The following is a 262,960-nucleotide window of genomic DNA, read 5'->3' on the forward strand; positions in this document are numbered from 1 at the left end:
ATGAACGCCACTAAATATCGTCGTAGAAATTTTACTCATTTTTAGCAAATTTGTGCCTATTCAGTTATTATTATACCTACTGTCTTCTATCTCTTATCATACTATCATTAATACGATGGCGTGATACATCCCAAGTGAAAGTGGTAAGAAAAAGTCATAGGTACTATTTGTTACCGTTTAAAGTAACTTTGTATCATATGCATTAGTACAACGATAACCTCGTCTTTGTTTAAAGTAACTTTGTATCATATGCATTAGTACCACGATAACCTCTTCTTTGTTTAAAGTAACTTTGTATCATATGCATTAGTACCACGATAACCTCTTCTTTGTTTAAAGTAACTTTGTATCATATGCATTAGTACCACGATAACCTCTTCTTTGTTTAAAGTAATTTTGCATCATATGCATTAGTACCACGATGACCTCTTCTTTGTTTAAAGTAACTTTGTATCATATGCATTAGTACCACGATAACCTCTTCTTTGTTTAAAGTAATTTTGCATCATATGCATTAGTACCACGATGACCTCTTCTTTCTTTAAAGTAACCTTGTATCATATGCATTAGTACAACGATAACCTCTTCTTTGTTTGAAGTAACTTTGTATCATATGCATTAGTACCACGATAACCTCTTCTTTGCAAACAATCTGTCATTGTTTCAATTCAGGAAAACAACTTTATATTCAAAACGTGTTTCGTAAGCTTCATAACAAAAATATCAAAATTCTACTTTTAAACATGAGAATTTCTGAGCTTTGTGGACAATTTTCGCAATAGTGAAAAAAAATTAATTATCTTTCCCCACTTTTCGATTGCTTTAACACCAGAATGTATTTATCTAGTTGTACTAGTAAACTTCAATAGCGTAAACTGTTAAGTAAATTTGTTGAGCTTCTCAACAACTTAGTTTGAGTTGGTTTTAATATGTATTTTAGTACTATTACCTATGTAATTAACAAAAACTCGCTTCATATACTTATATTTTATAACTAAGTAAAAGACTAATGTCTTTTTAAAGGACTGTACGATGTGCTACGGCATCATTAGTTATCCCTTACCTATAGTTTTCTAGTTCTATGAATCTTTGTTACAAGACATCTTTATAATGAAGAAATAAAATAGGCAAGTCTGATATTAGATTTAAACAACAACAACAAAAAAAAGGCCAGAGGAGGGAGGTTAGCTCCTCCTGGACAAGTTCATGCACCCCTTCAACCTAAAGCACTGGACCAAAGATTAAGTGTGGTTTTATACAAATGCGCATACAATCCACGGAGACCTTTTGAAATGGGGAGAAAACAAATAGATTCAAAACTGTACACAAACGTCGCTATATATTTACATACAGTACTAATTCTTGCTCATTTCCTAAACAGTAAATATTCATGCATTAGACTTTAAAAATGAAAATAACAGCAATATATTCTTTAAAGACAATAATAACAATCAATCGTCCAGTGTAAAAAATACAGAAATGTTAAATTTTCAAATCTACAGTGTTGATGCTATGCTAACAGTAGAACTCTAGTTATCAATGTGATCAAAATTAGTGTTACATTGTGGCGTATCATTGGTGTGTCCAGAAACACTCTGAGTATCAGCGGATCAAATGTTGCCTTTTCCATACTTGGGCATATTTACTAGTCTCGGGAAACGCAGAGTATAAAGATTGGATAACACAGCATTATAAATATCAGATTGTATGTTGCGTCACACACGTCAAACTGTATATAAATATTTTACGTTAGTGTTGTTAAGTTTTTATCATTTTCTGTGACACATTTATTGTCATAAAGCTATGAACTTATCGTTTTCATATATAAGTATTCTGCTCCATTACATATTCTGGTATATAATCAATGTTAATGCCGATTTCATTACTGTGTAAATAACTGATTGTTTGCAGTTTTTATTTGTTTTAGACTTTAGAGCAAAGCCACATTGTGTTATCTTCCGTGTTGACCATAGGCAACTGAATCATGGCTTGTAGCGTTGCGTGCTTCTATAATTACCGCTTTCCCACTAGGGTGCATTTTTGGAAGAAATCGATACAATATTCATAACATGCACGCGACATTGGCAAACACATTGCACGAATTTTCATATTGGGTTGCTAGGTGGTGTGGTAGTACCAGGGCTATCGAAATCGCCATTACTGTATCCTTTTTCACTGTTTTATTATTCAAAATGGCTTTATTGGGGACCAATTCTTTCTGAGTTATTACATATTTTTATAATCAATTTGAAGGTTTTTCTTGTTAAATATTTTAATAAATTATTTTATTGGGTTTCGTCACATATATGTTGGTCTACAAAACGTTCTCGCATTTTTTATACACTAATAATAAATTATATTACCTGGCATTATCTCTATTTATATTTCATTAACAATATATCACTATTAAATGAAATCTTATTCAAATAGAAAGAAGAGAGATGATGTTTTTATGTCTATAAAAGGGTATAAAATGACTAAGTAGAATTAGAAAGGCTAATGACTTGTAAAAATAAAAATTATGGTCAATCTGAACAGTGGCATCAGTGCTGATGACATTGTCCATAATTAAAAGTACACCACGAGTAAAAACACACCTAAAATGATATCATAACTTAGTATCATAATGATGACATGAAAGAAAGATGTAAACCATAGTGACTAAAGTGTCACAATACTCATATATTGGTAGATCAATCTCCTCATGAGAAGAAACAATGTGTAAGAAAACAAGAGATTAACCATAACTTGTAGGTTTAATATGGAAAATCTTGTTCAAACATTGTTCGTTACAAGTCGCTTACCAGCTGGCACTAAGTTTTCCTTGATAACAGGCTGTTAATACGTACGAGTAACAGACAAATCATTGACGCTAACAATGGAAAACAATGTGCCTGAATTTCACCAAGCTCAAGTCCTCGGAACTTGGTGTGACTAGGAATCTAGAAATACTGGTTAGAAAAAAAATTATAATGATAAAATGGTGAAGGTTTTATGAATATCCAAAACACTTGGTGAGGACTAACATTAAGTGACTTCAGGATCTTTGAAAAGTTAAGAGAGGTGGCATAAGTGGTAATTAATGTATTGCTTACATTTTTATACGATCCAATGTAAGTAAGATATCGTACTTCTAGGACCTTTAAAGAACTAAGGGCTTGTTTTGTCAGTTTTTGTGAAAAGTTTCTTTGTAATTAAACACAAATCTGCACAAAGGGCTATCTGTGATCTGCCCACCATGAGTATTGAAAACCGATTTCTAGCATTGTCCGTAGACGTAGCGCTGTGCCACTATAGGGAGTTGTGTAAAGTTACTTAAGATATACCTATACTAGCCATCCCTAATTCTGAAGTAATAGATTAGAGAAAAGGCGGCTATTCAACATCGCCCATCACCAAATCCTTGGGTGTTTTTACCAACAAATATAGAACTGGCCTTTAAATTATAACATCATCACGGCTGAAAGGGAGAGCATGTCCCAGGTAGAATTTGGTATCAAGCTGCAATTCCCAATTATGGTAGAAGTACATGCAAACTTCTATTAGAAGATAAAGGTTTTAAACTTTTTATAGCGGTGCACTCATACAGTTTACCGATGAATGCAGTTTGGATCTTCTCCTTTATATGTCTCATATTCAATGACTGGTAGAATATTTTAGAATCATGAATATATAGTTGTTGTTTTGTTGTGTTGTTTTTGTTTGTTTTAGTGTTGTTGTTGTTTTTTTGGAACTGAGAAGAAAGCTTTTCAATTTCGACATTTTCCTTAATGTTAAAAGTGTGACACTTGAGATAAAGTCCTAGGAAACCCCAAGCTCTTGTGTGGAAGGTCAAGAAAGTTTTGATTGCACATACATCCAGAATGAGCTTCTGTTAAACATTCACAATAAAATCGAGGTATTATAATGTGTTATATGGTTTAATAAAATTTCTGAAGGCCACAAATGCTAGAAACAGGATATTCCCCTTTGAAAAAGATATCCTTAATTGACTTTTCTAGTCAAGTCAGGCGGTCCATGATGGAGTAGTGTTTACAGAAACAGCAATAATTGTGCAAGAGAGTTTTTAAAAATTCTAAATACCAAATATTATGAGTACTTATCTTCCTCTCCAAAAAATACTTTACACAGTTAGCTGGTCAGAGCAATGGGATTCTTTCTGAACTTAGGAAAAGAGATGACAATAAACTGGTGTCATATATCAGGAAATTATTTTTTCATACGATATTCAGTTATAAATAACTCGAAAAAGGTCAAAATAAACAGAGATGGCATGGTATTTTATAATAAATATTAACGCTTGATCAATTTTGTAATTTCGCCAGAGGGAAGGATCGATTATATTACGACAATCAGGTTGAAGAGGACATGTGGTTCTCTAAGTTTGTGTCTTATGGCAGAGGAATTAGAGATGATTAAGTTGGAATGAGAAACGCTCTCAAAAAACATTAGCAATTTCTTAATTATTGAGTTTCAAAAATGAAAGCGGTATGAAATATATACTTACAATTTACCATTCAAATCTTGTCCCAAATAACTTTTGGAGTGATGGTGAAGGAGGTTCTGGAAGTTAATTTAATCCAAGATTCTCACTATCATTCTTTACTTTTGTAGTGGGAAATGTGTCGAGGTTCAAGAAATGATCAGTTATCTGGAGAATAAGATCAGTTATTGTCTTCATACACATTTTAATAGATACTATATTATTGATGAAGAAATCAAGTTTCATGACAGTATTGAAAAAGGAAAGTTAGTCTTTTATAAATAAGCTGGGTGGTATTGACTGAGGTAATTTTCCCTTAGAACGATATGTAGAGCATTGTTCATTCCCACAAAGAAGAACATAGGAAAGCGTGTGAAGAAATGAATTGACCAATGACAGAACAATTCTGATTCAGTATATGAAACAGGATATTGAAGAGAATAAGGTTGTGATCTCAAAGTAGATACTTTATAGATTCACCCCATCTTTTCAGTATCTCCACCACTTCAGAGTGAATTATGCTCACTTAAGTTTCCCAAAATAGTGAAGAGGGGCAGCAACTGCTCAGCATGATAATATAGTACTGCTCAATCAACTTCCTTTTTCAACTGCTCAGTATGATAATATAGTACTGCTCAATCAACTTCCTTTTTCAACTGCTCAGCATGATAATATAGTACTGCTCAATCAACTTCCTTTTTCAGCTGCTCAGTATGATAATATAGTACTGCTCAATCAACTTCCTTTTTCAACTGCTCAGCATGATAATATAGTACTGCTCAATCAACTTCCTTTTTCAGCTGCTCAGTATGATAATATAGTACTGCTCAATCAACTTCCTTTTTCAACTGCTCAGCATGATAATATAGTACTGCTCAATCAACTTCCTTTTTCAGCTGCTCAGTATGATAATATAGTACTGCTCAATCAACTTCCTTTTTCAACTGCTCAGCATGATAATATAGTACTGCTCAATCAACTTCCTTTTTCAACTGCTCAGTGTGATAATATAGTACTGCTCAATCAACTTCCTTTTTCAGCTGCTCAGTATGATAATATAGTACTGCTCAATCAACTTCCTTTTTCAGCTGCTCAGCATGATAATATAGTACTGCTCAATCAACTTCCTTTTTCAACTGCTCAGTGTGATAATATAGTACTGCTCAATCAACTTTCTTTCCTGGAGGTAGGTATAGAATGCAAGATTTGATAATATTACACTATGTAACACAAATTTTCTTCCTGGATAGTATGTGTTATTTCTTAATTGCTTATGTTGTAAAAGTAAAAAATGGCCATTATTTCCTTCAAACTTTACTTTTGTGACCTGCATAATGAAATTTAGAAATCAATGTATTTTCTATGTAAAATTGGGCAAATTTGCACATTTTCATTTACATAAAGTCTGAATAAAATAACATATGAATCAAGACTTACATGTATTTGTACTAACTTTATACAAAAATGTTTAGAAGTGAGTAGTTTTTCGAGATTTGCGACTGTAATGTAAATCACTTTCACGCATCAGCCCCCAAATATAGTCTCCTATCATGTTTTCGTTATACGCTCCTAGGTCACAAAAGCAAAGTTTGGAGAAAAAAAAAGGTCTTTTACATTTACTTTAGACATAAGTAATTGGGAAATAACACTTTATGTCCAGGAACAAGAAAAAGTAGAAATTTTGTTACATTGTGTTATTAGTGTAGATATATATGAAAAAGGTGTAATAATGGGAATCTAGGAAGTCAATAGCGGCTCACTGTTCTTTAACACAAATGTTTCAGTCAAAATATCTATCAAAAAAGTTTTGAACTGATTCAGATAAAGCAATGTGCCCTTCAAAACCCTTTTGGATAAAACGATGACATTTTTTTACGTGGTGTTGTATAATAATGAATTAAAGATAAGAAAAGGAAACTTTGTGATGTTAAGGATGAAATGGAAATATCAGTGTATGATCATCTTATTATAAAAGTATTGGTTTTAATGATCATCTTATTATAAAAGTATTGGTTTTAATATCCACGAAAAATCAAAAGAGAAATAACTGTTGTTAGTTAACCCTACAAGCGTTACAAAGGGATACTATTCTGTCAAAAGTTTAGTGTTGAAGACATGCAGTGATGCCAGGGTGTTACGACTACTATACCAAAAAACCACTGCCAGGTATGACGTCCATACCATCTATTTAGAGATTCCAATGCTGACACTTGAATGACATTGAGTTATAATAAGTAGTTTGGAGAAGAGCTACTAAGAGGCCGGATTAAGATATGTGAAACTCATTATTCTTGAAGAAAGTTAGAAGTTTGACTGGTTTAAGATTGTTATGGAAATTGATAATTGTAATTCACACGTGGTGGTTAAAATAGAAAGACTAAGGGACACGGGGATAGATTCTAACAGGAGGTTGGCCTTTGAAATGGATTACCTTCAGGTGCGGTGTATACAGTACATTTAAGGGAGTTTAAGAGATAGACTGACAAATATTTGAAAAATAATGTCTGTCTTTCAAGTTTTTAAACTTTAGTTCAATTTAGTTAATGAGGTGACCTACAACAGATCGTATGATGTCGTTAAATTGTGTTTTATATAATAGTTATCTCAGTGATGATTATACAAACTTAAATGATTAAATCAAACAACTGATTCCTTAGATGTCTATAGAATTTCAGTACCCCATCATTAAACTTACGTAAATCACATTTCTTAGAATGCACCAATGAATTATCAGTGCTTATATTAAATCAATACTCGAAAGCAAGCATAACTATAGTTGTAATCCTTCTTGATTATTTACGTTTTATTAGTAAGTTACACACTAATATAAAATGGTATCAGTGAACATGCAGCTAAGAAGAGTTAACCATACCGAAATATTAAAATGGACCACAAAAAGTGGAATGAGAAAAGCTAAAGCTTTGTCCTTTTCACAAATAATTTCAGGTTCAAGCTATTCGGCAATGTTCAGTGGCAATATTTTCGAATGCAGAGAAGAGAACGATATGGAAGTAAACAAAAAACATCTACAATGAAACAAATTACGAGATCAGTTCGAGTTTGGGGATGAATCTGAGACAACGTCTTCGGTGATCTACAGAAAACTGATGGCACTTTGACTGCTGGCAAGTACATGTACAGGTAGGTTCTGATCCATAAATCTCAAGAACACAATTTATTGGACGAGTATTCATTTTTCAGCAATCAATGATTCAAGCATACGACAAATGTAGTGAAACCAAAGTCCTGGTTTGAGCACTGTTGACAAAAAGCAACCAAACAACTTGGTTGAATTGTGAGGATTAATACAAGACATTTGGAAAAATATTTTACAATTTAATAAACCGTATGGAATCATGAAAACAAGATGTAATGTTTCGTACAAATTGTAGGGCTCACCTAAAAAATACTATTGTATGGTACGACATATTCGCTTTTCTTTTGTAATTTAAATCATAATGTTTTGTACTACTAATATGCTCACCATCTACTTGTTAGATGGAGATAATAACCTACAATTGTTGCGGTGGTTAACCATAGCAAACAAGGTTTCTTTTTGCCGATAAAAGATCTGAAAATTGTGCACAGGTAACAGGAAAAATCTAGTAAAATATTAAGTAACAAAAGAACAAACACAAATAACCAGAGGAAAGTTGAGCAGATAAAGCAAAAAATGGACAAAACCGAAAATGAATCGATTTGAGTTTCGCGCAAAGCTACACGAGAGCTATCCGCGTGTAACGCTAGAGGGAAGACATCTAGTCATCACCAACTCTTGAGTCTTTATCAACGACTTATGGGATAGATGGTAACATTATAATACTTCCACAACTCTCAAATCGCGAGTCGAGTGCTCCAACCACCTGGAAATGCAGGGCACAAAAATAAGCACAGCAAGAAGAGAATAACAATAACAGTAAACAACCACAACAACATCAAACGACTCAAACAGGTGACAAAATTTCAGGCAGGAAACAAACTAATTAGAATAGTATATAGAAGAAGGAAATAAATTAAGCATTCAATGAATCGTTACTCAGCATGGCTGCTAAAAAATAGCAACTATTTTAAAAACAGGAAGAAACTGACGAAGTGACTTACAGCGTGATGAAACAGTGATAAATGACTTTAGGGAACTATAAAGTTCGGCGGGAAATGATGTTTTTTTTATCTCATTTCGTTGTTAATAGCGCCTATTCAAGCTCTGAAAAAAAGCCCGTTTTTTTTCTCTTTCTGACTTTCTCGTTGACAGCATCTAACAATGTTATAACTGTTTATGTTTCATGACTATGAGGTCAAGCGCATCACATCAGTAACACAGTCACCAAAATGATGTTATGCATGACCACGTGATTGACACTCGTGTCAGTAACGCCACAATGGTAATAAAAGGAAAATACGTCAACATTTTCTTCACACAAAGAAAACAGCCGTACAAAGAGATCAAGTTTTCTTCACTGAGTCTTATTTCTAGTTCAGTCCAATGGTGGCTTCGCGGCAAGTCAGTAGGTTTATAACGTAAAAAAAAACGGGTTTCAATGAACGCTATGGGCAGAGAATATATAGCCCAAGAGTGTAGCTTTGTGCTTTACAGGAAATAAACAATCTCTCGTTCTTACGAAAGACATTTCTCACTGATAGCTTAAAACATTTCATTGTTAACATCAAATATACACTTTAAAAATACATATAATAATCCTTCAAAAAGCTTAACTTTGTGCATATACATATATTTGTATCGTTTCGGAGTTTTGATTCTGTGAACATATTTTCATTTAAGGTCAAATATGAATTAAAGCAGAAGTGGTTCAAATAAGAAAAAAACATCAGTTAAGTTGTGTTTTTTTTCAAAAGGAGTAACTTAAAATAATGTATTACAACGATTTGTGGTTTAGAGTTGTCAGTGTAAAATAGTCTCATAAATTTAAATGATGATGTGACTTACAAGAAACAAATAACGAACACTGTAAGGTAATTTATTAGTAAGTTTTATTAAACATGAAGTGTAGGACAAAGAAAGAGTCTGATATTTTTTAGAGGTAACAAGCCAACAAAGGAAACTCGAAACATAAAGAAATCGTTTCAATTGTTACGTGACCCTGAACTCTCACCATCTGTCCATTTGGACTAGTGAGCGGACGTTGAAAAACCTTTCACGTGTCCGAGAAGTGTTACCACGTGGTTTGCCTTCAAAACCACCCAATGCCCGCATGTTGAATTTGTTGTGCAAGCTGTTCAATGCTTAGCATCTGCTTTTCACCCTTCTTCGAGGACCCCACCTGGACGATCTTTGCAAACGCGTACACATAAAACTATTTGTAATAATGAATTATGTCAGCTCGTGCACACGTGTTGCATCTCGTAGCTACTCGAGAGGCTCATGAAATCATCAGCCGAAGAACGTAACAACGTGACAGAGCTGAGACACCTGCGAACAAAGTAGACATACTGGAAAAAATGTTAGTCTCAAATGTCATTACGTCCATTCTGGTTTGGAATATATATATATAAAAAAAAAAGGGAGAAAAACAAACAAATAACCACTTAATAGATTTTAACATTTCTAATATAATATTTGTTATAAGTACGAATTAAGTGACACGAAAAAATATTATAAATAGATAAACAGTTTTTAGTCTACTCTGTGAAAGCATAGACAGACAATATAAACACCTGAATTATGTATACTTCTCATACTGATTTCAAAACATTCAAATTTCAGTTTCATAAAAATTGAAACCTTCTATGGTATGGGTCTAGTTTAACTTGTTATTGTAAGTTAGACATTCTAATCCATTCAAAATCTGTAAGATTAACTCTGTGTGTAGTGGTTGCAGTCTAAGTAAAACTAGTTCTTCCGTGAAGATAATAAATGTCAACGTTATTTCTTTTATTTGAATTGGTAATAACCTTACTACTTAAATCTGCTACCTCATTAAGTCAGTTTCTCTATATAAGGTCTATACAATCCTGCCCAAAGAACAGTCACTCGTTCATATTCTCTGACTTGCTAGATAATTCATTAGTTAAGATACCGGATAATTAATTAATACAGTGTAAATTTTATTAATGAAACCAGATGCTAATTCATTAATTACTATAATCCGTGTGCGTTTTTGGCATGTGTCACTTGACTAACACACTAAATATGCTTGGAGATTTTTATGTCCCCTGGTGAGAGAGCGGTAAGTTTACGGAGCTATTACACTTCGTTTCGTCGCGGTCGATACACCGGACAGCCTAATGTGACTTTGCTCTAAAAACCAACAAGAAAAATATGGACATTTTGTATATTATTTATTTAAGACATTTCTGTATTGCGTTTATTATTCGTAGTTTTACGTTATGAGCATCAGATGTTTCCTTCTGTTTATATGGCATTATTTTTGTAGTAAACTTTCTTCATTTTTTCAGGTGTCAAAATATCACGTTAAATAATTTTAATTCTTATATATGTACTTTATTTGCGACCGTTTTCACTTTCCAGTCTTATGCCTAAAACTGAAATAAAATACTAAAACTATTTTTTCTTGGATTTTACTGGATTGGTTGTAAGCATTTCAAATATCACGTTAAATAATTTTAATTCTTATATATGTACTTTATTTGCGACCGTTTTCACTTTCCAGTCTTATGCCTAAAACTGAAATAAAATACTAAAACTATTTTTTCTTGGATTTTACTGGATTGGTTGTAAGCATTTCAAATGTTTAAAATATTTTATAGTAACTAGTTCTCAGATTTTACTTTGGTTAAGATTTTTTTTCAAATAGAAACGGTATTTGAAAGATATGGTTAACACGTTTTATTAATTTTTAGAATAACATATACAAAATGCTTTGTTTACTTTTACATTTCTTGAATCAACACAGCTCCCCGCTAGTACAGCGGTATGTCTCTGGATTTACAACACTAAAATCAACAGTTCGATTCCCCTCGGTGGGCTGAGTAGATATACCTTTGTGGCTTGGCTATAAGAAAAACACACACTTGAACCAACATATAATATTTTAGGCTGTTCTGCAGTTTTAAATTAAGGATGTATCCCATAGCACTTGTCAATAGAACTTTACAGAAAAGCACAAATATAGATGTTGGTTCTCTTCATGCAAAGCTACACATGGACCATCTGCACTCTCTTCAGCGTGAGGAATCAAACCTTAGATCTCTTAGCTTGGAAGCTCATAAATTTATCGCTGGCTCACTGGTCTATAAATTCGATTGTACAAATAATTACCTCGTTTGTTGTTTAAAATCTTCGTCTCTCCACAAAACTTCAGCTATTTAAGAAACTTCATAAATCCGAATATTACGTTATTTCAACGTGTAATTAACCACGTAAGTAAATCAAATCAACTCCATTTCTGTGAACATGAACATTCTAAATAAATCACAGTGTACTACCGCAAGTTTTATCAATTTATAAACATAATCCTGTTGATGAAATATGTTTAGTTCATTGTTCATTTCAATATTGCCGTTCGATAGTTATCTTGTGCTTATGAATCATCATTGAAACGGTCCGGTATGGTCAAGTGGTTAAGGCACTCGACTCGTAATAAGTTTTCTTTTTTTATCACAAGTGTTCCATTGTTTTCTTTGTTTTATTAACGTTTTTCGTGTAATTTGATTTAGATACCGCTAACTATTACTTCTTTTATATTTTCTAATTCATTTTATACCTTTTGTTGTAATTTTTAACAAGGTGGTATCTTGCAGTGTTTTCTCTCCATATGATAATTATTTAACTAGTGTTTTATTTCATGTATTTTTGTTTATACCCCCTCTCTGAGGTGGGATGAATAAAGAGAAAAAAAAACTCGACTCGTAATCAGAGAGTGGCGGGTTCGAATCCCTGTCACACCAAACATGCTCGCCCTTTCAACCGTGGAGGCGTTATTATGTTACGGTCAATCCCACTATTCGTTGGTAAAAAGAGTAGCCCAAGAGTTGGTGGTGGGTGGTGATGACTAGCTGCCTTCCCTCTAGTCTTACACTGCTAAATTATGGACGGCTAGCGCAGATAGCTCTCTTGTAGCTTTGCGCGAAATTAAAAAAAAAAAACGTTATTGAAATAATCTATCGTTACTGATTTGTTTGATACTGGGAAACTTTAATTAGCCACGTAATCTGAAAATATCATAAAGTAAAACACTTTATAAAATAGTATATTAATATATATTCACTAATGTCATTTTCTTTATAAATTTAACACAATTTTTGTGTTCAATTACGGACTCTAAGACAGGTAGTAACAGTCTAGCCTTCACGTGCTATAACTTAGCTCTTAAGAACTTAACATGCGTTCGAAGTTTTAACCCTTTTCGAATTCTTGGATAATTCATTAAAGTAACACTCTTAGTGAGTGTCTTTCAAGTTAGTCATTTTATAAAAATGAAGATGTTCGAAACTCTGGTTTTCCTGGTTGATAATAGGACGTACTTAATTATACGAAATTTTCCAAAGGAAATTTACGTAGTCTCAAGTAAAGTTAGGTTTCTCTAAAATTTTAACTTGAGTATTTATATCGCAAATTTGTCTCAGATTTGTTGTTGTTAATCCATTTGATTTAAAGTTAGGTAAACATTGAAATAGCAAGTTTATTTTGTTTTTTTTTTAGAGATAAAATCACATTTGGCGCCCATGAGCCACAATGATTTTCACATACAATTACATTTAGTGTGTGTCATCAAATAAAGTGTTGTTTATTTATGCTTTTAAGATAGCTTTGTGTCTGTCTATTTATAAGTCTGGTTAAACTTTTCACATTTCACACACAATTTTTACTAGAGAAACTAAGTTACATTGATATAATTTACAGTTTAAGAAACATCGAGTTATATTTAAACAAATTCAATATGTTATATATCGTGAAGAATTTCTCTAAGATGTTTACTAAAAGTTTATAAACGGATTTCCCACTCCCACTGATAAGCTCAAAGACTTACAGGCTAATAACGCAGTTTGAATATTCGCAGTGGGCAAAGCCCGCTGTGTGGTTTTGCGCTTAAATATAAACAAACATTAAGGGGTCATTCTGCAAGACCTATAATATAATAAATATATTAGCACTGTAGCTTTTTTGGTATATATGGTTTACCTTCTTGAGTAAATTTACAGTTACGGGCAGGTTTGAGTTTTCTGAGACAGTACAGAAGTTACACCCGCTGTAGCTAATTTGTTTTCCACGTATCACTAGAGATATTAGATAAAAACTGTACATCTGTGTTTGGATCTTTCGTTAGCATATAATATATGAATGTTTTCTTTTGTTCTATTTCATTTCATTTCCATGAACTTGTAAATAAATATATACATTATATAGGTGAAAAATGTGCATCTACTTTTGGATATTTCGATAAGAAATAATAAGTGAATGACATTTTTTTTCCATTTCCATGAACTTGTAAATAAATATCTATATTATTTGGCAAATTATACGAATATTAAATTGACAGTCAAGCAAGAAGATGACTCAAAGTCGTCTATTTTAGCTAGTTAATACATAATGAACAAACTAACCTTAAATTATTATTTGCTATAATCCAAAGGTTTGGTTTGTACAACGTCTACGTCATTTGCAGGCCAAAGCATTAAAATATATTTGATATTTATCACAAAGCCACACAGAGGGCTTTGCCCACTACGGTATTATGGTATTTATAATGTTAATTCTATCTTATACAAACTTTTGTTCAAACGAAATAGTAAGTCTAAACACACAAACGTAAACTATAATTCGGGAGAACTAATATTTAATAAAAAATGCTTTTAAAATCAAATGACACTTACTATTTTATGAAATAAAGTTTATACAACGTAATGTATAATAAAAAAGATTATATCAGGATAGATTACCTTATTATCTGGTTTTGAATTCAAACCTTTATTTTTCAATCAAACTCTTATTCATCTTTTATAGTAAATTCATGATCTTTACACATATATTTATTAGCTATAGATTTATTTCTGGGTGCCCTCCTCCCAGAGTCACAACGGTATGTCTGTGAACGTATACCTCAAGAAACCGGGTATCGATACCCGTGGTGGGCAGAGCACAGATAGCCCATTCTGTAGCTTTGTGCTTAATTCTAATAAATTATTCCTCGCAATATTTTATTAGCACCGTTTAAACCCACCCCTGAACATGCTCTCCCTTTTGGTTATGGGGGGCATTTTTTATATTTTTAGTAAGCAAAAAACTAAACATTGAGCTATTGTGATCTGCCCATAGCAGTTATCGAAACCCGAATTTTAGCGTTGCAAATTATGAGACTTACCGTTGACCCATGGAAGGACATGAAGTGTTATAAAGTGATGGTCAATTCCACTATTCATTGATCAAGAACAACCCAAAAGATGGTGATGGGCAGTATGGACTAGTTGCTTTTCCTCCAGTCTGTCACTTCAATAGTCCTCAAGTATCTTTGCGAAAAATTCATCAGTTATAAATATTGTTATTAAGTATGAATGAATAAATGAATACATTATAAATAGTTAGTCGATAACTATTTTAATTACTTGTGGCAAAGTACAAAATCTTTGAGCTATTAAACTGATTTAAACGAAGTCGGTTTGTTTTTTTCCCTTTTTATTCATTGGTCAGTCACTTAGACTAACTAATCGTTCTTTTTGCCTTTCTACGACAAATTTCCTAGAAGAATTACGCTTTAAACAAACATCTGTTAATTAACATTAAAAGTTTGAATTTAAAACCAAAAGATAATATGGTCTGTTTTAATACAGTTTCTTTATTTCAAGAGTCTCTATTAAAGAATTAATTAATTAAAACAAAAGTTTCACGAAGAAAATATTTTTCTGAATGAAATAAATTAGCTATTTCTTTAATTAAACTTTAAGTAGAAAATGTTTTTTTTTTCATTCTAAAAATAAATATCATAAACAAAATGAGACTTTAGCCTTGGACTCTCCTCTTTCTTCACTATTATCTGAATTATTTATGAGATATTTTAAAAAAGCGTCTGTTTGAAAATACGCCCATAAAATTATGTATGTGGTTCAGGAATAAGTTCTCAGTGTATATATATTTTTAGTTTGTTATTAAGCACAATTCTTATGAATGAGGTACATATGCTGTACCCACTGCGTGTATTTAAACCTGGTTTTTTAACGTTATAAGCCCATAGACTTACACTTGAACCAGCAGGCGGTGGTGGTGTTGGAATTTGTAAAAACTACATGGATTTATAATCCATGTATTTGTACTAAATCTATTCCTTCTACTTACAAGCTAGAGGGAGAGAAATTCAACGTTATTTTATTTATGCTCATCAGCATATGGTAAACCAACAGGATATTAATCCATTCAATATGTGCACAGGTAGAATCTTTTTATTTGTAATTTTGATTTTATTAGACAGATTGTAAGGAATAGGAGATATAATGAGGAACAAATAAATTAAAATATTCACGTAAACGTTATAGAAAATACATAAAAAAATTGTACAAAATCATTCAAGCATTGGTGTGTCCATAAAAACAAAATTAGTCCCATTTTTAGACTCATTAAAAGTATTAATAATATAATTGGGTCTACTAAGTGTAAACTAACTGGTTTGGACAAATCTGGTATTTGTGATTTTTGTTATGAATTGGATCCAAACACGTGGAACAAAGAAAAGAAGTTTAGCGTTCAGAATGAAGGAAAATAACGTTAACGTGAATTATAGTAAAACATCTATCTCAGCTTCGATTGAAATTATTTGTGTGTGCAATGTTCATTTGTTTCCAAGAAATTATGCCTCTAATTTTTATTTGTATAAAATGCTATGCAAATAAAAAACTGAAGTTGAAATCGAAGCCATTCGTCACGTGATGATAACAACATTGTGAAATCGTGTTGCATTATAAAGTTAGATTAAGCAAGAAACAGTGAAGTCAATCCTGAATAGAAAAGCTAATACACAATCCGAACTTCTTCAACAAAGACCTTTCTAACGATACGAAGTTTGTAGCGTTTCATTGCGAAATTTGCGAGAAACGTTCTGGACAAACAAGCGCAAGCTTATTATTTATACAGACAATATGAAATGAAACAAACGAAAAAGAAAAGCTTTATGTAGAGATTAAGGGCCAGGAAGTAAGTATATATATTAGTCGTTAAATTTTCTAGCCCTCATGATGGTTTGTCTTTGTTGTTGCATCTCACTCTGATAGCAGTAATGCGGGTAGCATCGAAACATGCTGAGTTGGTTTTTAACGTTCTAATTAAACGTTTATTATGCAACACGTTCTGTAAGTTTTATTTCATGAATTTTTCCATTTCATTTAACATGTATTGAATAGAGATATATTTCCCCACCAGAAAAACAAACACATCCAAGATGGTGTTAGCCCCTCAGATTACAAAGTCCGATGATAAATAAAAGTTAGTATTATATTTATAATAAGTTTTTTGAACATTTGAAAGTAATCGTAAGCATGTTTACAAAATAAATCAAATTATGCAGACAGATAGATAGGAACAAATCAGGATAACATTTGTATTGACTAAAAAACAAAACATTGGAGAAATTGTATAAAGTCACGTTAAAAATTATATTAGGTTTCTTCTAAATATGAAACATATATTTACCCAATATGCGTAAAAAACATTTCTGTTCGTATTTTAATAATTCAACTTCTGTTAACATTTGGAAAGTTTTACATAGTTCTTCTCTGTCATGTTACTTTCGAACTTTTGTTAAATTAATTGTAGTATCTTCAGACGAAATTATTAAATTTACCACGTTTTTTATTAAGACTTAAATTCATAGAAATATTTTTTTTTAATTTGATGTGTTTATAAATTCTTGTATATCTAACTTGATTTACAAATGAGAAATTCTGCTACAGTTTATAAAATATTACATTATGTTAGATTCAATGTACAAAGTTTAGTCGCATTCAAACATATTTGTATAACAATAATCTATAGTTATTTACCTTTTAGGAACTAAACTTGTTCTAGCTTGTAACAAATGGAGTGTGACTGTCAGCGAACTTTGACACGAGAGAGAGAAAGAAAGCTGTATCCTGCACGTGCTCGGGGTCGCTGTGCCTATTTACCAATGCTGATCAGCCTATTTTTGTACACTTTGGACAATAATTTTCTTATAATAAATTAAACGTTTCTCTTACTTAGTCAATCCATAGGAAGATATAAGGTTATTGTTAACCACCTATTAAACATCTGAATGTCTTAGTCACAGGCGAACAAAAAACTATTTAGCATAAACTATAGGAAAATTTATTTTGTTTCTCATAACTTACAACAAGCAAAGATCTACAGACAAAATCTTCAAAAAATATACTTATAAATACACTTTCACTTTACGTTTTACATCAGACGGTATAATGTAAAAAATGATGTGATTATTTTAAACATTTTGAGAAGACTATTCTTTTCACATGTAAATAAAGTAAAAGTATGCGTTTCGAAAATCAAACAGTACTTCACATAATACAAATTACTACAGAAAATAAAAGTTCCTTTCAGTTAAAATTCGAGTTTTACTAGTATGATTTTATTTTACAAAAATATTTTAAAGACCTTTGTCTTTCATCTCTAGAAGATTAGTGACAGTGTCGGATAAATATATGTAAGATAACACTATGTAACGCTAATTTTGTTCCTGGATAGTATGTGTTATTTCTTAATTGTTTGTGTTGTAAAATTACAGAAAATGGCCGTTATTCCATTCAAACTGGATAATGAAATTTATAAATCAACCTATTTTCTACGTAAAAACGGGCAAATTTACACATTTTCATTTACCAAAACAACATATGAATCAAGATTTACATGTATTTATACTAAAGTTATACAAAAATGAAGAAAAACTTTTAGAAGTGAGTAGTTTTTCGAGACTTGCGACTGTAATGTAAATCACTTTCACGTATCAGCCCTCAAATATAGTCTCCCATCATGTTTTCGTTATACGCTCCCAGGTCACAAAAGTAAAGTTTGAAGAGCAAAATAGGTCTTTTCCATTTAATTTAGACATAAGCAATCGGAAAATAACACTTTATGTCCAGGAACATGAAAAAGTAAAAATTGTGTAACATAGTGTAATTATTATAATGATTTTATTTGTTTGTTGTTAAGCGCGCAACTGCACAATGGATTTCTACTTTGAGAATTAAACTCAGAACTTTTGTATTGTACGTCCTCAGGTAACCATTAAGACACTACCATTCGAAAGTTGAATACTACCATAACAAATGTCGTTGAAAAACTAATTTCTCACACTCTTCTCAATGTTTCGCATAGAATGGAAAATCTCATAGAGCAAAGTATTTAAGACAGCAACGAACTCCGAAGGCAACCAACGCCCTCATCTGCAAAGTTAATGCTATGGTAACATAAGAGAGCACTCTGACAAACAAACCAAAGTCCTGCGATTTAGTTTCAATGGGCTTTAGTGCTTTCGGAAGCCGAAGTGAATGACCTGTGAAATATCTCGTCAAACTGTGTGGACTAGAAATGACCTCGCCTTGCAGAATCGTGTTACGTGTAGTACGTAATAGTGGTCATCAGATTGAACAAACAATTCACGATGAATATACAGGAAGCAGTTCGAAGGGCAGTACGAGATCTGAGAAATCACCCATATAAAATGCGACCTCTGGGTATTTTTTAGACATTTTGCGCAAAATTATGCGCTGTCTTTGGATAGGACAAACATAGTTTGTATATCCAAGACGACAATATCAATGAATACGAAAACATTCTTGCTTTTTAACGTATACCAAAACAAAAACTAAAAAAGATACAAGATAGGTATCTCAATTTGTGAGAACGCCCCCTAGTGATTCAGTTGTAAGTTTTTAAATTCACTGTGCTTAACTTCCAAAATTTTATTCCCCACGATAGACAGAGTTTAGATAACCAATTTTACAGATATGCTTCAAAAATCAGCAGGAACAACAAATTAGGATGTCATCTCCATTTTTCTTATTACAAAAATAAATCAGCTATTATGTGTCTGTGAACTCCTTGTAATCCCTGTTTTATATCTATACCTTGTTTTATACGTAAATTCTATTATTAATACTGGGGTTTGGTACACCGAGGTTTCAGAACACGTATATTCCTTTTTTACACGCAAAAGCATATTATGTAAATTTTATTTGTAGGTTCACCGTGAAAATAACTTAATTACAACTATAACTCTTCATGTTTGCTTGGTTTAGGTTTTACACAAAACTACTTCTCGGCCACCTGCGCTAGCCGTCCCTAATTTAGGAGTGATAAATTAGAAGGAAAACAGATAGTTAACACCACCTACCGCCAACTTTTGACCTACACTTTTAGCAACTAATAGTGGAATTGACTGTCACAATATAACGCCCCCACGGCTGATAGGGCGAACATGTTCTGCGAAAAATATACGAACTCAAGATCCGCAGATTGGTGGTCAAACGCCCTAACTACCAGGCCATGCCAAGCCCCAACTTTTTATTAGTGAAGACAGAAGCATCACTATTATTGTCTGTCAACGAATCGTTGATAAGAATGAAACTTACATTAGTTCCGTTCCGTTACCATGTTAATTACGATCTAACACATGTTTTAAGTAAAAGTAATTGTCTTTTAATTCTCAATTTACGATATGCTTATCTTAATTACGTGATACGAAGATTCTTCAATTCAAGCCTAAATCAATAAATGCTTTGGAAAGACTGGTGTATATGTCTCTTTTTTTGTATCAATCATATGTTTTAACATCTTCCATCGAATGCAAAGCATACGAAGTTATTCTGGAAGTTGAAAATATCACAATTTACAAAATTAACATTTCACGAGAAGATCGGTAAAAAAATAATCTAGTGAAGGAAATACTTTGTTTAACGAAATGTTAAAGATCACCGGATTCTGATAAAGAATCTATTCGCTCATGTTCCTAAACCTTTCAAGCAAACGAGGCGTACTCTTTACATAAATATAATATACATTGCTGGCCAAAATCTTAAGGCTAATGAACATAAAGAAAAATATGTATTTTGCGTTATTAGACTCAACCACTTATTGGCGTAGAGCTTCAAAAGATGACAATAAAAAAAGGGAAAATAAAAATAAAAACTTTTTAGTATTTAATAATGAAAATGTGAACACTATGAAATTAGGCTAAATACTAGCTGGTCAAAAGTTTAAGACCATACCAAAAAGAAATCCTAAACAGGGTATGAAATGCCCAACAAGAAGTCTCAGTAGTGGCATGCTCGATATAAACGTTTGCAGAAGGCTGGCTGGAATGTTATTCCAAGTGGTGAAGATGGTTTCACGAAGATCATGCACTGTTTGGAATTGACGTCCATTTCTATTGCCATCCACCCCAAAACATTTTCAATGCGGTTCAGTTCGGGCAAACACGCTGGATGGTCCAAAAGAATCACGTTATTTGCCATGAAAAAGTCCTTTGTCCTGTTGTTTGACGCCCCTGTATAACCTGAAGCTCCATTGTTCCATGGAAGGAGAAAGCACCCCAAATCATGATGGAACCTTCTCCACTGTGTTGTGTAGAAAAATGTCTCCGGTGGGATATCCTTATCGTGCCAGTAACGTTGGAAGCCATCTGGATCATCAAGATTAAATATTTTCTCATCAGAGAACAAAACGTTCTTCCACTTTTCTACGTCCTATGTTTGGTGCTTCTCAACAAAGTTTAACTGACCTGTTTCGTGGTGTGGAAAAAGTCATGGCCTTTAAAGACGTTTACGGTTTTTAAACCCTTTATCTCGTAGATGCCATCTTATTGTTCTTGAGCTGCATTCTGCGTCCGTAAGGGCCTTAATCTTGTTCGACGATCGGCTGCTCAACGCCGGCGAAATTTTCTTGGGCTGACCACTTGAAATTCTCGTTCCGTATCCCTCAGGGTCTTTTAAGAAATTTAAAACAGCAGTTTTACTACGCCCAATCTCACCAGCAATGGCACGTTGAGAGAGACCTTGCTTTTACTGCTCGACAATTCTGCCAAGTTCAAACTCTGTCAACTTTGCCACGTTGTTACCCAATCTAACACAGGAGATGTCAGTAGGAGACGTTGACAACGCTAATGTTTGAATACAGATGACTAAATTTCGTTAGGTGTTTGCCAATTAACGCTTCGTTTCAGTATGGCCTTAACTTTTGACCAGCCAGTATTTAGGCTAATTTCATAGTGTTCACATTTTTCCTATTAAATGCTAAAAAAGTTTATTTCTTCTTTTCTTATTGTCATATTTCGAACCTCTACTCAAATAAGTAGTTGAGTTTAACGACACCAAATGCATATTTTTTCTTTATGATCATTGGCCTTAAGATTTTGGCCAGCAGTGTATATTTTAACGTATGTTTGAATGTGTGTTTTCTTATAGCAAAGTCACATCGGGCTATCTGCTGAATTCAGCGAGGGGAATCGAACCCTGATTTTAGCCTTGTAAATCCATAGACTTACAGCAGTACCAGCGGGAGACATATATTAACGTCTTGAGATATGTTTGCTGTTTTCCATGTCTTTCTACCTTTCCAAAATCTATGAAATTTGGTGTATAACAGCACCCTGTGAAAGTAACTTATAAACCCAACTTACATTTCTGGCATAAAGATATTTGTATTAACGACTTGATTGGTGAATATTCGTGAACTTCTGGTACAATGATTTTATATTACTATTTCAGAAACAGTTGTAACAGTTCTAACACGTTAAATTAGTTTCTGAAAACAAGTTTTCAGTGTTGTCACAGCTGAGATTTATATATGTATTTTTAATTCATAATATTAGAATATGTATAAAGTTACCAACCGTTATACTTTGAGTCTTCTTTTTAAGTTCAAAAGGTTTAAGAAATGGTGTATTTATTTATATTATCGCCCATGTCTCAACCGTTACACTCCACCCGACACACAAGAACCGTCTGTAAGACTTCTCAGTGATTACCTTGATCATTCAGTGACCGATCGCTTTATTGGAACTAAGAACAGCAATAGATGGCGCTCAAGGCTACAACTGAACCTGCGCCATTACTCGCATGGAGATTCTGAGAAGTTGCCACACTAGGCAGCTGACTATTCTTGCCACTAGGCCCAATATTTAGAACCCTATATCTTGTTATTCAATGTGGCCGAGCGTCGATGTAATAACAATAGCGGTGAAAACGCAGATAATTAGCAGAAAATATGGTCTAAAGTTCGAGAAGTACAGCCTATAATCGGTTCCAAAGTATCAACAGACAATTAAGATGGTCATGCGCATTTCAGCTTCTTCCCAAAGAGGCTCACCCAGCATGACGCCTGATGACTTTATGAAGTTGAATGTTGCACAACCGTAACGGAAGAATCTTTGTCCATGAAGGTGGGCCACCTGACTTGCAAAGAGATTCTAAGAGAATTAGGTTACCAAACAACAGATGAACCAAGTTACGACTCGTTTATACACACAAATCATTCCCAAAATAACGTGTTATATCTTATAAGAAAGTTGTGAATATTTGATTGAAACAGTAAACAGAAAGAAGCATTCGAATAACATTTACATAAGATCAAATGTCTTGAAAGAAATATGAAAAAGTGGGCTTATGAAAGTGGTTAAAGTAGTTGGCGACACGCAAACTGGCGTTAGATTAATAGTCATATAACGTTATTTAATATTCAGAGAATGGCCGCTAAACATAGATTTATTTAAAAAATGAGAGAGAGAGATATTCTACAGAGAAAAGAATCGACCAAAGGCTCAGCTAAGTCTGTCCTAAAGTCAACTAACCCAGATTAGTTGAAAAAACGTGTTGTACTAAGTGTTTTACTAAGTTGATTCGCAGAGTTCTCAACCACACAAATAGAAAAAAAATCAAGGTACGTGTTTCAGACGTTGTTCTAATTAAATTAAAGTAAGATGAAGACTTTAATCACTTTCATTTGAAATGGAAAATACTGCTTTATGTTCATTTTATTTTACTTTGTAATTGAATCCTACACCAGAAAGTATGACCTTTCAAAGCAACAGAAAGCTAAAAATAAGGATAAAACTTTCAAACAAAAACTTAAGTTACTAATTGTTGAGGCTTAAAATGGTTGAGACTTTAGAACTGAAGTTTTTCGTTATAGGTATCCATTTTGTTCTTTTGTAAAAATACTAAAAACTATAACCACGAGTACTTCTTGTTTCCACCAGCTTCTAACATTAAACGCAAGTTCAAGTGTAGAAATCCTAATTACAAGCCTACTGAGCCTTTTTCTCAATACCAGGAGTCATCAGACCAATGGAATACGTAACATTGCTTGAGAGGTCATCAATTACTATAACAATAACTGTTTCGGTACGAACTTTATTAACTTGGCGAACCTTAATTTTTATTAGTTATATCTAAATTACAACACATTAAAATTAGGCTTATATGTATGTAACAGAAGTTTCTAAAACTTTTTGAAAGAGCAGCAATTTCTTGTTCAACGGTTTCTATCGGTTATCTTATAAACAACAGAAAGTTTTTACATAAACAAAATCAAATAGTCAGCTGACCGGCTTTAGACATCTAAAGGAATCTTTAGTATAAAATTAAGATACTTAATCTTACAAACATCAAACAGGTTATAAATAACCTTCAGATCAGGCTAACTTCATAATGTTTTAAGCATGGCACACGAAGGCTCTTAAATTATCTTACAAAGGCCACCACACGATTAACCTCTACATGAAGCCATTTAACCTGGTCAAAATCTTAAAGAATTTCATCATGTCACGTCGACCTATAAATAACACAATCTTTCTCTTTGTGATTTCTTCTTTCCTTTTACGTGACCGTTTCGAATGTCTTAGACACTACAGTCAATGCAAAATCCACATGGTCTTTGCTGTTTTACGTCATGTCATGTTAGATACGTAACACATCCGGTTAACCCCTAAGTAGGATTACCTGGCTTTTACAAAACGTTTTCTAATAGTTTATTCTAAGAAGGACATTTATCTTGCAGACTGAGTCTACTTAAAGTTGTTTGTCCTGTTCAGAGGTTTGTTGAAACAGTATCTCAAAACTACTTAACATACAATTTTGGGTCAACGTCGGTCTCACTTTCTTGTATTATCACCATCTAAGCACAGGATGATTTAAAACCTCAGAAAATGATCATGAGATTGCATTTAAAATAATACAAGCTATCCTAGACAGAAATTAGACCTTGTCACTGGTCGGTTGTCTTGTAAGTGGCCAATAATAATTTTATTTTTATAACGATCATTGAGAACCACAGCTAATACGAAAATTAAAGTTGTCGTGGTGTAAGAACATTTTCCGTGTGCTTTCACGATGATAAAGCCAGTGTTAATAATATCCAGCTTAGCTACCATGTAACTAGTGGCAATATCATTCATCTCAGCTGTTACTAAGTTACTATACAAACGTGTACGACAAGGGCGCGAGTTCTGCTACTTATCACTTTACTCATCGGTTTCATGAGAGGCGATTTTTCTCACTTGGTTTACGTCATGACTACTAAGCATGATTCCACAGAATAATATCTATGTATGTATGTATAGCGCGCTCTGTAGGCGGTATTATGTTAAAGAAATTTTTGACAATATTGTCACACGTACGGAAACATGCTCAGTGCTTTCTTACTAGGGCTGATTTTCGCTATTCATCCACTTCTGTAGAGAACAACAACCCGGAATTATCTGGTTTAAATTAAAATGGTGCGCGAGGAATGCTGTTGCGAAGTGCGTTTGATGATTCTGGTTTCTACGTGATACTTATATTCTCCTAAAATTACTGTTCCAGTATATTTCAAAACACGTTGAAGAAACAGGTACGTGAAATTTTTCTATCTAGGTCAGTATCAACACGATACCTACATACTGTAATCTGGAAACAGGTTAACAGAACCACAGATGTTCTTGCATTATACGGGTGTAAAACACACAAGGCAAACTTATATTTAAAGTTTTTTTTTGTTTTTGCACAAATACTTTTTATCCAATTGAACGTGTATCAGAATAAATCAGAAAACAAACCATGACACAGTTATCGAAAAGAGAAAAACTCAATCTGATTGGATATCGACAGACTTTTTGTAATACGGAATACTCCTAAGGCTAATTTCAAACATTTTCCGTTGATTTTTAACAGTCATTTCTGCTAGTAAATTAGAGATAAGAAATTTGAATGACCAATACTTTCTACTACCATCGAGAGCATGGGCCTTTATTGTAATAAGTCCATATAAGTACACAAGCTTAACTGATACTCAAAAAGAACAAATAGTCTTTTTGCCACTCGTATATCTTTTCTATTTATTCATGTTTATTTATTTTTTAATTTCTCCTGTATTTTTGTTGTTGTTTTAACTGGAAAAAAAGGTCTGCTCCCTCTGGATCCGATACTATTATTATCAAAATACTCGTTGCTTCCTTGTTATGCCTTTCTGAATTAAAACTAATACTACGGAAGGGGATTGCTATGGCTTTATTTCAAAGACCAGTTCGTAATCTGAAGGTCGCGGATTCGAATCCCCATCGCAACAAACATGTTCGCTCTTTCAGCCGTAGGGGAGTTATAATGTTACGTACAATCCCACTATTCGTTGGTAAAAGAGTAGCCCATGAGCTGGTGGTGATGACTAGCTGCTTTCCCTCTAGTCTTACACTGTTATGTTAGGGATAGCTAGTGCAGATAGCCCTCGTGAAGCGAGTGACGTTATTTGCTGGTATTAGAAAAGAAAGCATAAGAAGTTATCGAAAATTTCTGAAGAAGTGAACACTGATATAACTCAATCATTTTACTATATATTCTTTGGAGTATACCTATCGAATACTAGATGACCATGTTTATTTTAATATTACAATGTCAAACGTCGAAAACTAACGAAGTATTAGGAATTCATATATAATATATCACACTTTACTTCAAGTGTTTTGTTTACACATTTTTTACTTTGTTCATTGTAATTTCAAATCAGGGGTGCGCAAGAAACTTCACTTCTGTATTTTGTCTTTTAAGAAGATTTTTGTTTAGTATTGTAACTCGTGATATAGAGTGAATTAAAACAGCCAAAACATATCTTGAATGTCTTTTTTATACATATATATATATATACATGCAGTTACTGAAAAAAAAAAATGTTACTATTTTAACAACGACATCTGGCATACTTCCGGAAACTAATAATTCCAACAGTAATTATAAAAATCGCGTTAAACTTCCGAGTACGGATGTATTTTTCTTTTAATATTTGCATATTGTTACACGAATTTCAATTCAAAGATTATATTAGGTTCGTTTTTGTAGTTTTTTGGTTTTTTATCTTTAACCTAAAAAAATATTATTTGCCGGGTGTTAAGGTAGGTAATAGGCAGAAACCTAGAGTACTAGATAAGCTATCTCCGGTCCCGGAAGACGCCGATGAACAACTGGGAATTACGTTGTCGTAATCTCAGAGAAAAAATGGTACCTCACCTTTCTTGGCAGCATTCCGAAGTCAAAACGTGAATTGCGTTACTGGTTTTTACGTCCGGGTATTTTGTAAATAATAAATATGTTATAAATATTAATTTGTACTAATAATATCCAACATGAAAGTTGTAACGCGAGCATGAGACAAACAACTGTAGTTAAAAACTTACGATACAATGATGTTTACATACCTGTCTGGCGTTTGTCTCTAGTGTGTTACCAACGATATCGAATCACCGTAATGACCTCTAATGTAGAACGCTGTTCTGACAAACTAACTGACTTTTTATATTAACATTAGATATTTAAATATCACTCAGTTTGAACTCCGGCCATTATTAATGGGGTTCAAGTCAGCATTATTGTTTCTCAACAGCATAACTCAAAAATAACTTATTAACTTTGGTGAAAACTTATATAGTAAATCATCGTTTTTAGTTGGAAACGAATAAAAACAATACGCTTTGTTTTACTGCACTTAAGATCATTAGTAGAATATTACCTGCTTTATGTATCTGCAAGAACAAGACGAAACACGTCGACTCACTATTTTTTAATTTCCTTGAATACTTCTGTACCTTGCTTTCAATTTTATGTACATGAAAACTTGGCAGGTTGACAATTAATATCACAACCATTGTACAATTTCAGCTAGTACGCTTTTCAGTTTCTTGTTTTAGTATATTTTCACAAAGTTCGCTTAATTCACAGGAAAACTAAAATCACAGTATTATTTTTTTTTTACACATATCAAGTTATGAAAGAATTGCACAAGAAGGAAAGGCTCAATCACTCCGATTAAAATAGTAATAATAAACAGACAAGGTTTCCTTCAACAAGAGAAACAATACAGTTACTTTTCCAGCGCTTTTGGTTTGTTGGTTTTATTTATTTCGAGCGTTATTTCCAGCAATTTTCTTGGACCACCTGTCATTCCACGATAAGGCACAAGTACGATGAAAAGAACAGAGATTTTGTTTTCACGCACTGATACAAAAAAAAAATATTAACATAAAAAGTTTCTTGGCCGACATGAAAGTTCACGGGTGGGGACTATTTTTATTTCTGTATTCAAAAGAACGCCTTGGACGTTCAACAAACGATTCAACTCTCAGAACCAAATTTGAAAAGAAAAATAAATGTTCGATTAAAGCCTAACACACATTACAGACCTTGTTGGCTCAGTGCCTAGGTGACTCGGTATCTTCTCGATCTGAAAGAAAAAGAAGTATATTACAGTTTCAGATGGTTACATTCTATTTATTTGCCTCACCTAAAGAAGATCCAGTTAGAATCCTCAAGCACTTTTATCAGCATACAATAACATGAAATATGCTATAAATAGTAACTAACTATAATTTCCGATATCGTTACATTTAACATGTCTTCAAGGACGTAGTTAAGTGGAGTAGGAGGCGAATAACATCAGTATTCCAAAATGTGGAAAAGGCCCACTGTTTTTATTTTTTAAATAAACATTTAACCGTTATGTAAATAACTATTTTTTGGTGCAGGAAGAAAGATCCATATTATTAAAAAAAGAAAATATAACCAAGTACTCTCTAGTTCTGAATACACTCCTGGTCTTATCCGACTCGAATGTCGATGATGTAAATATATTTTTACTATAGCCTGAAACATAATTCTAAATGAACCAGATGTGAAATGTTATAAATCACGCGTAGTCTAATATACTTTTGCATTATAAACAATACTCCAAACTGAGTACTTCTAACAAACGTCAATATAAACCATGTATAATGTTTTATTAATACTATTCAAACAGCAAATTAATTGTGTAATTTATTACTAGCAAGGCTTAACACCTTCAGATTTAGGCCTAAATTGTATTAAATTTCTTGCAATTCTCCGAACACGAACTCAATGTAAGCCATTACAACTTCCTCAACGAACGATACACGCATTACCCAGTTGTATATGAACTTTCAGCGTCGGATCGTAAATTGTATTTAAATATGCAAATACAAATGTGAAATAATCATTCATGCATATGGGCCAAAACTACTAACAGTTGTTTTTCAGTAGGGTTTAACAATAAAATGTATTGAGTTTTGTGTGGCTTATATCACCTACATACTAATTATTTTAAGCTAAAATCAATTTCATCATTGTCATTTGTGTAAAAGTGAGTTTTGAAACTCACTTTTATTTTGTATAAAATGACAAAAGCCAATATTATACAACACAACATTCACGAGTTCCGTATGTGTTTGAAATGCATAAAAAATTATAACGAGTTAGGAAAGAGCAACTATAATCTGTAATATAGTCTCTTCAACGTTTATAAATAGCTATTGATGCTAGTAAGAGAACAGATAGAGAATATACCTACTTCTTCGGTTGTGCAGGAGTTAACCGATAAATTATTGGAGGAATAAGGAATAGGTCCCAGCGGCTGCCGGCTTGGTCTGGTCGTGATGCCGTAACTCGCAAGCCAAACGGCGGAATGGGTTTCTAGAGCAATCTGTAGATCTCGAATATAATCTATTACACGCTGAATTATTGTCAACATAGATAGACTCCTGTTTTTCGGCATGTTCGGCACTAATTCCTTCAGCTTATATAAAAGTTGTCGCATTTCTTCGCTGGTTTCATCACGATCTCTTTTGGTATATTTATTAATTTTGTTATTGGTTTTCTTCATATAGCAGCTGCTAGACGAAACTTCAACGGTAGACTTCATGACACTGAGAATTAACAAGCTATTCAACGCTAACAGAATATTCCCGGAAGGAACAGAACAAACGCTTATTTTGTTACACATACACACGCAACCTTACTTTATTAGTAAATGCATTTATTCTCGTGCTTCAAGTTGATTTTGTAGTGACAGTGCAATGTTGAAACGCTTTAAGCGCACCGAGTCTAGCGATTGGCCGATAGGAGGTAGAAACTGAGAGAAACGTGGCCAATCATATGATTCGCTGTATACCCTTATAATAAAGCACAATAAATATACGTTTTCAGTGTTAGCTCACTAGTTGCTTGCGCCATCTTCCGCTATGCATCGTTATTTATTTTAAATAAGCACGGGCTGTTGAATTTGGCTCTCGAGTGGCGCCACTGTTTCGTTTCAATACATGCTGTGAAAACAGCACATTGTGTAGTAGTTATTTGTAGTCAACCACAGAGCTACGCAAAGGGCTATCCGTGCATTTCTCACCACAGGTATCGAAACCCGATTTTTAACGGTGTAAGTCCGCTGTGCTACTGAGGGCTCTCATTGTATAATTTTGTGTTTAACACACAACATATAAACAAACAAGCTATTGGATTGAAGTCTTGCCAAAGGAACAACAATCAACAGCAAGTTTATGGGTCGAAATTACACTGTGTTTTAGGAACAGTTACAGAAATTCACAAGGAAAATACAAAAATAATTATGACAAAAGTATAAAATATAATAATAAATTGCGTCCAGAAGTGTTTACAAATAATATAGCAAAGTTTAAGTATAATTATTTGAAATTGTTTTAGCTGCCTCTAAATACACTTTATATCTTGTGTCAAAGTAGTGGTAATATACTTTTCTTGAGATAATAAAAAAAAAGTCACAAACTTAATTAATGAAGAGCTCTTGCGAGAGTAGGGAAGTGGTTGATGTGACGACGTGTATTGTTCCATAATGTTTTACAAAACAATCAAGGTATTTGTTTTGTAGAATCATACACAAAATACTACAACAATAAGACGTTTTCAGAATTTTTCAGAAATAGGTCACAAACTTATCACGTAATTCTACTTCTTACGTTTTTTAAAGGATCTGAGGAATTAGACATGCTATCATTTACTACTACTTGCTGGCGTTGGCGGGAAAAAAATATTGGATTAATAAAATTTTAACTGTGACCAAGATAGAAATATAAACGTCATCTTTGACATCGTAATTAATTTTTTAGTTGCATAAAATATTTGATTAGAAATTAGTTTGAATAATTAACATTATGTTTCTATTATACTTTACTTCTAATCTATACTTAATTGATATACTGCGCGTGTGTGTGTATGTGTGTCAGTCAGCGCTGTAGTTCCGAAAGGAAAGAACCTAGAGACCTGAAACTTTGTACGCATACTAAGGGAATTGTGGGGTGTTTTATCTCAGAAACAGTTTAGCCAGTTTCTTTGGCCTATAATTTTGCTCTATAGCCTTAAGCCACAAAAAGCTATATGCTGCCATCTGTCGCTTGGTATAACAAATTGTTAAGAAATAAGTGCTTAATAATAATAACAGTTTTGTAGCAAAAGTTATTTAAAAAAACAAACTATAAATTTACAAAAATTTTTAAATTCACACTACTGATGGATATAATTGTATTTAAATGTTCTTTTTTGCGTATATATGTATTTCTGCCAGTAACAGTTTTGGAACAACAGGTTTAGGAGAAAACATATAAAAGTGTTAGAATTCATATTACTGGGGGAAATGCTCATATTTAAATGTTTGTATCTGAAAACATATTTTCAAACTATGCATGTGAGGTTAAGGGGTTTTATTACAGAGTTATTATTTGAAATAAAAATCTATATAGAAAATAATTCGATTCATATATCGATCAAGAAACTGAAGTGAAAAATGATACTTTGCTATTTTATCGTTTAAGAGTTCTTTCAGTGCTTGTTGTTTAAGACTCATAACGTAGGTAAATTAATATGTATAATTATACACGGCATTTTCTATACTGTGAAATAATTTTATTTGTGAACGTTTGATTCTCTTAACGGACCCGTGATCCTGCAACAATATGAGGATCGCGGGCTGGAATCCTCGTCACACCAAACTTGTTCGCCCTTTAAGCAGTGGAGGCGTTATAAGGTAACGGTTAATCACACTTTTCGTTAATAAAAGAGTATCCCAAGGGTGGTGATAACCAGCTGCCTTCCATCTAGTCTTACACTGATAAATTAGATACGGCTAGTGCAGATAGCCATCGTGTAGTCTTGCGCGAAATTCAAAATAAATCAAAAAACCAGTTTATTACAAAGTTGTAAGACATATATTAGAAACGAATGCTGCTGAGAATTTTCATATAAAGATTTTCATAATTGTTAGGCATATATATATATAAGAACATCCACACTGATTTGTTTGTTTTAACACAAAGCTACACAATATGCTACTTCTTGGTCTTCTTACAACGGGAATCGAATTATTGGTGGGTGGTAATGACTAGCTGCCTTTCTTCTAGTCTAGCACTGCTAAATTAGGGACGGCTAATCGCAGATAACACTCGTGTTGCTTTGAGCGAAATTCAAAAACAACCATTCTCCAAAAATAAAGTGGTTTTTATTCACTTTATTTTGGAAGTAGTGTTAGCTATGATAAAAATTTCCGACGCTGATTATGATTTTGTAAACAATTATTTCATATGGGTATGTGTGGTATGCTTAAAATAAAACAGATAATAGTTGCTAGTAACTTCTAAAGAGGGCGCCCAGATCATATTATGTGATAACTTTAAAGAGAATGTAATGTTAGAATTACTTATTACATTGTGGACTCACAATATAACATTTACAAAATTCATCCTAAAGAGATAAAGATTTTATTATTTTTAAAAGATGTAACTCATAAAAGTAGAAAGTTATGTTAACGACCATTTCAATACCCTTATAAATCATGTCGTTCTCTCCAACTTCAGACCCCTGCTGGTAAAGCGGTAAAAACCAGGGGTTCGATTCCATTCGGTGGATTCAACAGCTAGCTCGATGTGGCTTTGTTATAAGAAAATACACACTATAATTTTAAGTATTTTACTAGAATTTAGAACAATGAAGAGTTTTGGTTAAATATCTAACCGTTATATATTTTTTTTATTATGCAACGTATACGATGTCGTATCAGTTGACCGGGATACATTTCATGACGCAATGATAATTTTAAAAAGTGATCATGTATGCAAAAAATATATAAAAAACTAAGACGTGAAAAATTGGGTTTTGATACCCGCAGTGGGCAGAGTACAGTTACACCCATTGTACAGTTTGGTGCTCAATAACAAAGAAGCGAATAAACCAATATTAAATTCGTCTGCTAAATCTTAATTGATTAATACATTTGTTAGCACTAAAAATTAATAAAAATAGTTAAGCTTCAGTGATTCACTTAAAAACTGTATAGTACAAATGAATATCAAATAATTTATTGAAGGTTAATAATATTTCGCAAGAAAAATGTTCCAACTCATTGCCACCATTGAAACTACTTCCAGTATGATGATATTATTACGCACTATTGTCTAGTACTGCAATTTTTATTCTAACAGTTACTCTACTACGAATTACTTCAAGATCGAACTTAAACTCAACATCTGAACAAACTTTCCACAGATTTGCTATGTGAATGTTGGCTTCCATAACCACATTTAAGCAGGACAGTGTCGCAGAATTACACTAAAACAACATCACAGGACTTAGAAGACGTGTGGTCAAATGGAATTGCGAAGATTTCAGTTCTTTGTTTATGTTCCTCATTAAACCAGCCATTGATTTCGAAGTGGGACTGGAAATGTCTTAGTTTTCGTCAACTCAACTCTTTGTGTATTACTACCTCAAAAGATATATTCAGCCTCATCGCAATAACTTTTGACATTGGACAGTTCTTTTTGGCACCCAAAACTTTCTATTTGCAAAAAATGGCGTTACTCTAAATTGAATTGGTGTGTGAAAGCTTCAGGTAACGTCATTGCGAGTTTACCTAATCGAATTGAAGAGTCCTTTCTTTAAAACGGCATATTGATTGTCTACCGTTTAACAATCTTGCTATAAAATTATTTTTTACGACATATCTCGCCAGTTGCAAGTTTATTTAGGGCGACGCTACACCATTTAAAAGCGGAAAATTTACCTGGAAAAAAATAAATTCTATAGGTTTTGCACCATGTTGAATTTTAGTTGTTTTGAATTAAGCACAAAGCTACACAATGGGCTATCTGTGCTCTGCCCACCACGGGTATCAAAACCAGGATTTTAGCGTTGTAAGTCCGCAGACATACCGCTGAGCCACTGGGAGGCACCATGTTGAGTATATAGAAGCACACAATTGCAGTAACTTATGCAAATCATTTGTTCTCACAAAATGTAATTACAACACTAGGTAACACAAATTTTGTTCCTGGATAGTATGTGTTATTTCTTAATTGCTTATGTTGTAAAAGTACAAAAAATGACCATTATTCCATTTAAACTTTGTTTTGTGACTTGGATAATGAAATTTATAAACCAACCTATTTTCTATGAAAAAACTGGCAATTTTTACACACTTTCATTTACATAAGGTCTCAATAAAACAACATACGAATCAAGATTTACATCTATTTATACTAAAGTTATACAAAAATGAACAAAAATGTTTAGAAGTGAGTAAGTTCTCGAGATTTGCGACTGTAATGTAAATCACTTTCAAGTATCAGCCCCCAAATATAGTTTCCCATCATGTTTTCGTTATACGCTCCTAGGCCACAAAAGCAAAGTTTGAAGAGAAAAATAGGTCTTTTCCACTTACTTTAGACATAAGCAATTGGGAAATAACAGTTTCTGCCCAGGAACAAGAAAAAGCAAAAATTTTGTTACATAGTGTAATTAGTCTTTTGCCCAAATGATAGACTGACTCTCAACGAGGTCTCAAAGTTTATCATCATATCCATCACATATTATAAAAATCTTTATTTCTCAAGCGTTACAGCTACATGCAAATTGACAGATATTAGTTAAAAGTTACCTGAGATGTGGGATAACTCAAACGTTACTTACGTTTCACAAATCTCAGAGCTACATTATTTAAAATAAATATATGTTAGTTAACTACTGTATAAACAGAGAGATAATGAAAAAAAAAATGAGGTAAGCTGTTTAGAAACAGGCAGACTTTTTACTGGGTTTTTCAATGGAACAAATTTTTTACAGAGGTTATCTAGTTCTCCATAATATTGTTTTTATATGCACAACATCCACAATTAGGAACTAGAAAATGAAGAAAGACTGGGGCATTTCAAAGAGTTTATACTGCTCTCTAGGTTATCAACGTCGAGGATATTTACTGTTTGAAATTTTATCAGATGTCTTTGTTATCTTATTAAATAACATTTGAATGGGGTTTAAATACGTACATAAAAGTCATGAGAACTGAAAACTGATTAGCCAGCCTGTTCCGAACCTATGATTAACATATCGACGATGTTTCGAAATGAAATTCATTCCCCCCCTTCCCGTGGCTTTATGTCTGTGGACTCACAGTGCTAGAAAACGAATTTCGATACCCGTAGTGGGGAGAGCACATACAACCCCGTTGTGTAGCTTTGTGTTTAATTCCAAAGAACTAAACAAATATAAATAAATTCCACCAAATTACTTAAATTAAATTTCTAGATAAAAGTCGGATTATATTAGGATTAAAGTGACCAAATGATGTTTAGACGAACATAGTGAGTCTCTGATGTATTCGAACTCAAATACTTTTAAGATTAAAACTGTACAAATTCAACGGCAAACGGCTCATAGAATGGCTCTGAAATTCCAAGTACAAACTTATAACTCATAGCTCCGTCATCTCTTGATCAATTTGAAATCTAATTGCAGTTTTAGACTCAGGAGGTTAAACTCTTTTTATCGGTGTATTTAACGACGTCAGGGTTTCATTTACTATGGTCCTCCCTAAAATAATTTCATTTTTAGTGTAGGCTGGTAGAGATATTGATGAATAGTAAAATCTAATGCGGAAAACAAAAACAAAAACTAATAAAAAGTAAAAAAAAAAGTTTCATAGATCAATTTACTCTCATTCTGCCGAAAAGTGTTTCGAGCGCCGCAGCTATTGAGAATTCCCTCTGGTTTCTCTCACAGACTCATCTCTCTTCCCACCACCTCCCGGTGGCTAAGCGGTAAACTAGAGGGCTTATAGCACTAAAATTCAGGAATTAATTCCTGCTGTGAGCTAGCAGCTAATTGTTTGGAATTGCACTTTGAAAAGACTTATAGCCTACAATATGAAATTGAATGTTAAAACATGTGAGTTACATGAGTTTAATTCTGTTTATCTTCCAGTAGCTCAGCGAAAAATATGTGTTACTACAACGCTAAAGTTGTATTTCGATATTCGTAGTGGGCAAAGCACAAATAGCCCATTGTGTAGTTTTGTGCTTAACAACACATCAACGCCATCTTTTTGCTTGTATTCGAATTTTAGTGCAGTTTTATACAAGAGGTTTCATCTAATAGTTGTCTCTAAACCTCAGCTGAGAGACTAGAGAGAATCGCCGCCAACTCTTGGATTACTATTATCCCACCTAGGGCCAGAATTGTTCGACTGTTAATCCGAGGATTCATAATTCACATCTCGATTTCTCCCAAAACGTGCTCGATTTCCATTTTGGGGCTGTCAGGGAAAAGTAGCCCAGGAGTTAGTAATGGTTGTTGTTGATTAGCTACAGTTAATCTGGTGCATCAGTTCAAAATTAGAGATGAGTAGCTTAGAAAAAAAAGAAGAAACAAGCAAACAGGTTTATCTGACTAAATAGTAGGATCTGACAATTACTCATGTTGCCATGACTCCTCTGGTTCACAATATGAACTTACTAATCAACGGGTCACGTTCGGCCCCATGTTATTTCTAACTTCTTATTATCACTTTTCAGTCTCTGTACCAATTTGTTTTCCCTTACAAAGTTTATTTTCTCAGTCTCAGTATGCATAATTACGATGCAAAGTTAAACGGCAGTTTCATTTCCTTATGTGACAAGCATTCTTGTCTTAGATACAAAATAGAAACACCTGGTAGTACAATACGTTTTTTATCCATCTTTGCCTGCAGTCATTTTTGTTGTTTTCGCTCGTCATTGCTCAGTTTAGTGGAGCACAAGATAGCTCTTAACACATATATTTCATCATAGCACTAACAGGGTTACAGAAAAATGACTTTGAATCAAACTAAACAGAAAAAAAAGTCTCATTCGAAAGTGGTGGTGAAGTGTGCACGTGGCACATACCGACGGTAACATTTTGGAAACTTTCTCCTCTCTGCTAGCCTGGAACGCATGGACAGGTGAGTTCCTCAAACACGAACACCTGCCGAAACATTCAAGGTAACCAGGCTACTAGTCGGCTGATTAGAATTAACGTTGAAAAAAAAAAAAGACCTCAAAGACTGGAGAAGCCCTCTAACAGAATATTGTGAATCCAGCTGTCTTTACCTTTCTATTAGTTATACTTCCTCACGCGTATATGTCATTCTAATTCAGCTGCCATTCTTGTTTCTTTCTACTATCACATTATGCAATGTTTTCTAATATATTCAGATGAAGCAAAATAAATGAGAACCATTTAAAGTTTAATCCATAAAATAATCTTTTTTTCCTATTCAGTATCAGCCTTCACTTCCTTCCTGTAAGTTTATTCGTGGACCATTGGATTTCAGGTGTCACACATGCAGCTCTTGACTAGATCTGTATCTCATGTTATGTAGCACAGGAGTTTATAGTCCTGAAAAGCAACATAAGAAAGAGTACAGAAAATTATCTTTGAACGGTAACATAGAAGTTTCACGTAAGTTAGTTTAGAAACTACCAGCTATAACACAGAAAGAATTATATATGAAGGTTATAAACGGTATGTCAAATGAAACCTATAAATATGGATGTTTAATAGTTACGTTTTCGTAACAATCCTATATTAACAGTTTGTGAGTTATCTGGCCTAGTATTTGACCTGCTACCCCCTCCAGTAGCACAACGGTATTTCTGCGGATTTACAACGCTAGAAACAGGGTTTTGATACCTGTGGTGGGCAGAGCACAAGCAGCCTATCATGTAGCTTTGTGCTTAACTTTGTACAAACAAACAGTATTTGACTTAGCCCTTTATATATATATATATTTATACGAGATATAGATGTTATTAGATATAACAAAGACTTATGAGTGCAGAACTGAATTTAAATTGTTACCGATTATGATACAGAATTTATACGTATGAGGTTGTATAGGTTCAGACACAATAATCTATAAATAACATATATGACGCTGTATAAATCAACATTAGCAGTATATATACATATGTGTGTGAGTACTATATAAAAAAAAATTATAGGAGTATAATATTCGACACAAAATGTAAGAAATGTTTTAGGGGTTAGTATAGTCCAAAATAGGACTCGAATATAAGAGTTTCTATATCAGATTCTGTGCTGGACCTATATAGTAAGCATTTATGTACTTATGAGCTTTGTTTTTTACAGAATTTCGCGCAAATCTAGTCGATAGCTATCTGCGTTAGCTGTTTTTGATTTAGAAGTACTGGACTAGAAGAAAGATGACTAGTCAACACCACCTACCGCCGACGTTTAGGCTACTCTAATCGAATAGAGAGATTTACAGTCACATTACAACACCCCTACTCCTAAAAGGGCGAGTACATTCGGTGATTGGATTCGAATCCGCGATTCGCAGATGAAGAGTCGAGCGTCCTACCATCAGGACATACCAGGCCCAAAGAGTTATAAGCTCAGATACAGAAATAACGTAAGAAGTGTTACATGATTATAAGTTGAAATTCTGACATTGATCTACATGATAAATGTTCTCAATATAATAAGTTTTATATATAAAATTGAACAGATACAACCCTAAACTCGTATACTAGAGTTAAAAGGAATGGCAGTTCGAAAACCGAATCTGTATAAAAGATGTGAGTTTTCTTACATACGGTTATACCATGTTCTAGTTTTTAAGGACTATTCTGACTTTATGCTGATGGTATACATTATGTCTTTTTTTTTTTCTCAGGGGATATTTGACATGGCAATTTGTCTTTAACTTTTCTTCCCGCTTGGTGTGTTTTTTTTTTTTTTATGAAGTGTTCTGGGAATCAGTCTTCACGGAAAATTGTAGTGATATTTTTCTTCATTCTTTCTAATATCTTCCATTTTATTAATGCTGTTTATTATGAAGAAAGGCAGTTTATAATGTCCATCTTTACAGCACTGGAAAAGTTTGAACTATAATCTAAATGTTAACCCATATCCATGGGCTTCCTTTAATATTTATAGTATATCAGTCATGCTATAACACAGAAAGATTTATATATGAAGGTTGTAAACTGTATGTCAAATGAAACCTATAAATATGGATGTTTAGTAGTTACGTTTTTGTAACAATCCTATATTAATAGGTTGTGAGTTATCTGGCCTAGTATTTGACCTGCTACCCCCTTAACTATAATCGAAATGTTAACCCATATCCATGGGCTTCCTTTAATATTAGTATATCAGTCATGAGTCTTTGTGACCTCAACACCTTAGAATGTGAGATTGCTATCTTTCTGTTTCCATTGCAAATTGTTCCGTGATTGTTGTATGACCTGGTAGTTCATAAGTTTAAAGATCTTGCCTGTAATATGTTTATGATCATATTTTGTTTGTTTGTATTTGTATTTCTCGCAAAGCTACTCGAAGGCTATCTGCGCTAGCCGTCCCTAATTTAGCAGTTTAAGACTAGAAGGAAGGCAGCTAGTCATCACCAGCCCAACTCTTGGACTACTCTTTTACCAACGAAAGTGGGATTGACCGTCACATTATAACGCCCCCACAGCTGAAAGGGCGATCATGTTTGGTGCGACCGGGATTCGAACCTGCGACCATTTTGAATGTGTTATAAATATATCTGAGTTCATTCCTGTGTCTTAAAGTGGTTATTTTTAAGATATTATATTTCAAGTGTTTTATATACAAATTACTGACTGCTGATGAAAGGACTGAGTTTAATCGTTATTGTTGTTGACAGTAATTAACTTCTTACTGTAAGCAAGATTATTAGTTTAGTACACTCTTTGAAAGTTATTATATATTATATAATTTTCGTGTATTATAAAACAATCTATATTGTTTCACAAGTTGGTAACTCAGTGAATAGATAAGTGGGGTAAAAAAAATTAGCCTTATGTCCTATGAGGTTATTCTGGTTGCTAATAATCACCACAAAGTGTATTTCATTCACTTTTTAATATGCGAGGACGCTTTACCATTAATAATGATAGTAATCTACAAGATATCTAGATAATGGGTGTCAGAGTTAGTCTCTGAAGTTACTATGGGATGTTGCCATTGTAGGTGGACTGCAGATGTGAGAGGTGCTGGTGTGCTGTAATATTATTTAGTTGGCTGTTGGCAGCTATATTTAACAGGAGATTGCAGCTTTGTCTATGATTAGCAATGACATCAGCTTTGCTTACTGGTGTCGCTTTTACGATGTTATATGTAACGTTGTGCTGAGTGCTTTTGTTTTGTTTTTCCGGGGTTTTCTAATTAGGTTTTATATTTATAATGGTTTCTTAGACGAGTGACTTCATTTTAATTCTGAATTATTCTCTAACTTCCTATGGTGAGCTGTAAGTTGTGTGTTCTGCGGCTGTTGATGTACGAAGTATTCTGTTAAGTGTTTAGTAAAAAAATTAGTTCATTACATTGTATACTTTTCCTGGTTCCATTAATTATCGTCTATTTAACTTTGTTACAGAACAGTTAGATGATTCTTTAGTATTAAAAAGTATTATATTTGTAGAAAATGAATGAATTTTGAAGTTGTGTAGGTTACAGGTCGATAATCGATAATTGTGATTGATACAGTGGCCACTTCGTAACTCAATAGTAATTAGACTTAGGTAATTGTATTGCTACTAACCATGACAATGATTTTATCCTATTAGTACTCTCTTATTGCTTAGTACTTAGCACTTCCAATATTTGTGGTAGGCTAATTTAAGGTATCCTTCAGTAAGCGGGTTTCAAGTCAACTAAAGCTAACAATATTTCCAGTTTATCTATCAGTAAGTTTTTTTTTTAACAACTGTTGGTGCTATGAGATCTGCCTGATGAATTAGGGCGCTTGATTCGCACTCTGTGGGTTGCGAGTTCGAATCTCCATCATCGAACCTGCTACAAGGCTTTATAAAGTTACGATCAATCCCACTATTCGTTGGTGAAAGACTAGCTCAAGAGTTGTAGGTGGTGTTCACTAGTTGCCTTTCCTCTAGTATACCACAGCCGAAATAGGGATGGCTAGCACAGACAGCCCTCAAAACAAACAGAGCTATTAGAACAATAGAAAACACCAAAAATCATATAAAAAGGAAAACAAATTAAACATGAAACATCTGATACAGCAATAAAAATAAAAAGCAAAAATCTGTTCTCCACTAAAATCGGACCTAAAATTCCAGTACAACGAATAAGAACTACCTGTTTTTAATGGTTCATTAGCTTTCCTCGCTAATACTTTTTTTTTAGATAGAAGAACGTTACAATTCCCAGTGTTATCAACTGAGAATTTTAAGTTCTCAATCATGAGATATTTCTGAATTAAAACATTAACATGTTTTAATGTTTCTGTAATTTTGTTTATTCCTTATTAAATATTTCAAACGTACATAAGAGTTGCTTGTTTGTGGGTAAGCACAACGTTGTACAATGAACTATTTAAGCTCTACCAGCTGCAAGTACCGAAATCTAATTATCAGCGTCACAAGTCCAAAAACTTACCGCTAAGCCATTGAGGAGGTTATATAAGAGTTAACAGTGGTCTGTACTTAAAATAGAACGATTTCATATCCTATTAATTTTATTAATGGATTATTTAATTTTTCTTTGTTATAATATTTGAGGAAGACAATTCTTATTAGGATTTTCAGTTCTCATGTCCGGCGATTTATTTAATTTAATGTTGAGAAGTGCCAACGGTACTTTCATTTTCAGTATTTGAGTAATTTTGTTTATTTCTCATTTTGTGTTGTTAAGGTAAACAAGTGATGTCTAAATACTTCTTTCTGCTTTAATGTGTAAGTGATTTAGTACAACTGTTCTTTATTAAAACAATGTCTCAGGCCTCTTGTAGTCCTTGGATTCATTTCCTTCATTATTCTTCAGTATTAAAATTCGATGGGTATGATTAAACACAATGTTGTCTAATTCTTAAGCCCATTGGTAAGCAGATTATAAGGACTTTTAACACTGAAAATTGGGTATTGAAACTCGCAATGAACATAGCATAGAAAGTCCATTGTATAGCTTTGCGCTTAGCAACAAATAAATAAATCAACTCTGTAACAAACGTTTGAGAATGACAGCGAGATCAGTTTGACAAACTCTTCACCATATGCGAGTGTTATATTTCCAGACACAAAAAACACATCGAAGTCACATTGCCAATTTGACATGTACGTATGTGGTTGCTACTGTGGTGTTTGATTATTCAGTTACTTTTATAGTGGAAACTTTCATTAGTTTCTGAAATCGCTGGAACCTTCTAAGCTTTTGGCTATCGAGTCTTCATCAACTTCAATTCATTGATTATTATCTTATTAACAGTACAGGGGATATGTGTCCTGGACCAGCGCAAGCGCCATTAGATACTGATCCGTCAAGTGGTTTGTGTATTATTAGTAAAGAATTCTACTATTAAGAATACAATGAACCCAAACATTCACCCAACCTATAGAGAAATTATTTAGCTAAGGAAGAAGCTGTTAGATTCATTCAAATAATACAATGGCCCTCACAGAGTTTTGATCTCAACCCAACTGAGCGGATCCGGGACTTGATGGACCAAAAAAATTAAAAAATCAAAAGTTGCTTCCAAAGAAGCTTTATTGGAGTGTGTTAGAGATATTTGGAGAGAAATATCAAAGAACACTTTCATTAAATATGTTGCAACAATGCCTAAAAACTGTCTGCAGTTATTAAAGCAAAAGGAGGCAAACAAAATATTAACTGTTTGCAGAACTCAAGCACTTCCAATGAAATTCTGTTGTGTTAAATATAAAAATTAATAAAATTTTGATGTTTCTCTTGTGATTACTTTCTATTGTTCCTTGAGAGTAACATGAAATATAATTTTTTACTTCTCGTCATCACTGATTAATTTTTGACTTTGTCCTAACATTTTTTTGCGCAGTACTGTATTTAGCTAAAAAAAAAAAACTGTCTATATCTCTCCAAACGTAAGTCTTCTGGAGTACTGGGTGGGAATCTTAAATGAATCAAAATTTGGTTACTTATAATACTATGGATCACACACGTTCTATGACACCCACTTACATTAGTATGTATAAATTATTTAAATAATGTATAATTAATCTGTTTATTGCCTAAATTTGAACAGATATAAATAGAAAAAGAAAATCACATAAAAATGATTCACTTGCTTCGGTATTAAACTTAGGACTTGAAGCAGTAAATTAAGAGAACAAGACATATTATGAATAAACCACATATGTTCAAAAATAAATAAAAGGATGTGAAGTGATGGTTAATTTGCAAATACCTTATTTATTGAATATTATTTTGGTGTTCTTTTTATATAACCTGGAACAATCTGGCCAATTCGTTTTTTATGAGAAACCACAAGGTGGACTATTTTAGAAAGTCATAGACGTGATTATTTAAATATTTGAAGCTTTTGAAATGTGAATCGTTTGAATTTAATGATTATTTTATATAGATATTATATCACTGAAAATTGTATACTGTACTTTTTTAATATGATGTCCCTAATGTGACATAAAACATGTTGATTAATATAATATTCTGATTACAAATATAAGTGAAATTAATACAAGCAACAATTTGTATATGCGGTAGAAGTATTAATTAGCATTTTCGTATAATATAACGAAAGAGTTTGGTTGTCTTGGGTATTTGCGCAAATTATAGAACACCGAACTGCGCTACTCGTCTGTCATTTTGTACTAATGAAATAGAGAAGAGGTTGTTAGTTAACAATACGTATCATCAGGCTACTCTAGACCGAACAGTGAGAATATACTGCTGCTCTTATATTACATCCATGGCATTAAGGTACAATGTGTTTTTTATTATCGTTGGGTGTGCTTTTATCGCCTACGAAAGATGATTCAAGAATCCTCAGACTCATAATCAGAACACACTAACCACTAGGCCATACCTATCATTTTTCTGAGGGTATTTGTATATATTTTACATAGGCAATACAAATTTTTTCTGACTGTGTACTTTATAATTCACAAATTTGTAACATCTTACACTATTATGCGTTTGCTCAGTGTTGAGTCCTAATGTGTCTCCAGGTCCAAAGGTATAATCTTTGAGATGGGCTTTTCTAAGTTGAAAGATCAAAAGCCAACTCATGTCATGCGAAGGAGAATGAGCATACAAAGCCTACTAATACTATGGGGAATCTTGGGGTATGGTCCCCCTTTTTCTTTTTAAAGGATGTTATGAGATAAAATCTGGAAGAAATTTTGCATGAAATATAGTTTAAAAATTTTTATGACTCTCCGCATGACATACATAAGCATCCAATCAAAAGTTAACAAATTATCATTCTGTTGTGACGCCGCATGGGGAGCTTGACTTAAATCAACAAAAATACGTATGTTTTCTTATTTCAAAGTACTGTGTTATCTACATGCAGGGTAGTTATTAATTCTTAAAATATATTACTTATTTAAACAACTGTGCAACAATAAGATATTAGCTATTTCAGTCTTTGGCTATAATATACGAATACGTATGGACTAATAAAATAACATGTTAGCATACTCCATTGTTTTGTGTTAGTTTTTTATAATTTACATAGATTTTATCATTTATAGCAGTGTCTTAATGATTATGTATTAAAGCTAGATTCTTAAAGTGAAATTGTTACAGACTGTATTGTAATAACGGATCAGAGAAGAATACTTTGTCTTTTCAATTGTGTTCTAAAGTAATTAAACCACACCGTTTGGAATTTAACAACAAGTATTTAAAGCTCTGGATGAAACTATGACAGCCAACAGTATCACGAACATTTTTATAGGCGTTTTACTTAATTTAATATATTATTCTAAAACAAGTGTACTGTGTTGCTATTTGTTTGCTGTCGGAATTTAATGCCATAAAGTCACAGTCATTTACTGTAAAGAATCCAGCCTACAAAACCTGACAGTAGCAATAAGGGCGTGGCTTACAACCATAAAGTATTAACAGAAGCATTATATGCGACTATTTTAAGCCACAAAATGTTAATGGCTCATCAGAAGAATGTAGACAATGTAGTTTGTGTTTTTCTTTTAGCAAACCGAGGAATCGAACCCCTGATTTTAGCGTTGTAAATCCGGAGACTTACCGCTGTACTAGCGGGGGGCTTAGACAATGTAGAAACCGTTAAGTACCATAAGCAGCTTCACTATAAATATATAAACATAACCGGTCTTTTCAATACTTTTACATAAATATATATAGCGAAAAACATTACTTATTCCATCTTATAGAATTTTATTCACTGTATTTCGCTACCTTTTACCGGTCTCCCAGTGGAACAACAGTAAGTTTAGAAACTCTAAAATCCGGGGCTCAATTTCCCACTGTGGACACAGCAGCTAGCCCAGTGTGGCTTTTCTTTAAGATAACCACACGACCTTTCACTAGTATTTTGCCTGTTTGCTTTTCGATAATCACAAACAAAGTTACGCAATAAGTGTGTGTGCTCTGTTCATTGCCGGTATCAAAACCCAATGTTCAGAATGACTAGAATTACCATTCTACGGACTTACCTCTGAACCACTAAGAATTGGGTAGAGCCTTTAGTAGTAACGAAACAGATCATGCGATGAATACTGACTTGTTTTCTACATGCGAAGTAATGACTACTTTATGCTCATATAATAATCAGTGACGTTTACTAAAAGCTGGCGTTAATTTCTATTCAAACGTGCAAATCTCTTTTGTGGTTTCTGTGCACCTTTCAACGTATACTCATACATATTTGCAAGTATGAATTTTGGAAACTTTTGTTTTCATATCTACTCTAATTAAAAAGCTCCATATTGACAAAACACTAGAACTAATACCACGTGTTACAGTTATTCCTGAAAGAAAATAAAAAATGTGATGTTACGAAGGCAGTTGGTAACTTTTATGTGTGTCTGTCTTTCGCGGCATAATGAACACAACAATCAAGGTCGTACTTCGCACCAGACGAATCGTGATAAAAAGCATGTTATCATGTCACTCAAGTATTAGCACCGTAGATATCTAAGTGTGAAACTCTCAGACCTTTTTCAGCGATATAGTTTTTTTTAGCGTTATCAGTTGCCGTAACACTGGGACAATATATATTGTGGTTCATCTCAAAAACTACAATTTTGAATATTTACTTTAACAAGAGCTAAAGAACTGTTATTTATCTTTTATACATGATTAACACATATCTTTCTGGGCATTTCTATGCGTTCTCAGTAACTTCTTGATTTGCTTTAGTTGTGAATATTAATTTATCTTCCTTTTCCTGAAGCTTTAGTAAAATCTTCTAATGAAGGCAAAAACAGTGTTTAGAACTATTGCATTTAAATAAGCTGAATTTTCAAATAGAAATATTTTATCAAAAGCAAATTTTGCAGGAAGATGTGTGTTAAGAACTATTAGGTAAATTGAAGTAAAATTTGATTAATATTTCGAAAAAATGACACTTAGAAACCATTGTGCAATAAATAAGTTTGTTTGTTTTGGAATTTCGCACAAAGCTACTCGAGGGCTATCTGTGCTAGCCGTCCCTAATTTAGTAGTGTAAGACTAGAGGGAAGGCAGCTAGTCATCACCACCCACCGCCAGCTCTTGGGCTACTTTTTTACCAACGAATAGTTCGCCGACTTACGCGCTCGGCCATGCCAGGCCTCTTGTGCAATAAGAAGGAAAATGTATCTTTAAAACGCGAGATAAATGATGATATACAATCAAATAATTAATTTTACAATAAAATTAACAATAAGGCAAATCAGATTGTGCAAAAAAATAAAAAATACTAATATAAAAAGTGCAAGTATTATTTGACAATTATGTGCCGTTCTATAATTGTTTTGCTTTTTTTTTTTAATTTCGCACAAAGCTACTCGAGGGCTATCTGTGCTAGCCGTCCCTAATTTAGGCCCGGCATGGCCAAGCGTGTTAAGACGTGCGATTCGCAATCTGAGGGTCGCGGGTTCGCATCCCCATCGCGCCAAACATGCTCGCCCTTTCAGCGGTGGGGGCGTTATAATGTAACGGTCAATCCCACTATTCGTTGGTAAAAGAGTAGCCCAAGAGTTGGCGGTGATGACTAGCTGCCTTCCCTCTAGTATTACACTGCTAAATTAGGAACGGCTAGCACAGATAGCCCTCGAGTAGCTTTGTGCGAAATTCAAAAACAAACAAACAAACTCTAATTTAGCAGTGTAAGACTAGAGGGAAGGCAGCTAGTCATCACCACCCACCGCCAACTCTTGGGCTACTCTTTTACCAACGAATAGGGGGATTGGCCGTCACACTATAACGCCCCCACGGCTGAAAGGGCGAGCATGTTTGGCGCGACGGGGATGCGAACCCGCGACCCTCGGATTACGAGTCGCACGCCTTAACACGCTTGGCCATGCCGGGCCCCCGTTCTATAAAGTAGAGCAGTTTTTGTTGGAAAGACAGACAGACAGACAGAAAGATCAAACAGTCTCGTGATTAGAAGACTTTTAGAGTTCAAGAAATGTAGATGCAATTATAATGATTGTAAAGTCTTTCTAAGTATTTTGTATTTCTTGATTTCTTTACGTGACATAATTGGTCAGTGACATTAGGTACTTTCAAAATTCAGCTTAAATGTTGTTTTTATCACACTTTGCTGATATAAGATGATGAAATAAACTTGTCTCAAAATAGTACGACTCGTGTAAATATTTATAAAATATCTCTTTCTTTTTTTTTCTAATCAATTCGTTTTCGTTTTCTCCCTGATGAATTTAATGATATTAAAGTTTTGTTTAACGATCAAAACAAATTCCTGCTACTTCTGTTGTGGTAATAAAACAAAAATCACTATACTGATATTTATTATATGCAAATACATGAATAAACTACATTATGTTACCACTTATTTATTTATTGGGCACAATTTATGTTAATTATATGATGTCTATAATTGTATGAACGTATATGTCGATAACTGGTATCATCACGTTTTGGGTTAAAAACTGAAAAATCTACTCTTTTTTTTTTTTTTATAAGAGTTATAGCCTAAAATTTATTTTGCCAATTAAATTATACAATACTGTAGCAGTGGTATGAACTGAAACGTATAACCGATGTGTTTTGTTGTTTTCTTGGAATTAAAAAACAGAAACGTATAACCATGTGTTTTGTTGTTTTTTGGAATTAAAAAACAGAAACGTTCCTCTTGGAAAATATTTGCAATTTTCACTGAAAATTGTGTATTTTGATGGTAGGTGTGTTTGGCCCAGCATGGCCTGGTGGGTTAAGGCGTGCGACTCGTAATCTGAGAGTCGCGAGTTCCCATCCCCGTCGCACCAAACATGCTCGCCCTTTCAGCCGTGGGGGCGTTATAATGTTACGTACAATCCCACTATTCGTTGGTAAAAGAGTAGCCCAAGAGTTGATAGTGGGTGGCGATGACTAGTTGCCTTCCCTCCAGTCTTACACTGCAAAATTAGGGACGGCTAGTGCAGATAGCCCTCGAGTAGCTTTGCGCGAAATTCAAAACAATGGTAGGTGTGATTGTTTTAATAACTTTTGAATATTTTTGTACACATATGGTTGTAATTTAAAATATAATATTATATACCCCCTACCTCTCTTGTCTATGCGCATGTGTAACAGAATTTTGCTCTCTATTGGTTGTATCTTTAAAAATTCTGCATTACGTGATGTTATTTGTTATCGCACAGGGTGTGTTTTAAAATATGTGCAAAGTTTTTGCTTCTTTTTCATTTTCTAACTTTATTAAGAATAACAGATAATAAAAATTATAAGCTTGAGCCATTAACTTTAGAAAGGATATTCCACTTTACTCTCTTTTTTTTGCATAAGTTTTTTATGGTTTATGTACTTTATTAGATTAGATAGCACTTTTATACGTCATCTGAGGTGGAGCTTTAAGAGTTCGTTTTCAAGAGGTAATAAAACTGACAGAATGTTAAGTGAAAATTAACGTGTAGTGTATTAAATGTCTGGAAAAAGAAAAGAAAATCATAATTAGGAATGTTCGCGTAAAAACAGTAAAATTAAGAACAAAATAATAGAAGGTTAAATTGGAGAAGAAGGTAAAAATATACATATATTTTTTACATTTGTTTAAAAGTTGTTTTAATTTTTAGTGTAAATTAACTACATTGTTCAACTAGTACTAACTGTAAGTACCATATATACTTCTCGCACTTGTAGTCCACTGGTCGGAAGTTAAACCAATAAGGGCTTATAATTATTCTATAAATATCTTTACAACTAAAAGTATTACTATCTCTACCAGTAAAGCTATTATATTACCATTAATATAGCTTATTGATAAAGTTTAGACTCTAAACAAAGCAGCAATACTACTATCTAATTAAGAGTAGAGATGTGTAGGACGGAGACAAAATTCAAGAACTTTATAATATTGAATAACACCAGGGGTTTGTTGAGTGTATTTGTAGTAATACTATTCATGAAATCTGCGATATTACACAAGATAACTAATTTATTCACTGTTCCTGCATCTATGTTATTAATGTAAATAGAGTAAAGGCCCTAAGACTAAGGGCTGAGTTATCCCACTTGTAATGTTAATCTAGTTTGACTGAACTCTAGTTGTAACAGCCCTCTGCTTTCTTCCTTCCAGCCATTCTTCTATTAAGTTTGCTAACTTATCTCCTGCTCTTAATATATATATATATTACAAGTCTTTTATGTTGCACCTTGCAAAGGCTTTCTGAAAATCCAAATACACTAAATCTAACCCTTACCCCTCAAGTACATAAGCAGTAACCACTTCAAAGAAGGTAAAAAGATTTGTAAGGTAAGATTTTCTCATAGAGAAACCATGTTGACTATCCAATAAAATTCTCAACTTTGTTAAATGACTTTGCAAAGAATCTTTTATCAGACTTTCCAAAATTGTCCACAACTGATACAAGACTAATGGATCTGTAATTACTGGGTCAATTTTTATAACCTCATTTTAAAAGAGGAGTTTCATTAGCTAACTTCCTATCATTTGGTACCTGTCCACTATTCAAGGACTGACAAAAAATAGTAGGAAGTGGATCAAATACCCAATCTTTAACCTCCTTCAAAACTCTTGGGAAAATATTATCTGGCTCAGGAACCTTGTAGTTTTTTAAGCTTCTCAGTTTGTTTCTTAACAAATACAGAATTAGTGCAGTCGTATTGTACAACTTTGTTTCTATCTATCAACTGTTCAAGGTGAAGAATATTTATTTATCAATGAAAACTGAAGTAAAAGCAGAATTTAATCACCTAGTCATCTTATAATCATGGGATACAAGTCTTCCTTTATCATCCCTCATAGGTTCTATCCCAATCCTAACAGTTTGTTTCCTTTAATGTACTTAACCCTCAAACAGTGGGAATGTTGTAGGTAGCAGCATTAATTGATGATGGCTGTCATTTAAGGGTTAAAGAAATCCTTACTCTTGATTTTTACATTTTCAGGCAACATTTTATCATATATCTTTTTTGATATTCTAGTTTTCTGCTGATCAACTTTCTTGATCTTCTATAATTTTTTTAAATCTCCTGCCATACCAGACAATTTAAATTTCTTAAATTTGTGATGCTTTAATTTTCTATTTTATGAACCAGACTGTTTTTTTCTGCAGCCACCCTTTTGTTTCTGTAAGAATTATATTTATCTTGAATATTTAAAAAAATTATCTGTAATGTTTTATATTTGATCAGTGTCTCTATATAACTTGGTTGCTGAATTCAAAATAAAATTATTGTTGCATTTAGTTTTTCCTGATCCAGCTATGTAGCAAGATATCAAACTTAATGGCACAAAGATCACTTTGATCCAGATGTTCTCAATTTCCACCTTCCTAACAATTTCTATATTAGATGTTAAAACAATAAGTCTAAAAAAGCATTGTTTCTAGTAGGTTCCTTGACGAATTGGCAAAAACAACCATCTTGAGTTTCCAAAAACCTTCCTCCTTAATGGTTTAATTTTTGCATTTCCCAATCTATATACCTGAAATTAAAATCATCCATAATTATGACCTTATTACGGTTGAAAGTTTAAGCTTACTGTAAAGTTTCTTTCTAATTTTATCCAAATCATCGATTGTTTCTTTTCTTAAATCTACATCTTTTAAATGATCTTTGATAATAGGATCCAACAGCATAATATCAGTACATTAACATAAGTACCTATGAAATGGTAAAAATTTAAGTATATGAACATGACATCACAATTATGTTGTTTTTTATTCTAGTTTTTTGATTGAAGATGGAAAGTTTTGAAGTACTTAAATAATCAGATTAACATGTTCTTCCTACTTTAGTATTGATACTGATGATCCAAGGCAAAATGTAGAAATACATTAACTTTAAGAACTGGTAAATAAATATTGTAAATACCATTATTCATATTAGGATAATTTGTAGCATTTATCATTAGCTTTTAAAAAAATTTGAAAGCTGAACATAATAGGTGCATAAAAGTTAGATGGATAGAACACTTAAATCAGTTTGTCAAGTTATGGTATAAGTCAGTTATCTTTTGGAAGGTTTAAAAGGAGAAAAAAAAATGTCAGTGAAAAGAAGACATTTGGTCAAATGTATTTATTTACAAATAACTTTGAATATTTTGAGATGAAGCAATGCTGGATAACGTTCAACAGTTGAGGTACGTGTCTGATTTATTAAATGTTATACAGTGGATAGAAGATGATTAAAAAATAATGTTAAAGCAATATATTAACAAACTGTTTTACTAGGTTATATTGACAGATGTTCTAATTTTGGAAGATTCCTATGTAGGTTTAAAGATATGGTATAAGAAAATCTCTGAATGACAATGTATTAACACCCAGGTTTTTAGAGTTACGAATTAATCACTAGAAAAGTATAGAAAAATTGATGATAAATATAATGTGGTACAATATGGTGGTTACTGAATGTTGAATAAGTTCCATTTAAAAGGTGTGATTTTTTGATAGCACAAATAATTCATATTTCATTCAGATTTTAGAGAGGTGTCATCTCTTCAAGAGAAACCTTTTTTTTTATTGGATATGTAGAAAGCTGTACAGGTTAATACACAAGTATATTTGAAGTTGCTTTGAGATATATGAATGGAGAGATTTTAAATAGGGACAGAATATTTACATTTAAGCTCTTGAATCCCAGGTGCAGACTTGCTCTTAGTTATTGTGATAAGGGACATAAGGGTGTAGAATTGTTTATCCTGACAGTATGATAGATGCTGTTTGTTTCAATAATTTTGTAAACATTTTGTTGCTTTAGTACAGAGATATGAAGAGCTTTATTTTATTTAGCTCATGACTTGTTTGGCTGTTGTGGTGGGTGATGGAACATCTTGATTGGTCACGTGACTTTGTTTTTCAATGTTTATGTTGTATATAAAATGGTACTAATCTCTCCTCCTCCTAACTGTTTCAACTTTCATTTACCCTCTAGACATAGGTAAACATTTTAAAAGTGCACCAGTCTTTTATACCCCTATATATTTTGCATCATTGAAGCAACATGTGCTGTTCATGTGTACTCCCTTCACCAATTTCATTGCTTTGTTTGTGGGGAGTTTGTTTAATTGAGGAAGTTTTGAGTCAGCCTTTGTTTTTCTTAACTGAGTGCCTTTTAATTCTTGTATTCTTTAGGGTGGATTTTCATGTTCTCTGTCTTAATTTCTTTGAGTCATCTTTTATGTTGTGTTTTTAAGGGTTGCTCATCACATGAATTTCTTTAGTAGTTGTGTACTTTAGGCATTACTTGTTTTATGACTTTCTTTGTTTTGTAGGTGTTACTTTTAAGCTCTGTATAGAATACATGTTTCTAAGTTTGTTAGTTTATTAATTCTGTTTGTTGTTGTTTTTTCTCCGTTTCTTTAGTTTGTGTGTCTTTTTGGTTACCATTTTTGACAATTCCATTCTTTATACAGGCTCTGTATGAGGGTTTATGACTTCTACTTTTCTTCCCCTCTACTCACTTCTTGGATCTCTCCTCTTTCTCCCAGGATCATACGTTGTCTGGTCCCCTCGGTGTGGATTCCTGTAGGTGGTGAGGGGACCTCCCAGGGTAGGTTCTGTTTTTTTAGTTTACCTTCTCTAGGATCGAAACATCCACCCACATGTTTGCTGTGCATGGTGACTAGTGAAGGGGAGGAGAGGATCCTGGTGGTTGAGGGGTCCAATCCTAACACACCATTTTGGCCTGTAGATGGGCAGGCTTGGAGCAGCCCCCCCTAGGGTCATTCAGCTGGTGCACTTAGTCAACCAAGTACCAGTGTTGGATGTTCTCAACAGATGTTGTGGACATTGTAACTGATGCTGATGTTTGGGTATAGTGCTCACAAAACCCTGGTGTTGCTGCAGTGTCCTTGTTTGACATTGTAGTGCATCCCCTCATATGGCTCCATGGTGGGTGGGGTCAGTGAGCACTGAAATAATCATTTTTTTTCTTTATTATGGATCCTCCAAATAAAAATTTAAATAAAATAGTGAAAAAAAAGTCTATAGGTAAATGACCACATCTTGAAGATTCTGAGCAGCAATCTTCAAGATCTGTAACACCTGTTGTACCTCATTTTTTTATACTACCTTCTCTTTCAGACAAACCTTTTGGGGCAAATATCTTCCTTTTTCATTGAGAATGGACTAAAGGAATTTGCTGGCTCTCCAAAGTCAGTAAAGAAGCTTTGATCTGGTAACATATTGGTGGAAACATCCACATCTCAACATAGTGAACTCCTATTGCATTCAAAGGCAATGAGGATATACCTATTGAGGTTATGCTTCATGCCACTTTGAATTCATCATGAGGAGTTAATGTTTAAAGGGATTTGAAGAACATCCCTGAGTCAGAGGTTCTTGCTAGTTTTTCCACCCAAGGAGTTTCTGCAGTGAGGCATATCTCCACTTGCAAAGATGGAATTATGATGCTGACCATTATCCTCATTCTGACATTTACATCACTACATCCACCTGCCACCATCAAGGCAGGTTATCTTAATTGCAGAATAACAGCCATACATTCCATACATTCTCAGATGTTCCCAGTGTTAGTGGTTCGGTCACTTGAAAACATTGTGTTGTGGTTCTTTGACGTGCTTGTTGTGGTGGCAAGGACCAGGATGCCTACAAGTGTGAAATAGACCCTCATTGCATCAATTGCAATGATTCACACCCGTTTTTTTATTCTTGCTCTAAATGGTTAGAAGAAAAAGAGGTGCAGCATTTCAAAACAATTCATAACATTGCTTACCCTAAGTCTCAAAAGTTGCTGTCCACCACTTCATCTCAGACGTATACTGCTGCACTTTGTTCCACTACTACAGTAGGAGTGCAGACGGATCTCTCTGTGCCTCCAAAAAAATCGTTCTAAAAAAAAAGTCTTATGACCTCCATTATTAAAAAAGTTGATGAATAAATTTCAACACCCATCTCTGTCTTTTACATATATTCTAACAAACCCCAAGGTCTACATCCTTTGGTTCCACGTACAGGTATTTCCTCGGATACACCTTCTCCCACCCCAAGATGCAAAACAATCATTCATTCATGTCCTCAGGCATTGGAATCCTATTCCAACAGCAAAGATCTGCCTAAACCACCCAGGGAAGGATCTATGGTGGTTGATAGACCTCCCTTGAATAAAGTCAACAAGGAAAAAAAGACATGGTTGTAAACAGAAGGGTTCTTTACCCTATTTGCCTACACATAAATAAAAATGACCACCTTGATACAATGGAACTGTTGAGGTTTACGTTCTAATCTGGATGACATCAAAACACTGATTGCTTCCTACCATCCTGTATGTCTTTCCTTACAGGAAACACTTTTGAAACCTGCCGACACAGTCATCTTTGGCAGTTTTCTTTGTACAGCAGTGATAGATGTCTACATGCTAATCGCACTCATCCATCACACAGCCTGTGTTTCCTTGGGTCATACCATCACTGTTTGTTCTCTCTACTTGTCACCTGGAGAGACCTATGATCAATCAAACCTTGATGCTCTCATTGAACAGTTGCTGTCTCTCTTCCTAATCCTGGAGGACTTAAATGGACATCATCCCCTCTGGGGAAGTGCTAATATTGATAGGAGGGGTTGCTCTTTAGAGCTTATGCTGTCCAACCACAATTTTTCTCTTTATAATAGTGGTTCTTCTTATTTTCATGCACCTAGTCTGTCCTTTACTGCTATTGATCTCTCAGTTTGCTCCCCTTCACTCATTTTTCATGGAGGGTTGACAATAATCCATGAGGCAGTGATCATTTTCTATAATTTTAAGAGAGAGTGGCTGTGGTCCATGCCACCCAACCTGCGTGCCCTGGTGGTAGCTGGATCAAGCAAACTGGCCATTTTTCATTGCTCTCGCAGAACTTGATTCTGCCATCAATAGACGACTGTGTGGCAGCAGTGACTGATTGTGTTATACAATACAAACAGCTGCTCAATTTACTCCTAAAACCTCAACATGTTTTCCACGATATCCTTGTCCGTGGTGGAATCCTGCCTGCCATATGGCATGAAAGGCTCAAAAATAAGCGTGGGATACTTTTCTTAGGTATCCTACACTCTTGCACCACATTGCTTTCCCACAGGCTCGTGTACATGCTCAGTGGGTACCCCTCGGTGTGGATTCCTGTACGTGGTGAGGGGACCTCCCAGGGAAGGTTCTGTTCTATCTGGTTACCTTCTCTGGGATCTAAACATCCACACACGTGTTTGCGGTGCTTGGCGACTCGTGAAGGGGAGGAGAGGATCCTGGTGGTTGAGGGGTCCAACCCTAACACACCACTTTGGCCTCGAATTCCTGTAGACGGGCAGCCTTTGGGTGGGCCCCCTTGGGTCAATCGGCTGGTCCACTTGGGCTAGAGTCAACCAAGTACCAGTGTTGGAAGTTCTCAACGGGTGTTGTGGACATTGTGCCTGATGCTGGTGTTTGGGTATAGTGCTCACGAAACCCTTGCGTTGCTGCATTGTCCTTGCGTGACTTTGTAGTGCATCCCCTTGTAGGGCTCCATGGTGGGTGGGGTCAGTGGGTATCGAAATTTTTTCTTTTTCCTATGGATCCTCTAAAAATTTAAATAAAATTGTAAAAAAACAGTCAATGGGTAAGCGACCACATCTTGAATACTCAGAACAGCAATCTTCAACATCAGTAACACACGTACCTCATTTTCTTATATTACATTCTCTTTTGGAAAAACCTTTAGGGCAAATGTCCCCTTTTTTTATTCAAAAGGGACTAGAGGGACTTGCTGGCTCTCCAAAATCAGTAAAGAAACTTCGATCTGGTGACATATTGGTTGAAACATCCACATCCCAACACAGTGAACTCCTCTTGAATTCAAAGGCAAATGGGGATATACCTATTGAGGTTACACCCCATGCTACCTTGAATTCTTCACGAGGAGTTATTGTTGAAAGGGATTTGAAGAACGTTCCTGAGTCAGAGATTCTCGCTGGTCTCTCCACTCAAGGAGTTTCTGCAGTGAGGCGCATCTCCACTCGTAAAGATGGAGTTACACTGCCAACAAATACCCTTGTTTTAACATTTACTTCACCACGTGCACCTGCCACCATCAAGGCAGGTTATCTCATTTGCAGGGTTCGGCCATACATTCCAAACCCTCTTTGATGTTTCCAATGTCAGAGATTCGGCCACTCAAAGACATCTTGTCGTGTTCCCTGACATGTGCTCGTTGTGGAGGCAAGGACCACGATGCCTATGACTGTGACATGAACCCACATTGCGTAAACTGCAATGGTTCTCACCCCTCTTACTGTCATTCTTGCCCAAAATGGTTGGAGGAAAAAGAGGTGCAGCGTTTGAAAACGACACATAACATTAGTTATCCTGAGGCTCGGAAATTGCTGTCCACAACTCCATCTCGGACATATGCTGCTGCACTTCATTCCACAACTACAGTGGGAGTGCAGACAGATCTCTCTGTGCTTCCAAGAGAATCGTTTTCAAAACAAATGAAAAGCCTTTTGACCTCCGTGGTAAAAAAGTTTGAATCGACTTCCACACCCATCTCTGTTCCTCCCATACCTTCCAACAAACCTCAAGATCCACGTCCTTAAGTTTCAAATAGAGGCATTTCTTCTGATACATCTTTTTCTCCCACCACAAGAGACAAAACAATTATTTGTTTGCATCCTCAGTCACTGGATTCCCCTTCCAATAACAAAAACCTGCCCACCCAACCCAGGGCAGGATCCATGGAGGTTGATAGACCTCCTCCGACTAAAGACAGTAAAGAAAAAAGACATGGTCGTAAACCGAAGGGTTCTCCAGCCACTTCACCTACCCGTTCTTAAAAATGGCCACCTTGATACAATGGAACTGTCGAGGTTTACGTTCTAATCTGGATGATATCAAAATGCTGATTGCTTCCTACCATTCTGTTTGTCTTTCTTTACAAGAAACATTTCTCAAAACTGCTGATACTGTCTCCATTCGGCAGTTTTCTCTGTACAGAAATGACAGGTTGTGTGATGGTCGAGTACATGGAGGGGTGGCACTGTTGGTTGATCAACACGTGCCCACCCTGTCTTTGTCACTCAACACATCCTTGGAGGCTGTAGCCATCCGTGTTTCCTTGGGTCATACCATCACTGTTTGTTCTCTGTACCTGTCACCTGGAGAGACATATGATCAATCAGATCTTGATGCTCTCGTTGAACAATTGCCATCTCCATTTCTAATCCTAGAGGATTTTAATGGATATCATCCCCTCTGGGGAAGTGCTATTATTGATGGGAGGGGCCGATCTGTAGAGCGGATGCTTTCTGATCACAATCTTTCTCTTTTCAATACTGGTTCTTCCACTTACTTTCATGCACCTAGTCAGTCCTTTACTGCTATTGATCTCTCAGTTTGCTCCCCTTCATTATTCTCCCATTTTTCATGGAGGGTTGACAGTAATCCACTAGGCAGTGATCATTTTCATATCCTTTTAAGAGAGACTGGCAGTGGTCGATGCCACCCTACCCGCGTGCCCCGGTGGAAGCTGGATCAGGCAGACTGGTCCACTTTCACTGCTCTCGCAGAACTTGATCCTGCCATCGTAAATCAGCCATCAATAGACGACTGTGTAGCAGCGGTAACTGACTGTATTACACATGCAGCTGCTCAGTGTATTCCTAAAACCTCGACACGTTTTCCACGATATCCTCGTCCGTGGTGGAATCCTGCCTGCCACTTAGCACGGAAGGCTCAAAAGCGGGCCTGGGATACTTTTCATAGATATCCCACACTTTCAAACCGGGTTGCTTTCCAACAGGCACATGCTAGGTGGGTAAGACGTCAAAGCCAGAAGGAATCTTGAATTAAGTTCACAACCAGCATATCTTCTACCACCAGTTCCAAGATCACATGGGACAGGATTCGAAAGGTTAATGGACACTACAATTCTATCCCCCTCTCGATCTTACTCTCTGATGGTCAGGAGGTGACTGATGTTCGGAACAACGCTAACACTTTAGGTGAAAGCTTTTGCCGGGTATCTAGCACTTCTACTTGTTCCTCCACCTTCCTGGCCATCAAGACTCGGGCAGAGCGATCACCTCTTTCCTTTCGAACTTACTGTTTCTTTGACTATAATTGTCCCTTTACCCTGGTGGAACTAAAAATGGCCCTTCATCGGTCTGCCAGTGCGTCTGTTGGACTTGATGATATTCATTATGACATGCTGTGCCGTCTATCTCCTGCTTCTCTTGATGTCCTTCTAATTGTTTTCAACCGGATATGGCAGGAGAATGTTTTTCCTGATGCCTGGTGCCAGGCTAATATTTTGCCTTTTTCTAAGCCAGGGAAAGATCCCAAGATTCCTTCAAACTACTGTCCAATTGCTTTGACGAGCTGTCTCTGTAAGACATTAGAAAGGATGGTTAATGCTCGTCTTGTTTAGTTCCTTGAATCAAACAACCTCCTCTCGCCCACCCAGTGTGGGTTCCGTCGACAGCACTCCACCACAGACCACCTAATTCGTCTTGAAACATCTATCAGAGAAGCCTTTCTCAACCGCCAACATCTTGTATCAATATTCTTTGACATAGAGAAGGCTTACGACATAACATGGAGGTATGGCGTTTTGTGAGACCTCCATACATATGGGTTACGTGGCCATCTACCCATGTTTATTAAAAATTTTTTAATGGACAAGAGATTCCAAGTTCATGTGGGTTCGACACTTTCCCGTTCTTTTGTACAGGAACTTGGAGTCCCTCAAGGCTGTGTATTGAGTGTTACACTCTTCAGTATAAAGATAAATGCCATCACTGAACAACTCCCTCTCACTGTTGCGAATGGGCTGTATGTCGACGACTTTCACATCTCGTGTCAGTCGTCAAACATGAGATATATTGAGCGGCAACTACAAACCGCCCTCAATTGTGTACGGAAGTGGACTCTGGTGAACGGCTTTAATTTCTCTCTCTCCAAAACTGTATGCATGCACTTTTGCCGTCGACGGAGTATTCACCCTGATCCTGAACTTCATATCGGTGAAGTTTTGCTGCCAGTGGTCCCGGAGACCAAGTTCTTGGGGCTTATCTTTGATCGTAAACTGACCTTTATACCACACTTAAAGCAGCTTCGGGTCAAATCCACAAGAGCACTGAACATCCTCCATGTTCTCTCTTCTACCAGTTGGGGGGCAGATTGCTGTTCAATGTTAAAGGTATATCATGCTCTTATTAGATCGAAACTCGATTATGGATCAATGGTCTATGGCTCTGCCAGACCCTCGCCCTTAAAGATGCTGGACCCCATTCATCACCAAGGACTTCGACTCTGCACTGGGGCTTTCCGTACCTCTCCAGTTCAAAGTATATACATTGAATCTCATGAACCTTCTCTACACCTTCGCCGTTTGCAACTATCTTTACAATATACTTTGAAACTTCATTCCTTACCAAAGCATCCCACCTGGAAATGGGTTTTCCTTCCTCGGTGGGCAGTACTTTTTCAGAACAGATGATCTGTCGTTGCTCCGTTTGGCCTTTGCATCCGAGCGCAATTGGATGAATTGGGTCTGTCCTTGGATAACATTGCAGATTCCACAGGTTGGCCCATCCCACCATGGCTTATTACAGCCCCCAAATGTGACCTTTCTTTCAGTCACCTAAAAAAGGCAGATACTCCAGATTGGAAGTACTGTCTTTTATTCAATTAATATCTTTCAGACAATCATTCAGTTCCCATTTATACAGATGGTTCCAAATCAGGTAATTCAGTGGGCTCTGCTATGGGTCAGTAGTTGCGCACAGAATCCCTTCTACAGCTTCTGTGTTCACTGCGGAACTGTATGCCATATCTCTTGCCCTGGATCATATTGCAGCTGAGCAGTACTCCAACTGCACTATTTATACTGATTCGCTTAGTTCTATACTTGCCTTGGAATCGCTACACGTTAGCTCACATTCTATTCTCGCTGATATTCGAAACCGACTGGCCCATTTCTCATTAGCAGCTACTTCAATCCAGTTTTTCTGGATACCAGGCCATGTTGGTATTCGCGGGAACGAGCTTGCAGACATGGCAGCTAAATATGTCTGCTTCAGCACCATCACTCCTATGCCTATTCCGTACATGGACTATGGTGTTGTCTTCAAGGCTCGGCTCCATGCCAGCTGGCAGTCCACTTGGAGTGAGCAACGTGACAACAAACTTTTTCAAATCAAACCCAAAATTGGACTTTGGCCATCTAGCTTCCATAAAGTTCGGAAGGAGGAAGTTGTTCTCACTAGGCTATGCATTGGTCACAGTTTTTTAACTCATCATTTTCTTTTATCTGGAACTGATGCACCAATATGTAGTTTGTGTCTTACACTCAAATCACTATCAGCCACGTTTTACTTTCTTGCCTTCATTACAATTCTCAACGACGGCAATATTTTAAACATATTTTTTTCCAGGGCCAGTTTGTAACATTGGACAGAGTTATTGGTGATGGTGACTCTGTCCACCTTGATAATGTTTTTAATTATTTAATGGCCATTAATCTTTTTAATCTCATTTAAGTGTTGCATATTTATTCATTACACCTTTTTAATTGTGGTTCCTTTTTTACAGTTTTAATCTCTCTCCTTCAATTTGACATTGGACAATGGCCAGAACATTAAATAACTCGACACCAGGACTGGAAAGGCCAACTTCATGTGACTAACGCTACTGTTTGAACTATCCGTTTGAACTACTCGTTAGTCGTCCTGGCGAAGTTGTTATTATACTTTGCTGCATATCATTTCACACTTTTACTACTTAACTTTTTAGTACTGGTCATATTGACTCATAACCCAGAACCAGGACTGGAAAGACCAACTTCAGGTGACTGACTGTGGTTTTTATACTTACCTGTTAGTCTTCCTGGCGGGTTATGATCATTACCATTCTGCTACAGGTAGTTCTTTACAACTTTGTTGACTGGATGTCAACATTGGTTTTTACGCCATTTTCTGTTTTAATTGCCGTTTTGCTTTTATCTTCAATTACTTTTACAAATTTTACTCCATTTACTTGACTTTTATCTTTTACTGGACATTTGGCTACTCATTATTACGATTTTGCGGAGTGTCTTTTAAAACTTTTATTCTTTTACATTTTGATAATAGCTGCTATGACACATAACCCGGAACCAGGACTGGAAAGGCCAACTTCAGATGATTGACGGTGGTTTTTATACTTATCTGTTAGTCTTCCTGGCAGGTTATGATCATTACCTTTTTGCTGGAGTAAATACCTTACAACTTCTTATACTCTGCCTTCTATCTTAACATTGTAGACTAGGTGTCAACATTGGTTTTATACTTTTTTGTTTAACCTTCATTTCCATTTATGTCTATTACTACATTTATTTATTTATTTGTTTATTTTAGTTTTTTTACATTTTTACCGAATGTCTGCGCAGATAGCCTCGCTGCTTTGTGCCATAAAACACTAAATCAATCAATCAATCAACTCAGTGGGTAAGGTGTCAAAGCCAGAAGGAATCTTGGATTAAGTTCACAACCAGCATATCTTCTACCACCAGTTCCAAAGTCATGTGGGACAAGAATTAAAAGGTCAGTGGGCAATATAATTCTGTCCCCTTTTTGATCTTGTTCTCTGATGGCCAAGAAGTAGCTGATATCCATGAAGGGAAGGAGAGGATCCTGGTGGTTGAGGGGTACAACCCTAACACACCACTTTGGCCATGAATATACCTTAGATAACATTGCTGTATCTCCTGGTCAGCCCATCCCACCATGGTTTTTTACAGTCCCCAAATGTGATCTGTCTTTAAGTCATTTGAAAAGCAGACACTCTCGATTGGAAATACTGTTTATTTGCTGAACATCTTTCAAATCATCCTTCTATTCCTATTTATACAGATGGCTCAAAAGCAGGTGGCTTTGTGGGCTATGTCATGGTTTGGTGGTTGTGCACAGAATCTCCTCTACAGCTTCTGTGTTTACTGCTGAACTGTATGCCATTTCTCTTGCCCTGCATCACATAGAAGCTAAGCAGTACTCAAACTGCACTATTTATACTGACTCGCTTAGTTCTCCACTGGCCCTGCAATCTCTTCACGTTAGTTCTCTCGCTGATATTCAAAACCAACTGGTCCATTTCTCTTTAACGTCTACTTCTATTCAGTTTTTCTGGATACTGGGTCTAGTTGATATTTGTGGGAGCAAGCTTGTCGACATTGTATTTAAATCTGTTTGCTCTGGCACTATTACTGCTGTGCCTGTTCCATACATGGAATATGGTCCTGTATTCAAGTCTTGACTCTGTGCCAGTTGGCAGTCAACTTGGAGTGAGCAACGTGAAAACAAGCTTTTCCAAATACAACTCTCTGTTGGACTTTAGCCATTTTGTTTCTATAAGGATTAGAAAGAGGAAGTTGTTCTAACTAGACTACACATTGGTCACAGTTTAACTCATCATTTTCTTTTATTTGGGACTGATACACCAATGTGTTTTTTGTGTAACACTTAAGTCACAATAAGCCACATTTTAATTTCTTGCAGTTGTTATGACTCTCAGCGATGGCTCCATTTTAAACATGTTCTGTCCCAAGGTTTGTTCATAATGTTAGACAATGTTGTTGGTGATGGTGACACTGTTAACCTTGGAAATGTTTTTAGATTTTTAAAGGCCATTAATCTTTTTAATGCCATTTGAGCTTTTTAATTTATACATTAGACATTTCTAATGGGATTCCATTTTAAGAATCATGGTCCATCTAATTCAATTTGAAATTAGAAAATGGCCATAATGTCAAATAACTGAAAACCAAGACTGGAAAGGCCAACTTCAGGTGAGTAACACTGCTGTTTGAACTACCCATTAGCCATCCTGGCAAGTTGTTATTAAAATTTTGCCACAAGTCTTTCAAAACTTTTATTACTTTTTGAAAATGGCCATAACATCAAATACCTCGGAACCAGGACTGGAAAGGCCAACTTCAGGTAACTGACGGTGGGTTTTTGTACTTAACTGTTAGTCTTCCTGGCGAGTTATGATAATTACAATTATACTACAGAAAGTCCTTTACAACTTGTATTACTGTAGTTTTTCTCTTAACATTGTAGACTAGATGTGAACATTGGTTTTAGGCTATTTATGTTTTTTAAACTTTGTTTTGTTTTACCTTAATTTCCTTTTATGAATTTTACTGAATTTACTTTAGTTTTAACTTTATATCATATGTTTGGTGCAGATAGTCTAGTTGCTTTGTGCTGTAAAACACTAAATCAACCAACTAACCTTTTATGAATTTTACTAAATTAACTTCAATTTTTTACCGGATGTTTGGTGCAGATAGCCTAGCTGCTTTGTGTAATAAAACACCAAATCAACCAATGTTGTCTGGTTGTCTTGTGAAGTCTGTGTCCTACTACACAACAAAGCTTTCTAATATATGGAGCTTGCTCCACTATTAGTTTCTTCCATCCTCTCTTCTCTCCCTATACACAGAAATTTGAATTCCCTTTCTTGATCTGTCCTGGCTGTATACTTGCCTCCAGTTGCCTGTTTTCACTTTGGCAGATTTTTATGCCCCATTGTCACATTCTTTTCTTCAGTTTCTCATAGTGAGCTTTGCCTTCCTGTTCTGGATGCTCACAGACTGTTTTTCTTCAGCTCTTAATGTGCTTTTTGGATTATTATCTTTTGCACATCATCTTCACTCATTGGGTCTTTAGACTAACTTAATGGATGATAGGCTTCTGTTTGCTTCTTCCTGTGCCCTGTCAGTCTCTTATACCTACATTTTTCTTTGAGAAGCTTCTCAAGTGGATTTCTTTTCTGGTTGGTGAGGTTCTTTACTACCCCTACATGGTTATTTGTTTGTTTGGAGGTTATTTTCACTTCCTTTTTTGTTGAGCTCATCCTTCTCCACTTTGGTTCTAGAATATCAAGCTGACAGTCAAACTTGCCATATACTTTTCTTCTCTCTACATCCATGAGGCTCTCTCTTTTTTGGGATGTTGTTTTCCTTGGAAGTGCCCATTCTTTGGGGTGAACACATTTTTCATTCCATTTTCCTTGATTCTTCTGAGTTCTTTGGGTTGGTAGCCAGTCAAGGAGGCCCTTCTTCATAACCACATTCTGGGCTCCATATCTTTTCTTGTATGGGAGAATGATTTGGGTTCTTTCTACAATTCCACTGTTGTCAGCTTTATCACATAGAAAGGAGGAAACATACTGATCTCTGTCTGTTTAGACTCTGGAATATGTGTATTGGGCCAGTGACCTTGACATGACTATTCTAGTGGGTCACATTCCCAGAGTTTTGATCCTTGTATCCAGTCTCTTATTACATCTTAACCAGGTTTTCCACAGAGTGATCTCTCCATACTCATATTCTTTTCTGTGTGTATTCTGAACAGGGAACACTGCATATTTGTATGTTTCCCATTCACTGGTATGCCCTACTTTCTTATTTTTAGTTTTGAGTTCATCACCTTTCACTTTTTGAGATAGATGCTTTCATTCAAGATGGGGAGGGGTCTTCACCTATATGCCTACCCTACAATTTGACAGAACTTTTAGGTCTTTTTCCCTTAGGTAGACCAAACCTTGTTGTGCTTTGCTGGTTATTTTGTACTGGCCACTCAAATGTGGTTCCTTCTTCTCTGGTCCTTACTGGAGTAACGCACCTTATTCTACTCTCTTCTGTTTGCTCCTCAGTCATCTTCAAACTTCTTCTTTTTAAGAGTGACTTTTATACAGTCAAATGCCTGTGTTCAGGAGCTCACTCCTATATTCTTATAGTCCATTCAGATTCCCTGTCTTATGAATCTTTTTTCCTCCTTGTATTTTGTTGGTTGCTCTGAATTGGCTGGCTTGAACACTCTGGTCCTTCATGGAGCAATAGGTACTACCATTTTCTATGTCCTTTTCCACTCCTCTGTTCACTGCAGTTTGTTGTATTTCACCCCCAATGTCACCATACTCTATCTTTCCATATCTTTTGTCCAGTCCTGTGCCTCAACACAGGTACTCGCTTCTCATGCCTCTCATTTTTTGTTGCATACACCATTTGTCTTTCTTCTGTCTGTGTACCAAAAGTATAAGTCTTGCTTCAGTCTCTAGTCTTTTTTTTTTCTAGGGCTTTAGTCCCTTAATCCAGTTCTTCTGTTACTCACTTGTACCAGCTCTTCATATGATTGTTTATTTAGGGTTTGTCTGTTTCAGTTGTTTCTTTTTAAATATTTGCCATGTTGAACTCCCTCCTTTTTCTCTTTTCACAGAAAGTTTCTTTTCTCCAGATTGTTCTGTTTCTTTCAACTGGTCAATCTGACACATTTCCTTTGTTCTGCCAGATTGAGATCACCATATTTTTTCCTATCCTGTTCATTTCTCTCGTTGAACCCATTCCAACTTTTTCCTCACAGGATATTTCTCTTATAATCTTAGTCATCACCTTCCTGGCATTTGGTCTTCATCATTCCATTTTTTTGTGACATACTTTACCATTTCTCTTATTTTCTTTTTTCTAGATCTTGCATTCCTTCCTTGTATTTCAGCTGCCTTGATAGGTTGTTTTGCTTTTTCCCTTCTATCCTTCCTATTCTCACCTTTATCCCATTTCATTTCTAGATGATGTTCTTTATTCAGATCATTTCCTGCTCTGTTGTTTGTCTTCTACTGTCTCCTTTCATTGTTCTGTTTCTCTCATTCTATGGCATTCCTGTTTATCTTTTTCCTATTACCCTCATAATTAGGGTTTGTCAGCTCCTACACCTGACATATTTGGATGTGTCCTTGGGTAATTGTTATCTGCGTATTGACTCTTCATATCTAATTAATCATAAACTTGTTTATAGCTGCATGAATCTGCTATTGTTTGTAAAAAACAAAACAAAAAACATTCAGGCTAGTATGTGGAAAACTCCATAAACTCTTGTCTCTTTATCTGCAGTCTTGCTGTGCATTCCTTGGGCACGTCTTTCTTCTGTGGTGATTCTACATGTCTGTTTGCCTGTAACTGGGGTATGTTATATATTTTCTCTTATTGCTGTTTATACATCATATTTCAGGATCTCACCTAGTGGCAACTATTGCCTGGTCAGATATGCCAAATTTTATATCTTAACACTGTATCTATATACTTCTCCAATACTCACTGTGGAGGTGTTTTAGTGCTGTATTTATATCTCCGTATCACATTTTGTTATCAATATGTGTATGTATATATCCTGGACTTCAGGAGTAAAGCAGACAGGGATTTTTGCCCATTCATACTGACTCCTGGCTCATACAATCTGGGCCTTTCTGCTTTTCAACATGGAGAAATGCAGACACACATTGAACTGTCTCCAGTGGGTTATTCCTGTGAAACCTCAATGCATCTCTTTCCCTCTTTCTTCTACTGGACCAGCAGGGTCTGGTTCCCAGTCACTGTAGTGGTGGTCTGCAGAGGTTTACTCATATATATAAACTATACATTCACTCGAGGTGAAGAGATTTACCTTCATTATGTTATGTATTATACACACAACATGAAACAAAATCCATTATGTAAAACACTTCCACTGGATGTTTCTTGCCCAGATGAACTGCACTTTACATAATTCATTGTATACCAAGGGGGTTTCCCCCATGTGTGTTTACTTGAGTGGACCTCACTTGGCTATCTTGATATCAATCCAGGGTGTTTTACCTGGATTTCCCTGTAAGTTTGTACATAAGCTACTTTTATATATAGCTGTAAATGAAAATGGTCAAATATTGTGGTTTTAAAGTTTTCGTCTGGACATCTAAGCTGGTAAAAAAGAAACTGCTGAACTACAGAAAACTGGTTACTTCTTTGTCTTAATATTATACTGTTTTCTTTGTATAACTTTTTATTTATATATTAATTAAAAGTGGAGCATAATCCTATTTAAAGTTAGAATTATATGCATAATCAAGTCTGTTGGGAGAATAACTTTTCATTTTAATGACATACCTAAAAGTAAAAATTGTGTCATCTCCAAATGGATAGCATTGCTACACGAAGGAACATGTGGACTCTTCCATTAAGTTATTATCTACTCACATAAGAGAACATGTTTTTTGCAAATATGAAAATTAAAAATTTATTTCTTGACATGATTTTGCCAAGTATAAAATAACTAGCTTTAATGATAATTGTGTGACAGCAAATCAAGCTGAGGCTTTGGAATAGCAGAAAATTTGTGAAAATGTAACGTGAGTAATTGAGGCTGACATTATATTAGCAATATTTTACAGTATAACTTCTTGACTTGTAACTTTTATTTTTGTCATATTGGAGCATTTTTACAATTGAGTATTAACTGGTGTTATAGACTATGAATGAGACTTAATATTCTTTAAAAAATGTTTTGATTAAAGTTGATAATGGCTGAGTAATTACTGATGGGTATTTTTTGTTAGTTAAGAAAGTAAGGAGGATTAAGAAACTTTTGAAATTGAATGAATTCTACATTTTTATTTTCATTTCAAGAACATGACGTGAATACTTTATGAAAGGTAACATGCTTCAGAGTTTGTGAAGGAACTCTTATTATTCTGTAATACAAAATATTGCTAAAAATTCAGTTGTTATGTAGGTCAAATTTGCTGTTTTTTTTATTGTCAATTTTTATTATTGCAGTGCAAGTGAGTATGTAATATAGGAATAATCTATACATACACACGACTATCTTTCTACAAAATAAAAATGTATCCCAATAATATTAAGAAATGTATTACCTGGATTTTTTACTTTAGATTTTGAATATGTTGGCCATCCAACCTGTTGTAAGAAATGTCAGTTTTTTCCATATTTCTTATCAGTAAAATACATTTAAAGCTTGTGTTTCATGATCAAGATTTTTTTTCTCATAAGTTATATGTCCTGTTTTTTACAAGCATCATCATGGGACAGCAAGAAAGTGTGTTTACTGAAGAGGAACTTGAAGATTATCAAGTTTGTAACATCTGATTGTTTTTAATATCATTCAGTTTGTATCCTGTGTAATTAAGAAAAAATTACAGTTAACATCTTAAGTAGAATAATAAAATATTAAATTTCTGCATTTTTGTTTTGAATGAAAAGGAAGTATAATTAAGACAAGTGTCTTAGGAAAATGCATTTTATAATTCCATACTATTTCACATTTCATTCTTAACCGACTTGTCACACTGAAACTTGTGTTCTGATTAAAAAGAGTTTGCACCTCTGTAACTTTGTTATGCAAAATAAAGGATAATGATAAAGAAAATTTTATAAAATGTTACATCTTAAAAACTGTTAATCAAACCAGGAGCTATGGACCCTGGAGAGACTATGAAGCCTTTTTTGAAGGGCTGACTGAAAATGGGCCTAAAACAAAGATGCTGAATTAATTTTACTTTATAAATAAACAATAAGCTTAAATTTTAAAAAGTTTAATTAATTATATAATACCATACAATGAAAGGAGAAGTTATTGTTTTTGCTGTGGCACTGTTTTTCAATCACTGTGCAAAAGATTTTTGGTTGGGAGGCTCCAAACTTTTTTATTCACTTCAATGCTCAGACTAAAATGGTTTGGGAACCATTGTTCTAGGGAAATAAAATTGACCCAGATGTATACGTTGAGAATTATAGATGTTTTGTTTGTATTTTACACCAGGTGTTTCACAAACTATTACAGAATTTGTAACATCATGTCTATCCTGTTTTCTTATTATATGAAAGAATGCCATCACTGTTGCCAGCTGACTCATTCTAAGATAAAAGCACTACCAAATAAATATATGGTAGTCCTAGGTTTTTTAACTCTCTAGTGATTAGCACGGTCATACTGCTTCACACAAAAGCCCAGTGCTATTTACTGCTCAGGCTGGAAACCCTGATCACAGCAATCTTTGTTTTGTTTACTCCTTTTTGGTGGTACTGCCAAGCAGGATGATTTTTAATCTGCTTCTGTGTGTTAGTATAAACTGAGTTGATACAAGTCAGTCCTTGACATTAGAAAATTAAATTCACAGAAAAAAAATCTGAATGTATTGACCCTTTGATTTCCTGTATGCACTTTAATTTTATTTGTATGTATGTCAGTGTTGCTGAATTATATTCAAAATTTAATTAAACCACTTTACTATTAATGTAATGTACTTTAATGAAACTAGCATTATCAAGTATACTGTGAATCCAAGTTATTATCCCTTTATTTCAAGTGAAACCTCTGAAACAAATCTTCTGTTTTATTCCCATGTGTGTGCAGTTAAAATGTGGAACTTTAGTTTCTTCTGTTTTTATTCAACTTAATCTCAGTACCTCTACAGCAGTTCAGACAAGCTTCTACCTCTGCAAGATCAAGTTGTGAACTTAAGTTTTGTTAAAATAGACCAACATTCCAAGGAGGTTTTTTTCTTCCCTACAATAGATGACCACATTCAAAAATAATCTATTACTAAGAAAACGGTCTTTTCTAGAACTTCAGTTACATGCTTATAACCAATAGAAAGAACAAGTTTTTCAATCTAATCTCTCAAGCTTACCAAGAAGTCTATGTAATAAATTATTTTTCTGATTGAACTACTGTTAGGTACACTGTTGAGATCAGTGTCCATAGCACTTTGGAATTTTGTTTGCCTTGCACATATTAGTTTGAAAGACAGTTAAATTGGATTTAGAACTAACTCTTATGTTTTTTAGTTATGTATCACATTTAAAAGTTTAATGATATTTTAATATTATTCCCAGCTTTGCCATGATTGAAATGTTTTTACTCAAATGATGAGTTCAGGCTTTGGTTGTGAAAATGTGATTTTACCATAAATTTGCCTTATTTTTAATGTATTTTACTTTCCTTAGCCCTTTTTAATTCATGAAGGCAGACACGCACGCACGCACACATTCCTTGGGATTTGCACAAATATAGAAACATAGACACCATACGAAGGGAACTAATAGTAAAAGGAAGCACCAGACCATCAGAAATAATTTTCATTGATGTTTTGATGAAGCTAATAACTCTGCTAGTATAGTACAGCTATTTGTAATGTTAAAGCATTATTTTAACCATCATTTGCGCATGTCAGTCACTGCGTGTGTGGCTTCTCTAAAATAAAGGCCTATTTCTCCTGTATATAATTTCTTCTGCTCCATCTTAATCATCAAAATTTATCTTTGATACCTAGCTTAAAAGTTAATTGCTTATTTTTATTATAGAATGCATATTAAATGTTAATCTTATTAATAATATTTAGTATACAAGATACTAAAACCTACACTTATACTTTCCACATTACTTTGACCATCACTCAACCCCACATTTTAAAATTTTATTGAGGTAACATTGTTTTTTTGGACTTGTCCAGCTGAGTTATTAAATAGCAGTATCCAACACACAGTGTTACGAACTGCATAATATACCATTTTATTGAAATCCATTTGCAAGATTAGAAAAATAGACGTCTACTTTTGGTTTTGGTTCAGTTAAATTTGTATTTCTTAGTAAGTCTACGTATTGCAGAATAACATTTGAAATAATATGCTGACTTTGCAGAACGTATTCAGACCTTGATAGTAGCAAGTAGGCTAAAATTACTCAGTAAAGTACATACAAATAATACAACACATTTTCTAAATGTAAAATGATTTAGAGATAGCAGTGTAAAAAAATACAAATAAAAAATATACAGACGATACAGCTATACACAGGTGACTTTGTGAAAGCTCCATTAAGTGGGATATGTGTACTGTAAACTCAAACCTAGTAATTATGCATGTCTGTAGCTGTTTAAATCACATTTATCCCATTAAAAAGAATAAAGTAATGTATATGATCATTTATGTCAGTTTGTTGCTTAACCATCAGTGAATTTAATTTCATCTAACTAATTTTTGTCTGTTACTAATTTAACCATTGAACTTTAATATTTTATTGTTTTTGTTATTGTTGTTTGATTAAGTGGTAAATGGAGTGAATTGTCATTAGTAAAATCCAAACAGACAGGCACTTTTTTTATTCAGAATCTGATATTTTTAAAGAAAGGTATAACATTTCTAGTATAAGTATTTGTTTACCTATAAGTTGACATTATCTTGTTTTGTTTCTTATGCACAAGTACTTTATATGTCTTTTTTTTTCTTTATATTTTACATTTCTTAAATGTTGAACATTTGTTTAATGAAAGCTGATATTTTTGTTTTTGTTATACAGGAACTGACATTTTTTTTGAAGAAGGAAATTTTGCAGTAAGTTATGTTTTTACCGTACAACAGATAGCGTAATCAGGCAGTATTTTTACAAGTCGAGGGTAGGATCTGCTTCAGTATGAATTTATGGTGGGTGTTTATATCTCTGAGTAAATTGTGTTTTCATATAGACCCATGATTCACAAGTTTTTACATTGTTGTATAAATGGAATACTTTATGCAAGTTTGGTTTGGATGTTTTGGTATGATATTAAGAGTTTAGTTTGACTTAGTGGGATGCACATTGTTGCTCAAGGCTAGGACTTTTTTTTGTGTGGATGTATGGTTGAGGTGCATTTCAGTATGGGTTTTTAAATAAGAAACAGGCTTTGTGCATAAGTTATCTTTTGATGTGGTTTTGTACATGCAAGACATCATGACTTCACATGCTTTGGACTTGTAGTTGGATGGTTGTGAATTTGAGATTGGCCCACATAATGCTATTGTGTTCTGAACAAGATGTTTTACCCTATTTGTTCCTGGACTAGCATCCTGTTCAAAGGGCTTTTATCACCATTCTTATTTGCTTGTGCTACTTGAAACCATAGTTAAAGCTCCAGTATTATGTGTTTTGCAAAGACACAGCAAGATTGTAACCTTTTGTACATGTAGGTATGATGTAATGTGAATGTATGAGTGGGGTGTCTTTTTTTAGATCTGTGTTTTGATATGATTGTATGAATAAGATGTGGTTTTAATATGGATGGTGAATTGAATGTCTTTGTTGTGATTGTGTTTTTGAATATGATTATATAGGTGGGTTGTGTTTTGATGTGACTAGGTGTGATGTGTTTTAATTGACTTGCTGAGTGTGAAGTGGTTTAAAATGGCTATGGGAATGAAATGTTTTCTAATGATTATACAGGTGGAATGTATTATTGATATGGTTGTTTGTGCTTTGTGAGTGTATGAATTTTGACTTGGTGGTTGCTATTATTGAGGATTGTTTTTACATGATTGTGTTAGTGGGATGTCACCTTCCCTTCAGTTCCAGCAGGGAGAACTGAACAAAATAAAGGAGAGAAACTTCACATTTTTGCACCAAACATATTCACTATGTGAAACACTGTTTAATAAAGAAAAATTGTTTTATTTAGGGATTAATTCTTTTCATCACATTTTATTTTTTAAAACTTTCCTACAATTGCTAATCATGATTTATAGTCTTAGCAATATTTTTGTGCTCACACACATGCATTGTTTCTTTCCTACAACTTTACAAACTGAGCATTGCTAAACTTCAATATCTTGCATATACCAAAACTCTGAAACTTTTTTTTATTAATAACTTTTATTAGACTTTTTTATGATCAGAAGTTGACTTAAGTTTTTTCAAAGATTTTAACCCTAATCATTTAGCTAAAAATATTCTTGGTTTGTTTTGAATTTCATGCAAATCTACACAAAGGCAATCTGCAATAGTCATCCCTAATTTAACAGTATAACACTAGAGGGAAGGCAGCTAGTTATCACCACCAACTGCCAACTCTTGGGCTGGTCTTTTACCAATGAATAGTGGGATTGATCATAACATTATAATACCCCATGGCTGATAGGGTGAGCATGTTTGGTGTGATGAGGATTCGAGCCCATGACCCTCAGATTAGGAGTCAAGTGCCTTAACCACCTGGCCATGCCGGGTCATTCCCTGCTGGTACAGCAATAAGTCTATAAACTTCCAATGTTAAAATCAGGGGTTTGATCCCCCTCAATGGACTCAACAGATAGCCCAATGTGGCTTTGCTATAAGAAAACACACGAAATGTTAATATTCTAAGCAAGTGAATAATACTGTTATGGGCAGATGCATCTAAGTCTAATTTCATTGCATGCTTGGAATACAATTATATTGAAGTTTGGTTTTTTTAAGTTTGTTTAGAATGATGACATTTTATGGTACATACATTGCATGATTAATGACATCTTCTGTTAATAAATAATCTAATAAAAATAGAGCAATTCTTGTAATAGAAAAGTTGTGATACTTTTCAGTCATTAACACCCTACCATAATACACTGACAGTAATAATAATTAATTCAGTTATGTTTATCAGAACAATTTACAGCTAGTTTTTCATCTTTTATTTTAACTCGCTGAGTGTAATTAGTATTGAAGTATTTATGGTGGAGAGCTTGGACTGAGCATATTGATTAGTTTATGCATATATTATGCATACCAAGTTGTAAGACTATGTAAAAGCATAGTGTTTTCATGACTTGACTGGCTTAGGTCAGCAGTTTATAAATAGTGTGATTATACTATTTATTACCTTTTGATATGGTGGGTGACTGACTGAGTTGAAAAATAGAAAAGATAACTCAAATTTGTCATGAGAGAAAACAAAAAAGAAATTGTAGTTTTTGAAAGTACAGTTTAAAGGCACTTTACTGGGTCAAATGACCTCTAGATGTGCTTGTGGGATGAGCTTTTTCTGTGTCCATGCCAGTGAGATGTGTTTTTCTATAGCTATGCTAGTGGAAAGTTTATGTAGGGCTACATTAGTGGGATGTGATTTTGCTGTATTTGTGCAAGCGAGATATTTTTATATAGCTGTGCTAGTAGGAAGGATGTTGTTTTTGTATATCTCTGCTAGTGAGATGTATTTTTCTATATCTTTGCTAGTGGAAGGTTTTTGTATAGCTGCACTTATGGAATGACATTAATATTGTTATATTAATGGTATATGCTATGATATATATAATTGGGTAGAATGTTTTAAAATTACAAAGTATCATGGACTTGTATGTATTTTGAGATCTGTAAGGTTTAGATGTGTCTATATAGGTAGTACATGCATTGCTAAAACTGGGATTGTTTTTTAACAAGTTTTTGGGTAAAATGTATTTTGATGTGGCTTTCTACACACAAGCATGATGTGTTATATTGTGGCTGTATGGCAGAGTTTTGGGTTTGGTATGGCTGTATGTTTTTAAAAATTGTTTTTTAAGTTGCTATACAGGTGAGATTGTTCAATATTTCTTAGTTGTGAGATATTTTATTATGATTTTATGATAATTTTAATGTAATTTGATGTGACTGCGGGGTATGATTTATAACAGGTACAGATTGTGGGGAGTGTTTACTTGTTAGTGGAATGTGTTGCGATATGATTTGATGAGTGGAATATGTTTTTATTTTTTGATATCAAAGTTTTGAAGGGTAATGCGTGATATGAATATGTAAATAGATTTGTTGTTTTTAATGTGAATGTGTTGGCTTGGTTTATGGGAAGTTTGTTTTTTTAAATAAGATTTGATGGTAGATTATATTATGATATGACTGAGTGGGTGGAATAAGTTTATGATTTTTGATATGACTTTATTGAATGATTTTTTTATATTGGTGTGTGTGTGAATGAAATGTGATGTAATATTACTTGGAAGAAATGTACTTTAATGCAGTTCTGTAAGTGGAATGTTTTTGAATTATTGTATTATGTGTTTGTGTGCTCAGGTAGTAGTTTTCACAAACAAGGATGTTAAGAAGTTTTATATGAGTGGGACTTTTTCTATGTAACTGTACTTGTGATTGTGGTTTGATGTAGTTTTGTAGGTGAAATATGACTGTATATAGGGTATATTTTCATATAACTGTATAACTGCAATGCACTCTGAAATGATCATGTAGTTAAGGTGTATTTTGATATGTTTAGGTTAGATGTTTTACAATCGGTTTTGGGGTAAAATCATTTTCTAATATAGAAATATTTATTTTAAAAAAATTCAATATATTCTGTGTATACAATTTTGGTTTGGCTGTGTGGTGAAATGTTTTAATATACTTGTGTGGTTGGACTTTGATATAATCATAGAAGGGGTGTGTGTTGTTTAAGATAGTGTTGTTAAAGGTATATGACTGTATGAAGATTGAATTAAGGTTCATATGATGGTTAATTGGTTTTTATCACAGATTTTTGTGCTACAAAGCTGTGTTAGTTAAGTTTATATTAACATTTCTGAAATAAATGTTTTTTCTTAGTTGCTATAAGCGCTTTAAAATGTTGGCACCTGAAGCTGTATCCAAGAACAGAAATGTTAGATTACCAATGGCAACAGTCTTGACACTTCCAGAACTGCAGGTGAGATCATTTGAGCATTTCATTAAGAACTTGATTGTTTTGGATAACTTGTTGAACATGAGATTATTAAATTTTTACATTATATTGTTTTGTCAAAATTGATGACACTCAACTTTTCACAACCTTACTGTTTGATAGCTTAATTGCATTGGATATTATTAAACTAAATATGTTAAAAAACTTGTACATATCATAGCTGATGCTGGTGGATCTTGTATCTTAATGCTGCATAATTGCTGTAATTGTTTGACTTTTATCTAACATCAAGTGATATTATTGGATCTTAAACTTTAATATTTATATAATAGTGGTGTTTGTGGATTTTTTCACAACTCTGTTTATGTTTTCAAAACTCTGGCCAATTTGATTTGTTCTTACTTCTTAATCTTGTTAATACATTGATTTTTTTTTATGGAGAGATATCAAGAACCTCTGGTTAAGTGTGTGGGTTATCTTTCTTTGATTTTGTTAGATATTTATGCTGTTTGTATCTGTATGCAGAACCTCTACTAACTTTCTAGAACATTTAAGTGATGTTGCTGGTTTCTTTATTATGTGAAGAAAAAAAAAGATATGGAACACTAAATATGGGCTTTAATGTACAGCTGATTATGTACAGGCTTCAGATGCACTGATATATGGTTATATTTACATGGTTTGTAATAAATAACTTTCTTTTACCTTTAGGTGATTATTAAAATTCCTAAACTGTAAAATGTTGCTTTTGTCATTACTATTTTATAACAAGTGCTTATTGAGTCTTTGGAGAGCTGTGAACACAGTTTATAATGAGTAATTTTCTTTGCCTTTAAATGACAATTGCAGATCACCCCTTTGCTTTTGATGACATGCTGGGTTAGTATGTGAATATAACTGATGATCAAAAAACGTTTTACGTCTCTACAGTTGATCTGGTTTTTTGTAACACTTCTTTTATGACCAGTATTGCCCAGCATGGCCAAGCATGTTAAAGCGTGTGACTCGTAATCTGAAAGTCGCGGGTTTGCATCCCCATCGTGCTAAACATGCTCGCCCTTTCAGCCGTGGGGGCATTATAATGTTATGGTCAATCCCACTATTCATTGGTAAAAGAGTGGCCCAACAGTTGGTGGTGGGTGGTGATGACTAGGTGCCTTCCCTCTTGTCTTGCACTGCTAAATTAGGGATGGCTAGCACAGATAGCCCTCAAGTAGCTTTGTGCAGAATTCAAAAACAAATAAAACAATGACCAGTATTATTTAATTTTAAAACAACAAAACTTTGAAAGTAATTTTATGTAAAGATGTAACAAATTGCAAACTTTAGTTCTGTAATCTGAGAGACTGTTAATTGCAACACAGTCATAAGGAACTTTTTAGCATATGTCTTACAGTTTTTATATTATGTGCTTGAGAGGATAATGCCATTTGTTATACAGTATTCTCAAATATACATATTAACTTGTGTCATGAAAAGTTAAGTCTCATAATTTATGGCAAAGTACATTGTTTTTTAATGTGTTTGCAAGTAAACTAGTTAATAATGCAAATTTACATTTTTTATAACCTGTTAATTTTATAAAGCTGCAGTAGCCATATTTCTTTGAATCTTTCATTAAAGAAAATTTAAGACATGAACTATTTCATATGCAGCATAAGAACAATAGTTTTATTAGTAAATTCTAACACTTTTTTTGTTATATGATATGTAGTGTTCTTGCACTTCATTGAACAACTGCTTGCAGTTGTGCATACAATGTGGCTTGTACTTTGTTTTACCTAAAAGGTGGCTCATGTTCAGCTGTACATATGGGGTGGCTCATGTAAGTACAGTTGATAAACTGTATTACTTTTAGCAAACTAATAAGCAAATACATGAATTGCCTGCTTTACAGAATTTTAACCCCTTTCATATCAGATATCCTTTTTTGAAAATCAGCTCAAAAAGGTAGTTTGTTTGTTTTTTCTTCAGTTTTTGATAGTTTGTTATATCTAATATGCAAATAAATTGCTTCCATAAAAATCTCTAAGATCAGTAATAGTCCCACCTGCTAGATCTTCAAAAAAAACTCAAATATATATTGGTTGTGAAGAGGAATCTACAAGTAAAATTTACAATGTTACTGAGAAAAACCTGAAGCTTATTTCAAATGTACCAGAAATTATGCAAATAATATATAACTAAAATGAAAATAAGTATGTTATCCCTTTCATGAAACTCATATTTTCCACAGATACTTTATTTATAAAATCTGACTTTTTGTCTTATAGTATAATTTAGATGTTTACTAAATTTTGTGAAGATAAAAAGTGAAATTACTGAGAAACAGCTTAAAACCAAACAGAATTAAGAAAATACTGAAGTCTTCAAATTGTTTATAATAATATTAATATATGGAGGTACTACTGGTGATTGTTATCAATTTTGAGATTTAGCCCATTTGTCTGAGTATCTGTTTGTGATAAGAAAACCTCCAAGAAAAGGTTCATTTTGTTTTTTTTCAGTTTGTCTCCTCTGGAATCTGAACATCCACCCATGTGTTTGCTGTGTGTGTGATAATCCATGAAGGTGAGGAGAGAATCTTGGTGATTGAGGGGTCCAACCTCAACACACCACCTTTGCCTTGAATTCCTTTAGACGGGTGGCCTAGGGGTTTGCTCCCCAGTATCAGTTTGCTTGTCCTCTGAGGCTAGGGTCAACTGGGCATGTGTCAATACCATCCAACCCACAGTGGAAGTTGGACCAGATTGACTGGCCCTCTTTCACTACTCTGTTGGAACTTGATTCTACTGTTATCTGTCAGCCATCTGTTGATGACTGTGTGGGTACAGTGACTGACTGTAGCAGCTACTCATTCTATTTGTGTCACCTTGACATGTTTTTCTCAGCATCTTTTTCCATGGTGGAATTTGGTCTGCCAGAAGGCACAGAAGATCAAAAATAAACTTGGAAAACCTTTTGACAGTATCTCTCTTTTTTCTAATAACATAGCTTATTAACAGGTTTAATTTCATGCTCGGTAGGTCAAGTGTCAAAGCCAGAAGAGATCTTAAATTAAGTTTACTACCAGCATCTCTAGATCTACTGGCTTCAAAGTTATGTGGGACAAGATTCAAAGGTTGGTAAGTTGCACACCTCCTTACCCCTTTCGATCTTGCTCTCTGATGGCTGGGAAGTTGACAATGTGATCGACATTGCTAACAATTTGAAGAGTTGTTCTTATCTTTCCAACTCTTCTACCTTCTCCCCCATCCTTCTTGTCCATCAAGAATCTTGCTGAGATATTGCCACTTATCTTTTGGTAATTGGATCTCTCCAAGTCTCATGTTCAGTCCAATTTTCCATGGCATGTTACTATTTTAACTTTTCATATATTTTTTTTTAGTCTCCTGAGAAACGTAGATACTCCAGACTGAAATTACTACCTTTTCTTTGCTGAACATCTCTCAAACCATCTTTCCATAGCTATGTATAGGGATGGATCAAAGTTGGGTGCTTCTATGTGCTCTGCCATGTAGTTTGTCGTGACTCAATGGTTACATGCAGACTCCCCTTTACAGTTTCTGTGTTTATGCCTAGTTGTATGCCATCTATTTATGTGTTAAAATAGCTATTTTGACAGTGGTGACTTACAGGCACACCAATTTATGTTGTGGCATATCAGTGATAATGCATTTGGAACTTTTATAATAAAAACGATGTATCTATCAAAAAATCAGACAATTTATATGAATGTGCTATATGGAGCACATATATGAGATCATCCTTTGAACCTTAATCCTGAAGACGTATATGTTTATATTTTCATTATAATTTCTTTATTTTATCTGATATTAATGATATTAACAACAATTTGTATAGATAAACCCACATAATAGTTAAAACTTTTGGAGAATATATTTAGTTAGTGTATATGCCACTAGTAACCAAAATATTGTTGTGAAGGTCAATCCTTTTTGTGACCGGATCTGTAAAGTATTTTCTTCAGCTGGAGATGGTAGTATGACATTTGAAGATTTCCTGGATATGATGTCTGTGTTTAGTGACGCTGCACCAAGATCTGTAAAAACAGAATATGCTTTCAGAATTTATGGTGAGTTTTTAAATTGATTTTTTAAAATTATAACCAAACATGTAATTTAGTATTGTTTGTTGCTTTTTAATATTGTGAATTATTTTGCAGTTTATGTTGGGTTTATTAGTTTAAGTGTTTTCTATAACAAGTTATTAGTTTACTTTAAAATATAAGTGGCTTTGAAAGATTAGCTTTCCTTTATTAGGTGTGAATTGGGAATTGGGAGGAACTCTTAATTGCATAAATTTTGAGGTCATGTGCATCAGTTGTAGCTCACCCTGACAAGCAACAGATGTATAAGCTGATTTTTTAAATGTTTTAAGTGCATAATAAATAACTTCTAATGTAACAGATTCTTGAAAGATAAAGGTTAACAAGAAAGAATTAAAGGTTGAACAGTTCAGAATGAAATTGCAGTACAGTCCTAAATCCAGAGATATAAAGTGTGCAAGGTGAGGAAATATATGAATCACAAATACATGTCATAGTAAAAACAATAAAGAAATAGTGTATTTTAAATGTGAATAATATCTGTAGTGTTAACTGTAACTCTGGGATAGGTAATTGTAAACTTTATGTTCTGTTAGTAATTTGTGTTCAATGTGTAACTAAACACTTCTGTCTTGTCTCGCCCAGAAAGTTTTCCAGTTGTGTTTTTTATTGTAATTCTTTATTTTTGTATTGTTGTTAATGGATGATTTGTTTCTAATATATATTAGAAAAAGTTATGTTATATCCTTACACTATGTTCTTTAGAGTAAGTTCTTTTTTATATTTTCTTTGTTGGAACTTGTGTATTGCCTCTCAAATTATTTCATTAAATCTTGCCTTTCTGTACTAAGTATTTTTTTGTATTGTTAATACAGTGATGCTTGTTCACTAAATGTCAGTACTTGTAATCCATTATCATTGATACTCGTAGATTATCTTGTGTTGAGCATTGCTACTTTTTAAGTGGAATTGCATATTCTTTTGTGAGCCATTGGCACTAATACATATATTTATATACTGACTAATGTACATGTAATGGTAATTATAAACTTAAGTAACAATATTAGATGTTTTTGCATTTTGACCTTTACTGCAACTTTTGTAAAGGGATAAATTATTATTATTATCGTAGTAGAACAACTAAGTATTTGTGGTGACATATTTGTCATAATAAAACTTTAATATTATTGTTTTTACAATATTGTAGTTTTACTCTTTGGTATTGTTATAGGCAGATAATACAGTGTGAAGTAATGTGTAGTGTGTTTATTTTTATACTGATTTGTTACTGTGGTATTTGTTTTTAATTGCTATGCTAAATAATTCACTTTAAAAGTGCAGACACCTTTGCATTGTTGCTGGCTGTCAATATGACACTTTTTTTCTTTTTGTTTCAAGAAATTAAACATTTATTTTTATCTGTTAAAATAAACTTTGTGATATCTTGGAAGACTTCCAGACAAGTGTAACTGTTTTAATTGTAATTTTGTGAGTTGCATTACTTTATGATTGTACTTCAACTTGGAAACTCAGTCTAATCTTTTTAAAAATGGGAGATTGGTGATTCCCAAACCCTGTCACTTCATCAAGAATTATATTTATGAAAGTGCATTTTTATTAAAGCCCTGAGTCAGCCATGGCATAAGTGTACAAATAGATAAAAAGACACTCATGAACTATGCTATATTAAAATTATTTTGCATCTATGAAGCAGCAGATCACATAACTACAGCCGAGATAAAGTTGAGGTGGAGCAGAACTACATTTTGACAATTTTGTCGGTAGTGTAATGCCTACGAAAATTCATTACTTTTAAGATGAGTCTATAACAGTTATTTCTGATATTAAATATTCATAAACTCAAATGATGAAAGTGTAATCAGATCAGTGATTTAGGACTTTCAAGATGAGAATATCTCTTATACTGGTAAACATTGGAAAACAGAAGAAAATTGATTAATAAAGGGAACCAAGACCATCCAGCTATGACAGGCAAAGTCAAGTTACTTGTAATAGATGTTGTTTATGAACAAAAAAAAATGAATGGTAAAAACTGTACTTTTGCCCCAGCCAACAGTATGCAATATCTGGAAAAGTAATAGAAGCTGCTTTCATGATTTCTGGTTTTTACTATCTTGTACTTCTAGCAACTTGAGAATGAAATGAGTCTTTACATCATTTTGTGTAAAATATATCAAACAAGTGTTTTTATTTGATCTAATGATATGGACCCTAGGAAGCCATTGTTCTTGTATACTGAATAGCTTGTTGAAAGTTACCATGATAGCCTTACTACAGGTTGTTGTCAAGATTAACAACCATCAAATACATGTTAAATGCAATTACCTCTAAACCTATAAATGACAGTCTTTTCTACCTTGTAAGTTAGTTTGCTGAATGAAAATGCTTGGTTTTTTACTATTTGTAATCCAAATTTATCAGTTTGCCATGAATGAAAATGAAGCCATTTGAAATAGCTGATTAGTTATGTTGCTTTCTTTTAAACTACATTAACTAGAACAAATGTTTATAACTGCGTGTGTGTTTGTGTTTAATTAACATCTGTCATTTATTCATGCATATTATGATTATATTTCATTCAAGAATTTCATATACAAGTTTAAAGTGATTAAGCATAGGAAGTAAAGAACTATAATGAATGCTTATGACTTATATTTGTTGACATGTAATTAAACCTCTCAACTTGTACATAAACTGTTTTAAGATTTTTAATGTGTACAAAGTTCATATAAAAGTTGATCTTGTAGTTTAACAACAAAATTTGTATGTTATGTGTTTTGTGTGTAATGTATGCAAGTACCAGTACTTGTTTAAAATTTAGTTTCATCCATTTTATAGTCAGTTATATTTCCAGTACAATGTGATTCCCCCTACTTACAAAAAAACCTTTTTGATCAGTACTGCCCTCTACTGGCAGAAATGTTTCACTCTCCACCAGTTTTGCAACTCCCACTTCTTTGTGCATATCAGCATATAAATGATCATGCAGCAACCCTCCCCCAATGGAAGTGAAAAACTTTTTTGTAACTAGTACTATCTCTAATCATGCACTTGTTAATTACTTCTTGATTGGCAGTTTTGCTGTGCACACACGCTTTTGTTTACAATTTAGTTAGTATATCCACATGATTTTACTTTTGTATTTCTTTAATCAGTTATTGCTGTTTTTCTATCTTTTTATGGAGAATTACAGTTTTCATTATCTACTCTCCCTTTTCTACTTCTGTTTTTCTGTTACTGCAGAATTTGGTGGATTTATCAGTCACATCTACAGGTTTGATACTGTTTACCAGCTGCTGATGTGACAGCTATGATCTGTGGAGAATTGTATAATTTCTGGCAAGATTATGAATAAACTGAGTGTTCTGTTATAGTAGTTCTAAGATGTATCTGTGGGTGTGACTTTAGGCATCCCTCCCTTCTGAATATATTTATCTGTTGTGTGTCATTGGAGGGGTCTTGCCTAGGAATCCATTTATGGTTTTGAGTTTTTTTTTTCTTTCTACTTACCCAGATACGGGAGTTAACTTTTGAGAACATTTAAAGGAATCAGTACACTTTGTTTCCCACATACATTGTTTAGCCTATCATTGTTTATCTTTCATAATTTCAACTATCTGTAATTTATCTCATACCTGTTGGAATTCTTTTTCTTATTTGAGGATTTGGACCCTGAAACTTGGGTTAATATTTTGTACCTCAGATTTTCCATGTAATTAATTTTTGTGATATCTAGTGCATCATTCTCATTTCACTTCATGCTTGAGGCTATTCATCTGTCTTGTTATGGGTTTTCTATTGATTATACAGTATCTTTTTTAGCTCCCATAACAAACCTTTTCTCTGTAGCTTTCATTTTACAGATGTGGCTGTTCTACTACTGAGTTTTTATAGGTCAAAATACTCTTTTATCTAGGGCTTTTTCCCCTCCTTCTCTTTGTGAGAATTTGCACATAGCATTTTTTTTTACCTCAAGGTGTTTGGGGATTTTCCCAACTTTTAGACTTAGAGATTTATTCAGCCTATCTATGCAATTTCCTTTGCATTCACCCAACCCCCATTGTCTCACTATCTAATTTCTTTCCCTTCTCATTGGGATAATGTTTTTTGTTAGCATCAGTCAGAGGCAGCTTAGGAGTTGCTTCACAAGTTGAAGAGGAAAATCTTGTTAGTTTATTTTTTTCTTGTTGGCTATTCCCACAATGATGGGAGATTGATTCTCAGTTTTTTTATGTATTGTCTCTTAATTGCTTCCATGTTCTCAAGTCACTCATGTAGTTGTACTCTTCATTTGGTTTTCACTTCTGGTTTGTGGATATTGTTTCAATGTATTGGATGCACGTTCCTATCTCTCCAATGTCTAGACATTTTCTTCATTTTGTTCATCATGGGTGTGTGTGTGTTTCTGAATCTACTGTTTGGACTTGCCTTGGCTTTTTTTTGTTTGTTTCAAGTGGTCTGGACCTTTTGATCAACTGCTTCCTTTGCAGGGGGTCTTCATTTACACCATTACTTGGAAGACTGGCTACTTCTTACTTCCTCATTGTCTGACTTAGCCTTTTGAACTCAGTTTCTTCTTTGGAAAAAATGTCTGAGTGGGTTGGCTTTTCAAGATGAGGAAGTCATTCCTCATACTTACTCAATTTCTGCCTCTTCTGTTTGTTTTTCACTTTTTTATCTGTTGAGACCAGCCTTCTCTTCATTTGAGAATTATGGAATGCCTCATGTGGAATCTCCTATTCTATTTCCTTCTGCATGTGAGGTCCTATTTCTTTTGGGCCCAGGACTTCTTTTGAAGCTCTTATTTCTCTTGATCATGCCACAGTATGGGCTTTAATTGACCAATGGTGCCTTTTTCAACTTCCCTTGGATGCTCTCTTTATGTTTTTCCCCTCATTTATGTTCCATGTTTGACTGGTGGTTAGATCAGACCAATATTACTGCAGAGGGTTTCCTCCTTTTTCTCTTCATCCAAATTGTCACCTTTTTATAGATGCTTCTCTTTCCATTTGACCAGCATTTCTTGACACATGAGAATTTTGTGGGCTACAAACTCATTTTAAATCCACTCTCCATATCTGTCACCTGGTCCTTCTTGCTATTCATCAGGAAATACTTACCTTCCTGTTAGCTCTTTTATACTGAGTTGTAATGATACTCTGACAATTTATGGTTGTGTCCAGCATCACCTGGCATAAGGGCAACCAGTTAAGAGACCCTTATCTTCAAATTTGGGATTTTCTGTATTGGCCACACTGCTATAACATCAATTTTGTGACATCTTGTTATGGGTGTCTGGAATCTGGTTGCAGATCAGTTATCCCATACCAACTGGGTAGTCTTTGGATCTTATTGTTTTTCAGAATTTGTGTGTTTTGGATGCTTTTACATCTCATCTCAATTCACACCTTTTCCCATTTTTGAATTCTTGTTCCTCATCCATTGTGGGGGCACTTGATACTTTCAGTCAAGATTGGACAAGTTATTATATGTAAGCAAATTCTCCTCTTTATCTTCTTTCTCATGTCTTATCAGCATTTCCCACCATTCCATTCCAAGTTCAGCTGATGACACTGTAATGGCTACCTGTATCATGGTTTCAACTTTTGTGACAGCTTTTGATGTTGCCTCCCCTTCATCTGCCTTTGTCTCCCATGCTGTTGTCTTCATCAACCACATTGGTGAGTATCATCCATCCATATACATGCTGTCTTCACACGTGGCTTTGTTGGGTCCTTCATCTGAAGATTGTGAATCTTCAAGAGTTTATCTTCATTGGTTTTTCATCTAGTGTGTCATTCCTCTATGTAAGTTGTATACTTACTGTTGTTGGTCTGTATACTTAAGTTATCTTCCTCCCCTTCCTACCATTCTCCATTGCTGTCCTTTTATGGTAGACTGTTTGACTGGGACCTATAAGTTTTTTTTGTTGCTGGTTACAGAGCAGTTTTTTCTCTCTCACCTGGTCTTGGTTAATATCAAATTCTGATCTGTGGTTGTTTGCACCCTTTCCTGTTAAATTTTTGGGGCCTCTCCACATTTGTACCATTATAGATTTTGGTGACACATTCCTGAAGTGGTGCAATTTTTCATTCCTTACCACATCTCAATCTTTCTTTGGGTGCATTCTCATGGAGGATCTTATTCCCACTGGCCATCTGGCAATTCAGCTTTTGGTTACGGGAAGTAAGTTATCATACTGGAATTTAATAGTGTTCTGAATTGAAATTTTTTTATAGATATTTACTTTCACTCACATTTGTTGTCCATCTTCCCCACTTCTGGTATGAATTAGTTCAATTAATTATGACCAATCTCAAAGTGATTAACAATCCATAATTAAAGTGGGCACTAGTTACAATAGGGGTAGTTTCACACTCCCATTAGTGGTAGGTTGCTGCATGATCATTTATATGTTGATATGTAGCAAGAAATAGAAGTTTCAAGGCTAGTGACAAATTAAATAAATTTGCAACAATAGAGGGTAGCACTAGTCAAGTGTTTTAAGTTAGTAGGTGTAAGAAAAATGTTAACTTTTTCATATAATAGTAACATTTACTGGCACAGCACGACTATAAATTCTAAGTTCTATTGTTGTAAAATGAGTGTTTGTATAATGTTTTTTCTAAGTTCTATCACCCCTTGGCTACCCTTCTCCTGTTCCTTGTTTTACCACTTCTATTCACAGTTGTCCCTCCCATAACAAATATTTGGCTCTGAAACCTTTAATGCATACTTTTCCTTTTGTTTTGGTTATATGTGGTCTTTCTTTACTTGCAATCCTTGGGTTGTCAAGCTCTTTCTTGAGGTTTGTTTCTTCATTTTTCGTAAAAGATTGCACCTCTTATAGCTATGCCTCCACTTAACTTTTTTTTCTTTCAGTATTTTCTTGTGTAACAATAGACACAATATCCTTGACTGTTATTTCATTCTTTATGGCTGTCATCAGCTATCTCCATCCTCTTCATCTCTGTGCCATGTACATGGATGATCTGTTATTTCTTCTACTTCATTGTATGTAGGTTTGCCACAAAATATATTTGTTGTACTTTGGTCTACTAATTTTTTTGAAAGTTTTAGGTTGTTTGCTTCTTATGTTTGATATTTGGATTAATATCTACAACAAGCTTATATCTTCTACTGAGGTTCAATGCTGTTTATTAAATTGTAATCCTTTATTTTGTATCAGTGCCACAAAAGTCATGAGTGCATCTTTGATGTCTGCTTCTTAAGAAGAAGGCTTTTACCACAATTCCTATGTTATGCATTACCAAACATTTTTTTGTGCTGGCTTTTTAAGCAGTAACTGACTAAATGTTTTAGGAGGATCTTTCTCAAGATAAAAATGTGGATATCCACACACAACTTCACCTTGCCTTCATTTTAAAGTTTTTTTCTACAGATACTTGTTCATTTCCTTGTTTTTCACCTTACCCATTTTTTATTATTAACATCTTAAATGAATCATTTTTCTTTCATTATTATCTGTTTGTTTGTTTCTTTAGTATTAAATGTCATTAAATTGTTTTATTCTTCACAAATACCTCTCTGCACCACAAAGAGTTATTACCTTGCCCTCAACTGCCCTGAAGTTTATTGGGCATACCACAATCCCTGAACAAATTCTCACCCTTCCATGTGTTGTTATTGTATGTTATGACATTGTCATCATGATACTGTAGGTATCCATGAACATGAGGATGACATACCATCCATGCATAGTAATCCTCGGGAGCACTAACACTTGATCATAGATTCATTCTTTCCTCAGCACTGCCTGTATTCAGGTGTGTATTCCTGAGTTTTATAGTTGCCTTGATCAACTTCCATTTTTTAGTGCTACATTACTTTTGTCCTAGTTGCACTTTCATTCCATCCAATTGCAACTTCATTTTCTCTAGAAAACATTTCTTATTACAAATTTTTTATGTCCTCAGGTCCAAATATTTTCTACAGCTGAGTTAATGGCAAATGAAGACTCCTTACCAATAAATGAATATGATGTTCATTAGTTTTGATTTTAGATCAATCAGTAGAAAAAATTTCTGACGTGACAGGTCTCAGATTTCAATTTTTAAAAGCATATAGGGCTGTGATGAACCATAGTATAACAACAAGTTAAATGCTGATGTTAGTCAAATATGATGTTCCTTCTATTGTGCATCAGATGTTTGGCTTCCTTTTGCTTGCTTTTCCAGTTCAGGTCCCTTATCATTCAGCCCTGCATGGCCAAATGATTAAGGCACTTGAGTCATAATCTGGGGTTGCGGGTTCGAATTCCCGTCACATTAAAAAAAAATGCTTGCCCTTTCAGCCGTGATGGCATTATAATGAGATGGTCAATCCCACTATTCATTGGTAAAAGAGTAGACCAAGAGTTGACAATGGGTGGTGATGACTAGCTGCCTTCCCTCTAGTCTTGCACTGCTAAATTAGGGATAGCCCTAAAGTAGCTTTGTGCAAAATTCAAAAAACAAACAAACCCTTGTTATTCTGTTTCATTTACTTTTATGGAGACTGCCTTATGAATGGATTATTTTGGCCAATTGTTCTACCTCTAACTTTTGTTTCTGTTCTTTATAAGGACCAGGTATCTCCTCCTTTTTGTTTGCCATATTTATAGATTAAGTATATGACACTGTCTGTTTTGCTTATATATCTTAGACTCTTGGTTTTTGTTTTTTTTATCATTAAGGTCCTTCTGTTCCAACCCTATGTTCACAAACATCTTTCTTGTTCTTCCCATCTTTGTGATTTTTTTGCTATGGCCTACAAACATGATCTTTCTGTATTTCTTATATCCCAATTTCTTACATTCATTTTGTCTTTTGGAGAGATTCCTTTTTGTCTCTTCTTTTCCAACAATCAGCTTGTCTTTGTCTCTTCTTTGCTATATCTTTCCCCGTTACCTCCTTCCTGAAGATCATCATTGTGACCCTGATGACCCTGAGGACATCTATTCTTATTTATTTGCCATTTTGACATCTATTCCTTTATCTGTTGTCTCTATCTGTTTTGAGTGCTCACTCCCCTTTCTCCTCAAAGTTTTGAACCTTTTTTGAGGTTGTTACCAATTCCTTGAATTCTTGGGTTGTGGCTGCTCACCAACAATTTTTTTTGATTCCTTGGTTTTGCAATACTTGCTCAAAGATACCTTGGCTGGCAACCTGACTTAGTCATGTGTGGCTACCCTTCTCCTGTTCCTTGTTTTACCATTTCTATTCACAGTTGTCCCTCCCATAACAAGTATTTGGCTCTAAAACCTTTAATGCATACTTTTCCTTTTGTTTTGGCCATATGTAGTCTTTCTTTACTTGCAATCCTTGGGTTGTCAAGCTCTTTCTTGAGGTTTGTCCTTGTTTTTTAATATTGTCTTCTTTTTCTCCTTATTCTTTCACTGATTCTCTGTGTCTTTGACATTTTCATGGAAGTTTTCATAGTTCCCATATAGGACATGAAGATCTTGTTTTTGAAAGCTTTTCAGTCTCCTTCTCTTCTTGCTCGAATGGTTCTCTCACTTTTGGGAACTCTGGCTCTTCTCTACACATACATTTCCATCATTGGGCCCTGAGGGATTTATGGTATTAGTCTTGTGATTCCTTATTTGTTTTTCTGCCTTTATTCATTTCTACATCCCTCTCTGTTGTGGTGGTTCAATCTCTCCAACATATCCCTGAAACATTCATATTCCCCCCCTCCACTCAGTATACAAATTTGTGCCAATAATCTTTTTCTCCAGTGGAGGAGGGAGTGGTTCTTTACTCCTCTGCTCCCTCGCACCCCATCCAACTTAGTTGTTTCTTACATCAACCATGCACCTGGCACTTGCTCTCTGTATCCTGTACTTTATCTTGCTTATGGCAAAGGCCTATCTGTTTTGACTGTTGCTGACTAACTAGTAGTGTTATTCGCAGCTATCACCTCTTGTCTGTCATTAATTGTTTTCTTTCACCTGTTTTCTCTTCAAACTATTTGGAGCATTTTTTGTCCATTCTTTCTTCCTTTCTGGATTCTCTGTATGGTTTTTTAGACACTTGCATATCCTCTCATTTATACCATTGGCCTCCTGTGCCATGTATCTTTTATCCCCAGTTTCTTTTTCTGCTCACTTGTAGTTGTTGATATTCACTCCTTAGATATGTTTCCTGGACTGTATAATAAGGACTTGTTAATTTGTTCCCTCAATGCTTCTTTTTTTGGAAGACTTGGGCTTTTTTTTTTTTTTTCTCTCATCTCTCCTTTCTGTTTCCTCATTATATAACAGTTCCAATCACAGTTGCTTTTTATGTCCAATTACATTTGTCTGTTCCTACCCTGCTTGGACTGTCCCCTTTTGTGAAAACTGTTATCTTTCTCTAGGAATTTATTCACTTTTCCTTTAACCGATTAGATTTGTCAACTTATCCATGTAAGTCTTACTGAAAACTATTTAATATCACCTTTCATCTGATTAAGCATATTATGGCCTCGTGCCTCCTTTCAGTACCAACTGTTGAAAGAGATATCACAAGCTGGTATGTTATGTAGCTTAATCCTGAATCATTCTTCTCAAATTACTTGCATCTCTTGATGGTTTCTTGTGCCTTTTGATTTTTCTTCCCTCAGATCACCATTCATGAATACCCCCCGACTCTCAGGAAATGAGTTTTGCATGCTAATTTGTCATTTCCAGCTTCATCTCTAATTTAGTGTGATCTGCATGCTCCTGACATATTTCAGTACACTGCTTTGTTTATAGAAATAAGTTGGTGCACATTGTTCAGAAAATACATGGAATTACCAGTCACTTAATTTGTATTTGATTTCATTGGATTAGCACTAATACTGGATTCACTTTTTCTGTTATCCTGGGCTTTCCTATCAATGAAAAAAAACATTAAAATATGTTATGTAAAAGAAGCTGTTGGACAATGATATTTCATGATTGAGAATTATATGGTTTTCCACTGGGTACTGCTCTACTAGGTGACTGAGCATCATAAAAATCACACTCCGTGTATTTTCAGTTTCAGATAAGAGATCATCTTTGTTATATGTTAGTAATTGCCTGTTTGCTGTCTTGAATATGGGACTCTTAACTTTTATTGGTACAGAGAGAGTAAACTTTTTAAAGTTAATTTTCTTTACCTTTACTTTAACCCTTCCTTCCCAGTTCTGGTGAATGTTGTTTGCACAATCAAAAAGTTTATGATCATGTGCTAGTACTTGCATGGATTACTGCACATGAAGGTTGTGCTGCACTCCTATTGGTGGATGGGCACATCATTATGAGGACTACTTCATCATAGATAGCCATAAATACATGTGGATATGTGTAGGTGTAAGAATCTGTTCAAGGCTTTACATGTGCAAAAATGTTACTATATGATATACATTTTTAGGTAAGGAAAATGTTAACTTATATACACAAATCCTAAGTTATTCAAATTTGAGCTTTAGTTCTATAACTAAAATGTGATAAAATCCTGTAATAAAAAAAGAAAGAATTTGTATGTTATTCATAGTGAACATAAGATCTTCTGTTATTACATGTGGGTTATTCTATAAATGTTTCACTGCCAATTATCATATTCACTGGAATACTACAGCTTTGGTTATCAATCTCACTACTGAACTTGGTTGTTTCTATACTTCCTAAACAGTAGGATACAATACTAGAAATTATAGACTGCATCAGCTTTTACTGCAGTGTGAGTGTATGATAGCATTGTTTGTCTATAAATGTTGCAGTGAAAGAGTTAATACTGAAAGTTAGTAAAGAAAAGAAGACTAGAATGTTTATTCTTTCTTTATTTAAAAAAATAAATCCCTACTTGTATGTACAAAATTATCTTGAGACAATATGTACTTTACATTTTCTGTATAAGCTTCTGTTAGAGTAGTGTGATAACTTGAATGTTTACCCACTTATGGGAAAAACATCCCAATATGAACATTATTGAGGCTTATATAAAAAGTGAGAAGGTGAGAAAAAAAGGAAACAACTTGGTTAAATTGTGAGGACTAATACAGAACAATTGAAACAGTATTTTAGAATTGCATGCTAATAAGCTGTATGGTAGCATGAAAACAAGATGTATTGCTCTTTTTTAAAGCAAAGGGTTTATTTATAAAATATTAGTACATTATACAACTTCAGTTTATATTAGTTTTTTTTGTACCACTAATGAATTCATCATCTGGTTGTTAGGTGTTTGTGACTCCTGTAAGTGTATCATGTGTTTATTTCTATAATTATTTCTATTACTGTATGTGCTTACTCATAAGAATCTGCATTACAAATGTTTGAACAGTAAAGGTGAACAAACAAGGTTTGTCAGGTTAGAAATATTGTTGGATGCAGACTCAAATTTTATATGTAGTGGTTGTCATTAGTTCATCATCTCCATAAGAAGTAACTTGTGATGAATCATGCTTTCACATGTGCATGATGTTGTATATCTGGTAACTATAGACCAGTAACTGGAAGGAGAGGAGAATGATGCAAAGAGATTAGCCAGAACAATTATAAAGACCATATTTGGGTAAATTATCAAGTTTGTTATAACTGATAGTAGTAGAGGTAAATATTTGAATTTCATTTCAAACAATAGTTCTTAGTGTTTAGATACACAAATAATTTTCCCTAATTTTAAAATTTCATAGATTTGATTATCTTACATTTTTTATTCTCTTTTAGATTTTGATGAAGATGACATGATTTCAGTCGAAGATTTACGAGAAATTCTGAATCGTCTGCTTGGACCAGGGAAAAAGAAATTAAGTGAAGAGGACGTTGAGGAACTCATTGACAATGTAAGATTTCTTGATGAAGAAAAGTTTGTTTTTTTAATATTATTCTAATGGTCTAAACCTTCAGAATATTATAGAACTAGATCTGAAGAAAGTCAACTTTTGCCAAAGGGCCAAATGCACCTTGGTCATGAACATTCCCAAACAGTGAAGTTAATATTCCACAGTTTATGTCCTATTACTTCAAAAATTAAAAAAAAACAATTGTACTCTACACTTTAGAGTTGTGGGTGTATTATAAAAGTGACAGCCAAATTCAGCTGTTTGGTCTGACAAGTATCTGAAGGATGATGATGGTGACTTGATGCCATCTTTCTAGTTTATCACTTCAAAATTAAAGATGACCAGTATAGGTAGGTAATGCATATTTTACACAATATCCAACAAACAAAACAATCTTTCATTTAAATGAACAGAAGAGATGTACTTTTCACTTAATAAGTTCATTTTACTACTACATGTAGCTAAATAATAGTTTTAGAAGAATACATAGGTCGGTATATTTGCCATTGATGCAATCCTGTGATACATCATGGTTTCTTTTCACATACAAATACACTTACTGACATTCACAGATTATCATAAAATATACATACCCCATACTTTTTTGTAATTGGAATTCCTTTATGTATGCCTGTAAACATTACTTTTATAATTTTCTATTTAATATTTTTTTCCTAAGCAAAAACAAGCTTTTCTTTCCAACTAATATTTTTGTGGTGATGTTATTTTATATATTAAAAAAAACATACAAAGCTCATCTGTTCCACCTTCTAAATTTGTACTTTTCCTGACTTCTTTTCTATTTTTGAGAAACTATTTTTCTTTTTGTTTTTTGAGCAGTAATCATATTTAAAGTTAACAACATTTGTCCAGTAACAAATATTGTAAAACATCTTTTATAAGTAACAGCTTTCACTTGATTTCATGTAGAATCCATTTAAAAAAAACTGTTATGAAAGATGTTGTCTTTAAACCAAGTGAGCTTTGGGAAAAGGTGTAAATACTTCTTGATTATTGTTGATTGCAGTGTTTTCTTTTAATATCCATTTGATTAAGAAAAACAACAATGGTGAGTTCCACCCAGGATAAGCTGTGACCTATTTCTAGTCTTGAAACTATAGAGAGGAAAGTTTGAGAACTGTCTTAAAGTTTGAGTTTTAACAACCTGTTTTTTGTATTAAAAGTTTAGAAAATTTATAAATTCAGTTTTCCAACTTTTAAATGGTATCTGAGGTTTACACAAAGGTAGAATGTTTTACTCCATTCACAAGGGAACTTGGAGGATTCCCCCAAATCCCTTCTACTAAATTGCTGTACTCTCTAACTTCTGAATGGTACCAAACAATTCATCTTGGCCTCAAGACTTGTATAAGAGTAAAACCTTTCACCTAACCTCTTACGGAATCTGAGTATTTTGCAAATATGCTTTTATTGGAAATCCCAAAAGCAAACCCCAAATTTAGCATATTAGAGCATATAAGTAAGCCTACTAATTTATTGTTTGTAACTTGATCAAAGAAATTAAACTTTCAGTGTAGTAGTAATGATGATTAAACTGAAAAAGTACAAAACAGTTGTTCAAGCATTAAGTTTGTGTTGTGGTAACCCTGTAAATAGGTCTGAGCTTATTTACTTGTCTAAACATTATATTGCAGGCTCTAATATTGTTAGTGTAAAACTGAGTGTAAATATAAGATCAAGGATAAGCTGTGTAACATGTATGGTAAAAGTAGACTTTTATCAGCCTACTTCTGTTTTCCTACAAATGATATGCTTATATTCTGCCAATTCTTGGATTTTCAGCAGTTTATAATGACAAGAAAAATGAGATCTGTAAAAGAGAACATAATCTTGTCCCTAATGAGATGGAGATATATATTTGGTAGTGTTCTTATGGAAGGTTCTGTGGCTAAAATCAAGAGCAGTCTTTAACATTCTGGAGAGAAATTAGTTCATTTGTTCCTGTGCCTTTTTCTAGTCTGTTGGCTTTTCAATCCTCCCATGTGATAGTGGTGAGTTTATGGACTTGCATTGTTGGAATTCATGATTCAGTTCACAATAGTGGGCACAACAGATAGCCCAACATTGCTGTTATTCAACAAGAAAAAAACCAAACACTTGCCAAATGTTGTTCCAGTCAATGTTAATCAACACAGTGTTTAAATGACATATAAAAACAAAAAGATCACTTTAGGATAATCTTCATTTCATCTGTTTTCTTCAGTTGGTTCATTGAGAGTGACGTTTGAATCTTTCCTGATTTGTTTTCGTGCTTGCACTTGATGGCTGGAAGGCCGGTTAATGATTTTTGTTTTCTTTCCATCCACACATGTTGTGGCTCAAGCAGAGAGATTTTACTTCTCAAGTTAGAAGAAGGACTGTTATGTCTTATCCAACATGTTGTTGGAAACATTTTCTGCCTCTCAAATAAGATATCTATTCAAATATTGACGTTTTAAGGTGGAGTGGAATTTTGAGTTAGCCTGAATAATAAGACAGTGTAAGTCTAAGGACTTGTAACTTCAAACTTTTGTTTCCATTTCATTTTCTTGGAAGTCTCCCACGATTACCAACTTCCTTGATGACAAGTTGGAATCATTGTTAGCATACACATTTGTTTAATTGTCAGGTTCTACATTCATCTCCACTGTTGTTGACTTCTTGAATTTCATCGCCTCCTATGGAGGAGTCATAGTTATGCTCTGACTCGTGGGTCTTGATCCCCAACAACAGCCCCTTGGTACATTGGTACCCAGAATATAGATTCTGTCTATGCTCAATAATTCCACTGTTTGGTCAGATCACTGCAGAGTAGGTCCATCCTGAATCCTTGGTTGAGCAGTTGTTCCACATTCTTCTTATAAACTTGTTTTGCATGCTGATGCTATGGTATACATTTTAAATGTTTTGTAGATGTTTTTATTGTCAAAATAAAATATGGTGGTTTACTAAGTAACATGATATCTCATTTGTTTTACTTCTCTGACTGTACAGGTTATATTGGAAAGCAAGATATTTCCAAATAAATTAGAAACTGATTTATAACATTCATTGCAGTTCATCAATTACTCATTTATTTTACAGTTTACAAACCCCTAAGGCAATAATAATAGCACTATCAATCGTATCATATTGAGAGTGTACACATACACAAAAAATGTACGTAACTAATCACACCAACTTCTTCCATATTCAACTAATCAATGACACCTTCCCATTTTAATGCTTACAAACCTCCATCCTTTCAAATAGAAGTAAATCAAACTTTTTATATTCATTGAATACATTTTTAAACTAAAGGTATATACAAAATCATTTAACATTTATTGAGTAAAAAATAACCATTTTGAACAGTGCCTTATAAACTAGTTATATACACACATGACTAAGTAACACAATATGTAACATAAGAGTTTCTTCACAAACAAACTTAGAAAGTAAAGACAATATTGAGAGGAACTGTACAGAGACAGTTACTTGAGTATGTAGTGTTTCGTAATTTTCGCATTAAAAAGTGTACATGTACTTTAACTTTTTATATTGCTAAGGAATTAAGATGTAGTGATTAGGTGTTTATTGTGCCTGTAACTTGGGTAAATGAAGCAACATTTATTTATTTTTTTCAAGTACAGAAGTATTTCTGTATGTACAGGTAATGGCAGAAGCAGACCTGGATGAAGACCACTTCCTAGCTTTTGCAGAATTTGAGCATGTCATATCTAAATCTCCAGACTTCTTGAGGTAAAAACCTGTTTTTATTTCTGTATGATGACTATTAAATGGGTTAAACCTTATTAACCCTTTCGTGACAAGCTCAGTATTATATATACAAGTTCAATTACACATTTGCACAAATTAACTATTTGCACTATAACTTTTGATACAGTATATGTATCTTCACAAAATTTGGTAGAGCTTTTAGTAAAAATTACAAAGTACACAAATATCAGATTTTTAATGAAATATTTTTACCAAAGATTTTGTTTGTGAAAATATCGAGTGTTTTGTTGCTAGTAAGAGTGTTAAATCATGTTATGATTTAAAAATTTTTTTTTTCCCAAAAATCTCAAATATTGTTTGCATAATCTCTAAAACCTCCTAAATACATTTCGTTGATAGATTTAGTTTATCAATATTCAGGTTTACATGTAACCAGTGTTTAATTCTCTGTTTTGGGGTAGAGTAATAAAGCTTAAACATAGAAACTTTTTATGGGGAAAAACAGTTTAATATTAAAGATAACCAGTCTTATCATTTCAGAGTTTTGACAGATTTACTTGGAATTACCTCTAGTGAGGATATTATGTAGTTTGTACAACATCCTTCATTGTTCTTGCATGTTTTGAGTTTAATACTGTTCCTGGAAGATGATGGTTTACATGTTTCAATTCTTATGCTTATGGGCACATGAGTAATGATCTATACAGGTTCTTGGTATCATTCCATCAGTTAAATCAGTTGTTAGGATCTTTGATATGTCTTCTCCAACAGTCCACTCAAAGGTATCTGAAAGTCACATCTCCACAGACTTTACCATGATCATCATTGAATTATTGATGAGTGCAATGAATTTTTAAACTAGTTTTTCTGTGCTATTTATGAACTAAAGTGCTTGTAAAGTTTGTTAGTTGCAGGATACCTAACTGCATACAAGTAACAGAAAAAAATCTAAACAAGATACTGTCAGTAATATTGCAGTAAATGTCATTAATACTGGAGTCTCCGTTTTACATAGGAAATGAGTAATTTCACCTATTGTTTCTTGGTTAATTCGTTACATGGCGTGTTATGACAAAACCTTAGTTACCAAACATGATACAGTACCTGTCCACAGTAGAAAATAATGTGCAAATAAGTTGGTAATTTGTGGGTTAAGATCCTCATAAGAAAGTTTCTGTGCATTCTTTAGTTAACATCCAGCACTTTCATCGTTAATTCTAGAGAGCAAGTTCTTTATAGCACACCCGTTAAATACCTTGGCACTTAAAATATTTTAAAGTAGACAGTTGAGTATGTTTCAATTATATGCCTAATCTTTGGGACAAGGTTTAAATATAAGTACAGTCCATCTCCATTTCTCTAATCAGCTGTGAGTCTAGGCAATTAATAGCCATGAAGTGGGATGGCCATATTAGTGTCACTGTATGAGGTCAATTGTGGGATAGACTGAAGCCTCAAAGGCACCATACAACTTGCCCATAATACTCACTTTTCTATGTTCTTGTTTGATACAGAAGGTTGTAATAACATTTGTACATCCCTACTTTTGAATTTCTTGTCTGAAAATAAAATTCTATGCTGTATTTTTGATTAACAGATAATTGCAAAATTTGGGATTGATTAATTTCATGAATTTTCCATGCACCACTCAGTATTAAAGACCAAGGTGTGGCACTGTTGTTTATGTGCACATGCTGTGACACCTGGCAGTAATGATACTCAAATCATGAAACAACTTTCTGCCATTTTCATCAATATTAGATCTAGAAATAACAAAGTATGGCCATCACATGATATGTAGTTGCTAATTTCAGTGACAGGTGTTTATTAATTAAAGTATAAGTTGGAGAGAAGAAATGAGGATCATTTGTCTAAACACAATGATTTAAATTGAAAGAAGGCTTTTTCATACCAGTAAGTAGGCAAAAAATGTAATAAAATTTATGATACTAGAGTTTTTACCATGATTGAGCAATGGTAATCAGTGGTATATTGCAACGTATGCAGAGTATGGCAAAGCAGAAAGAGTTGATTTGGATAAGGAAGCAGAGCTCTATTTATTGCAAAATGAAAAGAAAGGTGACAAAACTTGGAATGAATTGTTCAAAGGAGAAACTTTTCTCCATCTTTTGTTCACAACAAAACCAAAGAGACACCAAAATAGAAGTGTTACAAATTACAAAATTTAAAGTGTTGTGAAAACTTGCTCTTTGTTTGATCATGTATGTGTGATCATTGATTTAGTATGAGGTGTGAAGCACTAGGTGTGATTAGCATGCCATTAGTAGGGAACATTAATGGACACCTGGTTTGCAAGACATGAAAGATGTGGCTGCTATCAGTAAATGTACAGTAGTGGTCTCACACTGAGTGACAGGTCTCACTTGAGTGGGAGCTAGCCTGAGTGGTCACACTACTAAGTTCAAAGAGACTGCTTGAGACTGGGAAACAGGTGACCATAAGCCAAGTTAACCACCATATAAGTGCCCATAACAACAGATATTTTACAAACATTTAATAGAAGGAAATATTTAGGACTGAACCAAAATGTCTGTAAGTAAGAGTTGACTAGTATGTGGGTTTGGACTGTATACAATTTTTGTGCAGATATGCTGTTTTTGTAATTTTGTTGCATTGCTACTTGGTACACCTTAACAAACTAACCTTTCTTATGAATCTTGTTCTCACATGTTCCTTAAGTGCCTTGCATTTTGGAATATATTATTCTTGACTCCTAACTTTAATGTTATATGGTTTATATGAAAATGTAAATATTGAACATTTCCTGTAAAATCAAATCTTTTAGTTAATGGTGTTTATATAATATCAATGTGTGTGACTGGTATCTTAACCTCAGAAAAAAGTCTGTAGTCATGGTAATTCCTTAAAGTTTAACATCACCATTTTTAGAGAAGAATAACCTTTACTTCTACTACTTTTCCATTAGTGAAAGATACCTGTTTTGCAAAATCTACCTCTAATTTTAATGTGGGGTTTTAGCGACATATCTTTGAGAAAAACCATCACAATTCAAATTAATATTTTAAAAATAAAGTAATATTAAAAAATCCCTCATATCTAATGTGCCACACTGTTGAGGGATCACGGTAAAAAAAATTAGTCATATTTTATTGGATAAGTTCAATCTGGAAATCACTTGTAGGTAGTATAAGGTAACAGATGGTTTTATCTGTAGATTTCAACTAAAACTTTCAACTGGTACAGCAGTATGTCTTTGGATTTACAATGCTAAAATCAGGGGTTCGATTCCCCTTGGTGAACTCAGCAGATGGCCCAATGTTGCTTTGCTATAAGAAAATGCAAACCAACTAGAAGACAGAACGAATCATGTAGTTTATAATATAAATATAGAATGAGATTCATATGTGTTTAAAAAACATACAACACACATGTTGCTTAGTGCAGATAATGTTTGTTTTAAATATACTTTTTCCTACACTGTTTTACTTTGCAATGACATGTATTACTTGTGAATAGTGTAAGTTCAGAAGCCAAGTAAATATGTTTATGTTCAGTGAATATTGAACTAATTGTATAAGCTTACCAGTATTTTTTTTGTAATTATGAATAGAGATTAACTCCTTACAGTATCTATGTTTAACATTTAAGTGTTCTTCAGGCTTGTGTGTCATTTTAATAGATGTTTTGTTTTGTCTACTTTAGTTCTTTCAGAATTCGACTTTAGATCATCGTCCACCAGACAGGAGACGAAGGACTGTAAACAATGTGGCATGTAAAAATGAAGTTTTAGCATTAATTTAAACTCATTTTCATTGCTACTTTTATTCCTTTTGTTTAAACAAATTATATACAAAATTCAGTAGAGAAACTCTTCTCCAATAGAATCATGTTTCTAATATACTTTTATCTGAAACTTCCATTAGTTAGTTCCTTAGATCTACTTAGTTTTCATAGTGCATATAATGGCTCCATACTTAAACTTTTAGAGGAAGCAAGTTTATTTGTATTCAAGTTTAATGTACAAAGATGATTTAATAATTTTCATTTGTAGCATGTATACTACTTTATAAATGTCATGGCTTTAATTTAGCCAACAATAGTAAAAATATTGTGTGGCAATATGTATTGTTGAAGCATTTTTCTCAACAGAATTAGTTACACATTAATAGACTTTGTCAACATAATGCTTTTCCTACCTTTTAACAGCCAATCTGCAAGTTAAGGAGACATGTTTGGTGGGTTTATAACTCAAATACTAGAAATTAACACCCTATTTTAGCCAACCTAATTCCTCAATTTCCTCATTTATTTGCACAATGAGTGTTAAGATAGCTATTTTAATAGCTGGTTTATTCTTAGTAATGTATGTTATACGTGCATATGTGAAAATTGAGAACTTGTATGGATGAAACAAATATCAAATATTAATTTCTTCTGAGAAATAATTCTCTGCATAGTTGATTTCTTTACTATAACCTAGGCCTCAACAAATTTTTTTTTTATATCTAGGACCCGGATTTAATATAGTTGTGCTAGGGAAAGGTTTCTGGTCTGCCACAAAATTTTTACAATTAAGTAATTTTTTTACTTAGTTACTATCAATTTAATTTTTGAAATAGCACTTAACAAACATGTTCATTGAAACAAAATCACATTTCATCTTAATTTTAGTCAAAAATCAGATATTTCCTGTTGAAATTCTAATCCCTGTTTCCATTTAAAATAGATGCTATTTCTTGTATTATCAGTGCTGATTATCTTGAAAATATTTGGTGTGCAGTAAAACATTTGGGAAGCACTGCAACATAGAAAAGTTATAGAATATATTTTTACTACTGTTTGTACTGGGAAATGGGAGCTGTGTTTATTTACTTTCACAGCAATGAGATCATGCTACCAATCATATTATATCTCAACCACTTAATAGTATTGCTTTAAATAACTGTTTTTGGTCCCATTCAAGTCTAAACAAAATGCTCATTAGTTGAATTAAGAGACAGAAAAAAAACCAAAATGCCATGAAATTAGTAACATGATGTGCAATGCAGTGTTTCTTTCCTGAAAATATGTGAATTGATGAATCTGACATTAAAATCTCAGAAAAAGCTCAATTTTGGACTTGAAGAATGCAAAAATAATTCTGGACTTTCAAGAGTCCTTAACTGTTCCAAATTTGAGTTCTGTTTCACACATCTCTAAACACAAATAAAATGGAAAAAAATTGTCACACTGAAATGTAGTTGCTGTGGTGACTTAGTGCCTGGGCTTTGTTGAGGCCATCTATAATATTTCTGCTGTCTTAATTTTGGATTTCCAGAAGTATGTAAAAGTTTACATTTGTTTTGAAATTGTTTTTACGATTTTTATATAACTTGGTAACTAAAATTTGCCTTGTGCAATATTTATTCTCTTTTTTTTGGATGTGTTATTTGGTAATCATTATTCCAACGCTTTGTATATAGTATCCTGTGTCACATCATAACAATCTAGTCCAAATAGCAAGCAGTCATATTTAAGAAAATTTTAATCATGTGATATCTACATGTAGAAAATAATCTCAATAAATTAGAAGCTATAAGAGTGAAAGGTTAGCTAAGGTGGGTAATTCTTGGTATTAATATTTCATCTTCATTGGAAATGGTCTACAGTAGCTATTTTAAGATGTATAATTTTAATAATTTTTCTCAGGAAAATTATTAAGATAATTTTCTATTAATTTTTTAGCTACTGTTGAACTTTTAAATGGGTTCTTTAAACATACTTGAATTACTATTGGCCTAATTGAAATTAGTTACAATAGTAATTATTTGGGTTAGTGTTCTCTTACAAAGTTCTTTAGAGCAATAATTGATTACATTAAATGCATATTGATCAAATAACTTAAAACAGAGTATATAACTACTTAATATTGAGCCTTCAATAATTTTGTTTTTTATTCTATGATCTTTATCAATCTTACCTTGAAATTATCATTTGTGTCGATGTATAATTAGTTTTAGCTGTCATCATGTTATTGATTAAAGATTAATTTTACTGTCTAGGCACTAGATGATTGAGTGTAAATGAAATTAAAACATTTAGAGAAATAATATTATATTTTGTGAAAATAAATTATTCAATTTTTACACTTGTATATTTCATATTAAAATAATTAAAACAGGTTCTTATATTTCCAGTTTGTTGCTTTTTGTTTAATATCATGCATTCTAAAGTATTTTCAATATACTGAATGAGAAATTAATGGAATGTTTACAAAAGATAAATTGATAAATGAAAGAAGTACAGGAGGTAAATATGTACAAAAAGAAACTATACACAGACAGATGAACATTATCATTTATTAAAGTGATGTTATAAACTAATCATTCCTGCTAACAGGTGAACTGTAGGGACAAGGATATCTTTGAACAATAAATGATTGTTTGTTTTCTGCCATTTCTTGGTCTTCCAAACAAATGCCAGACTATGGCATACAACTACACCTCCCTTAACATTATGTTGGTACTGGGACTTTGCCATAACAAATGTGCTATCATTACAACATATTTCTGTATAATTGAAAGCAGTAAACTTGTACTTTGCAAACAAAATGATTGACCAAAATGATTAAGGCGTCTAATTGATGTGTTTTTATGCACAAAATAATATCCTTCTCTACTCATCTATGATCAATACTGGCAATTATAGGCTTTTGGCACAATAGCCAAGTTTGCAATATCTGTTTCTTAAGAGTTTGGATAGAAGCATGTACCTGCTGGTTACTTAAACTGTACTTAATTTTCAAGAACCTAGAGGTAATTTCTTGTAACTAATATGGGCTGGTTTGTATCATGTCTCAATGTTGTGGCCTTCTTTGTGGGACTTTGAATGTTATTTGTAAAGCACTACAAATTGGATACATTAATGACAAACTTTCCACTCGTCCCTTCCCATCTTCAAATATCTTTACCACTTTAGTCACTCCAGTTTCATTTAAAAACCATTGCACAACAGAAACCAGAGAAAGTAAGTATTTCATTTTCAAATGTTTTATGATCATACTCTTCTATGGATTAATGAAGAAAGACCAGGCATTTCAGTTTAACAGTTTTGGGTTTGGCACTAATGTCAGGTCCAGTATGGCCAGGTGGTTAAGACATTCGACTCGTAATACGAGGGTCGAGAATTCGAATCCCCGTCACACCAAACATATTCGCCCTTTCAGCCGTGGGGGACGTTATAATGTTACGGTCAATCCCACTATTTGTTGGTAAAAGAGCAGTCCAAGAGTTAGCGGTGGGTAGTGATGACTAGCTGCATTCCCTCTAATTTTACACTTCAAAATTAGGGACAGCTAGCGCAGATAGCGGAACATAAGAGTTATATACTTGTATAAAGTTAACAAGTGATTTTTTTTCAATTTCACATATAAAAACAAATTAATACTTCCAATACGTATGTGAATTAACAAGTCTTGAACATATTGAGCAATCTTACATTTTCCTTAAAAAGAAGTAAACATTATCTGTGAATTCAAACGAACATATATAAGTTATTTAAAATAGACCAGCACTGCTTTGTCATTGAACATGCCGGACTGCCTATCAAAACGTTTTGTCTAAGCTTGGACGCAACGTTACTAAAGACGCTCTTCACTTTCAGTTGTGAATTAATTATAAAAGTGACAGTCAATCATTCGGTTCAAAGAAGTGGACAGAGCATTTATATCTAGTGGTATGACTGGCTAGTTGTTGGCTCTCTGGAAAGTAGTTTGAAATTAGGGATGGCTGTAATTCAAAATTGGCCTTTAGCCACGAGAAAATGGAATGCTGTTCGATTTATGAATTTCCAAATGCACTCATAAGGGTAAACAAAACTGAGCATTTATGTTTCCCAGATAGACAATAACAATGTTGTCAATCAAAAACAGTCACTAAATCTGTAGATTATTGGTAACCACTACAAACAAATAATCAAATATTGTAATTAAAACAGTTAAGACGGTTTTAGCTTGTGTTAAAACATACAAATTTGGATTATTAATAGTGTTGAACTTGTGTCGTTTGACATATGTAATATTCAGCTTTGTCATCAACATAAAAAGTATATTACCTTTTAACAGCTATATGATTTCTTCGATAATTTAACATTCATAAAAGTGTTCGAACTTCATACGACGTAAAAGAAATGCGCTTATCTTGATTAAAATATCTGCGAGAGGACATACACGCATAATGTGCGGCTAGGAGTAAGCTACAGAATCTAGCGCAACCTTATAATTTTAGTTTTCGTAATGGGATAATTGAACTTCATCAAGGACTTAACTATAACTACTACGAACGATTGTTGTTCAAGGGGTGTGTGTACACTTGTTTCACCTTTAGAAATTAAATCTAATCTCTAGCATGAATCTACAATATTATTGGTATATATACAGATCTACAACCCCGTATTCGAAAAGCTCCGAATTTTCTGTGTGTGTGTGTGGAGCGTGAGTATAACGGCTGCCCCAACTCCACACCCACGTCACTCAGGTGTGACGTGGCGGCGAGGCCCAAATACCAAGCTGTATCGCAGGCGCGTCAGTTGTGTCTCAGCACTCCTACTGCTTACATATGCTTCTACTGTTCCCTGATATTTCTTTCTTTCTTTTCATTTTATGACTGTGTTTAATTTCACTGTGAAAATTGTCTAAAAGAGCTGCAGATACCCCTATGGGTAACAGTGAAAAAAGGAAGCATCTGACGTTATCAATAACGCAGAAAGTGGAGTTATTGCAGAAGCTTGTTCGTGGTGTGTCTGTGCGGCATCTTACTGAAGAATATGGTGTCGGAACTACTAGGCAGAAGTTTGATCGTGGTGTGTCTGTGCGACATCTTAATGAAGAATTTGGTGTCGGAACTACTACTGTATATGATTTAAAAAAAAAAACATTTGTTCTAAAATTCGAAAAATTCCAAAACACAACTATCCCCAAGGGTTTCGGAAAATGGATTGCGAACCTGTATATATATAGCATGCATATTAAATTTAAAATATTTTGTTTCTAAATAGTACCACTTCTAACGATTGTTGCTTAAGGGGCGCGTATACACTCGTTCCTCATTTATAAATTAAATCTAAACTGATTAGCATATATCTACAGCATCTAATATTTAGTTGATTTGATCTATCTCTTACTTCAGCGCAACACACGCGCATATACAGATAGGTAGATAACGCTTGTATTTACGTGCAAATACACTTTTCATCATATACTAATATCATTAACTATTTTGTAAATTATACGTTCTGATATTATAAGCATAATAGTAGAATATTAACTGAAATAATATAAGCTTTAGGTGTAATGTCGTCTGTATGCAATTTTTTTATTCATAATGTACAACTTGACTTTCAGCTGTTGTTTTTACTTGTTTTCTTATGAAATATATTCTTATTACTAATTGTTTTTATCATAAAACTCTTAAAAAGTAGATTATGATTAATGTAATTATGAATGTTTTTCTCTTTTCTTCTGTTGGCTACCATTTAGGTTGAAGTTTAACTTTCTAACAGAAATTTCAAAATTAATTATCTAGCCTAAATGAGACTTGTAAATATCCACATTTTGCCATGTAAAAGTATAAAAATTACGCAACTTCTGCCTGTTGTCGAAGCTTGTAGAGAATTCTTGAAAGTGAGAATCAACAATATTTGTTTATAAAAACGCGCTAGATCATGTTTGACTCTTCAACCATAGTGGCATTATTATGTGACGGTCAATTCCACAGATAGTTGGTGTTGGGCGATGATGACAAGCTAGCTTTTTTACTAGTCTTCCATGGGTTAACTGGGGCGTTATAATGTGACGGTCAATCCCACTATTCGTTGGTAAAAGAGTTGGCGATGAGTGGTGACGTCTAGCTGCCTTCCCTCTAGTCTTACACTGCTAAATTAGGGACGGCTAGCGCAGATAGCCCTCGAGTAGCTTTGCGTGAAATTAAAAAAAAAAAATCCATGGGTCAACATAATGAAGACTAGCGAAAATAACTCTCGTATAACTCTGCGCAAAGTTCATACCAAACAATTGTACTCTACAGCCAGAAAGGTTATCATATAACACGATATTAAAGCAAAACACATAGAATAGACAACAAGAGATAAATCGCTGAAGCAAGAAGCACGTGTTACGTATCATAATTTATCTCGTACGTTTCTCCGATTTATCATGTAACGAACGTTACATGTTACGATTTCAAACAGTTAGAAATTTTAATTTGAAGTTAATTAAATGTTATGTGTTAAATTGATTATATTTGCCAAGAAGATTGATTAACACAATTTTCATTCTTAGCAAAAATATATGTTAATACACAAACAAAAATACAGTTTATAATAACGGTTTTTTGGTCCAGCATAATATATAAATAAATAATTATATATCTATATACATGTCTATATAAATTTATGGAAATAATACGAATAGGAGACATGTGGGCCTCGCAAGGCCAGGTGGTTAAGGCGCTCGACTCGCACTCTGAAGCCCTCCAGTGGAAAAGCGGTAAGTCTACGGATTTACAACACTATAATGAGGGGCTTGATTGCCCGATATGGCTTTGCTACAAGAAAACACACACATACACGTACTCTGAAGGTCGCAGGCTCGAATCCCCGTCGCATCAAACATGCTCTCCCTTTTAGCCGTGGGGATGTTATTATGTGATGATCAATCCCACTATTCGTTGGTGAAAAGAGTAGCGGTGTGATGATGACTAGCTACCTTCCCTTTAGTCTTAAACTGCTACATTAGAGATAGCTAGCGCGGAGAGCCCTCGTGTAGCTTTGTGCGAAATTTAAAAGCAAACAAACAATCTATCTGGTCTAGAACTGGACATTTTATCAACGATCCAGGTCCACAAGGCGCAGATTACTTTAATGTTGATATACTCTACTTGACGGAAATGCTAGCTCGCTCTATTCTTCACACGGAAGTTTACACCGACAACAATATCTAATGCCCTCGTAGAAAGACTAACGTTCTAAATTCATTTTATGAAGGTGAACGGTTAACAGTTTTCGAAACTTATAAATGTTCATGGTCAGATAGCTGTAGTTTTCCGATTAATAAATGTTAATCACAATTGTAGCTTCCGAGGCTTATGTTACACTGATTGTAGCGACCAAACAGTGTTCTGTTACTGTCTTTTGGTGCGTCGGTTTATGTACTTTAAGACGAGATTCTTGAATGTTCAATAATATACGCTAGTGCTTTCATAAGACATATATTATTGATTCTTACAATCGAGAATCTTCTGCAACTTTAGAGAATAAGAGGAATTTGCGCAATACATATCTAACATTACACGTTACGTACATCAAACTGAAACAAACGTAGATATTAAAATAAATATATAACAGTAAATTCGTAACACACGATAACCTTAGTGCATTGAAGAGACATTTCTTCTTTCAGGGACTTTTAACTAATTGAGTAAGTAACACACTAACTAGCCTCTCTAACAGAAAAGATTTGGTATAATCTGGTGGTTAGAGCGCTTATTTCGTAATCTGTAGCTTGCGGGTTCGAATCTCCATCACTAAACTTGTTTGCTTTTTAAGCGATTGGGGCGTTTTTATGTAATGTTCAATTCCATTATTCATTGTTAAAACAGCATCCTAAGAGATGGTGATAGGGGTGTTGATTAGCTGCCTTCCCTCTAATCTATCACTGCTAAATTATGGATGCAGATATCCTCAAGTAGTTTTGGGCGAAAATCAAAACAAACCAAACCAGTCTTACAAAATAATCAAGAATGAAATATCAGCCCTATAACCATAAACATTCCTTTATAATAACCGAAACAATGGATAATATCCGGTCGTTAAAAATCACACTGTTATCTTAGTGTATTTTGCTCATTACAGGCTTTAGTTTCTTGGTGCATCGGTTTAGGATGTTATGTATTTCTCGTCGTTTGTTACACAGTTACTTTTTAAATGATTTTAATTTCGAATTAGTTTATATATTTTTGATCATAAATTAGTAATATTTATTGACATCACTATGATTTAATAGCAAGAATGACTATCCCTTTTCCATGAATTGTTATACACTTGGTTGTGTTTCAAATCATCTAGATTTTTTTCCAGATCATAATAGAACAAGCAACTTAAAACAATATTTTGATAAACATAAATTAACATCAACAACTCCACCTTTACCTTGAATTTTTCAGTACAAGTCATGCTACAAGATTATGGTTTGTTTTTGAATTTCGCGCAAAGCTACTCGAGAGCTATCTGCGCTAGCCGTCCCTAATTTGGCAGTGTAAGACTAGAAGGAAGGAAGCTAGATTCTTTTTTATTTTTTTAACCAAAATAAACTCAGTTCTGACACAAGTGTTGTAATAGTTTCTATTGTTACGAGGTTTCAAAACCTGTTGGCTAAAATAGTCAGTAATCTACAGATAATACAGTAACATAATCACTAATTAACGAGTTACCTCACTAATGGACTAAGATAATCGGTTAGCTATATATATATATATATATAACACAGTAATAGATTCATTAACTAACTAGTCAACTTACTGGCTCAATGATTAACAAACTGTTAAATTGGTTAAATATTTCATTTTCTTTCTTATTTATACAATCTTTAGGTTTTCCAAATTTTATGGAAATTCAAGATGTTAAATCAAATTTAACGCTCAGGAAATTTCTGGATATCGCACAGAATTATTACGTTATGCTAAAAGTCCTTGCAACAAATGTGAAATGTCTAAAATAAAAGATTAAAACCATAACCGAAAACAATAATACAAACGACAATCTGTTCATCCTCTTTTCAACAAAGTATAATTTCTAACAGTTACATAGAAAGCTCTAAAGTGACTATCTATATTGTCTATTTAATATTAATAAGAACATATGAGTGAAAATGAAGAGCGTGTAATAATAATTGTACGTTAACTACACTACATCTGCCATACTTAGTATTCTTCAGGGTTTTTTTTGTTTTTTTTACCATCATTTATTATCAACTATTATTTTATTCAGTTAACATGCTCGTTATTCAAAAGAACTAATAATCCAGTAAGATAGTCGTCTTGATTACAAAGCTGGTCAAGTGACCCTAACGTCAACGGGAGAAGACTACATAAGTAATTATTAATAACAACATATGATGTAAAAAATCAAATACTAGATTTGGTACTTGTACTGTCATCAAGTTCATAATTAATGAAAAATGCTTATATTTAAACATGTATTCATAGGTATATTAGAAAATATAAGATATCACTCAAAATTAGTGATTGAACGCTGTGCTGATAATAACTAAATGAATTATTTTGTTGTTCATGGTAAAGCGCAACAATGAATTATCTGTGGATTTTTTGACCTTTCAGGCACTAGCTTATCGCTAAGCCACTGGGGTCAGATGAGTTGTTTGTTTTGAATTTTGCGCAAAGCTACGCGAGGGCTATCTGCGCTAGCCGTCCCTAATTTATCAGTGTAAGACTATGGGAATGTAGCTAGTGATCACCACTCACAGCTAACTCTTGAGCTACTCTTTTACCAACGCATAGTGGGATTGACCGTAAAATTATAACACCTCCACTGCTGAAAGGGGGAGCATGTTTGGTACGACCAGGATTTGAACCCGCGATCCTCAGATTATGAGTCGAATGTCTTAACCCACCTGGCCATGCCGGGCGTCAGATGAGTAGAATACTAACCCAACAAATGTTGAGTTTGTTGTTAGCTTTTAGAATATAGTGCAAATGATAAATTTTTGATAACCAAAAAATAAACTTATGCACAATAAAACGATAACAAATCGATGACGTGAACCAACTCGTACAACTTTCAGTTTTCAACCAATGATAAATAACGTCAGCATAAAATCTGTTGGATGTCATTCACTGCTGTTTATAGTAATTTACAAACTGCTTAGAGGGAGTTTAATCCAGTTCACGTATTGTACAGTTTTTATATGAAGATTTCGTGAGGTATAATACTAATATTGTTTAGGCTTACGTTGTAACTTCTGTTGTCATGAGCATCTCGACGAACTCTAATTTCCACTGTCCTCGTCTTATTTTAGAAGACAAACGAAAAGAGGAATCAGTAAGAGGATTTTTAAGTAAAGCATTTAATTAAATGATAAAACAGAAAAAAATTAGAAAGATAATGGGTTTTAAACAATACCCATGTTTATGTGTGCTAACAAACTTACAAAGTAAGTTGTCAATCAGATTTTAGAAATACTTGAAAATGCTGCAGTACAGCTACAACCTCAGTCATTTATTTTACAAGGCGTTAAACGTTTTACAGATACTACAGTGTGCTGTATTATTAGTCATTTGATATAGCTAGTAATAATAATATTAACAATGTCAAGTCCTGATTCATTTATTTTTAGCATTGTTTTGGGCTTGACAGCGCATTGGAATCCGAAAGTAGTTGTAACGGGTGGGCTGATTATATTAGAGAGATAGGTTCCACTTAAACTTATTAGGTGGTAAGATATTGGCGGATATTTGAAGAAATTAATATAAGATGTTTAATTAAACTTCCATGATGGGGAGGGAGCTTTTAGAATAAAATTAACAAAATAGTTAGAGCAAGAGAAGATTGAAAAAACTTGAACTAAAGCATCACAAGTAAAATAATAGTTTTTGAAGTAATCAGTAAGCAGATTCCTCAGAATTAGTGAGTAGATAAGTGTTGCATGAGAAATTATAGACTAGATAAGTTAATTATATAGGGGAGAAAATTCTAGAATGATAAAAGAAACTTCACAAAATCCTAGTGAAAAATGGTATCATAAAAGAAATACAGTATGAATTTGCTGAAAGAAAATCAGTAAGGATTGGGGAAAAGCTAGTTAATTGGATTATAATATTGTTAAATTGGAGAAAGTAAGTAATTGTTATTAATCAAATCTGGTCAAAATTTATACCATAATTTTTTTATAATGACTCTTTTTAACTACTTCCAAGCCAGGATAGTATTGTATCCAAAAGTGGAGTGGACTATGCCCTGCACAGAATGTTCATCATTGATAATCTACATTTGGATGTAAAATTAAATCTGTAACCTAAATCAAAATGTCTGTTTCTAATGATTATAGTACTAGTTTAGACAGCACATAAATATATCAAATATAATATGTAGATGGTCAACATGTAGCTTAGTACTAATATAACTGGCATGAGACTGGTATAATCAACATAAGATTACTTGTAATTAGCTCCAAAATATTAGTTCTCAAAATTTGAGGTCAGCTGGGCAACAGGACAACTCTGTGACACTCAATTCGTCAAAGTATTATTAGTTGATAGACAACTTGGAGACAACCCATTTGGTGACAATATCATCAAGTGTTTGACAACGCTGTAGCTTTTTTACTGTATAAATCATTATTGCATCATTTTTAGTTTTTGTTATAAGGCAATATTTTTTATATTTACTTATTTAGTTCATTTTCAGAGTATAAATTCTATACTTCACAAATTTGTTTCATCTTTATCAAAGCATTGTTTTTTTGTATTTATTTAATCAATATGCAACAGATTACTCGTGTTGTAAACCTGATTCACATACATGTAAACATGCATGCATTACTCTAAATAAATGTTAATATTATAACAGATTCAGCTCCTGACACAAGTTGGCTTTTTGACCAGTTGCCTTTTGGTAACTTGTCCAGTAGACAAACTGTCTTTTGACATAACTCACTGTTGCCAGGTTTGCTGTCACCCAGATGTCACCAAACCTTTTTCAAACTTTGTTTTGTCTCATACCACTTTTGTAAGAGATGAACAACTCGAGGTACTTCCAATTCTACACATAGTTTAAACTGTTACCTGCAATACAACCAGACCATGAAGTGAGTGAGAAAGGAAATAATCCTTTTTGAACACATTACCTTTTACACAGAAAAACTCTTACAATTAGTTTATATTATTCTTACTTCTCAGTGGTTTTCCTATGGATTTGCAACCCACACTTTGAGAACATCTGCTCCTAAGCAGTTTAAATAGTATGCAACTTTCTATAAAATATTTCGTTAGTCAGCATGAAACTAGAAACAAGTATGTACCTATGTAACGTTAATTATTCCTTTTCTATTCTTGATGATGAGAAACTCAATTGAAATAAAAATGTATCTCAGAATGGCTGGTATGGGTATTAACACTTTTACTAATAAAGCAGCAAACAATGTTTTGACCTTCCTAGATCATCTTCAGGTTAACAGTTAACCAATTACTCTCAGATACATATATATTCCTTTTTTATATATATACACGTGTTGTTTATACCAGGAAATGGGGGGGCTGTATTTGTTTACTTTCACAGCAATGAGTGCATGCTGTGAAAGTAAATAAATATGGTATCAAATCCACTTAATAGTATTGCCTGAACTAACTGCCTTTGGTCTGTTTGAGTTTAAACACATGCACTGATTGGTTGAATTCAGAGATATAAGAAAAACAAAATAGTAAAAAGTTAGTAATGTGTTGTTCATTCACAATACTTCCTTCCTGAAAAATACGAGTTGCTGAATTTTCCATTAAATTCCAAGAAACAAAGTTTGTTTTGAGATTCAAAGAACACAAAAATAGTTCTGGACTTCCAAGAGTTCAGAACTGTTCTAGATTTGAGTTCTATTTAGCATATCCTTAAGCATGAATTAAGTGGAAGAAAATATTTGGTGTTGTGATCAAATCATTAGTCACCATGGTGATTTTGAGAGTTGGATATGTTGAGGCCTGGATTATAATATGTTTACATGGGCAAGTTTATATGCAATGTATAATAGGGCTGGGAAGGTTTTCAGTGTGACTAAATTAAGGGAACTGAATTCTCATATCTGCCCAAATTTTTCTTTTAACTAAAACTGATTGAATTATTCAGTTTCTAGGATAACAGCTTTGTATGTGCAAAATACATTTTTATTGATTTGGGGTTGTCAGTAGGGCATCACAAAGGCTACAGAAGAAAATAATGACATTTTCTTGAAGCAACCACGATATAGATTTTAAAATACTTTTTACGAGTAATGGATTTCATTGTCTGGTTGGCTTTTGTAAATCTTGGTTTAGCTGAGATAGAAATTCAGTTAGTTGACAAATGATTTTTAAGTTTTGTTTGTAAAAAAATCTATTTTGCTTTATTTTCTTTTGACAGATTCACTACCACTTGTTCATCCATATGGACAAAAAAGGACTATTTTGCCTTTCTTGCACACATACTCTTGAGAAAAATAAAAATTTAATCCTATTCTTTATTCCTCAGGAAATCATCGATTCCCTTCATAAGATTAAGCACAGTGCCAACCATCACTACTTCTGATGTTTTTCTTACACAGTGAGTCGCCCATCCTATGAGGAAGGTAAAACTCTAAACAGGATCCTGGCTTGTAAGTTACAAACCATAAGGGTGTGCCTGTCATTCTGTTTTCTTCAGAATACAAGACAAAGAAATCAAGTGTCTTATTGATTCCCTGGATAATTTTGAAAATGTAAATGAGATCATGTCCTACTCTTCTTTTCTCAAGAGAAAATGAAGTATCAACCTAAAAATCATCCTAGTAGTTCTCCTATGAACTCTTTTAAATAAGTCAGTATAATTTTAAATAAGGAGATTAAATCTGTAAATAGTAAATCAGTTTACTTGCTGTTTTAATAACATTAACTTCTGGTGTCAGCTTGGGGATTAGCAAGATTTCATTCTTGGAGGCTTTGTTCATCATTGGTCCTTACTGAAATCTTAAACCAATTAAAATATACTACACCACATTCTTCTAGGGTATGTTCACATAACTTGTGACTTTATAGGGGTTCTTTAGTTAGAATGCTTTCTCAATCATGTCATCAATTTTCTTTTATTTAAACCAGTATACACTGCTTGCCAAAATCTTAAGGCCAATGAACATAAAGAAAAAATATGCGTTTTGTGTTGTTAGACTAAACCACTTATTTGAGAAGAGCTTTGAAAGATAAAAATAAGAAAAGGGAAAATAAAAATAAAAAACTTTTTTAGCACTTAATAGGGAAAATGTGAACATCATGAAATTAGCCTAAATACTAGCTGGTCAATAGTTTAAGACAATACCAAAAAGAAGTCCTAAACAGGGTAGAAAATGCCCAACAAGAGGTATCAGTAGTGAGTTGCATGGCCATCATTGCGAATAACTTCAAACATTTGCTTTAGCATGCTTGATATAAACGTTTGCAGAAGTCTGGCTGAAATGTTATTCCATATGGTGAAGATGGCTTCATGAAGATCATGCACTATTTGGAATTGACATCCATTTCTATTGCCATCCACCCCCAAACATTTTCAATGGGGTTCAGTTTGGGTTTTCAATTCAAACACACTGGATGGTCCAAAAGAATCGCGTTATTTGTCATGAAAAAAATCCTTTGTTCTGGGGGCAATATGGATCGTAGTGTTGTCCTGCTGAAAGATCCAATAATTTCAACACAAGTGAGGGCCTTCAGTCAATAAGGATGCTCCCTTTAACATGCCAATACAGCCAGCTGCTGTTTGACACCCCAGTATATCCTGAAGCTCCATTGTTCCATGGAAGGAGAAAGCACCCCAGATCATGATGGAACTTCCTCCACTGTGTTGTATAGAAAAATGTCTCCGGTGAGATATCCTTATTATGCCAGTATGGTTGGAAGCCATCTGGACCATCCAGGTTAAATTTTTTCTCATCAGAAATCAAAACCTTCTACTTTTCTACGTCCCATGTTTGGTGCTTCTGAGCGTAGTTTAACCAACCTGTTTCGTGGTGTGGAAAAAGTTGTGGTCTTTGAAGACATTTATGGTTTTTAAACCCTTTCTCTCGTAGATGCTGTCTTATGGTTCTTGAGCTGCATTCTGTGTCCATAAGGGCCTTAATCTGGTTTGATGATCGGCCGGTGTCTTCCCGGACAACCTGTTGAATCCTCTTGCTCAATGCCAGCAAAAGTTTCTTAGGCTGACCACTGGAAATTCTCATTCTGTATCCCTCAAGGTCTTTTAAGAAATTTGCAACAGCAGTTTTACTACACCCAATATCACCAGTGATAGCACATTGAAAGAGACCTTGCTTTTGCAGCTTGGCAGTTTTGCCAAGTTCAAACTCTGTCAACATGTTTTTACCCAATGTAACACAGGAGATGTCAGTGCAAATTGTTGACAATGCTAATGCTGGAACACAAATGACTAAATTTTGTTACATGTTTAGTGATTAACGCTTCATTTCAGTATGGTCTTAAACTTTTGACTAGCTAGTATTTAGACTAATTTCATAGTGTTCACATTTTCCCTATTAAATGCTAAAAAAGTTTATTTTTATTTTCCTTTTTCTTATTGTCATTTTTTGAAGCTTTACTCAATTAAGTGGTTGAGTTTAACAGTGCAAAATGCATATTTTTTCTTTATGTTTGTTGGCCTTAAGATTTTGGCCAACAGTGTAGTCTTGCTGACAATGAGGAAATGTAAATTTACAAACTGCAAATGATGATTGTAAAGCAGGAAATCATTCCTTAACTTAAAAAATAACAACAAAAAACATATGCAACCACTAGGTTTAAATGCACATCTCATAACTGGATTTTTAATATGGTATTCTGAAGACAATACAATGAGATGGCACAACTTAAGGTTGTGAACAACAAGCTGAAATCTTGTTAACATTTTTATTTCCTCACAGGGTGATCAAGTCATTGAGAAAGTAAGCACTTTGCTTATTTAAATAATTATGTAGTATTCTATAAGTGATGAAACAGGAAAAACGTTTTTATATAAAAGCTCTGATATTATTAAATTCTTTATGCAAATATTCATATGTATTAAGTATATTATATGAATAGTAAAATAGTATTTTAACTGAATTTTCCTTAAGTATATTCTAAGTGAAACTTCCAAAATTAAATCAGGCCTGTTGATGTCTTTTTGTACACTTCTTATTTTGCGTGTTCATTATCGTTATTGGTTAAACTGTCCGAAGAACACAACTTTATGGTCTTCTTGATGTTCCATAGTAAATTTTATACACCTATGTCTACAGTTCAGATAACAAAGAAGTCTGAAAACTTGGTCAGGGTTCTTGAAGATTATAAATATGTTATCAATATACCTATATACCTATGAAAGTAGAGATTTAAGTTGTTGAAGGCAATTTTGTAATCGTTTTTCATGAAAACAAAAACAGGTTTACCAAAGGTGGTGCCAGTCAGGAACCCATAGCAACACTATTGAGTTTATCATAAAGTTTACTGTTCTCAAAGAAAAAAGTGAGATTGTGTAATAGCAGGTTCTTCAGTTTTAAAAAACCTTATTGTTGAAAATAATTATTGTAAATCAGATGAACATTGGTTTCTTTTAAAGGTACATTTGTATGTAAAGATTCAGCATCAAAACTATCATAATGTACATTTCTCTCTAACTTCAGATATTCAATAAAATACTTGCTTGTAGTATGAGATGATTTAGAAGTCATAGTGTGTGTAAGGCTTCCTAAGAATGTCAGTTACTGATATTATTAAAAATAGATATACCATATTTTCCTTCTTCGAAGAAATCCCACCATTCTGATTAGCTAAATTTTGAAAAGAAAAAGAAAAGATAAACATGAGATTAAGGTTGCAGCACTTCCACCAATTTTACCAAAATGATTTGTTGATTGTTTAATGACTTTAGGTACATAAATCCTCTTGTCCACTTCTCATTTTTTGTGAACTATATGCTTATCATATCTACGTTTGAAAGTATGTACCTTATATTATCACTAGAATATCTGTATTATTATCAGTAATAATGTTATTGTAAGCCTAAGGAGTTTTAAAGAGTGCTGGGATTACAGCACAGTGATCTATTCTTGTTTATTTGTTATTTAATACTAATTATACATTTCATTCTGGATAGTATATAGAAGGGCTTGAATTATTGTATAGTATCAAAATGCTTCCTCTAGGCTTAGATTTAGGCCTATGATCAATGTAACCTTCAGCTTAGAAGACGCAGGGTAAATTTTTGAGACTTATTCTGGGGAAAAAAATAGCGTCTTCAATGCTGGGAAATACAGTAATTAACAGGTATTGGTTTAAAAGTATAAAAAGATTACACTTAAAAAGGTTTTTCAGTTTATCATTTCTGTGACTTTATAAAGTTTTTTTCACAATTTTATCACATTTGACAATATAATAAAAACTTGTTGAGTTACTTAATTCTGAAAGTAGATTTTAAAAAATCAATTATTTACGTAACATTTTGTTTAGACTAAAGAGAGTAGAAGTCTGAAGTACTGGGTTGGTGTTTAAATTTTTTTGAAACTAAAGACAATAGAAACTCTTGGCAAAATCAAACCAGTAAATGTATTTGTATTCAACTTGTAATTTTTCAGACTGAGAGAATAGTCAGCTGTATTTTATCTGTGTTTAAGAACCTTTTGTACTTATTTTTTGAGTAAAACCACTTCTCATCAGGAATATTTATTTTTTCTTGATTACACAAACAATTTCTCTCAATTTTTCTTTTTGTATTAAAAAATTCTTTTCAATTTAAAAAAAAAAAGATTGATCTCAAATGAAAATAGAAAATTCACCTGAAAACCATAATACCTACCTATAACCATGCTTTAGTTAATAGTCAAAATTCTATAAAGAATTCTCATCAATGAATACACTTTGAATTTCCTCATGAAATATTGTAGTTGATATTTTATAGTTATGAGCATTGTGCCAGAGTAATGTTGAATCACTGCATAGAAATATACCTTTAGAAGAGGCATACAGCTATGTTAACTTGATTTACAAAAATGTGACTATTTTAAAACTAGTTTTTGTTTAATGAATGAACTCTGCTACTAAAGAATACAACTTTTTTTTACTATTAAAAGCTTTATGATAAGATCAGTAGTGTTAGTATGGGTTCAGTATTGTTGGCACTTTTGGCCAGTGTGTTTTTTTTTTTTTTATGAAAAACAATTGTTAGAAAATTGCCTATAACATTGTAAGTGTCTCTACTGTTGTAGGGATGATATATGATGCATTTACCATCTTTGAAGACTCTCATCAAGCTTCTGAATATTTTCAACACTTGAACTGTAGAATAGCAGAACAAAATTTACTGTTGAATATCAGGAAGACCATAAACTTATTTTTTTAACATTAATCAATAATAATAATGGACACTTTAGATGTGAAGTGTACCATAAAAAAGCATTTATATTTTTCTTTAATTTTGCAAGTTTTATTCTAAATATGTTATGGGAAAATTTTGCTAAAATACTGTTTTTGTTGTGCTTATATAATATCTAGTACATATTTGTAGTTTATAAATTTACTTGTCCTTGAAGTCAGCAAGGCTATATTGGTTATAATAGAAGTGAAAAATGTGGTAGTGTAAGAGTACCCATTAAGTCAAGGGAACCTGGACATGCCTTAAGAGATTATGACATTGTTGTCTATTCAAATTGGTTTAAGCTATGAGCAAGGGCCATTGATGAACAGGGCCTCTGAATAAAAGAGACCTTGCTCATATACAAGTTTAGATCTGAGTTAAATATTATTGGTACATTAAGTAAACTGATTTTACCATTATAAAAGTGAGGCATAATGGTGGTATATATGTGAGAGGTAATTACTTCTATTGATATATAATCAGTACAGTATATTTATAAGTACACCCAAAAATTCTGTTTAATGGTTGGTATTCATTCTAGGTGAACAAAATAGTTTCTACATTAGTTCTCACTTCAGAACTGATTAGGCAAATTCTAGACACATTTGAGTCAGAGATGGAATTGGGCTTAATGCAAAATCCACCTAAAGCATCTTCTCTTCAGATGGAAAATACTTTTATTCCCGAGCTTCCAAATGGGAAAGGTTAGTAAAAAAAATGTTACAAATATTAATAAAAATAAAATGATTATTTGAGCATACAAACATCTTTTGTCACTGTATTGTTAAAAAATATTGTGAAGGCACGAAAACATAAAATTATCCGGTATAAAGAATCACTTATTAATTACAATGTCTCTATAAAAAATGTGTTATAGTAAAAATGTTAATGAATAATAATAAACAGAATGAATTTTTTAAAGGAACATTAATTTTTTATATTAATTTATCCATGTTTTCTCCAGATTTTTTGTATATTATGCTTTATAACTACATTGATTTAATGAAATACCTTATACCATTAATGTTGTGATTCTTCTATTATAGAAGTTTCAGAAATTTGTAACTAAAATTTCATTGCAAATAAATCAAAGCAAAATTCTTCTTTTTCTGTAGTAATTCATGGCTGGAAATGAATGTTAGAAAACTACCAAACTGGTTAACTGGTTAATATTGGAGTTTCTCTGGTAAAGTTGGAATCTAGTATTAAAAAAAAAATTGCATTTACACATTTCATGGATACGATTTGCAGATTTTTAAATGTTGTGTATCAATAATTAATCTGTAATTTTTGTATATCAATCAGTTATATTATAGCATTTTCAGAATAGAAGATCTCTATAGTTGTGATTAAGTGGTTCACTTGCCAGTGTCATGCCACTTCTGTGATTACCATTAGTTCTGCATGATGTATACAGGCCAGTTGGGTCATAAAATGAATGTATTTGTATATATGTGTAACAACTTCAACTCATTTGATTGGTTGCTAAGGCATTCAGCATGTGAACCAGTGAGTTAGATTTATACCATCCAGCATGGTTGAAAGACTGTTCAAATAATTACATATTTTTGGTAATAAAATATAATTTATGCAAACTGTAAGTTTTATTTCATATTCTGTTTTTTCCATAATTAACACAAATGAAATAATGTCATTGGCTTCTCATGCTTGGCCAGCTTTTACCATTTAAACTGTAACTTTAACACAGGATCTTTCTCTCAGCTACGTGTTTCTTGATAACAATGTTTTGATGTAAAAACAAACAAACAAACTAGGATTTATCTGATTTGGTGACAATTATATAGGAAGTAGCATACAACAACATATGACTGTCATAGACTGTATTATATATAGGCATAACTAGCTATTCTGTTGCATAATATGACTATACGTGCTAAACAATCAACAGTGACACAGATATTTACTTTATGAAATGATCGCCTCTGATTTTCTTTTGTTGCAGTTCATGTCATACTTAGTTAACAAGAGTTTTCAGTTTCAAGTAGATTAACCAAGACTTGGTGTACAGCATTGCAGAATCAATGCAGGCATAAGACCTCATTATATCAAAAGAACAAAGGGTTTAAGTGTCTAGAAAAGAACAAGATAATGTTAGCAATTCTGGACTATGTGTTGTTGACCTGAAGGTGTTGAAATTAAATGATCAATGACTTGGAAAAAAATCTATGCTGAGAGACCATAGTATGCTTGCTAATACAGTGGTAGCAGTCCCAAATTTGCTACTGAGGAAAAAATTAACTTGCTACCATATGTCAGTGCCTTTAGAAGTTAAGGTTAAGGCTTATAATTTTATCAGCACTAACCTGTTGAGGACTACACTCAATGTCTGCATTGTCCAGGATAACTAATCTTCCTATACGTTATGATTTTTGCAGTAGTTGTAAAACTTGTAACTCAGTCACAGACATTTCCTTGTTTTCCATTAAATACACACCATCTAGTATGTTGGCATAGAATCCTTCAAGATTTCAATTTATCTTTTGTAACATATTAGTTATATTACCAGTTTGAGAATTTGATTCTGTGTGGCCAAACTTGACTTTGTGATTTACCAAGTTTTTTTCCAATATTCTTTGGCATTTTTTTTCAAGACTTACCAAAATTATATACATTTGTTTTAAATTAATTTTTTAAAAATTCTTCCTCATTTGTTCCAGTCCTCTTTCACACAAAATTGTTTCAGTTGTTTTTAGAATTTCTGTGTTTAAGTTCTCTGTTTATTTTTTTTCATCCTCAATATCTTAAGAATTTAAACTCTTCAATTTATTGCTTGCTTTTTTCTTTAAATAAAAGTATTGTAATTGCTATACATAAGCTTAGACTTAGGCCTCATATTTTAACATGCTTTTAGGTACATAGTTCAAATAATGTACAGTTTGCTCAGTGCAGTGTTGTTGTTTTTTATTATATGTTTGTTTATCTATTTTGAGAAATGGGTATAGACCATTGTAAACAAAAATTCTGTTGATAACTACTTGGAAAGGAGTATATTTAGATGTATTATGTTATACACATAGTTATAATTGTATTATAACAGAATAAAGGAAAAAAAATTTGGCATTTTTTCTTTGTTTTTGTCATTTGGGACATAATGTTTTTTTTTTTTCAATCATTTAAAATTGTTATATGGTGCTAATAACCTAACCAAACCTATGTGTTTGTTGATATGAAAAAAATTAATATTATACAAACTTGATTATTCACCTCAGCACAATTTACTGTAACTTTATAAAGTTTTCCAAGTCAAAATTATGAAAAAAATTTGAGAGGATACATTAAGAACTTCATGGGATGCATTTCTGTAGTCCTTATTTTTAATGACAATATGACAGTTTTTCCAGATAATAATTGAAAGTGTCATCCTAGAGGTTAATCCATAATGATTGTTGAAGCCAACTGATGTCAAGACCACAGTGTAAATTAGGCTATTAAATTGTAAAGGTTGTAAAAGATAATCCATTTCAATGTATACAAGTATTAACTGGAAAGAAACATTTGTAAATAAGTTTTTTATATGTCTGTGAGAAACTTTACTGTCTGCTAGTTATTGTTCTTTACATTTTTATATATTTAATGCCTAAAATGGTGTCCCCTAGTGGGACAGCAGTAAATAATCTGATTTACAACATTAAAATCAGGGCCTCAATTCCCCTTGGTGGACACAACAGATAGCCTGACATGGCTTTGCTATAAGAAAAACACAGACTTACAATGGCTTTCCTCTAGTAGTTGAAAATTTAGAAGTAAAATAACAGTGTTTTAAAGAAGTCAAGAAAATCATGTTTTATGATCTGAGTATATTGATCACCATATAAAAAGTTTTTTAAACAACAGTTTTGTGCAACTGTTTGCCCAAAACTTGAATTCAGTGATCAGTAGCAAAGTTTTACATTCTTTTAAAGTATTCATTGAAAAATGTACTACATTTATAAGGTTATCTTTCCATGTTTTACTTTACTACTAATTTAATATTATCAGTGTTTTACATATTACTTTATAAAATAAATGTCTTTCAGAGAATGGAGACTTCCTTGCTTTGGACTTAGGTGGGACAAATTTCCGAGTAATCCTAATTCGTCTGAAGCCTGGTCATCAAGCTGAGTCAGATGTACAGTATTACACAGTTCCAGAATCTGTACGAATTGAAGATCGTGGAGAACCGGTAACCTTTCCTTAAAACTTTTGTAAAACTAGGAACTTTTACTTCTGGTTGAAACATTGACATATTTCTTTCAGTTCGTGAGTGAACAGTTTAAGTTAGATAACTAACAGTGTATTGTATTTATAATTTCTAGATAATAGTGTTGTTTTCTTATCACCACAGGGAAATAATTTTGAATCATGTCATGAATTATCACTAACAGATTGCTTAATAGTTCCTTCTCACTGTAATCTATCCGTTTGTAATAACTTCTTTCACGAATGATGAAATACACCTTGATTTTGGATTTATTTTCCATATTTTGAAAGGTTTTTTTCATTTGGATTCTTTTGTTTTGGAGTATACATTCATTATAACAAAATACTGATTTCCTAAACTATTTATTTTAAAGCTATAAATTATATATTTGTTTTTCTGATTATGAAGACACACATCTAGGTTAATCCTTATATTACTTCTTTTTTAGCTCTTTGATTTTCTTGCTGAATGCATACATGATTTCATGGAGAAAAGTGATTTATTGGAAAAGCATTTACCTCTTGGTACGTACACATACCAGAATTTTAAGAACAACACTAACATAAAACATTTTGTTTGGGTTAAAGAAGCATGTTTCTTGCAATATTTACTTAAGGATTTTGTGCTTATTATTGCATACTGGCAATTTGTTCTGTAAAGTACTTGTGTGTGGAATTTTAAATCATAGGTTTATTTATAATTTTTCCTTATCAGTGCTGTTTCTAACATATGTGATTAGCCCAAGAATCTACCTAAGAGGAAACTTGTCAGATTTTTTCAATACAAGCACTGTAATTAATAAATTAAAAATATATTGTTATATGAGAATGTCTCATTGTAATATTTCTGAAATAATTGCCATGACAATAAAAATGTTTTGTTTCAATTTTAATAAAAAATAAGTTCAGAAAACATTTTTATCTAGTCCCATACATGTCACATTGTACATTTAGCTCTAACCATGACAGTTTTTGAAAACTGATGAAATTTTCTTTTCATTGTTGTCATTAAAAAAGTTTGTTAGATTTTCCTTAACAAGTCTGTATGATAATTATTTAATTGGAAGAATGCTCTTAAAAACCTTTCATCTTTTGTGTTGTTATGAAAAATAAAATCATATTGTTCAACAGATTATAGATTACAGTTATTGAAGAATTCAAACATTGTGAGTCAACTATTCCACTTTATTTGTGTTCAACTGAACAAAATTCTTAAGGTTAAGAACTTATTTTGGTTAATATGAATACCAAAATATTTTTTTTTTATTTCAATTGAAAATAGTAATAAACATTACTTGTTACCAATATGTAACTTTTGAAAAAGTGTCTGCAAGTAAAGAATTTGTCTGTCATAGCCAATCTAACCTTTCCATCCTTTTAAGTTTAAAGTTATAGAGTTGGATGACTATCTCAATTAATTAATTACCTTTGAGTATTGATTAGTGTCATGTGATATAAACAGTTGAAGTTATGATCACTGTCATGAAAATAATCAACTAATTGAAAGTAGTCTTGCCTGTTATTACTGTTTTCAGTTATTACAGCTATCTAAGTAATCTAAATATTGCCATCATGTTATTATATTATTATTTATGATTAATTAATACTTGTTCAGTTTAACTCTCTCCCTTCACAGGCATCTCGTATTTTGCAAGTCTTACATTTAATTTACATACAAAATTTAATTAAACTGTTTTTTGTTCATGTTTTATCAATAAGTATAGCATAAAGCCATAGCTAGTAATCTTAATATTATAAGGCAATATTTAAAAAATCCTGAAATTTCCCTAGTATGAGAATTGTGACATCGTTCAGACAAACAACAATTTTTATTGCCCTCAGTTTTGTATGGTTACAGATACTATATTGTTAGTTAGTAGTTTGTAGTGAGTACAAAGTGGTCATATGGTTGGTCAGTTTGACTGAGCCTGTGTTGAGAGATATAATTGATTAGTGTTACAATTCATGAAAAATAATCAAATGCTCAAAATTAGGGTTTTCATTATTACTGTTTTTGCTTACTCCAGCTATCCAAGTGAGAGAATAATTAATTAGCTGGATGTAATCAATGAATTTGGTAAGTAATTGATTAGTAAATTCCAATAATTGCCTAGCTTCTTAGGGCAGCATATTTATGCTGGAGCAAAAAACGATTATTAGTATAAGTATTTTAATGGATTTTTTTTATCTCAAAAGTTTTATTTTCTACTACATTTTAATTTATTTTTAATGTACAACTTATCCTTACATAACACATTTAACATGTTATAACTGCCTACAGTTTGAATTTATGTGAGGAACTTATGCATTAAAATAGTAATGTAATATACAACTAATGCCTATTGGTATTTTACACTGTTATGCAGTGTACACTCATAACATTTGATGCTATATGCCCATTAGTGAAATAATATTTTACATGTAATTTATTCACACTCATCTGCTACTTATAATTTCTTCAGGTTTTTGTTTTTCCTTCCCAATGGTCCAAAAAGCATTAGACATTGGTATTTTGGTTACTTGGACAAAGAGTTTTAACATTCCAAGTGTTGTTGGCGAAGATGCAGTGAAAATGTTAAATGATGCCATTGAAAGACGGGGAGTAAGTCAGTTTATTCAAAGTAATTTTATATTATAGTTTGTTGAATAATGTTTTATAGTTTTTTTTTTTTATATGAAATTTTGTAAATCTTTTCATTCTAAGGTTTCATTTTGTTTTGGGAAACTGTTAATTTGTCTTTATTTCTGAAAATGCTATTCTTCCTGAAAAATAGAAGAAACAGTATTTCAGATCCCTTGATATTCAAATAGATATTGAAAATCATTTAAACAGATGAGGAAGATATTGAAATAAAGTGTATTAGTTAACTAAAAATGAGCTATTTTCTTTGCATGAAATTGAGTTTATTTAATTGTCTTAATGTATGAACTGGATCAAACTGAAAAATAACCGTGTTATTATTTAAGATTGAGTAAATGTAATATTATAACTATTGATCAAAACCTAAAACTGGATTTAAGTATCATAAGCAAAGTTACATCTTTCTTTATGATTTAAGGGAAAACTGTTTATGGAATAAATTGCTTGACTCACCCATTTAATACATTCCTCAGTTATATCAACTGAACAGTACTTAGCAAGGTTGTTTTTTTTAGTATTCTGTATATTCTTCCCTGTTACTTTTGCTTGTCCTTATAAAATGCTTTTCATTTAGGATCTTAAAGTAGATGTTGTAGCAGTAGTCAATGATACTACTGGTACCCTTATCGAAGGAGCATCAGTAGATCCCCATTGTGCCATTGGACTCATCCTTGGTGAGTGTAAGACTAATAAATTTTACTTAGATTCAATGTAAATTTATGTTCTGCAGGAATATATGTTACTACTGGATCCATTTTGACAGGAGCATCACACTTTTGTAGTGATAAATGTCTGTATGAAATATATTTTCTTTCAAAATTATCTTAATTCAGTGATGCATGTGATGAAAAGAAGAGAGTAGTATGGTTTATATTACAGTACATATTAGAATGAAACAAGAGATTAGTAGCCATAGTTTTAATCTCCCATAGCTTGATAACCAGTTACAATTTGATTGTTCTAGTTAATAATGTAATAGAACTACATGGTATTATAATATTATATTGTAAATAACTTTTCAACTAAGACTTTGGGATATGTAACCCAGTTATGCTAATGAGCATTGTTATTGAGAAATTGTTTTGAATCATTTCCTTCCTCTAATTCAGCCAAAAGTTTCATCAACTGTGTTAAGAAAGTTATAATTTAAATAGTATCAACTCAGTATTAATAGTTAAAACTCAGAAAACGCAGTGAAAACTGAAGTATTAAAACAATTGGAAATCTTATTGGGCTCTCTCAGTACCTTTCTTTTTAGGTTTTATGGATTATATAAAGGGGATTTGAGGTTTTTGAGATGAGGAAAAGTGATTTTAATCTTAACATGAAAATTACTTTGCCAAAGGACCATTCAAAACCAATATTAAATACACTAATGAACAAATCTTTATTTTAGTTTATTAGCAATACTTCACTAAAAATAATATGATTATTTGTATGTGAAACATTTACAATGTTAACTGCCAAATTTTGTGAAGATGTACACTGTATTGAAAGTTAGAAGTATTAAGTCTATAAAGATAAATAAGTACAAATAGATCATGCAGATGGTCAAAGTGACAGAGCCCATGTTGAGATATTTAATTGATAATTTGATTAAATATCCTTTCTTCAACACATAACACCACATACATATGTGACTTTCACTACACAGTTTCTTACCCTATTCACAATATTGGCTGTTCCAATTTCAACTTTCTTTATAGTTTATACTTCTTACCATTGGTTTTGATTAATTTATAACTTATTACCATTATTTCATTGAATTTATAACTCTTAATGTTAATTTCATTTGTGAGGGCTCCTGCAGGCTGGGGTCCACCAGATGTGCTCTCACTTTTGTTTGTCTTTTTCCTGGAATAACTGAACCCATTTTCAGATGATCTAGATTTTGTCAGTTTTCCTCCACCTCATCATGGATTGCTTTCCAGGCCTTTACTACTACAGAATATTCTAGGTTTTTATCAGTTGTTTTTTTTAGGCAAATTATCTTCTTGATTTTATATCATTTGCATTTCTATTAATTCTTCTTCTTCCCTCCATATTGAGGTGTTTGTCATCTTCAGTTTGTTCCATTCACATGACTTCTTTGCTTTTAGGATTTTCTAGGGTATTTATCATCCACTGCTTATAGGATTTTATGGTCAGTTCCTTTTCTTCACTGGTTTGTTTTGGGACAATTCTTGAACACTTACCTTCCAATGAGATATCTTTCATGATATATTAATTTTTTTTAGTTGCTTTTTTGTTTTATTTATTTTGTGTGCTAAGCACATGACTGTCTTCTACCTATCTTACCTGTGGTTCTTTTTCATTTGCCTTGTTTTCTCAGTGCTAATTGGAGTTCTGGATTGATTTGTCCCACATCAGTCACTTCTTGGGTTTTCCCTATTTTAATATATTATCTTTGATCACTTTTGGGAAGGCTGTTTCTGCAGGACTGAGAATAGTTACAGTACACGTTCTTATTTTCAATGTTTTTCACTCTGAGATTAGGTATTAGTTTTGTGGCTTGAACTTTTAGACTTGTTTTGGTTCCACTTGTCTTTTCTGGCGTGGTCTGCATTTTATCCAGCTTCCATATGTGAGGGGTTTTAACGACACCATTCATTGGATTCTAGCTCGTATTAACTCCTTTCAAATGCGATAGTCTTAAAATACTCTTCTACTCTTTCCACAGACAGCTGGTGTAGATCAATTTTCTATTAGGATAAGTTTTTCCTGTTACATACCTCACATTCTGGTATTTTTTGGGGTGTTTATTTTCAAATGATCTCCCTGTCAGGACCCTCCATCCTCCTCCTCAAATAGCAACATTATAAAAAAATATATATATATATATACCGTGTTTCTCCGAAAATAAGACAGGGCTTGTATTAATTTTCACTCCAAAATATGACACTAGGGCTTATTTTCGGGGGATGTCTTATTTTGATATATTAAAAAAATGAAGTTACAAAGTAAAACTATTAAATTAACCATTTAAAATAAACTATTATTAAACTATTAAACTAACTGATTAATACTTAAACAAACTAATTAACTAACAATTAAACTAATTAATAATTTTTTTTTATTTCTTTCCTCTTCCTGCCACTCTTAACTAGGGATTATTTTAAGGGTAGGGCTTATATTAAAACTATCCCCAAAAATCACACTAGGTCTTATTTTATGGGTAGGTCTTATTATTGGAGAAACACGGTATATGTGCTCTGGATGTGTATAAGCTTTAGCGACAAAATTAGAACTTGAAAGTTTTTATTATAACCTGCCACAACTGTAGCAAAATTAAGAAAGTGACCAATAAGTTTTGCTGTCACGTACTCATATTTCCAAAAGGTAAGTGTTTCATAATTGATTATTATTTAATATTTAGCTGAATGAGGCAGTCTTGTTTCATTTTCTTGATTAAGCTTAAGATTTGATTTTGTTAGTAAGTTTCTACAATTATACCTTAAGTGCTACTTAGTAATCAGTTTTAGTTCATTTGATTACTGCCAACATTTGCAATTGTAGTATGCTCTAGATTGAAACATACAAATTGTATCTAAAACATTATTTTTGTATAATAACTTCAAATAATTGGAAGAATGGTCAGGATGTGTATTTTGAAGCTGATTTGACTGAGGAAAGCGATATGATGTTAAAGTAAAAATCAATCTTTCATGCAATATGAAACAAGTCAAAGTACTGATGAGGACATTAAATATTAGATAGTGCTTCCAGAAAGCAGAAAGAAATTTGAAAATTTGTAATGTTATTTTGAAGATTATCTGTTCTAAACTGAAAGAGTATAATGTCATATGCACAGAACACAGTCATTTTGGCACACTCAGAGTAATAGACGTTAATTATATCATTGGCTGTCCATAATGATGGTAGGGACTGTTTATTATTTCAATAAACATTACTAGTCTTTTATACACAAAAATAAGATTTTATTTTAAGTTGTGTATTTTTGATAAAGACTTATTTGGAAATACATGAATTAGAATATTGACTAGACATGATTAATGAAAGGTTATCTTAGCACATGTTGTTTCCTTTATATATAATTAAAAAAAGCACTCATAAAACTAGCAAAACACAAAATGTGAAACCATAAATTTGAATGCATTTCCTCATAGACCCGACAAACCTTCATGCCAAATTTATTGAAGATCCATTAACAGGAGCGAAGTAGTGGTACTAGGTTGCTCAGAAATAAATGTTGTTATTGAGCTGTGAAGCTTTCAAAAAATGTTAAAAATAAATATAAATTCAAAGCAATGCTTTGACCTCTTTGCTGTTATTATTTGTAATTGAAAAATGCATAGGTAAGTAAAAATACAGATAAGGCCAAAATGATAAACAGTTTTATCTAACAACTAGCAGACTAGATATTAAGTTGTCTAGAAATAAATGTCATTTTGAACTGTTAAGTTTGGAAAAGTTTAAACCAGTGTTGTAAAATATGCATTAATGAAAGTAAGCACCATTTGCTTCAACACTTTTGCCTACGTGTAACGATGCTGTTTATGTCCATGTTGTGGAAATCAGTTTTTATGGTTCATGAACTCTCTGAAAGCTTCTTCTGCAGCTGCCTGGTTTTGAAAGTGTTTATTATTCAAAAAGTCATCAAGTGCTTGGAAAAATGAGAATCTGTAGGGGAAATATCTGGGGAATAAGGTGGATGAAGCAGAACCTTGATTTCCAATTCCTTCAATTTTTGGAGCATCATTATTGACAGGTCTCATAATGCCAATTTTGTTGATCTTCAGTGAGCTCATGCAGAACCCACTTATCCAACTTTTTCTTCTTTCCAAAAGCACTCAGGTGGTTGACAATGCTCGATTTGCTTGTGTGTAGCTTTTCTGCAAGCTCACATACTGTTGTGTAAGGGTCTGCTCAGCTGCTTCCCTTAATGTGTTTTTATCTAAGGACGACTTCCTCCCACGACCTTTGTGGTCTTCAAGACTTTCATCACCATGTAGAAACCTTTAGAACCTACACTGAACTGTACGTTTAGTAACAGATCCATGGCTGAATGCTTGGTTGATGTACAGTGTAGTTTTGGTACCTTTGTGTCCAAGTGTGAAGTCATAGAGGAAAATCAGATAAAAGTCATTCTTGTTCATGCTGCCTTGGGGGTTGGGAAACTTACTCTGTTGAAACAGACAATTAAGACACCATGTAAGCGACAAATATTGGATTAAACCAACCAACCAACGATAAGTTACTCAATATTCAGCTTCTAAGTGTCATTATGAGAATTCTGACATTTATTTATGTACAACCTAATAAAAAAAAAGCCCACAGAAACTGCAAAATTGAAAATTTGTTTGTATTTCCCCATGGACTTAATGAACCTCCATACAAATGTTCGTGAAAATCCATCCACACCCTGCAAAGTAATTACATGGACAAAGAACAAACAGTACTATTATGCTTGTGTAGGTGGTGCCAGTGCATTAGATTTGGGTGTGATGTATTCCTGATGTCATATCTGCACCATGAGAATGGAGAAAAATAAAGTTCTCCTTGACAGAAAACTGAGATGAAATGGGAAAATTGTTACCCCTATTGCAAATCTACATGCACATAGGATAAAAATTTTGCAAAGTTGAGAGTTGCACATCATGTGATACAAATGTTCTTCCATTCAAGCAAGAGTTCAACTATAGGACGATTGTAACAGATGTGATTTGTTGTAAATTCAACTTTCACTTGTTAGAATAAGCTTTATTTTTTGCCAAAATAGTTATGCTGTTCTTTGTTAGACTTGCAAATCACCAACCCAAAGATGTTTATGTAAAGAAATTATTCAGAGTTTGGTGAATAAAACAACAAGTACACCTTTGTTATTCAATTGCATAGGTACAAATGACATATATTACTATCATGTTATTGTATAAGTGCAAATAATAATCCTTCAAACATTGTTATACTAATTATTAAAATTAAGTCAGAACAGCTGTTAAAAAAGTCAGTTATTTTAATTAAATCTTTCCATTTTCTAGTTATGATTACTTTTATATTGCTTGAAAAAGTGAGATGTGAAAGTAAATTTATACAGAGGTTGCATGGTGGAAGTTGCTATATGTGGTAACTCTTGCCATTTATTTAACTTTGGCTGCAGGCTAAAGACAGTTGGTAGAGCTGTCCCAAAAGTTTTAAACTATGTACCTAAGAACATGGAATAATAACATGCAAAAAGTAAACAATGTCCTATAACTATTATGATTTAAATATCTTTCTGACTAAGACAAGAGGAGCTTAGAATAATTCCCATAGCTACTTGAGGTGAAAAAAGCAAGATAAACTTTCAATCTCAGATGAATTAGTTAAAACACTGTAATGAGAATAATGTAACATCATATGTTATTCTGTATATTAAATCTTTCTCTTTCTCTTGATTATAAATGATATAACAGTAAATGTTGGAGAAAATTATCACCATTTTGTGAAAAAGATTGTGTGACAGGAATGCATGACCACTGGGTCTGATTTTGTAGTTTGTCTTTGGAAACAAAGAAGATTGAAGACTATATATATTGGACTTTGCCTTAGTAATAACTGTAGTATAATGTGTAATTCACATCAATCTCTTTACTTCAAAGAGATGTTGTAAATAAATTAGAGAATGGACAAGACTTCAAGAACATATGTTACAGTTCTCACAAAAGGGAGATTGAAGACATATTGAAATATTTCCTTTTAAAGTTAAGTAATGAAAAAAATATATAACTACATCTTGATGCCAAGTTATTTGTATACAGTAGTAATAAAGAAACGTAATTAAATTTTGAATGTAACTTGTGAAATTGTGAAATGCACACATTAACCTATCCATAGCAAGAAGGTTAGTCCTTAGGCAATTCTAAACTTAAATGACAGTGTTATGAGAGAAAATAATATAATAGATATATCAAAGAAAGGAGGTACTGTATCCAAAATTAAATCTGTCCCAACATTATCTGTCAGAAATGTCTAAAAGTACCTAATTGAGACACTTGCCTTGACTGTGTGTGCATAGTATGTTATGAGATCACTACTGCATAAGATGGATTTTGATGTGTAAAAGACAGATAGGTACTTGTACAGAACTACCACAGTAACATATTGAGTGTTAGAGATGCAACCATTTGTGGTAGTTTAGTTGATAACTGAAGGATATTACAATTCTTGGTTATAATGTTAGAGTATCTTCAACATCATTATAGTTGCACTTGTTTGTGGATCAAGTAAGTAAAAACTTAAATATTAAAATATTGAGTTATTAAATAAACTACCACATATGGATGTGTCTCTAACACTCAATATGTTACTGGGGTAATTCTGCACAAGTACTGTCAGAAAGTGTAATCTAAAAACTTGTGAAATCTTCACCAAAATTAAAAGTTTACCTTTTTTAAGATGATAGAGAAAAAAAGTATAACCACCAAGTATCCTACTACAAACGCTTGAGTTAGGACATAGTCAGAAATTTTTACATGTTTGATTTAGGTTTAGATGGCATTTATTGATTTATATTATTTTATATCAGTAACTGATTACTTACCTTTATTTGCTTGTATTAGTTTGATGTAGACTTCTCTGTAGGAGTGAAATTTAATTGAAAATAAGGTTTTGTTTTATGAATAAAACATTGGTGTTAGTATTAATGAACTGCCCAAATCTTAAGTATCTGGACCATTAAACATAGGAACGGGTTGTAATGCTTGTTATCTGGAAAAAGTGGAAAGAATTAAGAAGTGGGAAGGTGAACATCCTGGGATTGACGAGGTATGTTTTAACATGTTTGGGTGTAAATACATCTGACAAATGTTTCATTGCATTGATGATAGGTATAATATAGAATTAACAGTATGGTTTATGTACAATAAATAGCAAACTCAGAAAAGTAACATAATAAAAGTGATACAAGACAATGTAGACCCGTTAGAGAAATCAGTATCAACAATTTTAATAAGAGTTGTTTATGAACATAAGTAATATTGGAGAGCAAAATTAATGTTTTATAACATTTAAATCTAAAATTACCAGTGTGTTTTGAATTGACTGCATCAATGTTTAAACTTCTAAACTATTATGCACAAAATTGCATGTGGGTTTTTGATTTTGTTGGTTAGAAAATCTCTAATAATGTAGAAGTCATGCATGTGAAAAATGTAAACAAAAACCACCACTGATGTTGCAGTTAATACTGTTATGCACTTTATAAAGAAAATTTGAAGTTTCACCCTTTTTGTTGCTTAATTCTTTTGAATGTTGTTACAGGCAAAACTGGTAGTGAACAGTATAAAAAGCAAGTTAATAACTTGAAAGTTAGTAAGAAATAGACTTTAAAACCTTGTAACAGAGTATGAGGTAAACAATGTCATGTTTAATGTAGTTTAGTAAATATAGAAATGTGTGTGCTTGTTCTCCTGCACTCCATTTAAGGAAACCTATTATATATGTATATAAAAAAAAAATTGTACAATTTGGCCTTTTGGCATGGCTCTGTGTTTATTAATAAATGTAGAACCAGTCTCAAGTCTGTATGAAACCTCTAGATATTCCTTACGCTTTAAACTGTTGTTACCTTATAGAATTGATAGTCAACTCATCAAAATGGGTAGCAGAGTGATGCTGACTTACCTCTGGTTATTGTCTAATGTTGAGGATGGTGGCAAATAGTCTTGATGGCTTTGCCATAAATACACAAACTTTATTGATACAAATGAGCAAATAAAGGACATAAATTTAAGTTATTTTAGTGATAATAAGTACAGAATTAAACTGTGAAGATTTTGCATGAATTCACGGTAAGTTTTTATAATTTTCAAACAGACAAAAATTCATTTGATAAATATTTATCCATTTTGGAATTGCTCTATTGTTATCTATATAATTAATATAGGTTTTTCAAATCTACCACATTCATTACTTGTTTGTGGCTTTAGTTATCAGAATTACTAGTAGATTATCATGTAAACTAGTACATGGTACTCAACACTGACTAGTTCTTTTCTTTACATTTTACCCATATATATATATATATGTGTGTGGTTTTACATCTGAGCTGTACTGTCTTGTTTTAGCTTTGATTATGAACAAGTATGTTTACAATATTATAAAAGAAAAGCTTTAGAATCACAAATTAACTTTAATATATTTTTTTATTTTATCAGTATTTATTGCTGTCATCAAATGCACTTTATGATTTTTGGTGTAGTAGTTTTGTAATTTGGTGTAATGTTGTTTGTCAACACATGTAGACGTGTAGTTTCTCATAATTTACATTTCTCTTGATGTTCATAATTTGTTTCTTTTCAAGGTTGTTGTTGACATTGAATGGGGAGCCTTTGGTGATAATGGTGTACTTGACTTCATGAAAACTGAGTTTGATAAGATTGTAGACAATAATTCCCTTTTAGTCAACTCCTTCACGTAAGATATACTTTGTTGTTACAAAGATAAATTCAGGAAACGTAACTGTATAGCAAAACCTGTATTTAACAGAACTTAAAATATAGAATTGTTAAATTTTAAAATTATTAGAAATATTTTAATATAATTTTACATACATTTTATATCTTGGTTAATTTACTGTGTAAGCAGAATTGCTTTTAATTGAAAAAAGAAGCTTGAAAAACATACTTTTAAGATTAGGGATTGTAGTTAAAATCATTGAAATAGATTATGGAGCTAGACAAACATTGCCAAGGGTTTAAACTTAACTTTTGATAGGTATGGCTAGAAAATGGACAGAAACACCAAATAGTGCAATGTAAGTGATGGAAGTTCAGGTACCCATGGAGTTACAAGAGTTGAGCAGACATAATCTGCGGGAAAAGGTTTTGAATGATATTTTATTTTTTACTACTACTCAAGATTATTTTCTAGGTGTACAACCTGGGCAAATCTGTTATTGTAGCTTTTTACAGCATGCTATATGGTGATAGGTTTTACTGCTTGTACACCTTACTTTTGACATACAGATGACCTACATGAGAATATAAAATTGTCACAAATGTCTTTATTAACTTTAAACTTTAACATAAACTATATTCTTATATCTTTCTTTTTGGTCAAAGGACCTTTACTAGATTGGCATCATGCTGTTTAGTAAAATATTCTTGGAAAATTCATTTTGATACATTGATATTGTTATGAACTTAAAATCTTAATTACAGTTTCTATGGGAACTATCCCAGATAAGGCTGATCATAACATAACACTGGGAAAACCTCTTTATCTAACAAAATATATTTAATCTCAAACTGAAAACAATAAGTCTTAACTTAATGAACCAACACATTACAATAAACTCAAAGAGATAACTCATTTTAGTCTAACAGGATATTGGCTACAATGTAAGGATAAATACCTTATATAGTGCTCCCAGCTATTCCTTTTTATAACTTCTCCTCAGAAAAAACAAAATGGTCATCTGGATAAATGTACATGTAAATCTCAAAAATTGACATGTAACATCAAATATGGATATAGAACACAACAAAGATCAGAGAATAGTTATTACTTTTGTCAAATTCCTTAGTTTCAGCAAACTGCACAAAGTGCTATATATGCAATTTTATTACTGATCCATGACACTTGCATCCTAAATTACATGATACTTGTTTTTTGGCACAGGAGAAGTTACTACTATAACCATTTTTGAATCCACATTAGACTGACTTTAACATATTAGGTAGACACAGTAGTTAGTAACAGGCACTGGTACAAATTGAATTTATTCGCAGTCCATCCATGGTCATCAAGTGTGTCTGTGGAGATTTTCAACTATTCTGTTTTGTCAGCTATTGTGGCCAGAGCAAATCTTTAGTTGTAGCACGAAGGTAACATTAGTAGGTGGCAGCAACTTTAGTAACTTAGTCTTGTTGTTGAGGAATTTATTGGTTATGATGTCTGCTGGATTAGACCCAGCCATTTCCTCATTCCATGCCTGATTGAAAACCACATCACTTTCTGCAAAATATTCAAGGGCATCAACATTGATCTCCTTGCTTGTTAAATATGGGTAACTGTAGAAAATAACGCTGAGCTTATCATGGAGACATTTTAATTTCATGAATTAGCAAATAATTGTTAAATGAAGTCTGTACTCATAATTCTGGGAGATCATTCAGGAGTGTAGCTGTGTAATAAATGCAAAGGACTATCACATCAGTATCAGTAGCATGCACTATAACACACTGAGCTACCTCTGTCTTTACACCATGTAAAATATGGAGAATGATCCTAGTGTCTGCTTCTTTTTCAGTTTATTCTACCACAAGGTAAAACCTCACAACTTTAAGTCTCCTGTTTCTTCTCATACTGCCTTGACCAAGCTGATCTTTGATGCAGTTTATCACATAGTTCCATCTTAGTTAAATAACATTTGTTTCTCTCCATTAGAAGGTTTTATAAAGTCATGCTTACAAAAATAACACAATTAAAATTTGCTTTCTTTTATTAGAGAAATGTGAATGAACAAGTAATGGTAAAACATTAATAGTGTTTTTCTTAGTATTTCCATGTGTTGAAGTGTCACTTATTCTGAGCACAGTAGCTTGTTGGCAAGGCTATGCACATAGATATTGATCCTGGATAACCAATGATTACATTTACATGTCACAATATTTTACAGCAGTCCGCATCTGTTCTTTTGAAAAATGGGGGTTTAGGCTTCCTGGGTGATGTGAACATGTATGATTCATTAAGATTAATTTTGTTCAGCAACAAAAAAATACTATATAACATTTTAAAAGAAAATATTTCTGAATATTGACTCTTATTTAATGTTATTATTTGATTTGAATGTAGATTTTTGCTTCAGTAACCATATAATAACCATGATTATTGCTTTTTAGAGTGTGTATTAAAAGTGCTGTTGTGATAACTTGATGACTTCTAATAATTTGCATTTTTCAATATAAGGTATATAGCTCTTTTTAAACATTTTAATATTTTAATTATTTGAGCATTGAAAATGTGTGTATCTCAGATATATGCATGGGTTTGAAATATACTTTTTTAACTTTTAGAATTTTTATCTTATAATTTGATAAAAATGTGACTGCTTCAGAGGGCTTTTGTTTCCCATCCCTAGCTGCTAGCATGTGGTCCCCAAAATCCTGACTTTTTTGGACTTTTTCCACAGTGCTTGTTCTCATATGTTTTAAGTAATTGAAACAAGATCTTTTAATATATAAATAAAAAGATAAAGCTTTGGAATACATATAAGCCATTTATGAGAGATAAATAGCACACTTGAGTAAGTAATGAAACAATGTAGCTCAGTGTTCTATTATTCACTGAATATCTGCTATGCACTTATGTTTTATAAAATCATTTAGTAAACCACCCAATTATTGTGTTTTAAGATTGTGTGCAATGTTGGAAAATTGGAAAGAACTTCTATGCTTTCTTAATTTTCAAATAAGTATTTTATTAAAGGAGTATCAGTGAGATTTTCACTCTTAAGTTTAACTGCAAGAGAACTAAATACATAAAATTTAGGTAGTAAAATTTTAAAACTTTTCATTGAAACCCAAACTTAAATGTTAATTTTAACCAACATGAAGTAAACAATGCACATAAAGACTTAAACAAATGAATAAGAATTCTCAATGTTTTGTTACAATAATTTAAAACTATTATAAAGGTACTTTAGTAATTTGTAATGCTAAATTTAAGTAAAAATATTAATTCTGTACTGACTTTATTTCAACAATTTTTTGCTCAAAAACATCTAAGAATTGATATAATTTTTGACTATGTAATTTGCAAAGAAAAATAAAAAATATTTGGTATCTTATGAAGTTTCAGTATGTAACATATCAACAGTAAGATAAAAAAAACCTTACACATTTATAAGATACATTTTCTGCCTCTCTCAAAACATAGGTTTATATTTACCTAAATTCTGGCATCCTTTACAGATAAGTATATTTAAGGTTTTGTTTCTCACATAACTTTTACTGTCAATGACTATTTTTCAGATATTTTTCTTGAGAGGTTTTTATGATAACTTAGCAAGTAGGTTATACAGTAATTATTAAATCTTAACCTCCAAACAAAGCAGAACCAATAGATATAAACATGATGTATTTTTGTTTATTTCATTCGTTATTGTAAATTAAATAACACTTGTGTAAGCAGTAATGTATAATGATCTGAAAAATGTGATTAGTTTATGATTTCATAGTGTTACCTTGCTAGCCTGAAAGGGTTGAAGGGCATCAACATACACAACTTGGGTGTGAGGCTGGGAGAGGTTTTTTTTTTTCTTAAGTTAAAAGAGTGAAAGTTTGATATAAATGTTCACCCACTAATTTCAAACTTGCCAAAACATAATCATTTAATTTTTGTATTGTTTGTAAATATACATGTAGTTGTTTTGTGCTTTCTAACTTATAAAAGTTATTCATTTGATATATAATATTTGATATTAGGTTTGAAAAGTTATTTGCTGGAAAATATCTTGGTGAGCTGGTAAGGCAAGTTTTATTGTGTTTAATTGATGAAAAGCTGCTGTTCAGGGGTAAACTATCCAACATGATGATGACCCACAATGCTTTCACCACTGAACATGTTTCTGAAATAGAAAGGTTGGTGAGAGGAAGTAATGTTTAATTGTATATTACTGCAATCATTTTTAATAAACAGAATTCACAATGTATGTGTATTAACTACCCATTTTTAAAGTAGTCATATGTGTTGTACATTTGTACACACCATTTAACACTTTCATTACAGATTGGGTGGAATTCACCCAGCTTGTAACCACAGAAGTATCTATGAGTATAATTGTACTATAATCTTTGATAATGTGTGCATATGTTTACAAAATTTTGCATGTTATCGGTAAACATTACAAGGCCTTCCTACACAAATTATCAGGTTTTTAAATTAAGTATTATGATTTTTTTTAATTCAAGATTTTCTTGTAAATATTTCTTTCAGAATGTTGATTATCCAACATGCAGATTAATTATTTGTTTTAAGATTAAATTCACACTATGGATCAGAAGATTTTCAAATTTCACATGCAAACTCTTTATAACCTCCAGGTAATTATCATATGGTTTTTGATAAAAGAACTATATTTTATCTGTTATTTTCTCTATTGAATTTGTAATCCCTGTACTTGTTTGGTAGAGTTGATCAGTCTTGTAACTATCATAAAAAGTTAGGAAAGAAAATATAAATTATGCTTTTTTCTTTTTGAAATGACTATAGATTATAATTTAAAAAACACAAATGTTTAGTCTAATTAGCTTAAACATCATATTATGCATTTATATATATTTCTTACTTTTGTTATGTTGATCTTTCAGCCATTGCTGGTTAACTTCACAGAAGTTACAGTGGTATGATAAATGTGCACCCACATTACCATATTCAAGAATATAAAACTAAACTTTGGCCTTTACAAGTGACCTATCTTGGCTGTGTTATAGTGGATTAGTATTTTATAAAATACAGTTACGTTTCAATTATAATATATATATACATTATTGTCACATACAAATACCTTTTTAAACTTATTTTTTTAAAGCATAGAAGAGTAAATAAATGAGAATAGCAAACAATTATAGAGATGACCTTTGAACTTGGTTGTTAAGCTTTTAAAAAAGTTTGCATGTGGAGGATGTGAAACAAAATAAATTTAAATTAACAAGAACATCATAAGTAACTATATTTATACCATAGAATTCCACTGTAATTTATCAAGCTCAGTATCTAAGCTGTATTTGAATCATAGAAAATTCTTGTAAGTTCAATATAAGTGTTTAATAAATACATATTGCAAGGTGTATACAGGTTTTGCTAGATAAGCCAGTAAACAACAATAAATACGTTTGGCTTTATATTTTGCCTTAAATTACAGGATTCTTACAGAAGTATAATTTTTTAATAGTTAATTGTAAATAAATAGTAATAATAAAACCTTTTTTATCATATAAAACAAAACATTAAAAATTAGTTAATGTCTTTTGCCTTTAAGAAAAATTGGGAATGTTCACGTGCCATCACAGTGGTACTAAGTGTCAAATTATTATCTTTTATTCACACAATGTAGTCTCCCAGTGGGACAGCAGTAAGTCTTTGGATTTACAATGCTAGAATCAGGATTCAGTTTCCCGGGTAAACACCACAGATAGCCTGATGTGTCTTTGCTAAAAGAAAACACACTCACATGACATGTCCACAGATGCAAGTTGTGACATCAAGGGCAACATGTTTAGAACCTATATAATGGGTTCACAGTAAATTCCCAGTTACCTTTATCAGTACTGCCTTGTCCCATCATACCAGACTCGTAACCATTTGTACTTGTTACAGTTTACATACTGGTAACTTTTAAAAAAATTAAATGTTTGATAGACTTTTAATAAACATTACAAGGCTCTTACACATGAAAAATCAGATTTTTTAATGAAGTATTTTTTATTAATATTTGTTTGTGAAATTGTCAATTATCTTTTAACTAGTCCAAGAGTAAAGTGATTTTCATTTTGAGATTAAAAATACTTTTCTTTGTCTCATAAATCTCAATCTCATATTTTACTTGTATAACCTGTGGAACCTCTTAAATAAATATATAACTTTTTTTTTCCAGTAAAACTTTATATTTTATCTGTTATTACATTTATTTCTTGATCATTCAGCCTGCAGAAAACTTATCAAATATAATGAAAAGAGAAATTGTAAAATCAGAAATAAAATGAGCAGCTGTGTCCTCTTTCTTCATTAATAATCACGAGGTTTCAAAGTACATACAGAGAGTTTCAATTGTTAAACGTATCCCATAAATTTTCTGTATTTATTTTAATTTTAACATCTGAAGTTAATAAACTCACTGTAAGTAAAGCTGAAATCACTGACCTTTGCACACACTGTAATACGACACCCTTGAGAGCAAGAATGTACGTGTGAAACGGAAAAGTATCATTCATTCATGCTCTTGCTCCAAGAACACAATATTGGAATAAGTGGCTTCTGTTTCCTACAACACTTACAAAAGAAGTTTCCAAGGGTAATGAAATTGTAATTAGAATGTGAGAAAACATTTATTATATGGTTCAAAGTTGAACTGGTCCAATAAACTTTGTAGGTTCTGAGCCTTGCTGATCCATTTACATTGCAGGTGTTTTAGTGCTATTGCTCATCTATTTGATATCTTTTAGATTTTGCAGCATATGTGTATGGTGTTATTTGGGCACACAATTATAAATTCTATTACCCTCTTCTTAAAATATAGAAAGTAAATGAGAAATACATTGAAAAACATTGATTTCAAATATGTACCCATGTTACGAAATTCTGCACAAGGCATACATGCTCTCTTAAGCCTTGTTTAGACTTGCAGGTGGGACATGTAGAGATGATAATTTTTGTAGGCTTCAAACATTAACTTTTGAAAGATAAAAGACATTAAATTACTGTATTTGTATCCTCAAATTCCCTGTAATTTAGTAGGGTATCTGTAAAACAAATCCCATTTTTATTCAGAGCAATGACTTATTAATCACACATCTACAATTTTGGCAAAATTATTTCATTCATTTTCAAGTCAGTTATAAACAGCTGTCAGAATTACATAGAGGGTAAAATTCTCTTTCTATTGGTTATAAACTTGAGCTACTTAGTAGGTGGTACTAGTTAAGAACTTTTCAGTGATTGGTTTGAAGGGCAGTGAAACTATAGTAGATTGCTAAATTATTGATATCTCAGCAAATCATAGAGGTGGGAAGTTTTAATTTTATACTTAGCTTGTCTATATCTCAAGTTTTGAGTTTCTAATTTGTAAGATACTTGTACGTGTTGTATGGTAGGCGTGATAAAATAGAAGCTGAACAATAAGATAACTGGACATGTTATGCGACATACAAAAACTGATACTTAACATTTTTTATTTACATTTTGTTTTAAGTTAGGAAATTAAAACATATAATTTTAAAATTTAAATTATAAACTATGTTTAGATGCCAGTCTCACTGATGTAAGTATTAAAAATGTTGAAAATAACGCTCCAAATCGTGATGTGCACTTTAACCTATAGGAGCAAAGTAGGGGTGAAAGTGATTTCAGCAGTGCAATACCACTACAGGTGGTAGGCATATGGTTGGAATGATATATGTATAAGGCTTTTCATAAAATAAACATTCATACATTGTGATTTTAAAATAAGAGATCTCTCATTGTTTTACATGGAATTGAATAATCCAGAAATAAAACTTGTAGAACAGCAGTGGTCTATAAAAGCAGAACTCAATTTGAAGCAATGTTTTAATTTAAGAAATTGAAATATAGTTATGGAAGGGAATCGTTTGGTACACTAATTCACTGCAATGAAAATGGATGTATTTTCTGGTACCATGAGTAAAGATAAAAAAATTGATACGACTCACAAACTAAATGTTCACAAGTTTTAAAGCCACACCTTGAAATTAAAAATTGTTTACATGAGAAAGATGGCTAAAGAAATGTATTGCCTACCTATCAAGTTTGTTGATACAGGTGCACTGACATATGTTTTTTGTTAGTTAAGGTCTACCTATAATGGAGACTGTGTGGAAAGTTTGTCAAGGTTTGTGTTTTAGGATTGACTTTACCATTCATCACATAAGTGTGTTTTTACAATGAAAATTTTGTTTTGGTTTAGTAACAGTCTGGGTTTGATAGATGGTGCATAATTATTGTCATGAGACTAAACCAAACTCACAGTAAATCATTACCTCATTGGGTATTTAGGTCTGAAAACCTGGGTTTCTTAGAAATTGTAGAATCTCTCTTCATCTGGCTCATGGTGTGGAAGAGGTTCATGAAATACTTTGTAGGAGAAGAAAATAAATATCATGGATCAAATTCTAACCAATATGTGGAGAAGATCTGTAGGTCCCATGACACAGAATGTTTTGGAGGAATTCACATGGAAGTGCCTTTAAAAAAATTCACTCTTTTTGATTGACAGTTGAAAATTCTACCTGATCAGTGAACCAACTGTTTTCTAAACTGGGGAGAAGTTGTCATTAATAAAAATGTATACAAATGAAGCAACTTACTGATAACTTTGGTGTGGAGACTGAAATTGGCAAGTTAACTGAGAAATTTGATAATGTGTTGAAAACTGGTATATTGCTTTTGATTGTTTTACAGATGAGAGCATGTCTGGTGACTGTTCAGGATTTCAGCTTGCTTTTGGTTTATGTGGCATTTTAAGCCACTGGTGTGAGCTGTCTGTGGCAATTTTTGACACTGGACTCAGAATCTGAGGATTGAGATCCTTTAAGTAAATTTGCTTGGGTGTTTTCTCTTGATTTTAGTAATTGTCTGAATTTGAAGGCTGGATGTAGGCATAAGTGGTGTGTAAGTCTTGTTTGGATAGGCTATTTTGTCACATTTGGATTTGCAATGCTGGGAAGAATTGGTTTGAACACGTACATCGTCTATTACTAGTTCTTTTTTTCTCTCTGTCTCTCCATATATAATGTATATTATTTTTTAATCACTGATAATAATGCTTTATGAAAGATAATTTATTTGGGGAGGATAAGTCCCTTTGCACATGCTACCCCTAATTATAGGTGATTTGTCTGTAAATTTTAAAACGTTTTTATTCATTAGCTCAGGTTTGAAGCTGTTGGTTGGTAGTGAGGATTTAATCAGTCTCCAACTTGGGTTTAGGTTGTAATCTTGCTGAGAAAATGCTTACTTGTTTTGAAATGAAGGATGTAGTTCATGGAAGTTCAGTGATCTTTTTCAGTGAAATGGTAGTATTCAAAGAAACAAACACAAGAGTTTTTGATCATTTTGCTTGTGGGAGTGTACTATTATTTTCATAAAAAGGGTAATATTTCATGTTTTTCAGGATGTAATCCTCTGGAATACATTAAGTTTAGTTGATAGTCCTTTTTCTTCAGTATCTGCTTAATTTCCTAAATAGCAATGGAAAGATACTTTTTTTCAGGATGTCACAAAGTGGCTGGTACTACTCATTGAGGCATGGTGATGTGTTTGGGGTCCTGAGTTCTGGGAAAAATATAAATAGATAAAGTATTCATGTTATAGTAGTTGATCAAAAATACTACCATGATTATGTTTTCTTAGCTTCAAATTTGGCATTGATATTGATATACTGATGAAGTTACAGATGTGTATAAAGAAGTAAGTGTTTGGCAAGCCACCAGTAATACTGGGGATTCCATGTCTTAGCTTGCTTATGCCCTTTCAGTTGATAGTGGATCTATAACATTGTTCTTATAGTTCAATTAATCTAGTTTAAATAAAGGCTCTGTCATTCTCACACAGACTTGGAATGTGTTTTTCATCAATAACCAATATTCAAATGTTTGTTTTATTTTCACACAGTATGTTTGATATCTGTATTTTGAAGTTTTCTTGGAAATTATGTAAAATAGTAATCCTGGTGCAGAATGGTTTTTACAGTGACTGTTTGAGTGAATCTGCTGTGCTAAACCTTTTTACTTGAATGTTTAGAGATTTTCCTGTAAATCCGACCAGTACATACTTGTAGTGTTCTAGCTTAGTAAATAATATGGCAATATTTAATAATCATAGTTTATATTTGCATACTTTAATTGTTTTAATACATTGATACAAAATCCTTAACAAATACCAAAACTAAAAATTTTCTTGAATTTTTCTCAACCTGTTTCTTACGTTGATAACCTTGTTGCAGCTTTTCCAATTATAAATACATTTTCTTAAGATTTTTAATTACAATTGTTATGTAGTTTATCAGAATCCTTTTTATGTCATTGGTGACTTCCCTATTTCTCTTTTTCCATTTTATGTTGCAGTATCTTAGTTGCATGTGTTCCTTTTGTAAATGCATAGCCATCTATTGTTAATTTATCACATATTCTGTATTACATTGAATGTATCCACTATATGTACAAATGAATAAAACCTGTTACCAAAGTATAAACACTACAATAATTGGTTAAATGTCTTCAATAAATTATATAATTATAAGAGGGCTGAGATTTTGGTATTGTGACTCATTGTGCTAATGGAATATTGGATGTGGGTTTTTAGTTTGATATTAATCTTTGTATGATAGTTGTTTTTTTTAACTTTATTATTTAATGTCATACATTCAAATGAAATAATCAAATCCCATGCTCTAATTTTAATTAGGAGACTAATTAAAAGTGAAATATAAAAAAAAAATTGCGCTGGACATATCTTTCTGCTGTTACAGTAAAATTTATTATATTCATCTATTTTTTATAATAAACCATAGTAAAATAGGATTAGCTTGTTCAGTAGTGTTCCTTATATTTTGTTTTTTTGAATGTCTAATTAAAATGAAGAAAGCTATTTGAAAAAGATTGCTTTTGAAAGTGTTCCTAATAAAATTAAAATATTTTTTTACATTTGAAGGAAAAGTTTTTAAGTGGCTGGTCTAATAAAAATATAACATTGAAAAATACATTGTTTTAAAAATCTATTACTTTACAGAGTTGCTAAGTGTATGAGATAAACTAAAGCTATTAATTTTAAACACAGTGAAGATGGTGAACGTAAAGCACGTGAAATTTTAGAAAACTTTGGATATCCATCTGTTACAGATGATGATCTTACAATACTTAGGCATATTTGTGCTGCCACATCAGTGAGAGGGGCTCGCATAGTTTCCATTTGTAAGTAAAATGTGACTTCCTTTTTAAAAATAAATAAAATACATTATTACACAAATTACATACTAGAATGAAATGTATTTTAATTATAAGAAACAAAAGACAAATATATTTTTTATTGCTTTGAAAGTGTAGGTAATAGTGTATTGATGAGATTTATGTGTATATTTTAATTAATTGTTTTATATATTAGTAGAAAACTTATTTAAGTATTTTACACATATCAGAAGTAAAATAATGATGATCACAAATTTAATATAAATGTTAAGTATTCTATGTTTTATTCATTAACTCTATCCACGTGCTTAGTCAATTTGATTGACCATGCAACTTTTTTGTACTTATATAAAGTCTCTGTAGATTTGAAACTACTAACTTTTGATACAGTGTGTATATTTTCAAAACATTTGGCAGCCGATTAAACATTGTAAGCCTTTCATAAAAAAAACAACTCATATTTGTAATAAGCTAAAAATTATTTGTCATTGAATATATCAGGTATTTGTTTTAAATAGTCTGTGTGCAAAATGGTTTTTGTATTAAGATTACAATTTTTTTTCATCTCAAAAATCTCAAATTTCATTTGTGTAATCTCTAAAACCTCTAATATATATTTCAAGTGGTTGTTTACAGTGAAACTGTATTTTATTTGTTATTTTCTCTACCCTTACAGTATACAATGTTGATCAGTCTTAGTGACCTCATAACCACCAAAAAAAATTGATGTAAATCGAAACTACTCTCCTTTTCTTTTTAGAATAACATCAAATGTAATGTGAAACTTATCATAAGCAGCTTTAATTTAAGCTTGTAACACTATACATCTATTTATAATTAAATTTTATTGTTACATTGTCCTTTGAACCATGTTTAACTACTATTAATACATAATGAGCTGAAAATCACTTGGGGAATATGCAGCTCACATTGCGCTATCGAATTACATTACCCACAAGCTAATTCAAGCTGCTCCATGGTGTGCCTCGTGAAATATTTTTATTATTATTATTGTTTACTTTTTCTAATCTTATCATAACTAACCTAAAATTATTTCTATTTTGACATTTTAGTTACTTTTATAATAAATAAAGAATAAATGTTTAAAAAAAACATGAAATAAAGTATTTCAGTATTTTTTTCACTCTTGGCTATCAGTGATGGTTAACCCTACTTTTTTAATTTAATGGTAGTAGTTCATTAAGTGCTTCTCATTCAATTAAGTAATGCACCAAAGAACATAGACTAATAACATGCCAAAAAGCAGACAATTTCCTTTAACAATCACAGTTTTTGGTTTTATAGCTGTGCAACAAGAGCTGTTATAAATGCATTTATGCTATCCATTGTGATTTTGTGGGAACTGAAGTTGAATTGGAAGTAAAATTGACATTTCTGCATTAAGAACATAACATTATGCAATATGTTACTTGATAGATGAAAACCTCAACTTTCTATTGGCTATAGATAACATATAATTAAACGTAACAGAGAACTAATGACAAAATTCTGAAAAGAGGATGTGGCAGAAGTGGTGTGATTTTGTGGGAACTGAAGTTGAATTGGAAGTAAAATTGACATTTCTGCATTAAGAACATAACATTATGCAATATGTTACTTGATAGATGAAAACCTCAACTTTCTATTGGCTATAGATAACATATAATTAAACGTAACAGAGAACTAATGACAAAATTCTGAAAAGAGGATGTGGCAGAAGTGGTGTGATTTTGTGGGAACTGAAGTTGAATTGGAAGTAAAATTGACATTTCTGCATTAAGAACATAACATTATACAATATGTTACTTGATAGATGAAAACCTCAACTTTCTATTGGCTATAGATAACATATAATTAAACGTAACAGAAAACTAATGACAAAATTCTGAAAAGAGGATGTGGCAGAAGTGGTGTGAATTTCTATTTAATAGCTCAGTAGCCAAATACTATACACATTGTTTACTTGAGCAATGAAGAGTTTATAGTGAGTAATTTACTTTTAATTTTGTAGTTTCTAAGAGGATGAGTGGATAAAATCAGAGATAAGATACCTATAGAAAATGTCTCTCACACTAGGGGAAATTTGGGATTTTTTTTAAATATTGCCTTATAAAATTATAAATTTAAAACTTGTATACAATTAAAATATGAATTATTAACTAAGATTTTATGCCATATTAATTGGCATAACATAAACAAAGAGTAGTTTAATCAAATTTTGAATGTAAGACACTAAAACTTTGTGTCATGTGCAGTAAAGGATACCTGGGGAAAGAGGGTTAAATCATTCAGCATGGACTTAATCCCTGGGACATGAGACTGATAACCATTTTGTGCTTGTTATAGTCTTTCTGCTATAACTTTTAAATTAGTTAGCTTATGTTTATGAAATATGGCAGTTTATCAATAAACATTGCGATGCTCTTACAATTGTTGAGCAATGTTTTAGTTGTGCCATTTTATTCTTTTCGTATTTTACCTACCTAACATGCAAAGTAATTTTCATTTTAAGAATAAAAATACTTTTATGCATCAGAACATTTTCAAATTTCACATTCAAAATCTTTATAACATCTAGATAGTTATCAGATGTTTCTTAAGAAAAAGCTTCATATTTTATCTGTTTGTGAACAAATATCTGTACAGGATCAATTGATTTGACTGATCTCCTAACCATCTTAAAAAATTAGGAAATAAATATAAATTATGCTCTTTTCATTCCAGCATGACTACAGATCATAACACAAAAATATTTAATAGAGCAAAACATATTCCTTTTTTGTGTTATAATACTTACAACACATTTCTTATGTATTAGCTATGCAAAGAAAATCTTTAGTATCTTGTAATATCTTAAAAAAAATTATATTTAGGGTTACTTTTGTTTCATTGACCAAGATTAAAAATTTTAACATTCATTGTGTATTAGTTTAACAAAATAACCTTCTGCTTCATTTTATGATTTGTAAATTTATTGGGAATAGAAATGTAATAAATATGTATCACGATAGAAAACTTTTTTTTATTTTACTTAAGATGTAGTTTGTACAAAATAATTTATTGATAATTTTTATCATTTTCTAGAATTTACATAAAATGTGTCTCCTAAAAAACAAAATAGAAAATGCTATCAAAATATATGACATCTTTGTTCCATCTGTTTTTCTTTGTATTATTTCATAAATAATGTTGCAAATAATTGTACATTTTATAATCATCTACAAAGTGTTTTACTTCAGTAAACTTAGAGGTACTTATTATGATTACATTAACAATTTTTGCTATCACTCAAACATATTTTGTGTGGATATTGTTTGCTTTTAAGCACAATTTAAACATAAAGTAAACCACTAGAACAGAATTGTTTTAAAAACTGTGAATTCTATTGCACAACAGCACAAATGGTGTAAAATCCAAAATAAAAATATCTTCTTTCACAGAGTGAATTTTCTTTCCAGAAAACTTCTGCAGTATTTATGAATTTGTATTATATGTAACATTATTGAATAAAATTCCATAGTCAGTAGACCACAACATTTAATATTTATGTTTGTATGGCTGATAATTTAAATGAAATGAGCCCAATATAGGATTCTGATCACAAAAGTTATATAATAGCATTTTAGTCTTTCATGTTCTTGCTAACTCCAGTGTGTGGATGTTTTTTTTAGTTTTAGATCTTTTTTTCAGTTTTAGATCTTTTTTTCTGATGGATATTAGATCAACTTTGAGATTCACTTGTTTACTCAATAGAATGTTGTTGTTTTTTTTTACTTTAGCCAGGTAAGTTTTCTAAAAGGAATATTTTGCATTTCCCAACTTTGCTTTTCAAGTGAGAATTTTATGTACTCTGGTCTTGTATTCCTGATGAGTATATTATAAATGTTGTGTTCATTACAAACTTGGTACCATCTGTTTGTGTCCTTCACATTTATTTTTTTAACTCTGTTTTGTACATACTACATGTATTTTATGGTATTCAGCTGTTATTTAAGTTGCTGGAAGTGACCTAGTAATTAGAATGCACAGATTGTGAATATGAGGGTTCATGGCCTTTTATCTCAACAACATGCTCTGCACTTTTGGTTTGTGGGTGTGCCATAAAGATGACAGCCAATTTCCACTATTCAGTATGCCCAAAGTAATGCAAAGAGTTTGTAGAGGCTGCTGTTGACCATCTATCTTCTTTTCCTCTTATATATTAATTGAAATTTAAGATAATTATGGACTCAGAATCTTCGTGTGATTTTTTTGCAAAATTTTAGAAACATATATATTGGTGAGTGCATATATATATATATATATATGTGTGTGTGTATAATGTTTTTTTAGGTCTGGCAAGTTTGTTGAACAGAATGAAAAAGAAATTTGTAACTATAGCCATAGATGGTTCTTTGTACAACAAACACCCCAAACTTCATCAGTTAATGACCGATTTTATAGCAGAAATGGCTCCAGAACACAAAGTAAGTAGAGAAAACAGATGCCAGATTAAACAAAGATATATCATTTTCAGTTACTAAATTAACATATTGTAGCCTACAAAAATGTACTATATACATGTTGCAAAATTTCCAGTTTCTTGATTATACGTTTGTTCTCAGGAATGTAAAGATTTAATTATAATGTCTACAACTTTGAAGAACTAATGACAATGATGTATTAAGCTGTTTAGTAAAGTAGTAGTATTATGTAGGCCTTTTAAGTGTGATTGGAGATTTCCTTAAATTATTTCTAGAGCCTTTAGTTGATTTTGTGGACACCTTCACTCTATATTTACTAAAACCAATTCTTAATGTTAATATTGGAAGGAGTACAAGGCTGCACTGCAACTTGCAAGATACTGTGTGCAAATCAATGTTGTAGCAGTTTTTATTTGTATTGTTTATAAAATTAGTAAAATTTGAGGGTGAAACAGCTTACTTTATTGTTTCAGTCATTAATACTCCTAATAGTTTTCTATTTTATTAATGTTTATTCTTTTGTGTAAGATGCAACTAGTGGTTAATGTTCAAAAGATACAGGATGTAAAACAGTTAATAGATGCATCTTAAGCCAAATTCCTTCAGTGTTGTGGGTTTTGTTTACTTATGAATTATACTCCAATTATTAGTGAATGTGAAATTTTATGTTAAAAAATGTTAATATTTCAACAGTAAATACAGTTTTTGTATAATGGAGTAAATATAGTAATGTATAATCTGTTGTATGTAACAGTACACTATAATGAAACAGCTGATTATGAATGTTTGATCAAACAACAGACTTAATTTTTTTACAGAATGTTAAATAGAAAGACTCTTATTGTAATAAGTTATAACTCCTTACAGAATAAGGAATGGTAGAAGCAAAAAGTATTCATATAAAATTCAGGGACAGTATAGTTATATTTTATGATTAGCATTATTTATTTTATGATCTTTTATAAATTGTTAAAATAGTAACATGAATATTCTTCTGAAATAATATTCATATTAAGGTTTAGTTAGGCCTATAACAGTACAAATCTTCATGGGAATGTAATGACTTTCATGGGAGTATGAACAAATGGTACATTCCTGTCTGCAATGTGCACTTGAGAGCTTAATTTTGCACAAAATTTGTGGTTAAAATACTTTAACCTACATCAGGAGTTCCCAAACTGGTGATTGTGGACTACTGGTGAGCAACAGGAAAGCACCAAGGGGACAATAGCAAATACACAAGGTACTCAGTACTTAGTACCTTTATATTACTTTGGTTGGGAGAAGTCAGTCAGGATACAGAATGTTGCATTAAAAATGTTTAGGAACTCCTAACCTACATTATGAAATTTCAGTATACACATATGTGGTTAACATATTATAAGCTAACTATGAGATAATCTGACAATATACGAGGGCTGTTCAAAAAATATGCGGACTGACGTCATAAAACAAAATGTACTTTATTTAGAAGTTACAGGTCTGGGACCCCTTCAAAGTACTCTCCTCCCCAACACACACACTTATCCCAACGGTGTTTCCACTTGTTGAAACAGTCCTGGTACGCTTCTTTTGTAATGTCCTCCAGCTCCTTCGTCACATTTGCCTTAATCTCGGGAATCGTCTCAAATCTTCTTCCTTTCAAGGGTCTTTTGAGTTTGGGAAACAAGAAAATATCTCAAGGAGCAAGGTCAGGTGAGTAGGGGTGGGTGGGGAAGAACAGTGATTGAGTGTTTGGCCAAAAACTCACAAGTTCTGAGGGCTGAATTTCGCAGCAATGCGGTGCATCTTCAATTTTTCAGTCAAAATCTCGTAACAAGATCCAACTGATATCCCACACTCTTCAGCAAGCTCCCTGACAGTCAGACGTTGATTTGCCCGCACCAGGGTGTTGATTTTGTCGACGTGTGGGTCGCCAGTTGACGTGGAAGGACGCCCAGGACGCCATCATCTTCAATGGACTGTCGACCATCCTTAAAACGTTCATGCCACTTGAAACATGCCGTACGCTTCATAGCAACATCATTGTAAGCCGTGTTAAGCATAGCAAAAGTTTCAGTCGCAGAGTTTCCAAGTTTAACACAAAATTTCACAGTGAGTCGTTGCTCCTTCAGGTCATTCATTTTGAAATCCGCCAAACGAGAAAATCGCACTTCACTTAAAACCGCGTAGCCTATACACAAATGAAGATATCTGCAATCGGGAAATGGCGTCATAATCAGCTGATCTGTGCGAACCTAGCGACACCAAGCGGATTCCCCTGGAACCAACTGGAGCCACGTAATTCAAACAGTCCGCGTAATTTTTTGAACAGCCCTCGTACATTTCTTAATTACTGCAGCCAGTTAAATAAAACAAGTGCAATAGGTGTACATATAGTTATTGCAGTAACTTCTTTCATATATTTTCAGCTTGGATGTAGTGGCTCATAGGATGGTTCAGAGTTTTTCAAGTATAAATTTTTAACTCATAATTCCATCAGTTCTTGACTGATTAGGGATCTAATTACACTTTCAGATTCAGGAAATCAAACCTTTTCAATTGATATATTTGATCATATCTAAGGTATCACATTAATTTACTCTAATCCTGCCTAAAAGAATTTTAAATGCCACAGTTATTGAGGATGCCCTTTTGTAAATTTTTTTGACATACCTAATTTATTTAGAGTAATTGTATTGTTTCCTTTATCAGTTTTTATTGTCACAATATCTGTCTTTTTCACTTAAACTTAAAAGTCAATATTCATATTTACTTATTAAGAGATACTAAAGTAATATTATCAGCTTAAAATTAGGAAAGTCTATATGCAGATGGACCTTGAATGAAATTTATAAAGAGATATAAAATTTTTATATATTTAGATAATAAATTTAATAACTGTTTTGAATTAAAAGATGCATAAATTAATAACATTTGAAAAAAGGTTAAACGTTATTAACATTTAAAGATATTTATTTAAACAAACCTTATGTTTAACATGTATAGAATTTGAAGTCTAATTTTGCTTTTGTTGTTATCATCATTGAAATATTCTGACATTCATATTGTAGCATTATTCTATCCTCACAAAATGAGTGATCAAGAGGACTGTTGGTCTTATTTCCATTTATTGCCTCTTTGAAAAGTCCATGTATATGAGTTATTTCATGCTCTGTGAATGGTGATGAGAATGATCCTAGCATCCTTGTAGTAGAGAACATGAAAGAGTGATTTATGATCATATCAAAGCTACTGAGTGTATTTTTAGTGTCTTGTTCAGTAAAGAAAATAATTTGGAACTTCTTGGTTCTGCAGATGAATTGGCAGGAAAGACAGAATGACAAGGAAATCTTGTTTGTTAAAAACCAAACAGTTTAAGGAACTCAGTCAAACAGAAAAAATTGAACATCTAATGGTTGGATTAGGAGAGAGAAAGAAAATAAAGAAACTGTTTCATTGTGCTCACTGTTATTTATATTGTAAATTATTAACACTGTTAGTTTTATATCTCAGAAAACAAAAATTTCTGACAGTAACAAGTATAGAAAGTTCTTTTTTCCAAAGAGATGTCATTCCATCTACATTAGTGTGGAAATTTACAGGAATGCAAATTGGTCACTATTTGACAGATTTCCCTCATTACTGTTATCAAACTGGCTCTCCACCCAAAGTTGAAGGTGAGAGTGCTAATGTTAGAGGCATAGTTCTAGTACTAATAGGCTTGATTTGAGGTTGCCATGTCTGCTTTACTGTGTATGCTAAATGGAAGTTTATATGTGAGGTTTCTTCTAACTGGCTGATTGATGAACAGGCTATCAGTAACAAAACAACTATTGAGGGTAAAGTTATCAGAAATGCACAAACTTCGTGAAGTACTGTGACAAACAGTCAAACAGGTAGGCTTTAAATACTTTAATATCTGCTTTAATGGTGTATGCCTTTTATCCATTTGTTTAGAATTGCATAAAATGCACATTCTTAGTTTGTTGGACATATTTTCTGTAGGTAGAGATTAAGCCTAAATTGGACAGACAAAAACAAGATCCAGTGTAGGTTGGGGAAAGAAGTATATGATAAAATTCTCAAAATTGTTTTCAGTGTTTAAGGACATTTTGCTACAAATGAAAATTTATTTAAAATGTTTTAAATGTAGCAGATTCCAAACATATTTTCAATTGTGCATTTGTTTTTTTTTTTTTTTTTATATACGTTTTGCATATTTTTTATCATTACACATTGATCCAAAGAATCTGGCCAATACAATACAGAATTTATAAATCTCATAATGTATTAAATTCATTTTATAATCTTCATGTTTAGTTTATATTGTTAAGCCAAAATTCTGAATATTAGTAACTGTGCTATAATTTTGATCATTAAACGTGCATTAAAGTTAGCAGAAGTTCCAAGCTTATTGATCAACCTAAGTAGTATGAATATTTAGTGCCCCAAACTGGCTAATAATGCACCTGAGAGGATGTAGCCCCAAGTGAGCTCATGACCTTTTACCAGCTTGGATCCAAGACCAGTCAAAATATTAATTTGCACTTCTACTTCTTGAACTATGGGGTATTTTGAAATTTAATCTTTGTGACTTTAGGCTGGTATGTTATCCATTTGTCAGTAGTTTTCTAGTTTCCTCAAGTAGCACTTGAATTAACTCTTTGAATACATCTAAAGAAAGATATCCTCACTTATGGTCTGCTATTCCTCATCCTTTGGCTCTGTGTATTTATTCAGCCTGTCCTGGTCTTCCCTTTTTCTGTATGCCCATTCCCTTATTCCTTTACTCCCCTTTGCCGTCTTCTTCTCACTACTTCTTGAGTCATATTGTTGGTATCTCTTTTCCCAGATCAGCCTTTTTTTGTTGGCATTCAGATAAACCTTTATTGAATTTCTTCTTTTTCTCTTGCTTCACACTTGTGTATCCCATAATTAAGAGTTATCTTCCCTCTTCCTTGCACATGAAACCTGCCCAAACTGTAACCTGTTAAACTGGATGTTGTGCTTTTTTTGTTACTCCTTTTAGTGCATACTTGTCCTTCTGCTGCATATTTCTATCTACAACTGTTGCAGGTTTTTTGTTATTGCCAGTGCCAGATCAAAGCAATTGTAGGGCCTAGGCATCTTTCATTAGATAAATTATAGATGTATAAATTACAGATTTTGGTTTGAAATTTAAGTATTTATATGCATATAATACATACTTCATGTTTATGTGTGTTATTACTCTAGTTAAAATAACTATGTTAAAATATCTGTATATTTATGTGAATATGAGTACACAAACTTACAAAAATATATCATATAACTTGTATATAAGATGTAATAAAGTTTTTACAGTAAAATTTGTATTTCATGTTTTCATGCTTATCTTTGGCCCTCTGAAATTAACTTTTAAGGAAAGTTTTAATGGATGCATAGTTTTCATAGGCCCTCAAAGTTTCATAAGCCCAAGGCACTGTGCTTATTGTGCTTAATAAATAATCCATCCCTGGTTATTGAACTTCCTGCCATTTCTTTCCTCCTGGCTGTCATCCATCCGCAATTTTTTCATGGACTGTTCATTATTGGCTTGTCAGTCTGCACCTCTTACTTGTCAGGAGACTTTGTCTCTGAAATCATTCCTATTTGTATGCCACAAGGTGCTTATTCCCTCTGTCCTCTCTACTCTGTTTCACTCCTTCTTTTTCCTCCATCCTTTTCACTCTGCTCCCATGACTGGATGTGTGTGACCTTGATACAATTTGCATGTTTTTGTGCATACCCCATTGAAACCTTTGGCTTCCTGTCTTTTGAACTCTCTCTTCTTTATCCTGGTTTGTTTCATCTCATCTACTATTACTGTGGTTCAGATGTCTATCCTACGGTTGCTTCTTGCACTTTATACTAATCTGCTGTATTCCTCTCTCTTATCCAGTCTATCCTTTCCAAGTATTTAACCACTCAGAACATTACTTGTACTTCCTTTGTATCTCCTTGTCTCTTGTCTCAAGCTTATTGAACCATTTGGACCCAGCTTGGCTCCCACGACATGTTGATCTGTTTCGTGTGCCTATTCACAGACCTTCATTTTTCCATGGATTTCTTTCCTTCTTCTTTTACTGATGGGTCTGCTACATACTTCAGTTAGCATGTTCATATTTGGGATGCTCAAAGACTTGCATTTCTTTGCATGTGCTTTGTTGCTTTTCTCCTTCTGTTACATCTCTCCTTTGCTGACTGGAGGATGATTCCTTTCAGGCAGAGATATGGACTTTCTCCACATGTTCATCTCTTGATGATTGTCAGCTTTTGTGTGTCAACATTCTTCTGTCATTCCACTTTCTTTGACAATAATAATATTTCAGAACCATTTTTCCATGCTTTTGGTCCTGTCAGGTGGCTGATGGTGTGATGCCTTGTAGGTTATACTTATTTTCCAAAATCCACAAAGAAATTGCTTATATTATCCTGTTAGGTAATGTTTTATCAAGACCACTTGAGGTATGCTAATAATATAATAGATATATATACCTATATATCTGTTTAATGTCTAGTTCAGGCCATATTTATTCCATGGACTAAACTGAAGATGTTCTGCCTGCTTCTCTAGCTTTTCAAAATAGTTATGCAGTCATTTATTGCACTGTATCCAATGAAAGCCCTTTCCAGACTAAGAACTGACAGAGATCCAAACTATTTCTCCCACTCTTCCCAATATGAATTTCTCTTCCCTTTTTTTCATTGAGTGGAGTTAAAAAGATCTCTACCAACAAAGTTCCTAGTTGTTGGAATGGTGGACCATGAATAATTCTTATCAATTAGGGCTTAACTGCTCGGGCTATAACAAGTAGTGCCATTATGATAGGAAGTAGAGCTGTGATGATGCTGTCAGTATAGCACATGTTCATATAGCTATACAGCACAAGCCACTTATGCCTTCCTCCTGTGGCTTAAGTCTGTTTATTTGAGATGAAGTGAGCATATGCTGTAATGCTGTGCCCTCCTTCTGTAACCAGTCTGTTCAGTAGAGTTGAAGCTAGCACATAATATGAAACTGTGTCTGTCTGCTTCCTTCAGCCTGTGATTATCACTGTCCTGTGGTCATGTCTGTTTGTTTGAGTGGAAGTCAGCACACCATATATGTGTGCCTTCCTCTTGCAGGTGTCACTTGTTCACTTGAGATAAGCACAGAATCACAAACTATGCCATATTTTTGCAGCTGGTTTCTCTTCAGTTGAGTTGTGTACATACACACACTTGAGTATGTAAATAAATATAATGAGCAAGTGTATAGTTGCACTTGTAAAGGAGATTGGATAATTCCAGCATCATAGTGCATTGTTCATGTTTTATTACATTATTAACTTGCCACATCTTTCTAAGAATGCTTCTGAAGTGATAAGAAGAATCAAAATTTAAAATGTCTGTTTCCTGATATCTGTACTACATATTCTTGCATACCTGATACCTGAATCAGTGATCTGTATGTAAGGATGGATGGTAACAAATAACATCACAAAATCACAACTCAAGTAGATGGTCTTACTCTAACATTGATTAATATCATAATAAAAACTTTTAAGCAAAGAAGAATTTCAAAGTTTTAAGGAATTTTAATACAACAGATAAATAGTAGTTACCTTAGACCAACTAAATTATGATAATGCAAATAATAAAAATGGCAGTTTTGTAAATAATCTAACTGAGCATGCATAATTATTGTTTTCTTTTATATTAGGTAGTAAATAGTTGTATTATTTATAATCTGTGATAAGAGAGGTATTTGATGTTTGCCATTAAACTAAAGTAAGCTTACAGGTATTCATAAGTTGAAGTATGTTTAATGTTTATTTATTGGCTTAAGAAAAAATTATTACACATTTTCTGAGTGTTGTCTGTATGGAAGTGCTCTGTACTTTTGCATTGCATATCTCTGAATACATAACACAAGGTCTTTAACAAATTAACTTTCCAATATATTGATAACTATTTAATTGGTGAAACATTCACTATCTGTGCTAGAAATGCTAATTTTTTTGTATATTGATGAGTGATAACAGTAATTTTTCCAGTATTGAGTTGCTTTTCATAGGACCTGTACAAGTCCTGTAAATTTCAATTTCTAGATTTTGAAAGTCATGAAATTTGAAAAAGATAAGATTTATTGCTAAAATTATTTGTACTGTAGAGTAAAAGTTCATCACAAAGTTATTTTCAACCCTCTGTTTCCTTTTCATAAAAGTGTTTTCAGTTTCTCACTTAATTTTTTCTTATAAAAATGTTGTTACAGAGCAACCTAGTTATGTTTATCATGTGCATAGTGTGCTAGACATGAGTGGTCTAAACAGTGTACTTGACCTATAGAAATCATGAATGATGTAACAATCACTTTTTTTATCTTGTGTGCTTTCAACTTCCATATAAAAATAATGAGATTCAACGAATTTTTATAAATAATAATCTAGAAATCAAATACAAATGTTTCTGAAATACAAGTTCACAAACTTAGAAATATTGAAAGCTTCAACTGAATAGTAAGTTTAATGTTTATTTTGATATATATTTTTCTTGAACTTTAAAACTTTTCAAACATCAGTTAGATTAGGGAAAAGTCTAAATGTTCTCCTTGATAATTAAAATTCCCTCAAGGGTTGGTTTAAAATCAGATAAAGAAATGCTTAATAGAAAACTACTATTTTTTTAATGTATCTTAACATTTTTCTGGATGCACACTGAGCTGTTGTTAACTTCTAGCTTTTTCATAATGCATAGGTATAACACAAACGTAGTACACATGAGTTAACATTTGTTTTTTTTATGAATGAGATGATGACTTAAGATGTTTCTTAGGTCTTGAAAACACTCAAGTTTGGAACTTGTGTATTACTTACTTTTAGGGTTCTGCATATTTCCTGTCTGTGTTATAAGAAGCTTTTCTGATAGCATTATAATCATATCACTGTGTAACAAAATTTTTACTTTTTCTTGTTCCTGGGCAGGAAGTGTTATTTCCCAATTGTCTATGTCTAAAGTAAATGGAAAAGACCTATTTTTCTCTTCAAACTTTGCTTTTGTGACCTGGGTAATGAAATTTTCAAATTTACCCATTTTCCAGAACATTGCAGGTAGATTCAGTGCTGAGTAGCTGATAGAGAATTTTGTCAAACTTACAAGATTTTCTAGAATGTTTTAGAACTTATGAGAATTTTCCAGAACCTTTTAGATTTTCTAGAACTTTCCATAGTGATGTGTGTGTGTATATATACACACAGGGGCTCACCACTCACCACTTCAGTTTAGTTCTAGCTGCCTAAGTGAACACATAGACCTATCTGATTTTATCAGAATGGCATCAAGAAGCTGCAAACATTCTTCAGATGCATTCTGCTATGTATATGCCCAGTTTATCAAGACAAGAGCAAAAAAGTACTCTGTGACAGTATCTGCTAAAATGTGTGAAACCTACAAGTCATATTTTGGTTATGCCTGTCAAGGATCAAGACAAACTCTGGGCACCTCATTTTACCTTCGAGCACTACAAAAGAACTCTAGAAGGTAAAACAGACAATTTCTGCTTGCTTGAATAATAATACTTTATATTATACAAATTTTAGACCTTTTAAAATTTAAATCCTTCTTTTTCAAATTTCCAATAGTGCAGAAAAAATATCACATATAAAATATTTTGCATAAACCTCTTACACATTAGTTGTGGATGAAATAAATTTATTCTTCATAATAATTTTATTTTACTCTTTTGCAGAATGGTACAGAGGGGAAAAGAGAGCCATGTTGCAAGAATTTGGAGTGACCCACTGACCACTCAAGAAATTGCTACTTCTGGATGGTGGACCCTTCCAAACATCAGGCTGCCAAGATTGTATCTGCTCTCATGTATCTGAACCTTCCATCATCCATCACCCCAGTGCCTAACTGCCCTGAGCTCTCTGTACCCACTCTGCCAGAGAGAAAGCAGCCATCCCCAGAAGAGAGCAGCAAATCAGAAGAGGAGGTAGACATTGAAGATCCTGATTACAATTTCAGAGGTGCAGCTAGTGAGAGAAACCTATACTACCCCAACCAAAGAGACCTCGATTACTTGATCAAAGATCTTGGTCAAACAAATTCTAATGACAAGACTATATTTTGGGACTGATACGTGAAAATGATTTACATTACAGTCGCAAATCTTGAAAAACTACTCACTTCTAAACATTTTTGTTCATTTTTGTATAACTTTAGTATAAATACATGTAAATCTTGATTCATATGTTACTTTATTCAGATCTTATGTAAAAGAAAATGTGCAAATTTGCCTGTTTTTATATAGAAAAGTAGGTTAATATCTAAATTTTATTATCCAGGTCATAAAAGCAAAGTTTGAAGGGAATAATGGCCATTTTCTATACTTTTACAACATAAGCAATTAAGAAATAACATATACTATCTAGGAACAAAATTTGTGTGACATAGTGTATTTCATCTGCACATATTCTTACAAATAGCACAGGCAACTCCGTGAATGAAGGTTATAGTTTTTTTTTTCAGGTTTTTGTTGACTTTTCTAATGAACTTTTGAGATATACATAGCATATTTTGTGTGATAAGATCATCTGTGCAAAAGTAATATAATTCCTTTCTGCCTTTTTGTTTATATAACACATATATCAAGGATACTAAAACAGTTATTTCTTATCAATAGATTTGCTGTGTAAACTAGACAGTTTCTTTGAGAGTAATATAGCATTCTTTATTCTCAACACTTACTGTTTTGTGATCAAGATGGTTTCTATAAAGTGTAAAATATATTTTCTGGTCTCTACATGAAATCACTTTTCTAGAATATTCTCTTTCTTTCTGTAGTTCAAGCTCATGTTAGCAGAAGATGGAAGTGGAAAAGGAGCAGGCCTGGTAGCAGCTATTGCTGAACGTTTGAAAGCACATCAGCATAAAACTGAGGCCTAACATAGAAAATATCTTTATTTCCAGCACTGAAGAGTTTATCATTTTCACTTTCAGTTAATTGTTTTCAGAACACTTTCAGTGGATTTGAGGTTTGTTGAACTGTTGTTGGGGGTTTTATATTACAGAATTATTTTAAAAGGTTTATGATGTTTTATACATTTTTCCAAAAATTGCTTGTTAAAAATATCCTCTAGTTGCACTTTTATTTCTTACTTTTTGGTATCAGAAACAGTTGAATATATTAATTGTTAAAAATATAAAAAATAATCAGGAATATAAAAAAGGTTAAAACTAAAATGCTACATGGAATCACATATTGAATTTGAAATTGTATTTTGATGAGATTATAAAATATTTTATTTTTATATTTAATTTCTAACATAGTTTCTTTAAATATCTTTTTTTTTACAATGTGGTAAAAATGAATAAAAATATTGTTTTGAAATATGTTTCCAACTTTTCCACGTATTTCAAATCTTACACAAATGTTTATTATTTATATGATACATTACGTATTAATAATATAATGTATAATACTTTGTTTTTCTGTATTATGAGGAGAAACAAGATAAATCATCTTACTAAATGTTTTGAATCAGCATTGGGCAAAGAAAAATTCAGCAGATCTTATCCAAACACTTAACACCTCTATCATATTACTGTGGTTTACATTGTTTCATTTGTTTAGTTTGATAAATGTAACTTGATTTTTTAAGATATATCCTACCTGACATAATTTGCATTATATGTTTATTTATTTAAATATAGGCAAAGGACTTGACTGTGAAGAGTATAAATTATTATACTTAACACTTAATCTGCCATATGTATAAATTTGGTGATGAACTCAAGTGTAAACAGCACATATTGCTACATTTAATACATTACTCTGTTGGAATACAGGAGCTACGTTTAACAACTAAATACCGTATTGATAACAGAGACACTGAGTGTGAATAATATCAAGCACTTTGTTTAGTGCGATAACTACTTTACAAATGAGAAGTATATTGATAACACACTTTGAAAATGAATAATATGAAACATATTTTCTGTAACACAGCTACTACATAATGGCATGAGAAGCATATTGATAACACACACTTTCATATTGATAACAGCAAGCATATTTTATGTAACACAGCTATTACTGACATGAAAAGTGTGTTATAATAGACTTTTAAAGAGCATGTTACCAAGCTACTATTTAGCACAGTAATTACATATTACATGCTGAAATGACTCCAAGAATATTGTCAAGCGCAATAACATTATGACACGAGACATATTGATGGTTATCTAACAAATCTTCATATTGTTAGGTCCATTTAAGTCGATAGAGTTTTAGATTTAGTTCTACACTATGTTTTTGTTAATTCTTATAAACTCAACATAAACTGAGAGTAGCAACTAGTTTATATTCCTTCAGTCTTTGGGTTGGGATTTTGATAGAGCTCTGTATTGCAAGGTGGATTGCATTCTTTATGGTGGCACATAATATTACTGATACTTTTAGATGAGGCTGAATTACAGTGATGGTCATTAGCTCAAGATTAAGGATGGCGGCAAACAGGGCTGCGTAAACAGATCAAGTGCCAAAAGCCCCTCGTAAAAAGTTATCAATTGCACAGATACAATCTTTATAGCACACCTAGAAAGTGGCCACTAGTTTCTCTGTGATTCTTTAAGTTCTGTTTTTTACACACATATACACATATGCCATTTTATAATTAGCATAGTTGAAGTGGTGTGAAAATGTTGAGAATCTAGCACGTGAAGTCAAAGAAGAGAAAAAATTAAATAAATTGGATGAAAAAAGGTATAGGGCAACAAATGTTTATTCTGCCATTTTGGTTTAGGCTGGTTTGGCAGCAAATCTTAATAGTTTCAACTGTAATAAGTCTTTGCAAAAGTCACCATGGTTAAACTTAGACTTTAGATCTTAACAAACATTTCATAAGCCCTCATTCCAAACATACGTCAATTCGAAGACCAAATTTCATAGTCAGAAGGCTTGGCATGTTATGTAGTCTTGTTCATGGGATTAATGTGATTTCACTTTTCTTTCATGAAAAACATCCTCTTATTTCGAAATTTTTGTCTATTATTAAAATGGATGAACATACCACGTATTCATATGTTGCACTAGTTCTTCACCTGCAAGATTAGTCACATGATTAAGCGATTTTGTATAGTCAACAACTAGTTTATCGGTGCATACGGGGATTAGAAAATGTAAGGAAACAACTCACCCTTTCTGCAAATTTTGGTGTTTATAAGAGAATAAGATATAATCAAAAGATAGCCTAACTGTGGATTAAATTATTCTATATTATTGAATTGGTCTTTTTACGACTAATATAAATATATATATGTGTGTGTGTGTGTGTGTGTGTGTGTGTGTGTGTGTGTGTGTGTGTGTATTCACAGAAAAGAATAAACTCTCAAGTTAAAAAGATCTATAAGATTTCCATAGGTACATGATTTCTCTTTAAGGTCTAGTTGAATTCTCAGTGACATGAAAACGTACAGTAACGAATTTATTGAAAGAACAGTGTCAAAAGTGATGTAAGTACGGATGTCGAAAAATGAAATATTCGAGAACAATAATAGTTGTCGAAAAACTAAGCTGACAGACAGTGACAGATGAGTATAAACACGAAGAGTGATACGAAAATGAAATATTATATCAATGCCAATAGTGTGAGCAGAACCCAAGATAAGCATAGAACAACCAGTCTCTCTTAAAATAATTGAAGAAAAACAACGAAAGATGGATCTATGGTAAGATCACAAAATGCAAACACTTCAGTAAATTTGTGTCAAGAATATAAAAATTGGGTTAAATATCAATAGAAAAAACTAGTTTCGTCAATTAAATCATTATCTAGACTTTTCCCATGTTTGTGTGGGGTGAGCACTTAGTGGAGCTTTCAATCCTGACTGCTTTATGCCACCAGTTAAATGTGGTGGAATTTTTGTGAATCTTTTTAGGGCAGCTTTTTTGCTGGATTAATTCAGGGCCCATAATTTTACCGAAAAGTAAAGTGATTAGTTAAACCTTAATGCAGACCTGATTCAGCGTATTATAAACAGTTTCCAAGCCGAGCTTGCTTGTTTCAAGAAGACAATGGTGAAATTGTTTACAATTTGGTTGAAATGAATAATAGCTTGTTCATTTAAGTCATCAGTTTAAATGTCATCGAGTGTCTATGGTTACTTCTTGAAACCATCTTAAAAGTAGATGTACACTACCAATATTACTTCAACATTTACAAGAAGCTAATTGTCGACGAATGGTTAAAAATATCATACTTTAATATCCAATACCGTTTTACCTAGAAACAAAGCACTGCGAATAACTTGATACAAATGTATGTTACAGCTATTTTTCTTCCAAATTAATAACACTATCTTTTTAAACTGAAATAAAGGCCTGCTGTTTCACTGAAATAACTGAGAATTACAACACTTAAAGATTAATGTAGTTTGTTTGTTCGTTGATAAGTGTAAGGTTACACACAGGGCAATTAGCTCTGTATTTGCTGCATGGATTTAATCCCAAATGTTAGCATTATAACTCTTAAGATTAGCACTTATCACTGGGAATATTAATCATTAATATTTAAAAATTACCTTACAGTTTTTGGCACGGCGGTATGTCTGTGGACGTTTAATGCTAGAAACTAAGGTAGGCAAAGCACAAATAGCTCATTGTGAGGCTTTGTGCTTAACAAATAACCAGGCAGGTAATCATTAAATCAGTTTTATTAAAATGAAATTGTAAAGAATGTAACACTAAAAACATTAATAAACCATTCACCTTTCAGATGTATTTTAAACTGTATCACTTCAAATCTAGGGGTTTTGTAAAAAAAGATATTTATCAAGTTTATTAGCCACAATGGAGGCAAAGTACACTACCCCTCTGTCAATAAACAGAGGTACTGTATTTATTTTTACTAGCACTCTCCTAGCATGTCAGAAACATCTTATTACACTGTACAACAAAATCTTTGCTTCTTGAACACTGTTGGGTGTTCCTTATAGAATTTTGGCTGCTGATCACGAAAATCACATCCAAGTTTGCCCATCACGTACCGTTTCATCGAAATCTTCAGATTTATCATGTTTTTCTTATATTTGTGCCCCAAAACTTTCATTTCTGTAAGAGACCTATGAACAACGTTTTGTGCAGTCTGGGCATGAAACCAGGCCAGGTTGGAAGCTGTTCTGTGGAAGTATGCAGGCCGGAGCCAGCTTGACACTGTTTCAGCAGGCTATAAAAGTGGCTTGCATACACAGATGCTGCTCATTGGATTAATATAGACCTTTTAATGTGTACGTATTGTTTCAGAATATAGCAATAAGTTAGATGTTATAGACGTTTTACAGGACGATTGGTGTCGGTCAATATGTTTCGTCAATGTCGTAACAACCGCGACACATTCTGCTATATTTGTGGCGAGTGTACGTTTGTTCATCAGAGACGCTCAATGACTGCTCTTGTAAAGAAAGCATATCATCTGTACTTCGGTTATTAAATTGGTGATCAAGACAAGAAATGGGCACCTCACATTTGTTGTGCGACATGTGCTGTCTGTCTGAGAGCTTGGCTCAGAGGCACTCGAAAGACAATGCCGTTTGGTGTTCCGATGATATGCCGAGAACAGAAAGACCATGTAATGAACTGTTAGTTCTGTTTGATTAATGTGTCTGGTTTCTCTGCCAAAAACAAGAAGTCAATTGAATACCCTAATCTGCCTTCAGCAATGAGACCGTGCCACATGACGACAGTCTTCCAATTTCGAAACCACCAGAGGAATGGACCTCAGACAAATCAGATGAAGAAACTGCAATGCAGGGAACTAGCAGTGAATTGATCCGGATTTTGAACCGTGCTCCTCAGGCGATCCACATTTCATAACACAGTCAAAATTAAACGATCTGGTCAGAGATTCGGGTCTGTCAAAAGCAAAAGCCGAATTGCCGGGTTCGAGACTGCAGGAATGGTGTTTGCTGTCACCAGGTACGAAAATTTGTTTTTCGAAGCCGCCAAAATGATATAGCCAAATTCTTTGCACGAGTTGACAGTCTCTGTTTGTGTTGACATCGAAGGATTGTTCTCTGCTTTGGGTTGTGACCATGACCCGCAAGAGTGGCGTCTCTTTATTGATTCGTCAATGTTAAGCCTCAAAGCTGTTCTGTTACGCAATGACAACGTTCACCCTTCAATACCTGTTGGCTATGCAGCACACATGAAAGAAACCTACGAGAACATGGAAATGTTGCTAAAGCACATCCAGTACAGCAAGTACAACTGGAATATCTGTGGAGATTTGAAAGTCGTTGCTCTGTTACTGGGACTGCAGCTCGGCTGTACAAAGTACTGCTGTTTCATCTGTGAATGGGACAGTCGTGCTAAAGAGTCACATTATTCTAGACAAAGCTGGCCACTCCGTAAAATGTTAGTTCCAGGACAGAAATATGTGGCGCATGTATCGCTTGTCGACCCGGCAAAGATTTTTTTGCCTTCTCTTCACATAAAATTGGGATTTATGAAGAATTTCGTGAAAGCAATGAACAAAGAAGACGAAGGTTTTCGTTATTTAAGACAAATGTCCCCAAGAATAACTGAGGCCAAGATAAAAGAGGGCATTTTTATTAGCTCTCATGTCAGACATGTTATGAGTAACAAGCGGCTCAAAGATCTGTTAGTTGAGCCGGAAAAGATTGCCTTGAAAGCCTTCAAAGACGTTGTTGACATTTTCTTGGCAATTACAGAGCCCCACATTACATTCAGCTGGTAGACAAACTTCTCAAAGCATACAAAACAATGAAGTTCAACATGTCACTCAAGATTCATTTCCTCCACTCACACTTGGACTTTTTCCCCGCAAATCGGTGCTGTCAGTGATGAACACGGTGAAACGTTTCATCAGGACATTGCTACAATGGAAAAACGATATCAGGACAACTGGAATCCGTCAATGCTTGCTGACTACTGTTGGACACTGCAATGTGATGCACCGGACATTGAATACAAACGAAAATCAGGAACAAAATATTTTTAATTATGTTGAACTTAATAGCGTATTAGAAACATAAACGCAATTAAATACGTTATTGCAAATAAACAGTTAACTGTCTATTTCTCAGAGTTCCTACGTGATGAAGCAAAACCAAAACTATATTTGTGCATACCCACCAGGTACCTGTCACAATCAGCAAAAACTTTTCAAAAAATTGTTGTACAGTGTTATAAAAATATACCACAAAAGGTCCATGCGTAAAATATTTATAAACTAAACTGTCATGTTAGTAAATTTCAAAAATATAACAATTAGTGTTTTACGATCGCCGTAGGACTAACGTTTATTGCTACAACAGTTTACTTTGCACTAGATACAATTACTGAGGGTTAATGTGTATTATTGAGAACAATGTTCCAAGTTTCTCGCTACTTTTTTGAATCACAGTATTTGTTGTTTATAGCACTCGTAGCACTGATGATGTCACGCAAAGTAAATGTTATTTCTAATATTATAGAGACAATGAAAATTCAGATTGTAAACCAAAACTGACATTAAATCTTTATTTACTCAGGACCATGCGCAGGAATTCAAATTTTGATAATTACAGAGGTAGACAAAGTTAAATACGTACACACTTTTATGTAAACTATATAAATACATGAACATATTTAACATGCATTGAAATAGACAGCATTTCACTCATAAGTGACCGAGTCCGTATACATAGAGATATTTGGGAACTAGTTCCCTGCTTATCCTTCTTGTGCACTTCCTTCCACATTATTATTCAGATACAAAAAAAAAAAAAAGTTAACACTTCCTAATATGTTATCATGATATGCAAATGTCAAAAGACAGTCTACTCGTCTGAAAGTCACTAAGTGAGGCTTTTTTACAGTGAATTTGGGGTAATTATATCTTGAATTATGGAACAGAACTATGGCACAAAGCAATTCGACTTTAGGTTCTGTAAAATATTTTGTTGATGTTCAAGTTGTGTCGTTCCCTACTGGTACAGCGGTAAGTCTATGGATTTACGACTCTAAAATCAGGGGTTCGGTTCCCCTCGGTGGACACAGCAGGTAGTCTGATGTGAGTTTGCTATAAGAAAACACACACACACTCAACTTGTGCTAACCTATTATCGATGGAAAAATATATAAATATGTTAAATGGCACTTTCAAAGATAAGCTGTTTTTCTGTAGACCAGGCCCGGCATGACCAGGTGGTTAAGGCACTAGACTCGTAATCCGAGGATCGCGGGTTCGAATGCTCGCCATTTCAGCCGTGTGGGCGTTATAATGTAACGTTTAATCCCACTATTCGTTGGTAAAAGAGTTGGCGGTGGGTGGTGTGGACAAGCTGCCTTTCCTCTAGTCTTACACTGCTAAATTAGGGACGGCTAGCACAGATAACCCTCGTGTAGCTTTGCGCGAAATTCAAACCAAAATTGTCTGTAAACCAAGTTGTTTAGTACAATAGTCAAAGTGTATTAAACTGAGTTTCATGCACCTAAATAAAAAATATTGTTTACAGATAATAAAAAGTTAATTATTCTCAAAACATAGAAGGGCTAAAGCTAAACGTGGTCAAAATACAGTGCGCGGGGAAATAATAATTTAGTTGTAGCACAAATAAGTGCACGTACAAACGTCAGATTTTCTCTACATACGTCCCCCGCTAGTACAGCGGCAAGTATACGGATTTACAACGCTAAAATCAGGAGTTCGATTCCCTTCGGTGGACTCAGCAGATAGCTCGATGTGGCTTTCCTACAAGAAAAAAAACACACATTTCTCTACATACAGTAAAATTCAAAGCATTAAATAATTCTATAATTTCTTATGTTTAACGCTCGCATACATTAAACATGCCACTGTCGCGTTTGAACGAGAAAATAGTGCCAACAAACTAGTGAAAGGGAAAATCATGTAAGCGCAATAAATAACTTTTAAATATGTCACGAATAATTATCTAGTAATGCAGATATGTTAGCCATATTCTAGCTTAGCAAAGTAATCTGTTATTTAGACGAGTGATTTTGTTTGTTTGGAATTTCGAGCAAAGCTACACGAAGGCTATTTGCGCTAGCTGTCCCTAATTTAGCAGTGTAAGACTAGAAGGAAGGCAGCTAGCCATCATTACCCACCGCCAACTCTTTGGCTACTCTTTTATCAACGAATAATGGAATTGACTGTAACATTATAATGCCTCTACGGCTGAAAGAGCAAGCATGTTTGGTGTGACGGGTATTCGAATTTGCGACCCTCGGATTACGAGTCGAGTGCCTTAACCACCTGGCTATGCCAGGTCGGCTAAACGACTGAACAGAATTACGGTGTGCATTTAAAAAGGTACATTGTGTTCGAGTCTTAAAACTTTTAGCAAGCAAAGAATTAATACTAATTTTGATGACTGCTAAAAATGTGAGTATTTAGCAAACAGTGAATAAAGAATCAAAATACGTATATGTCTAAAAGCCATGGCAATTTATATAGTAGTGCTTGTGTTATAAACTGTTATTTTGTAAATATGACAACAATTGCAAAGTTCTGTAAGTTAGGTGTACATGTGTTGTAAGCTGATATTTGGTAAATGTGATTATTGTTAGAAACATCGGTAAGTTAACTATGCTCTCAGAGTATGCCAACATTTATTAATGAAAGTGCAATTGTTTTTGTATATCATCTAATTTGTATTGCTTCTAAATTATATAGTGAATGAAAACCAAATACTTTCTTGGTATTTTCTACTCAAGTAATAAACTAACAAGTATGAACTAAACTATAAGTGTTATAAGCCTTCAGATTAACCACTGAGACGTGTGTTTGTGTGTGTTTTTCTTTTAGCAAAGCCACAACGGGCTATCTGCTGAGCCCACCGAGGAGGAATCGAACCCCTGATTTTAGCATTGTAAATCCGTCGACTTACCGCTGTATTAGCGGGGGCAACCACTGAGACACTGGAAGGAATCAAAAAAGTATTCTAGGCATACGAGGTCACCTACTAACCTTCCAGAAACTCGTTCTTACGACATAAATATTAATTAAACCTTTCTTGTACATAAACATCTATGAATAGTGTTATTTATACCAGCTATCGATTAGTCACAATATACAATTTTTATTAAAATAAAGGCATTTCGTAAGTAAAAAGAAAAAAAGAGCCCGAACTAAAATTTCAACTTTTCGAATATTCAAGTTTCGTTATAAACTGTATTACAGATTTATGACGAGCATTTAATCTGTCTTTTCCACTTCAACTGGCTCCTAAGATACACTGTAGATGAATTGTGGATATATGCGTATATATATATATACATGTTTCTCTGAGCATATATATTTTAAATACGTTCAAGAAGTTCACATCTGTACAAACAGTGAACTACAAAAAAAAACAAAAAACTGTAGAACAAATTACGTCAAAAGGAAGGGTATAGTAGCTTTTGCACAGCATATTAAACCTTACATGAAATTTAATATTATATAGAAAAACAAACAAATAAGAAATATTTAATAAAACAAATGCTAACCCTATAGAGAATATAAAAAAATGAAGCCACAATCAACATCGGTGCATAAATAATAATATATGGTATTATTTAATAAACGCTGATTTTTCTTAGATAGGGGTGAAAGTATGACCGATTCTGAATTGAGGGTGCACTGTCTATCTTGTTTAACCTAAACTGCACTTTTGGCTTTATCTGCACAGAGGCGTAGCTAGGATTTTCAGCGCCCGGGGACAAAGTCAGTTTTCGCGCCCCCTCGTGACAAAATGTAAGCCATAATTCCTAATTATGTAACATCAATTTGGCGCCCCCCAACCCCAATGCTGCTTCCGGGATATTTATTTATATTAAAAAATTAATATTTATATTAATAAATATTTATTAAATATATTTAAAATTACTTATTTGGAGATTTTTATGTTATATAGACGGACTAATATAGTGGTATTATTTTCTCTATATAAGACCTTTTACTAAGTTGATATTTTTAAAAGACACTGATCAAATATGGTAAAAAATTGAAATATTCAAAATAAACACATTCCTTATAGGAAAAAAGAAACAGGTTGACTCGCAGAAAGTATAAGTGATAAAATAAAAGATATGAAATTATAACATTAAAAAAGATGTATTATAAAAGGTTGGTTAAAAGTGTGAAAATTTACAATAAGAATTTCTCGTAATTCGAGGGTCGCGGGTTCGCGCCCGCGTCGCGCTAAACACGCTCGCCCTCCCAGTCGTGGGGGCGTTATAAATGTGACGGTCAATCTTACTATTCGTTGGTAAAAGAGTAGCCCAAGAGTTGGCAGTGGGTGGTGATGACTAGCTGCCTTCCCTCTAGTCTTACACTGCTAAATTAGGGACGGCTACCACAGATAGCCCTCGAGTAGCTTTGTGCGAAATTCCAAAACAAACAAACAAAATTTTACGATTATAAGATAGCAGGTTTATTAAATTCTGCTTTTTCTCCAGGTTTTACTAACAAAATATTAAGCAATATTTTTCATCCTGAATAGATGATAGGTAAAAAAAAGGTCGAACAAGATTACTGTATCAGTTATGAGATTGTTAAAAACTGGGAAGTTTAAAAATAATAATTGTCCTGGCCAGATAATATTTTCCCAAAGGTTTTGAAGGAATGATTCACTTGCTACTATTTTTTGTTTGTCTTTGACTAGTGGGTAGGTATCAGAGAATTGAAAGTTATCTTATGTACCCCTCTGTTCGAGAGATGTGATAAAAATTGTCGCAACAGTTATTGGCCTATTAATCGTACATGGATTGTGGGAAAAGTTTTGGAAAGTCTGATAAAAGATGCTTTGCAAAGTTATTTAACAAAGTTTAAAATTTTATTGGATAATCAACATGGTTTCACTTAGGGAAAATCTTGCTTTAAAAGTCTTTTGACATGCTTCAAAAAGACTTCTGCTTATGTAGTTGAAGGTTAGGGTATAAATTTGATGTATATTGGTTTTCAGGAAGCCTTTGATAAGGTGCCACATGAATGGCTCGTAAAATATTTCTTTAGGCGTGGAGTATAAGTTAGCTAATTCGATAGAAAAATGACTGGATGGAAGAAAAAAGAATTGCTATTGCAAATAGAGTTCAGTCAGACTGGATAAACGTCACAAGTGATGTAACTCAAAATTCAGTCTTAGGACCTTTGCTCTTTTTGATTTACAACAATGATATAGAAAAATGAAGGGGCAATAAGTAATTTAAATTTGCTCATGATATTACAGGTTGCTTGGTGTGAAAAGAGTGCTGTAGCTTTATAAAATGATTTAGACTTTTATAAAGAGCAGATAGGTTTTAAATATGATAAATGCAAGATAACGTATGTGGGTTATCATTATTTGAATTATAAGTATAATTTGGATCGGAATAACCTTAGCTGTGCCATCAAAGAAAGGTATCTTAGTGTAATGGTTGATCAGTCTCTTAAGCCATTCAAAAAGTGTGCTGTTGCTGCTGAGAGGGCAAATAAGAGTTTATGCTTTATCTACTAAAATATTGAACACAACTCTACAGTGGTTATAATTTCATTATATAGGTCACTTGTTAGGCCACATCTGGAGTATTGTTTTTAATTTTGGGCTCCTTGCATTAGGAAAGACATTGAATTCTTAGAAAGGATTCAGAGAAAGGTTACTAGAATGGTGCATTGGATGGAGAGGTTGTCATACGAGAAGAGGCTGAAATCTCTGAAATGGTTTTCTCTTGAAAACGAAGAATTATAGGATCTAATTGAGGTATTTAAGATTGTGAAAGAAATTGATAATATTAATGCATCAATTAGCGAAAATACTAGGGCTATGGGACACAAATATAAGCTTTCGGCAAGATAGGAGTCATCTCCAGCTAAGAAAGTTTTATTTTTCTAACAGGGTGGTTGGCCTCTGGAATGGGCTGCCTTTGGGTGATGTGAAAGGAGTAAATTTAAGATAAAGTTTGATAACTATATGAGTGGTTTGGGCGGGATCTAAAATTTTTAAGCATTTATTTATTTAACAGTTTTAGTTTAGTTGTAGGGTGGAATAGCAGAGATGGAACAGTTTATCCCTTGTTGTCCTCAAACGTTATGTTAAGACCCAAATATCAGGTCATCTCTTAAATAATGTCCGATTTTAGGTTCAGAAAAGGAGAAAGGATTTCAAACGCTTTTAGTGTTATTTAATCAATAATATATGTTCCATCATTACTAATTACTTCCTGCCAACGATTCACAAGCTTCTTAATGCCACTTCTATAAAATTCTTAGGGTTTGAAGGAAAAGAATGTAGAGAGGGTAGTTTTGACATCTTCATGTGCTTCAAGCTCTTTTCCATCAAGATAGTCCTGCAAACTTCGGAATAAATGATAATCAGATGTGTCAAGGCCTGGAGAATAAGGAGGATGTAAAAGTTTCTCCCAGTCTAGCTCTTCAATCGTTGCGGATGTGATCCTTGCTGTATGGGGCCGGGTATTACCCTGTAACACAACACCTTTACGATTGATAAAAGCAGGCTTCTTTTTTCAGTGCAACATTCAAGCGCTCTAATTGTTGACAACAAAAGTCTGATGTAATAGTTACATTGATTGGCAGCAACTCAAAGTGGATCACGCTAACAATATCTACCAAACGCTTAAAAAGGTCCATTTTGGGCTGTGCTTTAGCCAATGTACCTGCACTTAGCCATTGTCTGCAGAGCTTAACATTTTTATAAAGTATGCATTTTTAATTTACAGTCACTAATCTGTCCAAAAAAGGTGAGTTACGTTCACGAAAGTGCAGAGAAGTGCAAATGTCTACTTTTGCTCTAAGGTTGGTTTATGTCAAATTATGGGGATCCATCTTCCAAGTTTTAACACCTTTCCAAGCTGTTGCAAATGACGGAGAACAACTGAATGGGTTGAATTAAGTCTCTGTGCTAGTTCTTCAACAGATACAGCACAATCTTCATTAAGTGCAGCTAGCAGCAAGTCATTATTAAAATCAACAGGACGACCTGAACATGGCACATCACTTAAGCTGTAGTCACCTGATTTAAACTACTGAAACCACCTTCGACATTTTCTTTCATTGAGAGACTCGCACCGTAAATACCTTGAATGTTTCATGTAGTTTCTGCTGCACTATTGCCTTTTTAAAACTCATAAAGCATTATATGTCTAATATGCTCCTCAGACACATCCATCTTCATAAGAGTTTATTTGATTAATGATCGGAAAAAGTGGAGTTGGGTTAGTTTCTTTTACTTGTCTGAACATTTTTATACACGTCCTACTACATATTTTAAACATTAAAGCCCTCTACAAAGAGAGAAATGATGATGTACTTTCTGTATTAAATTTTCGGACATTACTTATGGGATGACCTGATAGCAACATGGAAGGGTCAAGAATGGGGCTACAATTATAATAAAGGTTTGGGTTTGTATAGTAATAGCTTCATATTTGTACCTATGCCCAAACATCACACTGGGGGCTGGTATTTTAACTCAAGTGCACCAACTTCCCTCATCTGGCTGCAGACAGTGAAAGGTGTTATAGATGTGTGATGTTGAGCTAATGTTCCTATATCTGCTTCTTTTCGCTCTTTTCTTTTTCAAAGCGTATGAGGCCAGCGAAATTGATGTTAAAATGGATAGACGATGTACCCCGAATGCCATTTGGGTGCTATTTCCGTCAGTACCTCAAAAAACCATGACACGTTACATAATAACCTAACTTAAGATTTGTACTTCGTCGTTGGATGTTTGTTTTCTGGCTGCATTTTTATTCTTCTATATTATAACTTATTTTATTTTTCTATATTTAAGTGTAAATTATGAACATATACTCACTTTTAGGGTCTGTTTGTAGTTCAGTACATAGTTACACAATGAGCTATTTGTATGCACTCTGTCCATCAAGGGTATTGAAACTCAGTTTCTAGAGTTGTAAGTTCAGTACATAGCTACAAAATGAGCTATTTGTATGCACTCTGGCCATCAAGGGTATTGAAACTCAGTTTCTAGAGTTGTAAGTTCAGTACATAGCTACACAATGAACTATCTGTATGTGCTCTGTCCACCAAGGCTATCGAAACTCAGTTTCTAGCGTTATAAGTCCGCCGACATATCGTTGTGCCACTGGGGTCCCGTTTTAAAGTCATGATATGGAGTATCATGGTATTGAAAGCACTAACTTTGGGACAATTTTAAAAGCTTTACCACAAGATTTCTGTTAGATATACAGAATATGATAAGTTTTTAAATCATAAGAGGACCTAAATACCAAATTATATATGTATAACCCAATTTTTTTTTGAAGCAACGTCCCAAATAAACGAACAAATAAAGAGTAATATGGATAAGAAAACACAGACAAATATTGCAAAACTGCGTGAACTTCTTCCGGAAAAACCGGAAATGTATGCTGAAGCATATGTATATGATATTTTTATAATTTATAGGCTAAATATTTAGTCGAAATTTACATAAGATATTTATCTTAAAACCCATCATTTCTTCCGAAAAAATATGAAGTTTTTCAATTTACCAAGAAAATCTCGTTAGGAAGTAATTTGAACTTGAAAATGGAAGATTGAAATTAAAACTTTAGAAATACGAACAAGTTACTCTTTAGCAGAAGTAAAAATACCTGATATGACATGACTGTATATAGTTTGGTAAGAAACAAAGAAGACCGAGCTGAATACTTCACGAGAAAATGAGATAAAAATTCTAAAAGAAGAAAAAAGTAAATATGGGGGAAAAAAAGCAAGACGTTCTTGGAAATAATAACCAGAAAATTATGTCAAAGAATATAACCCCCAAGTTTTTGATTTTCGAGATTGATATGGTCAGTGTTGGAAGACCTTCTCACCCTTGCTCTTCCAAAAACTATAGAAGAGGAACAATCAAATAGCATTTCTTGAAAAATAAAAAAGGTAAAAGGAATGTATCTATCATCTAGGATATTACAGGAAAGAGTCCAAAGCACATTAGGCCCGGCATGGCCAGGTCGTTAAGGTATTCGACTCGTAATCTGAGGGTCGCGAGTTCGAATCCCTGTCACACCAAACATACTCATCCTTTGCAGCCGTGGGGGGCGTTATAATGTGAATGTCAATCCCATTATTCGTTGGTAAAAGAGTAGAGTAGCCCAAGAGTTGACTTTTGGTAGTTATGACTAGCTGTCTTCCCTCTAGTCTTACACTGCTAAATTAGGGACGGCTAGTACGGATAGCCCTCGAGTAGCTTTGTGCAAAATTCAAAAACAAACAAACAAACCAAAACACATATACTGACAATAACATTATAACAACCTTTGCTATCAATTTGGCGATCCTTCTCAGATAAAGTAGAATATAAAAGAAAAGAGAACATCTAAATGAGGCAAATCAATCATAAAACACTCAGTTAGAAATATTTTCAATCACTACTGTGTACATACGTTACTATGTGAAAGTGTTAGGACAAGAGAATGTGTTGTCATTCTTTACATTTTATGGGGCTATTTCTTCCATGACATTACAGAATGTAAGTTTCAACATTATGGTAACGCTTTCCTGATCCTTGTTGAAATGGAATGAGCCCATGTGAGAACACTTATAATTCTTTAAAATTTGCATAGACTTGTACCAAGGGCATGTCATAAGAGTTCTGCTTGAATGAACATTCTGGTCAAATTTAAGGTCTGAAATAACTGTCACGGTACCCCATGCAGTGCCTTAACTACATATAGAGAAGCTATGGTGGCGGTACATGCTAGAAGAAATCAGTTTATTAGCACTCCACAAATAAACCATTATAAAAATAGTGTTTAACACTATATATTAAGTTTTGTTGTTATGTTACGGCCCAAAAAACGTAGAGGATTGTTAGTGGAGTAGAGAGCTCACATACAAGCTTTCGTGATGCTGGTTGGACTCTCTAACAAATTGCTGGGCTCGGCATGGCCAAGCGTGTTAAGGCGTGCGACTCGTAATCTGAGGTTGCGGGTTCGCATCCCCGTCGCCCCAAACATGCTCGCCCTTTCAGCCGTGGGGGCGTTATAATGTTACGGTCAATCACACTTTTCGTTGGTAAAAGAGTAGCCCAAGAGTTGGCGGTGGGTGGTGATGACTAGCTGCCTTCCCTCTAGTCTTACACTGCTAAATTAGGGACGGGTAACACAGATAGCCCTCGAGTAGCTTTGTGCGAAATTCAAAAACAAACAAATAAACAAACTGACAAATTGCTAAATATTATCAACTACACCCTAGATCGTGAGACCGAGATATGTACATCTGAAAATATGAAAGGAAGAGGTAGTACACTTAAAGTCGATGATACTTGTGTTAAATATCTTTGCTTATGTATCCTTTGGGACAGAAGGAAGACTACTATTGATTTCAAGCATGAAATAAATGCCCAAATACCAAATAACAGAAAAGTATTCAGATCTACAGTATCAAGAAGATAAAACAAGAATGGAATATTGAGGTCATGAAGCAATTAAAAAAAAAATTACTTCGATATCCAAATAATCTCACAAAACTGAAATTTGCTGAAAAGCCAAATCTGGTCTGTTGATGGTTGGAAACGGTGTTATGAACAGATGAGTCCAAGTTTTAAATATTTGCTTCAAAGCGTAGGTTATACGTTTGGCGGAAGAAAGATGAAAGATACTTATCTAAATGCATGGCACCTGCTGTGAAGTATGTGGGAGGCCGTGTAATGGTTTGGGGATGATTTTCTGCTGATGCGAATGGAGATATTTGCAAAATAGATGGAATAATGGACTAGCGCAACTATCGTAAGATACTGATTCGTCATGGTATACCCACTGTTTTGAGTATTATTGGTAAAGTATTCTACTGTTAAGAAGATAATGACCTCAAACACTCATTCAACATACAAGAAAATACTCATCTAAAAAAAAAAGCTGTTGGAGTCATTCAAATGAAACAATGGCGTCCGCAGAGCCCCGATCTCAACCCAATTGAGAAGATCTGGGATTTGATAGATCAAAACTTTACAAATAAAAAGTTGCTCCCAAATAAATTTTATGAGAATGTATTGTAGATGTAAAGGATCCTTTGATTATTGTTTGTTTGTTTTTGAATTTTGAGGAAAGGTACACGAGAGCTATCTGGGCTGGCTGTCCCTAACTTATTAGTGTAAGACTAGAGGGAAGGAAGTTAGTCATCACCACTCACCGCCAGCTCTTGGGCTACTCTTTTACCAAAGGATATTGGGATTGACCGTCACATATAACGTCCTCACAGCTGAAAGTGTGAACATGTTTGGTGTGACGGGGATACTTTAATTAAATATGCTGCAACAATGCCTAAAACTGCCTGCAGTTATTAAAGCAAAAGGAACACATACAAAATATTAACTACTTGGTGAATTCAAGCACTTTCACTGAGTTTCTCTTGTACTAAATATATAAATTAATAAAATATTGATGTTTCACCTATAATTTACCTTCCATTGTTCTTTGAAAGTAACCTGAAATCTAATTTTTGAGTTTTTAATAACACTTCTTCAAAGTAATGTTTGTTTTGGAATTTCGCACAAAGTTACTCGAGAGCTATCTGTGCTAGCCGTCCCTAATTTAGCAGTGTAAGACTAGAGGGAAGGCAGCTAGTCATCACCACCCACCGCCAACTCTTGGGCTACTCTTTTACCAACGGATTGTGGGATTGACCGTCACATTATAACGCCCCCACGGCTGGGAGGGCGGGCATGTTTGGCGCGACTAGGGCGCGAACCCGCGACCCTCAGATTACGAAGCGCACGCCTTAACGCAGGCCATGCCAGGCCCCTTCAAAGTAATGTATATTAAAAATAAATTGGTAGAGACGTATAGTATTTCTGTATATTACAAATTAAAATATTTTTCATGATATATCTAAACTTCATTATCAGTAATTTAGTTTCAGTATCAGGAAGTAATTGAAACTTTCCTTTTATTTTCAAAGACTATCATGAATGTTTTTACAGAGCATTGTCTCAGTATAGACATAATTGCAGATGGAAATATTTTTTTCATCGAAGAATGAGGAAAATTAAAAACAAATACATTCTTAACTGCAATAATAAAGAAAGGTACAATGTAAGTTCGAAATAAATGTATTCATCTTTACCTAATAAATAAAAAATACATTTTGCATATTTATTTATAACTAGTTTGGTTTGAATTTCGCGCAAACTAACTGAAGTTATTCTACATTAGCCATCTCTTATTCAGCAGTAAAACACTATTGGGCTTTTCTTTTACCAATGAATAATAAGACTGGCTACAATATTATAATTGTTTATTTTGAATTTCGCGAAAAGCAACGTGAGGGCTATCTGCGGTAGCCGTCCTAATTTAGCAGTGTAAAACTTACACCATTCTTTTACCAATGAATAGTGTGATGGATCATGGAGTGACATGGATTTGAACCCGCGAACCTCAGATTAGGAGTTGAGTACCTTAACCATCTGTATTATAATGCTTCAATAGTTGAAAGGACTAGCGTGTTCGGTGATGGGAATTCGAACCCGCTACCCTCAGGTTACGAGTCGATCGCCTTAACCAGTATGCCATATTTGTTTGAATATGAATTATTCTTTGCATATCATATTGATTTACTCCAGTAACTGCTATTCAGTAATAAATATAAAAAAGGTTTGAATTAAATTGATCGTTGGATGTGATTTATTACAAACAGTTAGTTAAAGCACAAAATCAACTTTTGCTGCTTTTATTGTAAGTCTCATAAATGTCCTGTTTTAAAATTTCTACCTTTAGGTTGTGATATATAATAAAACATTGTTTCAGTTGTCATGCACACCTACTAATTACTTTTGAACTGTGTCAAAATATAAATTTTGTAGAGTGAACTGCTTGTTATTTATTTCTATGAAGCAGAAAGTACACTAGTGAATAAGCGGGAATATTGCAACGCTAAATACTGGGTTTAATTCCTCGCAGTGATTTGGTTTAGTTCAAAGTCACACAGTGGGGAATCGAACACCAAAGTTTTGATTTTTCAAGAAATTTCTTTACAAACTTGCCTATTCAAAAGCGAAAAGTTAAAATCCTCCCTTTCCTTTTCAAGAACTTTTTCAATTACCCTTTTAAATTCTTGTGACAAGAGTGCCAGCCTACTCTAATGCCGATAGCTAGTCGTCATGTTAAAAACGTAAAATTGTCTTAACAAGAAACTTTTCCAATTCGTAAACTTCTGTCTTCTCATAGTTATAAAAATATATAGCATAAAGAAATCAGAAACCTTTATCATATCTATTTCTCAGATAATCTTTCTAACTTTTATAAAATCACATCTTAATCAGAGCTCACCAGGTTTATTAAGACATTACAAAGATAGTAGTCACTGATAGACTAACTATGTTATTAAGTTTCGTAAAAACACAGTTATGGTATGAACTAGATTCAGTTGGTGAAATATAACGATAAATTTTATAAGCTATTTACAAGTATTATAGATGATGGTTAATTTAACACACTAATTTTTTAAAATTTTTATTTGAATTAACTTTACTCTTCATTCAAAAGAACTGATGACCCAAAAGACTAGTCTTACTGTTCCCACAGCTGGCCAACAGGAGAAAAATACATCAGTAATTGTAAGAATTTATGAGCAAAAGTAAAGAAAAATTTATGACATTATTTCAACCATACTGTATCCAGTGTCAATGAGACCTTTAACTTAATACGAAGCTCCATCAGTTATAATTTCAAACTGCCCAGCAATATCTAATACAGTAAAATCTGTCTGAGCCGGAAACTACATTGGGCGGAAACCTGTACAAGCCGGAAGTTTTGCAGCATTATCTTAAGATTTCTCTTTATAAGGCAGAACTTGCGTAACGCGGACGTTTAACTGTCTTTCACCTACCTCATCTATCAACAAGTAAAATTAGAACCCGAGTAAGGCGGAAAAAAATGTTTTTGATTAAATGTTAATTTCTTATTTAATTAATAATTCTTTAAATATTAATAAATTCTTGTTTAATTAATAATTAGTTTAAATACTGATAAATTCTCGGACATTTTGTTACAGTAAGTATTGGTTAAGTATATTCTGTTCTTTTTTCTGCCGTCATTATTTTAGCATTTTGCAGTTAAATTATATTCATGATTTGTAGAAATATATTTGTTTTTTAAGTGCAAAATTCTGATCTTTAAATAATTCTCACGAAAAAATAAATTCCTATATTCCATAATTTTAAAATTTAGGAAAATTTACCATGAGTAAAAGTGAAAATCCGCTCTGTTTCAAAAATTTAAGGAAGAATCGACTTCCTGTGGAATGGAAAGCGAATAATAAAGCGTGGCTGACAAGTGCTATATTCGAGGAATTTTTGAACAAATAAAACAAAATAATGGAACAAGAAAATAGGAATATTCTACTTTTGCTAGATAATGCAACTTGTCACCCAAAAGTTTAACTTTCAATTATTCGTTTAGTCTTTCTACCTCCATGTACAACATCAATTCTACAGCCACTAGATAATGGAATTATACAGTGTATAAAATTGAAATACAGAAAATTGATGCTTCAGCATATTATTGCAAGCATGGACGACTGTAAGAGAGTATCTGAAATAACCATGAATATTGACGTGTTAGATGCAATTGTATTTTTAAATCATTCAATCAAATGCGTAATAAGGTGCTTTCGAAACTGTGGATTTATTCGTGGTAATGGCGGAGATTGTGGAGAAGTTGTTCGTTATGACAATTCTATTGAAATCCAAACTGATTAAGAAGATTGATGCAGATAATTCTGCGAACACGGATAGTTTTGTTTACAAGAATGTTTTAACAGAGACTGATGAAATTGATTCAAAACCTATAATAGAATCGCAAGATGGTAACAGTGTGAGAGATTCAAAAGATGAACAAAATGGAAAAGATAGTGACGAAATAGAAATTCCTACTTCATCGCCAGTGTTAAATTATATTAACGCTATCAAATTGTATGCAAAAATGAAGGTGGTAAATGAACTTCAAATAAAGGCCGTAGAATTGGCGTTCTCTTTTAATCGCGCGAGAAAGCCCATTAAAAATACAAAACAGTTAAAAGTGGACACTTTTTTCACATAGATTTGATTGAGATTTTGTGTACTCATGTATATTTTGAATGTCTATTTTTGTTCTTATTCTAATAAATATAGCATAAATAGTATAATAACATTATTCACAAACATCTTACTTCCCTTGAGCCAAGCAAGTACAACGTTCCGCTCAAAAATTATATATAATTAAGGAAATGCATGTTCACTATGTCTAAGCCAAAAAACCTGCTTAAGCCGGAAATTTTACTCGGTCCCGTGCAATTACGCCTTAGAAGATTTTACTGTACAAATTAATTGAAGTTGTAAATATGCTTTAAACCACACCTCATGTAGTATTCAACACAAAAATTCAACAGTAGCTGTCTAAACATCATACAGGAGAGAGGAAAAAATCAACGAACCTGACCCTCTCAGGTCTTTAAGACCTAAAATCCCAATCAATATAAAGAAACTCCAAATTTTAGCGCAAGAAGTCCCTAAACTTATCACTGACTCATCGGGAGTTCCCCACAGTAGACTACGGACAAATAGCGTTTTGTGTAGGTTTGCTCTAAAAAATCACAATAACAGAAAGAGAAGAAATATTATTGCAAAACATGATACAAAAAACATTCTAAAATTCTGTATGATATATTTATAGACAATTTTTTAGCAAAATGTTTTTTTTTTGGGATGAGCATGTTCAGAGTTAAACAAAAATCGAAAATCATTTTGAAAATAAAAAGTATCTCAATCTTCAGGTTCAGAGAACAGACTTTGTAACTAGAGGGGTGGATTAGGGGGAGTGATGCTAATGATTTAATATATTGTTATGGTAACAAGCTGAGCATATTAAATTTTGAGTTTACTTGTTACATTGTGATTTAATTCAGGAAAAGGAGTATATTGTGATTCTAGAACTTTATAAGTGTTGGCAGAATTTAAACACAGAAAATATTGTGCTGTTGGTTTAACTGAACGTATACAGATGAGGTGTTAGTATTAGTGTTGTCCATGCTACGAGTACGGCTGAAATATTTCTTCTAGGATTACTTTATTATATATTAACTAGCTTAGAACTTAATTAGAACTATACTATTTCTGACAAAAGTAAGCACGCGAGATTTTACTGAGGTTTTATCCTCAGCACATAATACGAATCTTCTTTTGAAAAACAAAAGATTGAGATCTATTTCCGTAATATTAGTTTGATGTAAATGATATTAATTTTTTTAAATCAATATGAAAAATAAGTTTGAAAAATATACAAGCGTGCATGTGTGCGTATATGTAATTGGATTTCTGGTAAGTGGCTTTACTACTCTGTAATGTAAGAAAATTCTATCGTTTGCACGGAGTTATTAGTTTTCTGTGCACTTTTAATAATACAACAAAAGAAAACCAGTCTTAGCCTGTTAACGTTATGAATCTGGAATACACCCCGTAGATTATGTAAGTGTATTTATTAATTCATAACTTGCCATAATGATTAAATGAAACTTGTGACACTAAACACTAAAGTTGACTTTTTTATAAATTAATTATTTAATCATGATCTCTAACATACTTGTACAGTCTTCCCTTGCATGGCGTAAGTGTTTCAGCTCTTAAAATGTACACCTGAAGATATTCTATGCCACAGGCAAACCACTCCATTAATAAGATAATATATAGGTAAGGTGGGACCATTTGATTTTTAAAAGGTGAAATTTTAAATCCATCCTTTATTTTCAACAAATCATTAATTACCCTTGTAATTGTAAACTCTTGTAAGGTTGCATCTGCTATTAGAATGTACATCTGAGTTTTCCATATCCTGAAACTGTAGTCTTTACCATCAGTAAACTGCTTTTTATGAAATTATTATGTGGCCTCTGGATATATACATTATAAATCCAACAGCCTTAAAACCAAAATCTTAGAATTGCTCTTGTTCTCCCCAAGTCTTTTATTATCTCCAATAAAAATATGTCTAAAGATTTCTATATGTCCATATATATAACTCTTCTTTGAACACTTTCATGTCTTTTGTTAAATAGTGTGAACAAAATACATCATAGTATATGGCCTTAAATTTCATAGCTTAGACTGGTTAAGTTTTTAAAACATCTTTAAAAGTTTTAATTTAAAATTTTGTTAATTTGCAGAATCATTTTTAACTGTATTGTGATGAACATTGCCGTATTTGTAAGTGATATTTTTTGACTGTGGCATTATATAATGGAGTTCAATTAAACTGGACTTTTGTATCTAGTGAAGTGATCAGTGCTTGGGTCTTTCCTTTTTCTTAGTTACAGGGTATAATTAGTTGATGGTATTAAACTCTTGGATATTTTTAACTGTATTGAGGATGCTGAGATACCAGTAAATGATGAAATCAGTTGGAAAGTTTGACAAATATTAGGCAAAATTACCTTAATTATAGTAAATTTAAGGCAGTGCAGTTGTCACAATTTGGAACACATTCCTGATGTAAATAGAAACCTGTATGGTGTAGCATGGTTGAAGGAATGAATGGATCTGAGAACAGTGGTGGATAAGCTACTGCAGCTGTTAATGAAGCTATGTTGCTAGTTGTAAAGCTAGAATTTTAAGAATGTATTTATGAACATGTTGCTTACAAGTTAGATGTGGGAATTCTTTCTTTTAATATTCTCACTTGTAATATTGTGTAAAGTTTAGGTCTTATTATCTGAAAAAACGATTTTGACTTATTAAGAGTTCAGAAGAGAACTGCCATGATTATTCCCAGTGATGTAAGGGTTCTTGAGAAAAAAGTTTAAAATTTTTATTATTAAATTTTATAAGGTTATTCATGAGAATGATAGAATAAAGACTTGAATTATATGTTCTGAAGATAATAGGATAAGAGAACACAAGCTTAAGATTTATAATTGGCTTATAAATTTGTTGCTGTTGGAGGTAGTGGAAACAAACATGTTAGCATAACAAAGTTTAAGGACAAGAAACCTGTTGTTCCATTTAGGCTGACCCAAACCATGAAGCTAAACTATTAAAAGAAACTTGTATACCATTCAAATATTTATAAAGCCTTCCATTAAACTCTTTAAATTTACTGTATTCACAATATCGGAAAGCAACCCATCCCAAAAGCCAGCCACTGTTAGAAAAGTAAAATTGTCTTAGCTGAATATGACTCTTGGCCTGCCAAAATTGTATCACTGTAGTTGTAATTTTTTTTTTTTTTTACTATTAAGTAAAAAAAAAATAAAAAAAAAACTAATACACAAACAACACTATCATTCTTCTTTAATAATCTTAAACATGCATACATTATTATTAAATATGTTGTATGATGGATATTTTCTCACATAGGTTTTCTTGGAAAACATGATGAAGCAGTCCTCATTGATATGTCTAAATAAAGTAAATGGTACTGGTAGATGTGCAAAATAAGATATTACTTAAATAGATCATCCAGATTATCCTTAGCACAGCTAAGTTACCAGACACCTTACTTTCTAAGTGTTGAGTAACAACTTTTAAGTCCAGTTATGAGAGTTTAGGTAAGAAAAAAAAAAAAAAAGAAAGGCTAATTTAGACAGCCACTTCAGAAGCAAGGTTTCAAGCAGTCAGAATGCTCATGAAAAGTGGCTGGCATGCTAAATCCAATGTTGAAGTGAAACAAAATAGTCACAGAAACATATAAGAGAGAATATCTCTATAGAGTATCCACTTTTAGTTTTTTAGGTTCCACTAAATTAAGTGCAAGTGAGAAGTACGTAAAAAAAAGCATTAACTAAGCAGGGTTACCTTCACCAAGTGTTGAGGTGTTACCAGTAAAGATAGAAAAACAAACTAGGATAGCTTTAATTATAGACAAGATTAAGACTTTCAAATAAGAACATTATATAGGTTATAAATTAGAGGAAGCTGTTTAACTCAATTTGCTCATTTAATGTTGATCCAAGAATCTCATTAAGCTGTTTATTAAAGATGATTGAGCTTCAACAATACATCTGGGTATTTTGTTCCAGGCACTCTTGACTCTTTGTATACAGGAATGTAATCTGTTATTGGTGCTAAATGTACCTGTTCTAAATTTCCAAATAGCCTCCATAGAGACTTTCTAATTTTAGTTTTAAGACAACAGGGCAGAAGGCTCTTGCATAGAGTATCTTTTGTTTGGAAATTTTTTAAAACTTATGTTTGTGTGCATTTTTTTTTGTACAGTTAGAAATTTTTTGTAGTTATTATGCATGTTTTTCTCTGTATGTTGTATATGCATATTTGTTTTGTCTTTGTTGTACAATTGTTAAAATATAAACTGCTAAACATATTTGCTCTGTTCAGTAGTGTATGTTTTCAATCTTGGCTAGTGTTGTTGTACTGCCATCTCTATACTAGTAGTAGTCTTCTGAACCATTTTAACAATTCAGTGTCTTTCCAAAGCTAATGAGCCAAAGCCTGAATACAGTGCTCCTCATAATGCCAGACTCATGTTTTATATAATGAAATTATAACTTTGTGTACTGGTGTACAGTATTTCTGTAGATACAACCTTAAATTATATATACCATATCATTAGAGATAATAAACAGTAGCTTAAGAAAAAAGTTGAAGGACCAAGTTGTTCTTTATTCTTTTTGTATGAGATTCTTTCTTTTCCCTTATTGATTTGAATTCAACCCTTTTTTTTTCCCAAATGTTTTTATGGTGCTTAGCTTCTGATAATTAACATTATACTCTGTCACAGAAGAGAAAATTTTCAACACTCAAGTTTTAGAACTTGGACGAATTTTACTCTGTAATTATTTGATTTTATTAATTTTGGATAAGTTTGATTGATCATTGTATGAAATACCAGTTACTCTTAAAGAGAGTAGGTGTGGATTTGTATGTACCAGTTTTAACAGACAGAAATTTCTGAAGCTTTACATATTGCAAAAAATAGTTATGTTGCAGTTTAATGTCACTTGAGAAAAGAAAAGTGTTTGCTTTCAATTTAAGTACAAATTATGATTGTTTTTGCACTTAACAGGAAGAGACAACAGATGTCTATTTAACTCACTGAAGTGAGCTATCATTTACAATAAAAGTTAGAAAAATTTAATCCATATTAAGAATAATCTTTTGCATTCATCTACAAAATTTTAAAATCTTTCCAAACTCGCACTTGAAATACTCGTCTGTGGAAGAATTAGTCTGCCACTAAGCTTGAATATTCAATTTGTTAAGTGCTTTAAGAATGAATTGTGGCATGCGACTTTTAGTGGCATGCTAACTCACTTGTGAGATGTGTTGAAAAAAATACTACTATTAGATATTTACTTTTTATTCAAAGCTATTGGCTACTTAAGAGAAAAAATAAAGTAAATTTTATTCAGGTATGAATTACAATTTTCCTTATTTTTATTTTAAATAACAATTAGTTAATTTAAGATGGTTCTTACTTTTAAAGTTTTGATTTACAACTCTGTCACTCTCTATTCCCTAATTTTGTTCTAGTATATAATCAAGTAATTTTACATCAAATATTATCCAGATTGAATAACATTTAGGGGTTACTCAAGGTAGATGAAATTTTACATTGTAACTTGCATTATATCTGTATATTCTAAACATTCTAAAGTTTATTTCTAGCACTCGAGGCTCAAGTTTCTGCTGCGAAACATTTGCTGGAAGAGTGGGGAGTTACTGACTAGGAAAAGGCAATGTGTATTGACACAATAGCAAACAACACTGCTCAGAAATGGAGTATGTGTGCTGTTAGAACAAATATTTGGTAAGAACTTATCCTGGAATGTGTTTTCAAGAACTACAAAGTTTTCTCAGGATCCAGAAATTACAATTTTCAATTGATTCCAGCAATTCTGAGAATACATGAACCAATCCAGTTATGAAACTGCAGCTGATCATGATGGAGTTGCAAAAACCATGGAGGAAATCAAGGACAGTGTCACTAAATTTGCTACAAGATAACATCAGGTCAGCCAAGCTACAGATTATTATCTTCTCAAACTACCCATAGTCTGTCTTTGTGGCATATCTACTCAAGGAGTACAGTTTGTAGCACTTTGAATACTGTATCATGCACAGTGGATGACCAAGGTATTACATGGCCCCAAGAGACATTTGGGACAGTTTAAGCCAACTAGCCTTGAGGAAAGGGGACTTCATGACATCTGCATTTTAGTTGTTTTATATATCCTAGGGCATGGTTAATTGCTCCTTACAATGATGTTAGGAAGGTAGATTTTCTTGTTCAAAATCTTTCTGAGAAAATCGTGTTGGGCATCTGTTATATCTCAGTGAGCAACTCTTTGGTTTGTCATTCTTTGGCTTTAAACTTTTTTTTTTTAATATGTAGTATTTTAGTTTTAGATATATTCTTGGGCCATGCATATCTTACAAGAATTGTGTAGCACCCTGTGTAGCTAATAAATCTTCTCCCTTGATCCTTATGCAGATTCTTTTCAAAAAAATATCTCTCTTTGTGAACTTTGCTTTCTCAGTGTTAGTTTAAATCATTTTTACTTTCCATTTAAATTCAGTGTACCTCATGTCATACGTTATGCTTTGTTTCACAAAACTTTTTCATTTTTAAAACTCAAATTGTCACATATCCTCTGTTAATGTTAACATCTTCTTTTACAGGTTGCCTATATCCACTTTGTTTTTGAATTCCTTATTAATCATTTAGTGGTTTTATTAGTTGATCTATCCCATATTTTTTCTAGACAGTACTGTAGTTAGTCTCATCAGTTGGTTACTTAATAGTTGAATAATACCAGATTATGGGTTGTCTGCTGAGAAGCTTTTTTACCCCACTGAATTGCAAACATCTTTCAAAATCAGACGGTTGTAACAATAGGAATTGTACTTGTTATTAATTAATGTTTCTTTTGCTGCTAGATGTATCAATTCAAATAAAAACTGAGTGGGGTTTGATGGTGATGGGGAATTCTATTTTAAAAAACAAATTACTAGTTACTGCACTGTACACTAACTTGATATAGTGTGATAAATTAGTGTGCTCTTTTAACATATTTCATCTTTATAACATTTTATATCATTGTAGGATTTAGCAGCTGTCAGTATGATATTCCCATTGCTTCTGACTTATGCTCGAAACATGGGAGCATCACATTTCTTTGCTGGGATCATTGGTGAGTCAACCAAAAGTTGTAATTCAATCATGACTTTTCTTCTTATAATTGAACTTAGTATAATTAAAAAAAAAATAGCTTATTTAACTTCTGAAAACACTTGAAGTGGAACTGTTAATTTTAAACCAATGAAATTTAAATAAGTGAGAAACATATAAATAGACTAAAATAGTATTTGTTTGTTATTACTATTTTCCAGTTGTACAATTTGACAGATACCATTATTTATTATTGTTTTTTTTTCAGGGTCATTGTATGGGGGACTTCAGCTGTTTTCCAGCCCTCTAGTGGTAAGCTGACTGGTGTTGTATTCTTATGTTACTATTTCTAGATAGTATAAGAAACAGCTGAACCAAAAGAGCTTCTAACTGCATGCAAATTCTCTCTCTCTCTCTCTCTCTCACACACACACACACACACACACACACACACACACACACACACACACACACACACACACACACACACACGATATTCCAAATTATTATACAAGGAGTCACTGTAATATTTAGTAGTTTTATTTTTTTTATTGTAAAGGTAGCTAATGATTGTTTGTAATCATCCCATTGCTTTAAATGTCATTTAGTGGTTATTATTATACCATTGTATTAAAATGTTTAGTACTAGTTGCCATGTCTAAATAACTTAGATACTTTGTATTTTACTTTTTTTTTCAATCAGTTTTCATTGTATTTCTATAGGATAATGAGGAGCCACTTGGTTCAACTAGGCTGTTGCTTTTGGTTTGCAAATAATTGGGTCATTACATAAAGGTTTCAAATAAATGTGTCTACAAGGCTAACAGAATTTAGAATCACTTATCCTCACCATTAAAGAACAGTTTTTGATTTATTTTTTAGATTACTTGTCTAGGACAAGTTAGAACAAAAAATAACTTGCCCACATTTGTTTAAAAAAACACTTTCAGGCACCTAGTGATGTAGTAAATTGAAAGTTTTTTTTTTTTTCCATTATCCCATGGGAAATTATTGGTTGTTTACAAAGAAAATATATTTGGCCACATCATTAAATAATATAATTAGCAAATATTATAGTGTTTTTACTATTTACTTGATGATTCTAAAATGCTTGTAAATAGAGTTTACCCTGTTTCTAAAAGAGCATGAACTATTTTGCTCCATTCTATGAATGCAGTTATAACATGGAAAAAGTATCAGCTTTCTGTTGGGAACCTGTGTAATAATTTATGACTGTCAACAAGAATTTGAACTCTATCAATTAGTTGGCTCATGCATTATTTCAGCTTTGTTATCAGTGGAAATAAAGTAATAACTTTATATAATAAACAGAGGAATGTTACATATTTGAAAGCAACATCTTTTAATTTTGGTTTATTTTAGGTATAAAGACTCAAACAGGAAGATTTACTGCATGCTATAACTAACTTTGCAATATATTTTTCTGCACAGGCCAACCAGGTCTAGACCCATAGTAGCAAATTTTAGGGGGTGGAAAAATCCTGGCAACATCATTTAAAAAAAAAAAAAAAAAAAATGTAGTGAACACAACACTAACAACCTTTTTTAGCATTTTTTTTGTGTATGTTAACTGACATGTATTTTAGTATTGAAACCAAGATCTATAAAGTGTTTTATACCACTTGGTTAAGACTATGTCCAATTCATGGAGCTTGGTTGGGAACAGCACTTCTGGTTAGGTCTATTGATGGAAAAAACTTTAATACATCACTGACCTGAAGTATTCTAATGCACATAAAATGTACATGTGTATGCCTGACATTTATTTGAGCAAAGAAAACGTATTTTAAAACCTACATTTAAAAGCCATATATTCATTAAAGCACAAAAACAATGCAGTATCTCATTTCATTAACTTATCTTTAAACATGATATTCCTTTAATTTTATCAGGCACTGTAGAAATGATTAATCAGTATGGTTCTTTCAAGTTGTAGCAGAACTGTATTAATTGGATTTTTTTAAAGTCAATTTATGCAAAAGTTATAAAACTGAATTACCAGTTGATGTTTTTGGTGCAGCAAAAAGACAATACTTGTATCAAGAGACATGACATTTACATTAAGATCCTTCATTGCACTGAAAACTGTTGTATGGTAATTTAATTTCAATATACTTGTATTATATCCAAGAGCTACTTAAGACATATTGAAAAGCCTTATTTTTATTTTTGAAAATTTATGAAAATATTTGTTTTTAACTAGAAATTCTTCCAAACATCAAATAACTTGTTAAAAATATAAGTTGACAATTTACTGAAGCTATTTAGTTGTAACATCATAATATAAACAAAACTAGCTTGTGCATATAAAATGTTTACTCTTCTCTAATTATTAAACAAATGTTATTATCATGCTATGATAGTAGTTTAATTCAAGTAGTTTTTCATTTGAAATTAGTTATCTTAAAAATACAGGTTGTTTCTCAGTTTCATTACAACTTAAATAATGTAATGTAATCTTTTAGTTAAAAATAAGATTAAATAAAAACTCAAGTTTAAAATTTTTACAATAATGTTATTTAACCCTTTTGCTGCTCTGTGCATCATGTAATGTTACTCTAGTTAGCTGCTCTGTGTGTCATATGACATCTGTTTTTTTTGCCACTGTTTGAAATCCCAGTTGATACTCTGTTGTCTCTTGATATCTGTAAATAACTAGACAAAGACTGCAGCCCTCAGTTATCCTCAGATAAACATGAAAGAAGCATGTGCTTCAACAACTTGCAGTAGGTCAAAAAACAGTGAGTGTTAGATGAATACAGTGATGAGTAGAAAATATATATTGTCATCAGACATATCAGCTAGAAAAGACAGTGAAGACACACTTAACTGACCCCTCTGCTCCTCCCTCCCTCATCGCACCAACAGGCCTACACAGAGGTTTTTTTTTCTTACATTAGAAAAGTATTGTTGTTAATGTAGTGTTGATAAATGAAATATTTGTCTTTATAAACAGAATAACAATTTTGTAGTCAAGCCTTCATATGTGTATAACTGAACAAAACTGTTCTTCTACAGGGTAGCTGGAGTGATGTCAGAGGGAGAAAGTTTGTTCTTCAGATCTGCTTTCTTGTCAGTGGGACCAGTTATGCTTTACTTGGTGTAGCTCCTGATCTGAGTTTTGTTATTTTGGCTCGAGTCATGGCAGGTAGGCGGAATGTGGCATTGAACTAACAAGAGTCATGCCTTGCACCCAAGGTTAATTAATCATTCTCTCTTTCTTGTGCCTAGGCTGTGAGCATATGTGGGTGATCATGGCTCTCCATCATTTCTTCTCTTGAGTTAACTGGATGATAATATAATCATTTTCTCAGTCTTTCTTGTCAGTATTTGATATTCTAAACCTTCTTAATGGATAAACAAGCCCTGGGAATTTTAACTATCTTTTATTGTTGTTTTTTTGATAAGTGATTTTTTTGCTTCTGCCCCTTCTAACACTTCTTCATTTGTAACTTTTTCAGTATATCCTATTCTGAGCATTCTTCTTCAAAACTATATTTCAGTGGGCTGTGACTTCTTAAAATTAATCATGAATTAATATGAAAAAATACAAAAACAACTTTTTGTTTTGAAAAAAACCAAAACTGAAGAGACATTCAGGGTTTTTATATTGTTTCTTGACATCTTTACAAATCACCTATAGTTCTTATAAACACAATTGTTACTGTCCTTCATATATTCTTGTGTTATTTATTATACAAACTAGGCTAAACACTAAGCTCTTACTAAAAGTTCTTGTGGATTAAAAAGTAAATAGTTATTGTAAATTAGATACTACTTGTGTAGTGGACAAAATAGTCATGCATTAAGATGCAAAACGTGCAACAGAGATAAAGTTGGCATATTTTGACAAGAAAAAAAAGTGATTGTGCAATACATATTTAGGAACTTGCATCAGTATATGGCTTACAAATTTAAATAATTACTGTCAATCCCATGTGGGATCAGATTCACAAATGTGCACTTGCCTAAAGGTCTATATTTTCACCTTTAATTATAGCTAATATTGTGTGATAGTCCTACACATTAGTGCATTTACTACACATGTAAAAGAGAAATAAATATGAATGTTTTCATTCTAGGATTATTCAAGCATTCTCAAACATTATGTAGAGCCTATCTTGCTGATGTCTCTCTTCACAATACAGAATCTGGTGTGTTTGGTCGTTTCAATGCTATGTCTAGCCTTGGCTTTATTGTAGGTCCACCAATAGGAGGACATTTAGCTGAAGCTCCTCATGGATTTTTCTGGGTGTGCACAATTGGAGCATCTGTCTTTTTATTGTGTGGTGGTAAGATTTTGTTGTTGTTTTTGTCCTGCTGTTATTTCTGAAGTTTATAGGTTGTATTATGCTTCATATTATGGGATTGATTCCAGATGTTTTGTAATGATAAATTACTCGTTTATTTACATTTATAAAAAAATTTTTTTCTTATTATTAGTAATATATTAATTACCCAAAATACAAAGTTTAGTATATTTAAGTTTTTATATATTAAGTTGATGTGTTGAACTTGGATAATGGTAAGAAAACAGAAGCTTATTTTTTTTCAGAGTAGGTTGAAACATTTTTGTCAGTTCCTTATCTTTACTTATATCACATAGTTTAGATTTTACCATGTGTGTACATAAACAGTTTCATTTGTCAGCTCTTAAAAAAACAATTGTTAATGGACAAGGTAATTAATTTGCTTTGATTATTAATTACAACTTTGTATGGAAATCTCTCTCTTTATATGTGTATAAACTGTAATTCAGTGTGAGGTGAGTATGGAATCTGCATAACAAAATTTTAATATTTTCTGCTTTACCAAACTTTCTTTATTTTACCACTTCATAGATCACAAACTACTCTCCAGTATTAAAACTATAAAAAACATAAAACTTCTTGTTAGGTTTTGAAGAGGGGCTGGGATTCTTTTACAGTAGGTGTCTGTGACATGCTAGTGATAAATGTCAACAATAAATGGAAGCATGCAGTCTACCTGTTTTAACATAATACATATTCAAAACAAATCACATTTATATACAAAAATTAATTTCACTCTTGATTATCAAAGTTATATCTAAAGCTTTAAGTTATTCCATTTCTTGTCAAAAGTTCATACAGACTAGTTAAGGTACTTTTAGGACACAACTGACAAAATGAACTATTTTTCTCTGTTCTGTTTCTTATTACGCAGTCTGAGATAGGTTCACTTACGTTATCCCATGAGTTACCACAGTTGTATCCAGAATTTCAAACAATTGTTCCTTTTTCATTAGAGTCCACACAGGCAGGTTCAGTTACCTTAGAATGTCCTTTGACAAGACAAGTTACTCTCCTTTATCTCTTATTACTCACTTTAAGTGTTGCCATTATGACTGAACTTACAACTTCATAGTTTAATTTCACTTTAATTTACATTACTTGTGCTCACTTGGTCACCTATACATACATTGCCAAACAGAGGTCTAGAACTTTCCATAAACTACAAGATGCTATGATTTAATAATACACACTTAAGGCACTGAGAAACATATACAGAATATGTGAGTAATATGAAAATAATTTACAACAGTTGAAGACACACACACACACAAAACATATAATACTCTTACCATTACTATTGTTATGAAAACTAAATAATCATTAAATGAACTAAATAATAACTTGTGCACTAAGCAGTCTTTGTGTATATCCAACACAACTAAATACTTTTTTGAAATATAATCTTTATAACTTAAATATAAATAAATATAAAAGTCATATATTCATTGGTTGTTTTAAATTCAGGTTATCCAATCAATTTTTGCTAACAATCTGAAGTCAAAACATAGTTAAAAGAAGTTTTTAAATTAACTTCAGCAGTAAAATAGTTCTAATGTTGAAAATTATATTACCTTGAAACAATACACAAATTCCATAGACTGTGAATGTTATTTTCAAAAAATGCTTTACTTGTCCTTCATAACCATAATTTTTCCACAAATCACCCACAGCATACTATAAATCTGAAGTATGCCTTCAAGCCTCTGGATTTCTTTTTATTAAACATTTCACTTCCTATAGGCTTTCACTTGAATTTTAAAGAAACATTAAAATGGTCAGTAAAATGTTTTTAACGAGTAAACTTTTTTCTCTTCATTACAATTCCAAAATGGAAAAGCTTTGAAAAACTTTATTCAGTCCTTTAAAATAAAGAGAATTACAGAAGCCAAAATGTCTACTTACTGAAAAAATCAAACCATTCTTTTGTTCTTCATTATGCATTGTCTTTTGTTGTTAGTACATAAATCGGATATGATGCAAGTACTAAAATTTCGGAGGAGAGACTAACTCTTGTAAATACATGTACAGTAGGTAGAGATTAAAGTTATACTGTACTTACTAGAGATACTTGTGTAAAGTGGTACTATACTGATTAGAGATAACCCCATATAAAGATGTATTGTATTGAATAGAAATTTACTCAAGTCAACAACTGGTGTCCTAATTAGAAATAAACCCATGTGATGAAGTATCATGCTCACTAGAAGTATACTAATGTCAAGAGGCTGTATACTGGTTACAAATTAACCCATGTGTGGAGATACCTTGGTGAATAGATATATACTTGGGTAAAAAATACGTATACCAACTAGAAATAAACCCACATGAGAAGGTACTATGCTAACTGGATTGGATATACTTTGGTCAAGAGGCCATATATTGACTAGAAATAAACTCATGAGAAAGTATCAGGCTGACTAGAGAGATACTGAGTTTAAAAAGCTATATCTCACTTGCAGTATACTCAAGTGAAGAAATACCATGCAGACTAGAGATATATATGAAGCATAACACTTACATTAATATACAAGACATGAATCATAAAGCAGTCTTCAACACTTACATTAATATACAAGACATGAATCATAAAGCAGTCTTCATTATTTTTACCAGTACTACATCGAACTAACAATAACTTGTAAGTTTAATGCACTTCAGTTAACTGATTTAATGTAAATCAGTCATAAAATTTAGCTCTTTCAAGATTGATTCAAAAAATATTGGTGCATCAACAATTTAAATGTCACCTAATTGTACAGTGTTGATTGTTTTGAAACCTGTGTTTATTCAATGATCATATTCTATGCGGATTGTTTTACCACGTTTTTATATTGCTTCTATACCAATATTGCATTAAATGTGCTTAATGTTTTTGAAAATACACCAGATTGCAAACTTTTCCTTAAAAGATTAAAACAAACAGGACAAAACAAAAACATCTTGCCTCACAAATATATAGTCAAGAATCTCCATATTAAAAGGCTAGATCTGCCCTTGCACTTATTTATATTAAGCACTATTGTGGTTTAGGTTATCAAGTTTGATTAACAAAAAAAATGAGCAACTTTTTTCAGTGAATGTAATGACAGGCATTGCAGTTTGTAAGATTCTAAGAGAAAAAATCTTGAGTGTAGGGTCGAACAAGTCAAGCATTGAATGTAGGCATTGTTTAGTGAAGAATAAGTAAGCTTACTTGTACTAAAAAGAGAATGAATATACCTAATTTAGTAAAAGACCTAACAAATTTAGGCAAACCAGAGGTGTTATAGTTTATAAAAATAACTGGAAAGAGTGTGATTTGATTCACATATAGTTTCACAAAGAAACTTAATTTACTAATGCTGTGAATTAAGGTGTTCGAGGAAACGGAAACAGAGGAGACTGTCATATATATACACTGTACCTGTTGTGCAGGATTAGTCTGACTTTGGATGACTTTCAAGCCATGCTTATTCTTGATAACAGAGTAGTATGAAAGATAAACATTGGTCCTAGTAGGAACCCTCAAAATATATTACTTGTTCATTAAGCAAGTCATTGAAACATTAAACAACAAGTTACTTTGAGTAACTTTTTTCAGTATTTACTTTTTAAAAACTATTTATATTTTCAAATACTTCTACTCAAACTTAAGTAATTTTAAGAGAATTACTGCCTTTCATTTTATACATTTTGTTACTATTCTGAAAACTCATTTATGGGCAGGAACTTAAAATGCAGGACATGCATTCGAACTCAACCAATTATGTGCATTTCTTACATCAGTGGGCTTGCCATCCCTCTAGTGGCTGGCCAAGTTACAAACGTCGCTTCTTTATCATGGTAGCTCGTGTGTTCAGGATATCGCACTCAATCATTTCTCTTGAAGGTGATGGAAATCTTTGCCCATATATTCATAAACTGTTCATTTTTAAATGCATTATGAATACTTCTGTATCCCTGTAATTTATGCTGTGTTTTGTTTCTAGATTTCATGAACTGCAGATAAGTGTACTTTTTACCTTTGTTACTTTAGTACTTATTTAGTACATACGTTTTTTACTCTAACTTGAGTATACTTCAAGATGAATGCTTGAAGTTGAGTAACATATTTTATATCCCTGGAAGAAAGCCATAAACACTTTGATTACATAAAACAAAAGAACTATGTCTAGAATAAACATGGAAAATATGTACACTTTTGTTACAAGAAGAAACAAATAAACATACAATTCTTAAAGTAAAATTTCACTGTAAAATAAATTTGATAAAAGCTTAAATTATAAAAGTATTGTTTTCATACTGCTAAATATGAACAATTTTGGATGTTATTATTTTAACTTGTAATTTACAATAAAGTGCCTTGGTTAAATCAACCAAATTATAATTGATAATGTGATAGTTTTTGCTCTTACTTAGGTTTTAGCATTAAATATGTTTTGTAAAATATATGCTTCTATGTTAGTATTATTTCTTTTTCAGGGCTAGTTTGGCTTTTAATACCTGATGTGAAGCCTATCAACACCAGTAAAGCACAAGAAAATGCAGGAGTTATGCAGATCATCCATTTTATTAGGCAGATTAAGTGGTTGAACCATTGGGATCACTTGTTGGTACGCTTCTTCCTAAGTTTTGCTGTACTCATTTACCGTAGCAATTTTGCTTTGTTACTTGAATATACGTTTAATTTTAGTGCTAAAACTGTGGGTTATCTAATTTCTTTCCAAGGAATTGTAAGTGCAGTTTCTGGCTTCTTTGTTGGTACTTTGACACACTGGTACCAGTATCAGACAAAACTTCTGCTGTTTGTAGCAGTCATACAAACATTATCTCTTGTTGGGTTGACCTATGCACCCACTACATTGATACTTATGTGCTTCTTAGTACCATTATGCATAAGTAACGCTGTTGGTCGAGTTTCCATTACAAAGATCACTGTTGATAGGTGCCATAAAGATGAGATTGGGTCAGTTGTAGGTCTTGGACAAAGTATTACATCTATGGGGCGTCTGCTCTCTCCCCTTGTTGCAGGATTTGCTCAAAGCATCTCTGTCCATGGGCCAGGAGTCAGTGGAGCAGGAAGTGCTGCAGTTGGAGCCATTATTCTTTCCATGATGAGCAAGAAACAAACAATTGCAGGTCTGAAGAAAGACTGATCACATATATAGTGTAAACAATAAAATAAATGTTATTGTTGCTTTTTGACTTACATATTTCCTTGTTAATTGTAAATACCAAGTCTTCCATGTCATTTTTATGGAGATTGTTGGAATTAAATGTTAATGCATTGATATGTATATATTGCCTTTATAACATCACATGTGATTTGAAGTTTGTAATTCTCAGTAAGGGAGAGAAAGAAAAGGTGTCTAGAAAATGTGTATCTGCCAGAAGCTCATTGTCTGTATACATGATTTTAAAACTATTATACTATAATAATGATGGTTCCATAAGTATAATTTATGTTTGACAAGGTTAATTAGTACTTAACTTTATATTGAAAGAACAGATGTATTGAAAGAAAATTTCTGCACATTGTGATATGCACTATATAGTTATATGAATTTATACAAGTCGAAAACTGTGAAATTATGACAATGACAAAATACCTGCAAGGTTTGGATTTAATAGGTTTCTTTATATTGTCCTAATTAGAGTACTGTAGGTTTGTCAGTTTGATTCCAGGTATTGGAATCATTCATTCAATTTAGCCACAGAAAAAATACTGGAAAATAGAATGTTTTAGGTGAAGAATATATCACCATTTTACTCAATAGTTTGTGAAACAAATATACGAGAATTATTTCTGAAGTATATACACAAAGTTAAATCTGCATTGTTTATTGAATAAATTAGCATATGAGTAAAATAATATCCATCACAGCATAAGAGGATTCAGAATTAATGATGTACGTTAATGTAATTGGTTATTTTTAATACTTTTTGTTCTTTGTATTACAAGGGAAAAGCTATTAATTTCTTTTGATTACATTAAATTTATTTTCTACAATACCAGATATTTTAAATGGTTGTATTAATTGTTTGCAGGCCAACATGTTGTCACCTTCTGGTACAGCAGTAAGTCTTTGGATTTTTAACGCTAAAATTAGGGGTTTGATTCCCCTCGGTAGGCTCGGCAGATAGCTCATTGTGGCTTTGCTATAAGAAAACACACACATCAACACGTTTTAATTAATAAACAATGGAACTTTTGGTATTTACTCATCTTATCTTTAGATCAGAATAACTTAACAAATGTGAAGTTCTGGCTTAGTAGTTGTAGCACTGAAGTCAACTGGCAATTTCAAATTCTCTCTCTAAGCTTGACTTTTCAGCCATGGGGGGTGGCATATTGTGATAGCCAATCATAGTTTCATTGGTATCGGTAAAGAGTAACCTCAGAGTTGGTGGTAGTTAGTGTTGACTAGCTGCTTTTCCTCGAGTCTATCATTTCCAAATTGGTGACAGTTAATGCAGATAGCTCTTTAGCTTTGTGCAAAATTCAACAAAAAAACAAAGTATGTTTATGTGTAACTTAACTTTCCGTGATGATATTCCTTCAATTTGTAGGTTTATGACATGTATTGAAATAAGTTGTATCATAAAACAATAAACTGAAATACAAACTAGATCAACACTGTAAAGATTACAAGAAGAAAACCATCTCAGAATGCAAAAATTATTATGATGTATGTAACCTAATCACTAATGAACCATGAGCCGGCATGGCCAGGTGGGTTAAGGCGTTCAACTCGTAATCTGAGGGTCGTGGATTCAAATCCTGGTCGCAACAAACATATTTGCCATTTCAGCTGTGGGGGCATTATAATGTCGGTCAATCCCACTATTCGTTGGAAAAATAGTAGTCCAAGAGTAGGCGATGGGTGGTGATGACTAGCTGCCTTCCCTCCAGTCTTACACTGCTGAATTATGGACGGCTAGCACAGATAGCCCTCGAGTAGCTTTGTGCGAAATTCAAACAAACAAAAACGACCCGGCTATTGCAAGTATACAGATACCGTATTAACAGCTCATAAAGACTGGCATTTTTACTGCGATTCAACACCATGTTTTATATAACACAGCTTTTGACGACGTAATACTTCAACACGCAGACTGAGTTAAGAGATCATCCACATGCCTATAATCGGTAATCTCTACACAGAACATTTAAAAATAACATTCCCGAAACAGTCACTCTAGACTTTGGATTTGAGTCGGATGTATGACAATATAAATATGATTAATTACACACAAAAGAGAAGATTTCAGATTCTGTGGACCGCCAGACGGTGTAATTCATAATGGACATAGAAAAATAAAAGCTCCATTTACATGTGATAATCATTCAAGATGTAACTGGTACACCAAAGGAGTTTAATGAAAATCTCAAAATACTGGTTTAATACCTCGATAACAAATTAAATAAGCTAACAGTGTAAAGACGTAAAGATGGAGATTTAAAAGTGAGGAAAATTTTGTAGGGAAGAAAATGTTAAATATAAATAAGGAAACGTCGCACCACGACGGCTCTTGGACAATGAAAATCTTGAACAGTTAAATAAAGGAAAGATAAATAGGAACGCGAAGAATAAGCAGGAAAAATAAATATGTAAACATATTATACGGCAAACAATATTTGTGAATCACATGAACATAAAACAATTTCGGTAATCACACAAACACAAAGATCCCGTGGAAGAACCTATAAATAAATGGTGATTACAATAAACGATACATCACAAGCCTTTTGTCTAAATGGGAGAGAGTGCACTTCATTTTTCAAAGCGTAACGACTGCTTTCATTTTCCACTTCTTTTTTTTTTTGTTGGGTTTCCCACTATTTATAAATTCTAAGAATCTAGTGTTTTGCGAGGCTTAACTACCTGCCATTTGTTTTTATCTGAGATTTTTTTGATGAAGTTTGTGTAAAACTACTCGAGAGCCATCTGCATAGGTGGAGAGAGTTTTTTTTTGTTGTTGTTTCGATAGGCTGTTCTGTTACGCGTGGAGGGTTGCGGGTTCGAATGCCTTTTACCAAATATGCTTGTCCTTTTTGTCGTGGGGGCGTTATAGAGTGACGGTCAATCTCATTATTTGCTAATAAAAATTATTCTAAGAGTAGACGGGGATATGTGATGATTAGCTTCCTTTCCTGTAGTCTTTTATTGTTAAATTAGGGACGGCTAGCGGAGATAGTCCTTGTGTAGTTTTAAATGAACCAAACCAAAATGAATAAACTCTCCTCAGTGTCTCACTTTTTCGGAATATCTTTTGCTCTCTTCACAAATACTGTATAATATTTTTTGAGTTTGTAAAAATAATGCCCTGTAAGGGACGATTTATTTGGGAGGGTTTGGCGTCTCAAAACCTCTAGTATGCGTCGACCCTTTCTTTCTGCCCCTAAATATGAAGTGACGGACTAGAAGGAAGGCATTGGTCGACGTCGATATCTCCTGGGCTACTCTTTACCAAAACAATAGTGGAATTAATAGACACATTATAACCCTGCCACTTCTGCAAATTGAGTATACTCAGCGACAGGTTTTGATCTCGCAACCTCTAGATTGCGAGCCGAACGTACTAACCACGAGGATATGTGATATTATTACATTCCTAAGGACTATATTTGTGAATATACAAGATAACTCTATTTACCGGACCTTAAATTTTGGTTTGGTTTGAAGTTCGCGCAAAGCTGCATGAGGGCTATCTGCGCTAGCCTTCCCTAATTTAGGAGTATGAGACTAGAGAGAAGGAAGCTAGTCATCACCACCCACCGCCAACTCTTGGGCTACTCTTTTACCAACGAATAGTAGGATTGACTGTTACATTATAACAGTTTTAGTAATAGCTTAACTGAGACATCTTTATTGAAAATACATTTGGTTCAGTAATCAACAGACTGATGTTTCCTATTACTTTATGGTATTAGTAATATACGTCAACACTAAATATAATGGGCGTTCCAGTGTAAATAAGAGTATCACTATTAGTACAAATGGGCTAGATGTACAAAATGTGCAAAACAAATTAAAATTTCAACTAAATTGCAAACATTATATAAAGAAAACTTTATGAGCACTTTACACACACCGTTGAGAAGTAAGCAAACGAACTGCAGGGTAACCAAGGCACTTGAGAAAGTCTACAGAGTGAAAACAAAAATGTCACAAAACCACAAATTTGTTAATCTGACTATCAGAATGACTGACGAACGTTGTTGGAAAGGCAAAGCTCTCTTCTACCTTCATGTATACAAATCTAAATGCACATGATTGAGTTACACTGCCTTGGCTAAAAGCATTTTACTTATACCCTTGGTAATAACAGTAACCATTTTACTGTTTGTTTGTTTTGAATTTCGTGCAAAGCTACTCGAGGGCTATCTGCGCTAGCCGTCCCTCATTTAGCAGTGTAAGACTAGAGGGAAGGAAGCTAGTCATCACCACCCACCGCCAACTCTTGAGCTACTCTTTTACCAACGAATAGTAGGATTGACTGTTACATTATAACGTTCCCACATCTGAAAGAGCGAGCATGTTTGGTGTGACGGGGATTCGAACTCGCGACCCTCAGGTTACGAGTCAAGTGCTTTAACCACCTGGCCTTGGCAGACCTTAGTTTGGAGTACTGCAACATATTGTTTATATCTGCTCGAGTCTGCATTAAGGTACTTTCAGGCAACGTCGCATTTATTGTATCGAAACCTCTTGAATAGGATTCAACCAAATTTGAAGTTAATTATGATTAATATTTATTAAGTTAATTACAGAATATGAGCTAATTATTTAAAGTAAATTAGAATATGATGCGTTTAACTTTTAAAGATGATATATTTAAACGATAAAAATAATAATTATTTACTTGTACAACATGGTAAGTAAAAATGAATAAGTACATATAAACATTATAGTTATTGCACAAAATTACGGAAGTATGCCAAAATAACACCATAAAATCGTTTTTTACCTTGCTTTGGCGGAAGCAAAATCTCTAATTAAATCTTTATAACCTATTTGCCTAAGCAACGTAATTTCTTTCGTGAGCAATAAAAGGACATTTAAACGTTCAGTTAACCTCAAACCATGCACGCAATTCATTTTTTTGTTCTAGCCATCTTAGAAAAAAAGCTCCCTCTACACTCCAATTTGTGTTGGGCAGGCACAAGTATATTTTAACGCGACTTCACCTTTAGGAAAAATAGATTCGAGTTTGGTTTTTTTCAGTACTTTGTGCATTGTTGAGCGGATGATGTTTCAGTATCACAACTTTCGAAATTTTGGAAAGATTTTTGGTTTGTTTGGAATTAAGCACAAAGCTACACAATGAGCTATCTGTGCGTTGCCCATAGACATTACGCTAGACCGCTGGAGGGCTTCTAGAAAGAAAGAAAATGTAATTTTAATTTATTTCGTATTTTTTATGGTGGTTACGAGGTCAGTCAAATCGATCTTATCTGTATTAAATAAGAAGAAAATAAAAACAGATATAATGAAGTATCGAAAAAAAGAGAAGTTAAACTGATGGTCCTGATCGTGAGAAGAGGTACCTCGTCGCTTGTGGCCTGGCGCAACGGTTAATTTGTTTGTTTGAAGTTAAGTGTAAAGCTACAAAATGGGCTTTACCTACCACGGGTATTGAAACCCAGTTTTTAGTATTGTAAGACCGCAGACATACCGCTGTGCCACTGTGAATGTGACCCTTATCTACCTTAGTATTCAAGTAAACATAACACCTATTATGTATGTATATCTGAGTATCTAGATTGCCGTGGAAATGGCCCGGCATGGCCAGGTGGTTAAGGCACTCGACTTGTAATCTGAGGGTCGTGGGTTTGAATCCGCGTCACACCAAACATACTCGCCCTTTCAGCCGTGGGGGCATTATAATGTGACAGTCAATCCCACTTTTCGTTGATAAAAGAGTAGCCCAAGAGTTGGCGGTGGGTGGTGATGACTAGCTGCCTTCCCTCTAGTCTTACACTGCTAAATTAGGGACGGCCAGCGCAGACAGCCCTCGTGTATCTTTACGCGAAATTTAAAACAAACCATGAAAATCGTGAAATGAGTACTTGTATTTCAAGCAAATAGATATAAGTTAATTTTGAGAGTTACTTGTTTTCTAAAGTTAGTTTTAAAAGCTACTGAGTTACCCGCTGCTACAGCGGTAAGTCTACGGATGTACAATCCTCAAATCAAGGGTTCGATCCACCTCCGTGGACACAGCAGATAACCTGATGTTCATTTGTTATGAAAAAAAAACACACACACAAGTAACCATGATATTTTTATGAATCTACATAAGCATGAAACCGCTCACAAGAGGAATATTATATCTAAATAATCGTGAAACTACTGCAACAGTCGTTTTATACATACCTGGTTAAACAGCACCCGTAACAGCTGTTTTATAACCTCGTGAACTTGCAAATGCCGGTAACTGCTATTTCAATATCTGCTACACCATTTAGATCCAACAGAGAAAGTAAGAAAACCGAATAATTGGAATATAACTTGGGTAATGTTTTCTCAATGTGAATTATATTTATATCTAAATTTGATTCAATATCCAAAATCTGCGGAGCATTGGAAAACTAAGGTGAATTCTGTCACGAGTTCTTAAACAAACACAATGTATAAACCCGAAATTTATTATAGGTTTTTCTGATTGGCAAAGCAAAGTGATTTCTGTTATGATATTATTAAGTACGGGTTGTTTATGTATATATATTTTCTTATCCATGTTTTATTCCTGAGACAACGAAACGTGACTGCACTGTCTGCCCAATGAATATTGTAATATTCAGCACAACTTCTGGGTGAATACTTCACTTTTATCTTTGAAATTTATATCATATGAAGTCGCTTGAAGAATTGTCTGTCAGCGTTGTGTATATTGTGCCGTGCCTTAGAATTTTTGAGCACGTGTCTGGCGTTTCTGTTGGAAGTTTTCTAGATATGAAGTATCATGATGAATAGACTGACTAGTTGTATGTGCGTCATGAGTTAAAGAGTTTGCGAACCTATTTCTTTTCGCAACATTGAAAACCACCGAATTTTTGGGGGCTTAGAAATCTCAGTGTTTTTAATGTTATCATTATGTTTAACAAAGTTTGTGGGGTAGGTTTGATTTGTTTTGTTTGGAATTTCGTGCAAAGCTACATAAGGGCTATCTGCACTAGCTGTCCCTAATTTAGCAGTGTAAGACTAGAGGGAAGACAGTTAGTTATCACCACCCACCGCCAACGAATAATGAGATTGACCGTCACATTATAACACCCCCACGGCTGAAATGGCGAGCATGTTTGGTACAATGGGGATTCGAATCCGCGACCCTCAGATTACGAATCGAGTGCCTTAACCACCCGGTCATGCCGAGCCTTGGGGGATAGGTTTGTTTGTTTTGAATTTCGCGCAAAGCTACTCGAGAGCTATTTGCGCTAGCCGTCCCTAATTTAGCAGTGTAAGACTAGAGGGAAGGAAGCTAGTCATCACCACCCACTGCCAACTCTTGGGCTACTCTATTATCAACGAATAGTGGTATTGACCGTCACATTATAACGCCCCCACGGCTGAAAGGGCGAGCATGTTTGGTGCGACCGGGATTCGAACCCGCGACCCTCGGATTACGAGTCGAACGCCTTAACACACTTGGCCATGCCAGGTTCCTGGGGGATAGGAATGACATTGTTTGTAATTTTATTATCATGATTAGTACAGTTACTCTTCGGCAACTGATGTTTTGCTGGCAGTATTAAGTTTTTCTTTTCTTTAAATAAAGAACGAATGGGCAGACAGTCGTAACAGTCTTTTTTTAAACATTTATCATTTTTATGGAAGAATTAGAGGGCGATTTGTGTGCATATACATTATAGATGTAAAAAGGATGGAAGAAAGAGGATTTCCTATTAAAGAATAAGATAATACACTTATATGGTAACCATGACAACGGACTAATTACGTCTTCCTTGGAGTAAGAAAAGATAAGAAGTGCTCGTCTTACTCAGAACAGGTGAGCAGCTGGAACTGTCTCTAAATAACTAAGATCTAATCAATAGCATCTCCACACTTCTCTCACAGTATTAATTAGAAGAGTTTCTTGGCATTAACATTATACTTAAATATACATATACACTGATGTTATGCTGGCAATCTTTATGAAACCAGTTGGAAATTAGATGTACCTAAAATATAGAAATCACTCCGGCTCTCTATTGAAGGTTGTTTTTCTCATCACTAACCAAGGAGCATCACAGTAAAAACTGAAAATACACACTCTGGGTGAGGAGAATCTTTATATAGATACATTTACTGCTTTTAGAATTTCGCCAGTGTATCCCATTATACAGTTTCGTCAAGCTGAGTGTCAGTCTTATTTATACATTTATTGATCTTGTAAGTAATACACAAATACACTATAAATATAAAATACTCTTAAATAATAAAAGTGACAGTGAAAACAGCTCGAACGCCGACTTTAATAACACTATTGGCACCGTATAAAAACACAGAACTTTAATAAAAGGTTTGTAGAATGGACGGCAACTGCCTGTTGTGGAGACATAAATGTAGAGGACTACGTTTCGAAAGTCAAGACTTGAAGACCAAAGGCAGAAGACTTTCGAAACGTCGTCCTCTACACTTGTGTCTCTACAACAGGCAGTTGTCCATTCTACAAAGTTTCATCATGAATACTCTGCCTAAACAATCTATTAAAGAATATTTAATAAAAGCATTTCTATCTCTCAAACAAAACATCAGCCAATCAATTTTACTTTAATAACCAGTTTTCATAGATCATAATTTTGTTTATAAGAAACATTGATCACACTGCTTTCTTGAGTTCTCGGGATATACCTAGTAAAAAAATGTGGAAAGGCAGCCCTTATTTAAATAAAGAACGCCAACGTTCAGTTTGGTTGGAATAAAATTAAATTACTTTTGCAAGTTATCTTCTTCTTACAGAAAGGTTGTTTTTTAAACCAATGTATTTCAAAATTTAAAAAATCAAACCTTTTTCTCTGACAAAACTTCCTTGGTGTGTTTAAGCTATAAGTTCACAAACTTACAATGTTAACATTCGAAGTTCTATTCTTCACGGTGAACAGAGTACGAATAGCTATTAAAACAAATAGTTGTAAAATATATGACAAAGAGCTATCCGAAATGCTTTTAAAAAAGTTGCATAATACGAGCTTGACGTCTTATCTAAGTGATTAAAAAACTGCTAAGTTCTTTCCACTTTAAACGTATATTAGTAAAATAGTTGAAGGCTGCCAGGGGTTGGCCTTCTAGCCCTCCTTACGAACTTAGAACACTACAATCTTAGGTTCGACTTTCCCCGGTGGATAAAACAGATAACTGCCCTTCTAAGACAAGTAAGTTATATATCTTTATGTTTTACGAATAATTTCATACATACTTTCTTTTTTTAACATTTAATTACCATTCTTGTGAACAGGATGTGAGCAATTCTAACCATGCATTAATCTCCTCTTTAGGCTAAGGTTACATACTGTAATGGCCATCCCATATTGATCATATTCAATTAACTATGATTCTGAACAAATTGGGCCCGGCATGGCCAAGCGTGTTAAGGCGTTTGAGTCGTAATCCGAGGGTCGCGGGTTCAAATCCCGGTCGCAACAAACATGCTCGCCCTCCCAGCCGTAGGGGCGTTATAATGTGACGGTCAATTCCACTATTCTTTGGTAAAAGAGTAGCCCAAGAGTTGGCTGTGGATGGTGATGACTAGCTGCCTTCCCTCTGGTCTTACACTGCTAAATTAGAGACGGCTAGCACAGATAGCCCTCGAGTAGCTTTGCGTGAAATAAAAAACAACAACAAATTTTCTGTAGTTTTGATCATGCCCAAGTGAAGTGGTGGTTCAAATATTTGTGGAAGTTAGTAGGAGCTCAAACTTGATCTTTTCTTGAGCATGTATAATGAGAATTTACGTAGGAAAATTAAGATTGATATCAATAAAATCCTACAGTATCCTTGTCTAGTGATGACATGACCTGTCCTGAAATAATGATATCCGTAGGTATTTTACAAATACTTCTGTCTAATGAAGACGTGTCATATTTCAACATCGTTATATCAGTAGTGAATATAATCTTTAGGTATTCTTACCTATTGAAGATACGATCTTTTTTTTTCTGTTCTATCAATCAGGTTATTCTGACATCAAATTGAAACTGAACATTGCAAAAGTATAACACTCGGACTTCTGTTTTTATCTGTGTATAAGAATTTTTGTCCCTTTATATATTATTTAAATAAATCATTCATGTTAAACAAACATGAAAAATGGCAGCAGCTTTCGAGTTCAAAATGACAACTCTAGAGGAGGTCTTGGAAGACTTATCTTCAGGAATATCTAAAGTAGGAAGTATTAAGAGTAACGATATAAATGTTGCTCTGCACTTGGCGGATGCTGCCATTTCAACTTTGTTCGTTTTCGTTTTTTTGCAAGTATCCGGTTATTATTATTTTTTGTTGTTTATATTAAGTTTGTTTCTCTGTCAAACAAATAATTTATTCTATATTCTTGTTATTGTGATAATTATTATTACTAAACTATTGATTCCAGTTTTACCTGCGAATACCATGCCTGTAGATAAGCTAATACTTAAACTTGAACCGCGTTGCACACAATGGGTAACATTTTTCAGTATAACGAATTGTATTTAATTGAAAATATTTGGGTGGTTAAGCTACACGAGGGCTATCTGCGTTAGTCGTCCCTAATTTTGCAGTGTAAGACTAGTGGGAAGGCAGCTAGTCATCACCACCTGCCACTGACTCTTGGTATACTTTTTTACCAACGAATAGTGGGATTGGCCGTAAAATTATAACGCACCCATGGCTGAAAGGGCGAGCATGTTTGGTGCGACGCGGAATTTAATTCTGAGTTAATATTGTTACACCTCACTTGAGCTTGCTAGTTTGATTGGCTTCACACTATTGCAAGCTGACTTTTTCCGACGAAGATATTTAATGTCTTCGAAGAAATACTAACGTCCGAAGTTAATTCACTAAAGTCGAACAGTTTGTGACGTTCGAAATCTATAAATGTTTCTCGTCAAATTCTGTAGTTTTCCAATTAATTGGCGTTAATCACAATTATATCTTCCTAAGCCTATAGCACACTGACCGTAGCTGTCCAATAATAATATTATTCTACTGTCTCTCGGCTATTAAACTGCTTTTATATGAATCACGCGAGTTTCTCAAACTTTCAACATTGTTCTGGAAAAGGTTAGCGTTTTCGTGAAACAAATATTGTTGATTCTTACTCTTAAGAACCTTCTACAAATTTCGAGAGCAGGCGAGGCTTGCGCAATACACAGCCAACAATATACGTCATAGGACAAATAAAACTACAATGAAACAAGTGTAGGTACTAAAATGAACGTATAACGATAAATCCGTTACAACCATCACAATATCACTATATTTCTGTTGTGATATAAAAGCACCAGATTGAAGAACACAGTGTTTAAGCAGTGATTGGTTAATTGTCTATACTGTGGCTACCACGGGTATCGAAAGTTTCTCGAGTTATAGTCGTAGGCTAGAATTTTAGCAGCTTCCTATAACAATGCCAAGACTGAGTATCACTGTATTTTGTTATATCGTAATATCACATCTGGTATTCTTAGTATTAAACCAAATTTTTATAACACTGAGAATTTACGTGTATTTCGAAACTTAATTTATTAAAAATATATCTTGTGTTCTGTTTATAAAATTATTCAGTTAGGAGTTATATGAGGGTACATGTTATAACTTACCTTCCACAGATACTAGAATACAGGGTCTTTAAGCTATGAGGATGAAATGTGTAATTAATAATAATTATATTAATGGGTGTTATTTATACGTATAGAACATTTCTCAAGAATAAGTGGATAAGTAAGTTTAATGGTATCATTGATACTTAAATAACCCGTCGTAAATGAGATACTGTTGCGATTAATGATCATTTTCGTACTTAAAATATGCCATTAACCACTTTGACTTGAGATACCCTTACTATAATCGTAGAAACTCTAATTTATATTCGTGCGAAACCAAAGGGGCTGTGGGTAGAATGTTTTGCACAAGCATAAATTTGTTATTATTATTATTTTGTCGGTAAGCCATGCCACAATGTTTTTCTTACCCATTCGCTTACTGGAGCTTACTGTTCCATATTAAATAGGTTTAGTTTGTTTTGAATTTCGCTCAAAACTACTCGAGTGCTATCTGAGCTAGTCGTCCCAAATTTAGCAGTGTAAGACTAGAGGAAGGGCAACTAGCCCTCCACCAACTCTTGGGTTACTCTTTTACCAACGAATAGTTAGATTGATCGTACCATTATAACGCCCTAATGGCTGAAAGAGCGAGCATGTTTGATGTGACGAAGATTCGAACCTACGACCCTCGGATTACGATTCGAGTGCTTTAACCACCTAGCCATGCCAGGCCCCGATATTAATTAACCTCTGTTCAACTGTAAACTTAGTAATACCTTGTGACATTCAGCTTACTTAATAGAACTGAGCTAGGCCTAAAACACTGTACTAATCACCAGCAACTCCAGAGTAAAGGCTACCTCATCTCTAGGTCAAATCCAGAGTTTTGCATCACAGTTTTGCATTTTAAAAACTCTGTCTTCTGGTATATTTAACACTGCCTGCTTTTAGAAATGAGTTTGTATGGTATTTTACTGTCAAACAGTCATTAGGTTTTTCAAATATGTGCATTATAATTTGTTTGTCTGTTTCGTTTGAATAAAAGGCACTTTGGTCAACCTGCTGTGTCCAACACGGGCAATCGAATCCCAGACTTTATCACTGTAAGTTCAAAAACTTGTCGCTGTCTCATCGGTGAACCATGTGCATCAGGTAACTTACTGATAAATCAGTTGCTAGCCTTACGTGTTTTGTATAAATTATTTGCAAAGTTTCGACAGTTTTACACTGAATCAGCTAGTTTGGTGTTTGGTGTATCCACTTTAAGTGGCCCGGCATAGCCAGATTGTTAGGGCACTCGACTTTAAATCAGGGGGTCGCAAGTTCGAATCCCCGTCCTACGAAATATGCTCTCCCTCTTAGCTGTGGGGACTTTATATTGTGACAGTCAGTCCCACTATTCGTCAGTAAAAGAGTAGCCCAAGAGTTTGTTCTAGTCTTTCACTGCTAAACTAAACACAGCTAACGCAGATAGTCCTAGTGTAGCTTCGCGCTAAAATTTAAACAAACCAAACCAACTTGAACAACACCTTATGCGACACAATGGCAGATCAGTTGCATATTTAATACCTACACTTGTTTCTGTATAGTTCTCTTTTTTCATGTGACGTATATTCTTGACTGTGTTTTGCGCAAGTCTCACATGTTCTCGAAAATTTTAGAAGATTCTTGAAAATAAGAATTAACAATGCTTGTTTTACGAAAACGCGCTAGAATATTGTTGAAATGTCGAGAAACTCGCGTGATTTGTATTAAACAACGCGCCAAGAGAGAAGAAGAGTATTTTTATTATTGGACAGCTACAGTCAATGTGCTATAGGCCTAGGAAGCTATAATAGCGATTAATGTCTATTAAACTACCGAACTGAACCAGGAACGTTTGTAGATTTCGAACATTACAAACAGTTCAACTCCAATTAATCAACGTCGTACGTCAGTGTTTCTACGAGGACATTAACTACCTCCTTCGGTAAAAGTCAGCTTATAAATCGCGTCAGACCAACCAAGACAGCAAGCTCAAACGAGGTGTGAGAGCATCAACTCAGAATTAACTTGTTCTTCGTGGACCCAGATCTTTGATGAAATATTCAGTTCTAGACCAAACAGAAGATTCAGTATCGTTTATAAATTTGTAAAACTCTTGTATATACACAGTCATTTGTAATAACTATTAGTAATAACTGTTATTATAAATTGTATTGTTTTCATGTTTCTATATTAAAATATTTTAGTGTTAAAAAAGAAAAAAGAGTGTATCAGTCTTCTTGGCAAATAACATAAAGTTAATACATACTAAAAGTTAACTAACTACTAAATTCAAATTCAAATTTCCGCTTATTTAAAATAGCAATATGTAGCGTACGTAGCATAATAAATCGGAGACTCGTACGAAATAAATTATGATACGTAACAGTTTTAAGCTGGTTGCCCGGTATGTAATCTGAGGGTCGCGGGTTCAAATCCCCTTCACACCAAACATGCTCGCCGTTTCAGCCGTGCGGGCGTTATACTGTACGGTCAATCCCACTCTTCGTTGATAAAAGAGTAACCCAAGAGTTAGCGGTGGGTGGTAGTGACTAGCTGCCTTCCCTCTAGTCTTACACTGCTAAATTAGGGAAGGCTATCGTAGATAGCCCTCGCGTAGCTTTGCGCGAAATTCAAAACTGAGCTGGTTTTTCTAGCAACTGAATGTATCACTTCTTGTGGTATATCGACAAGGTTTAAAGAAAGTATATACAAGTCAAGTTCTAAGATGGCTTTCTGAAAATTTAATAAAGTTAGAAAATAAAAATTAACAACACATTTTGTTACACCAATAACACAAAATGTAACAAACACACATTCACAGAAATAACAGCAACTGGTATTTTAATACACAAATGTGTATACATGACAATCTGTATAGAATCTCAGAACTGACACTATATATGGAATTTCAGCACCTACACTCTATATGAAATCTCAGAAGTGAAACCATATATAGGATTCCAGCATTGACACTCTATGTGGAATCTCAGCACTTACACTATAAATGGAATTTCAGCATTGACACTACGTGTAGAATTTCATCACTGACACTGCGTGGAATTTCATCACTGACACATTGTATGTAATTTCAGCATTGATACTCTGTATAGTTTTTCACCACTTTAAACGTAAGCTTCGAGTTAGAAACTACCAAAATGAAGTGTTCGAACTGCTGGTCCGAGTAGCCAATTGGTTTCAGGTGCTTCATTGATATTTCAGCAAATAATTATATTATGGTTGCTATTCTGGTGCTGAAAAAAATTAGATAATTTAGTTTCAGGAAAGTTTGTAAGAGGTACTCAAAAACTAAGTTAGAAGTCTGAAACTATGTTTCAGGTATTATTTAGAATTGGTCAATACAGATGAAACTTTCTCTGGTATAACAATAAACTATAAGTGATAGTACCAGAAGTTTCGTTAGTTATTGTGCTTGTATTATAGTACCATAGGTACATCTGGTAAAATTGAATGAGGCTTCTGGCATACCAGTAAAATTGCACAACTAGTGTCAGAAACTAGATATTAGTTATCGCTCTGGTATTCCAATACTATCTTTGACATACCTGCAAACTAGAATTCATTGTTTCGTAAAGGTAATTATATTATTTTACTGGTATTTTGGCAGATTAGTGTAGCTGAGTTACATAAGAATATAAAGCTAACATTAGTTTATTATTTTCTCTTTTTTTAATCGATAAGCTACAGCCAAGAAGGATAAGTAACTATGAATGAAAAACAACAAAAGGCCAACAAGTTTTAAAAAAACGTTAATAACTTGTACAGCTGATATAAATCTTAACAGTTCATGTCTGTTTATAATAGGCGTATATAAGGTGTTTTTGTGATATTCCCGAAACTCCATTCGAATGGTTTTCACAATGGATAGTGATTCCTCTAGATGCTGGCAGCGATTTGAAAATGTTTCAACGCTCTTATAGTGAATTTTGCAGAATTATAGGGAATTGATGACTGTATTACCTTCATTTTGTTGTTTTAGATTGCGAGTTCAGTTTATAAGGGGCCTGGCATGGCCAGGTGGGTTAAGGCGTTCTGAGGGTCGCGAGTTCGAATCCCTGTCGTACCAAACATGCTCGCCCTTTCAGCCGTGGAGGCGTTATAATGTACGGTCAATCCCACTATTCGTTGGTAAAAGAGTAGCCCAAGAGTTGGCGGTGGGTGGTTATGACTAGCTGCCTTCCCTCTAGTCTTACACTGATAAATTAGGGACGGCTAGCGCAGATAGCTCTCGAGTAGCTTTGTGTGAAATTCAAAAACAAACAAATAAACAGTTTTTAAGCTATATTTTTAAAACCGTTTTGAAGGTTTTGTAGAAGAACTACGAATAATTTATCATTTTATTAACTGCTTTTTATATAGCTTAATTAAAAATCGATCAACTGTTGCACAGGACTTATTGAAAAGTGGTATGTTAAGAGAGCAGATTTATTTCAGCACAAAATGAAAAAAAAAATTATCTGCTCTGTCTTCTTTGCCCTGCGGGTATTCGTTTATTGAATTGATCTTCAAGAAAATCAATTTGCCTGAACGTGCGCGAAGGTCAGAGTTGACCGTAAAGTTTCCACAGCTGTCTGTCTGTTTCTATCCTTTGAGCACAGTTAGTTTCAAACAAAATGTTGTATAGCTTTTGGGGAAAATACTTTGCAATGATATGTTTTTTCTTTTTAATTTTCTCTCCAAGCTTTCGGCTTCCTTTCATGCAGACAGTATTGGAAAAAATAAAATTGTGATGTAAATGTTTGGAAATTATAGACTTTCAGTCTGCGATTGTGTCTATCTATTATTTAAAAAAAATTCCATTTATTATTTATATATTTATTGATAGGAGCTGGAAATAATACATTTGTATGTATTATAACAAAACAATAGTCAAGTATGACTAATATCTAGAAAGAGTTAACCGCAGACATTTAACTTTTCACCAAATAACTAAATCAAGTTGATTGTAAACCAATTAACAAGTCAACAACTAATGGAATTATAATAAGTTGAAATCAATGTGTTTTGCTTCAATATAACTGTAGATAGTCCAAATATTAGTAAGGAAAAGAAATCTAAACTATTCGTAAATATATAAATGATTTGTTTAAAGTTAAGCAGAAAGCAACATAATGGGCTGTCTGTGCTCCGCCTCTCACGGGTGTAGAAACCCAGATTTTATTTAGCATTGTAAATCCGCATATATATCAAACTATGTATTTTTTTATTTATTTTGGGTCGTTTGTCTTTCGAATGTATTGATTTTTGTATTTTATTTATGTTTCTACAGAATGGAATGATAGTTAAGGAATAATGTCAAACGAAGAAGTTATTTGGTAATCCAGTCTTTTTATGTAATTTCTGTAAAAGAAAAAACAAACTCGTATTGATCTCTATATTTGCTTAAATTTCCTGTTGAAACTTTTTCATTTATTTTCCAAAGTTACTTAAATGAACAAGTTTATTAACACAAGATGTTTATATTAAAAATCCTGTGTGTAATTTTGCTTTTTATAATTCGGTGGAAGTTTCGTCTAAAAGAAAACAAACAACAAAACACGAAGTAACAAAGTGTATTTTTCAGTTTTCAAACCATATATATTTAGATGAAATAGCGTGACAGCCACAAGTTATGTACGCATGATAACCAGCTTTCTTTCAACATGTTTTTCGTATGAATCATGTTAATATACCCCCTCCCGAATAGGTTAACAAATTTTGATCAAATGTGTGCAAAAAATCGGTACAAAAATGCGTTTAAACGTAAGCAACTTGATTTTCTGCCAGCAAAATTAAGAATAATTTAAGGAACATATTCCTTTGAAGTAATGTGTAGCTTATACGTTCTCATGTATTCACAAAAAGGCCTCTAACTATTGTAGCTTCTATACAATGTCGCAGGTGTTTAGTTAGTACATTACAAACTTACAATGAGACGTATATTACAAAACTAGGTTTTCACATCTATTTTTTGTCTGCTACAAGCCGCTCTCTAAATGATGTTTCTTTCAATTAAGAGTGAAACGAGAGTAAAAAAGTTCAAATGTAATTTTAATTATTTTATTAGATATAAAAGACTCATTATTATAATAACTTAAGCACTGCACACCACTGTATTGTATACATTTTCCTTATACAAAAATTATTTGAGATGATGCTGATTGATGAAAGGCTTCGTGGGAGTGTCTTGTGGCAGAAGCAAGATATGCCAGAAATAGTATCTTTGATTCGAAATCGGTTAGAGCTAATTTAAAAAAAAAATGTAGCTGCTGTCAAAAGCCATTCTAATACACCAGTTATACCTAAACAGTCTCTTTACTTGGTTAGCCCAGGTGTATTTTTTTATATTAGTTCCGCATTATAATGGCTTTATAATGCTCACAAAATGACCATTAAGAAGGAAATTTTTTTAACTTAATCTGGAAATAAAGTAAGTACAATGAGCCACATCGAAATTCCTTTACATTATAATTTTATTTCTCACGCATTTAAACTCTTAGCTAGTCAAAATCCCTTCAGTATTATGGAGACTGAAGTTTATATTATCAAAAATATTACTTGTAGTTAATCCACATGCCACAAACAATTGGAAAGATTTAGCATTCTACGTTAATAAATTTAAAACACTGGAATTTTACTTGTAACTGTTTATAAACGCTACTGATAAAGAAATTTAAAGCAACAAAACCATTCTGTGTCAAAAATGCTTTACCGTTTAAGCTGGCTCGGCATGGTCAGGTTGTTAAGGCACTCGACTCACAATCGGAGTGTCTCGTGTTCGAATTCCCGTTGCACCAAATACGCTCGCCATTTCAGCCGTGGGGGCGTTATAATGTGACGTTCAATCCCACTATTCGTTGGTAAAAGAGTAGCCCAAAAGTTGGCGGTGGGTAGTGATGACTAGCTGTCTTCCATTTAGTCTTACACTGCTAAATTAGGGACGGCTAGAGCAAATAGCTCTCTTGAAGCTTTGCGCGAAATTCAAAACAAACTAAACTAAACCGTTTAAGCTAGGTTATATACAATGTGTGGACAATAAGTATATGTGTCATGATGTTAGAAATAAAATTTATAATAATTTGTTACTAACTGTTACGGTAAAAAATTTCAATCGTGAAACCAGAAAACAAGACAGAGCCAATTTACAATAATAATTATTTACAAATTTATTAAATACAATAAGAATAATTTTACATTGACAATATTTACACAATTATTAATCCAACAGTATTTACACAATAATGAAACAATATTGACACAATCGCAAAAATAGTAAAAAATTAATTGACTTGGTTAGGATCAAGAAAGTCCAGTTTCACCGTTAAATACAATTTTAGTTTTTTAAATCGTCATACATAATTCCAAGTTTTCTGAAAGCTCGAGGGTGATTACTTTCGGCAATCGGTTAGGTCTCTGCAAAAGGTATTAACAACATACCACCTATTAATATATTACCATAGAACTCTAAAAACCTCTAAATCAGGGATGGCCACACTTACTTAACGTAAGAGCTGTATACAATAAACTTCAGATATTTGAGAGCCGCAAGACATGAACAAGTATTACACACACGTTTTTATTGTTACATGTACTTTTTGTTACATAAATTTTATATAAATATTAATAAATACATTTACGTAATAATATTTATTATTGTAGGTAGTTTCTGTGTGATTTTTATGGCACAGCTACATCGGTCTGCTATCTGCGGAGCCCACCGGGGGCATCGAACGCTTGATTTTAGTGTTGTAAATCCGTAGACTTACCGCTGTACTAGAAGAGTGCATGTTGTTTTTGAACTGCTAATTTGTATTAGTTTCAACAATCACAAAGTACACACACACACACACACATATATGTACCAAATGTTTTCAAAATCCTGGTTGATTATTGTTTTAAATATATTGAGCGTTTTTAATACGGTAATGGACTACGGAAACATCTTAGAAAAATATGTAAATTTGCATTTCATTAGCATTAAAGGAGACTGCCAAGAATAAAAATAAAAGGGGTAAAAACATATATTTTAATGATATTTATTTGTCTTAGTAAATATCTGGTCAAAACATGGGGTAAAATATATAAAACAATAAAATTAGAAATATTTTAATGAAATACCACCTTATAAAATTTTAGTCTTATCTTAATATTTTTCTGACACAAACAGACATTGATACAATTATCAGGCGATTTACTGCTAGTAGAGGTCTTGTGAGTTTCTATCTTAGTTATGAGTCGTTAGAATTCCGGCTGATATGTTGTCAAGGCTGTACGAAGTAGTTCCGTCAGATGTTGATTTGTAAGGATTGCACGAAGCTTCGACTTCACAAACTTTATTATAGAGTACAGTGATTCACAGTAGTTTGTTGTGCTGAAAATTTAGATGAGTCGCACACTGGTTTTCTTCCGTTCAGAACATTGGAACTTGCTTCCAGAACTCAACTGTAGAATGGGATTTATGGATCATCTTTAGACTCAGGTCCTCCTGTAATCCTATTAGTTGCATTTCCACAGTAGATGATTCTGTAACAAGAGGTTCGAGAATTGGACAACCATCATTGATCACATCAACCATGAATGGATTTACAAGAATGACGAAGTAGGGCTTTAGTTTTTTCAAGTCCTCAAACCTATCTAGGAAATTATCAAGCAGTCCTTGTAATTTATCTTTGTATTATTCCAGTTTGTGGTATTTTATTTCAGTATCAGGGAAAAATGTTTGGGAAAGTAACTGAAGTTTCTTGACAATATGTCTTTTTCCAAAAGGCTTATTTCATTCTGAAAGCTGAAAATTGTCTGAGTAAGATCAGAAACAATCCTATCCTTATCCTGGAGCGTGCCAAGTTCAGAGTTTGTAGATGATTCATTATATCAGTAAGGAACATTAGATCTTCTATCCATTCATCATTTCTCAGTTGAGGATATAATTGTTTCTTTTCTACAAAAAAGTAATAATAAGCCCCAACAGATCCACAAACCGGTTTAAGACATTGCTGGTTGACAGCCACCTCCACCAACAGATCCACAAACCGGTTTAAGACATTGCTGGTTGACAGCCACCTCCACCAACAGATCCACAAACCGGTTTAAGACATTGCTGGTTGACAGCCACCTCACAGCGCAGTAGAAAGAGTCATCAGTGGGTTTATTTTCAAGCTCCAGTTCTTCAATAAAATATTTGAATTATCAGTGGGTATTCCCATTTAAGCGTATAAAATTGACAATTTCAAGGGCAAATTGTATAACATCTTCATACTTGAAGTATCTGGCTAAACTGAGTGCAAAGGAATTCTTTAAATCACCTTGCATTTTGCCTGCAACATCAGTACTGATTTGGGAGTTACGTCTCTCTGTAGTGTGGCGTGAAGCTGGTGTTTGTGCTATTAGTCGCAGAAGTTTTGTGTTATTTGGATCAAACATTACAACAATTTCAGTTATATCCTTCTTAACAAATTCACTATCAGAATATGGGTGTTTAGCACGAGCAATATTTCATGATATAATAAAACTAGCTTCAGTTGTTGTATTGACTTCCTTACTGAACATTGTAAACAGTGTCTGCTGGCTATTTAGCGATGATTTTAACACAGTTAACTTGTTTTCCGTAATTCTGATTTGGGTGGATAATCAGATAAAACATTTTTGTTATTTGTTTCATAGTGGCGTTTCAAGTTCCTGGCTTTGTAATGACTGACTAACACATTGTAGAAAAACACAAAGGTTTACCTTCTTTAACGGTGAATGCAAACTTTTCCTCCCACTCGCTTAAAATTTTTGTTTTCATCTTCATACTTTCACTTCTTACAATTTGATGACGCCATCTTCCTTCACGATATTTTCACAGACGCTTCTAAAAACATAAAGTGAAAAGATACAATAAGTTCCAACACGCGCAACGCAACCAAACTCTACAGCGTCCAGTGTCACACTAACACTCCGCTAATTTCACTACCCGCAACACAGCCACAATAACGTGATCGCAAGCCACGTTCACTAAAACCAGCATTGTCAGCACCGGCTTGTACGACTACTGATTCTCCAGTACAATTCCTCTGTAATCCTTACTGATCAGAAATTTCTTTAATCCTTGACTCAAATCTAGCATTAAAATCAGGATTTAAATTCTTAAATATATCTACTCACCATGAACATTAAACTTACGTTTTAATCCAGTGGACTCTCAGTTTGTACACGGTATGGGCCCGGCATGGCCAAGCGCGTAAGGCGTTCGACTCGTATTCCGAGGGTTGCGGGTTCGCGCCCGCGTCGCGTAAAACATGCTCGCCCTCCCAGCCGTGGGGGTGTATAATGTGACGGTCAATCCCACTTTTCGTTGGTAAAAGAGTAGCCCAAGAGTTGGCGTTGGGTGGTGATGACTAGCTGCCTTCCCTCTAGTCTTACACTGCTAAATTAGGGACGGCTAGCACAGATAGCCCTCGAGTAGCTTTGTGCGAAATTCCAAAAAAAAACAAACAAAACAAACAAAACAAACAAATGTACACGGTACAAAGGCTTGAAATTTTTTTATTTACCTTTTACATAAATTGTGATGCGAAAAGGAACTCATCCAACATATTTCTACTAGCCGCACATTATATGTCAAAAAGCCACCATGTAGCTCGCAAACCGCGGTTCGGCCATCTCTGCTCAAGAGTCTAGACTGTAAAAATTTTCAAATGTGAATGTCGTCATATCTTTTCTGAAAAGTTAGATTCTTGTAGGTTCATTGGCCTCCATTCTGCATTCCGGAAAGTTTCGGCAATTTATAGATTTTTAGGCCTAAGTCAAGTTCGTTCCAGAATATTTAATAAATTTTCTGTAGGTTAGGAATGTTCGACGAGAATGAATCAGTCATATTAATTATTCTAAAGATACTGACCAGGTTTATGTGGCTTTGAAATTCTGGCCAGGCATTAAATTCAATGCTAAAACAATAATATTTACGTCTAACCATTACATTATTGTCATTTTTTTATTAATACTACTACGTAACACTGATACCTGCCATAAAATTTAACTTCTAAATGACTTACGTAAAACTGATAGTAATCATAATTTATTTCATTAACCTGATTTATGGCTTAAAATTTTTCGTAAAAATTGATGATATTACGAACCAGAGTATTGCTTCATAATACGGATCGCACAGGAATTTACTGAAAATTCAAGTAGAACATTCGGGTAAAAACCACCTTTAAAGCAGGCTAATTTTTGAAACAGTACTGAAAACCTCCATTTTTAATAGTTAAGACCACCCAAACATTGATATAAAGTAAAATAAGTAATTTTACGATTGTAGATAAAACAAATATTTGCCCATTTTATTTATATTACTATTACTAATTATTGTTTCATAAACGTGCAACAAAATTGGCTGCATATTTTGCACCCAAACCTAGAAAATACACTATATAAAACACAGCAAAAGTCCATAATGTGTTAAAAGTTAGTTATTTTTGCTGGAAGTTAATTTATTTCCATATAAGTACCCTGCCGGTACCTCGGTAAGTCTACGGATTTACAAAGTTAAAATCAGGGGTTCAATTCCCCTCTGTGGACTCAGCAGATAGTCCGATGTGGTTTTGCTATAAGAAAACACACACACATTTCCATATAACTACATAATAGATGCAATGTTGTTATGAAGGGCTGCTTTTGTACTCAGCGTGTGTTTACACAAAACATCAGATGTAAAGCCAATTGGCTCAGTAAATAATTAACTTAAATTATTTAATTATTTAATTATTAAATTAAATAATTAACAAAGCTATATTTAAAGCCATGTTTTGAGCATATTTGTTTTATTTGAAAAACTACTTTTCCACGGTTAGAATGTTATATATGCTTAGTGGGGGTTGTGTCTTACTGTCGAAATGTATTTGCCTATTGCTGCGCATTAACAAGGCCAAAATACAAGACAACTAAACAAAATGATAATTTAAAATCTAAAGTTAGAGATCTACTGCTGTCAGTTTGCTCAAGCTGTATATCCTTCTTAGGACTCCACTATAAAATTATTGCAAGTGATATCTACTGTAGTTGGGAATTGTACATGAATTTTTCAAATAACCAAGAGAACACTTTTAAACTTAATTTGGTTTTACTAGAAAATTTTGTAAGTCCTTCACTTTCCGTCATAAAAATCTGGTGTATCCCAGTGTGTCCATTAATTAGAAACTACAACTTGTGCATTTTATAGCGCATTACTTAGAAACTGCTACGTGAAAGGTTTCCGATTTTGCTGTCTCATATCGTTACCAGTGGCGTATTTAGGTAGGAGCTAGAGGGGCTCAGCCCCAGGGCCCGTGGTCTTAATGGAAGCTCACTGATAATTTTATTCTATGTAAAATTACATGTGATGCAGGACTCACAAAAATTATTATCCCTTTGGCCTACACACCTTCAAGCCATTACTAATCGACACTCGAGTAGCTATTGTTCATCGTTACTCTAGTTTGCTGTCTACAGCACTTATGAATCTTATTGGAGTCAAAATAGGGATTTGTAGCTTGAGAAAATAATGTAGATACTATTTTTACTTTGGTTCGTTTTCTTTTTTAGAGTTTTTAGTCGTAGGCTTAAAAATTAAAATCTTTGAATTTTGATGAATCTTGTTTCTGGACTTTTTTGACAATCCTTATTTTTCCTTTTAAACTAACAATTTTTTACTAATCTTGTATATATCTGGCGCCGAGACAACTACTAATTTTTTTTAATATCCCAGTTGAGTCCAAGTATTGTGCGAAAGGCTGAGTTACTATTGAATACAGCACACGTAGTATGCTTAACATATTATAGCATTTATTTTTATTCCATTCATGAGTTCTTAGAATTAGTAATAAAACGCTATAATATCAAAAAGCATGAGGATCATGTGATAACAACATACATTAATATCCAAGTTGACCAAAATATAATATACATTTATATGTTCTGTGAAAAATGTGATTGTTTTAGCGTCCAACTGGGAGTAAAGATTATAAAAGGCTCTTGCAAGCCACGCAAAAATGAAATTAGTGTCCAAGTCGGCCAGGATATTACGAACTCCTGGTGGATGTTTCTTATAAATGATGGCCATCGTGATTTAAGCTCACAGACAATCATAGCTTATATGTTTTATATTTTACAGTTCTGGATATGTTTCCCACTTTTTTGAAAAAGCTTCTTTCTTGTCCGGTAAAGCTCAGCCATAAAAGTTTAAACTGCTTCCTACCTATGATTTACAAAAACAACAACTGTTTTTAGTTGTGTCTTAAAGAGTATCGCAGTGTTTTCTTGAAAACAAATAATGAAAACGACTTTCTAAATTATTAATCATTGACTTAAAATCACACGAATAATTGCACAATCTCGACATTGTCGAAGGTATTTGGTATTTTATATTATTAGCCATAAGAGCTTAAGATTTTAAATTGATATTTTTTACAATGTGGTAAGTTCGGTAGTTTATAGCTGTAATAAAAATAAATAAATATATATGTATAAACACACATATATATAAGCTCAACGGTTGAAATGTTATTCATCTACAAACTGACCAACGTAAAGGCTATAGAAACCTGTAAAATTTTAGTTATGTTATGCTTCCTTCAAGCTAATCCTCGAAAAGACTGGTAACATTTTCATATGGTATAAATTTGATATATTGCTTTTGATAACTTACACTACACTTTTGATTCACTGTTTTTAATTGAAAATATGAATGATTAATTTAAAACATAACATCTATAGAAATTTCTGTTCTACGTCAATGTTAATGTTATCATTCAATCCAACACAGATGACTTGCTGAATGCATTTATATTAACAACACCTTTGGATATTTTGAGAAATAATTATCTGTCACTTTCAACAAAAATTATCGCAGTGTAATTCACTCTCATATATTAAATTACTGTTGTAACCAAAATAGTAAATTATCGTTTTGTAAGCTGATGTCGCTGAAAGCAACTTGCATTTTCATAGTCACATTCAAATAAAATGCAAAAATAATTTAGGTGTTTGTTAAAATTATTTGAAAAAAGAATACTTTTCAAACACTATACAGTTAGTGAGAGATTGTGTTTGTCTGTTAAATTTTTAGAAATATTTTATGAAAGTTTTTAGCAGTTGTTGTAAGAATTGTGTAAATTGTTACACTCAATATTTAAGTGTAAAATAACACTTCTAATGGAACTGTACTCGACTTGCTAACATTCTCAACAACGGTGCATTATGTGAGAATGTTAAACACTTATGAATCAGATTATCGATAACAGGTTTTTTTATTTTAATTTTGTAGTCAACATGGGAAATCATATATGCAACAAACTTTTGCTAATTTTCTAAAAACTTGTATTTCAGTATTTTCATCAATCAAGCAGGTCATATTTCCAATCTGGAACATTCTTGTGGACTAATATTTAGAAAATAAGCTACTAAATATTCAAATAATAACCGAGTACAAGACATAGTAAGCATTTCGGACGAAAGAATTAATAATATAAATCTTAGTTCCTCACCATTTCATTGGTTAGCGTTAGCAACATACAAGGTGTGAGGTAGAGGTGCTGCTTTACTTTTGTCAATGGAAACTCGTACATAAAGAACCAAATATGAAAGATTTATTTAAAATGGTTATCAGCCTTATTGTAATGTAATGTCGTACAAAACACCGATCTATAGACATTATATACCAGAAAACCGTTTTACAATGAAAAAGTATAAATATAATAGATAACTAGGCACCTATTAATTCCACAAATAATACAATATATCGTACACAAAATAACGGTTAATAGTAGACAGTTTCATATCCATTAACTTAATAAATAACGTGAGACGTCATAACAGAAAAAACAGTAATTTGAAACCAAGAATTGTTTCTTGATTTTTTCGAAAAAAAATGCAAATACGAACATCTAGTTTGTGCCTACATCTGTATATGTGTGTCTTTAGGGTATATATTTAAGAATAAATCATTTTTCGGGAAGCATAACCTAATGATACAGCAAAACACGAATTTAATAGCAGGAAATATTTATCAAACGTTTCAGAATCTTCTAAATTTTAAAGGTAAAAGAAACACAATGATAATTACAGCATTAATATTATTTAAGTTTTAATACATAAGAAGTAAACTATTTAAATATAAAAAGTATATAGCACAAAGGCAATGTGCTTTTTTTTTAGGTTCGCAAAATCAGTACTATAACTGAACAATCCACAGATGGATTAGTTAGAATAATCAGCGATGACCTTGAGCAAAACATGTGCACGACTGGTGCACATGTGTACAGGGATGCTATCTATATATTCGGAAATACGAAAGGCTAGAACGGACCCTGTAGTCGGCCTCGATTATAAGACGGCCATTAATTTTATAACCTGATTATTTAATAAAATCTTCGCCTTATAAGCAGTCCAATATTCATATTATTCTTGTTCCACAAGCCTACAGGAAAAATGGTTATAAATATTTTATTCAAACCCCGTCAAATCTACTAAAAAATCTCCTAAGCAGGTAATAGGACTGTTTTTATGTGTATTCTTGAAAGGGAAAGTATATTTGTTTATTTGGTTGAAGTTAAGCATAAAGCTACACAATGGGCTATCTTTGCTTTGCCTACCATGAGTATCGAAATCCGTTTTCTAGTATTGTAAGTTCGCACACATACTGCTGTGCTACGAGATGGCTCAAAGAGCAAGAGAGATCTTATCAGTTTTTTACCGCTACTGGCCAAATATCTGTTTGAAGACATTCAAACATTGAAGCTTACAACAAAAATGGCTGGGTAACCTGCACCACAGTCTATGTACAGCTACTAAACAAACTTTTAAGTTAATTCTTGAAAGTAGAGATTTTCATACTTTAAATATTTTCAAGTTCTTTGTTATCAACATAAGCTCTCAGAAGTCATTCGAGCATCGCAGAAATGTAGAAATTTTTTAAGCACTTTTGTACCAGTTGCAAATGCTTCTTTTTATACTGGTCAGATATGCTTCGTTTTATTAGAGTAAACAATGTGTATATTTATAATTATAATTTTACAAGTCGCAACATAAAAAGTTATAAATATTTTACTGAAAGCTGGACGATTGTAATGAATGCCGTACTGAATGTTATCGGGTAGTTTCAAAATTAACTCAAATGTCTTCGTTTTTGTTGGTTTTTTTTATAAAGAATTTCTCTAAATTCTATATTTTCAGGCCTGGCATGGCCAAGCGTGTTAAGGCGTGCGACTCGTAATCTGAAGGTCGCGGGTTCGCATCCCCGTCGCGCCAAACATGCTCGCCCTTTCAGCCGTGGGGGCGCTATAACGTTACAGTCAATCCCACTATTCGTCGGTAAAAGAGTAGTCCAAGAATTGGCGGTGAGTGGTGATGACTAGCTGCCTTCCCTCTAGTCTTACACTGCTAAATTAGGGAAGGCTAGCGCAGATAGCACTCGAGTAGATTTGCGCGAAATGCAAAAAGTAAACAAACGAGCCAAACTAAACTCTTTAAATTTGTTTGTTTACTTCCCACCACCTGCTAGTACAGCGGTATGTCTACGGATTTACAACCCTAAAATCAGGGGTTCGATTCCACGCGATGGGCTCAGCAGATAGCCCGATGTGGCTTTGCTATAAGAAAAACACACAAACACACCCTTGTTTACTTCCCAATTAAAATAATGTTTACTCTATTTGTCCTAACGCACAAAGGCACACAATTAACTATCTGTGTTATGTTCACCTAAGTATTGAAACATAATTTTTAGCGTTATAAAGCTCTATGTTTCCGCTGATCCAGGAAGGCATGTTTATATGTATCACTAAAAGATCATAACAAAAAAAAAAGGCCAAATAAACAAAATTAGCAGTATGTTGTTGTTAGTTTATTTTAAATATATTCCGCAAAAAATGTGGTATTGTTCTGGTTACAATGATATTCATAGTGAAATGATTAAATAACACACAAAATACAACAAAGTAAATGAAATTTGTAAGCTAAAACCTTTTATTAACACTTTTATTTCAGATAGGACAATCATATCTCGTCACCTAGTGGTACAGCGACATGTCTGCGAACTTACAACGTTAGAAACCGGATTTCTACAGCTATGGTGGGCAGAACGCAGATAGTTTGTGTAGCTTTGTGTTTAGTTACTAACAAACCAAGGAAGCAATTGTATTAAATTTAATTTGCGATGCATAGTTTTTGTTTATTATGAGAAAAACATAGTACAAACACTCTACTCACAAGATGACGTGAGAAAGTTTACTATATATGTGTCAAGGTATACAAAGCTAATTAATTATAGTTTCATTATGTATAGCATAAGATATAGTGGTAGCTGGGATGGATCTATACAACTATAGTCATACTAAATGTGAAGCAAAGACTTGCTGAAACTTTAATTATCTAGGCAAAAATATTTTTGTTGAGATATACGAAGTAATACATCTATGATATTTCTATATGTAAGATTAAGGTAAACTGCTAAAACACGATTGTTTAATTTAACAAATTTTACAACATCCGTAATATATTAAGTACATTAAACTTTTAACTGGAAACCATTTTTTATTGTTTTAGCGCAAAGCTACTCAATTGGCTATCTGTTCTCGGCCTATTGAGAGGAATGAAACCTATGATTTTAGCATTGTTTCAATGGGGATATGTATTTGTTTGTTTGTTTTTAATTTTGCGCAAAGCTACTCGAGGGCTATCTGCGCTAGCCGTCCCTAATTTTGCAGTGTAAGACTAGAGGGAAGGAAGCTAGTCATCATCACCCACCGCCAATTCTTGGACTACTCTTTTACCAACGAAATGGCAAGCATGTTTGGTGCGACGGGGATTCGAACCTGCGACCCTAAGATGACGAATCAAACGCCTTAACCCACCTGGCCATGCCGTCCGGGAGTTATGTAAACATTTCTTTATTTTGCACTTTTTACAACGGAATAACTGGTTTACACAGAAGCATTGTCTTAGTTATGGATACACAAAGCAATTAAATATCTTACGATTTTTTAAACGTACAATCAGTTGAAATATAATGTCTTTCCTGGGCATTTTTATAATCTCTTTTTTATTGTATTCTGCTAATGCCCCTCCAATAAAACCTGCAGCATATAACTCATAATCTCATTTCTATAAATGTGTTTTGTGATTCCACACAATAATAAAACGAAATTCCTTCCTTGCACGAACCATTTTGCTTTTCAGTTGGGAAGACAACAGGGTGCACTACATACAGACCTCTTCTTCCCATCAGTACACGATTAATGAGAAAATATTCTCTGAAAACTAATTCAATTTCGGGCTGGTGTCTTCTCTTAATAGTTCGTTCGTCCTCCCAGATGGGCAAGAACTTTTCCTTTCTAGATCCACATATTAACAACTTTTTTGTTGGTTTTTTTTTTCCGTATTAGATCTTCAAGTTTAGGCGATAACTATCAATCAGAAACCACAAGGGTGTTTGACTGGCTGCAGAGCAACTGATGATCATCCCACTATTAACCACCTTCTTATCCTTATGGAAAAAAAAAAAAAGCAGCAACTGAGCACGCGCCACTAAAGAATATCTTGCGTGCTAATATTCGCCACCGCCCGATTTCTTTATGAACAGTCGATGTGGTAAAATTGTGCAATGCAGTTCGAAGGAAGCAGAACGTGCGTTAGATCAACCGCCGCTGAAATAGACTTGAAGCTTCTGTCGGGAGACCGTGTTTTCAGATAAGAAGTCCATACATATCAAAACTGCTTTCCATAAAAGGTGAAACGTTTCAGGTTCGTCAACATTTCTATAATCCATAAAGTTTTGTTAGTTAAAATGAAAATTAATTCTTGCTTCAATCTTAACAGTGATGTTAATACGCAATCTTCGCAACAATACTGTAGTTAAATGTGTATTCGAATACGTAGCACTTGTCTAACTTATCATTAATAACAATTTTATAGCAGGAAATAAAATCAAAGTTAAAAAAATATACTTTAAAATTCAAAAATAATTCATTAATAAGAAATAAAGCTCACTATCGTTCTTCTAGAAACACACACATCTGTATATATGTAATGTTTTACCTCAGTCTTAATCTAAACGTCATGTTGGTAGAGAATTTCAACTCTGAAGGTACATCTTAGAAGCCAAAAACTAGGAGTGATTTCCAACTTAACGGCATCTTTATAAATCATTTAATGGTTTAAAATGTTATTTAGAACAAAACTTCAAACACAAATGTTATCAATTTTTATGTTTATTCTGAAAACAATGTTTGTAAACAGCTATCTTAAAGACATTTTTAGATTGTTTGTAAAACAGCTATCTTAAACACATTTTTAGATTGTTTGTAGAACAGCTATCTTAAACATATTTTTAGACATAAAACACTATTAGTGTTTTCACTATTTTGACAACATAATGTCTACAATACTTTTTCCCCTAATCAGTTTCAGAATATTCTGTTTAATAAGATAGCCTGTTTTCGTCCTATTTCGGTTTATGTTTCTTTAATTATTGATAATATGAGTCAGCATTCCCAAAAATGTTCTTAGACGTGTGTGCTAGTCAGAAAGCATTTTTGCCAAGTTTGAACGACAGTCACATACTGATGACTTGAAAGCTAGTTTCCTGTTGAGGTAATTATTTCCTTTAGCTCCTTAATCGTTCGACAGAAACAAGAAAACCTATGAATTAAACGATGAAGGGCGTGTCTGATCTAAACTGTGTTATTCAGTTCAAAACAGTATGAAATTTAGGCAAATACGTTTCATAATTCATATCATGTCTCAATATTAGTCTTTAAACTATCTTAACATGAATAATTAGAACAGTTTAAGTCCAATATATCAGCAGCTCGATCTTTATAATTCTTCACGACTTTGTCCATCAAAATGGTTGAAAATTTTGCATACCTAATAAGAAATATAATAGATATATGATTGTGTCTGTAAAAAACAAACAAACTTAGGTTTTATAAAGGAACAGAAATTCGATTTATTCCATCATTATGTTCAACATGGTTATATCGATCAATGAGCAAAGGAACGAACGACTGATTCAAAATAAAACGTAAGCAGATGCTTTAAAAACATGTTTTCAAGCTCTGTACTCTAAACGAGGACTATTAAATGAAGCCAGATATGTCTTATTGAAGGACGACTTCTTCATGCCTAATCGTTATATAAAGTACCTCTGTTCTCAAGGTCTATTCGCCTTCCTACGCTTCGTTGTATATCGTTTTACCACATTGAAAATCCTACATGTTTACATTCTGTAACGTAAATTACGAGAAGCGAAGTGTTTACATCGTAAAACACACAACAAAGAAGCGTAAAGTTGTCAGTAGTATAATAATACTGAAATGTTACAGAAGAATAATTCTATTACTACTTATAATGCACATAAAAAATAAAAGTTATAAAATATATCAATTCGATTTATAAAAATTTCAAAACAGATATAATGAGGCTCACCATTTCTAGCATAATGATAAAAAACAGTAAAGAAACTGTTCTTTATTCTGATATAAAATATTTAAAGAGAAGTGAGGTATAATTATCACTTCAAATATAAGTCAGTATGAAGGAACTCATGCGTCTCTTAGTAATAGCTTAACTGAGGTATCTCTATTGAAAATACATTTTGGTTCAGTAATCAACAGGCTGATGTTTCCTATTACCTTATGGTATTAGTAATCTACGTCAACACTAAATATAATGGGCGTTCCAGTGTAAATAAGAGTATCACTTATAGTATAAATGGGCTAGATGTGCAAAATGTGCAAAACAAATTAAAATTTCAACTAAATTGCAAACATTATATAAAGACAACTTTATGAGCACTTTACATACACCGTTGAGAAGTAAGCAAACGAACTGCAGGGTAACCAAGGCACTTGAGAAAGTCTACAGAGTGAAAACAAAAATGTCACAAAACCACAAATTTGTTAATCTGACTATCAGAATGACTGACTAACGTTGTTGAAAAGGCAAAGCTCTCTTCTTCCTTCATGTATACAAATCTAAATGCACATGATTGAGTTACACTGCCTTGGCTAAAAGCATTTTATTTATACCCTTGGTAATAACAGTAACCATTTTACTGTGTGTTTGTTTGTTTTGAATTTCGTGCAAAGCTACTCGAGGGCTATCTGCGCTAGCCGTCCCTAATTTAGCAGTGTAAGACTAGAGGGAAGGAAGCTAGTCATCACCACCCACCGCCAACTCTTGGGCTACTCTTTTACCAACGAATAGTGGGATCGACCGTAACATTATAACGCCCCCACGGCTGAAAGGACAAGCATGTTTGGTGCAACCGGGATTCGAACTCGCGACCCTCGGAATACGAGTCGAACGCCTTAACACGCTTGGCCATACCGGGCCCACCATTTTACTACACTATTCACGAACTAACAATACATTAGTAGCCATGTTCTGTTATTACGAGCCCGTTCTGTGAGTTGCCATGTAACAATACATCCTTATATTACGTGTGGTGCACTATTGATTAAGCGCACGTGCTACATGATAAATCTGCAGGTGTATCAGCCATATATAAAAACGTGGGCTGTGTAGATATTCTAGAATTAGGTTCTAGCTTCGACAGTGAAGCTTTCACTTCTATACATCTGACTCAAGGATTCTGTGTTGGACACATAGTACTTGGTACCTAAGACGAGAGTCTCCTACGTGAGGACGAATCCTATCACTGCTGAAGTCTGGCAGGACTTTGTTTGAGTGCTCTGGAAATAAAAAATAATGCTTAGTTGTATAATTTACATTTGCATTGCTTTCAAACTAAGTGTGACTTTCTGATATTTAAAACTGTATTTGAAAGAGTGCGATTTTTAAAATATGCCTTTCAGGGAAATAAAACGAGAGAAAATAAGAAGAATATTATGTTGATACCCATGAATATTCTTTGTCCCTCTGAAGAAATAATTACTTCAAGAATAGAGATGATGTTAGAAATGATAATGCTCAATATGCAAAACAAGCTTTAGCCATTAATCCAGCCAAAGAAAACGTTGCCACTCAGACTAGATGGAATAAAAACTGTAGTAAATATATCAGCAAAAGCCAAAAACTATCAAAGTTTGTAATGTTAGTATGCCCATTCCTGCCTCGTTCCCCTACTTTTTGGTGATCTCATTCCAACTTAATTTCTTATTTAAATATTTTTTCTACACTTGTAGAAACAAAATGTGATTCAACCTCAAACTAGCTAAATATTCATCTTTATGAAAATTCGCCTATTAACTGGATTCACGAATTCATAGCTGTATTTTAGTTAATTTATTTACATAAAGTTTCAAGAAATTCTATAAAAGAACACAATCAAACATTGATAAAAAGCCTTTGCGATAGTTATACAATCAGCGTAATTTAATACCTTCTTAGTAAAATATATTAAGTATTATAACAACCTACTGGACTTGTATTATTAAACGCACAACAATAAATAATTATAATGATCTTGAGTTTATTGTATTTTAAAAAAGTTTTATGTAAATTATTGCTGTTATGAGATTGAAATCTTACTTAACAACTTCATAATCGTCATGTAATATGGCCTTTACTTTGGTGCTATAGGTTATTCCTTGAAAATTGCTTTATCATTGATATAACTGAGCCCCTTCAAAGCATTTCACTCTTTCTTATTAGCCTTAGGTATTTCATATTAACCCGGTCTGGCATGGCCAGGTGGTTAAGATACACTCAACTTATAATCCGAGGGTCACGGGTTCGGCTACCATCACACCAAACATGATCACCTTTTCAGCCGTGGGGGCATTATAATGTGACGGCTAATCCACTTTTTGTTAATAAAAGAGTAGCTCAAGAGTTGTTGGTGGGTGATGATAACCAGCTGCCTTTCCTCTTGTCTTACATTGCTAAATTAGAGACGGCTAGCCTTCGTGTAGCTTTGCGCAAACTTCAAACAAGCATATTATAATATGTTTATTGTAAGAAAATAAAGCATGACAATTAACAAGAATTATCACTTTTCAAATTTTTTTCACAAAACGGTTTAAAACTTATTTAAAATTGTGATAAGCTTATTTCTTGGTAATTTGAAATACAAATTGCTAGAAAAAACAATCATTTTATTTGATTGAATTCACAAAACGGTAAATTATTAGTTACTAAATCTGAATTGTCAATAAACAATAAAAAAAAGTAGAAAGAAGACTCCTTAATGCGTAACTAAATGTTACTGGAGGTTTGTTTTGATCAAAGTGTGATTTGACATAACAAGATTGCAGTGGTTAATTACTAAAATAGTCTTAAAAGTTCAGGAAATTATTTGAATCATAAAGAAAGTATGTTAAGTTAGAGTGGGTTCATCTGTAAATGTAGCCAGTAATTATTTAGACATTGGAGAGTAGATTTGTTAGACAATACATAAATATAGATGTTTGTGTCTGACAGTTATTTCAGTTTTGTACATTTTTTGTACTAGAGGTTCAATAAAGCGTCCTATTTAAGAGAGAAAATTAGTGTGTAAATGAAATTGTTGTGTTAGCAACTAATGTGAACTTAGTCCTATCGGTAAACACTAGTTTAAGCTAACTTTTAAAGCATGTAGTTGAAGAATTTAAATGCTTTCAATAGCATTAAGTGGAAAGAGTTTTGCATTATTTTTTCAAGTGAATAATCCAAAAAAAGGTGTCTAATAAAAGAAACTATTACAACATTGTTATTAGGAGTGAGGTTATTTTGGTAAAAATGAAATAGAATCCAAAGAAAAGTTTAAAAGATTATGTGCTCGAAGTGGTATCGAAAATGTATTGGAAAAGCTGAAATAGAGGAAAGACGAGAAGACAATCACGGAGAAAAATACAAGTAATTAAATAAAGAACTCGAAAACAAGAGACATCAAATTAAAATAAAAACTAGTATAAAGAGGCAGAAAATTAAAAAGAAAGGAAATCGAGATTGAAAAAGAATTATATGGACAAAACTGAAGAATAAAAAACTATTTAAATGAAGATAAAACAAGTAAGCTCTCAAAAATGTCCAGAAAGATTATAATAACAAAATCTGAGAACAACAAAAGGACATCAAAGAGGTAAATGGGAAAGTACAAAACGACATCAGTGGAGTAAAAAGAAAGTAAGAAAAGGACACCAATGAAATACATAAGATTTATATCACACAAAGAAATGTCATACGATACGTATGTAAGATCTCCAACTCTAGAATAAAATATATATTAACTGATTTAGCAAATGCAAAGATAAAACCGTCTACACTTTTCTTTGCATCTGCTTAAGAATTCCAACCTCAAATACGGTTGCCTATACATTATTGAATAGGAAAATACATCTTGTCTATACTTGCTATTACTATTGTTGCACTACCCATGATAACAAGGGCTTCTTCCTGGACTACTCCAGCTTCACCGCTATTTCATTAGATTACACTACGTAACACAACTTTTGTTCCTGGATACTATGTGTTATTTCTTAATTACTTATATTGTAAAAATTCATAAAATGGCCATTATTCCCTTCAAACTTCGCTTTTGTGACCTGGATAATGAAATTTAGAAATTAACCTATTTTCTACGGGCAAATTTGTACATTTTCATTTACATAAGGTCTGAATAAAACAACATATGAATCAAGATTTACATGTATTTGCACTAACTTTATATAAAAATGTTTAGAGAAAAATAGGTCTTTTCCATTTACTTTAGGCGTAAGCAATTGGGAAATAACACTTTTTGCCCAGGAATAAGAAAAAGTAAAAAATGTGTTACATATTGTTATGGAATTTAATATGCCCTTATTATTCTCTTACCCAATAGAAAAACTGACACAGTATGATAGAAAGGTCTCATGAAAGGAATATCAGGCACAGTGGCACAGTTTGAAATAAATTTCAAAGTTAATACATGTAGTTGTGAAAACAAAGCATTAATTTTGATATACTTGATAAAACAGTTTTAACAACATTAGGCAACCTTCAAAGTCAGATCCTTAATAACAATTAGGTAGTGAGGTCATATTATCAAACAGGTTTTGAGATGTAACATCAAAATAAACAAATTAAAGAGAAAACACTTGTTGTTGACAAGAAACCCATTCGAAATAAAAATGTATCTCTGAACGTCTGGTGTTTGGTATTAACACTTTTATTGATAAGCAGAAAACAAAGTTTCGACCTTCCTAGGTCATCTTCAGGTTAACAAAATATGACCTAGTAAGGTCGTAACTTTGTTCTCTGCTTATCAGTAAAAGTGTTAATACCAAACACCAGACGTTCAGAGAAAATTCTTGAACACCAGCAGTTCAGAGAAAATACTGGATCTGAGCTGAGTTTGTTAAAGATGTAAAAAAAAGATACTTCTTTATCCTATCAAAACGCTCCGTGTGAAATTATGAATTTGTTAGCAATTCATAGTCACTATAACGAATACAGATATGTGAATTAGACTAAATCAAAATAATTATAGAGGCAGCTGCTCAGTTGACAACAGAGTTTGATTCAATTACATTTACAGACAGACAGTTAGAGGCACCATCCATGAAGCATAAGATTATCAGATCAAGTAATCTCTGTTAGAAGTATAGAAGAACTCAAGAAATTACTTAAGCGAGAGTTAACTTAGAATGGGAAAAGTATATCACGTGATAGAAACTGTTCCGTTGCAAATTAGATGAGTGTCCTGCTAGAAACTGTAGTCAAAAACTTTTAATTAGAGAGTTGTCCAAGTAGGATATTCATAGTTAGTCGCAGGACAGATGTTTCAGTTGCAACTTAAGTGGATGTGTTGTCAGGAACTTAACACTAAAGTCTTCACAAAATAGAAACTGATCCGAAACGTACGACAGAAAAAAATGTTTAAATGCGGAAATTGAGAACATTGTATCCGAGATTGTGATAAATTATTCATTAACGATAAACTAAGGAGACAATATTTTGAAAATGAGATAAAATAAGGAGATGTTTTTTAAAGACACCATGTATGAGTCAGTGAGCTCATTGATGGGAAGCTTTGTAACATGTTATTATCACTGGTTCTACAACTACCACTGCTCGATCTGGTAATATATGTTGGCAGGTACCTATAGAGATGAATGGATAAGATGGGTTGAAAAGAACAACTACTGATGAAGAATATTTTAAACCACCTTCAGAAAGTTTGTGTACACAACATGATGTTGCCACAGAGGAAGAATGTGTGTCTGGAAGGTATTTCATGTGGAAGCACAGAAGTTATGTTTAACTTACTTCAAAAAGTTTTGTTACTTTGAACAAGAAACCTCTGGACGCTACACGACAATGACGCAACAGTTGAACTTCCAGTAACATCAAGGATGAAAAAAACAAGGGAATTAAGACAACTAACCTGAGAAAGAAATGGAAACCTTTACAACTGTATGACATAACGACTAAAAACGAATGAATAACTCGACAAGCTATAATATCAAAACTCAACATACGAATGAGTTGACTTATAAATATAAATTAACAAACAGGAATAATACAGTTCATTAACACCAATATAGCGAAAATATAGATATGATACAGAGACTGAATTGTACGAGGAAGTAGAAATTTAATTAATTTTAACATAAGGAAAAAGTATTAGTAAGTTATTTCATCATTAAAAAACAGTTATCAACTGTATTAGAGAATACATAAGTAGAAGCGAAACAACTTACAGTTTTATATCTAAGTATCTAATGATTAATAAATAGACCAAACGCAAGAGAAAGTACACATTTTCACCTTAAATACAAAGATGTTTTTACTTTTCAAGCACAGCTAATAATTAAACTTTAGATTTACTTACCTTCTAAATAGATCAATGAAATGAGAACAAACCACTTTACTATAAGTAAAAGACTAGACGTTGAACACAGCACTTCCTCATATTTAGTACAAAGACCTAAAATAAAGGTAAGGTATTCCATAACTAATAATTAACATTGACACGAAATTGGAGAAAGACAAAAAACCACGAAAAAACCTGATGTGAAATAATAATTATTTACAATGCAGCTGATGTATCATTACAGCAAATTCTATCAGAGTAAATCCATTTTATCCGCATGCAGCTTATTTGTGAGTACAACAGGTTCCATTGGAATGAATTCACATTTTTGAAGTGCAGTTGCAGTATAATTACAACATTCTACGAGATCAGATCCATTTCCTTTGTAATGTAACTCATCTAGGAGTAAAGTATGTCGTGAGGAGTGGATGTATATTTATGTATATCTCACGAAAGTAGATTTAAACGTTTTGGGAAATAGATACCGTAATTAAACTTTTCTATGGAAGTAGTTTGACGCTTTTTGAAGTTTGTAGGTACACCACTCCCCTAACGATATGGACTATGTCCAATGAGATTAACCTATTAAGAGAACTGTTTTAAATCTTTTACTTAGTTGAATTCTTGAATGCTCTTTCTATATAATACGTGTTTCTTTCAACAGGATGAACGTGGTCCGATTTGGCCCTAGTAATCCTAATAACGTTACATCTACGAACCAGCTCGGTTCCTGTCATCCAGCTCAGACAACAGAGGCAGCAGCTCTCTTCATCATCGCTGTGTTGGGCGTTGGAGCAAACGTCTTTTTAATGATGCTCATTGTATTAAAACGCCCCTTAAGAAGGTAATGAGTTTGGGTTTGAAAGAAAACATGTTTGTATTAGAGGTTTGATAAGTGAATATTTAACATCACAATTAATCTTTCTTTACGATTAAGAACAGGACAGCAGTTTGTTTGATTTTTAAAATGTATTTCTTTTGAAAAGCTGGTGTAGCTTGGTGGTTAGGTCTAGCAACTCGCACTCTTTGGGTGATGAGTTTTAATCCCGTCACGAAACACATTTATCCTTTTAACACACGAAAGTTATTTCCATAACTTAAAAAATATCTGTATAAGTTAGAAATGTTTTATAATAAGGTGTTATTACATGATGGTCAATCAAACTTTTTATTGCTAAAAGAACAACTGAAGAGTTAGCTGTTAGTGGTGTTCGCTAGTCTTCCCTCTGGAGCCGGGGTGGGCAACTCCATGGCCACAGATGTTAGTGACACTGCACGGTTGCAATTTTGGGTTCGATATGTAACTTCAGATCTTTAAGTGAAGGAAGAAATGCTTGATCTTTGCTGATTACGAGATCGAGCATGTGGAAAAAACATCTTTGAAAAATTTCTTGAAATGTCAAAAAATCAATCCTGATTTTAAAAAACTGTTTTTCTGTCACAACAGACGATGCTCCTGCCATGACTGGGGTGAAATTAAGACTTGTCACTCTTTTAAAGTAGCATTTAATTGAAGATAATATGAAGTCTACACTGCCATCTTTCCAATGCATTTTGCATCAGGGAAGTTTATGTGCTCAGATGTCTGATTGAAAAATTTGATGGACATTATTGTAAAAATTGTGAATTATGTGAGAAGTGGAAGCTCTCTCATCCATCGACAGTTTGTTGGGTATTTGAAGAAAAGCAGTGACTGTACTTTTGATTATCTTACTGATTTTGCAAATGCAAGATGGTTAAGTAGAGGAAAAGTCTTGGAACTACTTACTTCCTTATTTCCTGAAATAAAAAGTATCTTGTTGAAAAAGATAACATTGAAAATTTCCCTGAAATTGAAACTTTGTCATGGCAGTGTGATTTACACTTTCTGTGCGACATGATGGCTCCCTTGAATAATTTGAATACGAAGCTTCAGAGAAGAGGTAAAATAATAAGCGAGCAATCACAATCTACTCATGAATTTCAATTAAAGCTAAACCTCCTTGCGGAACAATTACGAAAGTATGGTTTGACACATTTTGCAAAGTTAAATAGTTTTCTAGAAAATAATAAAGACTATGAATTATCTGATGCTAAAGATGATCTGTATGTGAACTGGATCAAAAATCTATTTAAAAAATTGAATCACGTTTCTCTGAATTCAAAAATTTGAAATTGATATTTTAAATTTTGCATGATCCATTTTAATATAGCTTAGGAAATTTCAGTAAGGAAATTATATCTTTTTTGTCTTTGGAGAAGTGTAGATTTGAAGACGGGATGTTCATCCTGCAAAGTGTAGAACTCATAAAAGGTAAACAGAAATGTTCTATGAGAGAAATGTGGGTCATTATTCTGATAAATGAAAGTTTTCTAAATTTAAAGATAACAATTTTAAAGTTATTTTCCATGTTTGAATCCACATGGGTGTGTGAGTCAACATTTTTTACGCTAGTTTTTCTCCAATTTAGATACAGATCTCGGCTTACTGACATCAATTTAGAGGCAGAGTTAAGATGCTTATTGAGCATAGATATTAAGCCAAATTTCACGAAACTTGTTGATGAAAACCCTCATCAATTTTCACACTGAAAGTTAGTTGAAATACAATTAATTTGATTAAACTAACATATTTCTTTTTTTTTTTTTTGGAGTAGTGTGGCCAACGTTGTTTTCATTAGCCACAGTTGTGGCCACTATGAAAATAAGTTGTCTACCACTGTTCTACAATCTAGTCAGTCACTTCTAAATTAGGGACGACTAGAGTGGCTTTGCGTGAAATTTTACAAAAGAAACAAATCTTTAAGACGTAGATGTTATCCTTGACTACTGTTTATCGAAAGAAGTGAGTTTGGTACTACAACTGAACAGCTACATTTGTTTTAAATTAGCGTTAATACCAATACTTTATGTTGTTTTTCAATGGTTCAATGGTTCAAAGAGTTATAACGCTAAAAGCTAATATACGATTCCGTTAGGTTGACACAGAGTTTATAGCAAACTGTGGAGCTTCGCGTTAAAACAAATAATAAAAAAATAGACTAAAATATATTTTAAGTGTTATGTGAGCGAAGTTTCGCATAAAACTAAAGACAGTTTTCTTTATAAAATACTCATAGCTGTGTTAGGAATCTCTTCAGCTTAACTTAAATGACTGGTCCTATTTTCAGGTAATATTATTCATCTTTCAGAAGATCCTACCTAAACCTCGTCTCACTTTGATTCAAAGTGATATGTGAAACTGTTTTTTAATTTTATTTTTATGCGTCTTCAAAAGTATGAGTTATAGAACTATTTATGTTGTTTTTTTTACGGAATTTTGAAGTAATTGTGTATCTTTTCGGTTCTGAAATGCAGATTAAATTATATGAGATGTGCAACAAAATACGTTTTAAAGTAAGAACTGCTGAGTTTGTTATAACTTATTTTTTCTTTTATAAAAGACAATTATGTGGAGACTTTATAACCAATTATAAGGAATCTTACTTGTGAATCTAAATATGGTTAAGTATTTTTATGTTGAAAATTAGATCCATCTATAGGTTTTTTTTTAGTGGTTATATATAAGGACGGTTAAACTTTGTTAAGAATGGTTACTGTAACATAGAGACAGGCCCGGCATGGCCAAGCGTGTTAAGACGTGCGACTCATAATCTGAGGGTCGCGAGTTCGCATCCCGGTCGCGCCAAACATGCTCGCCCTTTCAGCCGTGGGGGCGTTATAATGTGACGGTCAATCCCACTATTCGTTAGTAAAAGAGTAGCCCAAGAGTTGGCGGTGGATGGTGATGACTAGCTGCCTTCCTTCTAGTCTTACACTGCTAAATTAGGGACGGCTAGCACAGATAACCCTCGAGTAACTTTGTGCGAAATTTAAAAACAATACCAACAACGTAGAGGCCTAATAATTTCATGCTTGGCTGTGGACTGCAGTTTCGTTTATTGAAGGCTCCTCAGCACAGATTAGATTGGGAAATCAGAGCAATACAGTTAGGCTTCTTTTAACGGTGTAGAACATAAATTATTTTAGATGATTTTATTAGTGATTGAAAAGTACTTTAAAACCTATATACGGAATTAAAAAACAAAATCTTTAATCAGTCGAGTTCGAAACTTTTACTGAACTAAATATAGTACGTTTATCTTCTCAAAGTAGAATTTTTACCTATATAAAGCATATTCATAATCAAATGGACGGTTTGTTTATGGTACAGCTACTAACTAAAACTATTTTCCGCTGTCCCTAATTTTGAGCTCCTTCCATAAGAAAGGTAACCTGATGGCAACACCCACCGCTAACTTTAAAGTGACTAATGACGTTGATAAGCTTGACTAACATTAAGAATTAATTTTTCATATTTATTTATTGCATATTGTTCACTGATATAATGAACATATTACATGTTTCACCTTCAAACTACATAAACTTTCATATAGACATATATTTTTGTGTTTTCTGTTATTGTAAACGATTTTAAGTTCTTGATAAGGTTCCTATTAGAATTATAAAACAACAACAACGTACAGCCAAAGCCAATTATTCCAGATCTTGAGTAAGCTTTCTTATATTATTTTGGCTGGGATGGTTAAATTTTTCAGATTCGTCATAATAAATTTCGTGTATTATTGCAGATGGTCCCAGGGACTGTTATTCCACCAGGGTCTGGTAGACTGTGCTCGAGCTAGTCTCCTTGTTCCGCTGGCTGTTAGCGTTATGATGTGTCAAAGTTTGTCCAAGTGCTCCATATTGGAGACGGCGTTTTTACTGCTAGTCACTGTGTCTACAGTCAACTTGTTAACATCTGTCATCAACGATGCTCCTTTGGTCCTTGATCCAGACCAGCCTTCCCTTGAGACCGGGCAGACCAGTGCTGAACCAGCTGAGTTCCCTCTTGATAGTCGTCAGTGTATTGCTTTCGGATTCTTCATTATCTGGTTTGCTAGCATCACGATTAATCTTGGCCCCACTTTTCTCAGTGGTGCTCTTTCAGGTGCTCGAGAAACAGGACAGGGGGAGTTGTGCCCTATGGTGTATGGACCTGTGCGCCATTACGTCTTGAACGTCTTATGGGTGTCCGTTAACATGCTCTGTGTCCTGCTAACCGCTGTCCACCTGCGGAAATTATATCGTGATTTAACTAAGTCCAATTTAGAGGCCATCAGAGTTGCCAGTTTGGTCACTACTATGATATCAGTGCGCTCTGAGCGCGAGACGGGAGAGCACGAACACATACATAACTATATACACAGATTAGAACGTGAAGGACTCAACCGAGTGAAAATGTTTGTTGTCCTCCTCGTGGCTTACATCATCTTCTGGGGCCCTCTCTTCACCATCACGCTTGCCCAACCTGGACTAGACACAACCTCTCTTACCTATCAGGTCAGTTTACACGTAGCCTTCGTACACGCCTTCGTCAACCCAACGTTACTTCTCATGTTGAATAGAGATCTTCGGCAGGCGGCTTCAGACCTGTTGTGTTGCCGTTGTTGTCTGTCCTACGAAGTCAGCGTTCCTCCATATCAGGCCACCCATTCCTTTCGACTAAACCACGGGTACATGTAAGTCATTGTGATGATGGTTAGTATTACAGGGTAATAAAGCATAGGAACAAAGAGATGTGTGTTGATGAGTTATTAATATTACAGGATAATGAAGTATGAATAGTGCAAATCGCTTATGCTTTTCTTTCGAAGTATCTTTTCGTGTTTTCCAAGCAATACAGAGTTTGTATGGTGGTAAATTATATGTTAATAAATTACGGAACATCTATAACATAACTACAATAGTTGTACAATTGGATAGTATTAATCTGCAAGCGGACATAACTTACTAATTGTTAGAAGTTAATTTTTCATAAATAATAGGCTAGGGGTATGCGAAAGATAGTGTGTATTGTTCATAGATATACAATGAGAACATGTAATTTGGTGTTGTGCTAGAGGACCGTATTGTTCATTATGAACTACAAATGTGCATAAATTACCGTTAGATGAAAGCAGTACTGTTGTAATATAAACAGTGTGTAGTTCAAGTTGTCCTTTTTAGTAAAAAATTGTTACATGTGAGCTGTTACTCAACTGTGAGTTATATTGCTGACTGTTAAAGTATGAATTTATGAATATATTCTTGGATAGTATACCAAGGATTTAAATTTGTTGACTTGCTGTTATACCGCCCCCATGGCTGAAAGAACGAACATGTTTGGTGGGAGATTGCGAGTCAAGCGCCCTAACCACCTGGGTGTGCCGACCTTATTTTGTGGAAACTGTATGTATGTGTTACATGTACCCCACTTTTGTTTATTTCACGCAAACAGTATATGTTTGCACCCTTGTGCAAATTAATTGAAACAAATGGTCATTTTACAATATTTACAGCATGGCGGCCGGTGTAGGCTCGCTGATTTCCTTTAATAGTCTTTTTTTCACACAGACGGCGTCATTAGCTGTGTTTTGCAGTACGGTCGATCTATTTTTGGGATATATGACGAAATTTTGAGGAATATTACGTCATTCGAAATTGCGTTAGAAGGGCAAGGAAACCAGGCAAAAAACAACTTCTTACCAACTCAATGAAGAAAAAACGGTATTAATGGGGTCTGAAATAAAAAAAAAACTGGACGCAAGAACAATGGAGGAAGGTGTTATTCAGTGACAAGACTCATTTCTTCGTACAGGGTCAAAGAAGTCTGCATGTTCGCAGAACTCCAGGTGAGAAACTTTGAGAATCTCACATCAATCAGTTCGTAAAACATCCCTTGAAGAAGATGTTTTGGGGCTTTTTCAGCTACTCTGGCGTCGGAGGCTTACATATCGTAGAAGTTATGATGCGAGGACTACAGTACATCGAAGTTTTGCAGAGAATAGTCGTTCCAGAATTGAAAAAGAGATTTCCAGATGGATCTGGCATTTTTCAGCAAGATCTGGCTCCGTGCCACACATCGAAACTTGTGAAGAATTTTATGACTACAACGCGAATAAAGGTACTGGACTGGCCTGGAAACTCTGCGGACTTAAATCTTATTTAAGATTTGGGCGATTTGTAAAGAAAGACTTCGGGGAAAAGACTGTACTACGAAAGATAAGCTAATTGAGGCCATAATTGAGGTGTGGTACCGCGATCCAAAAATTAGTAAAGATTGCAGTCAACTCGTGGACTCGATGCCAAAGCGGATTAATGATCTTCTGAAAAATAAAGGCGGTCATATCATGTATTAATTTGTGAGTAATTTTTGGATTCTCAAAAATAAAACGCAAAAAATTGAAAAAATCGTAATATTCCGTCTTGTTTCAATTATTTTGCACAAGGGTGTATATACCCTATGTTCATGTTTATTTTATATAAACTGTATATATTATGTATATTATGGAAATCCCACGTTTACGTTTATGTAATGTAAACTGTATGTGTAATATATACTCCATGTTCGCGTTTATTTTGTATAAACTGGAGTTTTAACGTTTAAACATATAGATGTCTCTATGTTATTTTCACTGAGACTCTGTAAGTGTTGTGTATGTTGAAGTAGAATACACAAAGAAGATGGGTAGGAATGTTTTAGGCTAACAAAGTAATCTACAACTAAGAATTTAAATTTATTATTCACCTCTACACATACAGAGATATATATGTAACATCGGTGATTTTTTTATCATTATGTCAAAGACTTGTCATGGAAAGTTCATAACGATGTATCAAAGTTAGTTGCGTGCTTGTCCTTCACACCAAAAGTTAAATAAATAAATATATAGAAACTGATATGACGCTGCACAGTACTTAGTGGTTTTCTTTGCTGATAAACGATGCAATAACTAAAAGGGGAATTAAATAATGACGTTTGAGATTTCTTATATTTAAGAGTAAAAAATAATTTCACAAAAAGATACAGTATACATGCAGTAGAAAGTTGTGTTCACAGTACTTTTTTCGGGCGGTCCGGCATGACCAGGTGGTTAAGGCGCTCGATTCGTAATCCGAGGGTCGCGGGTTCTAATCCCTGTCATACCAAACATGCTCGCCCTTTCAGCCGTGGAGGCGTTATAAAGTGACGGTCAATCCCTCTTTTCGTTAGTAAAAGAGTAGCCCAAGAGTAGTCGGTGGGTCGTCATGACTAGCAGCTTTCCATTCTAGTCTTACACTGCTAAATTAGGGACGACTAAGGCAGATAACCGTCGTGTAGCTTTGCGCGAAATTTGAAAAACAAACAGTAAGCGATGATGACAAAAAAACATGTTTTTGTTTGTTTTTCGAACTTCGCGCAAAACTACACTAGGGCTATCTGCGGATTGATCGTCGCATTATAACGCTCCCACGACTGAAAGGGCGAACATGTTTGGTGCGACGGGGATTCGAACGAGCGACCTTAAGATTACCAGTCGAACGCCTTAACCTCCTGGCCATGACGAGCCTCATCGACGACCAACTTGTTTTTGTTACTATTAAATCGTAGAAAACGAGTGAGAAACATTGTCGAGTTTACATCAGAATACCTCCAAGTTTTCCCGCTCAATGATTTTAGATTTTTTTAGGGCCTGTCATGGCCTAGCGCGTTAAGGCGTGCGCTTCGTAATCTGAGGGTCGCGGGTTTGCGCCCAAGTCGCGCCAAACATGCTCGCCCTCCCAGCCGTGGGGGCGTTATAATGTGACGGTCAATCCCACTTTTCGTTGGTAAAAGAGTAGCCCAAGAGTTGGCGGTGGGTGGTGATGACTAGCTACCTTCCCTCTAGTCTTACACTGCTAAATTAGGGACGGCTAGCACAGATATCCCTCGAGTAGCTTTGTGCGAAATTCCAAAAACCAAACCATTATATTTTTTTATAAGAATGTAATTTTTTAATGTCAGGCAGGCAAAATTATGAGACTGAGTAAAACAACAATACTCCAGTTATCTAACCGCTAGCACCCTGAAAAAAGAATGAGACACGAGGTATTGTAATTACATTTCTAGATTACCTATAGATAATACTGAAATCATGAGTTTCTTAAATTCGTATTTTCTGTATGTTTCAGACAACTATAGGTTCAATTAGTTATACAACCACATTTTTGCACGTTTTTTAAGTAAAAAAATGACAGATTGAGCTCGGTATTCCTATAATAGTGTGTGTGCTTTACTTTCAACAGATGAGAGGTTGAATTATTGTTACATCATTGTTGAGTGCTTGTTTCTCAGCCAGGAAATGAGAGATTGTACTAAAATGTTTTCATGTCTTCTTTTCGAGTTCTTCCCTTTATATGGTTTTCTCTGTACAGCATCTTAACGCGAAACTGATATAAAATAAAAATTAACTTATGTTTTCAGAATTCTGTATTTTATCATACTCTTATTACTCTTTAGATAGTAAAAATACTAACAACATGAACTCTTCCATTACCTTAGCAATAACTATAGCACATATGTATTCCTGGCCTCAGTATAACAAGCAGTGTTAGCACTAACAAGTATAGAAAAATAATAGTCGTATTTTGTTTGTTTTTTCCGACGCTAAACTCACAGAAAATATAGAAATTTGCCATAATAAGTAACATCGTGGTTGCCTCTATCTTCTAGCGAATGTATGAGAGATTTCCAGTTTAGGAGAAAAAGAGAAAGTATGAATTAATTCATCCGGGCCTGCTTTTTGACAGAGCTTTAATCTTTATCATTTTTAGCCTTATCATGAGAATGATAGAGTGGGGACACATTCAAAACAAGCGGTGTCTTATCACGAGTAGCGCGTTTGTATAAAGATATGTATGTATGTATCACTACATTACACTTAGAATTTATGATTCAAATATTCATCGTCTCCTTTAGAGAAATGTGTGAAAAACTTGAAGAGAAACTGTAATAAATATGATTATATGCGTTTACCATTTTTGAAATTTAATCACGTGGATATTGAATACTAATCGGATATGTAGTTTAGCTCTAGAGTCTAGAAAGTGTTTCGACACAATGTAATTACATTTCAACCATTGGTGCCAGTTTCTTATTGTAAATAAGTCCGAATACGAAACAAAGTAAGACAGAAATCTCATCACGCTCGAGCAAGTTTATTTCTTTGTTGAATTTCGCGCGAAGATGCTCTTGGGTTATCCGCGTTTGCTGTCTATAATTTAAAAACAATTGGCTAGAGGGAAGACTGCTAGTCAACACCACCCACCGCCCACTCTTGATGTGCTTTAATCGTAGAGTGGGATTAATCGTCACATTATAAATAATAACATGATTTAGATTGTTATCAGTTTTACTTTGCTGTAGTACACACATTATTACAAAGTGTTGTGTACTACCAGTTGGTGTTTTGCAGAATAAGATATTCTGTTGTTTTTAGCAGATAACTACACAATGTGCTAGGCCCGGTTAAGGCATTCAACTCGTAATCCGAGGGTCGCAGATTCGAATTTCCGTCACACCAAACACGTTTGCCTTTTCAACTGTGAGGGCGTTATGATGTCACGCTCAATCCCACTATTCGTTGGTAAAAGAGTAGCCCAGTAGCAAAATTAGGAACGGCTAGTGCAGACAGCTCTCGTGTAACTTTGCGCGAAATTCAAGACAAACCAAACACAATGTGCTATCTGCGCTTTGATCACCATGTGTTTTAGTATTGTAAGTCCATAAACTTACCGCTAATGTAGCGGAAAACACAGAATAAGCAAGACAAGTCGAATTGTTGCTATTAAAAAGTGAACAAGAGATAGACAGTAAATATAATTAAAACATACAAAGAAAAAGTAAAAATACGTAGAAGTAAAAGTAATAACAAGCAGAAAACAATGTGTGACTTTAATTATTAACATATAGAAAGAAGCAAGTAAACTAAGTACCCAGGATAGTTTAATTTATATTTTGTAAACACTTTCTGATAGCAAAGTCATATCGGGCTATCTAAGAACAGTGTCACTGAATATTTGATTTATATTACAGGCTTCAGCTTTCATTATGTTTTAATTCCTCATCAGTGTTCTTTTGAAATGTTATAAGCTTATGTGTTTGCTATTAAACTGTATGGTTATCCTTCTATGCATATTGTACCCTATATGTAATTCTGGTGTGGAAAGAACACATTATTAAGCCTTTAAGCCACTGTCGTTTCATTGTTGTCGGCTGTTTCGTCATTTTAAATCATAAACATTACCATTATTTTCCTTCAGTTTTTATTATCTGTGCTTGATGGTAGTAATCTACCCTGATGAAGACACATAATCGGAATAACTTGTAGTGAAAACGAAACATTTACCTCTGAAGTAATAGTTTGTTTATTTTTAAAATTATCTGTGTTAAACAACATCAGTTAACTTTCTACACATTAATAATTGTTAGAAATGTTATTTTTGTAATTTAAAAAGCAAAACTTAAACGCCGAAAGTTGACGAAACTTTGGAAAACCAATTGTAATGATATTACCTTCCCCCAAGAAGAAAGAAACAAAAACATCTCTATTTTTATATTAGTGGTAACCGGAAGTTGAATCAAAGGGTAACTGAGAAGAAACCTCTTCCAATTATTAAACGAAATGTTGGCCTTCATGCCAACAAATATCAACTTTCCGAGGAAGCAATTGCGAGTATGAAATTCCACTGACTTAGTCTTAATCAACACACGTTTGTTTGTTTGTTTGTTTTTGAATTTCGCACAAAGCTGCTCGAGGGCTATCTGCGCTAGCCGTCCCTAATTTAGTGGTGTAAGACTAGAGGTAAGGCAGATAGTCATCACCACCCACCGTCAACTCTTGGGCTACTCTTTTACCAAATAATAGTGGGATTGACTGTGACATTATAACGCCCCTCGGCTAAAAGGGCGAGTATGTTTGATGTAACGGGGATTCAAACCCGCGACTCTGGGATAACGAGTCGAGTGCCTTAACCACCTAACCGAGGAAAGCTTAACAATACACTTAAGATATTATTGTTATTAGTTAAAGTTAAAAATATAACATAAGAAATTTAGTTAACGCTTTACGTTGCCACAAAGTCTACTCGATAAAGCAATATCTTAGTTTGATTTATCTCTATGGTTCCAGGGCTGTTGTAATTGGTTTTCGCTTTCATAGTTAATTTTTCTAATCTCAAATCTTCGTAATGTGTTACGTCTCTAACGCTTAAAGCTTTGTCTCTCATTAGTCTTTTCAGAAGCGCAGAAAGACAAAAAGGGGTGTGTTGGCTGCTATGGCCAACAATCCAATACATCGATATAAACTCCAACGTAGTATGAAAGGGGCAAAAACGCAAGCGCTGATTAAGGGAGAAGTATTCATTAGTTAAATGAAAAGGAACGTGCAAAATTTAACATGTAATACTTTTGCTTAGATTATACATCTTACTAACGAGTTTCACTCGTTGAGTCACTTATTAGGGAAAGTGCGTCTGATTTAAGCAATATTAGGGATCTTGGGTTAAAAAAGAAAGCTTTCAATTTGCCATCTTAAAAGAGGAACACTTCAGCACGTGCACAGACTCAACTACGTTGAGGAATTTCACCCCCATTATTAAGAGGAAATTAGTTCTTTAAGGGATTAGTAATAATTCAGTGGTTTGTTGTGCACTAAATGTTTTGTGGACTAATTTATTATTAATAGCTCTAAAAAGTAAAGTAATAGTTTAATAGAGACTTAACAGTCTGTTTTAACGTAGAAAAAATCAGTTACTTAAAAGAACTCGTTTTGTTTAAGATCTAAGATACGTCATATCTTTTAGTTGTTTGTACTTCATATTGTTAACTTAGATGACTACTCTGACGTATGTTTTTATAAATATCATGTAATTTAAAGTTCAGCACCTAGAGGACAAGTCAAAGTTTACGTTAAAAAATTAACATAGAACTTTTTTTATTCAAACAACTCGCACAAAAATTCACTTTGATAGGTTTATAAAATGCAATGAATTTATTTACTATTCTTAATGAGAAATTTATGAGCCAACGACACTTCGTAGGTCACATGGTTAAAATATTTATAAAACAAACAAACTGTTATATTGAAAGATACTCAAAGCTCCATTACGTGGTATTCTTTAGTATTGGCTCAAACTAGGTTATTATTATTATTGAAGACAGCAGTTTGGAGATGTTTATGTATAGTGTTACTGACTTAGGTACGGTGTTACTGTTGCAGATTTGTGTGGAGATATTTATATATAACATTAATAACTTAGCTAGGTTGTTATTGTTCTAGATTGTTGTGTGGAGATACTTATTTATAATGTTAATAACTTAGCTAGGTTGTTGTCGTTCCAGACTGTTGTGTGAAGATATTTATTATGATACTAACTTAGTTAGGTTGTTATTATTCCAGACTAATGTTTGGAAATATGTATATGTATTTGTAATGTTAGTGACTTAGCTAGGTTGTTATTATCCCAGACTATTGTATGGAAATACTTATACATATTTGTAATGTTAGTGACTTAGCTAGGTTGTTATTATCCCAGACTATTGTATGGAAATACTTGTATATATTTGTAATGTTAGTGACTTAGCCAGGTTGTTATTGTTCCAAACTGATGTAGAATAGGAGACCTCAGTTTATATTATTTGTATATGATCCAGTGGTTCATATTAAAATAGATGAATCATGTTTCAAAAAGTAATAAAAGATTAAACTAAATTAAGAAGGGACAGGAAACGATTAAAATGAAGGATCGAATAAAACGATACTTGTGATTCCAAAAAAGTTTGGTCTAATGTGTTAAAGATGATCATAAAGAGTTATAATGATAAAAAGAGAAGTAATAAAGTAATGTTTGGAGTGAAGTGAAGAAAGAAGAGAACAGAAGTGGCTAAACCAACCATTATGTTATCTTAAAATATTGTAAAATAGGTAGTGAGCTACTAAAGCTAGTATTGTTTGTTTGTTTTTGAATTTCGCGCATAGCCGACCCTAATTTTGCAGTGTAAGACTAGAGGGAAGGCAGCTAGTCATCACCACCCACCGCCAACTCTTGGGCTACTTTTTTACCAACGAATAGTGGGATTACAACACTCCCACGGCTAAAAGGGCGAGTATCTTTGGTATGACGGGGATTCAAACATGTAGCTCTCAGATTATAAGTCGAGTACCCTAACTACCTGGCCATGCCGAGCCCAGGAAACCTAGAAAAAGAATCAAATAACGGAGAATGTACATAAATGGCACACACAAAAATAAATTGAATAAGGAATCAGACAAGTGATTGTTTTAACTATACCACTAAGATACAGAAATGATCCTAGAGTTCTATAAAGATGCATTGTTTCAATTATATTGTTAAGCAAGTGACTAAAAGAAAGAATATATGCGTGGATGATTTGTATCTGTATCGTTAAATACGTGAACCAGTAATGGAATGAATCTGGAGATGAATGACAACTCATTCTTTTACTTATATTATTAGACGTGTAACTACAATAATAAACCTAAAAACAGATAATACACTTGATGTTGATCATGCGACTGGAGAAAGATCTGTAGAGATTGGTGATAATTTATGTTTTACTTGGGGTACTAAATATTTGATAAGGAAAGTTCGTGTACAAATGGATAACATGGTTGTTAACCATTTGCATCGGAGGAATGATATAGACATACTTCATTGTCTTATTTTTATTATTACACATGTGCACTAGAGAAATAAATCTAGGCGTGGAAATGACCCGTTGTTTTACCCGATTGTTAGTAACCATGTGTACTAGAAAAATTCATTTAACGATAGATATAATTCGTTGTTTTAATTGGTTGTTTAAAATATTCAACTGTATCAATGAATCTGTGAATAGTATCTCGTTCTTTAACTTCTGTTTTAACAATATTTGATAAGAGATATTAATCTAGCTATTTTAAGTATGTAATAAATTATCAGTCATATGATTCGAGATATGAATCCAGAAACATATTGTTTTACATGTTATGTTAATAATGTGGTTAAATAAACGAATCTAGAAATGGATCTAAATCGTTGTTTTATCCGCATTGTTAAACATGTACTAGAGGAATAGATCTGAATACGGATTATAAGCTGTTATTTAACCTGTGCTATTAAACATGTGATTAGTAAATGAATCATTTACACAACAGAAAGCTGCCACTGATAACGTACTCTGCGTAATTACATGCTTAGTTACACTGCTAAACAAGTTAACATCTATCTATATAATCATGTTTATAATTATCATCAATCACTCCATACTGTTAACGAGTAAATCCGTAAAATATATATTTTATCCGGTGTCGTTAAACATGTGACATGAAAAATGAATCAATAAACAGATAGTAACTAGAGACAGGATAAAGAACAGATGAAATCTTTATAAATAAAGTAATTCTAAAAAAAAATCTACGAATGAATAAAGATTTAAAAGAGCATTAACGTCAGCAAAAGTGAAGAAAGAGTCATATATATACATATATATATATATCAACCGAATAAGGGCTGAGAACTTGTAGTTAATGGGTCGTTGAAATGAGATCAATTTTTGGAATTGTTGAAGTAAATCGTTTACTTATCGTGGCTGAGATTCTTTTAGAGTTCGAACATCTGCTCCTTGGTTTAGACTCTAGAGGAAACGTGTCCCCATGTTGTTGCTCTGACGGAAATAATGTCTGTTTTTTGAATAGAGTTTTCAATGTTGATAAGCCTCTGTTCCTCCAATACGAAAATAAGTTATGTGTTGTCATTGAAAGTTATTGCATGTAAGCTACAGCAAATGGAAAAGTTTGAAAACGCCCACAAAGTTTGAAAGAACAATTGAGAATTCTGAAAAGAAAAACTGTATACGCCTTATTGTTTCCTAAGAAAAACAATAGCTTTTGGAAAATACAGTCCTACAAACACCACGGAAACTTGTAGTTTATTGCATAAATGTTCCAGTGTTTGAATAGACAAAAATAAATCAAGAATTTCATTATTCACCGACTTCTGAAAATGCAGCAACACTTGCTTTGAAATAAATAGTAATATTTAAACATTACCCAGTTTCGATTTTCTCTTGAATAATTTGAATGACTTGAGAACTGTTTGATCATGGCGTATTTAGCTGTTTCTTTACATGGTTTGACTAAATGCGTGGTCTAATAATACATGGTTTGGCTTAATACGTAATTTATCAATAAAAGCTTACTAGATACATGATGTACCAATACATGGTTTAACAAGCACATTTAGATTTTGAGTCGTACCTAGGATTTTGACCACGTGTACATGTGCGTACGTATTTTGACATAAAATATTTATCTGCATTATTTTACTTGTGAGAATTTTCTCATAACAACATTCCTAGTTTAAGACCCATTGTTTAACACCCCTTTATGTTCATTACTCAACATACATGTCGAGCTTTACAATTTCTTCGAGGCTTCACTAATAAATAAGCAGCTTCTTTAATTCGTAGCTCAGTTTTTTTAGATTTACAACTTCAAAAGGGAATGATTATGTAATCGTAGTCTGTTCCAACAGAATATTAACAAACCATTTGTTAAAGAATTGCGCCAAAATGTTCCAATATAAAGCTTTTTTCTCGCCATATTATTATTTCTCAGATTATATAGAATATATAGAGATTAAGATAAGACTGACGCTTAAAAACATCAGTCTGAAACAAAACATGTGGCAGTGGTTATACATGTGATATGTTGTATTTCTCTAATGGACACTGAGTTCAGAATTGAGAGTTCAGGCAGTTTACTTTAAGACTAATTGAAATCTGGAGCTTAGATAACTGACATAATTTTCGAATAATTTATTAAAATATAAATAGCCATGAACTTTAACTAAATGTTCTTATGTTACTTTAAGCAGCATGTATCTGTGTTTTTCAACTCTCTATTAATTGGTAAATCGATATGACTTTATAATCTTTTTCTTGCAAGTTATCTCCTATGTCAAGTTTTTGCAAACCGATATACAAACATGTCAGCACTATTCTTATTTTTAATACCTTTGTTCAGTTTTTGAGCTCACATTAAACATGTCAATTCTGTTAAGTTGTTAATCTTATTTTTATTTTTATTTTTAAACACGCCAGTTGTGTTTTTACAACTTTTGTCAAGTCTTTTAAAGAAACATGTTAAACATATCAACTTTGTTCTCAAAACTCCTGTTCAGTTTTTAAACATTTTAGTTTTTTCTCTAAAATTAAAATTTAGGCAGTTTTGAAATCGAGCTATTCTGCGACACTATTATTCTCATATTTAGTAGCAACAAGACTGTTGAATTTGACCCAAACTTGGATACATTTGATGTTAAAATACAATAGGAGAGGTCTTGTTTGTGAAAAAAACAAAACAAAACTATAGTTGTTTATGAGTTATTCCGAAGAAGTTTTACAAATTCTTTTGTGGCTAGTAACCTGTAATAAACATTATAGAATAACTTATTTAGGATATTTGTATGATTTATGTCTTTTTTATGAAACATTTTTAACTTGTAATTAATTATGCTTAATCTATTTCTGAATAATGTGATTTGTTTTTAGTGCAATTTTTCATGCTGAGGTCTGGTGAATTAATGAATTTGACAATGAAACATTGATAACTAGGTAATAGAATATTGTATATAACTACAAGTTCGAATGATGTGCAAAGGTTTATTATAGTCTGTGTTATGAAGTATTTTTTGAAAACAAACCAACCAAGTTTGAATGAATACAAACCTACAGTTTATGGACTGAAGTTACCACACATGGGTATTTACCATATTATGTAGAAAATATATTAAGGAATTGTACAAATATGTTGTCTATATTTACTAGCATAAACATTCATTTACCAACAAACATTTTAAAAGGATTTTGAAACTACTGACGACTTCATTTAATTTTGCAAAAGAAGGGTTAGTGCAGAGACTACAGCAATAAATAATTTCGATTATTCTTTTGTCTCAAAGTCTGTAGTTTTCTCTTTATATTTAGTGGAACTACCGAAGATAATGAAGATATTAACATGTTTTCTGATCTTAATAATATTATATTAAGCAAGTACAATAGTTTTATACTTCAAGCCTTTGTATAATTGTTAAAACGGTTATCGAACGTGGCAGAAGTGTTCTTAAAAACTATTGTTTTTTTGTTTTTTTTATAAATGATTAAACATTTTTTTTGTTTCGTACACGTATCTTAATCAAAATTTAGATAAAAGTAATGCTCGTATACATGATGTAGAATTGTAATAAAGATGGAATAATACGTTAGGGTTATTTCTTTACTATATTGATTTTTTTCAGGGAAACGACATTATGACTGTGAAGTGAATAGAAAGTTCATGTGATAACCAGCTCTGCACCAAGGTAGGTTTGTAGAACGAGGGTTTTGTTTCTAATCCTAAAGCGGGTGTGTCTTACAATATTTATGTGTATGCTTGATGTGGCGAGGTTCTATTGTTTACTCAAAAAAATAAGTTTGTGTACCTCCAGTTATAAGAAGTTTAAGCACGTATGTCAAGTTCTACTGTGTTTGTTTTTTCTGAAATGCATTTCTTTTTTAAGAAACTCTGTATTTTGTGAACGTCGATACGACAAGTGGTATCAGTTTAAAATGCCCTCTGGTTATTGCGTGACGAACTTTGACTTGAAGTAATGTTCCATTTTCATCACAACATCAATTTTAACAATATCCCCCATTCTTGCAGCAAAACAACATCCCTACAACGTGTTTCATTGTTTTAATTACACATCACTGCTTAAACGTTTTATTAATACACCTACTGAACATTCAGAAAACACAATCTTTATTTTATTAGTCCACAACACGATGTTCCATTCGTTTTTTTTAAATCTCATTAATTGTTTTAGGAAACATTATGACGCTTTACCTTATTCACACACGCATGAAATATTAAACATGTTTGGCTACAGTTCTTCCATATAGTTTTTGTTCTTGCGCTCACGTTTAAACAGCTCTCTTGTCGATTCTAATTCCATGCGTATCTTGTAATTCTACATTTATTTCTTAGGGTGTCTAAGACCGGCTTGAAAATAAAATTCTTTGCACGACAGTATAATTTCGTCTGGATGTTTTTTCTTCGAAGATTCCTTTTCTTATCACTATTTAAACTCGCAATAACAGCGAAACGATCGATTCTTCTTCAGTTCCAAACACCTCTGAAACATCAAGTATTTGTTCAATATATTCTTGTGTGTTTAATTTTTCATTTTATGAACTTTGTGTTTCTTTATGTTTAAGCGCAAAACTACACAGTAGGCTATCTGATCTCCCGATCCCAGTTCTTAGCGTTATAAGTGTTTTTGCTTATTTGTATTGCCTATTCATTTGTATATTGCATTTATTTTTTTCTGTTTAAACTTAAAAATATTTGAATGACCCGGACAAGCTGCTTGGCGTTCGTTGCAGTGGGTTCAGTTGAGTGATGGTGGTGATTTAAAACACTACACGAAAAACAAAAGAATCATAACGAAAACGTAACAGTGGCTGAAACCCATTCAATAAACATTTAATAGTGTCTACTGGTGTTTGATTTTAAGCGCAATGCTACACAGTTTGCCATCTGCAAAATGCCAACCACAGGTATCGAAACATGAATTTTAACTTGAAAAGCCCCCAAGCTTACTACTGAGCGACTGAAGAGTTTTTGTTACTGAAATATGTAATTATGTCATGTTACTATTTATGAAGTAGGCAATTATGTCTATTTATAATTACAAAACAATAAGTGAATATAACGCAAATAGTCAAAAAAAGATAAACACTATTAATATATTTCTGACAGTGATTCCTTTTCTTGTCTCCGCGGGAGATACAACAGATTATCAAAACAAACAAACCATTTCCCTTTAGTATATAAAAATACATTGCATCAGAGTAAACTCCATGTTTATATCCTACATTGGTACAATGAGACAGCGCCACACAAACATAATATTTATAAAAGTACAAGCAGTTATACTATTCCCAGCAATGTAGTTAATGCAACATGATAAAAGTGTAGAAGTACACATCATGAGGGCATATTAATTGTTCACATTTATAAGTACATATTTGAACAAAATACATGTTAACTTTACAGAAAAAAATTTGAACTAAGCCAACTTCTTATATTGTATTTACTGTAGTATTCTATTGTACTAATAGTAGACTGACCATATATCTAGTCCTACAAGTGCATCATCTTGAAGTGTTTATAATCAGTGCTGAATAACCAGGATAATGTGTTAATTCGTTGTGCTTATAAGGTTTAAAACCAGAAGACGTAATTCCACATTGCAATTACACGTAATCCATGTGATTATTTGTGTATAGTGAGGCAACAACACAGAATGTTGTTCTTCAGCATACTTGTATATAACTGTTAAACTTCTTTAGATATGACTTCGCTTTACACTTGTATGTGACTGTTAAACTTCTTTCAGTGAAATAGGTTCTAACCCCCACTTGCTGGTTACCATTAGGCTTCTTCTAGATATAATCAATTCTAAATCAGTAACACTTTGCTCTACACTACTTTTATTTATTTCCAGTATATTTATTGGTGCTTACTAAGCTCTAAACCCAATTTTGTTTTAATTATATTGTATTTACTTACAATTCATTCTTAACCATTGAGAGGGTTAACTACAAACCACATAAATACAAGTGTTCATTATGTTTTTGGCAGTAACTACAAACCACATAAATACAAGTGTTCATTATGTTTTTGATAGTAACTACAAACCACATAAATACAAGTGTTCATTATGTTTTTGGTAGTAACTACAAACCACATAAATACAAGTGTTCATTATGTTTTTGATAGTAACTACAAACCACATAAATACAAGTGTTCATTATGTTTTTGGTAGTAACTACAAACCACATAAATACAAGTGCTCATTATGTTTTTGATAGTAACTACAAACCACATAAATACAAGTGTTCATTATGTTTTTGGTAGTAACTACAAACCACATAAATACAAGTGTTCATTGTATTTTCGATAGCAGCTACAAACCACATAAATACAAATGTTCATTATGTTTTCAGAAGTAACTACAAACCAAATAAATACAAGTGCTCATTATGTTTTTGGTAGTAACTACAAACCACATGAATACAAGTGTTCATTATGTTTTTGGTAGTGACCAAATACCCTAAATACGAGTGTTCGTTATGTATGGTGGGCAGTTAGGGTTATTTCGTACACTGTGCTGTATATTAAGTTTACATGTTGTTATTATACTGGTTGTTTTACAGAATAAAATATGAGTAATTTCTTTTTGCTACACGTGAAATACTACGTTTGAATAGAATCAAACAGAATAGTTTAGTTGGGCGTAGTTTTGAGTAAGTTTTACCGTGTTTATCCGATAATAAGACCTACCCATAAAATAAGACCTAGTGTGATTTTTGGGGATAGTTTTAATATAAGCCCTACCCTTAAAATAAGCCCTAGTTAAGAGTGGCAGGAAGAGGAAAGAAATAAAAAAATTATTAATTAGTTTAATAGTTAATTAGTTTGTTTAAGTATTAATCAGTTAGTTTAATAGTTTAATAATAGTTTATTTTAAATGGTTAGTTTAATAGTTTTACTTTGTAACTTCATTTTTTTAATATATCAAAATAAGACATCCCCCGAAAATAAGCCCTAGTGTCATATTTTGAAGTGAAAATTAATATAAGCCCTGTCTTATTTTCGGAGAAACACGGTATATTTATACTCTTAATGGTATGTATTACCATTGCAGATGTAAATAGAAGTACGTCATATCACGTTTTCATCATTAGAAATATAAAAAGAAACCGTAACATTATGTTTTGTTTGTTGTTTCTTTTTTGTCTGTTTTTTGAATTTCGCGCAAAGCTACACGTGGGCTATCTGCGCTAGCCGTCCCTAATTTAGTAGTGTAAGACTAAAGGGAAGGCAGCTAGTCATCACCACCCACTGTCAACTCTTGGGCTACTCTTTTACCAACGAATAATGGGATTGACCATTACATTATAACGCCCCCACGGCTGAAAGGGCAAGCATGTTTGGTGCGACGTGGATTCGAGCCCGCGACCCTCACATTACGAGTCGCACGCCTTAATCCACCTGGCCATGCCGGGCCTTATGTTTTGTTATAGCTGATATAAAAATATGTAATATCGCGTTTTACCAAAGAAGACCTAAAAAGTATCTTATACCACATGTTTCACCATAAGAAACATAAAGAGAGTTGTGTATCACACATTTCACAATAAGAGTCACAAGGAAAGTTATGTAATAATATGCATGACACCATGGAGACTTAACGAAAAGTACACAACCATATATGTATATATGTTACCTTAAAAAATAAGCGGAAGTATGTAGTAACATATGTGTAACCACATCACTCATAATAAAGAGTACATGGTGATATATATGCCACCATATATATATATCACTTATTGTTGATATTAATAATTATCGGTATTATTGTTATTAACAACAATAAAACTATGTAATAATAAATATACGAAAGCGTACGTGCTCAGAGATGTATCTGGTATATTAAATCCAGAAAATTTGAGCAACACACAAATAGATATAGCCTAAAAAATATAAGTTTTAAAAAAACAGAACGGCAAATTGAATTGAAACAAACACGTGCTACGTAAAATTTCAAGTTGAGCATATATGATCCTGGTCCTCGCGACGCACGTGCTCCAATCACATAATCGATTTGCGCTGCAGCACAGTTCTATTCACAATTCCATTACCTGACTGGAACTCTATATAAAACAGTAATGCACAAAACAAAATTCTCTTGAGAAAAGTGAATAACGTACTTGAAGCATCGTAACTCAGTACAGAAGGTTTTTTACGCGTCCAGCATCAAATGGAACTTGGTAAAAATTCGTACATAAATATTAGATCTCTGGAGACAATATGTAAATAACCAGAAATAGTATATTGATTTTCTAAGTATATTTTCCATAGATGGCTTGGAAAGTTATAGCAACCATCCATTAAACCTGCAGAACATAATTAAATTATTCTTCTTACATAATTTGTTCATGGTGTTCAAAAGCTCTAGTGGTCTACGTTATTCATAATGGAACTTCAACCATCTTTTCAGGTTACCAAAACCAACAATAAAGCGACTATCAGATGTCATAAGAACACATAAAAAAGCCTGTTATTTTATTATAAAAGCTTCACGTAATCTCTTTTAAAGATTATCTAACTCGTATTTTTGTTCATCTAACATATATGCAATATCCAAATATTTCTGTTAGTTTTTCTTCAAGCGAAACGACAAGAAAAACACCTGCACTTTTAATCCTGAAAGATGCCTTTCGTAGTGTTTTAATGAATAATTTTGATTTTAATATACAACTGCTTGAAGAAGGTTTTTTATTTATTTATCTGAGCCTTCCTTTGAAAATAAAAATAAATAAGATTTTGAGTTTAGATTCCGGTTGACTTTGGTTTTTCATTTTATGATCAGAGAACAAGGCGCATCATAGCGGTTTTGTCATTAATTCTAGAATCTCTTTAGAGAAACAGATTATATTGCGTGCCACGATGGCTCTCTACCCACATTAATTACATTTATTTTGGGGGGATTAGTAGAGTGTAACCAAAAACACTTTGTGAATTCTGTGTTCCACAAATTAAAACTGAGGATAGTTTGTTTTAATTTCTTTAACATTGTAGAATGTCTTGGAAGTTATGAAGAAATTCCATGGCTCAAACGTTTCCTGGCTTGTCTTCGATAACCGAAAAAGGTCGAAACGTTGTTCGCTTCTCCACGTAAAAAAATGTTCTCAACCCAAACGAGCCGTTTTCACATATATATTTCTCTACAAGTGGGTTTTCTCCACATCACTGTTTACGTCAGATTAACTATAGGATGTTCTCTACCTACACTGTAAAATACAGTTAAGTTGTAATTCTTTTGTCATGAATATCACGCATTAAACTCTAACATACAAGTAGAAACTAAACAAACTAGATCGCCAACATGTAATAGAGATGACGAAGGCCTGTTAGGGATTACACAGACAATATTGATCAAACGCCTAGTGAAGGTATTTATTTCTCCATCGTATAAGGCAAATCAGAGTCAACGCTAGGGGATACTGAGATGACTTTGTCCTACCCAAGTTTGTTGCTTCTAACGGTTCAAAAATTATAGAAAGAATTTTTTTAAATCGTATGGATTAAAACAGAGTACTAATAAACATATTGATTCATGCAACTGTTAAGCGTAGTTCGCAAATTTCCTTTGAAGTACGTAACTTAAAGATATAATCTTTGATGACGAGAAACCCACTTGAAATACAAATGTATCTCAAAATGGTTGTTATGGGCATTAACATTTTTACTGATGAGCACAGATCAACGTTTCGACCTTCCTAGATCATCTGTTGTTCTCTGTTTATCAATAAAAATGTTAATGCCATACCAGCCGTTCTGAGGTACTTTGAGACATAATCTATTCTTAACATAAACTACTAAGAAAATTTATATTACAACGAAAAGTAATATTTTATAATATACTACTACTAAACATTACAGTTTAAGATTTACATAATTTTAAGCTGTTGGTTTAAAAACTATTTCATTTCATTTAAATGTAATATTAAAATATAACAGAAGGAGTTGATACGATCTGTGACCTAACCAAAGCTCTTTATAATTTGATCATAATCCTCATTACACTTTGTATTATATTCTTATCTTCTACTTAACTAAGCATGTTCATTACTTATAATCTAAGCTGTGTGTTTTTATCTTAATTTAGGTTCAACAAACAACTCCAATGCTACTTCCTGTTTTGTTCCTTCCATTTAAACTCAGTGTAATGTAACGATCACCACTATTGTTGGCGACATTACGAGCCTAAGAAGTGAGAGCACACTTCATGGATAAACAGAAATAAAATTTGATTATATATTGCTTTTCACCTTATGAACTATCCTTATTTATTGCTCATCGCATTGTTAGCTGAAAACCTTTACGTGGATTTAAACGGAACAAAGAAAATACTGAAAATATACCTGGTAACCAATTATTTTTGTGCATTTTCCTTCAGTTTAAACGTCCGATTATATCCACCAGATGAAAGACCAACAACAGTTTATACCAGCACGTATTAGTTGATGTTACCTTAACACTCATACGAAAAGTGGAGCCTAATAGGCCCCAGAGCAACTTGAAAGGTTATTAATATTAGGCTAATAATTTTGTATTTAAATGAGATTGCCATTTAAATCCATTAATGAATGGATTAACGAGATTCCCACTGTCCCTATCTACTATCTAGCGAAACCACAGCCAGGGGAACGGGCTTGGAGAAATCAGGACTAGAAACGTCTTTTCGTAGGAGTGTTAAATATATGCACACAACAAATGTTACAATGTAACTAAATGTTTCTTCTGTTACCTTAATTTCATCGTACTTATCAGGCCTCTGTATGCAAGTTCGTATCTGAAAGATTAAAGATATAAAACTAATTATAATGTTATTCGTTATTTAAATGTACTTAGTTGAAAGAAGTCAGAATAACCGTATTTCAAAGAGCCTAATACATTTTTAAACAACTTCAGAATTTTTTACTTCCATGGAAAATACGGGACTTGAACGTCATAAACACTATCATAGCTTCATTCTAATTGTTAAATCACGACGCAATTACCAGTGATTTAATTTATAATGTTTTAGCTATGAAAAGGTAAACACATTGTTGTACGATCATTTCAACCGTTCCATTCACTTCGTTTCTATGCAGATCAGGAACTTAATGATTCCTTAC

The 262,960-nt window shown here is 33.2% G+C and overlaps 5 protein-coding genes across 32 annotated transcripts; 4 read left to right on the forward strand and 1 right to left on the reverse strand.

Annotated features, from left to right (window-relative positions):
* The first annotated feature begins 25,130 nt into the window (after positions 1-25,130).
* Positions 25,131-102,447, forward strand: LOC143229229 (calcium and integrin-binding family member 2-like). Of its 10 annotated transcripts, none has more exons than XR_013015757.1 (9): positions 48,643-48,864; positions 51,563-51,596; positions 68,312-68,369; positions 71,596-71,630; positions 75,610-75,709; positions 79,634-79,781; positions 92,455-92,570; positions 96,198-96,311; positions 99,975-102,447. XR_013015757.1 is itself a non-coding variant. In XM_076461244.1 (9 exons), exons 1-9 carry the CDS (start codon positions 48,792-48,794, stop codon positions 99,994-99,996), a joined length of 675 nt encoding a protein of 224 aa, XP_076317359.1. In that variant the 5' UTR covers positions 48,647-48,791; the 3' UTR covers positions 99,997-102,447. The 10 variants fall into 10 exon arrangements, 8 of the variants coding, with proteins under 8 accessions (XP_076317367.1, XP_076317366.1, XP_076317359.1 ...); XR_013015758.1 differs by having other exon boundaries at positions 96,203-96,311; XM_076461244.1 differs by having other exon boundaries at positions 48,647-48,864; positions 96,223-96,311.
* On the reverse strand, positions 27,447-29,755 carry LOC143229232 (DNA-binding protein inhibitor ID-2-like). 2 transcript variants are annotated; one of them, XM_076461254.1, is made up of 2 exons: positions 29,258-29,755; positions 27,447-28,121 (listed from the first exon to the last, which is right to left on the reverse strand). In XM_076461254.1, exons 1-2 carry the CDS (start codon positions 29,691-29,693, stop codon positions 28,090-28,092), a joined length of 468 nt encoding a protein of 155 aa, XP_076317369.1. In that variant the 5' UTR covers positions 29,694-29,755; the 3' UTR covers positions 27,447-28,089. The 2 variants fall into 2 exon arrangements, with proteins under 2 accessions (XP_076317369.1, XP_076317368.1); XM_076461253.1 differs by having other exon boundaries at positions 29,262-29,749.
* A 7,410-nt stretch (positions 102,448-109,857) lies between the features above and the next one.
* LOC143229234 (hexokinase-4-like) lies at positions 109,858-161,744 on the forward strand. Of its 8 annotated transcripts, none has more exons than XR_013015759.1 (13): positions 109,858-110,363; positions 118,960-119,122; positions 122,456-122,601; positions 123,068-123,143; positions 125,081-125,220; positions 125,834-125,933; positions 132,944-133,023; positions 134,561-134,673; positions 138,687-138,842; positions 145,774-145,907; positions 150,234-150,367; positions 160,095-160,377; positions 161,195-161,744. XR_013015759.1 is itself a non-coding variant. In XM_076461256.1 (13 exons), the coding sequence occupies exons 2-13, from the start codon at positions 113,626-113,628 to the stop codon at positions 161,294-161,296; spliced, it is 1,353 nt and encodes a 450-aa protein (XP_076317371.1). In that variant the 5' UTR covers positions 110,092-110,363; positions 113,538-113,625; the 3' UTR covers positions 161,297-161,744. The 8 variants fall into 8 exon arrangements, 7 of the variants coding, with proteins under 7 accessions (XP_076317370.1, XP_076317376.1, XP_076317377.1 ...); XM_076461256.1 differs by lacking the exon at positions 160,095-160,377 and adding an exon at positions 113,538-113,634 and having other exon boundaries at positions 110,092-110,363; XM_076461257.1 differs by lacking the exon at positions 160,095-160,377 and adding an exon at positions 113,538-113,661 and having other exon boundaries at positions 110,093-110,363.
* Positions 161,745-183,125: 21,381 nt separating this feature from the next.
* Positions 183,126-199,077, forward strand: LOC143229235 (major facilitator superfamily domain-containing protein 9-like). Of its 11 annotated transcripts, none has more exons than XM_076461273.1 (7): positions 183,126-183,670; positions 187,970-188,111; positions 189,408-189,495; positions 189,742-189,785; positions 192,513-192,642; positions 193,577-193,786; positions 198,269-199,077. In XM_076461273.1, exons 3-7 carry the CDS (start codon positions 189,426-189,428, stop codon positions 198,940-198,942), a joined length of 1,128 nt encoding a protein of 375 aa, XP_076317388.1. In that variant the 5' UTR covers positions 183,126-183,670; positions 187,970-188,111; positions 189,408-189,425; the 3' UTR covers positions 198,943-199,077. The 11 variants fall into 11 exon arrangements, with proteins under 11 accessions (XP_076317388.1, XP_076317380.1, XP_076317383.1 ...); XM_076461265.1 differs by having other exon boundaries at positions 183,137-183,670; positions 187,970-188,637; XM_076461268.1 differs by having other exon boundaries at positions 183,137-183,670; positions 187,970-188,314.
* A 30,041-nt stretch (positions 199,078-229,118) lies between these two features.
* On the forward strand, positions 229,119-262,110 carry LOC143229237 (uncharacterized). Its single transcript, XM_076461275.1, has 5 exons — positions 229,119-229,310; positions 237,974-238,153; positions 241,920-242,849; positions 255,469-255,531; positions 261,949-262,110. Exons 2-4 carry the CDS (start codon positions 237,975-237,977, stop codon positions 255,482-255,484), a joined length of 1,125 nt encoding a protein of 374 aa, XP_076317390.1. The 5' UTR covers positions 229,119-229,310; position 237,974; the 3' UTR covers positions 255,485-255,531; positions 261,949-262,110.
* The last annotated feature ends 850 nt before the right edge of the window (positions 262,111-262,960 follow it).

Source organism: Tachypleus tridentatus, chromosome 10, assembly GCF_004210375.1.
Source record: "Tachypleus tridentatus isolate NWPU-2018 chromosome 10, ASM421037v1, whole genome shotgun sequence".
NCBI classification, from domain to species: Eukaryota; Metazoa; Arthropoda; class Merostomata; order Xiphosura; family Limulidae; genus Tachypleus; species Tachypleus tridentatus.

Bases quoted from the DNA above. Each gene is read 5' to 3' on its own strand.
- LOC143229232 (XM_076461253.1), bottom strand. From the start codon at position 29,693: ATGTGTAACAAAATAAGCGTTTGTTCTGTTCCTTCCGGGAATATTCTG. The intron at 28,122-29,261 runs GTAGGTATATTC...TTTTTCTTTCAG, and splicing joins ACTCCTGCACAACCGAAGAA to ATCGAGAAGATACCGAGTCA.
- LOC143229229 (XM_076461244.1), top strand. From the start codon at position 48,792: ATGTACTTTATTAGATTAGATAGCACTTTTATACGTCATCTGAGGTGG. The intron at 68,370-71,595 runs GTTTGTAACATC...TTTGTTATACAG, and splicing joins AGGAACTTGAAGATTATCAA to GAACTGACATTTTTTTTGAA. The intron at 79,782-92,454 runs GTGAGTTTTTAA...ATTCTCTTTTAG, and splicing joins ATATGCTTTCAGAATTTATG to ATTTTGATGAAGATGACATG.
- LOC143229234 (XM_076461255.1), top strand. From the start codon at position 110,292: ATGAGCATCTCGACGAACTCTAATTTCCACTGTCCTCGTCTTATTTTA. The intron at 110,364-118,959 runs GTAAGAGGATTT...TATTCATTCTAG, and splicing joins ACAAACGAAAAGAGGAATCA to GTGAACAAAATAGTTTCTAC. The intron at 125,934-132,943 runs GTGAGTGTAAGA...CATTAAACATAG, and splicing joins TGCCATTGGACTCATCCTTG to GAACGGGTTGTAATGCTTGT.
- LOC143229235 (XM_076461263.1), top strand. From the start codon at position 183,608: ATGAAAAATAAGTTTGAAAAATATACAAGCGTGCATGTGTGCGTATAT. The intron at 192,643-193,576 runs GTAGGCGGAATG...TTTTCATTCTAG, and splicing joins TTTGGCTCGAGTCATGGCAG to GATTATTCAAGCATTCTCAA. The intron at 193,787-198,268 runs GTAAGATTTTGT...TTTCTTTTTCAG, and splicing joins TGTCTTTTTATTGTGTGGTG to GGCTAGTTTGGCTTTTAATA.
- LOC143229237 (XM_076461275.1), top strand. From the start codon at position 237,975: ATGAACGTGGTCCGATTTGGCCCTAGTAATCCTAATAACGTTACATCT. The intron at 238,154-241,919 runs GTAATGAGTTTG...GTATTATTGCAG, and splicing joins TTAAAACGCCCCTTAAGAAG to ATGGTCCCAGGGACTGTTAT.